At 42.7% G+C, this 262,525-nt stretch overlaps 1 protein-coding gene and 1 non-coding gene across 3 annotated transcripts; one reads left to right on the plus strand and one right to left on the minus strand.

Annotated features, from left to right (window-relative positions):
- Positions 1 to 27,574: 27,574 nt before the first annotated feature.
- On the minus strand, positions 27,575 to 225,388 carry Dock8 (dedicator of cytokinesis 8). 2 transcript variants are annotated; one of them, XM_027406491.2, is made up of 49 exons: positions 225,199 to 225,388; positions 179,640 to 179,742; positions 171,979 to 172,154; positions 167,879 to 167,950; positions 154,134 to 154,257; positions 152,310 to 152,522; positions 146,329 to 146,414; positions 141,118 to 141,184; positions 140,335 to 140,484; positions 136,039 to 136,119; positions 134,814 to 134,973; positions 133,036 to 133,172; positions 132,124 to 132,217; positions 130,434 to 130,596; positions 115,628 to 115,745; positions 114,000 to 114,070; positions 112,921 to 113,059; positions 112,221 to 112,322; positions 109,125 to 109,220; positions 108,477 to 108,711; positions 106,192 to 106,356; positions 105,038 to 105,207; positions 96,531 to 96,626; positions 92,599 to 92,694; positions 85,436 to 85,585; positions 83,504 to 83,617; positions 81,201 to 81,281; positions 78,907 to 79,062; positions 77,144 to 77,283; positions 70,224 to 70,393; positions 67,676 to 67,821; positions 65,896 to 66,078; positions 65,231 to 65,360; positions 64,376 to 64,463; positions 59,417 to 59,513; positions 57,324 to 57,458; positions 56,472 to 56,624; positions 54,796 to 54,954; positions 53,228 to 53,328; positions 52,008 to 52,200; positions 47,259 to 47,402; positions 45,892 to 46,023; positions 45,363 to 45,497; positions 44,059 to 44,148; positions 39,760 to 39,996; positions 35,540 to 35,683; positions 34,271 to 34,377; positions 29,033 to 29,203; positions 27,575 to 28,549 (listed from the first exon to the last, which is right to left on the minus strand). In XM_027406491.2, the coding sequence occupies exons 1-49, from the start codon at positions 225,249 to 225,251 to the stop codon at positions 28,489 to 28,491; spliced, it is 6,384 nt and encodes a 2,127-aa protein (XP_027262292.1). In that variant the 5' UTR covers positions 225,252 to 225,388; the 3' UTR covers positions 27,575 to 28,488. The 2 variants fall into 2 exon arrangements, with proteins under 2 accessions (XP_027262292.1, XP_027262293.1); XM_027406492.2 differs by lacking the exon at positions 81,201 to 81,281.
- LOC113831561 lies at positions 62,656 to 62,780 on the plus strand. The gene has a single exon (XR_003483599.1). It is a non-coding gene; the product is annotated as a small nucleolar RNA SNORA24 (small nucleolar RNA).
- Positions 225,389 to 262,525: the final 37,137 nt, after the last annotated feature.

Here is a 262,525-nt window from a genome sequence, read left to right on the forward strand (position 1 = left end):
AAGCTCAGTTTTATCCTTTAAAAATCGAAGTTTCAGCCTAATTACATACAGAATTCCAGGACAGTCAAGAATACATAGAGAGACCCTATCTAAAAAGAAAAAAAAAGGGGGGAGGGAACCCTATCCATCAAGAGCTAGGACTCACTGGGTAGTGGTGGTGCACACCTTTATTCCCAACACTCGGGAGGCAGAGGCAGGCAGATCTCTGTGAGTTCGAGGCCAGCCTGGTCTTCAAAGAGAGTTCTAGGACAGTCTCCAAACCTACAGAGAAACCGTCTCGAAAAACCAAAAAAATAAAAAAAATAAAAAAAAGAGCTAGGACTCAGCCCCATAATAGCACTGTTGTCCTGCATTTAGTCCCTGAGACCCATATAGTTGAAGGAGAGAACTCCCTACAAGATGTCCTCCTCTACATGTATGACATGGTACATACACACACAAAATAATCAATAAACAAAGGCAAACACATTTAATAATGTCTCATCAAAAAAAGAGCTCCTCAGCCTTGGCCATCCTGCAGTTGGGAATCCAGTGTCATAAGTGTTCCAAGAGGGAACATGAAACAAGGAAGTAGGGGTGGGTGGGTGAAGAGAACACCCAGGCAGGAGACACCAGAAGCAAAAGGGACCTTTTGGACAAGAGGAATCAGAACAGGGGTGGGGGGTGGGGGGGTGGGGGGTGGGGGGGGAGACTCTTCTTCTTTACACTCTTCTTCAATTCACTTTTTTATTTATTTGTTTATTTGTTGTAATGGAACCCTGTGTGGTACAGGGCTGCCTCAGCCTCCCGGATGCTAGCATTACAGGTATAGTATTCTGGTTCTCATTTCCCTTACAAAATAAAATGGAATATAATAAGTCAAGGTTGTGCGCCCCAGTTATAGGTGAGAGAGTTTTGTATGTGTATCCTGGTTGTTGATGTTTTCCTGGGGAGTGGGGTAATGCTGAACATTGCACAGAACAATGAGAAATGGGCTTGTGTCTGCTCTGAGTATTCAAACGGAGGCAAACAAACAAACAAACAAACAAACAAACAAAAAGTCTTCATAGTGAACAGGTAACCTGGGGCAGGGGTATACCCTTCTTGACACCTGGCTCCATCACCTTCAGGTCCTTTTCCAATGAAGAAAACCCTTTAGGGCCCTATGTCTTCTTACCCTTGCCAAAGTCCTCCCATTAAGTATACTTCAAAATATTTGTTAATGTTAAAAACTCAAGCCAGGAGGTAGTGCATGCCTTTAATCCATCGCTCAGGAGGCAGAGGCAGGTGGATCTCAGTGAGTTTGAGGCCAGCCTGGTCTATAGAGCAAGTTCCAGGACAGCCAGCGTTACACAGGCTAACCCTGTCTTGAAAAAACACCACCAACAAAACAAACAAACAAAAAGCAAAAAACAAACAAACAAACTCAAGGTAGGCTTGATGGCTCAAACCTGTTATCCCAGCACTCGGGAGGCTCAGTCAGGAGGACTGCTGCAAGTTCAAGGCCAGTCTGCCCACAGAATGAGTTCCAGCCAACCTGAGCTACAGAGTGGGACCGTGTCTCAAACAAAAACAACAATAACAAAACAGGGCTGTGGAGATACTCTTGCTGCTTTAGACAAGGTTTGGTTTGCAGCACCTGCATGGTGGCTTATAACTTTCTGTAACTCTAGTTTCAGCAGATGCAACACTTCTGAACCCTCTGACACCAGGCGCTCACATGGCACACATACATACATGCAGACAGGACTGTGATACACATAAACATAGATCTTGAAAAAGAATTACAAAATTCAAATCTGTAAGTCTCCATGTGGAAGACTCCTCTCTGCTTGTGGCACTGACTCTCCTCTCCCAGAATGTTGCTCAGGCAACCTCTTTTTAAGAAGAAAACTAATCAAGGAAGCAGAAGAGAATGGCCCACTCGACCGGCTCTATTCCCTCCTATGTGCCAATGTTCTAAACTCACATTTCGTTGGCTACTTTGCCTCTTAGTCATAAACATTACAAAGCCCAGACAATGACAGCAAAATAGTCCAGATGCCTACGGTTAGAAAACAAGTAAGGTAGTAATTACCTAAATGTGGAAAGAAAAGAGGACCCAACACATTGCAACCCAGAGTGTGGCAGCCCCAATGCGCACTCCCTGGAAACGGTGGGGGGGGGGTGTGAAACGGTGAAGAACACATTGATTCATTTGCTGTAGTTATTCCAAAACATGTTGGAACTTATTTGCATTGAATTGAAAGCCTATGTAAGTTTTATATGTTGCTAATGGACAGAAGATCCCTACTTCAGGAATATCATGCTAAGGGTAATCTTTAGGCATAATTATAATCATTGTGTTATTGTGGCTGCTATCAAATATTTATAGAACTTCAAAAGGAGTGTGACAACACTGGGATGGGTAGTAGAGGGATTATGTGTACAAGCCTGGCCCCACACACTTGCTTCATTTAGAAATATTATTTACCAAGTATGCACTGAGGGCCTGTTTTGCTTAACGTGCTAGTGAGACTTTCAAAGGACACAAACATGAATGGTCCCAAGAAACTACGTCCTGTAGGGGCATTACATATATACACATCTGTGTATATGGGTACATATATGCATATCTGCAATACAGATTTTAGCTTAAAAGTCATAAAATGTGATATATATATGTGTGTGTGTGTATATATATATATATATATATATATATATATATAATTTTAAAAGTGGATAAAATGCATTGCAAGTTTACTTCTGTGTTTGGCACTGATGGAAAAACGTTCCCGGAGCCAGCTTGCCTCTCCTGTGAGGTGGTCATGGGTATATCATTTACAGTATGTGGAGAAGACAATGGAGGCTCCAACTGTTGCACTCTCTTCAGGAAGCCATGATGACGGGCAGGATTAGAACCTGGGCAGAAAGCAGAATCAGATCACTTTCAGCTGGTACAGTGTGTGCATTAGGTCACTGCCTTGGTACTGGCTTTTTGTTTTCATTTAGTTGCTGATAATAACATTATACTGTTTCACTGTCACCAAAGCTACCCTCCTCTTGGCAGGGCGATCCTGACCCAGTGACCTTTTGATCTTGACCTCAGAGCACCATTGTCTAACCCAGTAGTTTTCAAACAACTGAGCCTTCTTTTGAGACTCAAAGTCTTCTCCTCAAACAAATGTTGAGTGGAAGAAAAAAAAATGAAAAGTTCTCTGGTGTGGCTGATTGGGAGTGAGGAGGAGCAACCTTCCCAGGGCTGCAGAGTGGGGGTGGGGCTGGGGGCTACCACACATTCAATTGAGGATTAGCACTGCTGAGGTCTAATAGGAAACGCTGCTGCTAAAGAATACCGCCTGTCATTGAGGGAACATCTCGTTCTTCACCTTCTGTTCTATGGAGGGGCAGCATCCCAGATTGATGGGAAGGGCCCTAAATGAAAAGTAGCACCGGTCATGTTAGTGCATCTTACTGTATCTTGTGTAACTCTCTTTAATCGAGTTTTGTTGTTGGTCTTTTCTCAGTTTGTTTCCCTTTTTCTTTTTTGCAGCGCTGAGGACCAAGTGTTGGGTAAGCAAGCACTCTCTCTTCCTCTGAGCTACAGCCTCAGCCTAGCACGCACCTGAGGAAGAAGTCACAGCCAAGAATAGCAGTGTACCTATCTGACAGTCATGAACCTCATCAGAAAGGTGGATGGTGTTGAAGGTGGGATGGCAGAACTAAGGAATCTAAGGAGACGGTTGGAAGAGCATAGCTCTCTGTGATGGGATCTGACTGCCACCCACCCACCCCCAACACACACACCATCCCCATAGACCTGCTGTCCTGGAACTCTATCTATCTATAACCTGGCTGGGCTGGAACTCAGAGATCCACCTGAGTGCTGGGACTAAAGGTGTGTACCACCACTGTCGGCTTCTTAAGAAGCTTTTCATGAGTGCCACGCTCAGAGAAGACCTGGTATGTATAACACAGAGCTGAATTTAAACAAAGAAAGCCCAAGTCATCTTTTCTCTTCCAGCCACAATTGTCAACCTGACAAAGCCCAGCCAGAGGAGGGCACAGCCTCACTGGCTGGGGACAATGGCTTGAGTTTGGGGTACTCATTCTGAGATTCTGCTTTGACACTCACAGCCAAGGCAATTATTTATAGTTCCCTTCCAAGGCCCTATTGTCTACTGTGGCTTCTGTATTTCTCTAGGAAGCACACACAATTCTATGAAGCCATTATTACTGTCTAAACAAATAACTTCACCCAGCCCCCTTCACTGCTGTAGGTCCTCAGAAAGGTCATTCACTTATCTAACCTTTGTGTGTATTCAATATTTGCTCATAGCTGTCTGTGTACTTTAGGAGCTCTTCTCTGTGTCGCCCTCTATGTATCTAAGAGTCCTGGTCTACTGCACTCTCAGTAACCGACCAGCTAATTTGCAATATTTTTATTGTGACTGTATTTTTGAAAAGTTGGAAATAATCCAGTGGTCCTACCATAGAGAATGTTTGAGAAAGTATGGCATAGCAAATGGGCAGAACAATAGAAATGCTAAGAACCCTGCACATGGTGTTAATCAGCTTTGTATTACTGTGAAATATCTAAGAAGAGGCTGGAGAGATGGCTCAGCAGTTAAGAGCACTGTCTGCTTTTCCAGAGGATTCGGGTTTGATTCCCACGACCATCTGTAATTCTAGTTCTAGATGATCTCATGACCTTTTCTGGCTTCCACAGGTACCAGGCACACATGGTACGCAGACATACATGTAGGTAAAACACTCATACACAAAATTAAATTAAATTTAAAAATAAATAAAATACCCAAGAAAAGACAAATTAAGTCCTGAGGAGGCAGCTTAGCCAATAACACGTATGTTTCATGAGCATGAAGACCTGAATTCGGATATCCAGCTCCTGTTTAAAAATCCAGTGTAGCAGTACACATCTGTAATCCCAGCACCAGGGAGGCAGAGACAAGCAGATCCTTGGAGCTCCCTGCCTAAGCCAGTCTAGCTGAATCAGTAAGCTTGTGTGTACTGGTGTATGTACATATGGAGGTTCATAGACACTATCTTCCTCCATTGTGCTCTACCTTATTTAAAAAAAAAATATTTTTTTTCAAAGGACCTAGGTTCAATTCCCAGCACCTACAAATTAGCTAAAAACTATTTGTAATGCCAATTCCAAGGGACTCAACACTTCTTCTGGCCTCCTCGGACACTAGGCATGCACATGGTACACAGACATACCTGCAGGCCAAACACCCATACACATATAATTCTTCAGAAGATTAAAAAAATATTTAAAAGATGTTAATTAAACATATATACATAATCTGTTGGTGGGGCCACAAATTATTCCAACAGCTTCAGACAAATATGATGCTGAAGGTTCCTTCCTCAGGGCTCATGAAGCTGCATTCATGCCTTTTGTCATCTGGAAGCTTGACAAGAGCTGATGGATCCAGTTCCAAAAAAGGGCTCTGACTCGTACAATTGTTAGGATCTTATCAAGTGTGCCGCTCTGTGGGGGCCTCCCTGTGGGCTATTCATGGCCTAGTATTGGGATTCCAAAGCAATACAGAGAAACCCTGTTTTGAAAAAACAAAAACAAAATAAAACAAAAAAAACAAAACAAAACAACAACAACAAAAAGAAAATGAAGTTGTCACTTCTATTCCAGCTGAATCTCCTTATCTCTTAACAATGGAGCTACCTATAGAATTTTCCCCCAAAGATATTCCTAGAGAGAATTGTTGCCTTTTAATACTCGCTATATTAATTGCCATGTTTGTCTATTTTTTAAGCAAGAGGATGTGTACTAAGATTGTCTAGAAACTGCTGGGTGGTGGTGGAACATGCCTCTAATCCCAGCACTCAGGAGGCAGAGGCAGGGGGATCTCTGAGTTCATGGCCAGCTTGGTCTACAGAATGAGTTCCAGGACAGCCAAGACTACACAGGGAAATCCTGTCTTGAGCCCCTCCCCACCCACCAAAAAAAGTCTAAAAATCACACAAGAGCTGCTTTTGGCTGAAAACAGAGATAAAGGAGCTCGGAAGTGAAATACTCCACTGCCCAGGCAATGGGCCCATCCCTCGGCAGGGTGGCTCTGTAAAACTGAACAAATATTTATCTTTGACATCAGAAGAAGTCAGTTAAGCATATGATGTTTGATAATGAGTGAGAGACTTCCTTCCTTTATTTATTCTGGATAATCTATTAAATTTTAGTGTGGGTTTATTCCCCCAGACATAGAGGCATTGTCTGCTAGAAGGTCAGCACTCATTGTGCTGCCTAGTCAAGTGTATGAACTATAATCTTAGTCATTTCTGCACACCAGTATGCCATTCAACAGCATCATAAAGGTCTCCTTGGCACAGCATTTTCTTCAAACCAGCTAATCACATCAACTGTAGTGATAGTAGCTAAACTTCATTATATGTACTAAAAGCTAGGAGTTGCACCTGTGTTTCCTATAACGCATTCCTCTGTTCTACATAAAACATGTTATAACTATATAGTCCAGTGAGTTAAGCAATTTACCCTACTCATATAGTCAGGACAGAGGCTCAAATCAAGGTCATCTGTCAGGCAGGTCCTTAAATCCGGCCAGGTTCAAGAACTCTGGCTCTGGCCATTGGCCTAAGCACTTAGCCTTACCTGGTTGTCTTTATGCAAGTTTTCCAGCTCACATGTAGGTCTGTGCATCACATGCATGTAGTAGTGCACACAGAAGCCAGAAGAGGGCATCGGGTCCCCTGGGACTGGAATTACAGATAGTGTGAGCAGCCATGAGGATGCTGGGAATTGAACCTAGGTCCTCTGAAAGATCAGCTCAGGCTTTGCTTTATTCTGAGTAATGTCTTTTGTGGAGGTTCTACTATAACAGCTCCCATAGACTCATATATTTGAATGCTTGATGGTTAGGGAGTGGTGATACTTGTCAGGGATGAGGAGGTGTGGCTTTGTTGGAGGAAGTATGTCACTGAGGGTGGGCTTTGGGGTTTCAGATGCTCAAGCCAATCCCAGTGTCTTTCTCTCTTCCTGCTGCCTACTGAATCAGATGTAAAATCTCTCTCTCTCTCTCTCTGTCTCTCTCTCTCTCTCTCTCTCTCTGCTCTTTCTCTAGCACCATGTCTGCCTGCATGGCACCATGCTTCCCACCATGAAGATAACAGACTAAGCCTCTGAATGTAAGCAAGTCCCAATTAAATGCTTTCCTTTATGGGAGTTGCCATGGATGTGATGTCTCTTCATAGCAATAGAACATCGACTAAGACAGCTCCTGTCTCCTGTTACCAGGACAGCAAATAGGACTAACCAAAGGGAACCCATGGCTCTTCCCCAGCCGCTTGGCTAGATAAGTCTCTTTGTGACTACAGATGGGCATGAGAGTTGTTTTTTAGATGATTGAGCTGTTCTAAAGCTAGATGGTTGTCATGGACACTCTATAAATTAACTAAAAATGTTGCCTTCTTTACAAACATCCCGACTTACACTCTTTTGAACTCCAAGAGCATCAAGCACTCTGTAGGAACCATACTTCGGATTTTGAATTTTGATCTTTTCTGGACTAGCGCTCTGGGCAAAAATACTCTCATGGTGCTGGGTGTTGACAGCGAGCTGCTGCTACAGTCAGCCACCAGATGATGAGGGAATGACAGACCCTGCAGTGATGTGTGGCTAAATTGTACCATTTCCTTAGGCTAGGTGCATCCAAAGTATTTCCAACCAAGGATGCTGTAAACTCACAATAGGCTTACAGGGATGAAGGGCTGATGGGAAGGAACCCCTGTAATTCAGATACTCCATTTGACAGTGTATAAATTATACTTCCACAAAACCCTCTAAAAGAGTTTCTGAGTATATTTTCTCTGATGGGGGTCACATGCTATTTCTGCATCTATCATTGGCTAAAATAGTGTGATTGAATGATTGGCCAAGCCTGATGACCACTCCCACTCCTGGAAGGCAGGGATAAAATCAGTTTCCTCTTTCTAAAGCACAATGGCTGGGAATGGGGAGAGGGTGGTTCCCAGTTTAAGTAGATGCACTTAAGGCCCAAGGACCAAAGTTGACCTTTGCCTAGTCCAGGGTTCTTGGGCCTCTCCGAACACACACACAGGCCTGCTGTAAGCCAAAGCATGGTGACAATGCTGTCATCAAAGCATGGACAAAATGCTGTCACACGATGTCTAAGCTTTGTTGTTTTTGCCCTCTGTATGCAGGCCTCCAAGTAAAGCAGAAGGCCGTGGAAATGGTCTGGACCATGTGCCAGACTCTTATTTATAGAAATACTGAAAAAAAAACCGGCATGTTAACATGGAAGGGGAAATGTCATGGGGCCTCAAACCCAGACAAAGAACTACAAGTCATTAAGGAATGTCAAGAGAGGGAGAAGGGGTCTCCCAAGGGAAGACCCCTCAGATTGGTTGTCTTCTACAAAATGGTCAGCCCTAAAATCATATCCATACAGGTAACGTTATACAGACTGAACAGGTTGTATTTATGTATTTACAAGTGTGTGTGTGTGTGTGTGTGTGTGTGTGTGTGCCATGGATTAGAAGGAAAATAGGTGGGGGTACATGGGAATAGTTGGAGGAAATAAAGACAAAGGAGAAAATGATGACCTCATGTTTTGTTTTGAGACAGGGTTTCTCTGTTTTGTGTCCTGACTGTCCTGGAACTAGCGCTGTAGACTAGGAAGGCTTTTGAACTCACAGAGATCCATCTGCCTCTGCCTCTGGAGTGCTGGGATTAAAGGTGTGTACCACCACTGCCCTGCCCTTTTTTGGGGGGGGGTTATTTTTTAATTAAATTTTTTTTTTTAAAAGCAAGTCCTTGTTCCCTTATCCAGCGCCCAATCAGTGTTTGCAGGGTTGAACTTGAGAATTCTCAGTGCTTGCTGAAGTGTGGTCACAGACTACGGGGTGATCCCTGCCACCTTCCTGTGACCTTCTCAGCAAATCTCTCTCTCTCTCTCTCTCTCTCTCTCTCTCTCTCTCTCTCTCTCTCTCTGTCTGTCTTTCTCATCTACACTCATTTGCCTTTACTTCCCAACCCCCCCACCCCAGGGTATTTGACTCGGTGATCCCTAGTATGAGCCCTATTCTCCAAATTCTTGGGTTGGCCTCTGCAACAGCAGTTCTCAACTGTGGGCCGGGACCCCTGCGGGGGGGGGGGGTAGAAGGACCTTTTCAAAGTGGTAACCTAAGACCATCAGAAAACACAGATATTTACATTACAACTTATAACAGTAGCAGAATTAGTTTACGAAGTAGCAACAAAAATAATTTTATGGTTGGGGGTCACCACAACATGAGGTCACCACAACATTAGAGGGTTCCAGCATTAGGAAGGTTGAAAACTATTGCCCTACAACATTCTGAGCTTTCTGTGTTGGTGGGGAGAGCTTAGGTGTGTGAAGCTCTGACTGAAGCAGGTCGGGCTGGTAGAAAGTCATAACTGAGAAGCACCCACTTAGTGAACCTGCTACATATTAACCACTTGAAACCCTCTGGCAGCTGACTTTTCACTGCTGAGCACACTGGACATTCCCAAGCATTCCATCACATTCTTGTGAGGAAGCCTTTCCCTGCCTTTCACAACAGGCTCTGGGAAGTTCTGTGACTGGGACAGCATCGGACAATGGTTCTCTGAACGTGACCTTGGCATCCCACTCACTGCTGTAGCGTTGGAGCCACATTGACCATTCGCTCTCCCTCACTTAAAAGTAGCTCTCTTGGACACCTTGGATTAATCTGGCATTTCCCCATTTAGCAGACTCTCCATGACTGGAGAGTCCAGGGCACCCCAGCATCTCAGGAGGCTGCAGTTTGAATCCATGACAGACCTATGATCTTTATCTCACGTGGCCCTCAAGGCCTAGACATTTTCATAGCTTTATGCTGCACAGAGTGAGTCCATGGCTGAATGCACAGGAATGCAAACCCAGCAATTATTTACCAGGTGGAGCGTGGGCTCTGTGCTTCTTTCTGGCTTGTGGTACCTCTGTCAAGTGTCTGCTTCTAGTTTTGATGGACTGTATTCTAAACCTGTTTTAACCTGATTAGGAGAAAAAGAATCCCATATGGAGGCAAAAGAATCTCCATATGAAGGGCCATCTGGAGAAATGGGAGTGTAATAAATCACTGTGAGCATCAGTTTGACTTGCTGGGGGCCCAGTTATTTTCTTGCAAGTGGAAACAGGAGAAAACAGCATTGACTCCTGAATTCTGCCGCGAACGTCCTTATGGGAAAGCCAAGGTCCAAAGACTCTGGGCTGTTGTCAGCCTGAGAAGAAGGTATATTATCTGGGAAATGCAAGACATCCACATCCCCCTGCTTCCCTTTCAGCCATAGTCATCACAAAACCAACTTTTCTGTAAAAAAAGAAAAACAGTCTGTTTATCTATATTCACATGCTTTTCAAAGGCATCGTGTTTGCAATTTTCACTGATTCACTGTTTGGGGTAGAGGTTTGCCAGTCAATGCAGTAGAGGCAAGGTCACCACCAGTACAGACCTAACTTCCTTAGCCTCTTCTCCATCTGGGAAATTACCTACCACAGTGAAATACTTGGTACTGAGGTAAACAATAAACAGGAATCTTCTGTGAGAAAATTAAAAGAAGTCTACATAAAAGAATTTTGATGTTATTTCAAGACAGGGTTTCTCTGTGTACATAAAAATAATTTTAAATGGTATAATTTAAAAGAGCAAGATAGGGATTGGAGAGATGGTTGAACAATTAAGAGCACTTGCTGCTCTCCCAGAGGACTTGAGTTCCCATTCCAGCACCCGTATCAGGAAGTCGACAACTGCGTGTAACTACAGCTCCAGGATGTCTAATACTTTCTTCTGGTTTCTGAAGGCACTAGCAAGCACATGTACGTACACACACACACACACACACACACACACACACACTTTATTTTTTTAAAAAGGGAAATAGATGAGGTATTAATACCAGGAAATGGGTTGGTTGCATAAATTTCATGCTGTGGGTCTTGCCCCCACTATGAGCAAATTCTCCCATCACATTCTTTCCCCTTAAGAGGTGGAGAACTGACCCAGCGAGGATTATTGTCCTTAATCTTTAATCAGTGATCCTAATCTCAGCCAACGTTCTTTTCCTACTGACAACTGCCCTTCCTCTTTGGTGAGAATCACATGACTGGCATCTATGTTTTTGGGAGGCGTGGCCCCCATCAGTTGGAGAAACCCAAAGACCAAGAAATGAAGAGCCGTGGTGATATAGAGTCCCCAGTCTAGCTCTTAGAGATCAAGAGACAATCCCAGAAATTTCCATAAATTCCCTTTCTTCTCAAGATTCTGATAGCTGACTTTGCTACATGAAAGTGCAAGAATTTGACTGACAGTTTGCCAGTCTTTTAGATAGACAATTAGGAGGACCACCACAGCAGCACGAGGGAGTGATTTTTGAAGGATTTTATAAACAGCAAGACAGAAAACTGTGTGAATGATATATTAAGTAATTAATTAGATAATTGAATTTGTAGTATGAAGAATTAGACCCAAGGCCTCACAAATCCTAGGCAAGTGATTTACCACTGAGCTAGACATCTTGCCTCCTTTCTCTCTCTTTTGAAAAATTTCTTACTTTTATTTTGTATGTATAGGTGTTTTGCCTACATGTATGTATGTATACCATGTGTGTCCCTGGTGCCTGTGAAGGCCAGAGGAGGCCATCAGATCTTCTGGAACTGGAGTTGCAGACAGTTTTGAGCTCATGTGGGTGCAGGGAACAGAACCTGGGTCCTCTGGAAGAGCAACTGGAGCTTTTAACCACTCAACATCTCTCCAGCCCTGCCTAGGTTGGCCTTGAACTCACTGCATAGTCCAGGAAGACCTGAAACTTGTAGTGAGTGATCCATGTGCATTATCCTGCCACAGAGGTGAGAAGTATGAGCTGCTATACCCAGCTACTTAGAATACTGAACAAGTGGGAAGAAAAAAAATACCTGAAAAATGAAATGAGTGTTCAACATGAGACAGCAGTGGGGGCGTTTTCAACTCCACATAATGGAGTTGAACATTTATTAAACCATGTTCAGGCCTGGCCTGGTTTATGCCTGGTTTCATGCCTTTAATCCCAGCACTTGGGAGGCAGAGGCAGGCGGATCGCTATGAGTTCTAGGCCAGTTTGGTCTAAAGAGCTAGTTCTAGAGCAGGCTCTAAAGCTACACAGAGAAACCCTGTCTCGGGAAAAACTATAACAAACCAAACAAAAACAAAACAAAACAACAACAACAAAACAAACTAAAACAAAAACAAAAAACCCCAAACAAAAAAGCCATGTTCAGTTGTGCAAAGTAAATTTGGCTCATTTGTTTACTTGAGGGTTCTGATGGCCAGGGCACAGGCCTGAGGCACTGCAGCAAAGGAGAGAACACGGGAGAGAACATCACCCCAGTCTGCTTGAAGTTTCTTCCTAGCTTAGAGCCATGGATTCCAGAAAAATCAGCAAGTTTTTTCCTGCAGGCTGCTCACCAAAAGGCAGACTTCCTTTTAGAGGGAGCCGTTTCAAATAAGAGCACTAAGACACTAAGATAGCCACAATCCACACCGTCAGAGGAGCTAGGAAGCAAGGAGGATCCCAAGAGAAGATTGCATAGTCCCTCGAAGAAGGGAAAGGGGACAAGCATCCCTGAGGAAATTGGAAGCACGGGGCAGGGTGTGTGTGTGAAGGGGAGTAGGGGAGGGGGGAGGAGAACAAGAGGACTGAGACGGGAGACAGTACAGGTTTGGCGAGAGGTCTGGCACAGGGGATCCACAGGGATGACCCCAACTAAGAATCCAGGCAGTGGTGGAGAGGATGCCATTGATGTCCTTTAATGAGACTGATGACTACCTTGGTTGCCATTCCTAGAGCCTTCATGCAGTAGCTGATGGAAGCAGAAACAGGCACCCACAGCTAAGCACTGAACCATACTCCTGGAATCCAGTTGTGGGGAGGGAGGAGGGATGAACAAAGGAGCCAAGACAGTGCTGGAGAAACCCGAAGAAACAGTTAACCTGACCTAGTGAGAGCATGGAGATCCTAGTCGTAAAGCTGGGGAACCAGCATTGGACTGAACCAAGCCCTCTGAATGTGGGTGTCAGCTAGGAGGCCAAGACAGTCTATGAGACTTCTAACAGTGGAGCCAGTGTTTATCCCTAGAGCACAAATGGACTTTGGGAGTCCACTCCCTATGGAGGGATACTGTTGCAGCCCAGATACAGCAAGGAGGGCCTAGGCTCTCCCCCAAATGATATGACAGACTTTGACGGTCCCCCTGTGGAGGGCCTCACTATCCCTGGGGAGGAGGTAGGGGTGGGTTGAGGGGGTTGGTGGGGAACATGGGAGGATGGGAGGGCAAGGGAATGGGGGGATGGATATGTAAATATGAGTGCCCCTAAAATAAATAAATAGATAAAAGTACCTTGCCCATGGAATGGGTAAAGAAAAGGTGGTACATTTACACAATGGAGTCAGCAGTTAACAATGACATCTTGAAATTTTCAGGCAAATGGATGGAACTAGGAGAAAAAAAATAAACATCCTGAGTGAGGTAACCCAGACCCAGAAAGACAAGTGTGGTATGTACTCACTCGTAAGTGGATATTAGACATAAAGAAAAGGATATGCTGTAATCCATAACACCTGAGAAACTAGGTAAAAGGAGCACCATAAGAGAGACATGCATGGATGCCCCGTGAAGGGAAAATAGATAAGATCTCCTGAGTAAACTGGGAGGGGGAGGGGAGGGAAGGGCGGAAGAGAACATGAGGCAATGGGATGGGTGAGCTAGGGGAGGGACTGAGTGGAAGAGCAAGAAAAGAGAAATCTTGATAGAGGGAGCCATTATGGGGTTAGGGAGAAATCTGGTGCTAGGGAAACTCCCAGGAATCCACAGGGATGACCCCAGCTAAGACTCCGAGCAATAGTGGAGAGGGTGCCTGATCTGATGGCCACCCTAACTGTCATCATAGAACCTTTATTCAGTAACGGATGGAAGCAGAAGCTGAGATCCAAGCTAAGGACTGAGCTGAGCTCCCAGAGTCCAGTGGAAGAGAGAGAGCAAAGGGTCAAGATCATGATGGGGAAACCCAAAGAGACAGCTGACTTGAACTAGTGGCAGCTCACAGACTCTGGACTGACAGCTGGGGAAGCTGCATAAGATAGAACTAGCCCCTCTGAATGTGAATGACAGTTGTGTGGCTTGGGCAGCCTGTGGGGCTACTGGCAGTGGGACTAGGATTTAACCCTGGTGTATGAACTGACATTTGGAGCCCAGTCTCTATGGAGGGTTACCTTGCTTAGCCTTGATACAGGGGATGGGGCTTGGTCCTGCCTCAATTTGATTTGCCAGACTTTGTTGACTTCCCATAGGAGGCCTTATCCTTACTGAGGAGTGGATGGGGTTTGGGTGGGGAGGATATGGGGGGCGGAGAAAGGGAGGAGGGGAGGAAGGGGGAAAGGTGGTTGGTATGTAAGATGAAAAAAAACTTTTAAATAAATTAAAAACTTAAAAAAAAAGCAACAAATCCAATGGCTTACAGCCTGATGCACACTGCCTTCAAGTGTGGCTTTTTCTTCCCAGATGTTTTCTGGGAATAAGACTAAAAACATTTTTTGTTTTTCAAGACAGGGTTTCTCTGTGTAGCTTTGGAGCCTATCCTGGCATTCGCTCTAGAGACCAGGCTGGCCTCAAACTCACAGAGATCCACCTGCCTCTGCCTCCCGAGTGCTGGGATTAATGGTGTGCGCCGCCAACGCCCGGCCTGACTAAAAACTTTTGTGCATCCTGAAAACAGCTTCCTCTGTGACCTCTGAGACCTAGGGTCTCACCTTATCAGCTGTCATCCTGCCCAGGGCAGCTCAGAGAGCCCCCTGTGATCTCATTAAGTTCCTTTGAGATGCAGTTTCAGAAGCCACCCACATCCTATGTACACTACTGTAAAGACACCTAATGGGGAACCTTCTCCTGAGAAAGCCACGCCCACACACGGTTTGTGCGTGTATTTTCTCTGAGCACCTCCCATCAACTCCCATGCTTGAATCTGTCATAATCTCTCTCTCTCTTTCTCTCTCTCTCTCACTCTCTCCTGAGACAGAGTTTCTCAGTGCAGTCCTGGCTGTTCTGGAATTCGCTCTGTAGACCAGGCTGGCCTGGAACTCATAGAGATCCACTCGCCTCTGCCTGCGAGCGATGGGACTAAAGGCGTGCGCTGCCATTGCCTTACAAGCACTTCTTACTAAGCACCAGCTCCAACTGTGCTTTACACTAACTGGTCCTGACATGTATTATTATTATTATCATTATTATTATTATTATTATTATTATTATTATTATTATTATTATTATTATATTTACTTGCTTATTAAGGGGGTGAGCATGCCATAACACTGTATCAGGCAGAGAACGTGCAGCTGTTATTCTGTTATTCTCTCCCTCTACTATGTGGGTCCTGGAGATTGAATCTGGGTTGTCAGGCTTGGCAGTCAGTCCCTTTCCCTGCTGAGCCATCTAGATGGCTGTTATGTTTTTATTTAAAAAGAGGAAAAGAGAAAGCTGCAAGATGAGACATGTTAACTAGTTTATTATATGGCCCGGCAGAGTATGGAGACTAAGAGAGAAGAGGAACAGGGGTAATAGCTGACCGCCATGGCCGGTCGCCATAGAGAGGTAGAGAGAGCTTGTAGGTGGGAGAAAAGCAGAGAAGGAATAAACAGAGAGAGAGCATAAAGAGAGGAAGCAGAGAGAGAGTAGAGAGGAAGCAGAGAGAGAGAGAGTGAAGCAGGAAAGTTGGAGCTTTTAAAGGGAAGACTGCGCATACGTGAGGTTCCACGCATGCCCAGAGTCATCATGCGTGGCGGTGACGTGATGACGTAGCACGTTTTCCTGTGTTAGGGGGCAGGTTCTGTCTCTTAAAGAGGAAGCGCCGATCAGCGTCAAAGCCTGAACCTTTCAATAGCCCTGCTCCTGAATCTTTTTTCTTTGGGGAAGTCATCGAGTCTCATCTGAGTGTGGAGTCATCTACAAAGATCTCCTCAGGCTGCTACACACACCTCATGGCGCTGTGTTTCCAGCTCCTACCCCACTGCTGCTGACAGTCTCCAGCCTTTCAGTGAGGCAGATCCAGGCATCTGATCTTAAAGGCCAAAGCTAATTTCCTTAGTGCCATACCTCAAGCATGTCATGTTGACCTCACTGGGGTTGAACTTGGGCTGTCTTGCAATGGTGGCCTGGGTGGAATGATCCCGAGGTAGGTTACATACACAAAGGGGAAACTGAGGCAAACTCCATTATGGCTAGAGGCTGTAGCAACTGAAGAACTCTAATTAGGAAAACATCATGTAGTTGCTCAAACAGCACAAAACAAGGCTATCCCAAACCAGTTGTGACCAACACAGCTGACCCAGACCCTCGGCAACTATCTTTTGCTTTCCTGCAATAGTGTCTTTGTACCACCTGATTTGCAAACTTGGCCATTCTCATCATGCTTGTGATGCCAGGACACAGCCAACAGCTCCGTGCAACAACAGAAAGGGGAATAAGCCCTATTATTTTACCCCATTCTGGGTTTTTCTACTGTCCTAGTTTGCTTCTGTTGCTGTAATAGAACACTAGCCAACACCAGCTTGGGGAGGAACAGGTTTATTTGGCTAACACTTCCAGATAACTGTCTTTTACTGAAGGAAGGCAGGACAGGAGCCCAAGGCCTGGATGCTCTTGTACACTGTAAAGATTTGCCACTCGAATTGGTTTAATAAAATGCTGACTGTCCAGTAACCAGGCAGGAAATATAGGCAGGGCAACCAAACTAAGGAAAATTCTGGGAAGAGGAAGGGTGGAGTCAGAGGGGTGGAGTCAGAGAGTCAGTGGCAAATGCAGAAAAGCAAGATGAGATGCTGTACTGAGAAAAGTACCAAGTCACATGGCAAAGTATAGAGAGAAATATGGGTTAAGTATAAGAGTTAGTAACAAGCCTGGGCTATTGGCCGAGCATTTATAAGTAATATTAAGCCTCCAACTCAACTATTTGGAAGTGACCACTGGGTATTTGGGAATAGGCAGGCTGGAGAAAAATATCCAGTTACACCTGGCGGCAGGAACTGATGCAGAGTCACACTTGAACACTGCTTACGAGATTTTTCAGGCTCACACTCACCTGTCTTTTATCTCCCAGGACCACCTTCTCAGAGATGGCACCAACCATCAGTGGGCTAAGCCCTCCCACATTAATCAGTAATCAAGAAAATTCCACATAGTCATGCCCACAGGCCAATCTGAGGGAAGCAATCCCTTAATTAGGCTTTCTCCTCCCAGGTAACTCCAATTAGTGTAAGCCAACAGAAAGTACCCAGCACGCCTACCTTTAAAGTATACATACGATCCTCCTCATCATTAAGAGTCCCATCCCCAGGGTGGGACTTCCTTGAGAGTCCCACACCTCCCCTTGAAGGGCTTTTATTGTTGTTGTTCTGAGATGGTCTCACTATGTAGTCCTGGCTGGCTGGAACTGACGGCAATCTCCCCACTCCGTTTCCCAAGGCCTGAGACTGTACACTTATGATCTAAAGTAAACTTGCTCCCAATTCCTTACTTTGACTCATCTCTGATTTTTTTCTTTGCTGGTGGAAGAACCTGAGAACGCTGAGTTGAAGGTTTAATCTGGCCTCTGTTCTCTGAGACTTCCCTAGCCTTCACCCCCCAAGGCAACACTTCTCCCACAGGGGCTTTGCTAACAAACTGAGCATGTTGGGCAATGCCAGCCAGGATACAGGTAGGAAGGTGGGTGCTATGCAAATGATCTCAGTCATGTGACCCATGCTGTAGACTATCCCCTTGTCCCTGCTTGTTTGCCTGCTCCTATTCTCAGTGCTTCTCACTTTCTAAAGAGATTACCTCTATTTCTGCTTCTTCCTATGTGTGCCTGGTGCAGTTGTTTGTTCTGGGACATAGGACTTGGAAACTTCAGTGTATGTCCTCCAGACACCTACAGCAATACCTCTATTAAATAGACCAGCAGCTGGATTTAGGGGGCTTCTTAGCAGGCAAGTTGTCTGGCTACATGTGTCATGATGTATCCGTGCATCTGTATGCGTTAGCACAATGCTGACACACCCATGCTTGCATGCACCCAATGAATTAATATTTGGCATTACAATTTTTGTTTTCCAAGATAGGGTTTCTCTGTGAGACAGGGTTTCTCTGTGTAGTCCTGGCTGTCCTGGAACTTGTTCTATAGGATGGCCTTGAACTCAGAGATCTCCTGCCTCTGCCTCCCAAGTGCTGGGATCAAAGGTGTGTGCCGCTGCTGCCACCACCCTTGTCACTGCCACTGCCCCTTCTGCCACCAACACTGCCACCACCATCTGGCAACAATTTTAAGAAATGGGGAAGTCAGTAGAGAGCTGGCTCAGCAGTTATGAGTGCTTGCTGCTCTTGCAGAGGACCCAACATCCGTATGTTTCCAACATCCGTATCAGGTGGCTCATAACTCCCTATAACTCCAGCTCTAGAAGACACAAAGCCCTCTTCTGGCCTTTGCAGGAACCCTGTATACACTTGTGCACACATACACATACATTCATGAATACCCTCGCATGTGCACACCCATACAGTGAAATAAATCTTATGAAATATTTGAGAAGCTCGATTAAGAAAAGGTGACATTTTAATAGCAACAACAAAATTGACTTGGGGGAGGAAAAAAAGTCTTTGAAGAGCTCATTTGTGTTTATTTTGCTTTTTCTCATTGTGTTTTAGAGGCCAGACACTTCTCTACATGATACAGATTTGTGTCAGAAGTCTAGCTCCGTGGGTGGAGTGCTCACCTAGCCTGTGTGGGGAAAGGGTCTTGGTTTTGAGCCTGAGCTCCACAGAACAGCAGCAACAGCAGCAACAGCAGCTACTTCCAGTTAAAACCTGAAACCACGGTGTGAGGAATCCATTAAATAAGATAATGCTGATGTGAAGTACTCTTAAAAAAAATGGTGAGACTTCAGAAAAGGCAAGCTAGCTTTCCAGCACATTTTGCAGATGGTCATGGAGATGCATATCTTGGAATGCAGAGAATGAAGACTGCTATGGCAAAAATCCTTGGTGCACTCTCATAGTCAATTGCTGAGCAGGAGCCACGAGAAGTCTGGGAAGGGAACCCTGGATGGTATGGAAACAGAGAGCTAGGTAGGAATACAAGTGGCCTGGGATCTTATTCAGCTTTGTCCAATACTACATAGAGGCCATTGAAAACCCCCTCTGTAGGGATCTGGGGAGATGGCTCAGCAGTTAAGAGCATTGGCAACTCTGGCTGTTCTTCCAAAGGACCCTGGTTCAATTCCTAGCACCCACATGGCAGATCATTGTCTGTAACTCCAGTTCTAGAGGATATGGCCACCCTCACACAGACATCCATGCAGGTAAAACCCCAATGTACATAAAAACTTTTTTTTTTTAAAGCTGGGCAGTGATGCACATCTTTAATCTTAGCACTCAGGAACTCAGGAGGCAGAGGCAGGCAAATCCCTATGAGTTCAAGTCCAGCCTGGTCTACAGAGCGAGTGCCAGGACAGGCTCCAAAGCTACACAGAGAAACTCCATTTTGACCCCCCCCCATTTTTAAAAAAATCCCCTCCGTAGTCTATTTGCTTACCTTTAAATATCATGGATCTGGGCTGGTGAGATGGCACAACAGGTTAGGGTACTTGTCATCAAGTCTGACCACCTGACAACCTGAGTTTGATCCTGAGGACCCACATGTTAGAGAACAAACTTGGAAGTTGTCCTCTGACCTGTGTTCATATGTCACACAAAATAAATAAATAAAATGCTACACACAGAGAAAGGGAGAGAGGGGAGGAGGATATTTAGGGGTAAAGAGATATTTAGGGCTCAGAGCACTTGCTGCTCTTTCAGAGGATCTGAATTTGGTTCCCAGCACCACAGCATCACAACCATCTATAACTCCAGTTCCAGGGGTTCTAATGCCCTCTTCTGGTCTCCTCTGGACCAGGTATGTACACAGGTAAAACACACATACACATAAAAAACTTTAAAAAAATAAAAGATAGAAGAGGGGACTTACATGTGAAACAAGCCTGTTCCCTAACTTGAATTAATAATAATAATAATAATAATAATAATAATAATAATAATAATGAAGAAGAAGAAGAAGAAGAAGAAGAAGAAGAAGAAGAAGAAGAAGAAGAAGAAGAAAAATAAAAGATAGATACAGACATCAAATCCCTGAGATTTCTCAATATAAGGAGCTATGGGGAAAAAAATGTCCTCAGAGATGAGATGGTTTTCCCTGGAGCTTTGCTGTCAATCTGCCACCACTGTGTCTGGATTCCAATTCTATTCTGGTCTTTTGACTTATTTTATTTTTTGTTGCTGTGATAAAAAACCATGACTAAAAGCACCTTGTGGAGGAAAGGGTTTATTTGGCTTCCATGTCCTGCTCATGTCCATCACTGAGGGAAGTCAGGGCAGGAACTCAAGTGGGAATCCAGAGGAGAAACAGAAGCAGAGAACATGGAAGAGCAGTGCTAACTGACCTGCTCACCACGGCTGGCTCAGTTGGCCTTCTTAAACTACCCAGAACCATCTGTCCAGGGGTTACTCAACCCCCAGAGGGCTGATCACGCCCAGTCCATATCAATTATTAATCAAGAACGTGCCCCACACACTTGCCTACAGGCCAGCCTGATGGAGGCAATTTCTCAATTGAGATTCCTTCTTCCCACATGACTCTAGCCTCGTGTCAGGTTGACAAAAAACAAAAAACAAAAAGCACACCAGTATACTTGCTCAACTTCAATTCAGGAGAGGCAGAAAGGAATGTAGGGATAGGAAGAATAAAAGGGTACTGGGAGATAAGTATTTTGAAAAGTCCCTGGTTATTGTGGGCTCCTCCACTGATGCAATAAACCAAATCAAACTGATTTAATAAGACCAGATTTAATAAACAGAGCAAAGCAACTCCCAGGTGAGTTTCTGGAAGGCAGGACAGAGAGTATGTGGTAGGTCTTAAATACCTGGTAGGCATGGTCTTGAGCAGCTCCTGCGGTGGGGTCTGGCTGGAATGGGAGGAGTGGGGCCAGGTTCCCAGCCCCACTGGACAGGGTTTGGAATCGGGAAGTAAGACCAGAGCAGAGATTCCTAACACTGGGTGGTGAAAGAGTTCAATCAGGTGGTAGAGTGTGGAGGGACCGATATACACACACAAGCTTTAGAGAAATGGTACAAGGAAGGGCTGGGGATCAGAGGGGGAAAAAACATTGATCTTACTTTGTTCATTAAGTAAATAGTAGCTGATGTTCACAAGCCTGGCCTCTGATGAGTGTGTTGTCCGTATCATCTCAGTCAGTCCTCAGGCATCTTACTTAACAGATGTGTGAGAAACTTAGTCTTGGAAGATTAATCACTGGCCCTGCGTTGCTGTATTAGTTACTTTTCATGTGATGAAATATCTGATAGACTGGACTCCAGGGAGAAGAGGTTTACTGTCCATTATGAAAACAAACAGATCTGGGCTCTGTGTCCACACCAACAGGAGCTTATTCGAGGCTTGTCCCATCCCGGATGATCTGGAAATAGAACCAGGGATGGGTTCTCACTCTTGAAAGCACACCCCTAATAGTGTCTGTCCATTAGCTAGCCCCCACCCGAAAAGAGTCCACAGGGAACCAAGTGCCAACAAGTGAGCTGGAGCCACTCTTCTCAAAGTATCACAATCACACTTGGAAAGAGGCAGGACTTGGGCTTAAACCTCTGTCCTGACTCTAGAGTGAGTGTGTTCATGAACACACTCTAATTAAGGGAATGTCACTTTTGCTCTCAAGACAATTCACAATTAGCCTGATCTCAAGGCTGACCTAAAATGATGTTGTCACCCCTTATAACAGGCAGTCATCAGACAGACTGGCAGGCACCTGTCCACACACTCACACACTCCCTGATGCCATTCAGGAAGTCTTGGTGAGGAATATTAATAGTGCATAATATAAATAGTCATCCTGTGTGGTGAGGGTGTTGACACACAGGGAGAGCCTCTGTAGCCAGTTAATTAGCTCCATCTTAGTCTAATGGTGAAGTTAACTCTTGCTCTGAGTTCAAGGCCATCCCTGCACAGCCCTGCAGATGACCGACCACAGGTTGCTGAGGTTTACGCAGAGAAAACACATAAATAAGGGGTAGGTGACTATCCCCATCCAACCATATCAGATTTTGTTAGCACAGTACCTATCAAAAACAAAACAAAACAAACAACCAAACAGTTAGCCTCATTACTGGATACGTGCAGGTATCTAACTACCAGTTATGGTTGAAGGTCACAGAGCTGTGATGTGATGATGCTCATTAGGGCTTTTCCCTGACATTTCAGCCGCACGGTTGTGAGAGCCTGCTTGGGAAGTCTCCAAGGGCGCATGCCTTCCCTGACTCTTGCCTTTCTCCACGTAGGGATAGTCTGAGTCTTATAATTAATTAGACTCAGGTTAAAATTTGCATTGCAGTAGTTGCCTCCGTAAAGAAGCATCACAATCCAGAGTGTTGCAAGGCTCTGGAGAAAGGGGGTGGGGTGGAAGGGTTATATATTTGCTAATAGCTCTGCAACCTTAGCTGGGTCCCATGGTTCCACAGCTACTTCCTCCCCCCATGCTTTTATTTTTCTCACCAGGTGGGACTGCTCTGCACTGGAAATTCAAGATGGCTCCTCCAATATGTCAGACGTCTAGCAAAACTGGATGGAATAGCTAGGGCCCAGGCCCCCAGAATCTTTTTTTCTCTAATGTTTGACTAGCAAGGTCAGTTGTATAGGTATTTTAATGTGCGTTCATACAGGGCTCCTTGGAAGGACATTACTTGGTTTAAGGTGCAGTTGTCATTTGGTCTTAGTTGTTGTTTTTGTCAACTTGACAGACGCTAGAGTTATCTGGGAGAGACCTTCAGTTGGGACCTCTCAGGGCAGTGTCACCCCTGGGCAGGTGGTCCTATACTGTAAAAGAAAGGAGGTTGAGCAAGCCAGGGAGCAGTGCTCTTCCCCGTTTTCCGCTTCAGTTCCAGGTTTCTGCCTTTAGGTCCTGGCCTGGCTTCCCTCAGTAAGGGAATGTGAACTGAGGGTTGTAAGATAGAATAAACCTTTTCCTCCCCAAGTTGCTTTTGGTCAATCATAGCAATAGGAATCCTAACTAAGACACCAATACCTTCATATTCTTAGTGATTGTCTAACAAGGCACCCTACATTTCTATTTGCCTCTGAGTCTTCAAATTACTTAACCAGTCTTCATAGACAAATCTCTTTCATGAAGGTAGTTGCTGGCAGACATCGTAAAAATGCTTGCCTGGAGATAGCTCAGTAGCAACTGTTTTCAATGGGCGAAGGCAATTCACAAGACCACTCTGAGGATCCGGCAAGTGTTTGCAGCCATCATGCACTTTGGGTTCTTACCTTTAGAATCCTATGAACAGCCGATCCTGAGAGAGCCGCTTCAGCAGGTGTGTCCCCTCCCCACACTACCTCATAAACAGATGGATTTATGGTAAACAGCAAGAAATGGCCTAGAAATTAGGAATAACTGCATCTCAGGAAAGTGGAGTTAGAAACTCAGATCTCAAGACCATGTCTTGCCTGTCAGAGGTCACACTGGTTTCCTTGGCTGGCTGGCCAGCCATGGCTTTGGGTGGGAGAATCGGTTATCAGAAAATCAAGTGTCTCTTCTAAGACCATGGGTAGGGCAGCTCTCTGCACACAGCTGTGAGTAAATTGGGCCAGCTTGGCATGATGGAAAAGTGTCTATTTACCAACCATTTAAGTGCCAGTAAAGAGCTCGAACCTGTAGGGATATAACTATAACCCTAGGAGAGAAGACCGGCCTCTTTTTTTGTCACACCAGGGTGTGTCTGTTAATTATAATTGGAGTGGGAATTGGAGATTACAGAGAATGGGACATTGACTCTTGATGTTCCTTGAGCCTGGGGACTTGGTCCCAGTTATCGCTGGCTGGCTTGCATGTATCCCCACGGTGTACACCTGTGTCCTACAGAGATCCCGAATGCGTTCCTCCACTGAAAGATCAATTAACTCTGGGACAGCGGAGTGAAGAAGGGCCAGAAATGGATTAGTTCCACTTGCTTGATTTTGTTCCATTCCAGGAAGGAAGACGGCAGGTCCTCAGGAGGAAGGGTTCCTCCATGGATAGCCCAGCTCTTGACCCCTGTCCTCGGTGTCCGGTCTTCTTTGCTCTGCCCCCAAGTTCTTGGCCGTCCCTTCTTCCATGCCCTCAGCCTGTATTGGGAAGCACCATCTCTGTCCCTCTGTGCACAGTGTCCCCCTTATTTTCTTCTTGGTCTCTTCACCATCTTCAGGTACCATTGGCTGGTGCTATGCCTTCCCTTCCTTCACACAGCTTTCCCGGCTCTCTGAGGCATGGAGGAAGTGAGGCTCAATCTTGTACATGGAGGCGTTGGTAGACTATGGTACCTTCGGGAGGCCTCCCATCCATGAGACCAAAGGAACAAGCAACTTTCACAAAGTGCACTTATTTCCCAGTGGCCAGGCACAAGGATCATGGCCAACCCCTTATAAAACAGTAGCTTTGGCCTTAAGACAGGAATCATACTGACTAGGACCTCTTGCTTGATGACCCTATATAGTTGAATGTTTTCCTATCTTACCCCGTCCTACTGGACCAGTTTCTCTCTCACCCACCAGGTCCCCGAAGATGTTTGTGAAATGACAGTCTAAGGCTTAATATTAAAGTATATTTGCTTGGCCAATGGCTCAGACCTATTACTGACTAGCTCTCTCTTATAAATTAACCCATTTCTACTCATCTATGTATTGCCATGAGGCTGTGGCTTACTGGTAATGCTCTGATATGTTACTCCTTTGTCAACTACAAGGCATCTCCCTAACCCTGCCTTCTTTCTTTCAGCATCTTTGTTTGGATTTCCCACCTAGCTATGTTTTTCCTGGCCACTGGCTGAAACAGCTTATTCATCAACCAATAAAAGCAACGTATATTCACAGCATACAGAAGGACATCCCACACCAACCCTAGTATACATCTGGGTATGTATGAAGTTGCTTGTCAATCATCTTCCCTTACTTTAAAAAAAGACAGTTCTGCCTTTAATAAAGAGGAGAGGACAATCCTGCACACAGATCCAATTAGACTACAAAGTAATAGAATGGTGAGGCATTTTGGGAAGGATGTTTCTAGAAGCAAGTGTCACATCTGTGGTTGGGGTTCAGGGAACATAGATGTCATGGAGGGTGGAGCCCCCCAACCCTCCACCATAGATAGCTACGTGCAGGGGCACAGGGCTCCACTGGGGCATGGTGGGCTCCTGTCCCCTTTTCTGTGGGAAGGGCTTGGACCTGTGGCTGTCACCTGGATCCTGGGTGCAAACAAGCATGCCTGAGGTGGAGGGTCTCCTCTGGTGTCCCCACTATCACCTCCCTCACACTTCTTTCACCTTTTCGTTCCAAGCACACATCTAGGTCTGGATCCCCATCTGGAGGGGCCACAGGAAGAAATTTTAGGACTACGCCCACTTGCCAAAGTTTTTTTTTTTTTTTTTTTTACTTTGATTCCTACATTGATTTCTCTCAGTAACGAAATTTCACAACTGAATGCTTTCTTGATGAAGTGGGTGTCTCCCTTTCTAATCTCCAGGCACTCTCTAAGCCACAGACTGCAGTGCTTTTCTGCCCTGCCCCCAAAGCACCCCAAAGCCCTCTAGGCCTCCTGAAAGTGCTTGATTCCATAAACTTTTAAACCTGCAATTGCTAGGGAGCCCTGGGTTCTCGGTGGATTACAGCCACTGCCTTTCTTGTCAGTTTCTGAATTCCATGCAATCCTCTGTAGAAACCTTTTTGCTTAGTGTGCTCTAGAGGCATTCACGGGCCCCAACTGCAAAGCAGGAGTCCAGGAGTGCCCCCGGGGGAGGCTGCAGACAGAGCCCAGCTTCTGACCAGCAATGTTATTTTAATTATTGCAAATCCGTCATGGCTGCCAAGTCCTCACTTTTGTTCCTGTTATTAACTGGGAACCTTGCCTGAGAGAGGCTTTTTTTTTTTTTTTTTTTTTCAAGTGGAAGTCTGTGGACTTTAATTCCCTCAGGGGGCACTTCCAGCCAAGGTGGACACAGGTGGGACAATGCAGTAGTGCATTTACTTACTTACGGGAGAGCATGGAAGCATGATGTGAACGAGGAGGCTTGCGCACCGAGTGAGTCTGGTTGGGTTCCAGGTCAGTTATGTATGCACCCTCTGAGGTCTGTGAATAACCCTTCTTCCTCCTGCCCGGAGGACCTTGCTAGCCTTTGCCAGGCTGTGAAAACTGGCAAGGCAAGTGAGACAGACTAAGCATTTGTTTTCTGGTAAGTCAGGCCCCTGTCCGGCCTGCACCTTTGGCCTCGTTTGGATAAAGGTTTCCAGCACAGGATGCAGCGTGAGGGGGTGGCATCTAAACTTTCTCTAGGTGTTGGTTTAAGGTAGAGTTACCTTACATTTTGGGTAGCACTTTTGAGTTTCCAAAACTGGCTCTCATATATTCAGTATCTCACTGGATTGCCTCAGGTTGGAAGGAGGGTTCCCCTTTCACAGTGAAAAATTTCCAAAGCTCAGAGTCCTAAGCAAGTTGGCTAGTTTTGCAGGAGTGGAAAAATAGAGAACCAGGACCTCTACTCGGTGGAAGACTTTCTGTGCCCATGCAGACTTTGTAATGTCTCCCTGCTAACCTCTAGAAGCTTGCTGGGTAATGGGACTGTTATCCATCTCTTTGTAGAAAAAAGCCAGTGAATGAGGGGCAGGGGTGAGGTAGCTAGGTTTTCCTCTGTGTCTTCCAAGGTTGTAACATTTGAAAGTCACCGCCTTCCACCTCTGCTGCCAGTGTTCCCAAGCGGAATATAGTAGAGGTGACAAACATTCAGCTGTTAGGTTAGTGCCACAAACATTCTCCTCCAGGGCTGGAGAGATTGCTCTGTAGTTAGGAGCACTTTTTGTTCTTGCACAGGACCAGAGTTCAGTTCCCAGTACCCACGTGGTGGCTAGTTATTAGTCCCAGTCAGGTATATACAAGTATCCAGTGACAGCCTTAGGTACAGTGACAGCTGCCCCTGAAGGAGAGAATGGAGCAAATCTGAGCCATCCCTGTCCATTTTCCTCCAGGACTTGCTTGAAACACAAGTGCTTTCGTGGCATGTTGGGATTCTCATTTTCAGAAAGCAGCTTATCTGTGCTGTGCCTGGGAATGTTCAAATGCCTCCCTCTTAAACATCTGTTTAGACACATATTCAGATCAAGGGCCAAGCAAGGTATGTGATGCTACTGTTTAAACAGGAGCAGCAAGCTTTAGCTAGTTTTTAATGTCTTCCTTCAGAATATGAGTTAATTGCTTCCCATATGTGCAAACATTTTGAGGCTGAGAACTGAGAACTCTATCCTGATGAGACAAATGAGATGTTGCATTACAGAAGCCACACTAACCATGGTCTCTGAAGCCTTACAGCATTGAGTTGTCAAAGCAACAAACAGAAGCTGCGCAGGGAAGCATTTTGCTTGTCATTCTTATTCCATCTTTAGTATCAGTCAAGGTCACGAGTTGTATGAAAAATATATAATTTAATTTTCAAATAATAACTTTCTCTTGTTCCTAAAATACATCATCAAAAGAATCTGAAGCTAATATATTTTGTAGCAGACAGAGAACACAAGGTTCTGCTATGAAGGCAGAGTTGTTACCCTTGTATAAAAGTCCACATTGTCCCAGAGTAGAGAAGAAGGAGAAAGTGAGAGCAAGCATACACGAAATCAGCAAAATGTTACAGGAGAATCGATCCCACTTTGGAGAATTTGACGACATCAGTGATATGTGGCTAGGCAACCTATACTGTCTGTCTCCCACAATTGTCCCCTGGGTAAAGGTGGGCTCACTCAGCTTAACAGAAGTGACCCTCAGTCCAGCAACGAAGGAGGGGCAAACGACAAGTTGTAGGCCGACGTATTCCAGATTCCCAGCCATCATGAGGGAGAGGCTTCCAAGGCGTCCTCTCACAGACATACTGGAAAATGTTTCACTTTTCTGGAGTTTATCTTTCCTCCCCACCAAGGGACCAGTGAAATTCACTTGGAATAGGCCACAGGACAGTTTTCCACTCTTCTGTCCACAATTTGAGTTTACCTTAGAAATTCAAATGCAGGTCAGAAGAAGTCACTTCATAGGTGGACAGTGACCAGCCACTCAGCAGAAACATCTTAGGTTTTGCTTGTATAGCATTGTGAAACATACTTTAATAAATACAGTTATGCCTCATTTACCTACCCCACCCCAATCCCTGGCATGGCCAAGATATTCCAGAATACACTTGGGTATCATTCCATGGTCATGGACTCTGAAGGTTCCAGAGCACTGGCTGAGCAGGGACTGTGTAGTCAGTCTTTGGTGGCTGCTGTCATGGACCAGCGAGTCCTTCCGGGTAGTAGGGCCTCAGTCACTCTGGGCAAAGGTGGCTTTTTTCAGCTGCCTTGTGACAACTGGGTTTCACATTTCCTGAAACTGGATCTGTGGAAGGAGTCCCTGAAATTAAGGAGAGAGAGAGATCACAGAAGGATTAATTAGCCTTTAAAAATGGGGGGGAGTGTTATGAACCAGAAAGATGTTGGTCCTGGGGAATTTAGTAAATAAAAAGAGGGATCCATTCACAATGTACACACACAGACACACAGACACACAGACACACACACACAGACACACACACACAGACACACACACACACACACACACACACAGACACACACACACACACACACACACACACGCATGAATGCATGCACGCACACACACACATAACAGCTACACTGTGTAGCCTTGGAAATACACTAGGCCAATAACAAGGTGCTGGGAGAGGTCAGGGTTAGGTTGGCTGGCTGGAGGCCTGACTCCAGGCCCCTAATCAACTGTGGGGTCTCTGCTTCCTGCCAGGAGCAGGTGAACAAACTGGATTTGTGGCACTCCAGTGACTCTAATGCCCAGGAAGAGGCCACTCTGGCCCCTTCTTACCTCTTTTGACTGTCAATTCTGAATATGGGTTTGTAGAGCTCTGGGATTTTCCGCTCAATCATGGGCCTGAGACTGTCCTTCAGCTTGTTGTAGTTCTTCCTGAGTTCCTGCTGATACTCCCGCTGCTCTGCTGTGATGAGCCTCCTGTTCTTCTCCACGGCCTCGCCACATCTGGGGTGGAGAAAGGAGGTTGTGGGTCCTCAGTGTTTGTATTTTAGTGACTTGGAGGGCAACAGCAGCATGCCAGCTTCTTGAGTGCCTCTGCTATTGTCTGCATCTAAAATGTTTCCTTAAGGCCTGCTGCTCAAACACTGGTTGTCAGCTGACAGGCTCTGCAGATGTGATTGGATTATGGGGTGTTGGAGCTTATTCGTGGACTAGTCCATCTACAGGGTCGTGCTCTGATGGGCAATTGGGAGAAATAGGAGGTAGCATCTCAATGAAGGGAGTGGGTAGGTCCTTGAAGGAATGACCTTGGGAGGACGTCTTGTCTATAGCCAGCCTCATCATCCCCTTTTCTTTGTTCCTGGCTACTGTGAGATGAACGGCCTCCTCCAAAGCACGCCCCACCCCCAAGAAGTTCTGCCTTTGTGTAGGTCAAAGTAATAGACCCAGTTGATCACAGACTGAAACCCCAGAAACTATGAGCTACATAAATCTTTATTTTTGGCAAGTATTTTTTGTCACCATGATGTAAAGTTTACAAGCACAACCTCTAGTATGTTTGTGTGTGTGATTATGATGTTTGGTATGGTGTATGTAAACGTGTGTGATGTGCACATGCCTATGTTAGCACTCAGAGTCAAAGGAGGACATTGGGTAGCCTCCTCCATCACTATCTTCCTTATCCCTTTGAGGCAAGTTCTATTCCTGAACTTGGTACTTATGATTTTTACCTTGGCAGCACAGTAAACTGTAGAGATATCAATCCTCAAGTCTCCCCTTATCCTTTCATTGCTGCGGTTACAGGAAGGTGTGGGACCATGCCCTGCTTGTTACATGGGTGCTGGGATCTGAACTCAGGTCCTTGTGTTTATGCAGCAGGTGCCCTTACCCACTGAGCCATCATGGTAGCCCCAGTAAGTGTTTTCAGACCTTGTGGTCAGCTTACCAGTTCCCCACAGAGCAAGCTTCCTTCCTTCCTTCCTTCCTTCCTTCCTTCCTTCCTTCCTTCCTTCCTTCCTTTATTATTTTTTTTTCAAGACAGGGTTTCTCTGTGGCTTTGGAGGCTGTCCTGGAACTAGCTCTTGCTGACCAGGCTAGTCTCAAACTCACAGAGATTCACCTGCCTCTGCCTCCTGAGTGCTGGGATTAAAGGCGTGCGCCACCACTGTCACAGAAACGTTCAAAAAGCAAACTGTAGCTGGGTGTGGGAGGCAGAGGCAGGTGGATCTCCATGAGCTAGAGGGCAGCCAGCTCTACACAGTGAGATGCTGTCTAAAAAAAGAAAAGGAGGGGGGTGAGGGGGAGAGGGAGAAGGGATTGACATGTGAAATTATAATTTTGTAAAATTAAAAAAAAGGTTATATACTCTAGCCAGAGAGATGGTTCAGCAGTTAGGAGATTATATGTTAATAATTACATGTGCTAATAATTGTATGTGCAAATAAAATTCCCCTTGAGAGTTATATAGAAATAAAAAAACCTGCCTCAATAAAAAAAGTAAAAGGAATTAGAGATAACAGAGCAAAGTAAGATAAAACAAAATAACAAAGAGTAAGAATAACAAAAAACCCCAGTATCAAAACAACTTATCAAATAGCAACAAAGAGTAGGAAAATGAAAAGTCTTAGAAAAGAATTAAATAGAACTTCAAGAAATGAAGTCACAGGGATTTAAAAACAAAACAAAACAAAACAAAACAAAAAAACCCTCAGTTGACAGGTTAAGCTAGACTAGATAACTAATGACAATGGCTGATCATTGCCCAGAGCGGAAAACTGGGATGATTCCCCTACTGAACAGATTTAGCGTCCTCCACTGTGGCAGAACTGCAGAACATTTACACAAAGAAAAATCCTCAACCTGTTGTTAAGACTTTTGGGACCAGATGAATACAGAATAACTGTTCTAATTCGTTTCAGCCCCAGCAATCTTCCCTCGAAGAGTCTAGTCCTCTAGACAGAGAGTACGGACAGAGAGCATGTCCAGGGGTTGGGACAGGGTGAACTAAAAGAGCAGAGAATCTCACTGCACCAAAATTTAGTTCTCTTGTTAGTTATTACAGGTGAGATGAGGAAGGGCAAAGAGCTGTGTGTGTGTGTGTGTGTGTGTGTGTGTGTGTGTGTGTGTGTGTGTGTGTGTGTGTGTATGAGTGTGTATGAGTGTGTGTGCACGTGAGTGCAAAGGCCCAAAGAGGCCAGAGATGTTGGCTATCCCTGGAGCTGGAGTTGCAGGCAGTTGTGAGCCACTTAATGTGGGTGCTGGGATCCAAATTCAGGTTTCTTGGAAAAAGAACAGTACACACATTTAACTACTGAACCAGCTTTCTAGCCCCACCCCCCAATCACTTAGTATTTATACTTTTTTAAATTTTATTTTTATTTTATGTGTGTGAATGTTTTGCCTTCATGGGTCCATGCAGATCAGAAGAAGTTATCAGAGCTCCTGGGACTGTATTTAAGGATGGTGGTAAGCCACACATGGGTGCTGGGAACTGAACATAAGAACTCTACAAAAGCAACAAGTTCTTTTAAGCTATATCTCCACCCCCAATATTTATAATCTTTAATTTGTGTTTGTATGTGTGATATATGTGAACATATATATGCAGGTGCATGCCAGAGGAAGACATCAGGAATTTTCTGAGACAGGGTCTCTTACTGAACCTGGAACTAGGCTGGTGGCTAGCAAACCACAGCCATCCTCCTGTCTCTGTTCCACACCTATGTTGGAGTCACAGGTGCATGCACAGCAACGTCTGGCTTTTTATGGGTACCAGGGATTTGAACTTAAGTCCTGAAGCTTGCACAACACTCACTCTTACCCACTGAGCTATCTCCCTGGCCCCAAGTCTTAGCAGGAAGGAGAACAGTCAGATAAGTGAGAGAAAATATGGAAAATACTCCTGTGATCATGATGTTCTAGTGAGTTGGGGAGAAGAGGAGACAAGTGTGGCATTTGACCTCTTAGGAAAAAACAGAGAGAAGACTTTGTTCTCACTTGGCAGCCATCTGCAGAGTGCCTGGAGGCCGGGAGTGCTGACTGCTGCATGCCAGGCTGCCAGGCTTTCTGGCTGGGTCTGATCAGCTACAGCTGAGTCAGAAGCCACTGCCCTGGGGCAGGAGAAGCAACTACAGACTCAGGCAGGGCCATGTCTACAGAACTGTCTTCACAGGAAGGGTGGCTTGGGGTCACCTTGGAGCTCTGGGTTATCCACCAGCCTCCTGAGAAGCTGAGGAGATAGAGCTCACTGAAACACAGGCCCAAGAGGGGGCCACACCTGACTTCCTGTGGAGTCACATCTGCCCACTGCCAACTTTGGAGGCCTTCAACTGTAATGAATTTTAAATGAAAAGATACAGTGAAAAAGTCCTTCTAAATAATTATCCAAATATTTTTCTAGCCTTTTGCTACAAAAATATCTAGTATTTAGCAGGGCATGATGGCACACATCTTTAACCCCAGCACTCCAGAGCCAGAGGCAGGATGATCTCTCTAATTTTGAGGATAGCTGCTCAACAAAGGGAGTTCCAGGCCAGTCAAGAGTATATAGTAAGACAGTGTTGGAAGGAAGGGAGAGAGAGAGGGAGGGAAAAAGCAGAGAGAGGGGGAGAGAGGAAAGGAGGGAGGGAGGGAGGGCAAAACAAAAGCAAATAAACAAACTATTATGCAGTAAAGAAAATGTACCTTGTATATAATGATAGAACTGTTTTCAAAAAGGAAACCCAACATTAATAGATGTGATCTGTCATATACACATCGTGTATCATATACGTATATGTATATCATATACGGCTATTTCCAAACATCTGAGCTTCATTGCAGGAAGAAGTGTCTCTAGATACAGCAAAGTTGGGCATTTCTCCAGAAGGCTTATGATAAAGGCAGTATCTCTAATTTCACCCAACAGCAGCATTCCAGTGGGTTTTCACTAAGTTTGGCAGACTAACCCTTAGCTTCCTTTCTCCCCACCTGCCTTGCAAGACGATTCCTGCACTCAGACACTGCACCGAGGGTCTGGATGTAAAGGCGACTGATACATACACTTCTCTCTTGTAAGTGAAGTGGCATCGTACTCAGCATTCTTTTAGGGCCACTGGAGTCCTAGGTACCGGTCTGTATTGCAGGGATCACTTGGCTCTGCCCAAAGAGCCATTTTCTGTCTAGGGTGAACCAGCTGCTCTTGAAACCAGCTGCACAGAAATCAGTAGCTCACATGAGGCTGGCCTCGCATTTAGGTTTCTTTTCTTTTCTTTTCTTTTCTTTTCTTTTCTTTTTTTTTTTTGGTTTTTTGAGACAGGTTTCTCTGTGTGGCTTTGGAGCCTGTCCTGGAACTCACTTTGTAGACTAGGCTGGCTTTGAACTCACAGAGATCTGCCTGCCTCCACCTCCGGAGTGATGGGATTAAAGGTGTGCGCCACCAACACCCGGCTTAGTTTTAGGTTTCTAAAGTAAGTCACTGTACAATTTGCAGAACCACATTATTAATGTGGTTAATAATACTATTATATGCAAATAATAATACTGTTAATGCAAACAGCTTTGATGTAATCTCAGCAGTCACTACCAGCACAGACAGAATAGGAATGGCTGACATCCAGAAGACCTTCTGCCACTCATCTCTGCTGCCAACTGGCTGTGTGTGTGGCATTTTGTCTCCCATCTGCTAACCTCCCAAGCCTCATGTGTAAAGTGAAGAAGATGATACCTGTCTTACCTGTCTTAGGGGACAGGGCAACAGCAACCATGAAGCACCCGGCACATGAAGTGTTAGTTCCTTAGTGGCAGTGCAAGCACTGTTGCTCTACTGCCCTGGTCTCAAGCGTGTGTGTGAGTGTGTGTGTGTGTGTGTGTGTGTGTGTGTGTGTGAGTGTGTGTGTGCGTGTGAAACATTTGGCAGGGTTCTTAACCAGAGTCTGTGATCCAGTAGTTCTGAGTGGTACCTGGGATACTTTTTAATTTGTTTTTGCAGTGGTGGGAATGGCATCCGCCGCCTCATGCACACTGGGCAAACACTCCGTTGCTGAGTAGGGCCCCCACGCTGTCTTGCCCTAGTGTTCACCACCCTCTTCTTACCGCATTATGAACTCCTTGAAGCATAACCTCAGCTTGTTGTGATGTCGATAGAGCTTTGGGTCAGCTGGAATCTCAGCCAAGAACACTTGGGCTACCTCCAGCGGTCCCTGACGGAGAAAGTGAAACATGATATAGATACTGGAATGAAAATTAAATTATTTGGGAGACAGAGAATGTTGGGAGGGCTCCTTAGTTTGAACACTTAATTTTGTAGCTTGTTTCATGAAAACAAAAAGCCCAGGGAGGTCTTGAATTTCTCAGGAAATTGATTCCTGAGCAGGACTCAGTTTTAAGAGGATACCGAATAGTCAGTCAAAGCACTTCTTCACAATCAAATACTAACCCTACAGCTTTCCCTTGCTGAAGTACTGTGAGGGGCTCCTCTAACGCAAGAACTACCTCTATCTGTTCAATCACATTTGTTTATCTGGTATATCTGGTGGAAGAAACCATTTTGTGTAAACCCTGGCTTGAGCCGGAATAATGCACAGGCCCTCTGTGGCCTATGGTTGTGAGAATAAAAGTCTTCTGTTTTCTTCATAGGATTGGGACTCACAAAAGCAAAGGTTTCCTAACATTTTTCTAATCTTGGATTACACTAGTCTTTCTCCTGTCTGATGCCTCTGATCCCTTGGTGTTGAGGGGACTTAGAACTTCTGCAGGGGATCTTCAGATGGAGAAGGTGCTGGCTGGATAGAACAATGGTTGGTGAGATTTGAGTGTGCCAGTGTGAGGAACCAACATCAAGGAGCCCACTAGACAAAAGGTAGTAACTAGGCTGTTAGTACCTAGCCCATCAGAGACAGGCTTGGTGCCATGCTTAACTCATGTGTAATGGTTCTCATAGGAATAAGAAACACCAACCCTTTTAGTTGGCCCGAGAACCCAGTCCCAGGTCAATCCTGGTTGGCAAGGTCCTCGCTATGTTGGGTATACCTGGTAGCTAACCAAGGAAAGAGATGGTTTGAGTCTTTTCTTCTTCATATACACATTCTTAGATGAGTCCCAAGCCCTGCATATAGCACTACCTATGCTGGACACGAGTCAGCTCTCTTCAGCAGGACTCCAGCTCTGGGTCACACCGCCAGATCTGGTCCCAAATTGGAGACTCTGAGAAAATGAATGGCATTCCTTAAACACAGTCCAATCCTTTTGAGGATTTCTTTGGGAAGACTGAATGTGACTGACTCATGAAGTCCTAAGGATGGTGTAGACCTCACGAACAGAAGAATAAGCACCGGCCGAGCTGCATTAGTGAACTCCACTCACCTGGTTTACAGTGGCTCCTACAGAGCCTTGCAGTACCATCTGCAGCATCTTGGCATCAGGGGGCTCCTGGTGAGTGGCCACCGCTAACTGCAGGGTCTTCTTCTTCATATCTTCAATGGCAACTTCAATCGGAGTCAAAACGAACTGAACAGAAGACGATAGTATAGTGAGGTCATGTGTGTCTCCCTCACAGTCCCTGGCAAACCTGGAATGCTGACAGGTGGGCTGCCTGGATTTGAAGAAGCAGCTAAGGAAAGACTTCTGGGGTACTTGGAATAATCTGAACAGGTGACGCAGAGAGATGAGCTTGACATTTCTTGAGCACCTACATGTTCAGTATCATACATGTGTTTCTGCTTTAAACAACATCCTGTCCTTCACACTCTATAGTGTTGGGAGCCAGATCTCAGGGCTGGGCATGAGATCCTAGGCCATTCTTGGCCTAGTTGTATACACATAGTTGTATATTAACCTTTACATAGGAGCTCCTTAGAACCTCAGCTCAAGAAAAAGACCCAGTCCTCCACTCACAGGCTCAGTCACCTAGGCAACCCTTCCTGGACGTCTTACTCATAAACTCTTTACCCTGTCAAACATCCTCTTTGTGGCTTCCTAATATCCTGCCTACACTAACACCTGGCTCACAAACAACCCATTCAACCCCTCCCCATATCCTGCTCTGCCGACTATATAAGCTAGCCTGAGAAAAAAATAAAGTTTGCCACTTGATCAGAATCCCATCTTGTGGTTGTTCTTTCTGCGTCTCTTGTCCCCATTCCCTATCCCTGACTCTCTTGCCCCAGGTTGATGTCCTGCAGGACAGGACACTATAGAAAAGGGGGAATTTATAAGATCAAGTAAGTAACACAAAATGTATTAAGTATTAAGGTACAAATTCGATCACAATTATGCCTGTATCCAAAGCCCATGTTCTTTCTATATGGTTAGGTTTCTTTTTCTATTATTCAAAGAGTTACAAGGGGGAAAGCACAGCAGCCAAGATTTTCTTTCCCATCCTCACATAGGATTTTGGCATCATCTGTGCCCTTTCCACCTCAGCCTGGTGGTGACACCTGGCAAAAAGGATTTTCTTCAGGATCCATCTAGTTGATAAGTTCTTCTGCTGGTTTGGAGTAGGGGCCTTCCTGAATGTGATGGGTCAAATCCTGTCTCCCCCAAATCCACATGCTAAAGTCCTAACCTCCAGGAGCTCAGAAGGTAACCTTATTTGTAGGTAATAAAGTTAAAGTCACTTTATTAGGGTGGACCTAATTTATATAATTGGTGTCTTTAAGAGGTGAGGAAGAAAGGACACAGTATGTATATAAGACTAGTGCTATGAATTGACACTAAGGGAAGATGTCCTTTGACAAGCCTAAAGGACAGGCCTGGGACAGATTCCCCCCTCAGCCTTCATAAGGAAACAACCAGCTGACCCCCTGAATTTGAACTTGCCTGCCTCTAGAACTATCGAGACAATCATTTCTGCTGTTTGAGCCATCCAGTCAGTGGCACACTGTTACCCAAGCAATAGAAACCACAGAGTAGTTCTAGGGAATTGCATATGGCTATAAGAATACTTTTGCAATGTATCTTTGTATTGTGCCTAGAATATCTTACTGTTCAAAAGTCCAAAGCAGTAAGAACCACACTGGATGTCTCAGAAACCTCCTATCAACAGTTTCACAGAGGCTCTACCCTCTGTGAAAGTTCCTCCTGGAGGAAGCTAGTCACTCAATGGTGGTCTAGATGGCTCCGCTCCAGCCAGTTCAGCCCATGCAGTTCCTGCCCCACAACTGGATGGTTGCAAGTCCTCTACTTGCTCACTGACTTGATTAGGCCTGTTACACTTGTTATTTTAATGAATAACATATAAACTGACGGACTAAGGGTGTGGAAAGGAAGGGTTGTTTCTATGAAGATCAAGCGGAATGCTTGGGCAAGATGTCATGAAAGTGAGTTGCTATAAAAATTCCTGTCATATTAGGTACACACAAGACAACTGTAAAAGGCTTTGGGCTAGGCTCATCAAGATCCAGAAGCCACCCTCTCACACATCAGTTAACAAGCGTTTGTAAGGCTTCATTCTGCATCACGGAAAGCAAACTAAAAACTGGGTATAGTTTATGTAAGAAAAACAATGCTGTTGTTACCAGTTAAGCCACCAAGTAGAGGAGGCTACGGTCCACTATAAGGAGGTGGTATGAGAATTAGGATGTAGGGATTTCAAGGAAAAATGATATGTCTGTGATGGATTCTATTAAAATGGCTTAAGGTCTTCCAAAATATATAAGGTCTTTCTTGCCAACATTTTTTTTTTTTATTAATAAGTTGGAGCCAAATACTTTGGGCACAGCTACAGGTAGAATGTGGAGTCAGAAGTCAGGTTTCTATGCCTGCCTCATCTATGCCCTGCCCACATAGAGCACCAGCTCAGGGGGCTGCTTGTCTGTGGTTCCCTTTCCAGTGATTTAGACCACAACAATGCCTGAAACACTTACAAGCCTTTAGGTACATTTTTTTTTTCAAACAGAAGGCTGGGGTGTAGTATGCAGTGTTCACCTAGCAAGCATGAGGTCCTGAATTTAGTATCTAACACTAGAGAAAAATACTGCACAAAATATTTAAAATTTAAATATAGTCATTCTCCTCTCCATGGGAAGTTGGTTCAGGGAACCACTGTCTCCAACCACACTGAAATCTGAGAATGCTCAGGGTTTTGAACATGAAGTATACCCTAAACATCACGTCTGGTTTCCAATAGAAACCTCCTACATTACCAGTGAGTGAATCTCTTGATGAATTGATGACAGGGGGCAAGATCTGAAGTATAGAGGATAGGCTTGTCTGGGTGATGTAGGTCCATGGGAGCATCCCTTTGGGGTTGTTATTTTTCCTTGGTCCCTCTCTGAAGCCTCACTGTCTACTTCCTGGTCACTAGGATGTGTACTGAACGGCTCAGCCATGCCTTCTTCACCATGATGTATGGGACTTTGAGAACTGTGAGTTACAGCAAAATTTCCCCTAAGTTGTTTCCACCAGGCATTTGGTCACAGCAGTGGTGAACACTCCACAATGGAATAGCAAACCCTTCACAGCCAATGGGCTGCAAGGGCTGTGTAGACAGTTGCTTTACCATATTCTTTAAGAGGAAACTGACAAGGATAAAAGTTCATACAAATTTTTTATAGATATAAACTTTCCCTTCAAAATGCTAATTCATGGTTGGTTGACTCCATGGATATGAAACCTGAGAATATGAAGAGCTAATGTATAGATCTCTTATATAAATTTATAATTAAAATGGAAAGAGATGACACCGTAATTAAATATGTAACCATGCTATAGAAAGAGTAATGGCTATATTATATATAAATATATAAAACATACATAATATATCCTATAAATATACCATATAATTTGTTAATATATAAAAATATGCTATATACTATATATTATATTTAAGTCAGTTTTATATATTTAAATATATTATATTTTATATGTATTATATAAAATATAAAATATTTAAATATATAGTATATATTATATGTATATATAGTATTACATATAGTATATACAAAATATAAAACTATGCTATATTAAAGAGTTAAATATTTAATATGAAGTACTGTTTTGTTTTGGTTTGGTTTGGTTTTTCAAGACAGGGTTTCTCTGTGTAGCTTTGGAGCCTATCCTGGCACTTGCTCTGGAGACCAGGGTGGCCTCGAACTCACAGAGATCTGTCTGCCTCTGTCTCCCGAGTGTTGGGATTAAAGGTGTGCGCCACCAACGCCTGGCCAAGGGTGAAGTACTGTTTTGAAAGGTGTAACTAATTGAATAGGATTTCTTGGCCCCATGATAGTGAAGGAAAGCTTTCAAGGGCATCTTTGCACATGTTAGATAGATGCCCTACCTACCACTGAGCTATATCTCCAGTCCTTGGTTTATTCAGACAAGATCTTGCTACACAGTTTAGGTTGCCTTAGACTTGCTCTGCAATCCAGGATGCTATCTAGCTCAAGTGGCTCCTGCCTCAGCCTCTGTAGTATTGGGATTATAAACATGCACTTGTAGGCTTGGCACATGTTTGTTGGGTCTCACTACACAGTCCTGGTAGGCTTGGAACTTGTTATGTCGATAAGGCTGGCCTTGACCTCACAGCCACCCACCTGCCCCTGTCTCCTCCTTCAGAGGTGGCTACTCCCCCCAGGGTGCATTACCTCCTCCTTCTGGATGACTTGGATCCTGGTCTTGATGTAGGGGAAGGCATGCATGGTGGTGAGCACTGTGTTCCTGCGATACTGTTCGTGCAGCTCTCCCCGAGGCCGCCCCTCCAGGGTGAAGGGGGTGGTGTACATGAACCTTCGAAGGTTGAAATTCTTCTCGAAGTAGGTCACCCTGTCTTTCATCTCATACTCATCAAAGTAGGGCTCCACAAAAGTGATCTGTATGTAGGCCTGGAGGAAGAGGTGAGAAGAAGGGAAGGATGAGCCATTCAGCCAAGGAGATCCATGCAGCCTTGGAAGGGCATGCTGGGACAGAGCACAACACTCCTTTCCAATCTGGAAAACCACCAGTGCCTCAGGCCAGAATTCAGAATCTGCTCTTTCTCCTCTCTACCCCAGGCAAAGAAAGGCCCTTGAGACTATGGAAGGGAGCCTGCCATGTTCAAGGAAGAATGAGGTCTAGCAGCTGCCCCCTCTAGCACAGCAAAGGAAGGCAAATCTTCCTTACTGAGTTGCCATGACGAGGACCTGCTAATTAGGTAGTGCAGATGCTTACACGGAAAACACACACACACACACACACACACACACACACACACACACACACACACACACACACACACAGAGTACCACGTGTTTTCTAGGATGGAGCAGCTGGAATGTTCAAAAGATCACCGGGGAATGCAAAAATGCATGGCTACTCTATAAGCCAAAACTCCTTATGCAGCTAAATGACACCCACCCAAGAGCCCAACTCCATGTATGTCCACAAGTGTTTGTGTGAAGCTTTTCTGGATTGGATGCACTCATTGCCTTCTTGAATGAGAGCAGCTGTGACCACACACATGCAGGAAGATGGTAGCCTAGTGACACCCCTTCCTCCCTATATCCACTACCCCCCCTTTCCTACTCTCCTCCCCATAGATGAAGCTGGAAACAGCTGCTGAGAGGAGTTTCTCTGGAGGAGTAGCTGCCCATAAACTGCATAGAGGATTTCCTGGTGGTACAGCTGACTCTGAGTACCCACGCTCCTCTAAATGACACCAATAAACGCATTGATTCACCAAGTTAGACTTGAACAGACCCCTTTCTTGGATCTCTTGTTGCCTTCACTATATGAGGTGAACAGAAATAGACATGCCATGTGACATCAAGAAAATGAAAGTAATAATCAGCCCAAATTAGAGCCACGTTGTTGATAATAGACAATGAGGAACTGCCCAAATGTCCCTCTGGTGGAGATAATAAGCAAGTGTGATACATCACCACGACAAACACTGTCTGCATGAACTAGTTCAACACGGTGAATCTTAGAGGGGCATGCTGAGCAAAGGAAGTCAGCTTCAAAGGAATGCACGCTCCCACAAGTCCATGCTCCAGACAGGCAAACCGACACAGATTTGAGCAATACAGCTTGGTGACCACTAAGGGCTAAAAATAGAGAGTGGTGACAAAAGAGCTTGAGAAACATTTCAGAGTGACAGGATGGTTTTGTACCTTGACTGTCAAGGTAATGGTTATGTGTGTGTCAAAATGCATTAAAACACACACCAGCCAGGAAGTGATGACCCAAGCCTTTAATCCCAGCACTAAGAAAGCAGAGGCAGGTGGATCAAGGATCTCTGTGAGTTCAAGGCTAGCCCTAGTCTACAGAGCTAGTTCCAGAACAGCCAGGCTACACAGAAAAACCCCTGTCTCGGAAAAACCAAAACCAAAACCAAAAAACCAAACAAAAAAACAACACACTAGTGACACTAGTGAAACTCTCTCTCTCTCTCTCTCTCTCTCTCTCTCTCTCTCTCTCTCTCTCCCCTCTCTCTCTCTCAAAGCATAAAGAGGAGTTCTTTAAAAACATAAAGAAGAAGAATGGAAGTGAGCAGTGAATTCAGGCTGAGACACCCACCCAGAGAGGAGGAAGGTGGACAACTGACCTCACACTGTAAATAAATCATGCTTTAGAATAATGAAATTTGGGTGTGACTCTGGGTTAGGATTCTCATTCCAAGCTCAAAATCTACCCTGGGAATTTTAAAAGAGGGGAAAGGCCCTGCCATTGGGAAGGTCACTCGGGCTGTGTTCAGATCACTGTGGGCACACAGCCAGTCCTATCTTCCAAGGACTCCAAACATTCCTTCAATGCTTACCATAATGATTGCTTTCAGGCCTCAGCTAGGGAACGTCTCTTAAATGAGCCAGTGTTCTGACAAATGTAGAAAAATTTGTATTTGGCCAATCTCTCCCAATCCGTATCATCTTTGTGCAATCCTGAAGACAGAACTCAGGGACCTTCATGGAGAGGGCATAGGAACCGCCCTTCCTCCTGACTTCACACTCTGTGTATCCATTTTTGTACAGCTGCAATCAGAACTATGGTACTGTTTTCAGTCCTTGAGCTCATCCTGGTGAATTATGTAACCCAAGGGTGTCATGAGAACTCCTAAACTTGTAGCCAGCTAGAAGTATAGGTGACATGAGACATATGGGAGCCTCACTTGAGGCTCATGTTTGAAACAAGGGCAGTCTTGAACTGGTAAAGTCTCATGCTACATGTGAGCTGTCGACATCAGAATTGCACAGCACTGTCAGGTGGAATGGACACACCTCGGTGTGGACGTGAGAGAAACAAGCTTCCAGCCTCGATCCTTCCTCCACTACTGTAGCAGTCCTGCACATGACTAGAAGAAATGCCTGAAACTTAAAGAATGATGCCACTAAACACTGTCTGCCAGAAGCTGCTGTATGTTTTTAGACGCACGCGCGCACACACACACACACACACACACACACACACACACACACACACACACTATGTTTATGTGTTTGTATATGTCACAGTTGTGCATGCATCCTTGGAGGTCGGAAGAGGGAGTTGGATGCCTCGCAGCAGGAGTCACTAACTGTTGCGAGCCTCCTGATGTCGGGTGCAGGGAACCAATCTGATTCCTTTGGAAAAGCAGGAAGTGCTCTTATCTGCTGGACCATCTCTCCAGGCCCCAGAAGTTGGCATATTTTAAGACATATTTTAAGTTGAAAGTTTAAACATTTTATAGGAATGCACTAATGAGCTGGAGTGATTAAGAGGAATGTGGGCTGGATATCAGACCTCTTGGGAAGCAGTGGCTCTGCCATCAGCATCATCTTAGAAAGTTGTTCAACTTTCCCAAGGCTGGATTTTTTAATCTATAAAATAGAAACAACCAAACCTATTCCTAAGGGCTGCTGGAGGATGGAAGGAAATGATTTAAACATACAGCTGTGGTGTTTAATAAATAACAGCTGGAGACGGAGTTTCTGGGGCTAAGGGGCTGTGGGACCAGGTGGGACAGAAACTCCATCTACAAACAGCTCCTATTATGATTCTTGTTTTTTGAATATGCTTTTTGCCCTATTTTGTTTTTTAAGACAGGGCTTCTCTGTGTAGCCCTGGCTATCCAAAGAACTCATTCTATAGACCACGATGGGCTTAAACTCACAGAGATCTGCCTGCCTCTGCCTCCCAAGTGCTGAATTTAAAGCATGTACCCCACCATCAGCTAGATGAACACTTTATTTTTCATTTTTAAAAAATTATTTATTTACATCCTGACCATAATCTGTTTTTTTAAAAGACCTGATCAATCAGAAATTGAACCCTGGAGTGGAGGGAATGCTTATTTGCTGGCTGGTGTGTTGGTACATGCCCTGCAAATCCTACCACTAGGGATGTTGAGGCAATAGAATATTGAATTCAAGGCCAGCCTGAGCTACATAGCAAGAACGTGTGTCAAAAAATCTCAACGGGATGAGGAGATGGTTTAGTGGGTAAAGGGCTTGCTGTATAAGCATAAGAACCTGATTTCAGGTCCCCAGCACCTACACAAAAGCCAAGTGAGGCACTGCATGGCACATGTGTATTCCCAGTGCTGGGGGTGGGGGAAGGTGGTAGACACAGGTAGATCCTGGCATTCAAAGGCCAAATAGGGAACTCCAGGTAGGAAAAATAAGGTGGTACATGGTAGACAAAGACACCTGATGCTAACCTCTAGCTTCCACATGTGGGCATGGATGGTAGAGTGTATCTGCACATTCACAGATACCCCACTCACACATCTCTCTCTCTCTCTCTCTCTCTCTCTCTCTCTCTCTCTCTCTCTGTGTGTGTGTGTGTGTGTGTGTGTGTGTGTGTGTGTGTGCAGACATACCCCCAAACAAAACAAAACAAAACATGTTTGCATTTGAAGGACTGGGAGAGCCCAGACACAGAAGGTCATTTTACACTTTCAGGGTAGAGTCTGGTAGTTGTTTTCTCCATACCTTGTTAGGATCCAACTTGGTTTTATCCACAGGAGTGGAGTCCTTTATCACTTCCACAAACTCTGCACCAAAACACTGGCCATAAAATCCCTAGGACAGAGAAGCCAAGGGTATGTAAATTCATTTGGAAAGTATGCATCTCCTTGGAACCAGTACAAGGCAGAATCTGTTGATTATTGATGGTCCCTCTGAGCTGAGAAGCAACCTTAAGCACTTCCTGAGACAGAAATAAAAGTATAAGATGTTCCACACACTCAAGTACCTAAGCTTCCCCACAATACAGATGCATGGTCTCAAATTCAGCCATCATCATCAGATTTCTGGAGGCAGCTCCATGGGTAGGCACTATTTACTTCTCACATTTTGTATCCTGGAAATTTGGAGGTTGCCAGGCTTCCCATAATGTGGCAAGCCACAGTGTTCAAGGAGACGGAGACACACATTTCTAATTTTAAGCAGAGGACACAATATTAGGGAGTTAAGAGCCTGGGCCAATGGCTAGTTTTCCTTGTCATGAGATGAATGACTTTGGGCAACTGCCCAGCCTGACTAGGCCACAGCTTCTTGGAGTTGAGTCCTCTGGCCTTATTCATCAGTGAGTTTTGAAGCTTTACAGTCTAAGAGGAGACAAAATCAAAGGAAGAACATGGCAGAATAACCGGGGAACCTTTGGTTAAATGTCAACTCTTCTCAGGACCCTGGTCTCTCAGCCCCGAAGAGAGCTCTTATTTGTTCCTCTCAATTTCTGCTTCTGTTTTTCTGCTGTTTGCTCTGTCATTGAGAACCTGCTACTCTTTTCTGTTCCATTGTGTAGCTGCCAGGTTGGAGCTGGGGCTGGCTATAGCCACTTTGCAATTGCTTTATATCTGAGTAGAAGGTGTTATTTAGAGACACTTAAGGGCAGCCTCACCATTGAGAGTGAAGGGAATGATTTGGTTAGATTGTTTTGAAATCAAGATGAAAACCTCCATGTCAGAAAGCACCATGACCACTGCCAACTGGTATATATTGGTAATGAGTGGAAGGCACTATAAGTAAGTGTGGATGCTGACTGGATTTGATACAGTCTTGCAAAAATCACTATCCAGGATTTAAATTTGAGACTTTGTAAAAACAAACATAGGATCAAGAGAAAAATGTGCAACTCCTATGGTACTCACAATCCTGCCTACTACCTTCATACTACAAATGCAATGTAGAAATTTATATAGAGGTCAGCAATGAGCACATTAAAAAAAAAAAAAGACATTCTACCTTGTTTTTAGGGAATGTACAAGGTCAAGCACACAGCGCCATTTTCTCACCTCTAGTCTATGTGAGATCTCTGGGAGCTTTGTAATTGCAGGCTCCTTGTACACAAATTCCTGCTCATCCAAATCCCCAAATTTGGATCCGTAGAAACCAACTCGGAAGTAAGTTCCAAACATCCTCTTATGGTCCTGTTACAGAGGAAAGGGGAGGTCTCCTTCAGTTGTGTCATTACTGGTGATCCACTTGACTAAAAGGATTGGTTATTGGGCAGCAAACATTTTATTCCCACAACTGACATGAAGAAGAACCCCTCTGTTAAATAGATTTAATATTTACACAATAAACCCCAGCAATGATTACAAAAGAAATCCCATGAAAAAACTCCTGGGGCTTCATTTAACTGAATTTTAAAAATTCTCACATTCCCTAGCTATAAAGCAACCCAGCCTGCCACACTGTATTCCCAGACTTTCCTTGTTTGATTCAGAGTTACAGCTTCCTTGAGCTCAAGGGAAATCTGTCGTCAGGGAGATCTCTAGACACCAGCTAACAGACCCATAGGCCAGACCCATCCCCAGCTACCTTGTTGATGATGTTGTCGAAGGCCTTCTGCAGTTTGTCGTGAGTAGAGGTCAGCTTCCGGAAATCTCTATGTGCTTCCAGGATGGGAATGACCAGCTTGTAGACTTCATTAACTGTCTCATACAAGCCTCCCTGGGAAAGAGGAGATTATTTAATGCACTGGAAGTGTAAGAGGAAGAACCAGAATTAATTACACAAACAACATTTGGGAGAGCATCATAGCACTTTTTGGAATCCTCCACAACTGTCTGGGCATCTTTGGAGACCAGGCACCTTGCTAAGTGGTGCCAACCAGGGAGGTGGCTTTCCTCAAACTGAAAACAGGGGAGGAGATGTCACAGGTAATAAGGGGCTCCTAGAGGTGGCTTGTGGCTTCTGAGCTGATCACAGGTTCTCCTCTAGCCAATTGCAGGACCTCAAGGGGTTCTAATGGGATTCTAACCAATTGATTTTCTAGGATTTCAGGAAACTAAGGGTGTGTGTGTGTGTGTGTGTGTGTGTGTGTGTGTGTGTGTGTGTGTGTGAATATGAACAAAGTACAATGATATATGCATATGGGAAAATGTAATAAGGAAGCTAGTTTTGTACAATAACCAAAAATCAATTAAAAAACTGTTTTCTGATTTCTAAAATAGAAAACAAAGACAGGAAAATAAAGGCAGTGAACACAATAAACACAGAAAATCTAAGGAGGAAGTTTGTAAGTGAAGAGTAGAAAACAAAAAATAATAATACAGGAAAACAGAATGGGGTCAGCTAAAGAAAGTATTAAATTTACTGGGCTTCACTATGGGGAGAGAGGGCAATGATTAAAATGGAGACATATGAGTGGCTTTCTACCTCCCACTGAACTGCAGTGGGTTTCCTATGCTTTTTCTCTTACTGAGAGTCAGACCCAGATCAGGGTACCGAGGGATGGTTCTGTGGTGTTTGCTGCCCCGTCTCTCTGAGCTGCCTTGGTCTATACATGTCTGAAGACCAGTTGAGTGTCCCAGGGAAGATGTCATGGATCCCTGCTTGCTCTTCAGTGGCTCCTGCCCTATCTTCTTCTGTGAGTGGGAAAAGGAGGGCGTAAGAATATGCCTCATCTCTGATTGTGTAACCCTGGGCAAGCTGCTTCACCTCTCTGTGGCTTAGCTGCCACACTATTAAATGGAAATAATACTGTGAAACGGCTCCGGGCCAATGAGCATGCCTTGGAAATAGGAGAATGCCCACGATGAAATCTCCTCCCTTGGAGAGCTGATGCAATCTGTGAACATCAAAGTCATCGCTGGTCTAGCCAGGAGCATCCAGCCAGGCCCAGTCCTATTCTGCACGCCCCGGTAAGTGTGAGGAAAGGCTGAAGGAGCCCTGTAGGCACTGACCGTGCTGAAGAGCTCTGCAGCCTGCTCCAGGAGGCCCACCAGGCCACTCTCCGTGAAGTACCGACCAGAGCACACTCCGTCCTCATCAGGTGACAGGGTGTCGTCAGAGACTGCAGACTCCTCCAGCACATTGGAGGAAATATTCTGTAAGAGAACCCATCATGAGCCCAGGATCAGGAGACTGACAAATAAGGGACCACAAAATCCAGATAGATAGTAGGATAAAGAAGCCACGCTGTATGACCTTCACTGGGTGGTGATTACAGTGAGTTTGCAATTCCATCCACATGAGCTGCTGGTGGCTATTCATTTGGAAGGCCACTGAGCAAACTTGTCATCAAACCCCACAATTTTTAACCATGGAGGAACTTTCTAGAATGGACACTTTCCTTAATGTAACAACAGTTTGGCTGAAACAACCTCACTGTTAGTGAAATAACCCTAAGGGACATATAAGGGCCTTGGATTTTAAAAGGCCAAGGCCAGAGAGCAGGGAATGGAGCCCCATTTTGCCAGCTGCTACTCCTGCTTGTCTTGGCTTTGAGATAAATAACCATATTAAAACATATGAAAGTAATGGATGAGGACGTCTTCCATCTTCTTTACAGAAACTTTTTTTTTTTTTTTTTTTTTTGTCTTTTTGAGACAGGGTTTCTCTGTGTAGCTTTGGAGCCTATCCTGGCATACAGAAGCTTTTTTATTTTATTTTTTATTTTGTAGACAGGGTTTCTCTGTGTAAACTTGACTGCCCGGAATTCATTCTGTACATCAGGCTGGACTCAAACTCACAGAGATACATCTGCCTCTGTTTCCCGAGTGCTGGGATTAAAGGCGTGCACCACCACCGCCTGCCCAGAAGCTTTGGTAGAGCTCAGAAGAAGTTGCCCACCCTCACACACATTTTGTTGCTGTGTGTTTTTTCCTTTATATAAACTATAGACCTTAGAGCCTCTTACCAGGGAATGCAATGTCTGTGGATGGGTTGGTGCAAATGAGAACCCAGGGCACAACATTTCCAGAAGCACTCGTGTTTTAGGGTCATGGGATTGCTGTCTTGGGACTTCTTTATTTTGAGAATGAGTTCCTTTTCACATTTTATGTTGCATGTACACCATTTGCCTCATCCAGGCTCTGACCCTGGCAGTGACTTCCATACTTCTGATAGGCCAAGTGCCATTCCTGGCTTTCAGCTATGGAAGAAGTGAGTATGATGTGTAGAACAAATGGGAAACCTTCCCTGTGTAGGAACTGCAAACAGCACACAGGACACTCCTTCTTCCTGCTGTGCACGTAGCAGGCATAACTCAACAGTGATTACTCTTTTCCCTGGAGGTTGGCTATACCTCAAAACTCCCAGCATAATGTTCCAGTCAGCTACTACCAATTGCTCAGATGCGTTTTTTTGTTTTTTAAATAAACGCTATCTGCCTTCTGACTCAGCTATCAAAATCAAGGTAATCACCTTTAGGAATTCATAAAGAAGTAGTTGTCACAGCCCATGCATTCACAGTTATAATGGAATACGTTTATGAACACAAACAGAGTTTTTGGAAGTCCTCTGTGACCAATTTTTCTTCCAAATCTGAATTATTACGATTTTAGCTGAAAGAACCTAGTCACTTAGGCCAGCAGCACTAACAGAACTGGATGATTTTTCTGCATGTAGAGGGATAGGTCTGAGCTAGGCAGTTCAATAGCTGTTAAGTCACTGGGGAGGGGATATCTGGCAGACATTCCTGGCTTCAGAGCGAGGGAGGTAAAAGTAAAGGTGGTATTTGAGAACACATCCACATCTATGTTTGTGAGATCAGTTTGCCTGCACTCCAGGGATAGAATTCCAATGATCTCAGTGGCTTGGACTGCAGTGAATTCCAAGTTATTTCCCCTGAACATTTTCTCCACTCTACTCATCTCTCCCAAAGGCTTAACTTTATTGGAGTACAGTGAGATTAAAAACTAGAGCACACAAAGAATATGTAAGAAATCAGCAGTAGAGCCAGGCATGGTACCACATGCCTAAAATCCCAGCACTTGTGAGGCGGAGACAGGGATCTCTCTTAATTAAAGACAAGTGAGTCCCTGTCAAAGAAAGTAAGAGGGAAAGTGAGGGAAGGAGGGAGGATGAACAGATGGAAGGACGGACAGACAGAAGGAAGGAAAGACAGATAGAAGGGAGGGAGGAAAGGAGGAAGGGAAGGAAGGAGGGAGGGAGAAGTGATTATTGCTAACATTGTCTGAATTCCTCCATTCTTCTGTCACATTATGGTATCCTCATTTTCTTCTCTCTGTTTTGTTTTTAGAGACAGTTTCTCTGTATAACAGCCCTGGCTGTCCTGGAACTTGTTTTGTAGAGACTGGCCTGCCTCTGACTCCTGAGTGCTAGAATTAAAGACGTTCGCCTCCACCACTGCCTGGCCTTCATTTTGTTTTAGAAAAAACACTGGTGATGTTCATTGTGACCTGTGACTCTGGCACAGATAATCAGGCCATTATGATTAGCTTGGGAACAAACACATGACCTGGTCAGTAAGATGCCCTAAGACTTTCTTTGCAACTTACAGAAGGGGGATTTCTCTTTTCTCCCGGTCTTGAATCTTACTATGGCATCATCAGTGTGGAGATTCTGACTATGAAGAATGATGCCCACACCACAGAAGGCTAGGATAAGAGGTAGTGACAACACTTAGGTCATAAGAGTTTGGGTCTCTAGACTATTTATCATTAAGTATTACAAAATAAGGAACAGAACAGTTTGTGTTTCTGGCTATAATATAAAGTTCATGTGGACAAGATAAATATTCAATGAATATTCCATAAAAGAAGGAATGGCTGGGAGGTGGTGGCGCACGCCTTTAGTCCCAATACTTGGGAGGCAGTGGCAGATCTCTGTGCGTTCAAGACCAGTCTGGTATACAAGAGCTAGTTCCAGGACAGGCTCCAAAGACACAGAGAAACCCTGTCTCGAACTTCCCCCTCCCCACCCCCCCCAAAAAGGAATGAATAGCTGGGCCTGGTAACACATGCCTTTAATCCAATAACTATAAGGTATAGGGCAGGCAGATCTCTGAGAGTTTAAGGCTATCCTGGTCTATGTACCTAGCCATTGTTTCAAATAACAATAACACCACTATAAAAAACCCAAAAGAAGCAATGTATAAAGATAGATGAAAAGGTATACTCCCATGTAAGGGTAATGTAGGCTTCCCCAGGGGTTTTGGAATAACAATTTTATCTCAACTTGGAATATATCAGAATAAGAAAGTCAATGATTTATAAGTAAAATAAGGATAAATTAAGCTTTTTAAACATAAAAGTAAAAATGAAATTCAATTACTTTTAAGCATTAAATAGTAAATAAAAAGCAGCAACTGGGAGAAGGCATAAGCAATAGCTTAGTAGATGAAGTGAGAAGGGATGACACAGTTCAACATGAAGGGACAAGCCTAAGGGCCTTGCAGGAGCTGGAAGGGCCGCACTGCAACACTGAGGTAACAGGCAAGTGGACAAAATGAGCTGCTTAAAAGAAGCAGACACACTGAAAACATTTTTAAAAACTTTCTTATTCACTTTTATGTATGAGGATAAACTGGGTTTTATAACAGACATTTTTGAATTGAGACTAAAATCATCTGTTGAGAATGAAACCAAAGAGTTAGCTATTTTTGTTACTGCTAAAACCCAGCTTGCAGATGAACAGGCCTCCAGAAACCAGACGCTCCCTGCTCCACCAGCAACAGTTTCGGTGTGTTGTTCTCTAAGCCTGGGAAAGCTACTTAGAATCATCTTTTCTTTCTCCTTTACAAAGCATCTCAAAACTGTGTTGAAGAACAATCATGAGAACAAAGCCCTTCATACAATCAGCTATGGAAGTTCAAATGAGAACAATACAAATGCTTGTTTCCAACTTTAGTCTGGCTGGAGACGGTCCATGACTGTAGTCTGGTGTCTGTACGCTGCAGGGACAGTCATGTCTACAGACTCTATCTTGTTAAAAGAAACCACTCTTAATGTTCTTCCAATTGGGACTTTTCTGCCCTCTAAGTAGCATATTAAACTACACAGTGACAACAGCCCAAGTGGCTGCTGGGCAGCCCCATCTGAGCTTTGAGGTCTGGCCCAGTTTACTCTTGTTGGCTGTGGGTAACTTTCGGGTTATCCCCAGGAAGCATCCATTTAGCCATTTCTTTCCCATCTCAGGTCAATTTGATTCTTTCTTAATTTTGGACAAGAGTGGAATCCCACAGAGTTGGGTAAAAGAATTGAGGGACTGGGGAGTGAGGGAATCATTACACCAGTCTTCCCTCCTTGCCAGTAGACAAGCCAAATACAAATGTTCCAGAAAGAATTTAAATGATCTTTAAAAAAAAATTGCTGTCTTGTTTCTTACATCTGTGAAATGGAAATCTACCTGCTTCACAGGATTATGGGGATGGCCACATGTCTAGAATGTCTGAGCTCTCTCCCAAAGCTCTTATTGCCTCTAGGTATTATCACGGCAACAAATGTGTTTTAAAAGATGGTGATGCCATTAGATGAGGTAATTATAACACTTTAACACAGTGGTTTTCAACTATGGCAACATAGACAACTAGGACCAGATATACTAATGGTGGAAACATCTTGGTTTCTCCCTTTGTAACATCCCTAACCATCTCTGGTGACTGTGGAAGCTCTCCCTTGGGGGAGGACCCAGTCAACCACGGATGGACACCAATCTAACACAAGCTGTGAAAGCTGCACCTGTCCTACCTGAAAACTGACGCTGCCCACAGGCAGGTAGCTGTGGTCCTCCAGCATGCTCAGGTACTCGGCCACCAAGGCGGCTGCGTGAACCAGGCACATGGCAGCCTCTGTGAAGCACTTCTTCTTAGTGTGTTTCTCTGCCATGTTCTGGAGCCAGGTCAGACGCAGGTCAGGAGACGCTTGGTAGCTCTTGGCGATCCTGAAGACAGATTGAGAAAGTTTCGTGTGCAGCCTTTCCATGGCATCACTCTTACAGGGATGGCGACCTTTATTTCCCCACTAATATTTCTGTTTACAATTTCAGAAAATAAGAGAAAAGGTAAAACATTCATCCAACTCTAGGTGACCAGGGTGCTCTGGATGCCAAGAAAGAACACTCAGTAGAAGTCTTATGAGGAGAAAAATCTCATAAAATAATGTCCTTTTTTATGGAGCTCAAGCAATTTCCTTCCTTTTCTTTCAAAGTTGTAACAGAGGACACAGTACTATTCCTCTTACGATGGATCAGAGCTATTTGCCTTTGTAAGTAATTTCTCCTAAAACTACTGGACCAGAGGACAAAGTGTTTAAACTACACAGTAAAGTGTGACTTCTAAACTGCTTGTTTATGAATTGCCACAGAAGCATGTGGGAAACAATTCATACAACAGCCAATAATTCTTTTCTCTCATTCTAGACAGAAGATAGTATTTAAAATGAACACTGTATTTTATGTTAGGGCAATCTTTCTGGAGATTTATGAGTGAAGCAACTCTAGTTTTCCATTATATATAGTGTTCATATATTTTTCGGATGCTACCCCTCAACTATTCTACCCAGGTTGCCTATGATAATGACATTAGAAAGTGCACCACTGGGACTTGAGAGATGGCTCACTGGTCAAGAGCACTGACAGTTCTTTTAGAGGTCCTGGGTTCGATTCCCAACACCCACATGGCAGCTCATAACCATCTATACCATCAGCCCCAGGGCATTTGATGCCCTCTTCTGGCCTTCCTGGGCACTAGGCACATACATGGTGCATAAACAAAACATCCGTATAAATAAAATAAACATTTAATAATAAAAGAAAAAGATGGAACCCCACTGAGACACATATTCAGACTCGAAAACAATAATGCTCTCCTCCCTCCCTTCCTTCCTTCCATCCGTCTTTTCTTCCTTCTCCAGGTGTGTGCCACCATGCTTGCCAACAATGCCCTTTCTATCTGCTCAGGAGAGTTTACCTGTACATGAGGTCCATGAGCATCTCAGGGTCTTCCTGGAATTCCCTCATTTTCACTGTGTCATATAAAATGCTGTTCAGATTGTAAAGAAGTTCCTCCACCTGAAAAAAAAAAAAAACAGTGCAAGCTGTGAAGAGCATGAAGTACAGGGGATCCAGCGAAAGGCTTTGCTCAGAGATAGGCAGAGATCCAAGGTGGAGAGAATTCAAGACCATCTTTGGAGGTACTTTCATCTGTGCAACCCAAGGTCCATAGGTAATGTGGCCTGGAGATCCATCAAGCAGCCCTGACCTTAACACTATCTCCCTCTCCAACACCTTGAGTTTCAAGTTTGAATGAGTTTCGGTTATTTGTAGACTGCAAAGGTACAAACTCTACTCTGGAAGGCCAGGTTGTAAGAACCTAACCACAGAGTAGGTTAGGGGCTAAAGTTAAAAGGCAAAGAAGGCTGCATCTTTCACTTATGGCATCTTTCACATGGGCATTGCAACAAGACAGAAGAGTAGCTGTCCTCCTGGGTTCCTTAGGACTAATTGTGGTGATATATTGTTTATGATCTAATAAAGCTTGCCTGAAGATCAGAGTGCAAAGCTAGCCACAGCCATAGAGGCCGGGAAGTAGCGGCACACACCTTTAATCCCAGCACTCAGGAGACAGAGGCAGATGAATCTCTGTGACTACAAAGCCACCCTGGGCTACATGGGAGTGAATCAGTTTAACACACCTTTAATCCCAGCACAAGGGAGGTGGAGACAGGAGTGATTTGGCTGGGCAGAGAGAGAAATATAAGACAGAAGGAGACAGGAATGCATTGCAGTCTGGTCTGAGGAGCAGTGCAGTCTGAAGATGCAATCAGAAGACACGATCGCCCCTTCAGTCTGAGCATTGGTAGAGGTGAGAACTCTCTAGTGGCTGGTTGCTTTGCTTTTCTGGCCTTCAGGTAAGCTTTATTAGATCATAAACAAAATATCACCAGGACTAATGTTGTTTACCAGCTCTTCTAAATTGGGATCCTTCTTGTCTGTCTTACACAAACATTATTATCCATTCCATGATCAGTATTTCCTTTCCCTCTTCCCTAAATTCTATCCTAGGAATTTGACTCCTCTCCACCCCCACATTTCCAGACCACCATTTCTTCATTTATTTATTTAATTTTTTGCAGTTGTGAGGATCAAACCCCGGGCTTTGTGAATGTAGGTTCTACCACAAAACTATATTCAGCCCCTGTACCCCCTTTCTTAAGTCTTGTATAGTATTTGCTATCACACAGTACAGTATCACTTTTCTTCTGTTAGCTCTTATTGTTAGCTCTTATATGCTTTCCCAATAGACTCTTGGTTTCTTGAAGTTGAGGACAGTGGTATGTATATTGCATTTATCAAGCCCAAGAACATGTAAATATAGAACAGGCTATAAATACCTGTAAATCATATATATATATATGTATATATATACATATGTATATGTATATATATATAATTTTATATGCAAAACCATAAATGTGTATGCTTATAACTGGGTAATCCCAAACTCATGCATAAGACAAGATATGTTGATGGGTCTACCTGGGTGGGAAAAGGAGTTGTTTGCATAGCTGTGTCCTCTTCTGAATAGGCCAGAATTGTCCTCAAGGACCTTCTCAGGTGCTCTTCATTGAAGTCTGGTGCTTTGCCTACCAAGGATGCTAGAGCCATGGTTACCTGCATCTTTACTCTTGCAAAATTCTGCATCAGAAAAGATGATGTGAACAAGAGACAGTCAGTGAGTGACTAAGGGGAGGCTCCAGGGCCAGACACAAACAGCTCCCAATGTTCCTTTCACTCCAGTCTTAAGCATTTCCTTTTCTCTCAATAAATTTGTGAGCTACACTTTGCACAAGAGTCACATTGCTGTTTAAATAGGTTGGGTGGATTGCAAGCTCCCATAAATCTGTCAGGCTCCTTTAAATTTTCATTGCATTTGGCTCTGCAAGGCTGAAAGATTATTATAAAGTTGGTCACAGGACACATGCTTTGCTGCCAAGAGTCTCTTCTTGGAACTTACAAAGGGCCTGGAACCTTCTAAGGCAGCACTTTTTATTTTTTCCTTCTTCCCCAAGACAGGATTTCTCTGTGTAGCAGTCCTGGCTGTCCTGGAACTTGTTCTGTAGATCAGGCTGGCCTTGAACTCACATAGATCAGCTAAGGTAGCACTTTTGAGATTTTGGATTTTGAAGTAAGCAGTAGCTTCCTGCATCTCCTTTTCTTCCATGACTGTGAAAAGCACACCTACCCATGGGCCCATGGAGCATGTCCCACAGGTTTTTAAACTTCTATAACATATCATGAGGACCAGTGACAGGGGTATTACTCAGTAGTAAAGCAAGTGATTAGCATTATGGGGTCCTTGGTTCAATTCCCAGAATTAACACAAAACAGACAAAAATAAGACAAAGCAAAACAAAATCCTAAAGAACCCCCATTTCATCTATGGGTCCATGTATTTGCTCCTCCCTTGATCTGTAAATTCCTTTTTGAGGCTAGAGATTTTTTTCAAAAACAGAGTTTAGTATAAACGATTTTTTTTGTTTTTTTTACATTTCAGTTGGTAGCTTTATTGGAAGGAGTCCTTAAAGATGCTTATTAACATGGCAGCAAACAAAAATCCCAAACATGCTTCATAAATATGTACAGACTAAAGCAAAGGTTTGCTATGAAACTGAACCCCAAAAGTGTCTACATTTCACTTAAAATTCTGGTCCAATCCAGGCATGATGGCACATGCCTTTAATCTCAGCACTCGGGAGGCAGAGGCAGGCAGATCTCTGTGAGTTCAAGGCCAGCCCGGTGTACAGAGCAAGTGCCAGAATAGGCTCTAACGCTACACAGAGAAACCCTATCTCGAAAAACAAAAACATAAACAAAAAAATCAGGTCCAGATGACAATAATCATTTACAATTCTCATCCACAAGCCGCCCTGGTACCATCCACAACTAGTACTGATTCAGACTTTAGAACAGGACACACTTTTCTGAATCTGCAACGCACTTGCGTTTGTCCCGTGTGCGGGAACTTTGCGACTGCTGGAAGCGTGCACCTTCCAGTCCTGCCTTCGCTGTCAAATGCTGGTGCTCACCTGCACACTCCCTGGTGTCTCTCTCACAGGGCAGAAGTGAAAGCTACCCCACCAACGCCCCCTCTACCTATGCTCCGCATTCATGTTCTGTCCCGATCCTGGGCCACACAGCCGGTTTGTGCTTACACTGGTGGCTCCAAAACTGAAACGCATGAGGAGGTAGAGGGTGGCGCAGGCCTGGCTCCGTGTGACGTCCATGCTGCTGCTGCAGTGGTGCAGCACCCTCTGGCACAGGTCAGCACACTGTTCCACCTCCTCCTCGAACAGCAAGTCTCCAAACTGCAAGAGACACAGGGTGCTTGTGAGGCATCGCCGGGTATTTTTGCAAGCTCTGTGGCTGTCTGTTGCAACATGCAAATGTCTGTTTGGACAAGCAAAGAGCCTGAAGGGTTAATGTAGTGCTCCATAAACAAAATGGGCTACATGTGTCAGAAGATGGAGGTAAGCAATGACGTCCACTTAATTGTGAGTCACACAGCTGAGATAAGGGCTATGCCATTAACGTCACCGCTAGCCAGGCGGCATTCACTGGTGAGTGAGTCGCAGCACTGAAAGACTTACTTGTGTTTCATGGGTTCCTTGGAAATTATTGGTGACTAAGAAAGAGAAAATTATTATAATAGTGGACAGCAGAATTCCACTTCATAAATTTACAAGCTCCTATGTAGAAGGCACCCACTAAGATTTCCCACAATGACGGAAGATAATCTTAATACGCTACTAATCAAAGACAGTTAGTTACAGTGATGGTCATTTGAAATCTTTATAGTTAGGCCCTCATTTCAAGGATGAGAGCCACCGTTTGTCACCCCCCCCCAACAGCTACTTCGTGACAGTCGGTGTGCCTACTTTCTTAGGAAGCGGTAACACTTTTACTCCATGCCCTCCATGTAGCTTGATCTATTTACAGAGGAACTTGAATCTAGATAAGAATCTCACTTTTAATTAAGGGTAAGAAAACAAGCATCCCATGTGTACCTTGGCAATGAGTGCTCGGAGAGTCGCAAAGCAGTGAGTCAGGTAGGTGGTGCTCTGATCACAGCTCAGAGAATTCACCAGGACTCGAAGGACACCTCCCAGCAGGCTGTCTTTACAGTCCAGGGCGGAGCTTGCCTGGGGGGCGGGTGTGGAAGAACAGCATCATTGAGTAAGGCTGAAGGCCAGAGAGGCTGCCCTGATTATAGACAACTGGTATACCTTCTTAGTTGAAAGTGTTCTGTGAGCCACTGAGTATGTCATTCATTAACAACCACGAGAGCTTAAGCCCTCTTTCCCAATAACCCCTTTCCAAAATTAACTGACTTGGGATATCCCTTTGGGATATTAAACAGAGTTCTAAGGTTCATCTCCCTCCAGCCTGGGTTATAGCTTTTGGAATGTTCTTTCTTTGTAGGTATGATTTTCTATCAGTGTTTCAAAAACATTTGGGAGCTTCAAGTACAACAGGGCTGCTCGGTGGCAGTTGTGTCTTCTAAATTGGCAGCCCATTTGTCAGCTACAGAAGGACTAATAAGGATAATAAGTATTTTCTATAGTGCAACTTTTTAAGGAAACTGCAAATTACTTTGAGACTTGGTATCAGGTACAATGCTCTCAGAAATAGCTTGTACAAAGATGCTAAACATTTAGGATACCAAAGTTAGGAAACTTTCTAAAGATACCTGAGTCATCCTTGGATGCTCAAATCCCTCCTATAAAAGGGGGGTAGTATTTGTATATATAACCCACAATTCTCTCATGTACTTCAAATCATCCCTTGATTACTTTCGGACCTAATACAACATAAAAACACCATGTCAACAGTTGCTATTCTGTATTGTTTAGGGAACAATGATGGGAAACTAAAATCTGTATGCATATACAGATATATTTTTCAGTATGGATCTATTTTTACTCCTAAATATTCCCCCATCAATGGTTGATCAAGCTTCAGGATGTGGAACCACTGCAATGGAAGGCTGGCTTATGCTTTCCTAAAGTAGGGATGGCAAATTCACAGGACTGTCGTTCAGCAATCTGAGTATGGAACACATCATTTGTCACATTTAGTACCTTTTTTTTTTTTTTTTTTTTAACCTAGTGCAGACATAATGTTAGAGTGGCAACGAAGGCCAATTGGGAGAAAGCTTCTAGTCAAGAGAACATTATCTCTGGCTTGGTGAAGACCCAATATTCCAGTTGTGCTGGTAAATCAAAGAGACCACCCCTAGGGTGACAAGCTCACTTTAAGCCACGTTAAGGAGTTGGGCAGAGTAATTAGTCCTTTAAGGAGACAGTGTACTTTTCCTCCCCAGAATCCCTACTTCCAGCACAGTGGCTTCCTGGGCCACAGACATCCGTCTTTCTCCTTTTGTAAATTATTCAGAAAAGTGTAATTTCTCCTTAATTTTTCTATCCCTTTTCTAGGCATACTTTCCCTAACATGGGGTCTTCCCAGCATTCTGCACTCCCTTCCCTCCCATGTGACTGCTTGCTTGGCATGTATATGACCTCTACAGCAATTTAAATGGCATAGCTTTCTTTCCTTTTCTCCTTCAGGCTCCCCTTCCCAACAGCTGCTAAGATTTGCAACTTGACAACTTTGGGGATTTTTCTTTAAAACACTAATAAAATTGTCCTTCACTTTCTACTTTAGTCCATTCTTGAGTCCTTTTATTAAGGAGACTAAGAACCCCAGGCAGGACTCCAATCCCTCTATGTCATCAACAACTCCTTTCCTAACCAACTGGAATTTACCTACGAGGAGAAACTTAGTTACCATCCTTGTTGCAGTGTCCAGCTAAGAGCTCACTGTCTACCTTCTAAGTCTAGCACGTACTTGGACTAGCTTAACCTTGAGAGTCAGCTCCTCAAATGCCCAACTCTTCCCAAGGGGGTAGTAGAATGTCAGAGAAGCCAGAAGATACCTGGTATCTCTGGAATCTGCAAGGTAGGTAAACTTGCCCACTATAATTTTAAAAAGGCATGCTGAAATCATATTCACATCTTTCTCAATTTTGAATGAAGGATTCCCTATGCAATTCCGAGGGACGCACCCGAGAGCCAGCCAGATGGGTGCGCATTGCCCTCACCTGGATGATGTTTTCCTGCATATCCAGTGTGATTAAATTTGCTTCTGTTGCCAGATTGCCACTGATCAAGGCTTCTTGATCTAACTCTGCCTTTGTTCTAAGAAACAAAAGGAGGTCAAATTAAAGCACAATCTGGCTTGGCCAGGTTCCAGCAATGACAACCAATGTACCACGTCACAAAGGATTCTTTAGAACCATCAACCATGAATTAACACAAAGCGGCCGGCCTCGATGTAACTAAGGACTGCAAGTGTTTCCCGGGGTTCACGCCTGGTTGGGAAGATGGTTGGGTGAAGTCTCCAGGTCATTCATATCCTTACTGTTATTAATAATGATGATAATTAAGAAAATAGCAAAATAGGTAGAGAAGTAATTATTGGTTGCTACTAACAATTAGGTGAGCCTATCAGATAGCTGTTTAAAGCCCCAGGGACTCGTCTGCCATTCATGCATGAGTACTATCTGAGTGGGGGTAGGGCGGGGCTGCAACACGCTGAGAGATGGGCTGTATCTTGAACTTGGTGAACACTGGGAAACAGTGATGCTACCGTGGAGAGGGAGATTCAGTTCTTTACTACTCAGAGTCTACCTGAGAAGGTTGCTTAGCTGAGTGTAGAACTGGCTGTCCTTCTCCAGTGGGAAGCAAGGCTCACATCCCATGGGCAGGGCATCAAACATTCTGCCAGAGGTTCCTGGACTAGAAACTACCAGGAATAGGAAATAGGAAATCACTGGCACTGTTTCTTTTTCAGGTTTAATTGTAAGGAGCTGGTTGGTGTGTTCCGTGTACTAATCCCTCCATCCTCACAAACCAAGTGAAGCTGGGAAGGGAGAAAGTGGTCTCTTCTTCCATAGCTTTGCCTTCAATGGGTCAGTTTCCCATAGTCAACAAGAGTCAGAAAACATTCCGTGAGAAACTGAAGAACAGATTCCAGAAATAAACAAGTCCCTGGCTCTGACTTGTGTGCAGTTCTGAGTGGCATGCTGTCACATGCCATCCCGTCAGGTGATCATTGCTTTGCCCAGCGTATCCACACTGTGCATGCTACCTACATGTTATTTACTTAGTTACTGTCTTCGTTACCATATTGACTGACACAATATCACACTGACACAGAGAAGGACTTGGTGCCATTCAGAGTTTTGGGTATCTACTGGAGTGTATTGCCTCCAGATAAAAGGGTCTACCATCCAATTTATTTTACCATCCAAATTTACTTTTAAGGAAGGAGAGGTAGGAAGAACTGACTTGCCCAATAATTGCCAGTGGCTAAGATGTTACTTACCATAGATGCTGGGCATTATACTATCCGTTCCAATGTCTTGAACCAGGATTACCCACCGAGCTGTTCTCTTTTCTCCTTACCTGATAACAGTTGCTTATATACTATGGAGTGCTCAGAAAGGTATTTTTAACTAATATCACACTTAGGAAAGATTCTTCAGTCCTAATTGGTTGACAAGCCTTCCCTCATTCTCCAAATGATAGTTTTATGTATAAGGTAAGTGAAATATACAAGCTTTTTTTAAAAATTAATTTACTGGTACGGTTAAATTTACAGCAACAGAGCCAGGCATCATGGTGCATGCCTTTAATTCCAGCATTCAGGAGACAGGGGCTGGTGGATCTTTATGAGTTTGAGGCCAGCATGGTCTACAAGGCATGTTCTGGAGCCAATAAAGACTATTTAATGAAACTCTGTCTCAAAACAACAACAATAACCCCCCTGATCAAAAAAAAAAAAAAAAACCCACACTTTGACCAACACTGTCCAGTAGAATTCAGTAGGGGTTAGATGTATTATTTTAGATTTTGTGTTAGCCACAACAACAACAACAAAAAAGATAAAATGAAATTGATGACATTATCTTTTCTTTTCTTTCTCTTAGAAAGGTCTTATGCTGACTGGTCTGGGATTCCAGGCTCACCATGTAGACCAGGCTGGCCTCAGACTCACAGAGATCTACCTACTTCTGCTTCTTGGGTACTGGAATTAAAGACATGTGCCAGCACACCCAGCCGATATTAATTTTTACCATATTTTATTTAACCCAGTACATCAAAAGTACTGTTATTAAGTAACAAATTAAAAATTTACTGCTGAAATGTTCAATCTTACATGCATTCTCATTTATTTTGCATCTTAATATGAAATAGTGACACTTAAAGTTTCATAGCTTACATGTGTTTAGTGGCTCCTGTAATGGGTAATATAGGCAGTCATAACCTGCTTTTAAAATTGTGATAAAAGGTGCATAACATAAAACTTACCACCTTGGTAATTTTAATTGTATAGTTCAGCAGTATTAAGTAATTTATACTGTCATGCAATATTGTCACTCCTCCTTGGGGGGGTGTCCACTAGTATGGCTAGTACTTGTCTGCACAGTGCAGTCACCTGTAAAGTTTGACCAACCTAGAACTGGCAGATGATACCTTGGGACAGTTTGATGCTTGTGTGGTGGCACATGCTTTAATTCCAGCACTCAGGAGGCAGAGGCAGGCAGACCTTGTGAGTTCAAACACAGCCTTGTCTACATAAAGAGTTCAGAGCAGCGTGAGGCCCTATCCAAGGAGCAAGTAGCACTCTGTAAGTTCTCATGGGTGATTTGAATGTGTAGCCCAGGTTGAAAACTACTGCTCTAAAAGAAACAGAGCCAAACTGATTAAAATAAAGCTAAAAGAAAATGATAGAAGCTGTTGTCTAAAAATTATGAAGTTTCCAAATAGTTCTCAGTTGAGCAGTTATAATTGCCAGATGGTTGCAGAAGGACCGAGGTATCATCAGTCACTGGTAATGAGTAGCCCACCAGGAGCTGGGAGCTGAGAAGGAAACTGCAGAGAACTGGCAGGACCTGCATGGTCACAGTCAAGACTGCTAATGTCAGCAAGTGGGAAAGGCTTCCTAAGGCAATTCACACAGCCCAGCCAAAACATGCCTTGATGCACTCTTGTTTTAATTTGGGGAGCAGATGACCTAACCATTTAAACAGTGCTGTGCCTTCTACATACACCTGTTGTTGTACACTGTCCGAACCAATGACCTCACACACTGAATGAGAGCAACAGGCAAGGGGAAAGCAGTAGAGAAAACAGGGCCAAGTGCCCAGCCGTGTAACTTCAAATCCTAGGGAAATCAGAGCAAGCCAAGGCACACTAAGCAAATGGGCATTATTAATAAGACCAACAACACTTGGGGTTCCTCTGTGACACCTGAGTAAACACTGTGATGTGTCCACGCATCTTTGGACCTGACAGCTGTGACTGTCTCCCTTCCAAGCCACAAAAGAGCATATTCTTGTTTATTGGCAAAGCCATCACTGTTTAATTGGTATCAGATACTGACTTGCACGAGTAGCATCCTTCACTGTTAGGAAACTGTGGGATACCAGATTGTTTGGCATGCTTTTCGAAACTATTATTGAAATGTTTCTAGGAAAAAAATGTCTTTAGAGTAAGTTTGACTCCTCACAGTCCCATAAGTTGACTAGGATGTATCATTCTTATGGTAACAGTAGAGATATTAACATTTGTTTATTAAACGGCATTCAGGTCTTCTCATCCCTCCCTTTGAGGAGTACTTCACACTCCATGGAGCTGTACTATCTGTGTTCTGTTGTATATGTGAGCTCTTCAACCACTCAGTGTTTTGCTCGCCGAATCTGGGTTTCATAAGCTGTCTATGGCTAAGAGGCAGAGAAGACATACATTATCTATCCACACATTCTTAGCTTTAGCTCTCATGTGTCGAAATTGTTACATACAGTTCTCTCTTTCCCCTTTGATGTGCAATACATATATACACATGTGCTGGCTGGTTTCTGTCAGTTTGACACATCTAGACAAATCTGTTGAAGAATTGCCTCTCTCATCCTGGGCTACAGGCAAGGCTACAGAGGCATTTTCCTGATTAATGATGGATGTGGGAGGGCCCAGCTCACTGCGGGCGGTGTCACACCACCGGGCCAGGTGGTCCTGAGTTGTATAAGAAAGCAGGCTATCAGGTCACAGAGAGTGAGTCAGTAGGTAGTATTTTCTCATGGCCTTTGCCTCAGTTTCTACTTCCTGACTTCCTTCTGTCCCCTCAAGTAGTTTTTGGTCTTAGTGTTTTATCAGAGCAATTGAAAGCAAATAAGACCTTCAATGTAGAAAACATAACAAATTGTGAAAAAGAAAATACAAATCACTTACATTTTTAAAAATCCCCAAATCACTATTAATGTTTTGGTGAATTTTGTTTGTTTGTTTTTTTTGTTTTTGTTTTTCAAGACAGGGTTTCTCTATGTAGCCCTAGCTGTGGTGGAACTTGCTTTGTAGACCAGGCTGGCTTCGAACTCATAAAGATCCACCTGTCTCTGCCTCCCAAGTGCTTGTATTAAAGGTATGTGCCACTACCATCTGACCTTTTTAAAATTTATTTTTATGTATGTCTGTGTGAGGGTTTCAGGTCTTAGAGTTACAGACAGTTGTGAGCTGACATGTGGGTGCTGAGAATTGAACCCAGATCCTCTGGAAGGGCAGTCAATGCTCCAAAACTTGAGCCATTTCTCCAGCCCAAGCAGTTTTAATATTTTTGAACAATCAAAATATAAGGATACTATAAATACCTCTGACTCTCCATCTTTGCACCCACTCTCACTATGGAAATACAGATGTGGGGTTGCATGGCAGGACACCAGGTCCTGCTTTCTCTATTTCTCTGCTCTTCACCAGCGGCCTTCATCAGTTACCTGAGATTTCAGAAACTGGGTTTCTTTAAATAATGGATACTTTTTTTTTAAGAGCTAAAGACACAGCTTCTTACACCTTTGGGCATCCTAGGTAGCTGGAGCTGTATTTATAGGATATTTCCTTTTCTTACTCTTGGAAGGATGCAGTTGTCCCAGAAACTCAAGTAGCCTGGGAAAAATACTTTAAGACTTTAAATGAAAGCTGCACAGAGCAGCCGAGTGACTCACTTATCCATCTTCTCGTTAGCTTGCCGCCACTGTGTCTGCTCTTTCCGCCATCTCAGATTTTCATTTAGGCCTGTAAATCGGTCATTCCCTAGGAGTTAAGAAACACACAACAGGAATTTGATTAGCATGAAACCCTCTAAGATAACCAAGAGTTGAGCGCCAAGCTTAACTGAGAAGCCTTGGCACATTCTTTTGTTAATCAGTCTGTGCTGCCATGAGGAGACAAAGCCACCATGCTGTGTCTGTGGTGACCTGCCCTGGATGGACAGGAGGGAGCTCAGGAAGATGCCCTGCCTTTCATATTTGCCTGAGCTGGGGCTCCTGTGAGGCTCCCCTCCACCGGCCCCCACTTGCTGGCACAGGTGCTGAGCACCCTCCAAAGTCCATGCCCTCCTGTTGCTGTTTTCCTGGGAGCATGTGACATTTGACTGTCTTAATGTGATGAGCTCAGGTTTGGGTCATGGGGTCCCTAGGATGGGGAATATGCTGGCACTGTTTTGGGGAGACTGCTCTATTCTAGTAGCATATTGAATGACCCAGGGATAGGAACTTGAGCCCCAGAGCCCTCCAGTTTGTTGATCAGTCCCCTCCAGGGGCCTAAGCACAAGGGAGACAGTGCTTCCCTCCTCCATCAATCACTTTCTTGGATGTGGCCTTCACTTGCTTTTAAACTTAATTAGAACAGGGCGTTTGGGGACTTACAGGGTGATTCTTGCCCTCAGAGGGAGAGGACAAGTGTTCTCTAAGCCAAGCACAGGATTCAGAACTTGCTGTCTCAGGGAGTGCCATCCAAGGACCTTCCTTCCCACAAAGAGTGAAGAGCTGTCCAACACGTGGAGAGGCCTACCCACATACCTGGAGTGCGACGACGCATCATCTCCCCACGGGCTCCTTCCCCACGGAGCAGGGCCTCTTCCAGCTTGGCCTTGACATCCCTTGACTTCTGCAGGACTTGATTACTGACTTTGTCAGAGCTCTGCTTTCCCTGAAAGGACAGAAGTAGGAACATTCAGTTTAGTAGTGTCTCTGCTGATAGAGAGATTTGTCAAAAAAGAACACTTCAGGATCATGGTGAGGAGTTTTTTTTTTTTAAGATTTTATTTATTTATTATGTATACAACATTCTGCTTCTATGTATATCTGCACACCATAAGAGGGCAGCAGATCTCATTACAGATAGTGAGCTACCATGTGGTTGGTGGGAATTGAACTCAGGACCTCTGGAAGAGCAGCCACTGCTCTTAACCTCTGAGCCATCTCTCCAGCCCCCGTGGTGGGGAGTTTTGACATGTAGCACACAGACACTTTTCTGGAGGTTCCTATGGACAAAACTTTATTAGCAGCCATAGGCCACTGCAATAGGCAGACATTCCTCCCATGCGGAATGGTCACATCTGCAAATGCAAACAAGCTACGGGTTGCAATACAGAAGTGTGAAGAAATGAATGATGCTGTCATTTCTCAAAGGGAAGAGTAACAAGACAAGATTGAAACAAACCACGAAGACACCCCATGCTTACCTTGTACTCAAAACAGGAGACACAGATGAACAGCAGGTCTAAAATCCTGTTGAGCTGCATGGAAGGCAGGTCAGCAATCCACCTCCGAATGAGGCTCTGGTCAGCATTTTTCATGATCCACAGGAAGCAGATCATGAGGTGGCGGGTGGTGTCTGCACTCAGCATGCTGTATTGCTTATAGGGCTGGAGGAGGCAAAGGGTGGGGGAGGCAGTCAAGCAACAGAAAAACAAAACAAAACTGTAAGAGATGAGAACCTCTCAGAATACGGTACCTACTTCTTGCTGGCTGGACATCTGCTCTCTGCAGCACCGTCTCTCCAAGGCAAGGGAATGCTTGCTTGGTGCTTGGTAAAGGCGAACCTTGGGCATAGTTAGGGTTAAGCTAAGAGCCACCGAATTGAGCACTGTCTGGTGGTCTGCCCTGGAACCTGACTGTCTTCTTTAATATCAGTGATGCAATGAAGCATTTTTGCTACTAAGATCTCCAAGAGCTTCTTTAAGATGGCCAGTGGAGGGTTGGCCTAACCAGACACGATGACTAATCCAACAGTTCTGCTTCACATCAAGATCATGACCTGCTCAGCACATGGATCAAATTCATATGTTTGTGAAGTCATTTGCAATGGGACCTGCACCAAAATTCACCCAAGGAAGGGTGGATTCTCAGGCAGTAATTCCCTAGGTGCAAGTTCATTGGAGGGTGCTGCTAAGCACACTTGCTCTAATTCATAATACCAAGACAGACAACAATGTGTAGCTGCAGCCTTGCTTTATGTGGTGTAGCTAATATTCAGTGCAATGTGGTAGCAACATTACAATGAGAAATTTGGGAGTTATGTGAAGGAAATGCTAGTATTGGATGGAAATGACGGATGACGAATTTACTTTCACTTAAGGTATTCTGAGTATGTTGATAAGAAATGTGAGCCTTCAGCTAAAACTTCACAGGGAGTATATTCTAACAGGTGAACTTCTGGCTTCTATACTCCTTACAGGCAATTAATAGAATATGTCATCTAGTAAAGTTGTATCAAGACCCTGCCTCACTCAGAAGAAAACCAAGCAAGTTTCCTGCAGATTCAGATCATACATTAAAATGCAAAATGAAATTGACTGCCTAGCTCTTGCAAACCCTAGGTTTCCCTAGGCACATCTCTAGGTTCATAAAAATCAAACACATCAAGTCAAATAAAAACAGAACGATAACAACACTGAGCTAGAAGAAGTGCTATTTTGACAAGAAATTGAGTGCATCAACAAACATATGAGCCCCACCTCAAGTACAGCAGAAGATATACCCTACAAAGAGCCCTCTGTCAAAGGACAAACCGAACAAATCTCCGTAGGCTCTCTGGGGGACTCAGGAAAATTGAAGACTTTTGCTTTGGAAACTCTGGTCCCTTCATTCATTTATTGGAGGTAAACATTAAGACATTCAATCTCTTGTGGAAACAACACTTCACCTTTTAGCTCAGTAAGCCCAGCTAAATTCCATGGAAGGATGCTTTGGTTTGATCTTCTCTGTAATGATTTCAGAGTCTCCAAGTTCTCCCCCCTGATAGTTTTCTGTACCTAGCACACTGGGACTGGCTAAATGTGACCTGTGCATCTCTTGCTATTGCCATGGCTGTCTGAGCAGCGTGCTTCTCGGCTGTCAGTCTCTTTGATTCCTGTAGCACAGTGGGGAGGAAGAAACCATCTCTGCTCCAAGCTGGGTTCCATTAGAAGTCAGGAGGAGGACACACCAAGAAATTATCTCAAGGAATGTGTCCCAACATACCAAGGAAGACAGCATTGCTCCACTTGTCTTCAAGTTAAAATGATTCCCTGCTATGGCCAGGGCCACATTCTGGTTGATTCCATTGGCCACATCTTGTTCTTCGTAAGAGCCACTGGCGCGGCTCCTTCCACTTCGAGCATCTGCAACTGCAATTAAATATCACCATGGGTGATGTCAAGCCAAAGACCACATGTCCATGTCTTCAACCCAACAAGAGACAGAAGCGTCTTAGTTACTAAAGTCAGCAAGTAATTCAAGACCTGGTGTTTACCATTATTTATCTCGAGAAAAAGCAGACGGGCTTAAAATAAATGTTGAGCACAAGTTTAGGCTACAATTTAATTTTCCAAGTGTTAAAAATACTTTCAAAGTTTTGTAATACTTCTCTGTGTTCTGTATTTAAAACAATATTGTTTATTTTAAATAATGATCCAATAAAATGGGACCTATAACTACAAAATAAGTACCCTGCAGAATAATATGCTATTATAATAAATCATGAACCAAAATTGTTTCAAAAGTCTAGGCAAATGCTAATTTATTATGGCCATATAGTAGACATGTCTATATTTACAGAAAAGCCAAACTTGTCAAAGGTGTTCAAATTTAGATGTATCTTTAGCATTTTATTTTTTAGAATTTTGCTACATGTATGTCTGTGTATCATTTTCATGACTGATGACCTCAGAGGCTACAACAGGTCATCAGACAGTTGTGAGCTGCCATGTGGGTGCTGGGAATTGACCCTGGGTCCTCTGGAAAAGCAGCCAGTTCTCTTAAACACTGAACCATGCCTCCAGCCCCATTAGCTGTATCTTTAAAAAGATTTGTTTTTATTTTATGTGTAAATGTTAGTGCCTGTGGGCACTTCATGGGTTTGGGTTGGTCAGAAGAGGGCATCAGATCTTCTAGAACTGGAGTTCCAGGCAAATGTGAGGTGCTGGGAACCAAACTCATATTCTCTGCAAACAAAGCAAGTGCTCTTAACTGCTGAGCTTTGCCCCTACTAATTTACAGGAGGAATTTTATTTTTTTGATTTTTAATAAAGAAGAGAAATAACTACTTCCATAGGAATGCTTGCTTCTCACTTTACAATTTGCATGAATTAAAGGTTCTGGGGGATTGTTCTCATCTTGTGTATTTGTGTGTATATGAATGTGAATGTGAGAATGTGTGTGTGTGTGTGTGTGTGTGTGTGTGTGTGTGTGTGTGTGTGTGTGTGTGTGTGTGCACACGCTCGCCAGTGCACATGTGTACACATATGGATGAGCATTTGGAGGCAAGAAGGTGACCTTGTTTTGTTTCTCATGCACTGCTCACTTTTTTTCCCTTCCTGGTTGGCTGACTGGAGAACTCCAAGGTTCTTCATGTCTCACCTACCCAGTGATGGCATGACAAGTGTATACCACCATGTCAGAAATTTTTATGTGAGTTCTGGGAATCAAACACAGATCCTTGTGTTTGGATGACAAGCTCTTTAGTGACTAAGCTATTTCTGCAACCCCAGTCTCATCATTTTATAAACTAAATAATTGCTACTGTAATGATTTTACAGACGACCAGTCACACATGCCACTGCACTGGAGGATGTGGGACACTTAGATGGCTCTCTAAGACTCAATGGTGATGCCGTCTGTGTAAGGACTGCTGGGCTCAGGCAGGCAGGTATTCTTCAGACTCTAGACCATTCATCAGCAAAACGCCAGCATGGTAACCTCTACAAACTCACAGAGCAAAGGCTATTCTGAAGTGATCAGAATAGTGTACCCCCACTTATATTCTCTAGCTACGTGTATGTCTGTGTAACAGGAACATAAATCCAGGAAGTGGGGAAATTTTTAAAATTTTATGTTTTCTTCTTGTAATTAAGTAAGAGATGCTGACCTCAGACTTAACCTCTTGTTGCCAAAAGCAAACCTTTTTCTGCTGTGGCATAATTTCCTAATACTGAAAGACACCATGACTTGTGTGTCAATGAGCTGGCATAAAGCAAAAAGTTGTTTGGTTTAAATTACTCCCTTGTAAGCACTGTGGAAGGAAGTGAACATGCTTATCTGAAGGCAACAGAGCAGTGATCCCAAAAGAGAGTAGTGAACTCTGCTCTATTTCATCCTTTTGCTGCACAGTCAATGGCACCCACCAGAAACCAGCAGATCAATGTATGAATGTACAAATCGTTTCTCACAAAAAGTACATACAAGGATGTGTTTTAAAAACCTGTCTGAGAGCTGGGCAGCGGTGGTATCTCACGCCTTTAATCCCAGCACTCGGGAGGCAGAGGCAGGCAGATCTCTGTGAGTTCGAGGCCAGCCTGGTCTACAGAGTGAGTTCCAGGACAGCCTCCAAAGCCACAGACAAGCCCTGTCTCAACGCCCCCCTCCAAAAAAGAAAAAAAAGTCTGGGCCAAAGAAAATCTCTAGTGACCCTGCTGTGAAGCGTCACCCACACAAGCCATCCACACTAGAGCTGGTGAGAGACCTTGCTTTCTGTGTGAGGGACATCTGGCAGGGCCTCACTGATCTCAGACAGGAAACAGAAGGTCCTTACCTGTAAAGTCATAGAGCTGTGGCAAGGCGTCCAGAATGATGCCGACCAAGGGCAAGTAAAGGGCAGCGATCTTAACCTTGACTTCTGGTTTGAGACACCGTGGATCCAGGTCGTGAGAACTCAGGAGGCTATGGATGGCGCTCACAGCTTTTCTCTGCACTCTGCTGATTCTGGAGACATAAAACCAGGCTACAGTGAGGGAGGCTGTGTGCCCTCAAGCAAAAGAGTTCCCCCAAATGACCCTGAACAGTTCGGTGACAATGTGAAAAGCAAGCAAAACAGGCTAGAAGAGAGGCTGCCTGTGTTACAATCCTGCTCTATTGTTTAGCTTTCTGTATTCAGGTTCATCATATCACATGAGTACTTCACTCCTTTTGGATACTGAATAACAAACATTCCATTGTCCACAGAGAATAATTTCATTTACTTTGGGACTCTCGTGAATGATGGATGCTCCTGGTTTTTGGGCAAGTATAAGTATGTATCTCTTGGGTATGTCTCTCAGTAAAACCACTGGAACAATAGCTAGCTCTTTACCTTTAAAGGACTAAGACACATTTCATGATTTCTTCACCATGTCACATTCCCAGTAGCAGTGTATGAATGCTCTATTATCTGTCTTCTTTACTGTCATCATCATCATCATCATCATCATCATCTCTCTCTTTTATTGGGAGGTAGAGACAGGGTGTCTCTGTGTAGCCTGGGCTGTCCTGGAACTTGCTCTGTAGACCAGAATGGCCTCAAACTCAGAGATCTGCCTGTCTCTGCCTCCTGAGTGCTGGGACTACCATCTGGCTTCTCTCTCTCTCTCTCTCTCTCTCTCTCTCTCTCTCTCTCTCTCTCTCTCTCTCTCTCTCTCTCTCTGCTTTTCCCTCCCTCTCTCCCTGCCTGCTGCTTTTAATGCTGGGGATTGAACCCAGGTCCTAGCACATGCTAGGCAAGTACTCTGCCATTTAGCCACATGTCAGCCTCTCTGTCTGTCTTTTTATCATAACCATCCTAGTAGGCAGGATGTGGTATTTAATCTTGGTTTTAATGAAGCATCGGCCTGACTGTTAATGATTTTGAACATCTTTTCATGTGCTTATGATCACACCTTCTTTGGAAAATGTCTGTATCAACTTTTTGCTCATGGTGGTACATGCTTTCAATTCCAGCACTCAGAAGGCAGAGGCAAGAAATTTCTGTGAGTCTGAGGCTAGCCTGGTCTACATATTGAGTTCCAGGACAGCTAGAGACCCTGTGTCAACAAACAAAAATTTTAGGTATAGCTGGGGTGGCATAGTATTTGGGAGACTGAGGCAATAGGATCATAGGTTTGAAGCTAGCCTGGGCTACACAGTAAGATTTTGTTTCAACAAACAAAAACAAACAAAACAGAAAAAAATTTAAATTTCTTTTTATTTATTTAGTTTAGTTTAGTTTTTTGAGACAGGGCTTTGGAGGTTGTCCTAGAACTCTCTCTGTAGACCAGGCTGGCCTCAGACTCACAAAGATCCTCCTGCCTCTGCCTCCTGAGTGCTGTGATTAAAGGTGTGTACCACCAACTCCTGGCTTAAAATTTATTTCTGCATCCTTTTTTTTTTTTTTTTTTTTTTTTTTTTTCCTGAGACAGGGTTTCTCTGTGTAACAGTCCTGGCTGCTCTAGAACTCACTTTGTAGACCAGGCTGGCCTCAAACTCACAGAGATCCATCTGCATCTTACTTCTGGATTCTTAATTTGATTGTATTGACTGATGTGTCTATTTGTGTTTTAGAACCATAAATTCAAGTAGTTTTGCTTTGTAGTAAATTTTAAGATGAGGAATGTGTATCTTCCAAATGTATTCTTTTGTAAATTTTGTTTTGGCTACGTTGGTTTACTTGACTTTCCACACACATTTTAGGAAGAGCTTAATTACTGCAGTGAAGTCAGCTGGAATTCTGAGAGGCACTGCATCAAATCCCCAGGTCAGCTTATGGAATAGCGCCACCCCAGCAGTATTGTATGCGCTGACACATGAACAGGTGAGGTGTACTATGTAGCTCTCTTTTGGCAACACTGTTCTGTGGTTCTCAGTGCACAAGCCTTATACTTTGCTGAATTTCTTCTTGAGTACTCCATTCCTTTGGGGGGTTTAAATAGCACTGTTCCCTTAATTTCATTTTCAGGCCGTTTATCACAAATATACATAAATACAACTGATTTTTATATTGGCCTTGTACCCAGCAACCATATTGATAAACCCAAAGAGGTTTTTGAATTACTGACTTAAAATTTTCTATACATAACACCAGGCTGTGTATGAGAATGGAGATGTTTTGCTTCTAATATCCAATCTTTCATGTCTTTTGTCCTAGACAGAACTCCTAGTACAAGGCCAAACAGCAGTGACAGACACGGAAGGTTTTCTTTGTTCCTGGTCTTAGGGGGAAAGCTTGTCTTCCACGAGTGGTCAGGTGAGCTGTGAGTTTTCCAGAGGCCGGGATGATGCTGAGTAAGTTCTCTGTGATTAGCACTTTCTAGGCAGCAGAACCACACTCCAGTGCTTTTTCCTGCATCTGTTAAAATGATTGTGCGGTGTCCAGGTGGTGATGATGCATGTCTTTAATCCCAGCATCTGGGAGACAGATGCAGATCTCTGAGTTTGAGGCCAGCCTGATCTACAGAGCAACTTCCAGGACAGTCAGGGCTACACAGAGAAACTCTGTCTTAAAAAACCAAAAAAATGACTGTGCAGTTTTTTCCTTTATCCATACTTTGGAGCATCTGCTCACCTGAGTGTCAGATGCTGAACTAATTCTGCCTTCCCAAGATCAGCGCTAATGGAGTAAAATCTCGTCTGCTGTTGCATTCTGTGTGCTAGTGTTGGTGACTTTTCATCTGCCTTCGTCAGACCTTCTGACATCTGGACTGAGTTTCGGGGTAACGACAGCTTCAGAGAAGGAGCTGACAAGTGTCCTCACCTCTTTTGTTCATTGTTTCTAGGGCTTACTGGTCACAGTCCATCACTGAGTGAAGCCAGTGCAGGAACCTGTGGCAGGAACGGAAGCTGAGACCATGGTACCATGTGGCTTGTTGCTTGTTTCCAGGCTCATGCTCAGCTACCTTCCTATATAATTCAGAACCACCACTGCCTTGGGTGGCACTGCCCAGTTTGGGCTTGGTCATTCCACATTAATAATTAAGAAAATGATTTCCCTACCGGACAATGCGATGTAAGTAATTTCTCAATTCATATTTCCTCTTTTCAGCTGACCCAGGCTTGTGCTAAGTTGACAAAAAAGAAAAAAAAAAAGGAAGGAAGGAAGGAAGGAAGGAAGGAAGGAAGGAAGGAAGGAAGGAAGGCTGGGCAGTGGTGGTGCATACCGCCTTTAATCCCAGCACTTGGGAGGCAGAGGCAGGTGGATCTCAGAGAGTTAGAGGCCAGCCTGGTCTCCAGAGCGAGTTCGAGGATCCAGGACAGCCAGGACTGTTACACAGAGAAACCTTGTCTCAAAAAACAAAAAACAAAAAAACAAAAATAAAAAACAAAAAAGAAGGAAAAAAAGAAAGAGGCCAGGCAATGGTGGTGCACGCCTTTAATCCCAGCACTCGGGAGGCCGAGAACTGTGAGTTCAAGGTCAGCCTGGTCTACAAAATGAATGCTAGGATAGCCAGGGTGGTTACACAGAGAAACCCTCTCTCAAAAATCCAAAGGGGAGAAAAGAAAGAAAGGAAGGAAGTAAAGGAAATCTAACCAGCACAATAATCACACACACATATTTACTTACTCAAAAATAATAAGTTAAAATTAAAACTAAAAAGTCAACTGTATTTATAGCCCAAAGAAGTGACTTCTAGGGCCACTGAGATGGCTCAGCCAGTAAAGGTATCTTCTGCCAAACCTAAAGCCTCGATTTTGATCCCTAAGATCCACACGGTGGAAGAACTGACTTCTGCAAATTGTCCACCGACCTCCATGTGTGTAGTCATAAACGTGCTCCCATCAAAACAAATAAATAAACGCAATTTAAAAAGAAAGGAAATGACTTCTAGATAGGCAAAAAGGCATATAGTATTCTCTAGCACTCAGGAGGCCGAGTATTACTGAATTGGAGGCAGTGGGTTATATAGCAAGACCCTGTCTCAAAAAACAAAACAAAACGAAATAAAATAGCAACTTTTACTTAAAAAATTATTATTATTGTTGTGTGTGCATGTGTAGAGGTCAGAGGGCAACTCAGTGGAATCGTTTCTGTCTTTTCACCTTTATTGGATTCTGGGGATGGAACTCAGACGTTAAGCTTATGTGACATCACACAAGCACCTTTAACCCACTGAGCCAACTTGCTGCCCTCACCCCTCTTTAGTTTTCAGTAAAAGTTCAAACCAGAAACTTTTAAATGTTCATTTTTTAGCAGACAAATTGTACTGTTTCTACACAAAGTCACAGAGTTGAAATAAAAAGAAACATGTGCAGTCATACCAAGGTGCTCACAGCACAATGTTCAGTAAAGAATGTGAAGTTCCACAATTGGTAAGGCCAGTCTCTGGTGGCACAGGTCAGAATAGTGGTTACCTGGATCGAGGACTGTGACTGAGAGGGGTAACAGAATATTCTGGAGTCCTACAAGTCCCCTGTGGCTACTTAAAGAGCATTTGTAGTGAAAAACCATTGCATGTCACAATTATGTTTAAGGTCCCTTACTGTATGTAAGTTATACTTCAATAAAAATAAATAAAACCATGCATGCAGAATAGCATTTAGAGCATAGCCATGGCAATTCAACTTCAAAAGCATAACTTCTCCATCTCCAAAAAAGCCTATTTTCCTTTCCCTCAAGTAAAATAATGCTACATCAGAATCCAGGAGGAGGTAGAAAATATCAACAAATTTTCAATTAACCTAGATTCTTCCACTAAATAGGCAACTATAAACTTCATTTTGTAAGGTGTCCTTTTTTTACGCAGTCCTGGCTATCTTGAAACTTGCTATGTGGGCCAGGCTGGCCTTGAACACAGAGATCTGCCTGCCTCAGCTTTCTGAGTGCTGGGATTAGAGGCATGAGCCACCACACCCAGCTTGGAAGGTATTCTAGTTCTGACACTCAGCCTGTTGGCTCCAGCAGTGCGGCTGTCTTTTGGACAGGTGCTGCACTTGCCAGTTAACACAAAGACACGAGGCAAATGCTCCAAATGCTCGAAGGTCACTTGATTTACTGAAGCATGGACACTTACGGATAAACCCAAGTATAAGATCGCTGTGGCTGCTCTTGTGGGGCTAGAGATAGATCCCATGAGCCCTTGCCCCACTAGAGTTGAGGCAGATGTGGGTGAATCTTTAACAGCTAAAGGGCACACTGACCACTGGGGAGCTGTGCTAAAGGGTGGCTGTTTTCTAAGGTTTAGCCTACATACTGCAGTCCTGACAGTATTTCCAATGGCTTTCTAGGAAAGTAAATGAGGGATGGCTGTGCTGCCCAGACACTGAAGCTGCTAATTAGTTCCTCTCTGGGTGTGTTTGAAGACCGTGTCAACCTTATTAGACATAATTACACCATCTCCCTGCAAACTCTCCCTTATTGCCAGTAATACCCCAACAATTTTACAAGGATCAGAAACAGATGTCAGGCCTGTTTCCAAGTGGAACAAAAATAGAAAATCAAAAACTACTGCTAATGTGAACACAAGAGATACTCTCAGAAATCACTTGAAGCTGTAATATTTATTAAGAAGCAATTAAGAAAATAAAATCAGGGGCAATTTTTTTCTGTTTTCAAACTTTCTTCTCTCAGGACCTTATTTATCAGCAACTATCCTAGGGCACTTTTTTGTTGCTGAGAAAATATGTTAGTTACAGGATAGAAAATTCTACTGGGAAAGCTGGAATTCAGTTAGAATAGAGAGATGATGATGATGGAATGTGAGCCGTGGCCCCACACTGCCATACACGCAGTGCTCAGATACACACGAGGAGAGGATTCACAAGAACCGTGCCGGTAGCATCTCTCTTGGCCTGGGGAGGCTTGTCCACAAGAAGTGTAATCTAGACACAGGACAGCTGCTTTCTTATTAGCTATCACTTCCTTTGCCAGCTTTGGGCAGTGGCATCTTGGTATTTCCTCTGGGTGTACTCACCTTGTCAAAAGTGACCTTGAAGGGCTGGGGGTGAGCTTAGTGGATGAGCTCATGGTTAGCATGTGCAAGGCCCTGGGTTCTCCTCAGCAGCCCTCTTGCAAAACGGTTTTCCCTAGGAAATTCACTAACAAAGCATTCTCTGTAAACTCTGCTCAAAAGGAGACTTTAAGAACCCATTCTGAGGGCTGGAGAGATGGCTCAGTGGTTAAGAGCACTGCCTGCTCTTCCAAAGGTCCAGAGTTCAATTCCCAGCAACCACATGGTGTCTCACAACCATCTGTAATGAGATTGTGTGCCCTCTTCTGGCCTGCAGGCCTACATGTAGGCAGACCACTGTACACATAATAAATAAATTTTTAAAAAAAGAAAAAAAAAGAACCCATTCTGAGGTGGGCTTGGTGGGTGCATGCCTTTATTCCCAGCACTCCAGAGGCAGAGGAAGGTGGATTTCTGAGTTTCAGGTAGCCTGCTCTACAAAGAGAGTTCTGGGACAGCCAGGGCTACGCAGAGAAACCCTGTCTTGAACCCCCCCAAAAAAGTCATTTGGGGGCTGTGAATGAGCCTCAGTGGTAGAGTGCACACCTATGTGTGTGTGAGGCTCTGGGTTCAATTCCTAGTGCAGTAAAAACAAGGCCATTTCACAGATCCTCTAAACCCCTTGCCCGTCTATATACTCCATGAACCATGAAGACAAGAGTGCTTCTGCTTGGAACTAGCAAGTGGGAGCTCTGGGGTCTTGTTACACACACAAGAAGTTGACTGGAAACCTCATTAATATTTTTTTCTTCATGTTCCACTTTAGGTGTGGGACACTTACCCATCCCCTTCAGAATCCAGGGCGACAGCCAGCTCTGTGAAGAGGAGCCCCGTGAGAAAGTGCTGCTGCCGGTACTCCGGGGTCAGGTCGAACATACTGGCAATCTTTTGGTCCTGGAAACTGGAGCAGGAGCTTGAGTTCTACAAAGTACAAACATCAGCTTGATGAGTATTAGGAACTGGAATCCAAACAGCCCTGGCTTGCATTTGCAGAGCTCTGGCCAGATACTGCATGCACTGACTGGCTAACATGAGAACAAAGCACACAGGGCCTGTTGGGAAACTAGGCTAGGGGTAGAGCTCGACAGTAGAGAGTGTGCCTAACATTGCTGAGTTCACAAAACAGCAAAACAAGGGGGAAAAGAAAATATCAGTTAATACCCTCCTTGCTCACCTGATATCAAAAGTTGCAGATGAATAAGCAGCCCAGGATAAATGTAGACAGAGAAATGAGGACTGCACCCAGCCCCACGCTATAGCCTGTTTTCCCAGCACCTTTTTTGAAGGTTGCCTGAGAACACTTTCTGGACGTTGCTGGCCTGAGCCAGAAGTGGTATCTGGCACAAAACTGCCAGAATTGGCAACCCTAGGCCACTCCTGTCCTGTGTTCTTACTCTAGGAGCATGGCATCCTTCACCAAGGGCAGCAGAAATATGTGTCTCCATTAAGTCCTTGCACTTTGCTGTGTAAAGTCCTGTCAACTCTTTGGGGCGGCCAGGAGAGGAATGTGGGGAGAGGACCCAGGGCAAGGTCAATATGGGGTAGGTCATAGGATTCATGCCACAGAAGAAACTATAGCAGACAGATGGTGATGCATTTGGAATTGGTCCTTGTAAGTCATGTGTGTCCCGGGTCACATTATGACAGTCATGTAGCTAACTTCAAGTGTACCATCTGGGACAGACAGCTAAGCTAACTTCTTATTTTAACTACTACAATGACTATTATTACTATTATTAGAGATGAGGCTTCCTACATTGCTCAGGCTGATCTGGAACTCTTGGACTCAGGCGATCCTCCTCAGCCTCTGAGTCCTGGAATTACAGGTGCATATCACTGTGCCTCTCATTAATAAGAAATTAATTAGATAAGCCCTTACCTTTGTGCTAGGATCAAGGATATACAACAGAATAGAATCTAATCCTATCCTGAGATATCCTACCTGCTGCTCTGAACATCTGATTTGTTTCCCATATGCAGAATGTGACTGTAAAATAACATTTTCTAGAGGACATTAATTCCTTGAGAAACCCATGGTGGGGGGGTGAGGCCATTTCCACAGTCAAATCATGTTGGGAATCATTACTTCTCAAACTCCCCTCCCCTTCCAGCACCTCTTCCTTTCCAAGGCGTTTGACAAAGAAACGAGGTTAAAGGAGTTTCCAACTCTCACTTGACTTTGGAACCCTGTACTTGCAAATATATTAACCCTGTATTTACATAATATATTGTATAACAATCCGTTAATACCAACAAAGGAGGACTTGAGACTTATCTAAGTTTCCTCATTTTCTAGACTTACAGATTCCTTCCTATATAGTCAGACTCATTATGGACCCTTGAGACAAACTACTTGTTTTGTAAACGGTCTGTTCAGATGCTACAGCTTCAGGGTAGCCTATTGTCCATATCTGGATCAATTGATCTGGTTTGAATAGCTTGATTTTTCCTCTAATTACTAAGACCAATATTCACAGGAGATGAACGATTCAACTAAGCTAATTAATAAACTAGCTTGATTCTTTCCTTCGGTCAGTGGATTACCTGGGAGGATATGGAGGGACAGGGAGAGGCTGGTGCAGTATCTGTATTCATGAAGAGGAGGTTCAGGTTGAGGTAATGTTCGTGGCTACAGAGGATTCTCAGGAACTCCAGCCGCATGGAAATGAGTGTTGGAAGGGTATTGAGCTTGGCTGATAGCTAGAAGGAAATACACAGAGGAAATAAATGCTGAGGACAGGATAACTGGAGTTGAGTTTAACAGACACTAACATTCTTTCTCTGCCCAGTAAGACATCAATTTGAGTAAAAGTTAATCTGAGAGAGCAACAGACACCATTCTGGGAGCCCCATCGAGCTTTCATTTACTACTATTCCTAACAGCAGCCCCAAACGAGAACTCTTCCCACTTTCAACGGTGTCTAATCAATGTCATAGCAAACCTGTGAAGATATGTCCTCAACATAGCACAACTGAACACATCTTCTGACAACTCTACTAAAAACCACCACCAAAAAGTGATAAAGTGACAGTTGAAGCGGGTACTGGGCAGGGCAGGTGGCTGTGTGCTGTGGATGGCTTTACTTCCATTTTGAATGAAAAACAGTTCATCCTGCACAGCTCTCTAAGTCCTGCTGTTCTAGGCTCACCTTTCCCACATGTATCTTAAAGCTTTGAAAGCAGATGGACTTGTATCTGATATGCACACAGTGCCTTGGAGCCCAGCAGTTCCATAGTGTTTACTGTTATTTACTCTGGTGGGCTCTTCCACAGGGACAGGCAGTTGGAGGTGAAGGATTCTCTTCTTACCCAGGGCATTCTTTGGGGTAACTCTGGGGTTGATGTACTTTGGGTAGAAAGGGGTGTTATAGAAATAAGCCAGGGACCATCTTTGTGTGTCGACTCTAAGTTGTGTGCACACTTCCTCAGAACTGGCACCAGCATACACCAAACTTGAATTTTTACACATTCAATTATTTGAAAATCAGCCTCAAATAGTTTTTTTTTTTTGAGCACTTAAGGGGATTTCTAATACAAAAGAAGTAATTCATCATAATGATTTGAAAAGTATGAGAAACAGAACAAAGTTATATAAACCTTAGTAATTTAGGATTTACTTTTATGAAAGCATGTTGACAAATATTAAGTGCTGTGTTTTGAACATGGTAACATATAAAACACAGCACATTTTAATGTTAACTCTCATCTCCTATACCCCATATGGATTTAGACAGTGAGCATTTCATATTTTACTGAAAGAATTTTTAAATCATCAATGCTTATGACATATTTTAATATTCATTACCAAATCTCCATAGTATTTAAAGGACTCATATTAAAATCAGTTATCCTTCCCCATCCACCTCTTTTTCAACACAGGATTTCTCTGTGTACCAGTTCTGGCTGTCCTGGTACTTGCTTTGTAGACCAGGCTGGCCTTGAACCTGCAGAGCTCTGTCTGCCTCAGCTTCCTGAGTGCTGGGATTGAAGGTGTGTGCCATCACCACTCAGCAAGGCTATCTTTTCTTGACCATCCTAAAATTTGCCCGTTCGGATTAATCTTCAAATTTTTAGGGTGCAAAAATTTATGAATAGACTCCCCAGGAAAGTTTATGAATAGACTCCCCAGGAAAGTTTCAAAGCAGATAATTTTGTTTAGGACAGAAATGACTTCAACTTTCAGATATATGAAAAGAACACCCTAACCAAACATAAAAATATTGTGGGTCAAATAATTTCTTAATAAAAATATTAATAGATCCATCAATTTTAAAATAAAAATTTGAAAGCATTAAAACCATTTTTATTTTATGATTATAAAATAATGCATTTATGTAGTGGAAGAAGAACACAAGAAAAATTACAGTAGGAAATTCAAACTATTTTAACTCCACTAATAAGAAATCTTCAAGTTAAGACATTACTAATATAACTTTAAAATATGTCTTATTTGTAATCTCAAATGCACATGAGCTGTTTGATATATAATTTAATACTTAAAAGCATTGCAGCTAAATTATTTAATAGTATTGCTAGACTGCTAACTCTTGTTAGATACAATACTATACTTTACAGTTTTCAATTAAGAAGAAATTACTTGATAGGGATCTTCTGCCCCCCCCCCTTTATTTTTGAGATGAGGTTTCACTATGTGTCCTTGGTTATCCCTAAACTCTCTATATTGACCAGGCAGGCCTTGAACTCACAGGCCTCTGCCTCTGTGAATGCTGGGATTAAAGTTTGCCACTTGATAGTTGTAGTCGGAACTTATGGTTGACTAATGAGAATTTATGAAGTGTTTTAAATGATATAGCCACCAACATCTGCCAAGTGCTCACTGTGCAGTTCAGCGCATTAGCAGTCCCAAGCCCAGAACCGGACAGACCTCTCCACAGCTGCATCGCATTTCCTGTGTGAAACTGAACAACAGCAGTGGGTTTACAAAGACAGGCGTCTTCCTGGGTTTCTTTTTCAAGAGCAGCTCAATGGGCTGCAGAGATGACTCATCTGTTAAAGGCTAGTCTCTCAACCCAAACATCAAGAGCAGCTCAAATGCAGACCTCCAGCCCCCAACACCTACGCTGCAGAGCTCATGAGCCCCACTGCACAGCTGTTTCCTACTGGGAAGGTAGAGACTTGCAGCCATTAGGCGCTTACAGCTCGTCCAGCTCTGTGACCCAGATTCCCCACTGTGCTGCAGAACCTCACCTGTCATCCCCCTTCCAACACTACACACACACACACACACACACACACACACACACACACACACACACACACAGAGATAGACACACAGACACAAACACAGACACACACACACACACACAGACACAAACACACACACACACACACAGATAGACACACAGACACACAGACACACACACACACACACACACATGTGCACAGACACACACACACAGACAGACACACAGACACAAACACAGACACAGACATACACACACACACACACACTCAGAGAGAGAGAGAGAGACAGATAGGCACACACACACAGACACAAACACACAGATATAGACGCACACAGACACTCAGAGTGAGAGACAGATAGGCACACACACACAGTCACAAACACACAGACACACACAGACACTCAGAGTGAGAGACAGATAGGCACACACACAGACAGACACAGACACAGACACACATAGACACTCACACACACACAAGCCTGAGCTCTGGCCACACTTCTTTAGAAGTTCCTGGTCTCCTGGATGCTTGGTGGCCCCTCACTTGAAGCCTCTGAATGGTCTCACTGGTAAGGGCTTTTCCACTCATGCAGCCTGCCCAGTGAAGCTCCCGTGTCACAGTCTTTTCTGGTCACACCTTTCTCCTGGATAAGGTACCATAATCCTCAAAGCTCCACAGAGGAGAGTCCTTGAATTTTACAAACAAGGAAAGGATAGCCACAGAAACAGAGATTTAAAGCTGTTACATTACTATTGAGAGTGATGATGGTGATGACAGCTTGGAAGGGGGGGACGGTTGTTGTGGTTGTGGTATTAGCAGCAGACATGGTGGCCATGGTGAAGACAAGAAATATAGAAAGAAGGAGAGAAGTGGCAACAATAACTGCTGCTTATATTCTTATTGCTAGGACATTCTGAAGGGGACACTCAAAGAACTACATTCAGAACTTTGGGGAGAAAGCTGGGCATGGTGGTACAAGTCTTTAATCCCAGCACTAAGGCAGAGGCAAGCCAATCTCTATGGGTTTGAGGCTAGCCAGATCTACACAGTGAGATCCTGTCTTCAAACAAAAACAACCTCTGGGGAAGAGTTAACACTGATATGTTGTGCTGCATTAAAAAATATGTGCTTTTGGGTTCCTGGGAATTCAATCACTGAGTTCATTGGGTTTTTTAACATTAGAATTCCATAACCACAATTTAATTAACAATCCTAACAAGTGAAAAGAAACCTCATATTCTGGTTTCTCCCCTTCTCCTCTCTCTCTCTCTGTGTGTGTGTGTGTGTGTGTGCGCGCGCGTTTTTGTGTGTACAGGCCAGGAGTTGATGTCAGTTATTTTCTTCTACAGCTTCCCAGCAAACCCCTGGTATCTGCCTATCTATGCTTATCTCCACTTCCAATCTGTCTCCAGGAGCACTGAGGTAATTTGCATACATTGCCAGCTCTTAGGTAGGTGCCAGGGCTCCAAACTCAGGTCCTCATGCTTGCAGAACAAGCACTTTAGCTACTGAGCCATCTTCCCAATCCCAGACCTTGAGTGCTCTGGTCAAAGATTAAACACACAGTCCTGTAATTTCTCTTAAATGGTAACTAAGAGAAATCATGTTGCTTAGTAATTTCAGTTTCCTCATATTGACTTGTTGACAGCTTTGATACATGCTCCAGGAATCCAGGTGATCCAGTGTGGCTAAAGAACCTACATACTGCACAGACAGGGTGAAAGTTCAAGATGTGTAGGGCTCACACTGCATGCACGCACATGTGCGCACTCGTACACACACAAACTCCCTCCCTCCCTCCCTCCCTCCCTCCCTCCCTCCCTCCCTCCCTCCCTCCCTCTCTCCCCCCCCCTCTCTCTCTCTCTCTCTCACACACACACACACACCATGACAGGGAGAAGGGAACTGCTGAACAGGCAGCTCCAAGGGCACTCACCTGGTTGCAATAATGCTTGATGAGGTTGAACACGAAGCCCCTGTCCATGAGTGAGAGAAGGTCATACAAGAAGAAAGCCAGGCTGATGTTGATCTTCTCCGCCTGTTCACTTTCCTTTAAAATGAGCACAGAGCATACAAATCATACTGTTGGGTCCTGGACAGGAACTCCCAGGTCACTGGTGTGGACACTGGGAGAGGACGATGCTATTATATTGGTCCACCACCCTTCTGGGTGATGTTGAATGTTTAGAGTAGTTTTTTCTTCACTCCTCCTGTTTTGTACATGTATAATTGTAAATATATAATCAACCCTAATCTATGTATACAATTTGGGGCACTGAAATTTTATTTTTTATTTTTTTGGTTTTTAACATGGAGTCATGCCATCTAGTCCAGGCTGGCCTTGAACTCCTGATCCTCTCGCCTCAGCCTCCTAAATCCTTTGCCATCAGACCTGGCCAAAACTGTTTTGTTTGGGGGTGGGTGGGAGTGGAGTGTGCAAGTTAACTTGAATTGCATTCACTGTCTTCAAAGAAATAGATTTAAAACATTTTTTAGAATTATGTATTTTATTTTATGTGTATGAATATTCTGTGAGCCATCACTTGGTTTTTTTGGGACTGAACCCTGGTCTTCTCTGTAAGACCAGCAAGTAGGCATGACTGCTGAACCATTCCTCCAGCCTCGGGAGAAGATTAATAATTTGTAAGGATTATTACATAAAATCCAGTCAGGATAAAACGGCTTAAGAATTTTTTTCTTTTCCAGTTAGGCAGGGTTCTCAGCCTGAAAGATGTCAGAGTCACACTTGGGAGGGTGAACTGAGACCAGGCTATTCTTTGTTTTTTGTTTGGTTTTTACTTCTTTTTTATTATTTCTCAGCACTCTTATCTATAAGATTTTTACATAGTGAGTTCCAGGACAGCCAGAGCTACATAGTGGGACCCTGTCTTGAAAAAAAAAAAGAAAAAGAAAAAAAAGAAATCTGGATTACACTTATTTCTTTGTGTGGTGGTGGTTAAGTGTGAGTTGTGGTGCCTATGTGGAGATCAGGAGACAATGTGTAAGAGTCAGAGCTCCACTTTCTCCAGGTAGGTTCTGGGAACTGAACTCAGGTCATCAATCTTGGCAGCAAGTACCTTTACTCCCTGAGCCATCTCGCTGGCCCATTAAATTCATATGTATATGTATATATATATGAATGTATATATGTATATGTATGTGTGTATTATACATACATGTATGTGCAAATATATGTATATGTGTGTATGTATATATATGTGTGTGTGTGTGTGTGTATACACACACATACATACACACACTTTAATTGTGGATTTAGTGTGTGTATGTATGTGATTTCAAGATTGGTACAAGAATCATACCAACAAGTCACTGATACTTAGCTTTTGCAAACTGCAAATTATTACCATTCTTTGTACATAAAAAAAAATACTTTTTGAAACCCTTTTCAAGTAGGTGATAAATATCACCCTATTTACCTGACAGGACCAGGCTGTACCTCCCAAGAGAAAGAGTATTTTGTCTGATAAAAACATTTAAATGGGGGGCTGGAGAGATGGCTCAAAGGTTAAGAGTGCTGGCTGCTCTTCCAGAGGTCCTGAGTTCAATTCCCAGCAAACACATGGTGGCTCACAACCATCCGTTATGAGATTTGCTGCCTTATTCTGGTGTGCAGATATACAAGGAAGCAGAATGTTGTATACATAATAAATAATAAAATCTTAAAAAAAAACCCAAAAAATCATACTGTAATTTCTTTACAGCTCTCTCCAGCCATACCTTAGGGGCTTGTCCAGCATATTTAACTGCTGTTATATTTTAACTACTGTTTTCCAATGAGCAGATTTTTTTCTGCTTATTAAAGTAACACATTCATGGCAAACAATTTAGAAAGTGAAGAGACAGTTACCTTCTGAGGTTTCACTAAAAGGGCTGCAATCTCCGAGGTGACCACATTCACAATGGTCGTTATGTCATCTTTGAAGCGGTCAGAAAAACGAGTCCTCCGAAAACTGTCACGTTTATCCAGGTTATGTACGTACTGCGCCATGCTTTTCACCTACAGAGGGATGGGACAATGTCAACATGGGGATTGGTGACCTGCTTGTACAATGTACAAAAGGGGAATAAATGGTTTGCAGGAAATCTCTTTCACAGTAGACTTCTGAGACTTTATTGGTGCTGTGGTGCCCAAGTCAGCTCTGAACTACAAAATGCTTCTGACACACAGAACGGTTGCCATGGTGCCTGGAGGTGGGCACAGTGTCCTCTTCTTGACCCCTACTTAGGGGCTCCTTTCATGCTGCTGACAAAACCTGGAGCTTAGCTGTTTAGGCCCAGTGTCAGGAGACACCCCTGGCCCCAAAAGCCTACATCCTGGAAGACAGTGTGAGGCTGAGTTCTCAGAACTACACTGGTTGTTATTGTAGATGACACAAGACACACAAAGGAACTATTTTAAAATGCTGTCTGAACGTAAAGTCTTTTTCTGAAACTACAGTAAGGAGAGCAGGGGAGAAATGTCCCTCCTATATTGAATTCAAAATCAAACAACTGTTTTCCAGACGCAATTTTATAGTTCACATCAAGTTAATTTCTGCTTCTAGAAATTAAAATTTAAACTATATTATGGGCTGATCAGGACTTTGTGGGCTATCTAGGATTTTGATCATTATGCAGCACACTATCCCTGGAGGATGTAAACGTATGTTTTTTGAGACAGGTCTCATTACAAGGTCCATGTTCGCTCAGCTTCTAGGGAAAATTATGTTTTAAGTTTCTTTTTTATTTTATTTATTTATTATGAATACAACATTCTGCTTCCATGTATATCTGCACACCAGAAGATGGCACCAGATCTCATAATGGATGGTTGTGAGCCACCATGTGGTTGCTGGGGATTGAACTCAGGACCTCTGGAAGAGCAGTCGGTGCTCTTAACCTCTGAGCCATCTCTCTAGCCCTGTTTTAAGTTTCTTAAGCCTAACTTATAGTCAACTAATCAATTAATCACTTGATAACTAGTATGATACTAGTTTAATGCCTACTACATTTTAAAATCTAGATCACATAGAATTTTGAGGTTCTTCCTGGGCCAGGAGATCCCAGGGTCAATATATTCCTTTGGCATCATCAGAAGTTGAGTCTTACAGTCAAGTGAGTTTGCTGAGAACTATTTGGGCAGTCTGACTGGAAAGGTTGGGGATGGTGGTTATTGCTGACTGTCAACTTGACAGGATCAAAAATCACCCAGAGAAAAGCCTTGGGCATGATTAGGTCAACTGGAGTCAGGAAGTCCTGTGCCTGTGAACAGCACTGTTCCATGGCTGGTTTCCAGACTGAACAAAAATGGAGAAGGGGAGGCTAGCAATGTATTCATAACTGTCTACTTCCTGACATCAGAGGTTGTGTCCAGCTGCCTCAGGCTCTGCCACCATGACCTCCCTGCCATGAAGGACTGTATCCTTGAACTGTGAGCCAAGATAAGCTCTTCCTTCCTTAATTTCCTCGGGATATTTTGTTGCAGAAAAAGGCAAAGTATCCACTACACTGGGATTTCTTGTAGCTCTGGGCCAACATTGGGAAATCATGTTCATGAATTTGTACAGGAGAGCATGAGAACCACTCCACAACTGAAACACATGTTCATGAATTTGTACAGGCTAGTCAGAGCATGATGGCAAAAGTAACTGTCAACTGGGCCTGGTGGCATCTACCTGTAACCCCAGCAATCAAGAGGTGGCTGTAGGAGAATCATTACCACCCCAATGTCTGACTGCTCTACATAGTGTGTTCCAGGTCAGCCAGGGCTAGTGAGACCCTGGCTCAAAGCAAGCAAACAGAAACAATCTCAGCCAATCAGAAAACAAGCAAAAACCAACAACAAACCAACCAACCAAAAACCCAACCCAACCAAAAACAAAACAACAAACAAACAAAAACCAAAACAAACCTAAAAACAAAATGAAATAATAATAATAAAAAAAACCAACAACAGAAGAGTGATTTCTTTGGAAGCTGACCCACTCACATTTGCCCCATCTGGAGTCCTGGAAGTCGGCTTCCACTCTGAAGAACAACACCAGATGGACCTGCCGTACACTAATGACAGTCTGTTTCTCAAAACGTCAACCCAGCTAAGACTGAGAAAATAGGGTACAAGCACAGAGGAGGCAATGCAAGAGGGAAGGACAGAGCAGCTTTCTGATCCAGGTTTCATAGAATGCCCTGGCTAGTTCACACAGACCAAAGCACATCAAATCCAATGGAAGAACACGGCTTCTTCTAACCCAAGGGTACTGTCTAACCCTGGACACACAGACATATAGACATGTCCATATTCCCAAAGACCCACACCTGCATGGTGAGAGGACCTGGATAAGGGGTGGGAACAGGACACCATTTTTTTCTTTTTTCTTTGTCAACAAAAGTATCTCTCTCACTACATCACAGCCAAGGACCAGGGAGAACAAGGCTCCTTTGTTCAGGTGACCCCAATCCTGATCCTCTGCTGGCTAACCCAACCTAGCGCCAGGCTGTTGAACTCATTGTTCCATTTGGCTCCTGCCTGCTGAGTTTGGCCATCCCACAACCAAATAAATAATTCTTACAATGCTGTACTTCCCTCTGATGGCTTCTGTCCAGTCAGTCAGTAACCTACCAGCTCTTGGATCCCTGACTTTCCACAGAAGAACCAGCAGAAATATCAGTGGGGCTCAACCTATCATTTTCAGGGTTTGGTGAGATAGAAAAACATTTTCTCCCACATTTGCCTCTGTGGCCCATTCTGAGAACAGATACCTTTCAGAACACCCTCGTGCAGAACGCCATGTCCAGAGGAACTGGGTCACCTAGTTACCTCTGGTCCTTCAAGGGCTGAATCAGTGGTTTCTAGCCACATGGGCTCATTCATTAAAATGTGTGAAATGCACAAGAACTAAATGTACTAGCAGCTCCTGTGACAAAGTTATTGTTCATTAGCACCAGTGGCCAGCACAGCTGGAGGTGTCAAACTGCCCCTCGGCTGCCTAAGTCCTTGGGGGAAGTTCTTTTCAAGCTGAGCATCTGCCAGGTGGTATGCAACAATGCATGGAGGACTGAGGGCCCCCTCTGGGTCTGAGGCCAGTGATTGTTCCAGGTCCTCGACCACAGCCCCCCACATGGCTTCTTGCCCTTCTCCATCTGTGAGTGTTTAGGCATCTGTACACTGTAGCAATGGTCCCTTCCCTTTCCTCCCTTTGGCTTCTGGTTGTAACCGTGAAGGGGAGACTGTAGCCTGAGATGGATGGTGAAAGGTTTGGCCATTTGTCACTCCTACTGCTGCAGAGTGGTCCTACCATGTGGACCCCTTTCTCTGCCTCTAGATTTCTTGATGCCCCAACTGCTCTGTCCCCTCTCTGTGATTCTTCAGAATGAGGCTAAATAAATAAAGGGTTCAGGCAGCTGTTGCATCGGGAGTGCCTAACCAATCTCTGTTGGCTCCTGTAACATTGCTAGCACCCTGGGTAGAAGCCTGGCGATAAATGCTCCCCAGCTGCCTGGACCCTGACAGAGTGGCCACAGTCTGTGTAGCCGCTGTCTTGGTGGGTCTGCATTTTAACCAACCCCATCAAAGTGCTTTGATCCATGAGAGCTTTTTTCAACCATGTCATCTGTGCAGCATAAGAGGTCCTAGAGTTAAGAGGGGAGTTTTCACTATAGATGTCACTTTCTTTTGGGCCAAACAAGTCTTAGTAAGACTTATGCCAGATCAGAAGCAATTGTCACCTTTTCTGTGATTCTTAGCCTCTTGTAGTTATGGGCAATGGAGCAGTACTGCCAAAGCCCTAGACAGGCTTTTCTCTGGCCAGCACTCTTCTCTAACTTCACCAAAAAACTCAGAATCATAAGGACCCTGACTCAAGGCTGCATGAAGATTAAAGGATACAATGCTTTAAAAATGTTTAAAGCAGTGCCTGGCATACATACAGTAAGATGCTCAATTTACTTTGGATGTTGTTATTTTTATTTTTGCAGGCATACCAGCTGCTACTGGGATTCCATGAAGGACAGAGTCATTGTTACACCGTATACAAACTCATCTTTAAAATGGAGCTATAAGATGCCTGTGGAACCACTAGAGCTGAGCTCACGATAACGGGGAACCAAATAACACTTTGCACTAACGAGGACTTCTGAACGGGATGGGTTAGCCCATTGTCAGTAAGTATGGTGGACTGAGAAGTCTGGAAACTCTAAGCTTCTCAAGAGGCAAATAGCAAATAGAAAGAACATGGACCTGAGCATTAGAGAATGAGGCTCCACCTGTCCCTGGCTGAGCAGGCTGGCAAACCTCTCTAACTCTGACGTGTAAAGTGGAGATAAGCAGGGGTCTCAGGGTTTCAAGGATGGATTCAAGAGGCCCCTGAGTTGCCACTGCAACCCTCACATAGTTGGGCTTTCCCAACAAGCACAGTGCTGCCTGTGATCTAAGAGTAGTTCAAGTGTGCTCGTGTGAGTGCAAAGGTGTGAATTAATAACCAAGACACCTTTAATTAAGGCAGATCTCGTCTTTACTTTTTTAATCAGCGATTTTGATTTAGAATTTGGGATTATTTTATGAATTATGTATACATGGATCATGGGCCAAGTGGAGCTTCTCTGAGGGGAAGCTTGATGGTGGGTGAAACTGCAAGCAGAAGCCGGACATACAGGACTTGGTTGGTTTGGTTTTGTAAATACTCTCTGTGCCTCAAGAAAAAGAGGCAAGTGAGTTTTGTTGCCAGTCCACTCTGTGCCAGACCACAGGGCTCACGTATACCCTGATGATGCTATTAACCAAAGGCTGACAAGTTGTAGCCACAAGCCTTAACCAGCTTGGCTTGTAGACTAAGATCTGCCGCTGAATTGTTTCAAAATCCCAAAGCCCTTTAGCTAGGGTTAGGACTCACAGGAAGAGGTGGTGGTGGGGACTAGTACATTGTAGGTGTGTCTTGAGGTCACCTGGGAAGACAGGTGAGTGCACAGAGTTTCCTCTACTCCCACAGGGAAAAGGAGCCGAAGAATCTCATTCGTTCTATCAAGCACTCCTGTGCGATTCTGGGGTCTGAGTCAGTGCACTGGAGCCATTCTCAGACTAGGCCAGGGGATGCTGAAACTCCAGGGTTTCAGATCCCAGACTGTTTCTGTAGTAAAAAGCTAGATTCTTAATTCAGGGCATGGCATGCCCTTCTTCCTTCCGATGTGTGGTTATCTTCATTTCCTTTGACCCCCTTTCCTTTCTCTGTCTGACTGCTCAGTATTGCTGCTTCCTCAGCCTTGGATTTACATTGAGAAAAAAAAAAATTCTACTCCCTCTTCTTAAAAATATTATTCACTTATTGTCAGAGGAAGGAACCCAACCAACATAAAGCAATACCACCCCCATGTCCCAGTCATTCCTCACCTGTGACTTTGTACCTTTTCCATTTAATATCATTTCACTCTGCATCTCCATTTAACAATATCAAAATAGCACTGTGTTTGGGACAGAGGCCAGTAGTAGAATGCTGGCCTAGCATGCACCAGACCCCAAATATAATCCCCATTACATCAATAAAAAGAGGGTATATGCTTATAATCCTTGTGGTGGGGTGTATGGGTGTGTGCACGTGAGAGTGTGGTCATGTGCACACATCCCACACACCTGGAGATTAAAGCAGGACTTTGGATGTCTCCTGCTGCTGCTCTCTGCCTCATTATCTAGAGACTTTCACTGAACCCAAAGGTTACAGATTTGGCATGTCAATGAGGTCTTTGGATTTACCCATCTCTGTCCTCCAATGCTGGGGTGACAGGCACATGAAGCCATGCCTAATTTCATATGTGGGCCCCAGGGATTCGAACTCAGGTTCTCATCTCGAAGAGCAAGTGCTCTTACTGAGTCATCTCCTCCCCAGTCTCTGTTCTGAATGGTTTTTTATGACGGAATCTCTTCATGTCCATTAGTACTGAACTACAAGTAGGTATCAGTAGCACTGTTTTAAAATGGAGGAACTATACATGTACATTTCACTGTTCTGCTGGGAGACGGACAGCAGTAGTAGGGTAAACATAGACACAGATATCATACTCTTTCCAACCAGTGTTAGTGCAGTTGGTATTGTCTGTATGGTATCAAACAGCTTGCTAAGGCGAAAGCCAGAATAATGAAGACAGACCAAATCCTAGAAATCCAATAGGTGAGACAAGAAAAACGATGACAGTTTGTGTAAAGTGCTAGTAAGGGGATAAACATAAAGAGGAATACCCATTACAGGATAAGGTGGCCAAAGAAGGGCTCTGTGGGTGGTGACATTTAAGCTGGAGTTAGAAGATGAGCCGGAAGTGTGATGGGGATAGGTAATAAAAAGTAATTTGTGAGAGGGAATTAAAAAAAAAAAAAGCCAGGCAATGGTGGTGCACACCTTTAATCCCAGCACTCGGGAGGCAGAGGCAGGTGGGTGTCTGTGAGTTCGAGACCAGCCTGGTCTACAAGAGCTAGTTCCAGGACAGCCTCCAAAGCCACAGAGAAACTCTGTCTTGAAAAACCAAAGGAAAACAAACAAAAACCAAAAACAAAAAAGGTCAGACCTGGTACTTTCCAGGAACTAAAAGGGGCACAATATGGCTGAATGAGGGGGCCCTGGCATGAGACAGAGGATTGTACAAGGACACATTAGGATTGTACAAGGATATTTTAGCTATGAATTTTTTTTTTAAATGGCAATTTATTTCTAGCATACTGGAAACCATGATGAGATTGGCTGTTTGGGGCAGGAGAGATGGGATAGTGAGAAAAAAAAAATACAGGGGGAAGAGAAAGGAAGATGCTGCAAGAGGCACATGAGAAATGATGGTGGCCTGACCAGGTGAGAGGCGTGACGAGATGCAAAAACGGGGATTGATTTTCAAGGTGGAGTCAATAATGTTTGGAGGAAGACGGATGGAGGGTGAAGGAGAATTGCATTTCAAGGAACACTCCGAGGTTTACAGCCAGTCCTGACACAGAAAACTGCCTTTCCCATGTGTGCTTTGCTTGTCTGAGGAGCAGAGATACAAATGCGAGAATCTCACCAGAAGTTCGAAGAAGAACCAGGCATACTTGAAGACGGTTTCTCTCACTAGTCCAGTGCTGACCACCATCTGCAGGGCGAGCTCCTCGTGAAAATGCTAAACAACAAGCAAACAAACAAAAAACCAGGCTGTGATGGCAAGTATTAGCCACTTTTCCTTCTTTGCTAACATAATACCTGGTTAGTTTCAGAAGCATGAATTCTGAACTTACCAGGCTGTAAGTGACAGCTGACAACATCAGTGCTGAAACAACATTTGGGCAGGGGCATAGGATGCCATTGCACCATATCCCCAGCCTTGGAATAACAGTTGCATTCTCTGGGGAAGCCCTCCTGGGTAGTACTGGGAACTGGTGCTGTGTGTTGTAGAGCAATGACCTTTGAAGTCCCACAGACCATGCAATGCACTCCTCTCTCTACCCTTCGTTTGCTCATCCACAGGACTGGTCTGTTGTTAGCAATGATCCTCAAGTTTGAATGTGAATCAGAATCCCTTGGAGACTTAGTAATACTCGGCTAGCTGGTGCCACCCTTAGAGATTCTGATTCAGAAGGTCTGGAACTGAGAATTTGTGTTCTATCGAGTTTCCCAGGGGATGCTGGTGCTTTGGTCCTGGGCCACACCCTGAGGACCACTGTTTGGATGACAGCCAAATGCCTTCCAGGTTGGACAATTTTTCTTTGCAGTCCCACTATAGCTTCATGTGGGAAATGTGAGGGATGGGTTTCTGAGTGGATCTCTGCATTAAAACACACACATAATTTTTTTTTTTAGGCTGGGTGGTGATGGTGGTGGTGGTGGTGGTGGTGGTGGTGGTGGTGGTGGTGGTGGTGGTGGTAGTGGTACACACCTTTAATCCCAGCACTCAGGAGGCAGAGGCAGGATCTCTGTGAGTTCAAGGCCAACTTGGTCTACAAAGCTACACAGAGAAATCCTGTCTTGAAAAAAAAAAATTTTTTAAAGGACTGGGTGTGGTGGTGCACACCTTTAATTCCAGAATTCAAGAGGCAGAGACAGGCAGATCTCTGAATTTGAGGCTAGTGTAGTCTACATAGTGGTTTTAGACCAGGAAGGAATATATAGTGAGTCCCTGTCTCAAAACAAAACAAAATGGGGCAGAGACAGTGGTATAACCCTGTGTGGGGAGAGGATGAAGTCCTGAGTGAACAGACATTGTTGACAAAGGGCACAGCCATGTCAAGGACCCCATGTCAGGACTATATGAAATAGTAAGACCTCCCCCGGTCCAAGCACTGATGTTGACTGTGTGTGCAGAAAGTACCAACCACAGTTTTCTCCTCCCTGATGACAGCAACCTGAGACTGCTTCCTTACAGAGATTTCCTACCATGCTTAACTAACCTGCCTCCTCCTCTAGCTTATATAACAAATACACCGAGTCTCCAGGCTGCTAGTGTGTCTCCATTAGAACCTACAGCCCACTGGATCCCAGCTTTCCTGTACACGTGTCTGTGGTTTCTTCATTTCCCATCACCCTAGTGAGGTCAGTCCTAATGCCACACAGGTCATGGCAACCCAGACCTCTTAAGACTTCTAAAGTCCCACGTCCCAGAGGCAGATGCTTGAAGATTCACTCAGAGCTGTATCATGCCTTCTCGTCCCATCCAGTTTCCTGACTGCTCTGTAGCAAACGCTACATAGACAGTACATTTTAACTTTTTATCTTCCCATTCTTCCACCTAACTGGGTACTTGTTTATTCTCTAGACAACCGTTTTGATGGCGAAGAAGCTGAGGATCAAAAGGAAGGCTAATAACACATCTTGGTTTGCTTGGTACTTTTCTGCCCCCAAAACTGAAAGACCCTCATGATGGGGACCTTCTCAGTCCTGGACAAATCAAGACAGTGTCATACCAACTAAATGCAGAAGCAATGGCCAGAATTGTGGTTTTCACTCATCTTACACATACATAGAACCCCGAGAATGAACCCAGACAGACTCTTGTTTCTCAGTGACTAGGAGACTGAAAACTATTTCAACACGCAAATATGGCATCTTTATGTGGAAGTAGCAAAAACTGGTTGTAACAATGACTGCTCATTACGAACTTAAAAATTACCCACAGGACAGCATGCACATGATTAATTTTACTTGATAGTAAATGCTTTATAGATATTCAAATTTGAGGGGTACTTATCTAAATGGAAAGGAGACAAGTGGAAAGATCTCTGAGCAGATGTCAGAGTGTTCTATTCCCCAACCCCCCTCCCACCCCATCAGTTCAACTCATCCACTGTATTTCCGTTCTACCAGGTGGGTTAAACCTTCGCAATTTTAACACGAGGGAGCATATTTGTTAGCTGATGTGAGTCTGAGCCTGTGCCATCTGGGAAAGGTAGGGTTAGTGTGAACCTGCTGTTGCCAACTGTGCACGTGATGACATGCTACATGTCCATCCTGCCATGGGAAGAAAGACATTCTCTGCCAGCCTTGGAGTTAGCTGCTAGAAATAGGTCAGCCTGTCTGCCAGAGTCTTATGGCAGGAAGAGATTAGACAAGGATAAGCTGCTTCTTAATGTCATTTTATGTTGCTTACTGGACAGTGTTATTGTAAGAACACCTTGCTCCAGAGGTTATAGAAGACAGCCAAGCAGCAAAACCCTGTTTGCTGAGCTATAAAGGCAACACACTGGCTAAGCTACCCTCTGAAATAAAACTGCCTCCCTTCTGGTCATTCCAGGTCAAAGCAAGCCAGCTGCAAAACCAAACAGGATATGCACTAAGGAAGTCAGACTTTTAGGTCAGTATGTTGACTGCTTCAGGTTTTTATTTTATATATTTTTATTTTTATTTATTTATTTGAGACAGGAGTCACTATGTAGCTCTGGTTTACTAGAACATTCTACATAGATCAGGCTGGTCTTGAACTCACAGAAATCACTCTGCTTCTTCCAAGTGCCAGGGGTTAAGGGCTGTGTCACCGTGCTCATCCTTAAATAATACAGTTTTTAAAGGAAAGCCAAACTTGAAACTGGTGGCTGTGACAACCTAATGTTAAACTTTAGAGTAGGTGACAAGTTAGTTTTGGGCCTAACCACACGTTCTTTCCCTTTTCCTCTCATAGTTAACTTCTGGAACGTCTTGCTGACATTTGGTGCCTGGATTACTGCAGAGTCTACAGTTTCAGGCCCAGTGGCACCTTCCACTCCCCATCCTTTACTCCTCCATCTTGAGGCTCATGCTTTCCCTGCCTGTGTAATAAAATCTTCCTGTGCTGTTAGCACTTGCAAAACAGCTCTGTGTGTAACTGCAGTTAGTATGTCTGCCCTTAAATAAGGATCTTGTGAGATAATCATGACCTCAACTTAAGTAGCTTCCATTCTTGGGTGCCGTGCCTAGTAGAGAACACTTGACAGACCACTGGTTTGACAGCTCACATCTCTTTTGACCAAATCCACTGTGCTGACCGGGGAGTTCAATTGGTTTCAGGAATTCCCTACTTTGCATGGCTTCTGATGTCAGAGTTAAGGCTGACGATAGGTCATCAAGAGGAATCACTGAGATTGTTTCATTCTGCAGTTGGTCTCATTTCATTTCATTCATTGGTCAAGAAGGCATATGATTTCACATAGTATTGAAATAATATCTATTTTTGCCATTTACTTTTGTCAAGGATGAACTTTCACCAGCTTACCTTCCCCTAAAAAAGAGGTGAACATGGTGGTTCTCAAAGCTGGTTATTTAAATCAGCACCATGTCTGGTAACTTGTTTGAAATCTAAGTTTTTAGAACCCAGATCAAGTATACTGATTTAGAAACAATGGAGAAAGCCCCCCTCCCCCAACACACACACACACACACACACACACACACAGGGCAGAGAGCACTTCATGTCTATTTTCAACTGTAACTTGAAGACACAGATGAATCCTTTCTTGTGCTGGGATTATCCTCATACCACCCCATCTGTACCTTTTTGCTGACTGGTCTTGGGGCTGCAGTGGAACCTGTAGCATCATTATTGCCAGAGCAATAGTAAGACATCCGGCTGCAGTTTCGATCAGCAATCTGAAACACATAAACCATAACCCACTGTCAACTGATAGTGAAACACTGGAAGGACAAAGTAGCTCCCTGGAAATCACCTCAGAACTCATTTTTAATATATGTCCTTTTCTGTAATAGAACCAAAATAATACATATATAAGTATATATGTATTATATTATATATAAATACAAAACATATATAAATACAAAACAAAGCAAAGAAAGTAAATTAATTTTATTTGCTCCTGAGATAATCACTGTTAATAGTTTAGTGTGTAGTGATATGGAGTAAAAGTGTAGTTAAGACACAGGAACCAAGCTCAACTACTGGGATCCCCCCTGGGGATAAAGCAGGATGTTTGGAGAGCAGCCCTCCTACAAGGGTGGTGACAAAAACCAACCAAACAAACAAACAAAAAACCCAACAAACAAACAAACAAACAAACAAACCCCCAAACAAACAAACAGGAACAACAAAACCCCATTAGTTTCAAAGAAATAAAGAAAGAAAAAATACATAAACACAACAGAGATCATTCTGGAAATGCTCCTGACTGGGGAGGACTCTATTCACAAAGAGAGAGAGAGAGAGAGAGAGAGAGAGAGAGAGAGAGAGAGAGAGGGAAAGGGAGTGAGAGTGGCAGAGAAATAAAGGGAGGGAGGGAGAGAGGGAGAGAAAGGGGGAGAGAGAGAGGGAGAAGATGAATATGTACTTACAAAGAGGAGAGATGGAGTTCAAAGGAGGCGGGGATACACAAACCTTAGATTCAAACAGCATAACCCACATGGGACAAAGCACTGAGAAGACATGCAGTCCAGACAGAAATCATGTGGTCTATACAACAAGCAGGTGCTAGGAAAGCCCCTCTACTCCAGCCTGATGGGAGCAGTGCCAAGAATGTGAGTCAGTGGTGAGGGGCCGTTAGAGGCCAAGGCCTTCCCTGTACAGCTAGCTCTGAAGACTTCAAACCATGCAGAGTTCTACACGGAAGGAATTCCACAGGCTTCGGTGAGACTCATTAGCTCCCGAGAAGTGGACAAGTAGTGTGTGAGGACCAAGATTCAATGTCAGGAAAGGAGGAGGTCATGGGAGGCTTGATGGCTGACGAGACTGTGGCAGATAAGATGCACTCTTTTTTTTTTTGGTTTTTTTGAGACAGGGTTTCTCTGCGTAGCTTTGGAGCCTATCCTGGCACTCACTCTGGAGACCAGGCTGGCCTCGAACTCACAGAGATCTGCCTGCCTCTGCCTCCCGAGTGCTGGGATTAAAGGCATGCGCCACCAACGCCTGGCAGCAGGTGGATTTCTGAGTTTGAAGCCAGCCTGGTTTACAGTGAATTCCAGGACAGCCCAGGCTACACAAAGAAACCCAGTCTTAAAATAACCAAAAAAGAGGAAGAAGAAATAAAGAAGGTGACTTCATACTAATTAAAGAAACAATTTATCAAGAAAAATTACAATTATAAACATATATGTACTAAAAATTAGCACACCTAATTTCATAAAACAAACCCCACTGTATTTAAAGGGACAGATCTAAACTAAATACAACAATAGTAGGTAACATCAAAACCCCTCTTACCAATAAACAGCCATGCAGACAAAACAAAACAAAAACAAAAAACTAACAGAGACATCAGCATTAATTCACATCATGAATCAAACGGACTTGACATATGTCCACAGAATCCACACAAAATGCAGAATACTCGTTCTTCTCCATAGCCCACAGAACTTTCTCTAAAATAGGCCACATTGCCCAAAATGCAAAACAAGTCTTCCTAGGAAATAAAAGTAAGTCGAACTTTTTGTAATTTTGTCTGATCACAGTGTAATAGAACTAGAAATCAATAATAAGAGAAAATACAGAAAATATACAAACTATCAGAGATTGAATAACATTCTATTGAATGATGAATATGACACTAAGGAATCAGGAGGGAGGGGCTGAGAACATGGTTCTGTGGAGACAGTTCCATGGGCAAAAGTCCCTGCTGTATAAACTGGACATCTTGAGTTTGATCACTGGAACCTACTTAAGAGCAGGGGGAGAGAACTGATTCTACAACGTTGTCTTATGTCCTCCATATGCATTCTGTGGTCTGTGCACCTCTACACCCTACACATACACATACATACACACACACACACACATACACTCTCTCTCTCTCTCTCTCTCTCTCTCTCTCTCTCTCTCTCTCTCACACACACACACACATATACAAATGATGCATTTTTAAAACTTTTCTTAACTCAGATAAATATTGAATAATTTAGTAATGTACCTCAAAGTCTTAGAAAAATAAGATCAAGCCAAATTTCCAATTAGTAGGTATAAAATGATCTACCAAAGTCAAATCAGTAGATATAAACAGTTTAAGCAGATCTACAACAGGCATCAAGATTGACACTGTAATAAAGTCTCCTAATTAAAAAAAAAAAAAGCTCAGGTACAGATGGAGTCACTGCTAAATTCTACCAGACCTTCCAAGAATGAACATCATTCCTCAAACTACTTTAGGAAACAGGAAACAGGGAGGAGGCCACAGACTCATCCTGTTAAGCCAGTATTGTCCTTCACCCAAACCAGAAAAGAACACAACGACAATAAAATTCTAAGATAATCTCCCCTGAAGAACATGAATGTAAAAGTTCTCAATAAAATACTTTAAGACAAAATTCACTGCGTGCCAGAAAGATCATTCTCTGACTAAGTGGCCTTCCTGCCAAGGACAGTACAGATATTTAAATCAATACATGTAATACACATAGCCATAGACTCAAGGACAGAAGCCACGTGACCTCAATGGATGTAGAGAAGGCCTTTGACAAAGTTCAATAACCATTCATGATAAAGTCTCTGGAAATGTTAGGAATAAAGAAACACATCAACATAATAAAGGCTAGACATAATTCCAAACCGATTGTGCTGGCTAGTTTTATGTCAACTTGAAAAGAGAGCCTCAGTTGAGAAAATGACCCTTCACAGTGGCAAGGGCAAGCCTGTGGAGGAATTTTCTCCACTAACAATTGATGTGGGAAGGCCCAGCTCTCTGTGGGCAGTGCCACCCCTTGAGCAAACAATCTTGGATATGGTAAGAAAGCAGGCTGAGCAAACCATGAGGAACAAGCCAGTAAGCAACAGAGTTCTCCATGGCCTCTGCTTTAGTTCTTATCTCTAGGATCCTGCCCTGCTTGAGTTCCTGACTTCCCTCAGAAATGGACTGTCATCTCTGGAAGTGAAATAAACCCTTTCTTTCCCAAGTTGCTTTTGATCATGGTGGTTTTAACCACAGCAATAGAAACCCAAGATACCTATATTCAACATTGTATTTAATGGGGAAAAACTCAATCATTTCCATTAAATCAAGAGCAAGACAACAGTATTCACTTTCTCCACTCTTATTTAATATAGTCCTTGTAGTCTTAGCTAGAACATTAAGTTAAGAGAAATGGAACAAGAAAGGAAAAAGTCAAATTATTCCTATTTGTAGAAAATATAGTTGCATACATAAAAGATATTTTTGTCTCCACCAGAAAACTCTCCAGAGAGTTTACCTTTAGCAAGGCACCGGGAAACAAAATCAATATACAACAATTAGTAGCTTTTCTATATACCAATAACAAACTCACTGAGAATGAAATCTGTAAAATAACAGTCTTAAAATACAGAGAAACAAATCTAACTAAAGCAGTGAAAGACCCCCTACAATGGAAAATTTAAAGCCTGGAAGAATGGTTTTATAGAAAACAGCCTTTTTGTGATCACAGGTTGGCAGAATTAATATAATGAAAACATTTTTAATACTGAAAGAAATCTACACATCTAATAGTACTCCCATCAAAATTCCGATGACATTCTTCACAGAAATAGAAAAAATTACAATATGGAAGCACAAAAGATCCCAAATACCCAGAGCAATCCTGAGCAAAAAATATTGGAGGTGTCACAACAAATATATGGTTTCAAATTATACTACAGGAGCATGGTAACAAAACAGCGTCATATTGACACAAAAATAGACATGTAAATCAATGTAACAGAAGAACCAGAAATAAACCCACAAAGCCATGGTCATGTGACTTTTGACAAAGATGCCAGAAATGTACATTGGATAAAAACAGCCTCTTTAGTAAGTGGTGCTGGGAAAATTGGGTATCACATATAGCATAATGAAACTAGATCTTCATCTCTTACCCTCTATGAGCATCAACTCAAAATGGGTTGAATAATTTAACATAAACTAGAAACTCCAAAACTGTTTGATGTAAGGCACACACTTCAAAACAGCAGCAACTACTTTGAAAGAAAGAAAGAAAGAAAGAAAGAAAGAAAGAAAAGCCCAAGAACTGACAAATGGGATTGCTTGAAATTAAAAAGATTCTGTACAGCAAAGTAAACAACACTTTAAAGAGACAACCCACAAAAAAAGGTTGCTACTTATATGTTTGGATATATAGAGCATTAATACCTAGAATATAATAAGGACACTAAATACCAAAGAATGGAACAAACCAGTCAATAAATGGGCTAAAGAACAAACAGTTCTCAAAAACAAAGTATAAAAGGCCAATAAAAATATGAATAATATACAGGATCTTTAGCCATCAGAAAAATGCAATCCCAACACTCATGAAGCCGAGGCAGGTGGGTCAGGAGTCCAAGACCAGCTTGAGTTACGTAAGACTCTGCCTCCCTGAACCAAGAAAAAGGAGGAGGAAGAGGAAAACATAGAAGCATCAATACCGAAATAATCTTTGCAATTATAGCTCACTCTCATCACAGTAGCTTGTGATAATCTATTATTTATGATTTATTAAAGCTTGCCTGAGGATTCAGAAAGCAAAGCCAGCCACAAGCTAAAGAAGCCAGGCACAGCAGCCAGAAGTTAGGAGATGATGGTACACACCTTTAATCCTAGAACTCAGGATTAAGAGATAGATGGATCTCTGTGAGTCCAAGACCACGCAGATGTACACATGTTTGATCCAGTCCTAAAGAGAAAGAGCTCACACAAAGATGATCTCAGCACCTGGGATTACACACTTTTAATCCCATCATTAGGAGGTATATAAGACAGCAGCAAGGTCTCAGTATCAGGCATTCATTCTCCAGGCACACTGAAGATAGGAGGCATTCATTCTTCAACCATGTAGAGAATAGGAACATCCCAGCCCTTTTAGAGGTAAGACCTCTCTAAAAGCTTGGCTGCTTTGCTTCCCTGACTTCACCTTGAACCCCTATATCTGTCTCTGGATCTTTTATTTGTCATATTACAGTAGCTATCATCAGAAGAGCTGTCATTTTGGGAGGCAGTAGCTTAAGAAGTCACCTCTAACTGGGGAGCTATGGGCAGTTGGCTTTGGGTGGAGGAAGTCAGCTTTCTTTATGAGTGCGGCTTCTGATAAGTAAGTAGGTCAATCATACTCCAGTGGATGACCCTGCACCATGAGTACAGGTATATGGGCAGCACAAACTTGACTTTGTGGGTTATTTTAAAAAACACAGAAAATGAGGACATGAAGTTTGGTGTGGATAGAGAAATGGGGGACCTTGGAGGATCTGGGGTGAATATCATCAAAGGGTTTGTGTTAAATTATCAAAGAATTAATACAAAATGAAAACAGTTGTCATTAAGAAAATAAACATGCTGGGTGATGGTGGCACACGCCTTTAATCCCAGTACTTGGTAGGCTGAGGCAGGTGGATCTTAGTGAGTTTGAGGCCAGCCTGGTCTACAGAGTGAATTTCAGCAAAGCAGAGCCACACAGAGAAACCCTGTCTTGAAACCTGTGCAACCCCTGCCTGCCCCCAAAAGAAAAGAAACATCAGCAAAGTGCTTCTGAAGACGGATGGAAGAGAACCCTTATACCACTGGTTGGTATGTAAACTGGCCCAACCATTATGGAAATCAGTATGGTGGGCCCTCAAAGACTGAAAGAGCACTACCCTCTGACTCAGCTAGACCACATCTGGCTATGTACCAGAAAGACTCTCAGTCACATACTAGACAGCTATGAGCATGTCCAATTTATTGCATCACTATTTGTAAGAGTCAAGCAGTGCAAACGGCCTGTCTATTCACAAAGGGGTAGAGAAGGCGTTGTAAGTGTACACACAAAGAGGTTTTATTCAGCCATAGAGAACAAAGTTCTATTGTTTACTAGAAAATGGATACAACTGGAGACCATCATATTAGGTGAAACAAGCCAAACTCAGACAAATACAAATGTATATGTTCTCTTATGTGTGGTGCCAAGGTTGTACATAGACACACAAATCCACTTAAATACATATGAAATGAAAGCAGAAGGGAAGAAGCAGACTGGTGGAAGGGATAAAGGGAATGGAGATGGAGAGAAGGGTATTGAGGGGTGATGGTAAAAGCACATGAGATACTTGAAAGAAACTGTCTTTATAAAAACCCATCACTGTGTGCAATGAATATGGCCAATTAAAAAGCAAGACAAAGCATAAACACCAACTCCACATTAATAGTTTTAATTTTAAAGAATCACATGATCATCTCCGTAAAAGGACTATGAAAGCTTTCGACAGAGGTAGAGAGATGGCTCAGTGTTTAAGAGCAGTTGAGGTTCTTACAGAGGACCTGAGTTCAGCTGGTCCTCTTACAGAGGACCAGCACCCACATAATGGCTCATAGCCAAATGTAGCTCCATTTCCAGAGGATCCAACACCCTCTTCTGGTATCTTCTGGCAACTGGTATGCTCATACATACATGCAGAAACATTTCCACGTGCAAATTAAATAAATGTTTTATAAGAATATTTGACAAAGTCAGCATAAGGGAATCAAGTCATGGTGGCTCATACTTATAGCATTCAGGAGGCTGAGGCAGGAGAATAGCTGTGAGTTTAAGGTCTGTAGGAGTTACATACGGAGTTCTAGGCTAATCTGGGTTTACAGAAACCCTGTGTCAAAAAACCTAACAACAGTGGGGCAGTGATTGGTGCGTGTCTTTAATCCCAGCATTCAGGAGGCAGAGATAGGCAGATCTCTGAGTTCGAAGCCAAATTGTCTTCCGAGCAAGTTCTAAGACACCCACGCCTACACAGAAAAACTCAGTCTCGAAAAACAAACAAACAAAAATCTAAAACAACAACTAAAAGATTCAGGTACCATACAGTTCCTTCAGTGTTTTGAGAGAACAGGGAAAAAGCAGGAGAACAGTGCCCTGCCATGGTTCAAAGTTGTACTACACCAAACATCAACTGTCAACCCCTTACTACAAAATAACCAGAAAAATATTACCTTAGCATATCTGGAAATTTAATATTTTCTTTTTTATTAAAGAAAATTTAAAATCAAGGCTGTCAGCAACAGCCGCAATCATGTCTTACCTAGCCAATAAGAAAACAGTAGTGCTGGCCCCTGTTTAAAACCACTCTCTGGGTGGTGGGGGTGAGGACACCTCATTTGGAGCATTTGCTCATTTCTGTGTCAAGCAATAACAATGACAACACACTTATTGCAGCTTTTTTGGATATGATAAAACCCATGGGATTATGAACTTTAGAGGGATGAACTCTATGGCATGTGAATTGCATGTTTTCAAAATCCTAAATAAAACATCTGTGAGTCATTGAAACTGTTAAGATAATGAAAAACAAGGGAAGTCTAAGAAATTGCCATATGCACGAGAAGTTTAAGGAGACAAGACTGGAAAATGCTGTGTGGACCCCTGGAGAGGATCTCAGAAGAGAAAAAAAAAAAGACATTAGGGAAAATCAAGGAAATGCAAATTATGTTAATGATAATTACACATTTATATTGGTTCATAAGCTGTGATAAGTGTACCATTCTAATGTAAAACACTAACAACAAGGAAACTGAGTCACTACAGCTATGTTGACAACAATTAAATGCATATTTTAAAATAGTTACAAGAAAGGACTTTTGAGCACTTCTAGCATGAAGGAATGATATATGTATCTGAGCAACTGACATGCTAGATTGCCTAGGTCTCATCACTATACACTATGTAAGTGAATTTAAATATTATACTGTATCCACTGAAGGTGTCTAACTGCTCTGTGCCAATTATAAAGGATAAACAATACATCGAAAGTACTTTTGAAGACCTACATGAGACCCTAGCTCAAAATAAAACAAGGAGTGTTTACAATGCCATAGCTCAGCAGGAGAAAAGCTCCAAGTGCTATCACACAGGGGGACTGCCACTAATGACACTGTAACAAAGGATTCAAAATAGCTAGGCAAGACAAGTATGTTAGTTAGCATTCATGCCACAAAGGAATGATGTCTAAATGTCTTAAACACCCTGACCTGATTACCATACAGTGTACTTGTTTATCAAAATACCATACTTTATCCAGAAACGTGTATGGTATACATCAGCTAAAAAGCAAAACAAGTGTGCATGGCCTTCTGGGGCTGCCATGCCCCTACCTTTGAAGACATGATGTTCTTAACTTCCTCGTCCGCTGCACAGTGTGCCCCAGCCAGGTCTGGATTGCTGCTGCTCATCACACGGGCCTGTATCAGCTTTGAACTCACGGCAGCAGCAGAAGTGCGTCCATAGGTGTGGTATCGGGGGTCGGGGATGGCGGCAGGACCACCTGTACCCCAGCAGCCAGAGACATGCCAACAGAAAGGACAGATTCAGTTACAGAGCTTGAGAAGGACCCATTGAGGGAGGAGTAGAGCTAAAATGCAAACCTATCAGATGGGGCCTTGGAAAGAGGCCTCATTATTCTGTAGCTGTGAGGGGCAGGGAGGCAATGCTGGTCAAAGTGGCAGGGTGTGAGTGAGGTGGTGAGAAGTGGGGAGGGCTGAGAGGTGGGCAACTGGAGACCAATTTGTCACTGCCACAAAGAACCAGACCCCAAGGTTGCCAGAGTTTTTGAAATCTCCAGCAGAACCAGAAACATGAGTATTTTTGTTTGATCAATATTTATGGAGGAAGGTTGCTCAGAATGAGTCATCCACACTCATTGCTTGAGGACAGGCATATGCAATGTATCAGAGTGAGTCTAAGTCTTGTTTGAAAATTGGACTGAAATTACAGACTTACGTAAAATATGACCGCAGAGACTAAAGAGGTGCAAGGTTTATTTGGATGTGGTATTTTTAAAAGTTCATTGATGATATTTTTATATCATGCTACCCAGACATTATGGTTTATTGCCTATGTAAATAACTAAGAAGAACAGTGAGGTGAATTATTATTAACTTAGCTTGGGGGAATGGGAAGTTTTTCTTATATAATTAAAGTTTCAGAACTTTCAGTGTGTCATTGCCATTGGATAGATACTGTTTGTTTTTTGTTTGTAACTATTATTCTAGAATCTGACACAGTCAACAGTTCTCCAATCTTTTAAAGCAGAGCCTCAACTGAATCATGAATTGGTAATGGGATAAAGGTCACTGAGAAATTACGGACTAGTACAGCATAAAGAGAGATGAGAGAGAGAAACATCTAGACGCTTTTAATTTCAGCACTTATATAAGTTTTACTTTGAGAAATAAAACTGAACCTTTAGTCCCATGGCAGTGGTATGAGGTGGTACTCTGCTAGGTACTGTCCCCCCAGGAAACCTTACCTGACTTGGGTGCATCCCTGTGCAGCTCAGGCAGCCGGAAGACATAATGCACGTAGGAGGCCAGCAGGCAGTTCCTCCCATGTTGGTCCTTTCTCAGGTCCTTGCTGTTGTGCAGGCTGTTTGCAATGGCCACCACAGACTCAAAGGCAAACTGGGAGAAGTTTGCTGAGGAGCCAAAAGAAACGACAAGTTGAGGTAGATGTTCTCAGGCCGATAACAGTACTGACCACCTTAGCTAGGCAAAAGAAATGATGTGGGAAGAAGCTATGTTTCAGGCAACTCCAGTGTTCCAGCTTTGCTCACCACAGACATGCTCACAGTCTCTCTGTGTAGCTCAAGCTGGTCTAGAACTCATTGTACTCCTCCAGTATCATAACCCACCATGCCTGGTTCACATTCTATTCCTTTTTCTGCCTTTGCTAGGAGCAGTTTCCCACAACCAGGTTGTGTCCATGTCCACATGCCACCACTCTCTAAACTCAGCTGAAAACAGGCTACGCTATGCGTCCTGCAGATTGACAGTGTCAGCATCACCTTGGGCTTTATCCTTAGACACTACCCCAGATCAGCTGAATCAGTCTACATTTCCACAGGATGCCCAAGGGATTCGAGAGCGATCTATAAATCTGTCCTGCAACAGATTCTCATAGAGACGAATCTTAAAAATGTATACAGCTTATGACATTCCCCACAGCAGGTCCATGCAAACTTTCTATACCATACCGGTCTGATGCTCCAAGCCCTTCATCATTTGGCTTTAGCCAACTTTGTTTCTGTTTCTGCTCAAATTCAGCTATGTCCTAGTGAAGTAGTTATCAGATTATCCCATTTTGTGGTCTTTCCTCCTTCGTGACTTTGCTAATGCTATCGTCCTCACCTGGAGTGGCTTCCTTGCCTCTTCCCACAAAATCACAGTGACCACAAAGTCAAACCACCCCTTTTACGCTCAGTCTCCTGCATGAAGCCTACAATGCCCCACAGTGATAGGAATCCAAATCATACCATCTGAAGCTGTGCCTGGTGGTAAATTTAGCCTCTCCATGAAGGCAGGAAACCATTCCAAGACCTAGTGTATTTCTCACAGTTTTTCTGCCTCCTCCTTCCCACACTGTGCCTTCCATAACATTAGATGAAGCAGAAGCAGTTTCCAAACGAGTGCTTGCTGACTAAGTCCTTCGTTGTCTCCATGTGTATATTTGTGGGGTTTTGTTCGTTTGTTTTTTTTCTTGATACAGGGTTTCTCTGTGCAACAACTCTGTGGAACTCTATTTGTAGACCAGGCTAGCCTGGAATTTGCAGAGATCTGCCTGCCTCTGCCTCCTGAGTACTAGGATTAAAGGCGTGCACCACCCTGCCTGGCCATGTACATATGTGTGCACATATGTTCCTGTGTGCATGTGCATGTGCATGCAGAGACCAGATGCTGACATTAGATGTCTCCCTCAATTAATTGCTCTCCACCTTTTTTGTTTTTTGATAACATGCCTTAACTTGCCAAGCAGGCTATGATGGCTGGCCAAGTGAGCCCCAAGTATCCTCAGCAAGTAACTGAACTGCTGCTTCACCTCCAAAAACTTTAATATTAAGGATCCTATTTAAAATCATTTTTAACATCTCTTTCTCCCCCATGCCCCCCCTCTCTCTCTCTGTGTGTGTGTGTGTGTGTGTGTGTGTGTGCGCGCGCGCATGTGGAGTTCAGACAACAACTTATGGGCGTCAGTACTTTCCTTCTACCATGTAAATACCAATAATCAAATCCAAGTCATCAAGCAGGCTTGGAGACAAGAACCTTCATTTGCTGAGCCATCCTAACAGCCCTAAGAACCCATTTTAACGCTCTCTCTTTCTCTCTCCCTGTCACCTCTTCATTCCCTTCTCCTCTTCCAAAAACATCTTCTACATTTATTTATTTGATTTGATGTATACGAGTATTTTGCCTGCATGTATACTTGTGTACCATGTGAATGCAGTGCCTGTGGAGGTCAAAAGAGCCATCAGATTCCTTGGAACTGGAGTTACAGATTGTTGTGAACTACATGAGTACTGGGAACCGAACCTAGGCCCTTTGCAAGAGCAACAAATGCTTTTAATCATTGAGGATCACTCTAGCCCTTCTTCCTTTCTTTTATAAACATGTAGGGAGTCTGACAAGACAGCACTGGACTTGACTTCACGACAAAGGTTGCACAGGTTGTTCACAGCATTTGTAGGTTTGTGGAAAGCTGAGATTCATTAGGCAAACTGCCTGGCCTAGCCATGCTTCCTCCCAGACCACAGGCCTCTACCTGTTTGTCCAGCAATGACCATGGGCTGCACAGAAAGCTGGAAGAGTTTGTCCAGCACCAGGTGGAGGAAGAGCACCAGGGGCTCCAGGCGGGAGGAGTTCAGGCAGATGATGCTGAGTTTTAGCTCATGCTCCAGTGTGCTCTCTGTGATCTTCTGGTCCAGAACACGGATAGGGAAGGTCACTTGGCTCTCCAGAGAGTGGCAAAGGGTGAAGAACTTCTCCAGGTGGTTGTCCTGGGAAGGCAGAAGGTAGAGGACTCTCATGAGGTGTTATTCTTTCAACATCCACCCAGGAATTTGGTGCAATCTCCTAGCCAGTGCTTCAGATTAGAAGTCCAAGTCCCGGATACTTCTAGCAAAGATAATGGACTTTTTGGTAGAATGTGATGTGCAAAATATAACTTTTTTTTCCAGGCTGGCCTTGAACTAACAGAGGTCCATCTGTCTCTGCCTCCCAAGTGCTGGGATTAAAGGTGTGTGCCACCACTGCTCAGCTAAATTAGGACCTCTTAAGTACTATTAATCAAAGAAAAAATAAATCAGGCTTCAACTCACTCCATAGGCAGAGTTGTTGCACTAGGTACCACAGGCCAAGAAAGGGGGCTACTGAGATGTATAATCCAGTGACAAGCTTTGACATTCCTTACCTGGGTGTGAACGGAAGACACAGCTTGCACTTCAATATTAAATACCCCCTTATGGCCCTCAGCCCACTTGATGGGGGGATTCTGTAAAGGGACTTTCTGTGTTAAAGAGAGAGAAAGAAAAAAAGATTAGCAACGGTGATTCCCCTTTCCAACTGTTAACAAGCAACTTGTCTGTGAATGGCAGGTTCTACAAACAGAGAACTTCACAGCTAGGAGTCAGAGTTCTTTAGTTCAAGTTTGATTCTACACCAAACTAGGTATTTTCACACTGATAAGTCAATCACACCCCTGGGCCTTAGCATTTGTTCAGATGCTAGGAGAGTTAGCTGGGTAACCCATCTCTAAGCACTCAGGCAACACTGCTGATCTGTGATGCTGGGTATGTAATTAAATGGCCTTCCCATTGATCAGGGATATCAGGACAGAGATTGGAAACTTGAATGGGTTTGAACACCCGAAATTACTTCATTTTTAGCAAAGTGTTTCTAAGTGGTAGTCTTGGCATGGTTCCTGCTTGTTCATTATGCTTCTTCCATTTCATTGACCACCAATATTTTCTTCCTTAGGCCTCAGAGATACCTCTTTGCTTCAAGCTCCCATCAGTATTACATTTCTGTAGACTCTAGGACCTAGAGAGATCAGACAGTGCTAGAGCAAGGAGGGCCCAGCATGGGTTTTGTGCCTTTTTCATCAAAACTATAGGAAACATGCTGTTTATAGGCATAGGACAAGGGTGGTGGCAGGAAATGGGGACCCATGGAACTCTCTGAAAGGCACAAACTATAGCCCTAGCTCATAGAGCTCTACTTGGCCCACAGGGCATTGGACATTGTTGTGAATTTGTTAATGTTTAAAAATCAGCAAAGTTCTTATAACAGACTAATTTCTAACTTGAGAGCTGGAAGATCCAAGAACACCAGCCTTGTCTCCCTGCACAGTTCCAGACTGTGGATCAGCCTCATTTAAATGACTTGGTAGATTCCTGTAGACACTGGAGTTTGCATTTGTATTCTAAAATAGTGGCAGTCAATAGAAACCCAATGGGAATCAATAGTACTTTTTCATGAGAGAGGACTGAGAACAACTTTAGGGAGTTGGTTCTCTCCTGCTGCTACGTGGGTCCTGAGGATCAAGATCAAACTCAGGCCATCAGGCTTGGTGGCAAGTATCCTTATCCACTAAGTCATCTCATCAGCTTCAAAATTTTTAAATTGTTGAGAAGCCACATTAAAGAACATGTGAGAGCATTTTCAATAGACTATTTCATTTAACACAGTATGGCCTACTCTTTCTTCATTGAGAAGTCAAAAAATTATTAATAAAATACTCTATTTTTTCAATACCAAGACTTTGAAATCTAGCCCATATATTACACTAACAGCTCTGAGTCAGAACTAGCCCATTTAAGATCTCACTAGCCACCTGCTACTGCTGTATTTGATAGTGAAAGGCAATGTGTGGCTGAGGGTGAAGCTATAGGTAGAAATAAGAAAATATATTTGCTTCAGCATTATGTATCTCTTGATAAGCACCTACTCAATTACTGTCCACTGCACCTTATAGTCAGATATGGGCTTCATTTCATCTGTGAGAGTTAGAGACGGTAGCTAATGTGCCCACATTCATGCAGTTAGAGAGTAGAAGATTGGTATTTGGGGATTTGTCTTAAAAACTCAGGTTTAGACTGGTGTGGCGGCACATGTTTGTAGGGTGGTAGAGGTAGGAGGATCAATCAGGAGTTCAGAGCCATCCTTGTCTACTTGGTGAATTTGAGGACAGCCTGGGCTAAATGAGAGCCTGTCTTAAAACTGTGTTTTAAAAATTTCAACAAAGGAACAACAAAATCTCAGGTTTTATCTATGCTTTTGAAAAAAACATAGGAGTCTTATCAAGTAAGACCATGGAGCTTAAAAGCTGAAAATCAGGATTTGTTTTTTCTTGGTTTTTAATGATGGTTCACTCATCTGTAGACTTTGGCGATCTTCCTGCCTCACCCATACTGGGATTATAGCATGCACCACCTTGCTTGGCTCTGGAAAAGCAGTTGTGAGGGTTTGTGTAAGGTACTGTATGCCAAGGACATAAAGATGAACTGGGATATTGATGTCCTCATCCTGGGGTGTCAAGGAGAAAAGCATTAGTTTAAAACAGAGGGAAAGAGCTAGCCTGGGGTGACAGAAAATGACAAGGAAGGAAGACTGTGAAGGGACTATCTAAATTCAGGGTCCTGGAAATTTCTTCCACTTAAAGTTCAAAAGAATTAAAGGAAGAACTACAGGGTATGTCAACCAACACCACACAGGCCACATCTGGACCCCAATTCAGACAAGTGTAAAAACATGATCCTTGTGGGGAACAGAAAGGTGGTTGCTGAATTGATAAAGGATGGTGTTCAGGATTGTGTTAAAATTTAAGGTCCACCAATGATACTGTGTTGGCTAGAAAAAGAGTCGTATTTTCATGATACATGATAAAATATTTATGAGTAAGATGACTTGCTCAAAAATAACACTCATTGATGTAAACCGATTCTAAAAGGGTGAGAAATGTGATAGTGGGCTTAGAGTCATGAGACTATCTTTAGACTCCGGCATTGCCACACACTGCAAAGACAAGAGGAATAGCCAAGGCAGGAAGGGCAGGGGCTCTGCAACTGACATCTTTATAGTCCATCCACCCTGTCTGTGACCACTGGCCCACCAGAAGAACTGCCGATTCAGGCCTGGAAACATTCCAAAAGGATGCTTGATAGGTGCAGCATCTATCACAAGTGGGATCAAACTGTCTCCTAATCTACAGACCCGTGACGTTCAGACAATTAGAGGTAGCATTGCCTCAGGTGCGCTTTGCATCTATAGAGCATTCTAATGTGGTGATGTCTAAGTGAGTAACATTTCTTTCACTGCCAAATACGCCTCCCATCCTGTCGGAACAATGTGCTCTTAGAGAACACAGGGTGCCTAGAGATGACAACCCCACAGAACCCCGCAAGTAGCCTCAGACTTCACACACATCCTTGGGAATGGGAAGTGGGTGTGGGGAAGCGATCCCAGACCACAGCTCGACAGGAAGCAGCTGGCAGACAGCGCTGGTTACCTCAGCAGAATGTATGGAGTAGTTGGGTGGCAGTTTTTCCAAGGCAACTGGGAGACAATAGGATCCGGTTTGAAGACGTTCATTTAAGAGAATCGGCAGCCACTGAAACAGATGATGTCAAGAGCAGAGTGGTTTTTATAGCTGCACATAACCCTGGCGATTTATCTAGCTCAGAGCCATCAGACAACACTAAACAATGATTAGATATTGACCAGGTCTCCTGGCAGCAGCAGTTTTCAAGCCAGTTCTTTGCATTGTAAATTCCCTGAGAGTTCCTGAGATGGTAATGTCAATGATTTGCTGTTTTCTGGGCCACAGTAGTAGCATTTTTTTTAATGGCTAGTATTAGCTCCTGTCTGAATATCAATGTTCATTTTACCTTTCATGTTTTTTAAAGAAATAGCTTTTTCTCCTGGAGAGCTAATAATATATACGAAGCACTTAAATTTGGAAATAACAGATATTGCAATGCTTTTTTCCCCCTTAAATAAATGAATATTCATTAAACCCAGCAGCTTTTCATTTGAGGAACCTGTCATTCTCTTAGCAAAGACATTCCTACTCTCTGCTATAATCCAGACTAGCACATTTTATAGCTCCTCACAGGGAGACAAGCAAGAGAACAGATTGTAGACTCTCTGCAGGGACCTTGGCTCCATCAACAATTACAGGGGGAGGCAGCAAGCTGAAAGCAACTCACCGAATACCCCAGAAGACTTTCTCCCGAGGCTCCTTGCTTCTGCTGGCAGCTGATGTGGTAGAAGGTGAAGAGGAGGTGGTGATTCACCGTGAGCTTGGCAGGGAGCTTAATTTTTACTTCTTCATAAAAGTCGGGAGACCTGTATTAAAAGCACATTGGACACAAATCTCTTAGGATGACTCCCTGAGTATGAGGCATAGCACCACCCACCCTCTGTTCCCGAGCACCTGTGTGCTGTGGGCTTTTCATTTACTTTATCCTGCTCCTAAGCTGTAAGGCCTTGAGGCCAAGCTGAGACTATGAGAAACATTCCACCTACATAAAAACACTCACAGTCTGAAGGCTTTGTTAGAGAGAAAGGACTTTACCCACACAGTGGGAAAACACAACTTGGTCTGGGAAGAGCATCCTCAGGTTCAGAGTGCTGAACCTGACCTCTCTTCCTGTCTCAGCCCCAAGAGAAGGCCTGGCATGTGGCTGTCCTCATCAATGGACTATGCTAAGCTTCCCATGTGTTACCCATTTAGTCCCCATGGCAAGTGTTTACATGAGGCCCCTAAGGAGTCTACTTATCAGGTGAGAGGAAACCATACCTGACATCACAGAGATGTCCTTCTCAACCTGTGACATGTGAACAAGGTTAGACAGACCCATCACTCACTTTACTGATGCAAATGAATAGACCATTTTTCCTTTGGTTGGCTTAAAGTAGGTTAGGGGAAAATGACGAGATGACCAAAGAGAGCTGGGCTTTGCTTCTGGCCCTCTTTGGCTCTCAAATAAAGTGAGAAAATACTCTTCTTCACTTCACACTAAATAATCTCTTTACCACCATTTTTAAATAATCAAATAATATTCAATTCTTAAAGATCTTTTCTTCCTCAAAGCCTTATTACTTACAAAAATTATATATTGCCAACACAGAATTCTAAAAAGAATATAAACTTCTTCTGACACCCAGTCCCTATGTTGCAAAAACTGTTGGGAAAAGCACTCACGAAGTTCAAAACCAAACCCCTAAAACCTGGGAGATATTTAAATAATTGCAGCATGTGTTCAAGACTCTAAAATATACTCACTTATTATGGTATGTAATTGCTGTGTACACTTCCTGCAGGAATTCAGGTCCACTGGACTTCCCAAAGATGACCTGTTTATCAATGTGAAGGAACCAAGTTAAAAGTGACTTTTGACTCTATCAAATCATCTGCCATCACATCAACAGGATACTATGTTCTCAGAGAGTTGTAGTTTATAAGTTAGGGGTAAGTCCTACAGTTGGCATGATCACACAGACTAAATGTGGGGATGAAGACTGACTAGTGGCCAAGGGCACAGGTGTGAGACTTGAAAACCAGAGGTCACCTTACTGTCTCAGTACACAGACATAACATGATGACATCACATTCATTTGTCCTTAGTGAGATACTAGGATCTTTTCCCCTCTGAGGAGAAGGACTTGGCCATGTAGGAGATTGTGGTCTCCACTGCCCTGGCCCCCTGTGTGCAGATGCCTCCTGGGGTCTGCTGCAGCACCAACAGCACATGATTTGACTAGTGGACTTGCTCTTGGGCAAAAGAAGAGCCTTTTCCTCTAGATGCAGCAGACCAGAGACCAGGGCCAGGGCTTGGTGAGTGGAGAGCTGGCTGAGATTTACCACCACTGTCCCCTGGCTGAATACATTGGTCACACACAGGGTCTGCACATACACACCTGGAAGTCGGAATGGGGAATCTGCCAGGGTTAGGGCAGAGAGGACAAGGGGAGACCTCCAGACCTTCCTTTCCTTCCAAGCATCCCCCCTCTTCCACCTCTCCTGACACTGTTGCAAAAGGACACCTTGCATCAGAGAACAGGTTGGAAGGAGGGGTGACTTTTTGGAAAGTAGATATATGAGGAAAGGAAGTACTAGGAAATTACTTTCACCAGAAAAGGATATGAGGCAAAAAACCCAACACCTCTCCCTCCCTTCACTTTGTGCTCAGGCATGGCTCCCACAACCCAGGAGTTCCATACATGCTAAACAAGGGTCCTATTAGTAGCTGCAATCTTAGCTGAATATTGTGCAAATAGTAATATCTAACCAACCATGTCCAACTAGCAAATTTGGGCATTTTGGGCTTCTTAGATAATTCTATTCTAGTCTGTAGTATTGGTTTATAGTCTGCCTCAGGATAAAGGTCCATTTCTGAAAGGTGTTGAGGTGGTGTCATTATTAATAGGCTATGGCTCATATTTTTTTTTGTAAATGGTCTCACACTCACCAAAGAGCATATGTGGAAGAAATTTAGCCAAATAATGAGCAATGAGCCACCTCACCCCCTAATTTGAAGAGTATTAGAATGACATGGCTCCACGGGCAATGTGGAGAGACCCTACCAGACCGTTCAGTCCCTTAAAATGGTCTTCAGTTCCAAGCTGTGACATCTCACAACGGCATCACTTGGGAAAGAGACTTAAGGCAGATGCCATTTCCCCACCATCATCCTAGGGACAATTCTGGACTAGCCAGAAAGGTCTCTGCGTTTGTTATGTAGGCTATGCTGGAACAGAATACTCTGTACGTTGAGCTGGATGCACCTCACTGGTAAAGCATCATCTAACATGAGACCTTGGGTGGGTGGTGGACATACTGAGAACTTAAGACTTCACCCCTGTGAACTGACAAAGTAGCGCACAGCCCACCAAACACTATCCTCTCCTTACTGGCATGGCATTGCTGGGGTCTTCTCCACACATAAACTGGATCTTTATTGTAATGTTCCGGGCAGATGCTAGTTTGTTAGCAAAGTTCAGTCTCTGTGGGTAGACGTAGAGAAGATTTCTGGAAAAGAGAGAAGCAGATAATCAATAATCAATATCTAGAGTCCACTTCTGCTCCCAGACCAATACCTGAACCTGAGGTCTGAGGCAAGGCTGTTGAGCTACGTCATCACCTGTTCCTGTGGCCCTGGCCATGGTATACCACAGTAGCATCTCACAAAGACCATCGAGATCAGCTACCACCTCAGAAAGATATTTATTATTGATGTCTCACTAGAAAAGAGTAAATGAGCCAGATGGTGGTGGTGCACGCTTTCAATCCCAGCACTCAGGAGACAGAGGCAGGTGATCTATGTGAGTCTGAGGCCAGCCTCTTGCTTTGTTGAACCTTGTTTCTCTAAAGGGAGGGGAGGCTCATTGGAGACAGGACGAATGAGAGTCTAGGAGCTGGTAGAGTTGTGGTAGCCTTTCTAGGCCATTCTGGCTTCACACAGTAGCATCACTACCCTGACTCAGTGGCAGCTGGCACACCCCTGATTTTTGCCCCTCATTTTAAGCTGTCCTCCTTCCTGTCCCCTTGTTGGCTCTTACTCCTGTCTGAACCGAATATTTCTTACATCCAAGTGAAAAGAAATGTAAGGCAATAACTTGAATTTAATTTCAAAGGACAGAATATTTAATGAGCCTACCCAGGCAAGCAGATGATGGATCATGGTACAATAGAAGGATTGGCTTAGAATCCAGGGGAATTCGGGTTGGGAGGCACCTAGTGCAAGCCAATGTTTTATAAGATGAGAAAATCACAGCCTTGTGAGTCAGCCCTTGAGAGGCAGAGGACCCAACATCCATTGTGTCTTCTCTGCCCTCTGCTATCTCAGTGGTACCTGCCAATCTGGTTCATCAGTCAGAGTAAATCTGATACAGTTGAGGCCCAGGTGCCATCAAGACTGGACACTGGTATATTAATGCACTGAAGAAAGTTGATGTTAGTACCACAAGAAGTATGTGTCCATACATGGGTATGGGTGCATAAAGATGCCTATCTAGGGAGTATGTACACCTCTGCCCATTGTTCATTCTTGCTCATCTGCACTGTCGCCACTTTTATAAGAGGATTAATATGTATTGAGCAGTAGAGATAGGATATCCTGAAAAGGGTTAATACTGGAGCCAGGGAGCAGAGATTGGAATCCATTTTTGCTTCTTCTACCTGCATGAGAGACTTTGTTTCTGGAAATTTAGACTTTGCAAACCTCAAAGGGACTAATAAGTGCACCAACCTATAGGTTTGGTGAGTATATAAACCCAGTATTCAGGAGGAGGGGTATGGGTTCTGCTGCAAGTACCAGGCCAACCTGGGCCACACAGCAAGAGACCCTATTTCAGTTAGAGGGAGGAAGGGAGAGAGAGAGAGAGAGAGAGAGAGAGAGAGAGAGAGAGAGAGAGAGAGAGAGAGAGAGGGCAACACCCTTGATCCCAGCTTTTGAGATGTAAAGGCAGGCAGATCTCTTTGAATTTGAGGTCAGTCTGGTCTACAGAACAAGTTCCAGGACAGCCAGGGCTACACAAAGAAACCTTGTCTCAAAAAACAAAACAAAAAGAATAGAAAGGAAAAGAAGGAACTTAATTAACGATGGCTATTACAATGATGGTTTCTTCCACACAGCAGGCAAACCAGATGCACCCTCCACCCTCCCCTATCCTCATCCTCTCCATTCCAGACCACTTTCACTTATCATTTGGAGCATAGAAGTTCTTTCTTTCACTCTTGTAAAACCGTGTGTGTGTGTGTGTGTGTGTGTGTGTGTGTGTGTGTGTGTGTGTGTGTATTTTATCTGAACATATGTCTGTGTACTGCATGTGTGCCTGGTGCATGCAGAGGCCAGAAGAGGGTCTTAGATCCCATGTTTTGGAGCTATAGATGCTTGTGAGTCATCATGTGGGTGCTGGGAATCAAACCGGGGTCCTCTGGAAGAACATCCAGTGTGCTTAACCACGGAGGCATCTTTCTATTGTAGCAGTTCTTTCTCAATTCACTTTGTTCCCACTCTTCCCTTATAACCAGCTACTCCTTACACAGTCCCAAGAAGGGTCTTTGAAAATATAAACAGCATGTGTTGGGTCTCTCCTTACAACGTTTCCTAAACTTTTGCTGTGGGTCTTAATTGACTTGGTAAAGATTTATTCATATGTAATTGTTTTGCCTGTGTCTATGTGTGTGCACTGTGTGCATGCCTGGTGTTCTCGGAGGTCAGAAGAGGGTTTCAGATCCTCTGGAATGAGTCATGGATGGCTGTGGGTGCTGGAACCAAACCCTTGTGAGTCCTCTGCAAGAACAACAAATTTTCTTTTTTTGTTTTTGCAAAAGACAGGGTCTCTCTTCATAACATTGGCTCTCCATCAACTATATAGACCAGGCTGAACTCAAACTCAGAGATCTGCCTGCCTCAACCTCCCCAGCAGTATACCACCACACCCAGAACAAATACTTTTAAGCAAATTCTTCCCATGACCTTTTTTTCACAATTTCTCTGACTTTATTTCTCATTGTTTTCCCACACTGACCTTGTTTATTTGTTTGTATTTTTTTCTCACATGGCACAGTTCTTTCCTGATATCTAACTGATCTAACGCATCCCCCTGCATCTGTCTCTCATACACAAATACAGGCTCATGTTATTTTATAGTCACATCGTTCTATCCATACATGCTTATGAAAGTAATATACGACTATGGATGTATTATGTGCACAGGTTTTCACCACTGAATGGCTGAAAAGCACAGATTAGTATTTGATACCAAAGTATTCTTCTGTAGAAGAAAACAGCAACCTCTTGTGAGAGCTTTGATTTCCCTAGGCTGTAAGCACCTGAGCACGTGTTACTTTGTACCCATGTCCTTGTTTAATGTATATACTGTGTATGTAATTTTATAGCAGCTTAGGGAAATCTTAAGCTTTGATTGTGGATTTTGGAAGTTGGGGACAGAATAATTGAAATGCCCTATGACTCAGCTCTACTGCTCCCAAACATTCATCTAACTGTACCCTACTACAGATATAGTCGCTCATACATGGTCATTGTAGCCCTATGCACAATGGCAAGGAAATGGAATGAACCCAGATGCCCATCAACAGATGAATAGATAATAAAACATGGTATGTGTGCACAATGGAACTCTATTCAGCTGTAAAATATGAAATTACAAAAATCTTCAGGAAAATAGATGAAGTATAAAATATATTAAGTAAGGTAGCCCAGGCTCAGAAAAACACACAATTTTTCTTTCATATGTGGATTCTAGCTTCTAAACTTATTTATCTTAAAGTTTACGTGAGAGTGGGTGTAAACAGAGGCCAGAGAACTCTAAAGGGAACCCTTGGAGATGGCTGGGTAACAGAACATGTGTATTTAAAGGTGGAGTGGGGAGCCAGGAGATGGAGAAGTAAAACTATGTATGAAAATAGCTAAAACAAAAACTCAGCTAAGTCTATGTATGAAAACACTATAAGGAAGTCTGCTACTTTGGAAGTTAATAAACTAATAGGCAAATAAAATAATTAAAACAAAACACAAAAATCCCTCTAGGAAACAACTAGCAGACCCCTTCAACCCCACATAATCCCTCACCCTTGTCAAGAGAACACTAACATTCTCGGTGTTTTGGCCTTTGTCTACTGAGAGTAAATACATTTCTTAAGGTAAAAAAGAAGAAATAATTTTCTTCTGTGTTCTTCGCTCCTACCCAGACATACGTGTTGATTTAATAACAAACTAGTGATACAGTCTGCATTAAAGCAGATGACTAGTCCTGGATCCTCCCAGTGTGACACCACAATGGCCTCACATAGAAAAGCTCTCTGCTTCCTCAGAGCAGCACTGTGGCCATTTCAAACACTTTAGCTGTGTTTTAAAAATTCCCCTATGAAGCCTTCTTGGCAGAGGCAAAGCTGAAGACTCCAGGAGCCATTTGCTGCGGTGGAAATGCAGGTGAGTCCATTGTACCTAAGAGAGGCTCTGCTTGCAAAGAGAAAAGCGGGTGCCCTTCAGCTCTTCAGCAGCCAGAGGGCAGGACTGATTCTGCAGAGCAAAGCTCCAATGTCTACTAACGTCAGCCTCTGCGGTTAGCTGATGGCTTTTATGCAAGCATTCAAAAGAAAGTGGCAATCCAGATACATTATTTAAGCAAGGCAAATAGCCGAGGAGGTGATTTTGGTTTGCCATTCATACTTCACTTCCAGAAAATCTGTCTGAGATGTAATAGGAGTAGCTGACATAATTTCACATTTACTATGCACAGGTGCTGCCCCTCAGTGTCGGATAGAAGCGTTAGGGTTAGGGTTTTAAATACACAAAGAACAGATTAAAATTGGAAATCTCAGAGCTTCATACTGGTTTTAAGTTTTGACAGTTGTTTTAGGTAGCGCTCATTGGTCTTGAACTTCCCGGTCTTTCTGTGTCACTCTTCTGAGTGCCAGGAGGATTACAGGCAAGTGTCGTTAGGCCCTGCTTTCAGAGCTCAGTATTTCCTGTGTTGTGGAATTACTCAGAAAACCGGCAAACCTAATGTGTCTGTATTTTTTAAAGTGGAAGTATGCATTGCAAACATACACTTATAAGTGCTTCGCTTCACAACTCTGTCATTGCCTGTGGACCAGAGAGGAACAGGAGGCAACCAACACCAACTTCACCTGGGAGCCAGCCCTGCAGGCACCGTGCCCTACATAGTCAACTTCAAGACGCACTGGCCCAAGAGAATTGGTTTGCTTTTAATCTGCAGACATATGAAGCCCAGTGGTTGACTGTGATCCCCCACCACCCTCATATTTAGGCTTTACTGCTAGAAAGTTCAAAGTCAAATCTATAGCTCACTGTTTGAGAAGTTGACAAAAACCTTTAAAAATTTTTGTGTATCAACTTTGGCCAGGCCAAGAGTGATTTCTCTTCCTCCATTTTTCCTATCAATCTGTAGTGGTTTCAAGTGAGAATGGCCCTGAGGCTCATATATTTGAATGTTTGGTTCCCAGTTGGTGGACTGTTTAGGAAGTATTAGGAGGTGTGGCCTTGTTGGAGGAGGTTGTCACTAAGGCTGGGCTTGAGGTTTCAAAAGCCCAACCAGGCCTAGTCTCTTTCTCTTGTCTGTGGGTCAGAATGGAAGCTCTCAGCTACTGCACTAGCCTCATGCCTGCCTGTCTGCATGCTATCTGCCATGATGGCCATGAACTAACCCTCTGAAACTGCAAGCAGGTTCCTAATGAAATGCTTTCTTTTAAAAGTTACCTTGGTCATTGTGTTTCATCGCAGCAATGGATCAGTAACTAAGACACCATCCCTATAATCTACCTCTGACACGCTTTCAAATCACAAGGTTCAGACACAGCTACATAAACACAGAGCACTTACTGTATCCTGTGAGCATGGGCTCGTCATCATTCCTAGTGCTTATTTTTGTTTAGTGTTTTATGTTAGGTCAAGTGCAAACCCATAAAGGACTTTAGTGAAAGACAAAAATGGGAAGGAAGTCCTGATATGTGGGATGAAGGGACTCAGAACTCAGGCAAGAATAGCTAACAGCTTCTCACCGTGGATGGAGCTTATGATGTGTAACTGGAGCTCCTTCTGTTAAGTGAAGTAAGTCATACACAGGAGCAAAAGTATTTCATGCTGTTTTCTTATGGAATGAACACACCTGTGTGCGCGAAGGGAAGGGTCAGGAAAAGGCAATGGGGAATGAACATGGTTACATTATAATGATACACTTGAAAATATGGCATTGTGAAACTGGTTACTAGTATGCAACAAATAGACACTAATAGGAAGAGAAAGAGGATGAGGAGGAGGAAGAGCTTTAGCAACCTTGCTGATCCACCTCCCATGGGTGAACTGATTTCAGCAACTTAGAAAACTGAAATCTGATGAGTTAATAGGGGGCCTATGTCACCGCTTTCATGGTACAAAAGGAATTGTCGGCTCAGTTTTGTGTGTTGTCTCAGTTGGCTCAGTGTGTGTGTGTGTGTGTGTGTGTGTGTGTGTGTGTGTGTGTGTGTGTTGTATGCATATATGCTGAGGCTAGAGAAGAATGTGGACGTCCTTTCCACCATATTCCTCTGAGACAGTGTCTCCCGTCTCTCCCCTGAGCCCCACCCCCACCCTGAGGTTACAGTTGTCTACCTGGCTATGCCTGGCTTTTTGGCACAGGTACTGGGATTTGAATTCAGGTCCTCATGCCTGATAGCAAGTGCGCTCACCACTGAGCTACCACTCCAGCTCCGCCCCACCCCTACACTCCTCAGCCCAGCCTTAGTTTAAAGTTTGAAGAAAAGATGAGAAATGTGCCTTGGGAGTTTCTCACAACTAAACATAATTATTAGCCTCAGTGTGGAAATCCTTCAAAACTCAATGAGTCATTAAGTTGAGGTCCTCTGATTTTGTCCTTTATTAAACCATCATACTATTTATAATGCCATGAAACGTTGCATAGATCTGAACTCACATTTTGAAAGTTTCTAAGCAAGAAAAAAAACCCCATAAAGTAAAGGAGGTAAGATTGGCTCATCTCTTGTAGTTTTATAATCTCCCTGGTACTTTAAGCTAGTGGGAAAATGAATTTTTTTTAACTTAAAAAAGATACATCTAGTCAGTTAGCCATGGTTTCTTACACTGGGTCTGGGTCTGTAGCTCCATGGTAGAGTGTACAGTAAGCAGCAGCAGGCCGTGACTTTCCTCTCCATCACCCAAAATAAGAGAAAACTAAAACTAAAAAGATATTATGTACACTGTCAAAACTCAGGCCTCCCCGCACTGCGGTTCCGTGTATGTGGGTTTTCCACTGTGGTGTTTAGCTGCCCCTCCCACCCACATCTACTCTTCCCCTTGGAAAACCATGACACAGCAGCTCACATTTTGCCCCAATTCATGCTGTGAGGAGCCAAGGGCAGGCAGTCTGAGACCTGAAACCACGGGCATCCATTAATGGAGAGCTGTTAAACGCCTCTGCTCTAAGGAGAAGGGTGGATGAATGATGATTTTGGGGGGCCTCAGGAAGGTAGATGGGAAAGTTGAAACTAAGGATGAAAACACTTAAAGATAAAAGGCTCCTTTCCCCCTCCCATATCAGCAAAAGAAGTAAGAGAGAATAGTCCTGAAGGCTAATCCATCCATCGGAGGAGGATTAGCCCTGTTGAAAACCAGTTTTTAGACAAAAGAAGGTGCACATTGTAACCCCATTTACCGGGGACGCAGAGGCAGGAGGCTCACTTGAGCCCATAAGTCTGGAGCCAGCCTGAGCAGACTAGTAAGACCCTGTCTGGAAACAACGATGACAAAAGCCAACAAAAACACAGAAACCAAAGAAAGATGGGCTCCTGGATATTAGGGTGTGCCCTCTAGTCTAGACCAACCACTCATCACAGTGAAATACAAGCCTGGATTGCCTCCATTTAATCACTTCTCCATATCTGCAGCTTCAACCTTAAGTTATATGGAAAGAGGGTGTATTGTGAACCTCCTGCTGGATTCTATAAATAGGATCTATGGGGGGTAAAAATAGCATTTGTCACCATTAAATAGCAAGACTTTTAGTTAGAACAGTCATTCAGGAGCAGCAACTCCAAAGCATGGCAGACTTAGATGAGCCTAAAATAAGGAGAATGTTGGGAGCCATGGACTATAGAACCAATGACTATGCACACAGCACCTCTTTACATATGGCTCATCACTGCTTCACCTTCACATTCCCTATAGTTCAGTTTCCTATACCAGGCAGGGTTTGTAGAAATGTAAGTTTGTACCGTGGACCACTGCCCCAAAGGGGACTCCACTGTGTGTCATTGGATGCATACCTTGACCCCTCCCACTATACTTTCCAAACAAAGTGCTAAAGGCTGAAAGGAGGCAGAGCTGGAGGTGAGAATAAATCCTTTTGCAAAAACAAAACAAAACAGAAAAGCAACAACAATCTCTTGGGGGCACTCGGATAGTGCTTACTTTTGCGTGGTCTTGTATTGATGAAAGATTTTCTAATGAAAACGGCAGCTGCTTGCCGGAAGAGTCCAGAAGTGAGTGTATTGTGCCCTCAAGTGGCTGGATGGTGTACTAAAACCATAGCCGAGGACTAAAATAACAGTCAAGGCTGTGAGTAACCTTAGGTCATTGGCTCTCTTCTGAATTTTTTCCATTCTTAGAAAAGAGAAGATTGTTGTGCTTGGGAGCAACTCACCAGGATGTGGGCTCTGTATGACTGATTTACAACTAAGCCTGAGTTGGTTCTAGAGCCAGGAATCATTTTGTTTCCATTTCTTGGCTATTTCAAATGGCTTCATTTGCCTGCTGCTCACCCAAGGTAAATGGTTTGTTCATAAAGTTCTGGTCACTGCTTGCTAAGACTAGTAAAACAAATGCTGGGGCTTCCTCTCTTAAGGCAGAGTTCTCCAAACACTTCTTCAAAGGATGAAAAGCAGGAAACTGTCCAATAAATAGACATGCATGAATCGATATATGTTAAGATATTCCATTATAACATAACCATAGAGCAAACGGCTCATTAGCGCAAGAGTAACTAAGTCAGGAGAATGCACACAAAAGGGCAGCTCTGAAAAAGCAAGAGATTCTGTGCATTCACAAAAAGTGCTCCACACACCCAGCTGCTCAGGAGGAGCAGGTGGGGGTAGGGAGGGGTGGGGTGTGAGGATTATGCTCGTTAATGTGTGACAGGATAAATGCATATACATGCATTTCCCGTCTGCATGAAAATGGCTGCCTCCAATGGTCCAAGAGGTCTGAGATATAAAGCATACCCTCTTTTCATCTGTTTGGTTTGCTGTTGTTTCCTTGGCAAATATATACATATAGAAGCCCGTTCCTTTGTTTTAGCAGGCACTGCAAGCACTAGTTTGTGGATCGTTTTACACACATAGACAACCTATTTCCAAAGAGAGGAACTATGGGGATGGAAGTCAGGAGTATAATGCAGAATTTTCTCTCTGTCTTTAGTATCCTTAATATTTGGAAACTTTGGAAGTGGTTACCTGTTTCTTAATAAGTAAAACTCAAACAACTAATGGAACAATGAAGAATGGAAGTGCCTTTGATAGAGATTTAAGTAAAGCATTCTTTTTAAGGAGAGTTAAATAGAAAAGATCCAAACTTTTTATAAACTACCAAGAGCACTTGGTAATTGTGCCAGGGTGAGCACACAGACAAGGGAGGCTTCACAGCATGAAAACCACCATCCTCATGTGAAAGTCGAGCTGTTGGGCTAGAGCCTTCTAACAGACAGACACACCTGACTACAATCTAGGTGCATGCTGGGATTGCTTCCCAAATCAAGCAGATGACAGGGCATGCCTATCTAAGTCATGACAGACCTTTGGATGACTCTGTAGAGTGGAGAACCTAACTGAGGGTAGATTCAGAGGGTAAAACCACTTTTTAGCAAAGGACAGCTCCTGGGGCTCCTGAGTAGGGCCCTCCAGAATGAGACTGGACACTGTGTGGCATGCCCACACTTCTCCACACCCAGCAGTGAAGAGATTCACTCTAGAAACAATGATAACTAAATTGGGAATCTATTTCATTGAAAACAATCAAGTCCCATTCAAGGACATGTCCAGTGTTCCAATTCCTTCAGAGTACTTTAGGTTTGTTTCCTAAGGATCCTACTAATTAAACCCTAGCACCCTGATGATCACTTGGACTCAGCCTTACATCTATCCTGAGCCTTTCTCTTCTCCAGCATGCAACCCTCACAGCATCCATTAAGACTTCACAGGATATGCAAGGCACCTCCTTGTTAGGCCAGATCAGACTTTCTGGTCTGTGAACACTCGGCTGAATAGGAGGAGGCCTGGAAACAGCTAATTATCCATCAAAGAAATTGTGTTCCGACTGATAGCCTTGTTCTCAGCAAGCACAGTCCTCCAAAGCAGTCCGATAATTAGATAAACAAGACTTTGGAGGCTGGGCTGAGAGATGAAAATTCACTTTATGTGGCTTTCTTTAATGTAATCACTAGTTAAAAGGTCGGCATGGAGTTAACAAGCTCATTACAAATGCTTCGCCTGTGATCTCAGCACACACCCCCATGGCAGCTACCGGATAAGATGCCCTTGAAGGCCTTGCCGGGACTGGGCCCCAACTCACACTGTGTTTATTCTGCTCCCACCACAAGGCAGCTGGCACCTCTATTGCCAGCTGTTGGGCATCAGGAAAAACAGGCTATGAGTCAATTCCAATGCATTCTTAGGCAAACAGCTAGTCTTTAAAAAAAGAAAAACAAAAAATCCTGGCCATGGAAACAGGAACACAAACTGAGACTTGGATAGTCTTTTTTGTCAACCTTAGTTTTCCACTTTTGGAACTGCTGTAATTCTCTTGGAGACTTCTCAGAGCTGCTTGCCTGGGTCAGTCTCAAAGGATACCTGTCTAGCTCGGTCCCTCCATAGAGGTTGGACATTGGTACTGTGGACTAAATCCATCCTTCCTGCCAGTACTGAGCAGGTTGGATGGGGTTTCAGAAGACCAGGGTCCCTGATGTGGGCTACCCAGTCACTTTTGGGAATGATACTTCTCATCCTGTAAAGTGATCTCAGCCATCTGAGCAAGTGTTCATTTTATGCATACCCAATGCCTGGGAAGCCTGAGCAGTTCTGTTAAGATGGGTTTTGGTTGGGACGTTTCTTCATAGCAACTTGAATAGGGTCGAGGGACCTGGGGGCAGGGTCCACACAGGATGCAGGAAGAATGGGCCCTGGTAACACATAATGAGCTTGACGAAGACATTGCAGAGGCACAGCCAACAAAGGTGTTCCCTGAGGAGGTGGAGGACTGGCTGAGGTGGGTCAGGCTGAGGACTGACATCTGCCATTAGACCATGGTGATAGCTCCCTTCATAGTGAACATGACTAATCCATCCCCAATTTCTGGCTTTGTCAATGGAAGCATTCATTGTTTGGCACACCACATGTATCTGTTCTTTGTAGGTTACAGCTATATAGAGTATTTGTAAGTTAAGCCTTATATCACATTCCTGAGAATAAGTTCCAAAAGATTTTATCCTTGAATTGATGTCCACATTCATTTCCTTGGATGGTGTAGTGACTTGAATGAGAATGTCTCCCCTAAGCTTATATGTTTGAATGTTTGGTTTGCAGATGGTAGAACTGTTTGGGAAGGATTAGGAGGTGTGGCCTTGTCAGAGGAGGTGTGTCACTGGGAGTGGGCTTTGAGGATTCAGAAGCCCATGCCATTGCAGTTAACATTCTCTTCCTCGTGCTCGTGGACCAGATGTAAGCTCTCAGCACATGAGGACCAGAGAGGAAACACTGAAATTTAACACCATAAGAAGTTTAGACAAAATGTTTTCTAAATTCCCTTAAGTTGTCATGTAGCAAGATTCTGAGACAAGTTTGTTACATCTTTCTTTCCATAAACATGCTATGGAGACACAGTATCTTAGAGCTAAGAACAGGCCTCTCCTTCACCAAACTGAAAAGAAGTGCCTTCTATCACTTCTGAGAGTGAAGATCTGGTTCCAGCAGAGTGGCCTTGACCATCCTATGGTGTCAGGCACAGCCAAAGAAGATCAGCTTCTCATTTGCAGGCCTGCTTCTCAGGATGCCATGCTGGGTGCAGAGTACCAGCCTAGACTTGTTCTCATTCCCACATTCTGAACGGCTCAGTGCACAGACGTATTGCAAATCCTGCACTGATGTGATTAAGGGATAATGTCTGCAGTAAACGACTCTTGCAGGAGATTAAATGCTGGGGGGAAGTTGGGTAGCTATAGAACTCATTTGGGGCGAGTTTATTCCCATGCCACAAGGTTCCTCTTCCAATTACAGGATAAGATTTCCACAGCATCTGTAAGCAAACATGGTCATGCCTTCATCTGCCTCCAGCGAGTGGGGAACAGAATGACTGTCTATAAATGCTTCGCTCTTCCAGGAGGGAGACCCAAGGCTGAGTTGGTGTTTAAAAAAAATGAGGAATTGCTTCAGAAAAGATGACTTGGGGGACCTGTGTCCCCCAAACACCAGAAGGAAGAGCTCCATTTCTTATTGTGTGGCGTGTGGCACCTGAGTGCATTTCTCATGGTAACTGTTTACTTAGTGCACTAGTCACCTGTCCTTTCTAGGCCTCACTTTAGCGAATCTGTAAGATGCATGCATGTTACATAGGAAAGAGTGGGTGAAGAACTGGAGAGACAGGAGTTCCCATATACTGCTAGGAAAAGAGATAACCTTTTTGTGTGTGTGTGTGGGGGGGGGGAGTAGCAATGTGAATGCAACTAAAAACAAATATTATTACTTGTAACCCAGTAACTTCACTTTCAGGCATATTTCACATATATTCACAGAGGGACAAGACAAAAAAATCTGTCACTTTGCAGGACTAGTAGAATACACAAATGTTGAGGCTAGAGAGATAGCTCAGAGGTTAAGAGCACTGGTTGCTCTTCCAGACAACTCAGGTTCAATTCCCAGCACCCATATGGCAGCTCCCAACCTGCTGTCACTCTAGTCTGGAAAACCTGCCCTCTTCTGGCCTTCATGGGCACCAGACATGCATGTGGTGTACAGACACACATGCAGGCAAGACACCCATATGCACTAAACTAAATTTAATTAACTTACAAAGAAAACCACAAATGTCAGGCTGGGGAGACAGCTCATTCATAGACATAGCTCATAAGGCCAAGTGTTTGCCGAGCAAGCACGAAGACCTGGACCTGACATAACTCCCCCACCAGGTGAAACCCCAAGCATGGCACCATGATCCCAACACTGGGAAGGCAGAAACAGGAGAACCATTGAGCAGACAATCTAGACTAATCTGTGAGCCTAGGTCCTAGTGAGAGATCTTGATCCAATAAACCAAGTGGGTAGCTCCTGAAGTTGACGTCTGGATCACACACACACACACACACACACACACACACACACACACACACCAAAAGGCAAGTAAAGAAAAACACAGATAGTGAATTGGATAAATAAAATATGGCCTCTCTAGACAAATGAATAATATACAACAACAAACCAATATGGCTCTACATAAATCAATACTGATATTTAAAAAATAAAAATTGTTCAGAAGTTCCTGCTGGTTAAACTCATGAAAACACAACTAACTCAAAAGAAAAATGAGCAGTTGGGCATAATGCATCAGGTTAATAACATGTATTAATTATTATTTCTCAAAAGAGAAAAGAAAATAACCAAAGTACCTAATTCATAGACTGTGAGGTCCAAATGAATAGAAACATAACAGCATCAATACGTACAGGTGTGTGTGTGTGTGTGTGTGTGTGTGTGTGTGTGTGTGTGTGTGTACACAACCAGAGACACATGAAGGAAGGGCACACATGATCATGACAGTAGTTACTGAGCAGGGCTGTGGTTTGAATGTGAAATGTCCCTCACAAGCTCACATGTTTGAACACAAGGTCCCCAGCAAATGGTGCTGTTTTGGGATGCTTTATGATATTTGTGGGGGTGGAATATCTCCAGAGGAAGTGGATCACTGGGAGCCAGCCCTGACTTCCTGCCTGCTTTCCTCTTGGCCATGCTGTGAGGAGGTGCTGAGGATGCCCAGTTGTTCACCCCTTCACCACTGAGACACATACCATCCATCATGCCTTCCCCCTAAAATGGGCTGTATCCCCTCAAACCGTGAATCAGAAGACCCAACCTTCCTCCCTTCCTTAAGTTGTTCTTGTCTGGTGTTCCGTCTCAGCAACAAAGAAAGAAAGCATCACAGGCAGTGAGGCAAAGGAACTCAACATGGGGATAAGGGTGACTTTGTGAGATCAGTAAGACTTGATTGGGTATTTTATATGAAAATGCAAACCCCACAAAATGTTATTCACAGACGGTGGAGAAAAGATGCTTAATACGGCATTCTCCCCCCCCCCCCATTTCAAAAGCAAAAGGCATCTCAAAATAAGCAAGAGCACATGAGGAACAATGTTCTGGATAGATGTGTGCTGTCAAATGCCCCGTCAAGTTCCCTAAAAGGGTCAGGGGCATGAGATCCCTTGCAAAGCAGAGCAACCTTGCCTTGAGTCCTACGGTATCTCACTCCTTGTCATCCAGTCTGGTAGTAGTCACTTAAATTAACTGACACTTAAATTAACTGAAACAAATTAGGATGGAATTGTTATTTCCTCTATTGCATTAGCCTAATGACCACATGCTAAATTATTGGGCAGCATCTGGGGACTACTTCTGTCACCAAAGTAAGTTTCCCAGACATTGCTGAGTTTTCAGCTGAAAACCTGTGTTTTGTTTGGTGTTGTTCTGCCTTTAATCCAGACTGGCCAGGGGCTCATCATGAAGCCTGAAGCTTGCTTCTGGTTTACAGTCCTTCTGCCTTAACTTTCTGAGTGTTGGGACTAGGCATGTGGCACCACACCTGTGTAAAACCCTTAGGAAATTATGACATTTTAGTCATGTCCCTCTTTTCCTTAAAGTCCTTCTGCATGGAAGGAAGTCAGGGTGATAGGTTCGTTTTCTTTCTGTTTTTCTTTTTCTCCATTTCTGGTGAGAAGACATCTACTAAAATCTGTTACAATTATGACTGACAAAAATGCATCCTTGCTGCAGAGAATCAGACAAAGCATCTCTAAGAAGCGACCTCACAATCCTCTGTAGTTCCAAGCCATCACATTTAGTTTTCACTCCAACCCAGGAAGCAGGCAAAGGCTGTGTTTGGAGGAGTGTATTATCCAAACAAGAGCCCACATTTCTCACCTGTACACAGTGTGAGGGACGTACACTTCCCTTATGGGAAATTCCAAGACCTCCTTGTGTGGTCGTGTCCGGTTCTCGGGAAAGGGTTTGACTGGCAGCATCTCAGGCGTCAGGCAGCAGTTCATCACATCAGGAGCTGAGGATACCTCCAGCCTAAGTGAGCCTAGAGCAAGGCACAGGGAGGGTGGGGTGGGGTCTTTACTGGAAGAAGGAACCCAGGATTACTTTGCTGGGTTTCTTTTTCTTTCTTTCTTTCTTTCTTTCTTTCTTTTTTTTTTTTGGTTTTTCGAGACAGGGTTTCTCTGTGGCTTTCGAGCCTGTCCTGGAACTAGCTCTTGTAGACCAGGCTGGTCTCGAACTCACAGAGATCCTCCTGCCTCTGCCTCCCGAGTGCTGGGATTAAAGGCGTCTTTGTTGGGTTTCTTCCAGGAGGATAAGAATAAGCTGTGGGAGTGTACGTGTTTGGGGGTTCCCAGATAATTTCCTATGCCTAGGGGAAAGCCTGTCATGCTAACATTTGAGATTAACATTTCATAAAACAAAAGTAGGGAATTATATAATGAGAAGGAATGGACTAGAACAGTGGTTCTCAACCTGTGAATTGAGACCCTTTTTAGGGACAATCACATCTTGTATAACAGATATAGATTATAATTCATAACAGTAGCAAAATTATAGTTATAATATAGCAATGAGATAATTTTATGGTGGGGGTCACCATAACAGGAAAAACTGTATTAAACAGTCATAGAATTAGGAATGTTGAGAACCACCAGACTAAAAGGTCCACACCACAGATATAGATGTTAAACAAATAAACAAACAAACAACCACCCCCAAACTTCCTGGTATTGGTAGCAGTAAAAATTGGTGGGCTTTGGGTTGAGTTCTCAGGCACACAAGGATGGTACAGAAATATCTTATGGGCTGTTGCTCAAGGATAAGAAAGTGTCTTCAACTGCCAAAGCATCCAGCTCTCTTCCTTAAATCCTAGACTTTCATATAATATTTTGTGTGATAAAGGTCTGGTGATCTGTTCGATTATTACCAGATTATTTGATAGACCAAGTCTAAAGCATATTATATGTAGAATGCATCCTTTGTGAATGAGAAAACAGTAATAGATTTGTCAAAAATGCAGAGCAATTTAGATTCTTAACTTCAAATAAAAAATCTATATTGCCCTTGGCAGTTATGTAAAATTAAAGTATTAAACAAGAAATGTCAATCACAAATGGTTTGGGCACAGTTCAAGAGTGTCATAGTTAGCTTCTGTTGACAACTTAACACAGACACACAGTCACCTGGGAGGTGGGAACCTCAGCTGAAGAACTGCCACGATCGGATTGGCCTATGGACACTTTTTTTTTTTTTTGATTGCTAATTAGTGTGTGAGAGCACACCCCACCGAGGGTGGTAACACTCTTAGGCAGGTGGGCATAAGCTGTGGAAGGAAGGCAGTGGAATAGAACCTGGATGCAAGCCAGTAAGCAGCATTCTTCCATGGTCCCCACTTCAGTTCCTGACTCCAGGATCCTCTTGAGCTCCTGTCCTGGCTTCCCTCAAGGATGTACTACAGTGTGACGAGTAAGCCAAACAAGCCCTTTCCTCCTCAGTTGCCTTTGATCAGTGTTATAGCACAGCAACAAAAGCAAACCAGAATGAAGAGGCAAAGAGAAGCCAAGCACACCTGGGATGGATTTGACTCTTCGCTGTAAGGATGAAGACCTCTTGTAGTCAGCTAAAAACTTGAACAAATCTTCATCACTAAGGCGATCTCCCTCCTGCCAAGAGATGCTCAGGATTAGTGGGAAGACTGCTGATTCCTGGACTTGGGGCCAGCTATTTCAAAGACACCCCTCCCCCCCACCAAAGTCATTTTCCTTAATTATTATTTTGCTCATTCCTTCTCTATTTCTTTATTTCCCCTTCCCTCCTCTCTCTTTCCTCTCTTCCTTCTTCCCTCCCTCCTTCCTTCATTCCTTTGTCTTTCCTGAGGTATGGTCCCACTAGGCAGCTAAAGCTGACCTCCAATTCACAACCCTCCTGTCTTAGTTTCCTGAGTGCCACCATACCTGGCTCATCTGTTTTATTCTAATAAGTCTGTAATAGAAATCAATGTGACGGGCAACTCTGAAATCAACGAATTCAACCACCACTGCCCAGCATTCTTGGAAGCCAAACTCTCATCAGCATTGCTGGAGGCAGAGCTCCCACAGCTTTCTTAGGCAGCTGTCTGACCTTGAGGAACCAAGGTCACAGGCATCTGCCTTGTAATGTCAACTGGCTGAAACTCCGTTTAGTCCCAGAAACAATGCTGAACAAACTTCCTTCTTCAGAGATACCAAGATGGGAAAAGTATCTTCATAGTCTTCACCTTTGTCTTCAATAAGGAAGGCAGGTGTAAGCTCTGCCCTCTACATGCCCACCATGGGACAGATGCCTGGCAAGGAGCACATCTGCATGTCCTCTAATCCCTGCAACAGCACAGCTGAGCAGATAACACTAATTAACTTCTCTGATCACCCACTATACTGCTCCTTTGAACTGTAACCATTCTCGATAATACAAGACAAATTCAGCTGCACTGTAACACAAATACCTGCTTGAAGAAGATACTAGTAGCCAAAGTGGTGGTTTTGAAGTTGGATCCAACTCCATTTTCCTCCAAGGAGAGGGATCTCTCAGAAGGCCTCCTGGATTGGGACAAACTCCTTCGCTCACCTACAGAGTTTCTCCCTTAAAGGAAAACAACTGTCATTCTAACATGTTGGAACAGACACCTGCTATTGCTGACCCCAGCCATCCTTGTGAATGCAATTTTACCTATATAGGGTTCAACATTTATTAATCTCCCTCCTAAAGTCCTTAACACTCTTACTAGAGGAGATGACGGTAAGTTCTTCCTGCAGGAGAACAGAGATAGCCAGATGTTACCCTGCAAAAGTCTGGAATTCACCAGTTGAAGGTCTGCTGCTAGGCTGTTGAGTCAGTCCAGTGTCTGCCTAGCATTCCCTGGGAGGGTACATATTCTCCCACATCCCTGAAGGCGCTAGGGACTCAAACCAGCTTGTGCACATTCTGGATCTCCTTTGCCTCTGTTCTAGTGTGGACCAGGTAACAGAAGAGCCTCGACTGACCTTTCTAATGGAAACTAGACAGGGCTGAGGCTCTCCAATTATTGTTCCCTTATATCTTGTTTCTTCTGAAGAACCAACCTGAAATCTTGTGTCTTTTATTCTGCAAAGTCTAGGGTTTCTGTTATAAATAGTCCATTGCCTGGAGTGCACAGCTCTTGACTGTTTGCTTATGTCAAATTCTCACACTGAAGCTGAGTGAGGGTCAGCACTGGCTACCTAAGCTCCATGTAGTACACCAAGTCAGGGTTGGGCAATCAGCTCAAGTTAAACTATCCCTGACTTAGGCCTAGCTAACATCTTGGCAAGTCCTCTGCTGGGATTGCTGGGATTACTCGGATTACTCGGGGAAGGCCATGCCCTCTGTACTCCCCACACTTCCAAGTAAGTCAGTAAGTAGAACAGCCGCATTAGAAAAACTGGATGTGAAGGTCAGAAGGGCTGATTTGTACTGACAATGGCAAAGAATGCAGGAGTTTTGACTGGTGATTATGCAATAGTCTCTCCAGGAGAGTAGCAACAGTAACGATCACCCTGGCCTCCACTCCCGGCAAAGGGCAACATTTCAGAAGTGGCAGAGCCAAGGAATGTGGGAAACTTCCCAAGGTAGACTCAAATATTTGCTGAATGCAAAGGGGTTTAGGAAAACAGCTACTCCACCACAGGCATTGGGCATGGGTTCACCTGAAAACTAATATCACCCGGACACTTCCACCCTTAAACTGTAGAAGTAACTGGGTCACATTTATGGAGAGCTGATGAAATAAATGAGAACAGTAATTACTGGTTATCTTTGGTACTTATTCTCATTGTACTTGGCAAAATAACTGTAGGAGAACAGAAATTTTGCTGAGAAGTCTGAGGTTTGCTTTTCCAAGTTTTAAACTGTGTCCATTCTCCTGCGTGGGAGCCAACCATGGTGTCTTTGTCTAACACACTGTGCCTGCTCACCACTTGTCCTTGTTATTTTCAAGTATTTTAAGTTTTGAGACGGGGTCACTACAGAAAATTAACTTTTTAAAGCCTTAAAAAAACTCCACCCAAAGTTCTTAATATAAAAGTATATTTAAGGCTCCATAAATGCTCATAGTGATTGATCAGAAGCTCAGTGTTCTATTTACAATCTTCCTCCCACCTACCTCCACACTCTTTTGTTCTCTGAAGTCCTTACTAATGAGCAGATAACCACAAAGCTGGTATATGGGGGGGGGGCTCTACTTCCGTTGCAGATGGGAGATCTTACCAACCACAGTCTCCATGTCATTGCTCTCCCTTTCAAGGGTGGAGACGTTGAAGAAGCTTGCTAAGCTAATTGGGGCCCAGGCGAAGGGCATCCGGTATTTCCCCAAACGTTGGCAGAAGGATTCAGCTTGAAGTTTTAGTTTTTCAACCTTTTCTTTACTCTGGAGGAAGATGGTAAGAGTTGTCGTTGTGATGAAACAAAACATCAGCACCAAGTAAATTGCCTGGCATGGGGACAACAATAACCACACTGACCACTGACGGGGTGGGGGTGTGATAGTGAGTCAACAGGAAAACAACAGCCTAGGCTGAAAGTCTAGCTGACAAGGAAACAAAGGTTACAGAAGGAAGAGATTTTTAAAGGGACATCAATCAATTAGCAGATGGTATTTTCTGCTATGAAGACATGCCCTCGGCTTGTCATACCAGCCAACACACAAACGCTTCATTTACCTAGATAACCTGGATTCTCCTGAGAAAAACTTGGGAAAGAAATGCTAGTATGTCAACTATCAAAGTCCCAAAAGAATCTACCTCACAAAAGCTGCCTTGCAATTCTAAAACGAGCCTTAAAGATTCCCAACAATGTCATTGTTGTTGACAATACTTCTAAGGGGTTCTCCCAAAATTCATACTCACAGATTTTAAAACACAAATATCTGTCTTTGTTTAGTCCAATCAATTTTATTTGAAGTTTACAAGACTGATTCTAAAAGGCTACATTTAAAAAAACCATCCTGGGAACTTTTGCAAATTGGTACTGGGGAAAAGTCCTATTCCTGGCTTTATGACCTATTGTGTACTAATTAATTTATGATGAGCAGAAGCTGTAGCTGGTCCCCATCTGCTAATCTGTGCATGATAACAAGACAATACCCTGTGCTGTTGAGGAAAACCAGGGGAACTCTTGTCCTTTTCTTCTTGTGGGGCCTTGGCAGTGCTCCCAATCTGTGTGCAGCCAGAGCCTCGGAACCAAGGCAACAGGTGTAGCCCAGTCTGAGCTTGAGTCCACACTGGCATGCAGCATCATTAGTGTGTTCAGTCATATATTTCTTTAAAAAATTATTGTCAGGTCAGTAACTGGTTTCTCTTTCCTCTTTGATGAAAATACAACTTACTAGTGTTTCAAATGGAAAAGATAATAGTATACCGCCATTAACTATTTTGAGGAACACTTTTGGAAATTTGTTCATCCTAAGATGGCACCAGTACTTAGATGACCATACCTTTCCACCATCACTTTCTTTGATGACCATGTAGGGTTCTGCACAGTCTGCAATCTCCCCCTGCTGAAGGACCTTTTCAATCTAGCAACAAGAATAATATTAAAGCAAAGTGAGTGTGTTATATTCATATAATGGCATCTATGCTACCTTAAAATTATTTTAATGACAATATTTGATGACACAGAGTATTTTATATATGCTTTCTGATTTTAATATACAAAAATACAGTGTGGAGCTGGATATTGGTGATATATACCTTTAATCTCAGCACTCAGAAGGCAGAGGCAGGCAGAGTTCAAGTGCAGCCTGGTCTACAGAGCAAGTTCCAGGACAGCCAGGGTTACACAGAGAAACCCTGTCTCAAAACACCAGTATGTACGTGTACGTGTGTGTGTGTGTGTGTGTGTGTGTGTGTGTGTGTGTGTGTGTAGTATGGAGACTACCACAGAGTTTCAGAGGAGAAAAAAAAGGAACAAGATATATTAAAAAGATGGTAACAGCAAATGATAATATGATAATAAATTTTTATATGATAGGAATATGTGTGTTTTGTATTTTCTTCCTATTGCTGATAAGAAGTTTCTATTTTAAAACAATAAACATGTGTATATCTACAATAAAAATGCAATAAAAGTTATTTTATAAAACAAAGCCCAGGAGACACACGTAGGAAGTAATAAGCTTATTTTCTTTATTGTTGCTTACAAAGTATAAAAGAGATATGGTCTCTGTAAAAGCCAGGCTGGGAACTAAAACATTCCACAAAATGAATAAATGAACAGAATAAATCATCTATAATTGTGCTCCTTGTATTTCCTGTTAGGGCTGCTTCTCTAGATTTGATAGACAGAAGGAAATGCCTTAAAATGTGTGTTTTCTTTTGTTTGTTTGTTTGTTTGTTTTCAAAGACAGGGTTTCTCTGTAGTTTTGGAGGCTGTCCTGGAACTAGCTCTTGTAGAGCAGGCTGGTCTCCAACTCACAGAGATACACCTGCCTCTGCCTCCCGAGTGCTGGGATTAAAGGTGTGCACCACCACCCCCGCTCGAGATGTGTGTCTTCTTATTCTGCTAATGAGTGCTGGTCCTATCAAGCGTCTACTTCCATTTTGACTCACATTAAGGAGCTGACAATCAATTGTCATAAATATGGGCACCACATTTAGGGGAAAGAAGGGGGAAATTTTGAGATGTTCTAATTCTTTACTCAAAGAAAATCTAAGTGAACTTAGGTGCTAAGACTTAGCTCTATGAGCCCACGTCATTAGTTTAGATTCCTGAAGAAGAAATCTGTTCAACATAGGCCATGGGCACACATTCTTAATAGACACCATTGTAAGTGAGGCAGAAACTACTTGAATCTGAATATCCTACTGATGGAGGTATGTTCAATGGTGTTTCAAAAGAAGTGGCACAGAGCTGCTCAATGGACAGTGACTTCAGGGGTTTGTCGCAGCAGAAAGTCTCTTTTTACAAAAGAGGTTTAAAAGCTCATCCCATTGCCAGTGGCACAAGAGAAGGTTGGCCCTGAGAAATGAAGCACACTGGAAACATGGGCGGAAAGGGCTTGAGTCAGAAACTGACCAGTGTTCCAGATCACCAGCATTCATCCCATCATTATTCATTCAAAAAGTGTGTATTGTGGTAGCTGCTGGGGAGTAGCTATGAACACAATAAACATGGCTCCTTTCCCCCCCAAACTCTGCAGAACAAACTGAAGATAGGTTAATTTTTCCGTGAATTCAACAGCAACAACAACAACAACAACAACAACAAAACAAAAACATGGTCTTGTCTGGTGGTAGTAGAACACACCTTTAATCCCAGCACTCAGCAGGCAGAGGCAGGTGGATCACTATGAATTCAATGTCAGCCTGGTCTACAGAACAAGTTCTAGGACAGCCAAGGCTACACAGAGAAACACTGTGTCGAAAAACCAAACCAAATAACAATAGCAGAAACAACAACAACAAAACACATGGTTTTTAAAATAAATCTTGAGTAGAGATTAAGACTCTTTCAGGGTTGGACTCCACTGGGATTGGAGCCCAGTGGCACAGCACTTACTTTCCATGTACAAGGCTATGAAGTCCATACCCAGCCCCAAGGGAATAAAGGAAGGTAGGAATGGGGAAAAGAAAGAATAGAGATTGGAAGAAGAAAAGGGCTTGGGTAAGAAATCTTCAGTTGGGACTCTACAGCAAGGAATGGACATGCCTTGGCTTTATTTGAAACCCAAAGAAAGGCTGCTCATAATCTAGAACCAAGAGAGTCTAGATCTGAGGGGACCAGGAACTACTATCCCTCTTGCTGCACTGGACCAGGGTGACTTTATAAGGAGAACTTCAGTTTGATTTGAGCACCTCATACATGGTCCTTCCTGGCTGATGGGTAAGCATGCATGAACTAGAATATATGAATCCTCATGTGTGTAGGCATGAGCAGAGGAGCACATTAGGAACAGCTGAGAGTGGTAAGGTTAGGAGGCTACTTTCTAGTATACTCATTAAACCAGGAGAGACAGGTTTAATGTCTACCTTATCAATTTTAAGCATTTTTTATAAAGCTTGAGCTTCACACCCATTCTCACTTGTAGAACAAATCCTTTCATGCACTCAAAATCCTGAACTAAGCTTTTCAGCCTGAAAGAATCCCTCACAGTAATTTATGTGAGAGCTGAACTAGGTGACCTTATCTATTTGAGATCTTGATGTTCATCTTGGGAACAAAAATAAAAAATAAAGTGAGAAGCCCTTTCTTTATCACACAACATCTACCTGGGCTGACTAAACATTACAAGACCACTTACTATGAATCAGAGGGAAGGCAGCTATAACAATGGTCTTAGAAGACAAAGAGGCACCAAGCTGAAAATGCTTTCCAGTGTAGGTCTAAATTTCTTAATTATATCCAGACACCTTAGAATGTGTTTGTTACTGTCAAGTCAGTACACCTCTACATTAAAAAAATTAGAAATGTATACACAGTGGTAGGGACCAACACATTTCTATTATTAGTTAATTATTGTAGGCTAATAAAAATCAAGGAGAGTTGGAAATACAATTAGCTCTAGAATTAGTGTGGTTTTGTTGATTGCACATTGAGAGAACTGTATATTTAACAACAGGGCAGTCAGAGCTGAAATTAAGCTTCCCTGTGTGTTGAATTAAGCACCACAGTGAGAAGCAACAGATACAAATTCTTAGCAAAAGATTTATTTTATAATTTTATTTTCCTTTTCAGTTCTTACAGATGAAATCCAGGACCTGGTACCTGTTAGGCTAGTGCTACCGAGATCTGAGATCCCTGAGGTATGCCTTCCAGTCCTAGCCATGGATTTTAAACTTCCAGAACTTTAAACAGGTCCTTTCAAGCTTTAGTCATCCTTGTGAAATAATATAAAGGAAGTACTCTCCAAGTTACCTGAATTGTTTGGAATCTGTAATCCACTACTATTAGACCACATGGGAATCCAAGTGGTACAGGTACAGGATACCAAGTTAAATGTCCCAAACAAAGAAGTCTGATGGTTCATGAGATCAGACACCTGTGTTTACCTGTTTAGAACTGTTTACAGATCTTTGTCTTAGAGAGTCACTAAGTGCACTTATTTGGCTGGAGGTTGTTGAATGTTTGCTGTCAGATTCAAACTAATGACTTTAACACGTAAAGAAAAAGCTCTGGTCTTCGAAAATCTCCGTCCATGGACAGTCTCCAGTGAAGTGTAGTCTATTTATTTTGTGAAGCTTATTTATAAAGGACCCACAGATTTTGATCACTGGACACATGCCCTGTGATAACAGAGAGTGAAGGGCAGAAAGTGCAGCCACATCTCAAGTTGTCTATCCAAGGCTAGATTGGGGATTGCTGTCCTGTGGGTCCTAGAGAAACATGCTAACACCACCGTGAGACTATCTGAGAGCTTTTGTTCCTCTCACCATGGCAACCTTCCACATCAGGACAGCTGAAGGTGACCTCCTTAGTTAGGAAGGGCCAGGCTTTATCTGTAATTGTGACAACTCCTGGAGGTCAGTCTCATCATCCTTACAGCACAGATGACGAACTCAGTCTCAGAAAGTCTGAGTCACAGCAGGCCATACAGTTTCTGACTGCCCAATAAGGACCACAACCAAGGACTGTAGGGCCTCCAACCCCTAGTTAGTGGAAAGGGAAGTATTGCTGAGAATAAAACAACCTAAACATCACAGAGGACACACAGGCCTGTTTGTGGCTTCTTTCAGCTTTGTTGAATCAGACAACACCAATGTCAGATCATGCTGCTTGGATGGTGTGTAATTACCTTGACAACCAGGTAGATGTCTGAGGATGGGTAGGTGACTGAGAACACTGCAGACCTCGCCTGACTCGATGGGTCGACTGAGGGGGTGTGAGCTCGCAGGAACCCTTTGAACTGGTCAGAGTTCAGGTCACAGTGGAAATTTTCCGAGATCTGTAAATAAGCAGCAAAGGGAACAGTAAGTTAGAACTGTTGTGTTCTTGGTCTAAAATCGCTACAAGCATGAAGAGTCTCTGGGAAAATTTGCTCAAAGAAGCACAACTGTGAATATGGTGTATGGCTAGTGGCTGCTAGAAAGTCTGGTATTTTGTTACAACTTCAATATAGCCTGGAGCCATTTGAGAAAATAATTTTTATTAACTCACCAATATTTCCTGTGTATTAGTGATGTGCAAGGTACTGCCTTGAACAGGAGGAAAACACAGCCTCTGCCTGTTTACAATCAAGGTGAGGGAAAAACTAACACACAACAAACTAGAGTAAAAGCAAATTAAGCCACTACACTCATGTACAGAAGCACCATGGAAGTTCTAAAGTTCTAGAAAGTATAAGAAAATTGGGGTAACAGGGAAAACTATTCATGGATGAGACACTGGAGACAGATGAGTGGTTCTCACATCAACGATCAGCCTCACACACGTACATATATGTGTACACACCCACAAATACACATACACACTCACCCATGCAGCACACACCCCTACACACAAACACACACACTTGATATGCTTTATTGCTACACAAAAGCGAGGTTGAAACATGAACCCAAAGATTTTATTTTCATACCTTTTTTCTTTCTTTAACATCATAGAGGGCAATACTGGCAAACAGAGGCTCAATTTCAATCTCAAACCTGTCAGAGAGAGAGAGAAAAATCAATATGGTTCTAGCCTGGATAAGTGTGAATGTTCTAAAAGTGCATGAACATATAAAATCATTAAAAAACGTGAACATGATTCCAGAAATATAGGGATAACCCCGCCAATGCGAGAGACACAAGGATACTAATGGGGAAATTATGAGAAGTCAATGGAAAATTCCAGATCATTTGAGGTCATGGTGGAGAGCTTGGTGGTGGTACAGCAAGAGAGTGAGTTGAATGGAATTCTGGTCTAATCCAAAACACTACTTCATATGCACGTCATGCTGGGGACTCATAAATGCCAGACAAGTAGTCTGCCACGAACCTACACCCCAGCCCCAACAGTACTTACTCCTATTGTAGCTGTTATTTCTTTAAAGAATAGTCTCTATCTCACAGGCAATGGACTTGCTTGTGTTGATATTAAATCTCACTATTTGGGAGATGGAAAGATGGCTCAGCAGTTAAAAGCAAGCACTGCTCCTGTAGAGACACCTAGTTTGATTTCCAGAATCAACAACAGGAAACTCACAAATTCCTATAATTCCAGTTCCAGAAGATCTGACACCCTCTTCTCCACTCTGCAGGTAACTGCCCTCTTACGCACATACCCTCCTCCCCAACATGTACACATAATTAAAATATAAATAAAATGCTCCAAAGGTCTACTATTCAATTCTAAGGAATAAGACTTTTTAGATAGTTAAAAAGTACCAAAGGCCTCGAGAAATACAGTAGGATAACTCATGTTCAACAGGCCAACCTACTACACAGTGATAGCAAACTCCACCTGGCAAGGCTGTGGAGTCACTGACTGTAGAAATCAGTTGATCCTGTCTGCAATTTCTCTCACGAGTCACTTCATCTCTTCCCTATGAATAATAGCTTTGGGTGATTCCCACGTGTGTGTGTGTGTGTGTGTGTGTGTGTGTGTGTGTGTGTGTGTGTGTGTATGTGTTCATCTCATGAAAATATTCCATCTTCTGGGCACATATATCTATGGGAAGTAAAGAGGATGACTCTTCATTTGGCTGTGTAATCTTGATATATAGAATATATATACTGCATGCTTTGTCTTCTCAAAAAGGTCCCAGAGAAAAGAATTTCTTCTCATTCGGGTATCAGTAGTAAAGAGCGCCCCACTGCTTACCCTGAGGCTGGAAGCAGCAGCCTCCGAATCTTATACTACATAGCCTTAGCTTTTCCCTTGGATACAGCACTGAAAAGTCCCGTTTAACCAGTGAACATTTGCTGAAAATGCTAATATGGATCAAATGCCACCCAGTTTCCTTCTCCAGCTGAGGTCAGTTGCCATGGCTACTGTGACACTGTATTCCCAGCCACCCTTGAAAGCTAAAGCAAAAGCCAGTGCGCAGAAAGCACAAAGCTACAGTGTCTCTTCCCCTTTTTTCTACATTTATCAATTATAAGCTTCTAGCTTAACCAGCCACACAAATGTAGTTTTATGTACTAACACCCCTTCTCCCTTCTTAGAAATCACAACCCCTTACTCCATTAGCCTCTTACTCTGTGCATGGATGGTGATAGTTGTACAACAATCTTGCACTCAACACCACTGAACTACACATCAAAAATGGTGGATTTTGTTACTTACATTGGTCGCACACACTGCAAATACCTATTATCATTCTTTCTCTTGTCAGAAAAATAGCATTTTTTTCCTTTTTTCAGTTTTTTGAGATGGGGGTTTTGTTTTGTAGCTCAGGCTGGCACTAGAGACTAGTGTGATCCCCCTGCCTTTGTCTTTTTAGTGCTGGGATTACAAGCTGAGCCCACATGCCAGGCAGCAAATAGAACTTTAATTGAGGGTTTGCTGTGCGGTGGTTCTCCATACCTCCTGTATTTTAACCATGTACTGTGTGATATGCTAAGGTTCTGAGCACTGCTGTGTGATAGTTAGATGGGTACTGAGTGTTAGGTTCTTGTGGTCCAGGGGAGAGTGCTCCTCACACATGCCAGCCCCTTTCCTCTTCACACTCCTGTTCTACAGGGAAGGGAGGTGCAGAGGTATGAAGTGACCTGGCAAAGCTCACCCAGCTAGGAACTTCAGAGGCAGGTTGCAAGGCAAAGGCTTTTCCTGCATTGTTTTTCCAGGTGTGGTCCTCAGACACCAGTATCTGAGGCAACCATGCAGGAGTTCTGGGTCCCTCCGGGACCTGCTGAAGCAGAATCCCTTCTGGGAGATGGCTATGGGAGGCCTGCATTAAGACCACTCCCTGACAGTATTCAGTGTACATTAATGTTCTGATGCCAAAGAGAGTCCTCTGAATGGAGGTCACTTTGTGTATGAGGGTATTAAATTTTAAACTAAAAGATTCCCCTGCCTGAAATACTGTTGTGGGATACTTTGATCAAACTCTGACACTCCCAAGACTGCCCAATAAAGTTAAACCTTGAATCAGGGGGCAGAGCCAGCAACTGGCTAACCAGAATTGGTCATAGAAAAGCCAGAAATTTGGATAGAGAAGACAAACAGGAAGGAAATGGTGGAGAGCTTCCTCTTGGTTTTGGGGATGAGGAAAGAGATGTGTTTTTTCAGTGCCTCTGGCCAAAAAGCAAGGTCAGCTAGTTGCTACTTAGCCTCTCAGAGCTAGCAGGTTTTCACCCCAGCCTTTGACTTCTGAGTCTATTCATAAGTAGAATGATAGACACTTAATTTAAACCTACAAATTATGGTCACAGCAAAGCCAGGGCTGCAGGACAAAAGCCCTTCCAGGCCTCAGCCTGAGTGGCCTGCAGGGCGCTGACAGAGGGGCCATGGGGTGGCAGATGATAATTAAAATATCAGTAGATTCATGTGCAGTCGCTAAGATGACAGAAAAACATCAAAATACAAAACAGAAAAATATTCCATAGTCACTTTTTTTCTTGCTACTCAGAATTTGCAGAATTGACACCACTGCAATTCTTTTTTCTCTGTCCTTGAGGCTTTATCTGCTTCCAAAAGGAAAGTGGGAATGATGACAGAGATGAAAACTTTTTTAGAAATTTCCTAGCTAATAAACTCCATGGTATTGTAGACAGAATTTCACATATCAACATCAATGGTAAAGTGTCTTCTATACTGTTGTTAGTTTTACTATTCATACTTTCAAATTTAAAATTTCTTTTTTAAAATCCAGTTTATAGTTAGGATCATTTCTTTGATTTGTCTCTTCTCTCAAGGGTGTACAAATATGAACGCCACTTAAATCACTTGAACAGGCCAAGGACATTGGCTACTCATATCAGTTCTACCTAATCTATTTAATTTCTCCTTTAGGACCTGGGAAAACATTAGAAACTGGCTTGAAAATTCTCATTAAAGAAACTCAAGTGACTCCATGTTTTTTAAATAATTCATGTCTAGCTCAGCAGGACAAGTTTCCCAACCTGTCAGAACAGCTGCTGTGGTTTATGTACTAGATAGGTCTGGAAGACTTGGTGACAATCGTCCTTGGAGGAAGTTCCTCTAGTCCCAGAGACAAACTCACAGCATCTAAAAGTATAGCATGACTGAGTGTATCGTGGGGGTGAGTGTGGCAGAGAGTAGTGCAGACTTCCTGAACACAAGTATACCATGGGGGTGAATGTGCAGACAAAAGGCTCTGACACCCACCCCGAGGAATTGGCTAAAGTGAAAGGGGATACAACAAAGCCAGCACTGGTCAATCAGTGCATGAGCCGAGGGACAGAACCCGAGAGACGAAACATCAGAATCACAGGGTAGGTCACCTGGTCTAATAGCTTCATTTTTTAAAGAAAGAACCAAATTCCCAGAGAAGATGACGGGGTGGAAACACAGAATCCCAATGTCCATTTACAAACTGGGAACTATGGAAGTGAGCCTCACGATGACTATGAGATAGATGGCCTTACTGTGTGTGAAAAATGCTTGGCTTATGTACTCTCCTCAGCAGGAAACCAGGGCCTTGCATATGCTAAGGACATTGTCTACCACTGAGGTAAATACCTCCCATATTTACAAAAAGGCCTGTGATGTGAGAAGTAGAAAAGCTCATCTCTAAAGTCTGCAGGGAGGAAGAGCAGCTTGCAGGCACTCTTGGGGAGCACACAGCAATGTGCTGGGGTGCATGAAGGAAGTAATACCGTATTTCACTTACTTCATTCTTTACATTTTCTCACTTACGTACATTTTATAATGAAGACAATATTTTAATATGTCAATATTTAATATTTTAATATTTTAATAAATTAAAATAATTTAATTTTAATTTTATGTGTGTGTGTGTGTGTGTGTGTGTGTGTGTGTGTGTGTGTGTGTGTGCACGTGCGTGTGCGTGCATTGTCAAGAGTTTATGAGCAAACATGAACTGATTCTGGAGCACTGCTGGCTTCATTTATTGTGGTGTTAGGGAATTGTGCTGGCTAATTTTATGTCAACTTGACAAAGACTGAAAGGAGGGAACCCAAACTGAGAAAATGTCTTCCTAAGATTGGGCTGCAGGCAAGTCTGTAGAGCATTTTCTTAATTAGTGATTGATGGGGGAGGGCCCAGCACGTCATGGTTGAGGCCACCCCTTGGCAGGTGGTCCTGGAAAGAAGGCCAAGCAAATCATGGAGAGCAAGCTGGTGAGCAGCACTCCTCTGTGGCCTCTGCATCAGCCCCTGCCTCTATGATCCCGCCCTGTTTGTGTTCCTTCCCTGACTTCTTCAGTGATGGACTATAGATGTGGAAGCATAAACCAAATAAATCCCTTCCTTGTCAATTTGCTTTTGGTTGCGGTGTTTCATCAAAGCCACAGTAACCCAACTTAAGACAGGGATCAAACTGAGGAGCTCAAATTTACACATGCCAGGAAAGTACTCTACCACCTAGTTACAGCTCCAACCTATAGTTGTTTTTCTTAATCTAGGAAAATTAACAATTACCTTCTATGCCTAACTTTTCTAGACACCTGCGTTTGCTACATATCATAGAAAATTGGTTGTTAAAGGTTTGGCACAAATAGAATCCAGATCTAGTCAACTCTACGCTCTACTCTTTCTATTAGCTCAATGCTCCCTTCTACTGAAAAGATGCTGGGAGAATCTTCCCGAGGAGGGCTGATGATTCTGGCATAGTTTTATCTAAAAAGCAAGGTGGACATCAGTACAGTGTGTTTGGTACTCACTTCAGAGTCAGCACTTTGACCAGTATTCTGTTGCCCAGATGTTCCTTGGGACATTCCGGCACTGGACGTATTTCCACAGCATCCTCCTGTTATGATCACACAGTAAAGAAATCCTTAGCAACTTTCCACGGGGCTTTGTGATTGCAGTAAAGCCCGAGAGGAAGGGTTGCCCTCCTTGTTCCTGCCTTATTTCTAATGGCAGAATAATTCAAGAGAGAGAGAGAGAGAGAGAGAGAGAGAGAGAGGAGTTTGCCATCCGTGCATCAACGTTCAAAGCCAGCATGTACATACAGTAAGCATCCATCCTCTCGGAAATGGAGCACGTGAGCATCTAAGAGAAAGAGACTGGGGAGGAAGGAAGGAAGGAACTACAAACATAGCTGTGGACCAGGAACTTCTACCAGGCTGCATTGCAAAAATGTACAGCTCTAGCCTGTTTCCCCCTCTGAAGCTCCAAATACACCTTCAGAACACTTCTCTTTCCAGATTTTCTTTTAAACTTATATTTACTCCATGTGTTTGTTGGGGTGCCTGCTTGTGTACTGTGTGTCACTTCATGGTAACTCTGTACCCAGTTTGGTGGGATAATCCAAGTGGTAAACTCCCCATAGCTCCACCCTCCCTCCCCACCCCATAGCTCCCATCGCTGAGGGCCCAGGTGGCATCCTGGAACCGCTGACTTCCCTTCAGAGGAGCGGGGCCTCTGAAGACCAGCTGGGACTTTCAAGATTCCCGGAGCAGATACATGTGCAGGGAAGACCCACTTACTAGAAAAGATATCAGTTATGTATTTCTAACAGTGGCTTTGGTTTGAATTACAACTTTCAGAATCTTCTTTGAAATGAGCTCCAGTTGAGGAAAATTTAAATATATGTTGAAGTAGATAGAGTTATAAAGTGAACCACTGTTTATGCACACGTGGTGCCAACTTCGGCTCAGGCCACCTGTTTTGTCTATATCCTCCCTTGGCAGTTCCCCACGCTTAATACTGAATTATTTAAAAGCAAGTTCCCAGGGTTGGAGAGATGGCTCAGAGGTTAAGAGCACCGACTACTCTTCCAGAGGTCCTGAGCTCAATTTCCAGCAACCACATGGTGGTTCACAACCACCTGTTATGAGATCTGGTGCCCTCTTCTGGTGTGCAGATACGCATGGAAGCAGAATGTTGTATACATAATAAATAAATAAAATAAAATTATATCATTTTTTTAAAAAAGCAAGTTCCCACACATATAGTTTCATCTGCAAGTATTTTAGTACACATGGGACTTTTTAAAATATCAATAATAACAATGACCTAAAAACTAACTACAATTTCTTACTGTCACTAAATATTTTGCATCAGTTTGTTAAATCAGGATCTAAACAAGGTTCATATTCATGCTTTACTTTTAGAGAATGCATTTCCTAGGCTTCCTGTATCTGAATTTACTGAGGCTTCACATTTATCAGAAACAGGAGATAAAAACCCCAGTCGCACAAGGAAGAAATGGGATGCTTTAGTGGATTCCTGAGGTTTTCATCTTTCTGAGATGTATTTATATGTATCTATGTGTGTAAAAACATGTGTGTACGCCTATGTATGTGCCTATGTGTGTATATACATGTATATGGTTTATGTGTATGTCTGTATATATGAGTTTGTATGTTTGTGTTTGTTTATGTGTATGTATAGGTGTATGTGTGTGTACAGTATAGGTGCATGTGTGTGTATAGTATAGGTGCATGTGTGTGTTTATATATGTGTCTCTTTGTGTTTATGTATACATATATGTGTATGTACATATGTGTATGTATGTGTATTTATGTGTGTATTTACACGTATGAGGTTTATGTGTATATATGTATGTGTATACAAGTTTATGTGTGTTTCTGTATGTGTATGTAAAGGTGTATGTGTGTGTTTATATGTTTGTATGTATTGTATGTATGTGTATATGTGTGCATGAGTTTGAGTGTGATTGTGTATGTGTGTATGTTTAGGTGTATGTATGTATATACAAGTGTATGTGTGTGTTTGTGTGTGTGTGTGTGTGTGTGTGTGTGTGTGTGTGTGTGTGAGTGTGTGTAAAAGAGAAGAGAAGAGAAGGAGGAAGAGGGAAAGCATGATAGTCTTCCATTTATTGATCCCATGGATCCAGCAGCCAACTCCACATTTGGCTCCCTAGGATTTGGTTATGAGAGTCCGTGAGTACAGCCTCCTCTTTTTAAAGTGTTTTTTAGTTGGGTTCCATCACTTGTAACCAAGAGATGGCAGTCAACTCCTCCGTGATGTGGAGTGGAAGGAGGGAATCTTTCCTGGGGATTGACACAGAAGATGCCCATTACAGGAAGAGTCTGACCCAGGAAAGGGCTTGCACGGTGAAAACTTGGCAGCTGAATCCCACTTTGGTCTTTTCTACAGACTCTTAAAATTTCAACAAAAGGATTTGCCCTTCTAATGTTCTTTATTTGGAAACAAAATAGTAGTAACATAAAATAATCTTATTAGTGTTCTATTAAAAAAATCAGCATTTATAATCCTTTTAGAGCAAACAGAATTCACCTCTGTTCCACGGGACTTTCTTGGCTAAGGTTCAAACAACAAGCACAAACATGATTTCTTTGAGAACAACTTCAAATAATAAAGGGTGGGTGTAGAGGCTCTCAAGCATTTTACACATTCCAGTTTACAAGTAGCTGCCATGGTAATTACACAGCATTCCTCTCCACTCAATAAAAGCAGGTCACTGGGACCTGAGCTAAGAAAGAACGTTCAGCACCCATCTGAATTTCTGCATTGTCTCAAAAACCATAAAACAAAGATCCTTCAAAAACAGTTTATGGTTCATTCTCTGAGTCAAGTCAGACTGGAAATCCTCCTATTCAATCCAGGGAGACTCTGATGGTGAATGTCTGACTCATCCTGTCCCTTCCTGTACTTTCTTCTCTCATCTGATGTCCCCTTTAGCCTCTCTCTCTCTGGTTTGCAGGGTTACATCCTAGCTGTCCTAGACCAGGCTGGTTTTGAACTCACAGAGATCTGCCTGCCTCTGCCTTCTGGGATTAAAGGTGTGTACCCCACTGCCCACCACTTTAGTCTCTTATGTTACATTTGGCATCCCCATCACAGAAATAAACAGAAAAGGGAGAAAGTAAAGGCCACACCCGTCAGATTTAATATTTTTTGACAAATCTCATATTTTAGTCTTAATGTGGTGAATAAAAGTTGAAAAGTTAGAAAAACTGACTTTTAAAACATGTCTGTGTTTCAGTGGTATGTGCTAGTGACTGGGTCATCATATACAGGCATGTAAGCCAACATAAACATTGTTAGGGCCCCCGCTTTTAGTTTACTTCACCTGCTGAATCTTGAACATGATGCTTAAATGTTTCTTCCTTAGTTTCTAATTCAAAATATGGCAATGGTAATATTGCCCACATTCTTCCTAATTTATTTTTAAAAAATACTTAAAAGTGATAATAAATTTATTCTTATGGGATAAAATGGGATGTTTTATGCATTCATTGTAGGAAGATTTGTATACATTACTTTGCCAAATTTTCTTTTTGTTTGGTGGTAAGAAACTTAAGTCTATTTTTATGAACAACTTAATATACACTACCTTATCATTAATTGTGTTCATCATACAGTAAAATCCAGTGCTCCAGTTTAACTGAAACTTTGTCTCTTTTGATCAATCTTTCTCTCCTATCTGTCCAACCACAGGTCTTAGTTATTTCCTTTCTATTTTCTATGAAACAGTTTTTACATGCCCCATATACGAAAGATATTTCATGTGTGTGTGTGTGTGTGTGTGTGTGTGTGTGTGTGTGAGTGTGTGTGTGTGTGTGTGTGTGTGTGTGTGGTGTGAGTGTGTGTGTGTGTGTGTGTGTGTGTGAGTGTGTGTGTGTGTGTGTGTGAGTGTGTGTGTGTGCTGGCACACGCGTGTATAGGTGTGTGTACTTGGCCATGTGAGCCATAAGTCCTCATTAGGTTTCTTCCTTAATACCTTATTTTGAGTGAAAGTCTCACACTGAACCTGGACTCATCATTTCAGTTAGATTGGCAGAGCCCCCAGAAGCCTCTATTTCTGCCCAGGGCTGGAGTTATGGATATATACCACATGTCCAGTGTTTATGCAGGCGCTGGGCAGCAAGCACTTTCCCCACTGAGCCATCTCCCCAGCCCCAGGACACTCACTGACTTATTTAAAGGAGAGCAATCCTTTTCTCAATGTGTCAGATTGCTCTCCATTTTTTCCATTTATTTATATATTTGTGTGGGCCGGGGGTGGGAGCTGGTGGAGGCCAGAGAATAACCTTCTGGAATTGGTTCTCTCACTGTATAATGTGGGTTCTGGGGATCGAACTCTGGTCATCTGTCTTGGTGATGTGTACCATTGCCCACTACTCCCTCTTTCTGGTCCCAAGATATTTACTTTTAATCTGCTTCATATGATTTGAAGCTCCAGACAAAACTGCAACTAAGATAAGTAGATAAGAAACCAAGATGAGCCGGGCGGTGGTGGTACAAGCCTTTAGTCCCAGCACTCGGGATCACTGTGAATTCGAGACCAGCCTGGTCTACAAGAACTAGTTCCAGGACAGCCTCCAAAGCCACAGAGAAACCCTGCCTCAAAAAACCAAAACCAACAAACAAAAAAACAAGAAACCAAGATGATAGGAAAACAAAGACAGAAGAGAGGAGCAACTGAGGGACCTGAATGTAAGCCGCTGTGTTGGCTGGTGGGGATCAGAAATGTGACTGGCAAGGAATTCTAAGGACTTGAGGGACACTTCCCCTTACATACTCCTAAGGGTGGGGCTGGATGATGAGCAGGTCACTGTCCTGTCTGACATTGCCACAGTAAACTTGATGCTGCATCTCCTTCCTGTTGCTTCGTGTTGTCCCTGCCCCCCTCCCACAGACCTGTGGGAAGTGAATCAGAGAAGGCTGGGTCACAGGAGCAGCACTGCACAGGGACAGGTCAGGCTTTCTGATAGCTTGCTTGGTCCGGGAACCAAATCTCAAAGATTTACATCCATAGACAGGTGCATTATTTTTTTTTATACAAAATTTCCCCAAATCTTATTCATTTTTACTATTTGTGTGTGCATGTTTGTATGTGTACACCTGGGCACGTGTGTGCCACAATGGGTATGTAGAGGTCAGAGGACAACTTTGTGGGGTCAGTTCTCTCCTACCACTTTTATGCCAATTCTAGGGATCAAACTCGGGTCTGCAGGCTTGCAGAGCAAGCACTCTGTCTACTGAGCCACCTCGCCAGCCCCTAGGTCTTAGTTCTTGCAACTGAACTTTCTATAAAACTTGAACAGCAGAGATAGAGCAGCTGGCTGTTCTGGCAAGACCTGGAAGTGTAGGGAACCTGACATGCAATGGTAAAGGCTGAAAACCTCACACAAAACAAGGAGCCAAAACACATAAGGCTCCAAGGATGGCTACCTCTCATGTCATCCAAAGTGACTCCAGGCAACGTCTAAATTGCTCTGGGCCAACTTCAGTAAATAAAGAGTGAACTTGATTAAATAAAAAGGTGGGAAAACAGGATTCTAAAGCTTCACACACAGGGAGCATGGCTGTGATTATCTCTGCCCAGAGTATGTTCAAAGCAGGTGTTTTCATGTGCTCATCTGGGCCACTGGGGGGATGGGGGAGGGAGGGTTCTTAACACCAAGCTTTTAAGTAATGTGTGTGTTTCTGATGGATTAGTAGTGAAACACACCCCCAGGTAATTGGATGGTTGGCTCTGAGCGGGACTCTGTACACAGACCCTTGAAATGTTTAGAGGATTAAGTGCTATTTCTAGTTATTGTTGTAAGAATCCCATCAGTATAATGATCAGCAAGCAGCTCTGTGAAAAACAGTGAGCACCCTGACACCCTGACATTCACACAGTTCTCTGCAGGGGCAGAGAGCAGAAAAATGCTTCAGTTTTTTGTTGTCGCCAATATTCTTGCCTATGGAAACCCGCACCCACCTCGTCCACAGATGGATACAGGGCAAAGAGCTCAGCTGGTCGATTGGTCTTGCGGGCCTCCTCTTTCTTCTTCTCAAAGTCCTCAGCACTGAGAAGCTGCAGCAGGTTTTCTAGCCGCTCATCAGGCTGCAGGCTGCGGAGGTCGAAGTCACAAGTAGTGAGGGGGCCCTTCTCAGACACATCACACAGCACTTTTAACTGACGGGGTCCTGTCTGTTAGAGAAAACAATTGACTTTCATGAGGGTCTAGGGGCACACATGAGAACTAGGCTCAGGGGCAATTCAAGACTGCTCTAGTGGGGTCTATAGAATCTCAGGTCTCAAGAAGGTTTTTTTGTTTTGTTTTGTTTTGAACAAACTAAGGACTTGACACAACTGGTCTTGTCTTCCTGACTATCCTGAAGTAAGGTGCTCTTTCCTTGGAAGCATGCCATTATTCATCAGGTAGACAAGCCAGTCCTGAGCAAGGATTTGAAACAACATTGTGCTCCTAGTAGTTGTTGGCTGAAGCTGAGTCTCTTGGGAACCACACTCACATCTCAGCTCAGAGCCAAACAGAGTTGGGACAAAGAGACTAGACTTCGAACTTAGTCAATTTCAGAGCTTGGGATTTAAGGCTAGAAAATAAGATGAACTCTTAAGAGCCTTCAAAAAACGCATAGACACTCAAAACCTGAATGTTAAGTTTACAAATACAGATATATGGGATTAGGGGTATACTTAGTCACTACAGCAGAGCCAGTGTGAGGCTGGGTGCCCCACACAAGTAACCACAGGACTTTAGTAATGACTATAGGAGCAAGCACCAACAAAGAAAAACTGCATGGGCTACTCAAGCAACAGCTTACAGCTGCAGTGGGAACTCATTCGCCTGTTTGTCTTCTCACCTACACATGAGCCCAATGGACTAGCACACCAACATGTTTGGATCATGGCTCTATTGTTCACATTTCTGTTGTAAAACACAATTAGTGTAAAATACATCATCTCAGTCATCTTTTGGTAGAGTTAAGTACATTTATTTTATAATACAACTAGCCTCATTGTCCATCTTCATGACTCTGCAAAACTGAAACTCTACACCCACTAAACAGTAACTCCCCATCCCTCCCCAGTTGCCAGGCAACCACATTTGATGCTCCACTCTTCCACAGTGGATACCTGGATTACTTCCATCTTTCAGCTACTGGGAGTAATGCTTCTGTGTTCATGGGTGTATACAGCATTGAATCATAATGTAGCAATTTTATGAAAATAATGGCAACAGCAATAACAGTAGCCAGCATTTATTGTGTACTGGGCTTGTTGGCATACGTGGCATAAGTGAAACTGACATTGTTCAAAATCTTCTGACTCACTCACTCCTCAAGTAACCTCATGAGATACTTAGTACCATCCTTGGTTTTCAGGGAAGAAGAAAACTAGAACCCAGAAAGGTTAATGATAGGGCCTGGGGACAGGGAGGTGTTGTGAGGGGATCAATAAGAAATGTTAGGCAATCTGACAGTGAAGGCTTTGAATCACCCTGGCTCTACCAGGGAGGGGCCCCCATAGGTCCCTCCCCCAACTACAGGCCCTTCCTTCACTTTTTCCATCTTAATCACTGTGCTTTGGGGTTTCTATTTGAATACCTATTTCTGCAGCTACAAACCAGTTTGAGGAAAATGGTCACTGACTCAGACAGTAGAGTTCCTCCTACTTGGATGTTCTACGAGTCTTACATATATTCTAGTTTTTTTGTTGTTGTTGTTTTTTTAAATTGACAGCCTGCTTTGGAAAGAGCTAACCTGTCACCTGGTAACCATGTTTGTTGATAGGAAATACCTGAGCGGCCGGTTCACTGCACTCCAGAGTTTCTGACTCAAAAGTCTGTTTCTGAAGAGTCTTGTGAAAATCTCTCCGTGATCCAGTTTTCTTAAAGCTGCAAAACTCTGAGCTTCCTTGGTTTCTTTCATTGTTGATATGATTTGATTTGGAGGGAGATGGCGAGCAGGAGAGAGGGAGGAAGAGGCAAAGCATTAGATTAAAAACAAACTAATGATGTAAGGGCAGACAAAGTCATAGAGGAGCTTTCAACAGAGGACAATTGTAATGCCTCCATCTAATTACGCTCCCAGACTCACACAAGGCCCTGCTGTAGTGACATACACACTTGCCCCCTGGCTGGCCACTATGAAAGGCAGGAATGGCCTGGGAAAATGCCACTGTAGAGGTGTGGTCCTTTCAGTTGTGGGACACTTGGCTCCAAGCTGAAGCTAAACTGTGACCATGTAAGAAGCTGAAATAAATCTGGCAATGTGTAGAAGCAGCAAATAGAGATTGTTCGAAGATGAAAATAGAGGAAGCCATTTCATCTCCATGTCAATGTTCTTAATAATGAGTAAGAAAAGCAGGACATGGCTAAGGAAAAAATATACAAAAATGTTGTACGGACCAACGTTCTTTGTTAACATTCCCAATCCCATTCTGAAACTTCACTAACTCTGTCAAAGGGATGGACTGTAGGTCAGTATCAGTTGTAGAGTGCTTTCCCAGAAAGCAGAAGGGCCTAGATTCACTGGTGTGTGTTCTCCTGAAGAATTGAGACCATGATGGGAAAGATACTCTTAAGTCGTCATTTCATAACTGCAGAAACCAATAGTATATTCCCCATTTTTTTTAATGTCTGAGAGAATTCTTGGGAAACATGCTACCAAGTGTATGCACACTTAATTGGTATGCTCTCTGCATTTATTGTAAAGACTGCACAGTTGGTAAAGGGACATGTAATTAGGTGAGAATTTATTAGGTAGGTCAAATGGCCTACAGGTAAAGCCAGAACTGCAGGGAGGCCAGTGACTATTCAAATATAGTTCACAACTCTCTGAGAGGGAGGGGCAATGTAGGAAGAGTGTGACACACACAGCAGGTACCAAGGGCATGTTAGTTCATTGTATTAAGTAAGGAAGCAGGAGATGCCCCAGTGCCTTTGGTTGGGAGGTCAGGACATCTCTAGATGTTACTGTGCTCAGAAGACAATTTGTTTTGAGAAAAAGAAATACACAACCCAGAAACTCTCTGCAGAGCAACCTGGCAACTATTCTAAGCTTGGCTTACTATGACTGACCACCTTCAGTGTCCCCTGGCCATCTGTACCCAGCCCAATCTATAGTAACGAGACTTGGTGAAAAGCCCCCTGAACTAGGAACTAAAAAAGAAGGAAATGGCCATAAGCATACATATTTAGAAGAAAAAAAAAAAGAAAAGTGTCTATAACAATTTCTGATTTGGAGTTCCTAAACAGCTGAAAACAAACAAAAATTAAAATATATATCGTATTATTCAAAAACATCAATGACAAAAGTATTTCCGGGGATGTCATAAAACAACAGTTGCTTGGATGTAATAACTATTTTAAATATTTCAGAGAATTCTTTTTGTTCTAGCTGCTCTGAGGTTGCAAATGAATACTGGATTATAACTGAACAACATTTATTTTTATAAAATTTACTTTCTTTTAATAGAGTTCTTTGGGGAAAGACCTGGTGTGGGATATCTTAAGTCTGCCAACATCTTGAAAGTTATTCTCAATCATATAACTCTGGGGAGCCACATGGAGGGGGATGTCAGGCCTTCTTGGTGCATAGAGGGGGGAAAAAGCTGGGTGCAAGACATCAAGATGGCTCAAACGGGTGGTGCTTGCCCTCAAGGCTTTAGAGAGCAGCAACTCCTGCAAGTTGTCTTCTGATCTCTGCACAGCTATGGCCTGCACACAAACACCCACAGTTACAAACAAATAAGTAAATAAAAAAGGCAGTGGGTGATATAGTCCGTCGCCTCACCCATTTAGCCACACTGTGTGGGTGGTCTAATACCTGGGAAGAGAAAACAACCTAACTAAAGTAGTGGCAAAGATAGGCAAGTAAGAAGTACTGTCTTGTAATTAGATCCCAAGTGAGAATGCACTAGACCTGTGCTTATTAGCTCTGTAAAGCCCTATGAGAAGCAGGAAAACAAGCCCCTCAGAAGCACTTCTATCTCCCACAGTGGTGTCTGCAGATACTTTCTTAGGACTGTCCCCTCCAAAGAGAACAGATTCAAAAGGGAACTGTTATAAGATCCTTTTTAAGGAAAACTTGGGCCATGGGGAGTGGGAGGTGGGGACTCGAGGAGCAGCTGATCTAAAGGCCTGAGGTGCAGCCACTTTAGCAACTAGGACTATACCTACGTTAACATGCTCCTGCCCCAACGATCTCATAAATTACACCTATTTCTAAGAGTGTTTACTTACAAACATGCAAACACACACACACACACACACACACACACACACACACGTATGCACACACTAACACACAACACACAAATACAGGCATGTGCCTGCTTTCATCATGAGCTTCAGGTCATGTGTCTGCCTGAGGTGAGGGATGGACATGGGTAAATTCGAAGGTACTTTCCTGAATCGAATTTGTGATTTGATGATAAAAAGTCTACATACTATAGCAAGCAAAATAAAATCTGATTTGTTCTTCTAAAGACCCTTTAGGGGATACAGAATTATGCCTTTTTTCTGTTTTAAACAAATAGATGCACCCACCCCTTCCATTTTGTTAGACTGTCTTGTGGAGTTCTTTACAAGGATCCCAAAGGCATTGCCAAACCAGTCAATTAGAGGTTGATGGTAAAGTCACACTTTAGCCCCATACTGATGTCACCTTTGTGACTTTTGCTATGGAAAGGGGTAAGACTAGTGTGTCCATGTTAGAGTCAGAACAAAATTTTCTCCCCTTCCTCATACCTTTTAGCATCCACTTCCCCATCTTAAAACCTCAGAAACTCACAATTGCTCCCCTTGGAAGCAGGGGTAACACTGGCTGGGGAGAGGCAGGGACTGGCAAGCACACGAAAGGTGACTCATTCCCAAAGTGCCAGCATGGAAGAAGCCACCGCTGGGTAGGTACTAAGACAGCTGGCTCATTGCCGTTGGCTACAGGCATCCCAGCCTACTCACCCCACCCTGGCAACTTACTTAACCAAAACCAAGTTCCCAGTGAGCCTGTGTGCAGACGGGAGAAAGATGGGAGAGTAGGCAGACTGGGAGAACAACTGTCCACAGGAAATGAATACAGTCTGCAGCTTCCCAGGAGAATCACATGCTTTGTCTTAAACACTCTGCTGACACACTCAGAAACACCAAACACTGAGGACTTCATGAAAGCATTCTTTTTAGAGGCCAGAATGTGCAGCAGGGGGAATCTGGCTCTTGGATGGGAAGGGCCTGAGTTCAGATGCTGGCTCTTTATGAAGAAGAGAGAGTCAAGGGAGAAATCTGGGCAGGTGGCCTCATGTCTTTAAGCCAGTTTCCTCAGGACAACTGAAGCTCATTTTAAGGTCAATTGTGAAGATCAGCGAATAACTGTGCCCTTTTCCCTCCCTCTCTCCTTTCTTCTCTCCCTCCCTCTTCCTCCTGCTTCTCAAACACCCTCTACTTTGCTTCTTCTTCCTATATAATTAAGCGTTAAAACCTCCAGGTGTATTGGAACAAGGTAGCCACCTATGTCTCAGGGTGGAACGTAGCCTCAGAAGTCCAGAATTAGAACTTGAATCCAGGACAGGGTAAGGAATGCATTTATCATGAAAGTGCTGCCTGCATGGTGTGGTGAATCAGAGCCCAAATGGTGCAAAGAAGATGTCAGAGCATGGCAGCCTGGCACATGCTCATCACTGAGCCAGAGTCTAATAAAGAAGCATTTATAAGAAGGGACACCTCAAGATCCCCTGAGCAAATTGAGAGCATGGGAAGAGCGGGGAGGGAGCTACGAGAATGAGAAGGGAAGAAGAGGAAGGGTGCAGAGGTCATGAGGGAGCAGAAAGGTTGAGTCAGGGGAAGAATAGAAGAAAGGGTATGTGGTAGGTAGGGTTTTAGTTGGGGGGGATGGTAGGGGAGGACGGGAGGGAGAAGGGAACTGGGATTGGCATGTAAAACAATCTTGCTTCTAATTCAAATAAAAAAAAAATCTGAGAAAAAAAAAAAAAAGAAGGGACACCTGACATGAGGTGTCAGACTCGGGCTCGGTGACAAGAACTGTGTCGGTGTCGGTGCAAGCTAAAAGAGGCTCACCCAGGCAGGAATGGCATGGCTGGTTTCAGAACCAGAATAGTAGGAGGAGGGAGCTACATTTTGCCAAAGAAAGGAGTTAAAAAGCAAAAGGAGACCACTAGAGCAGACACCATGAAGATGGATGCACATGTCAACAAGAACTCAGTTTTCACTCTATTCAGTGAAAGGACTGGAGGAGCAAAACTGAGCATGCTTCACACACGCAGCTTGGCTGCTGAGCACTACTGTCCACTAAGGCACAGCGGCATCTGAGAGCCATGACTAATTCTGGGGGAGGAAGGGTAAAATCCAACAGTTCCTGGAATACTGAGTGTCAGAGAGCAAGGCTATCTTCACTGACTGCTGGGGCCATGTAAAAAAAGATATAAATGACAGTCAAAGAGACTGATACCTTTCAAACTGTAAACCATTGGAACATCTAGAGTTAAATCGTTCAATAAAACAGGAAATTATAGCTCCATATTGATAGAAACAAAGTGAAGGTTTGATGAGGAATGGGATATCCTAACAGACCTAAAGGGTGGAACAGTCTATAAAATAGCTGACCCTAATCTCAAAAGGCAGGGAAGTTAGAATACACACAGAGAAGGTCTTCCAGCATGACCAAGGGCATGTGACATTTCAGTGCACCGTGAAGTTTGGAACTGAATTCTTTTGCTCTCCAAAGAACATTCTTTGGCCATTTGATGAAAACAGAAATCTGAGGACTAAGTAGTAATGAAATATTAATATTAATTTTCAGAATGTGGGGGTCAGATGGCAACTATAGTGAAAAATGTCCTTATTTGTAGCAATTACACACTAACGTAGATGGGCAATGGGAAAATCAGGCTAGGGGTTTGGTCTCACATGTTTAATGGTTAGGAAGAGGTCTTGGTTTATGTTTGCAATTTTTCTATAAATTTGAGAATGTCTCCAAAGAAAATGAAAGCAGTATGTCAGGCACCTGGCACTGCAGTAAAAATTGCTAGGGCTCCAATCAGGTCCCCGTTATCAACCCATGCACCAATTCTCCAGCTGCTGTGAGCATAGGCTCATCTTTCCTTCCTGTCTCCATGCCAGCCTATTACTTTGGCTTCATGGTAACTGTAAAGATTGGTATCAGATCACAACAGTCCCACACTTGAGACAATTTTACAGTCTGGGTTTTCTCTCCACAACACTGTTGCAGCCCAAGGCTAACTAGGATCTGAGACCCCATCCTTAGTAGACTTCTCTTCAGGTTTTCTCTAAAGACCACATGTGCCTGAATCCCTGCCTCAGGTTGTGCTTCTAGGGTAGCAACAAAGACAGTTACATGCCAGCTGTTATCATTAGCCTCAGTGACAATACTGTCCCATGCAATGTCAATGGATGCACTGTAACTCCAGACACTTCATTAATACACATAATTGTCTTCTAATATCCCCGTTTCTACAGAACTACCTTGTTTCGTAGGGGAAATGTACCTAGCTAGCAGAAACAAGGACAGAGTTCTGAAAAGAGCCCATTTTAGTATCCTCCTTTATAGGATACTACAGAGACCGATTGAATCTATTGTCCTGATCAAACTGGTGCCACCCTACGCCTCCAGGTCTTCAATTAGTCCCCTTCCTAGGTGTACTCCTAAAACTATGGTCTAAAATATGAGATAGATATTTGCTTGTTAAGTTTCATTCATCTTAATATTCAACAAATGTTTCTAACTTTCATTCTCTTGAGAATACGATACCAAGGAGAATTCATAAGAATTATAGCTGAGAGCTGTTCCTTCCCTCAAGGAAGTCAGTCTACTGAAAAAGATGCCACAGTTAACAGCAAAGACACTTCAGATTGCTAACTGGAACTCAATGAAGTGTGTGACAAAAGTTTCAGAAGAAACATCAACAAGATGTTTCAAAAACTCACAGAAGGAGGTAGGTTTCTAGCCACTCCGGTAAAGGCTTAGTAGAAGCCTTTGACTAGGGCCTCTCACGGTAGGTCTGGAGCAGGCCATAATGATGTCCACAGCCAGGTTGTTACCATGTAGGCTGATGAACCTGACTTGCTCTCCACGCTTTAAGAAAGCAGAGCACCTTGACAGCCAGCACAACAAATGTGTGTCATAATAAGCAATTATTGATCGGGGAGACATTTTTATGGTGTTTTGGGAGTAACTGAATTATATGCACTGATGTGTTCAATTTTTAATTGTTTACCAGTTCACTGGGAGTAAAAATGGAGCAATAAAACAGATGATACCCTATTCCTTGATATCCCCACTCTCCTTGAGCATGACCTTCCGGCAGTATCGCCTTAATCACTCAGGATGAAAGACAAACTTCAGGGACTTTATGATGCTGCCATAACACCCATGAAATGTTTCACTGTCACCGTGGATAATACACCAAAAATAAATAGCACGTAAACATGTTTAATCACTGGAAAGTTTGACTTACCACCAAGACATGGAAAACATTCAGAAGTTAATCAACCCCAGCTTCAGTTAGAAAAAATGACATGGAAAATGTGCTTAAGATCCTTACTATCCCCCCAAAGGATGCTATCAAACACACATCCACACAGAATGTGTGGGAAGGTATTATGAAATACTATGAAAATTAGATAAGTGAACACAGCCCCTCACAAATCATCAAGTCTGTGCCTATTTTCAAAACATATAAAACAAAAAGGACTAAAAAAGTGTTAAACTAGCCATTGTAGACATGAAACAGAAAGAAATCTATTCAAGGACTCTGCTAGCCTAAGAATCACAGGCAAATATTTCAAGTAAGAGGATATTTTTTCTGGGCTTGTGAGGTGGATCAGTAGGTAAATATGCTTGCTGCTAAGCCTGATCACCCGAGTTCAATACCCAGGCCCGAAGGTGGAAGGAAAGGGCTGCCTCCTGCAAGCTGCTCTGACAGACTTCTATGCATGTACAGACATGTATGTACGCATGTGTGTAAAAACCAGAAAAATGTGAATATATTTCTCCAAAAGGAGATCATGTATTATATACATAATTCAACCTTTCTTTACTCAGTGATAAAAAGAAGTCTAGACCTCTGTTTTGTCCTTCACAGTGGTACTATTTATCTGATTTAAACATGTCAATGACAGAACTTGAATGGCAAATGCCCTACAGAATGATGGGAGTGGGAGGGAATGCAAATGGCCGATACCCCACACCTCTGCCCATTAAATGGAATTCAAAGCCATTATCACAGAGAACGAGGACATAAAAGTCTATCTCTAGATATTACGGAGAAATGTAATAGCAGCCAGGAGATAATTGAGGAATAAAGGAGCTACCTAAATCAGTGCTTGACTGCATGGTTTTGGATGACAAAGACGTGTCCATGGAAGGCAAAATGGCTTCATTAAGATCACACCTCTAAAGAAAGCAGGCTGTCACCCATTCCCACAGTGCAGTAAAATATACTGTGTAGAGTTTAAGGGTTATTCCCTTGACATGCTAATTGAAGTGTTTATCATGATATTTCACTTTTTATAAATATAAGCAATAGTTAATGTTTACTCAATTATTACTACAGTAATGAGATCTTTCATTTTATGGGGTATGGATGCTCTTGCTTGTATTATGTCTGTCCACTCTGTGTGTGCCTGGTGCCTGCAGGGGCCAGAAGAGGGCATCCGATCTTCTGGAAAAAGAGTTATAGATGATGGAGAGCCACCATGTGGGTGCTAGGAATAGAACTTTCTACAACTGCAGTCAAGTGCCCTTAACCACTCACTGAGCTGTCTCTGCAGTCCTTATATATGTATTTTTAACACATATATATTAAATCACTATGTAGCCCAGGGTAATGGACTAATGCTAAAAGCCTAAGTTTTATTTGATTGTTGCTTTAATATGCTAACTTACTGACTGAAACTTACAAGGTAAGTACTATGTTCTCTCTCCTGTTCTTTCCTTCTTTCCTTCCAGCACCAGGATTGGACCAAGGCCTTGTACATGATTGGTAAGCACTACAGCACCAAGGCACAGCTCTGGCCCCTATACTCAAGGTGCTATTCTAATTGCTACCTGCACAGTGAGGAGACAAAGCATCAAGGAGCAAATTAATTTGCCTTGGGCCTTGGGCAATTCAGCTGTTAAGCAGCAGAGCCAGGATTGGAAGTTGTTGAGTCCTTTTGCCCATTATTTTTGTTATTGTTGTTTCATTTTTGTTTTAATTTGAATCAAGCTGGAACCATCTAGGGAGAGACAGCCTCAATTGAGTAACTACCTCCATCAGATTGCCTACAAACAAGTCTTCGGGGCATTTTCTGGCTTAATATTTAATGTGGGTTGGTGCAGCCCAAAATGGGTGAAGCCACCTTTGAATAGGCAGTCCAGAATGGTATAAGTAAGCAGGCTCAGCAAGCCAGAAAGCAGTGTGAATTAGAATTCGGGGAAAGAAGCTGTGTCTTAAAAGACTAAATGACTGATACAATACAATGATACAAAGAAGCTGGAATGTTGCAAATTCACAATCAAATTACACTTTTTCTTGGGCTAGCTTTAGTTCCCCATTAGCCATTCCTGGCTGACCTCTGTGTTGGAATTAACATCCAACTAATAAATAAAAATGTTTTGGAATTTAACTTATCAGATCACTAGCTTCCATCAAGCCAAAAGCAAAGAATGTCATCAGACAATCTCCAAGGCATGTAGATTTCTTCCCATCTTGCTGTAACTCACCACTCTGATGCATCCACTAATGTATTTTTAAAATACCTTGGCTGGTAACTCTTTGTTCTGTTACTGTAAAACTCCACAAAACTGCTTCCGTGTTGGAACATTATATTTGATGAGATCTAAATGTATGTTCCCTGGCCATGATCGTTCATATTTGTCCCAGAATAAACCATGTCTCTGATTCCTTTGAGGTAAGAGCTGTTTCTTTTGATCACAGCAGTGCTCCTCCATGGTCTCTGCTTTAGTTCCTGCGTCTGGGTTCCTGTCCTAACTTCTCTCAGTGATGACTGTGATAGGAACATGGAAGCCAAATGAATCCTTTCTCCCAAGTTGATTTTTGGTTGGTGTTTTATCACAGCAATGGAAAGTAAACTCAGTCCTGTTCCATTCTAAAAAATAGTGTGATCAACCACAGCAAAAGAAAAAAAAATAGACCTGCTTTATTTTGTATTTCTATCCATCACACTTGTGATATACAGCTACTGTGGTGGTTTGAATAAGGACAGTTTCCATAGGATCCTATGTTTGAACACTTGTTCCCCAGTTTGGTGAGCAGTTTGGGAATGATTAGAAGGTGTGGTCTTGTTGGAGAAGGTGTCTCACTGGGGGTGAGGTGGGAAGGCTCTGAGGTTTCAAAAGACTGGGCCATTCCTAGTGTTCTCTCTCTGCTTCCTGCTTAAGGACCAAGCTGAGAGCTCTCAGGGTTCCTGCCATCATCCCTTTGCTCCACCATCATGGACTCTAATCCTCTGAAACAGCAAACCAGTTAAGCATTTCTTTTTCTAAATTGGTCACGGTGTTTTGTCACAAGAATAGAATAGTAACTATGACAGTTACAATCCATGCTGTTAGGAGCACAGTTCTGAGTTTTAACAAATGAGCACAGCCTCATAACCACTACTTCAATGAAGACACCAGCCAGGTCTACAAAGTCTCCAGATTCTCCCACACTCTCTGTACTCAACTCCTTCCCCCAACTCCAGATTCTGGAAGCCACTGGCCTCTTTTCTGTCTTTAGGACTTTACTTTTTCTAGAATGTCATATAAATGGAATCAATCATGCAATTATTTACTGGCTGGCTTATTTTACTTAGAACAATGAATCTGGTAACATCCTGGTGTTGCAAGAATAGTGGTTTAAAAGTTCCATTGTATTGCTGAGTAGTAGCCCATTGTATGAACTCACCAGAGTTTGTTTTCTTATTACCCTATTGAATGCATTCAGTGTTATTTGTAATGTTGTCACCTACAAATAAAAATGTTACAAGTACTTGCACAGAGACCTTTATGTGAACAAAGGTTTTCATTTCATTTAGTCAACTCCCTAGAGATGGGATTTTATGGTATATAATGGAGGTATGTGCATATATATATGTATATACATATATATATATATATATATATATATATATATATTTGTGATTTTAGACTAAGGGAATAAAATCCAAATATATAAGTCAGCATTCAGAAAACAGGTAAATTAAGACTGGAGAAATTTAATGTATTTTTTATTAATAATATCCAGCATTGGCAAGGAAATGGATGAAAGTGGTAGTTCCATGCTGAGCTGGTCATGGAGTGGAATTATTGAAGCTTTTCTGAAGACCGATTTGGTAGAACTAATCACAACATATTAGATACAAGGGTCTCATTTCTACTCTCAGAAATAGTGACAATCATGTGTAGAGCAGATGTTTTACTATGTTTCATCGACATGGGAAGGGGAGACAGTTACATAGTCATCAATAGAGGAAGATACGGTAACTCATGGTACATTCTTTCCTCTGAGGAAATCAAGGCAGCCTTTCAAAACAAAAACAAAACAGGCTAATTCTTTGAAACAATATGGTCTCAAAGACATTACTGAAGAATATAATGTATGCTTATAACACATAAAAAGACAGACATTGGTGAGATAGGAGGACTATAGATGGAGACCATGGAGAAAAACCATAATCAATCAAAATCTTGAGTTGTAAAAGAAAGTCCCAACAGATACATGTACAAAAAGACTCCCACACCTAAGGCTCAGGGAACATTCCAAAAGAGGCTGCGAAGAGGTTGTAAAGCCAGAGGATGAGGGAATTTGCTATAAAGTTGTGTCTCTTAGCAAAGCGACTCCTGTAAAGTCTCACCACCATGACTGCCTGAACATGAGCTGATGACAGCAAACGTGCCAAAGTGGATGGGGGAGTTTGTTGTTGGGGGGAGGTGTCCAGGGGAATAGAGAATGGATATGGTCATTGCATATATAATTGTATATGTACATGCATATATATGTATATTTATGGATATACAGTGTATATATAATTGCCAAAGAATAAATAAAAATGTTTTTTGAAAAGCTGTGGTGGAAATATAGTTGGAATTGGGTAATGAAGAGTGCCTGGATTTTCCCCATGAATAAAGCATCATGGGAATACACAGGCACTCAATGGTTGATGGGAGAAGAAGTGTGTGCTAGGATTGTAATTTTCATTCTCAGCATTTCAGATTCACTTTTACCACAGAATCAAATATAGCAGTAGAAAACTGTGCCCTTCTGTAAGATACTGGTCAAAGACTGCCAGGAACTGTCAATGAGTTTTGGTTTCCCTCTGCCAACTAGCTTGTTTGGGGAAAGGGAACTGGTCCATGACATGAGTGTGCTGAGAACTCAGCCAGGATGCTTGACACAATATAAACAGTTACTGTTTTCATAAGAGGTAAGTGCTTCTGAAAAAGAAATGGGCACACAAGGAAACAGAATATATTAAGTCTTAAATTTGTACATACACCTTAGGTTCAGAAATTGTAGTTTTTCCCCCCCAGGAAAAAATAACAATACTAACACAGGGTGTTAGTAAGAAGGACATTGCTGCAATGTAAGTACAAACACAAAAAGGATGATGTCCCTAAATATTAAAACCAATTGGGCATAAATAATTATATATATGTACTATGTAATCATTAGTTACTGTGTTCAGGAAGAATAACTAAAAGTAAAGACAAGGAATCCTCCCTTATCGGGAAAATTGAAAATTCAGGCTAATAAAACTGTACCAGAGTCCAATTTAGTATTTCTATAAACATATACTACAAAGAAATTTTATTCAAGGCCTCTATTATCACCATTAATTATTGTTACCTACATAGAATGAAATTTATGTATTTTGGTTTTGTTTCTCTGTAGTTTCTAAACTCTCTGTCATGAGCATGCTAAAGCCTTTTTTATTAAAATAAAAAAGAGAGTGCACTACCATGAGGAGGGAGCAAGTACAGTGTTCCAAACAGAAAATAAATCTGAAAACCAAATTTAGTCCAATGGACCTTTCTGTTTATTGTTCCCTCTTGGATTTTTTTTTTTTTAGAACTGTAAATGCCCAGAAAAGTGCCTCTAATTATAACATTTTGAAGCTTGAGAACAACTTGTTCTGAAATCTCTCCTTTATAAGAAGCAAGGCATAATCTTATTTGCCTGCTGGCAAACCTCATTTTCCATTTGTGTAGAATGGAAGACAGATTGACATGTAGCTGAGCTGTAATTACTTCTTATAAGTGATTCTTTCCTCTCTTCAGCTACTGGAAACAGTATACATACTGACCTCACTTAAAAAAAAAATTAGCACAGATTCAATGGCACACTTGGAGGAACTAGATAAAACCCAATCCCAAGCGTCCTTTTATTATTTATCCCCAAGAACAGTAATTCTTGCTAGTGTAGGGAAAGGGGAAGACTGCCTTTAGCAAACTGCTTGTGTCTCAGAGGCTTTCTGATGAGTATCTAGTGGAGTGGGCCTCAGTCTCTAGACAGCCCACAGTCTACTTCCCAACACACAGGTCCATAAATATGCACATGCACACACAACAGGGATTCCTGTGTCCCAACACTTCTCACAAGATTGTTCTGTGAAGCTCATTAGTATGGGGACAGAAACGTTGAGAAAAAATGTCACAAAATGTTTGATGTCCCCAGAGAAAAAATGCTGTCTTGATAGGAAGACCAGCAAGTAATTTATTTTGGGGTCACAAATTCTAGTACCATCTTTAAATCTGAGGCCAAGTTTCAATTCACTAACTATCTTTTATCTGGGAATTCATCAAAAGTAAAAAAGAAACAAAAAGATGTGCTCCTTTTTTTTATTATTTTTTGGGGGGAGACAGGGTCTTGTCATGCTGCTCAAGTTGGCTTTGAACTTTTAGGTTCAAAGTATCCTCCTGCCTCAGCCTCCTGAGTAGTTGTAACTGGCTAAGAAGCAATTCTACTCATGTTTAGAATGTGATTTTTTTTCCTAACTGAATAGGTAAACAGACTGTAGTATATCAGTACAACATAAAATCTTTTCTTCTGTGATAACAGGAAGTAAGGGATGAAGCCACGAGGAGACAAGATGGAGAAAGGGGAAATCAAAGACTAGGAAGAAGACTGGTATAGACCTATGAGCATGGGGGTAGGAGCAGGGAGAACACCAGGATTCTTGACCAATGAGTGTGGGGGCAGGAACAAGGGGAACACCAGGATTCTTAGGGCAGCAAACCCCTTTTGTTTGATGATGTAAGAACAGAAGCATTTCATTATGCATTAGTCAAAACACATCAAATATGTAGTTCAAAAACCTATGCTAGGACTGGGGATGTAGCCCAGTGTGACCAGCATGAGTGACGATCTAGAGGGGGATAGGGGAAATCCCAGGACTTTCTGTTCAGTTTTTCTGTAACTCTAACCATGCCCCCAATAAGTCATTTAATTTGGAAAACAAAGAAACACTAACAATGCAAAATTTACATTTATATAAATTATATAAAAATAAAGAGGGATAAACTTACTTCCGGTTCACAATCAGCCACTCTCGAATATAAGTCTGAACACAATCCCTGACATGAGGATCCAGTTCAACTCTAATTGGATGAAAAATAAGATAAAACAGGTTATTACTGAGCTAAAGTGATAAAATAATTCCTTGCCATAATAAAGGAACAAAACACCATCTCAAATCTGTGTCAGTAAGAACATTAGGGATCTTCTTGCCCATTCATTTTAGGCAATGGTATCTGTTCTTGGGTGAAACAACTATGTTGGCATTTTATGCTCTGTGAGTTTCTTTGTTATTGCTAAACTACATCTATGCTGGAAAGCACTACGACACTAGTAGGGAGGAACAGCTATAATTAAGTACCAAACCAAAAAAAAAAGTTCAATAATTATTTCTAAGAGATAATTTTTTTTTTTGCTCTTATGTAATTTTGTTAGGACACATGGGTTTTCCATTTAGAAAGCCAAGAACAGTTGTCATCGGCTTTGATGGTTTTGTAGACACAGACTTTAGATTCCTGTCATACCTGCTTAGAAGTGTGTCATTAGAGATAGTCTCCATGAGTTCTACAGTCTGGAAATCAGAAACAATGATAGTCGAAAAGCTTTTGGTATTGTTAGAAACACATTAGTTCTAAATAGGTCTAAAAGCTGAAAGTTTTTTATTTACATATTTTTTGAGATTACATTAGAATTATATTATTTCCCTCTTTCTCTTTCCTCCCTCCAAACTCTCCCATGTTCTTATTCAAATCCATGGCCTCTTTTTCTTTAATTGTTGTTACACCTATAAATGTATATATGCACACATATACACACATATATAACTGTCTCAGTCCATATAATGTTACTTGTATGTGTATGTTTTCAGGGCTGACTGTTTGGTATTGGATAAGCAATTAGTGTGCTCTTCCCCAAGGAAGATTATTTCTCTGGCTCTCAGCATTTCTGTAGTTCTTTGTCTGGGGTTGAGGACTCTAGGCTTTCCCCCTTCCAGGTTATACTACAAGTCTTAATTTTGCATTTGTAAAACAGGGATGTAATCATTTAGATCTTGGATGCATGTTAAAGTCTTAGTCCCTGGCATGACACAATTGAGAAGTGATAAATTCTTTAGGATGTGAAGTCTTATGGAAGGTCTTGATTACTGGGGACATGCCCTTGAAGGGAACTGTGGGACACTGCTTTCTTCTTCTCTGTCTTTTGCATCTGGCCATGAAGTGGTCACAAATTACTTCTCTTCTGCTATTAATCTCTCACCATAATACTCTTTGCATCTAAAGCAAGGAAACCAACCAGCCAGGGGCTCAAATCTCCAAAACCTTGAGCCAAAATAAATGTTTCTTCATTTTAGCTGATCTGTCACAGGTATTTGTTACAATAAAGGGAAACTAGCTAACACAAAGAGTAAGAACAGAACTCACCAGTGGATTTCCTATCAGCCCAAGACCAAATGCTGCAAAGGCTAGATATAAGATCTCTTGGCTTTGACTGCCCAAATTCCAGCTCCATTCCTCATTGACTCCATAGCCTCATGCCAGTCATTCAATCCTTTTGAGTCTCAGTTTCCTCACCAGAAAGTGGTGATGATAATAATAAGAGTACCTCCTTTAGAGATCATGATTAAGATGTAATGCTAACAGGTAAAGTGCATGGAAGAATGTCCGGCACACAGTAAGAACCCTGTGCTAGTTCAGACTTTGGTGACATTCATCATGCATTAGGTGCTGACCCAAGCACTTAACACATATGGCTTCAACAGGCGAGGCACCGCTGTTATTCTTGTGCAGAAGAACACAGTGGTAAAGATATTAATCCCAGTCAGAGACCAAGTGCCTAGCCGGGACCTGCAGAGCCCAGGGTCATGACTACCACAGATCACTAATCAACAGAGGATCTGAGTGAGGCACAGGGTGTTCACCTAGAGTCACTAGTGTTTACCCTCATGGTGACCAGAATGCCTTCTCCTGCCTACCTCGCTTATGTGGAAGACTTTGGCAACAGCTGAGATAGGGCAGGTTGACTTATAGTCATCAGAAAGTTAACACGTTCACTATACATCATAGCAACAAAACAGTATCTCACTCACAAAGTGACTCTAGGAAAGTCTGCCTTCTTTACCAAAGTTTAAAAAGTCCTCCTTCCTCTAAAATTCCTGGATTTTCTACCAATTCTTCCTCAGATCTGGCCACATTTTAAGGCAAGTAACCATAAATAGTCACACAAATAAATAATGTGACTCTACCAAAGATGAAAAGGGACTTCCCACATCCCAGCTGGCCAGTCACCTTCAACCATGCTGAAACATAGCCTAACATAAGGCACCTCAGAACAGCAAGGACAGGCGTCATGTTTTGCAATCTCCTTCCTGGGACTTTTGGGGAAAGTGAGAAGACTCAAAATGTTTAAGGGAGTGTGAATCTTAATTTCTGTTTTAAAATGAATGAAAATTAGAGTTCACTCAAAATCTCTAAAGAGCCAGGGGTGTTCATCCTACGGCTGCTTATGCTTCATTCAGCTGTGAGCCATGGTTGCCCATGCCATCCATGCTCAGCAACTCAGCTCAAGTAATTGTTTGAATATCCACTCTACAATTCTTCTACTGTGTCTCCCTTGATGGAACTCCAGCAAAGGAAGCAAGTTTCCCTTCCTCATCTTTTTTTCTTGGGGCACAACAGATGTTCAATAAGCAGACCCTCTGCATAGAAATTTAGATTACTAACTCCATCCAGGCCTTTGTATGGAAAAAATAAATGGCCTTTAAAATTCTTTACATTCATTTTTTTGGGGTGGGGTGTCGAGGCAGGGTTTCTCTGTGGCTTTGGAGACTGTCCTGGTACTAGCTCTTGTAGACCAGGCTGGTCTCAAACTCACCGAGATCCACCTGCCTCTGCCTCCCTAGTGCTGGGATTAAAGGCGTGCACCACCAACGCCCGGCTACATTCATTATTTTGTGTGCATATGTACATGTGTATATATGTGGCAAAGACAGGACAACTTGAGTGAGTCAATTCTGGGAATGGACCTCAAGTTGTCAGGATGGCAGCCAAGTGCCTTTACCTGCTGAGCCGTCTTACTGGCCCATAAAGTGCTTTCAGTAGAGGCATTTTAGCTGTTATAAGACTTGACCCTCTGCAAATAGAGACCAGGAGGCTTCCTGAGGTCATATAACTAGCCTATGGTCACTAAGGTGGAATTCAGCAATGCAATTCCAGGGCGTGTAATCTTAGCTTCTTTTGGACTATCTCATCCCATTCCACTGCATCCTTTGAACTGTGTCATAGTTCCAACAAGGCTTTCCAAAGCCTTTGGCTAAACCAATTTAGAAACCCTGTACATCTGCCTACCATGTGTGAAGCCCTATGCTAGGTCCTCAGCACCACAAAACAAAACAAACAAACAAACAAACAAAAAACAACTGTCTTCATCTAAGTAGCAATTCTATATGTGCTTTGTGTTTTAATGGACTGAGAAAGTTTGCTCCTTTTAAAATACACATATGTGCATGTCTGTATTAAGCTGATGAGACTGTGTGTATGTGTGTGCATGTGGAGGCCATAAGTAATTGTTGTATATCTTCCTTAATTACTCTTTAGTTTTTGAGGGAGGGTCTCTCAGTGAACCTGGAGGTCACTAATCGGCTAGACTGGCTAGCCAGCAAGCCCCAGGGATACTCTGCCTCTCTACACTAGAGTTACAAGTACATATCACCATGCCTTGCTTTTTCTGTGGATGCTAGGGATCTGAACTCAGGTCCTTATGCTTGTGAAGCAAGCATATTACCATCTGAGCCATCTCCTCAGACCCTAAATTATTTTAATTAAAAATTTTTACTAACTTCTTGTAATGCTAGAGCGTTTCATCACGGCCCTATAGCCCACCCCCACCCCCACCCTCACCCCACCCCCAAGTTTGCTTCTTTCCAAGAGCATTTCAAAGCTGGGTCTGCTGCCACACACCTGTGATCCTGGCACTTGGGGGGGCAGGGGCCGGAGGAGTGCTAATTTTAGTTCAGCTTAGACTATACAGTGAGACTCTATCTCAAGTAATAAGAAAGAAAAAGAGGTTCAGAATCAACACCCTTCCCTTCTCATATTTTAATAATGTAATTTACCCTTCCTCTGGCAGAGAGGGCTGCAAAGTCCTACATTCCTTGGGTGTGAACGCCACATGCAAGTCGTCATCGGTGAGGTCCCCCAGCTCCTGGGCCAGCTCCGCATCCAAGCTGTCTAAGTGTGTCATCACAAGTCCTTCAAAGTCCACTGGCTCCACGGGCTCATAAAGCTGAGGCTGGAGGGAGAGGGTGAGAAGAGGGCCGTTTCCACCGGGCTTCCTGGTGGCGTACACAGACAGACAGCAGGCGCGCAGCAGCGGTGGATATCTGCCCTGCCCTCCCCTTCAACTCAGCGTTTCACTTTTACCTAAATGCTGGAGAAGCTGTCAAACTGCAGTGGTGACAGGAGTGGGGAAGAAAGGCAGTAGCAGAGAGTCAAGTCACAACATGATGAGTAAGTAAAATCACACCCTAAGGCAGAATTTTTCTCTGCTTAATTGCAGCTTGATGAGGAATCCTGAGGAGATCCAAAATGAGATCACAGGCTTTGAGGAATTTCCATCTTTTCTCCTGCAAAAGCTCTCTAGGGCCATTTTCTGTTTACCCAAACACAGTGAAAAAGAGAAAGAAGGCAATTTTCCAGAAACCCAGGCAAACACAGCACTCCTCTGGCTGCGTACTCAGACACAGTGTTTCCCTTGGCCTGAGAAGGGAACCCTCTATATACTGCTGCTCAAAGCCAGCACTTTAGACGCAATCCCAGTTGACATGGAGCCAGGCTTGCGGCTCTAGGGTTGAGACTTCCAAACACTACTGGTTAGGAAGAAACTCAGGGGACTGAAGCTGGTGAGCAAACCCTGGGTGTCTGCTGAGAAGAGCTGTCCTGTCTTCATTTCATCCTCCCACGGAGGGGGGAGAGAGAAGACAAGAGAGGTTAGAAACTCAGGGCAACTGAAACAATGCTGCTCTTTAGTTGGTAGTATCAAGAATTGGCAACATTTTGTCAGTTTCCTACTAGCAAAATACGTTTTCTAGCCTATGGCATGCAAAGATCCAGGAACCACTGCCTGAAGGCATTGAGAGACACTTAGATCAAGGAGATTGGCACAAGAATAACAATAACAACACAGCAGAGGCTGCAACTCTCTGAAGTGTCCCTTTATGGAAGACAGTGTAGTCTCTAGTCCAAGTGAACACTGTTCTCCTCTACCCCCAAACACCACAGAACAAAAGCCCCAGATTCCTGACTTATGCTATGGGAGGGCAGGCCTGAAGGAAGGGCTGACAAAACTGGTTTTTCATCCCCTTGAGTCTAAATACCAGCAGGCTTCCAGCTGGGGTGGAGGAATAGTGCAGTTGAAGAGGCAAAGGGCAAAAAGATCCCAGAATGTAAGCATGGCTTTCACCATTCCTTTCCCACCTCTTCTGCCCTGGTAGTAATGGAGACAGGAATAACTTACACTGGAGAAAGAAGACAAAGCTGCCTGGGATGGCTATTCTTAGTTGTCAACTTGACTGCATCTGTAACCAGCTAAAACTCAAAACAGTTGGGCATACCTGTGAGGGGTTTTTCTTGGTGGAATCCTTTGAGACAGGAAGACACACCTTAAATCCAGATCCTCTGATGTCATATGACCCACCCTAGATCTGGGCCACACCTTCCAGTGGCAGTCCACATACGAGGGCATGGAAGAAGGAAGATTTTCCTTTGTACCTGCTTGCTTCCAGCAAGTTCGCCTATTCTAATGATGAAGCATTCCTTTCCTGGTATTGGAACCTACTTCTTTGGGATTCCAATAAATACCAAAGACCAGATGAGAATCCAGCCTTGTGGGCTGAACAACTGCTGGATACTTGGCCTTTCTGTCAAAAGACATCCATTGTTGTACTAGCCAGAACACAGCCTATAAAGGATTTAATAACCTCCTTTTAGTATATGGATACTCAGTCCATCAATTCTGCTCCTCTAAGGAACCCTGACTAAATATGCTACCCTACTTCCCGCCCAGATTCTTTAAGATGGTTGAGTTATACAGTGCTCACTGTCATCAGGATGAAATGGAGACAGAGGTGAGGGTTATAGGATAGAGCTCAGTAGCTGAGTGCAAACAGCTCCCCACAATCATCAGGTAGCAAGAAGACAGGAAGGTCTCCCCCTGATTCTGACCTGAAGGCAGCTGAGGAAGGGACCACAATACTCATGAAGGGCCGTTCCCAATCATGCTCACTAGAACCCAGTGCAATAACATGCTAATTATCCTCATTTTCAGATGATTTAATAATTTGCCTTGATGACACGGCTAGAAAGTAGCATGTTTGGAATCCAAACATAGTCAGGCTGTGCTCTTAACAACTATAATTTCAATTGTTTTCTCTTATAGGCCTTCCAGAGAATCAGTATTTTGTAAGATAACTAAAACACAAGGCAAATAGTTAAGTGTGCATCACAATAGGTAAAAATGCATTTACAACTATTCACAAATTCTGCTCAGAACTTCTCATGGGATTGAATGCTCAGATATTATAGTAAATAAATGAATGGCAGGCATAAGTGTATTATGAGCAACTCAAACATAAGTAACGAAATGCACTTAAAAAGCATTGTGAATCATAGTTATGCCTAGTGAACAAGCATTAAGCACTGGAAAGTAGAAGCCTCATAGAAAAATGTATCTATGTGCAACTGTCAGAGAAAAAAAAATGAGTCCAGTCTAGCTAAAATAAAACACTCGCCATGTTCCTGAAACTCAAAGCTATAAAAGGTGAAAACTCAGTACCTGTTAAATGACAGATGGTCCAAAGATCAGGAACAGACAATGATATGCCCCATGATCTGGCAATTACTCAGAGTTCCAGGCAGACCACCCCAACCAAAATACCATCTCATCTGTATCACTATTCCCCTTCCTTGTTTCATTCTTCATAACCCCTCCTGCCTTCATCACAGCTGACATCCACTTATTTGTTTACACCCACCTCCTATCCTAAAATGCTCCACAAGAACAAAGGATGGGTTCTTTGTTGCATTGATGCTGTTATCCATAGCTCTTAGAGCAGTTCCTGGTACAGAGTAAGAACCAACAAACATTTCCTTAATGGATGAAAAAATATTGTCACCATTCTACATTTAGCAAACAAAGCTAAAGGCAGAATGTTTCCTCTGCCTTCAGTGATTTCAAAGTACTTTGTGACCTAAAAGAAGCTTGCTTTCCTGCCAACGGAAATCTTCCTCTGATGCCACTGTAGATGCTGAGACGGCATCATGACCATTAATCTGGTTTTCTTTAAATAAATCGTATATGTGTGTGCACATGCACAAGTTGGTATACACACATGTGAAGGCCAGAGGTCAACTGAGACTTTCCTCAGAAACCATCTATCTTGGTTTTGGAGGCAGGGGCTCTCACTGGGACATAGGGCTGGTTTGCCAGTGAGCCCCAAGAATGCTCCTGTCTCTACCTTCCCAGCAGTAGAACTGTAAGTAGGTGCTACCACACCTGGCTTTTTAAGTGGGTTCTGGGGAATTGAACTCAGATCCTCAATGCTTCAGTGTTAAGCACTGTACACAGAGGGCCATCTCCCTGGCCTGTTTTGATCCCTGTTTGCAGTGACCATAACAAAGTGCCTGCTGTGTGTGCAGAATGCTTGTACTTTGTTCTCCACTGTGAATGCGCATGGAAACTACACGGAGTACTTCATTTTCCATCATGTCCCTCCAGTACAATCAACAACACAGAGCGGCTAACTCTGGAAAAAACTGAGTAAAAGAGAACAACAGAACTCAGAGGCACAAAGGAGGCTCAGAGTTAAGAAGTCGGCACTCAAGTCATCCTTAGCTTGCAAAGAAAAAGGGTGCTGTGTTTCACAGAAGCCAATGTGCATATAGGAAGGAATGTTTCTCAGGCATGAGGCCTCCTTAAAACATGAATGTTAGACATACAAACACATCCTGTGGCCGTGGTGCTCGGGTGCATGCCCAGGGTGTGGTTTTTTACGTCCTTTACTTTGTGCAGAGCCGTCAGGTCCTGGCTGCTCCTTTCCTTTCACTTCAGACTTTTCTTGTATTATTTTTTAAAATAGTGTGTCTTCCTCCAGAAAATGTACTTAAGGTTATAAACCACCACACAGGTCTTCAGTACCCCTTAGAGCACAGATTCCCAAACCTTTCTTCTATGTACTTGCTATACCTTCTACTTTTAATAACCAGAGAAAGGGTTTTACCTTTTATAGTTTGCTTACAGAAATGGCTGACACCAGATCTCTGGTTAATTTGCTCCCAGGACAATAGCAGCAGAGAATGCCACAGCTGGTGGGCATCTTAGGCCAGGACATGGGATGACCAGAGGCCCATCTCTGTCCTCAAAGGCCCCTGACAGGAGTGTTAGGCAGACCCAGTCCACCACCATGTCTGAAAAATCTCATTCTAAATGATAGCTCTCCTTCATATTAAAACATGCAAGAGGTAAAAGTAGTTTATTGGGCTGTTGAGATAGCTCAGTGGGTAAAGGTGCTGCCCTCAAGCCTGATAACCTAAGTTCAACCGCCAGATCCATGTGGCAGAAGGAGAGGACAAGCTCTTGCAAACTGAACTCTGACTTCTACTGGCATGCGTAGCACATCTGTTCATGCATACACACAAAATTGATGTAATTTTCTAAAAAGTATCTTATCTATTTTGAAAATATTTGTACACACAGTCATCATAGCAGGTATTTATAGCTAGCATTAAAAAAAAACTGAATAAAACAAAAGGAGACAATATAATGTACTGCCTCCCACTCATTTTTAGATCTATGACGAGAGCTGTATTTTGTAAGGATTACCTCCAGGGATAGCATGTGGTCCCTGCTTACTACACATCTACCACTCAGAGCATGCAGGGCAACAGAAGAAACCTCCTCCCTGTATGACTTGTCTTCCCAAATAAATAACAAAGCCTCATAGAGAGAGGTCATTTCCTACTTACCTTTTAATGTTCGACAGCGTCTCTATAGTGCCAAGTACCCAAAGCAAACAACACTGCCCGCTATTCACACAGGCTCTACTATAGAACCCTACATTGATACTATGGAGGTAACATAAGCTGCCTATTTTTGCAGAAAAAGGAACTGAAATCTTCAGACAGGTTAAGTGACTTGTCCCAAGTTACACAGCCAGTGACAACCACCTTCCTCCTTAGGTTCATCTGACCCCAAACTCTACTCTTGCCAACAGCAACGACTGAACTTTATTTAAATATATCTCTTAATCAATCATTTGTATCAACATATGAGGTTATGAAAATTATCATATTACTAAAAGCAAAAGAAATGGTCAAGCTAGGCGGTGGTGGCGCATGTCTTTAGTCCCAGCACTTGGGAAGCAGAGGCAGGCAGATCTCTGTGAGTTCAAGACCAGCCTGGTCTACAAGAGCTAGTTCCAGGACAGCCTCCAAAGCCACAGAGAAACCCTGCTTCAAAAAACAAAAACAACAAAAAAAAAGAAAAAGAAAAAAGAAAGAATGGTGAAGATGCGTTTGGTCTTGGTTTTTAGTTAGCCAAAATGATGCCCAAGCAGTCTTTTCAGCCTCTGATTTAATATTGTTTCTAAGGCTCTGGAGGCTTGAGTGATAAGCCATTCATTCCTCTGCCTTGCTAAAAGTGACTCTTACTGAAATGTTCCACTATTTTTCTAGGAAATGAAATATTCTTGAGGTAAAGGAAAATCACCTTGTAGTCTGGTGATTTCTCCTGGGAGCCTTGTCTGAGAAGATGACTACAGGGGAGGCACAGTCACACATTGCCTGAAAGCAGATGATGCCAGGGAGCTGTGGTTTTGAAAACATAGCACAGGGTTTTAGAAGGTAGATCAGGCAACTTGACTCCCACAGTAGAAGAAACAGGGTAAGTCTGTGCTGAAACTGGAGCGGGGAGCTCCGGGAACCACTGAGGAAACTACATTGTAACAAGAGGGAATAAGAACATGTGAAGAACAAATAGGACCAGGATTGGATGATAGACAGCAACTGGAGAAGTGATTATTGTAACATGTTAACCTTTCCATGGGCAGCTAACATGTTAATTTGGCTTCCCAGCTACTGAATAACTCATCAAAATTTACTTTTGTCAAAACCTTCTAAGGAGAGAGCAAACTACTGAAAGTATACTTGCAAACATTACATTGTTTTCCTTGGTAACTTTCCATTTAACATGGATTTCTTCTGCAATAATGCAAGGCTACAGTGTTATCACAAAGGCTAAGGGGACAAGGGGTTAAACCTACAAACTTCCTTAAAATCCTCTTTACTGTGTCCACACTATTTCTCCAGCAGCTGCTAGAGAGAACTCTAGTCTTAATATTTTTTAAAGGCAATCACCAAAGTTCCCCACATTGTTTAAAATTTAAAAGCATATCAAATCACTTTTCAATAAAAGTTTTGCAAACTTTGAAATACAACATGAGTCAGAAATCACCCATTTATCATCCAGTTAGGCTTATATGTAACATATCCCAGTTTACTTCAAGAACACAGACACCATACACTTGTGCTTTATACCCTAGCCTGAAGTTTTGAGCCGACAGGAAAATACGAATAAAAAGGGTGGCCTAGCAAGGCTCCAAAGTCACAAACAGGGTTTTCAAAAAGATGTCATCACAAGGTAACCTCTCATAGTGAAGGTGCTATATATTTGCTAGCACTGCTTCACTAATGACACAGCACATAAACTATCCTTCTGAAATAACCACGGATCACTCCAGTAAACATACCTGAAGACACACAGTTAACGCGGCTGGTAAACTGTTACAGGCGACAAAATGGCGCATACAGGAAACCGGGGAAGGTTACAAAATTTCTAAGAGCAGAAGTGGTTTTGAAGTAATAACTAGAAACAAAAAAATAACCTAACCTTCTCAAGATAACCACTAGATCAGCCAGAGAGTGTGGCTGTGGGCTGTGCTGTGTGAGGAAGTGAAGGTAAAGCAGGCTCAGCTAGCTTAAAGGAAGTGGCACCACTCCGGGTTACAAACCGTCTCGGTTGAGACAGTTTTGCTTCACCCAGCACACATCTGGCCTTCAGTCTATAAATAATATGACACACATATGCACTCCCCAGTTGGCACCTTGCAAGGGGAAAATGGTATGTTTTAAAACTAAAGATTCGTTCTCCTGTGTGATAGATTTCACTGGTGTGAAGTTCCAGGCAGAGCCAACTATAACCACAGCAAGGACCAGTGACTGTCTGGGATGGGCTCAAGGGGATGCAAAAGGGTGATGGGGGGAATGCTCTAGACCTTGAGCGAGTAGAGGTTAAATGACTAATAAAATGCCCAGATTCACCTAACCATGATCCTAACATTGATAAATTTCATAGTATGCAAATTTCACTTCCAAGAAAATTATTTCTTAAGAAAGATGTGTAACTTGGGCTTTTGAGGTCTGTCAATTAAGTATTTCCAACAAAAGCATGCTATATGAGCTATGATTGGGATGGGTTTGAGTAGCCTAAAAGTCCCCTAAGTAGAGAACATCAGAGCCACAGTCTTGGGCTGTGTCATTCTACGCACATCCTGTTTGGCAAAGGGAGATGTCTGATGTCTGATGTCTAGAGGCAGGCAGAGTCAAAGAGCGATGGGCAGAGAATGCTGGGTAAAAAATGAGCTAAGGCTAGTTGGGGGCGGGAGTTTGGATGCTGGGCGCTTCTGCCCCTGACCACTGGTCAAAATCTGTCACACATACTTACTAGCTGAAGGGTGGGGAAGCCGGATGCACTAATGCTGTGCCGGTGGTACTGTCCGAGGTTGGGTGGGAGTGTAAACTGCTTTCTTATTTCCGATGATGAATACCTTGAATTAAAATAGAAAAATCTAAATTATTATTTTTTTTAAAAAAAAAAAAAGACCTGCAAAAATGACAATGCAATCTTTGCATTGTGACCAAAGTACACATAGCAGTTTGTTAGTGGATGCTGTGTTTTTTGGGTGCTAAATGTACCCTACAGCAATTCACAGGGGCCAGAATACCTGCAATCAGGGCCACCAGCCTCTGTTTGAAGACTGAAGGCAGAAAGGCCCTGAGGTGCAGTATAAATAACCTAAGCTTCTGGCTCCTGGCCTTCCAGAGGATCTGCCTCTGTGTGAGCATGTCTAGCTTCTGGCTATTCTCATCTGCCATTTTAACCCTGCCACTTTCCATGCAAGCAGCTGCGGCCTTTGCCTTGGCTGATACTAAAGCAGTGTGCATTAGAGACTATTGGATGAAAACAGCCACTTCCTTGCAAGCACCTTCAGTGAGACCCAGAATCCCCAGCATTGTTTCTCCAACAGCTTCCACTACAGCGCCCCCCTGCACATCTACATTGGCATGGCTTCATTAGCTCACAGCCCTGGTGACTTGGAACTGTTTACATGAGAGAAAGCTGCTCTTCATCATCTGTTCATACCTGTGGGCCCAAACCCTGAACAATGACATGGAGGACACTCATTTGCTAGGTTACTGGAGCTCACAGACATTTTCTCATCATGTCATTTGATGGTAGCTGACTTCTCAGACAAGTTCCCAAAAAATGTACTCATAGCAAATCAGGTCAAAACATATGAAATCAGAATCATTAATGGATACAACTAGAAACTAATAAATTACTAAGGATCAAATAGGTTGTATATTTAAAACACAATGCTTCTGTGTACTATAGAGATATAAAAAATAAAATAAAATAAAACTTATATTTCCATCATGACAATGTACAGGGCATCATCATTGTGCCCCAGCCTTCCATGTGAAGCACAGAGATGGGCAGGAGATTGCTAAATGTGGTCATCACTTCTCCCCCGACAAAAGCACCCTGTTATCTTTCAATATTCCCTACTCATCTGTGCACTGCTTAGGAAGCAATATGGACCAAGTGGTATACACATAAACCAAGGTGGGCCCATCAGGTCACCTTCCTAGGACTCAGCATGAGGAAGAAATAAGTGCATGGCATGCATTCATGCTCCTGCTGGCCCTTGTACCAGGGCCTGGTGAAATATGGAATGCCACAGAAAGGGACAGCAGGAGTATGAACTGTGCCCCTAATTTCCTAGAGCATTGTTTTTACTTAACATTTGAATAGTAAAGGAAAACACTGTGTAGGGGTGAATAGTCTATTATAGTCTATGAGTCATCAGAGAAATGTAAAGCAAACCATAATGATATGTCTCTTCACAACCATGAGGATGACCAGAACAGAGCACTGGACTGTCAGTCACAAGTGATGCTAGATGATAGAGAATCTCTCTCTCTCTCTCTCTCTCTCTCTCTCTCTCTCTCTCTCTCTCTCTCTCTGTGTGTGTGTGTGTGTCTCTCTGTGTCTGTCTCTCTCTCTGTCTCTCTCTGTCTCTCTCTCTCTCTCTCTCACACACACACACACACACACACACACACACACATGCACACGCACATGCACACGCACACACACACACCATTGGTAAGGACATGAATGGTACAGTTCTCTCTGAAACAATCTGGCAGTTTCTCAGGAAGTTTAGCGTGTATTTTCTATATATACCAAAATCCCAACAGTAGCTATACCACCATGAGAAATGAAAACAGAAAATTTAAATGCCAACATTCACAACAGTATTATACACAGGATATACAACAACTAGTTGGCAGTGGTGGTCCATGCCTTTAATCCCAATACTCAGGAGGCAGAGGCAGGTAGACCTCTAAATTTGAGGCCAGCAGCGTCTATAGGGTGAGTTCTAGGACAGCCAAGACTACAAAGAGAAACCCTGTCTCAAAACAAATAAACACCCCACCATTGTTCTTAAGAGTTCAAAGGTGGAAACAACACAAATATCCAGTGGCTGAAGGATGCACAAAAAGTGGTCTATCATAAATGGAATATTACTCAGCAAAGAAAGGAACTAAGTACTGATATATACAGTAATACATGGGAGAATCCCAACAGCATCATCCTAAGGGGATGTAAAATTCCCAGAATAGTAAAATGTACAGATCAGAAAGTAGATGAGTGGTTGATAAGGGTGAATGGGGTTAAAGAGTAATGGAAAGTGGCTCTGAGCAGAGTTTCTTTTTGAACTGATGGAAATGTTCTAAATTCTGTTGGTAGATTAGTAATTATGACTATATTACGAGTTACTAGACTGTGCACTTTAAATACATGTGAGGTATAGATGCTGTATCTAAACTGTGGTAGATCTAGATAAAAGTTCCAAGTGTCAGTACATAATAAGGGTGAATGAAGAAATTGCCTTGTCTAGGGTGGCAACTAAAAATGGGGGAAGTTTGGGTTTTGTCCCCACATGTTTAGTGAAACTGATTTTAATCAGAAATTTGAACGTCACCAATTTAAAAAACTAGATAGTCCCAAACCAAGGCTACCTCAAATAAATAATAATATAGCATGTGCCCAGCAGTGAAGGAACTCAAAGCAACACAGAAGCCATCCATCTACACATTTAGACACTGACTATAGTCACAGCAGAGCCCAGACAACAAGCAAAGGCCCTCATCTGACCTTTTTGAACCTTCTCACTGACCTTTTACAGACAATACAAAGTTTTCCAGAAACTTCTGCCTTCAGTTCCTCCCCAAAACTTCTGAAATAGCATGCCATTGTTTCAGAGTTGTCCCGGCACCTTTCTCATCAAAGACATGGTGGTCTTTCTGAACTGGGAATACTAGACAACATGCCTCTAACCACAGCTACTCATGAAGCCACGGCAATAGAATTTTAAATTCAAGACCAGTCCTGACTAAAAATTAAGAAATAAGAGGCGTTAGGGATACAGTTTTATGCAGAGTGCTTACCTAGCATACTCAAGACACTGGAGTCAATGCCCTCCCAAATTATTGTGTTAAATATCCTTAAGAGACCAAATACCACTGTTTAACAACATATCAGCATCCTGTAGAGCATCAGCATCAAATGTAAGTTGAGTCATCATAAGTCTCTCTGTATGCGTGTACTCGTTACTTTCTGATGCTGTGATAAAACATGGACCAGAATGAACTTGTAGAAAGAAGTCTTATACTTTCATGTCACAGTCCATCAATGAGGGAAGTCAGGGCAGGAACTCAAGGCAGCAGTTTGAGGCAGAGATCATGGAAGAAAACAGAAAAGGGCTTGCTCTCCATGGCCTGCTTACTTGGCTTTCTCATATAATCAGAGACCACCTGCCTGGGTGTGGCATCACCCACCATAGTCTGGGCCTTCCTGGTCAATCATTAATCAAAGAAAATGCCCCCACACACTTGCCCACAGGCCAATCTTACATAGGAAATTCATCATTTGCGGTTCCCTCTTCTCATGTGACCCTCATTTCCATCAAGTTGATGAATAACCGCCAACACAAAATGGAAATATTTCAATGGGCCAGCAATCTCCTTAATAATCACAGTAAGAGAACTTGGTTCTCTACCTCATTCAGATTTTTATCTGATATAAAGTTCATGTCTAAAAAAATTCTCATACGGGCAAGGCATGTTCCATTGGATTTTAAGAACTTGCATACTTATCAGCGATTACATTTACTGATTTGAAACTTCAGTCTCAAATGACTGTTCAGTGTCCTGCTGGCCAAATCAGCCCTCACTTCTGCTTGGGCCTAGCTTAAAGGACTCTGCTCACACAGGTAAACTGGGGTGAGAGATCGGCTCTGCAGTCATGGTGGGTATAGGGGCATTTGCCTCTGCCCTGATTCTCAGATCAAGTCTGACCTGTCCAAGATAGGTTTCAGGATTCCAGACTTTATCATGGTGGCAATCCTGTAGTGAGTTAAGTCAACCTCCTCCTAAGGAACTTATGCGGCTTAATGCTAGAATCTTCTCTTTTCTTCAAGTTAGCTGGACGTGAGCCTTGGAATTTGTTTAACATGTCACCCACATGATGAAGAGAGACTGGTGGTAGTGGATAGGGAGAGAAACTCTGTGTTTTCATTCAGATTAATGATGACCATGACAGACATTTGAGACCAAGACCTCATAAGCTAACTGCAGAACACAGCTTACCAAAGCACAGTGGCTAGACTATTTGTACCAACCTAATAATGTGTTGATGCCTTTGATTGCCCTGTTCTGAACCAACTCTTACGGTACAGCCTGAAAAATGGCAATCCTGAGTGGTTTTTACAACCACAAAGGCCAAGTATTTCCTGAAACTGCATAAGAAAATGACTGGCTCACCATTTGCTCATCAAACACTGCTAAGCACCAGGTCCTCAGCCAAAGCGATGGAGATTGGAGTTGATACATTCATCCTCCTAGGGATCCTAATTCAATGGGTAGTGAGAGGTGGACAGATGGACCATGGGTTAATTACAGCATAATAAATATAATGGGGAAATGTGCGTGGTTGCTTGTGAATAGACAATAGGGAGTCATAATTCAGCCCAGGAATGCCTCGGAAACATCTGAAGTGAAGGAGCTTTTGAGACAGTTTTTGGAATAAAACCATTAGAAGGAGGAACCCAGATGGAGAGGAAAAGAGTGTAGTCAGACCATTAGACATCAGGTTTCCTCCTTCCTATTTCAAGCATTTTTTTTTTTTTCGAGACAGGGTTTCTCTGTGTAGCTTCGAACTTACAGAGTACTGCCTGCCTCTGCCTCCCGAGAGCTGGGATTAAAGGCGTGCACCGCCAACGCCCGGCTATTTCAAGCATTTTTAACCACCCTGCTGAGCCTTCTTCATGCAATGTGTGCATCTGGAAGAATAGAGTGGAGTGGGAACCCAAGGACACAGGCCTGAGGAATGCTGTCTGCCTTATGTCTGGGTTCAAGCACATTGGCTAATGAGGCTGGGCCGTACTTCTATTACATGTCAACTGGAGGGGCTAGGCTATGTGATCTCTGGGCTCCTTTCCGGTGCTAACTGGCAAACATGGTGAGAATCTCCGAGTAGAACAATCAGGATCATAGCAAACACCAGCAGCTGCACTACGAAACCGGTTACACAGCCTCAAAGGCTTCTTTCTGACTTTCATGTCTAAAGGACACTGTTTCACTAAAGGCTGCGATGCCCAGCAGCCAGAGAGGCAGGAAAGATTTTTAAAACAAGGAACAGCCTTATCCAGAGTACTTATGGAGGCTTGGGGGAAATTTCAAAAAAGAACCACTTTCCCCATCTTTGTCTGACCTAGTCCCTAAACAACTCCATCTTTTCTCAAAAACTTATTTTAGCTTAAATGATGGGAACCAAGAAGCTGCACTCTTCCTAAGGTATCAAGCACTTGGCCCAAGGCTCCAAGTCTTCCTCTCTCAGGGAACACTTAAACTAACTTAGCGATATATTCACCCTTTTTCCAAAAGCAAGGGCTCATTTTCCATCAACAGCTTCCAAGAGCAACTATGTCATTATCATTGGTGCAAATATTCTATCATTCTGGGCAAAGAGCCTTATTATTCTGCCCCCTACATCATGCAAAAGCCCTAACTCTGTCCTCAATAGGGTAGGCTCTTTACTCACTGCTACTAAAGTGTTGGTTGTGTTAGTATAATACACTAACCCCTTCAATAGCCCAATAAATGGAAATACAGTCTGTGCATGAAATAGCTATTTAAGATGCCAGTTATGTTTGTTTTGGTGAAGTTGTAAGGTCTGAGTTATGGACCAAGAAGTTATTTTAAGCCCAGAATCCTGGCTTAAAAAAACACACAACTTTGTGAAAGCTTTTGGAAAGTGGCATTTTATGCAGGCTTTTTCTCCATGTGTAATATCGGAATAATGCCACACTTATTTTTTTTAAAAAAAAAACAGCAAAATTTAGACTAGTAGGCATAAATTACTTTTAGTACTTAGAAGTGATAAGTGCTTAGAAAACCAAAGTAGTAAAATTAAATGGACCCTTTTAGGAGACATTGGCAAGTATGAGGATTATACATAAAGAAATTGCTTTTCTTCTATTTTTATTAATCCACTGCTTATTATCCATCTTAAATTCAAAACATTCAACAAAATCTCATAGTCATAAGGATGACCTGAAGCTGTTCTGTGAGACTCCTGGATAATTATGCAAGATGCTTATAGTTGGGAACATATAGGACACTTTCCTTTTACAATTGAGACAACAGAACTTAGATACAAACTCCCCAGAACTCAAACCAAGACTGTATCAACAAGCTAATTAGCAAACTTTAGATATCCACTTTGCAGTCTATCCTAGAATCCTTCTCTCCTCAGCAGTGGTCCTTAAACTGTAGCTAGGGAGCTGTTCAGCAAGGAAGATGTCTGGGCTCCTCTCCAGGGATTGTGATTCATGGTCTGAGCACAGCTAGAACAGGCATTTTAACATCTGCAGGGGTTCAGGTGCCCTGCAGCTAAGTGCATTTAGAGAAGAGGTAAAGACTGTGGATTCAGTGCCCTCAGAAAGCCTTGCTTAGAAACCTACCTCACCATTAAGCCAACCTCAAATCTCAGGGAATAAGGCATACTTGTTTCTCACTCAGACATAAGCAGAACTCAAACTCATTTGGTTTTGTGTGTAATTCCTCATCATCCCAAAGCAGGGAAAGGTTAGATCCATAATTAAGTAAGGTCAAGTCCCTGAGATGCCCTTAGAAGTAAATGTTTTATTCCTTAAACTATGCAAATAAATTCTTCAAGGTACTTTAGAATAGGAAGGATTTTAATGGGGTGAGGGATAGGAGGGCAGGGCATGGGGATGGGGAGGAACACCTAAAACAAAAAGCCTTTTGAAAATACCACATGAAAACTTAGTATGGTAATTTAAATAGAGATACTCCATAATGGTAGAACAAATAACACATTACATGCTACCAAGTAAAAACCCCAGTACCATGAGTGGGTAATATCTTTTTTAGCTGTTAGTCAATGGCATCCGATAGACCCTCCTCTCCCAAATATTACAAGTTATTTCCAGTCCTCTTTATTGCCATCCAGAACTTGACAATAAGACTCTGTTGTTGAAGATACTGCATACTTGAGTCATAGAACATAAAGAAATCTACCTGGTACTCATTTGGAAGCTTCATCCCTGTTGGCTTACCATTCATAATGTTAGAAGATGCCATGCATACAAAGCAGAAAATGAATCATGAGTCTCACCCAGCTATGAATCTTGGGAGCTACAATAATGACCTGCCTAGCAAGCACAATACTACTAGTGCAATAGTGACACGAATGTTAGGGTAGTAGCCAATAACTTTTCAAAATTGGATTTAAGGCCTGTTCTATAAAATAAAACTCACTCCAGACACAGTCAATGAGGCCAAGAACTTGGCTAGATAGGGCATGGGCCTAGAGTACAACATACTATTTCTATTCTGCTAAGTGGACAACTCCTAATGTCTTACAACTATACTCATTGACTCAGCCTCATCAGAGAAGCTTTTTGCAATAGACAGTAACAGAAAACTACAGCTAGTGAATGAGCAGAAAATGAGACTTCAAAATTCTCAGCCATAGCAAGTTATACTTATATATTTATGAATAAATACGCTTATACATATACACATATTTATGTAAGAATAATTGATGAAAAAGGCATGAATTTGAAAGAGAGCAAGGAGGGGTACATGGGAGGGTGTGGAGGGGAAAGGAGAAGGGAGAAATGATATAATTATATTATAATCTCAAAATAAAATAAAATTTCAGTTTAAAAAAACAGGGAATAATTGTCACCATGAAAATATATGGCAAACACAATGGAACTGAAGCCAGTGAACACAGAACGCTGTCCTCCATGTTCTCCTAACTTCCTCACACAATGTAGTCAACTGTTTACTTTCTTAACTTTGTTTCTTGCTGACATTATTGTGGCATTTGTAAGTTTTTCTTAAATAATGCAAAATGAGCACAGAAAAAAATGCTCAACCCTAGATGGGGTGTCTGTATTAGAGTGCTCCCCTCAAGACTCAGGGATCTATATGGACGAGGGGACAGAAACATTTTAAGAGCCAGCAGTGGTGAATGACTTCAAGGAATTAGTGTTTTCCAGAAATAGGGCAGATGCACATATGAACTTACAGAGACTGTGACAGCGCGCACAAGACCTTAACCAGAGCAAGCCAGCCAAAATCCCAGTGTGGAGGAAGGGAGGGGGCACGAAGCCCACTCCTAGCTGAGGAACTGCTGACATCTGGTTACTGCTGGAAGAGGGAAGTCAGTTCCCTTCAGTGAGTGACATCCGATACATTGTCTATACTCCAAGAAGCCTCCAACACAACCTGGACTAGATCAGTGGAGAGGTGAGAACAGAAACAGACAGACGAGAGAGAGAGAGAGAGAGAGAGAGAGAGAGAGAGAGAGAGAGAGAGAGAGGACACGAAAGAGATATAAAGTCGATGGTATGGAGTTGGGGGAAGGAGATGAATATAATCAAACACAATGTATGAGATTTTCAAAGAATAAAAACATTTTAAAAGTAAGGAAAGAAAAAAAGGGGGAAATCAAAGAAAGGTCATATTGTTCACACAGTGAATGAACTGGACTGTACATGTTGACTAATTATAGGGTTCCCTTCGGAAAGCACGGCTCAGCTAAACCTGACACACTGACCAGCAATTGTTTAGGAAGAACTGGGTTCATTTTGTGTCCTCAAATGCCCTGCAAAACCCACGAGGGCCCAGAAGGATGGTCTCAATCCATAACAAATTATGGACTGGAATTGCACCTCTGTGAGATCTTGCTATCTGTATTCTTTGTTAGTCAACAGTATATCCACCAAGAGCCTGCAACTCTGCCTGGTTCTTATTATTTCATTATGGCTATTCTTCTCTATTTTATGGTTCTTATTAAACTGATCTCCTATGCAGTTACCCAAAATTAAACAAAAGAAAACTACACTCCAAAAGATAGAATTGCTTTTCAACCTTTAATGAAGGGAACATACTTAGCTTTAACTTCCTATACCTCTAGCATACTTTTCATCTGAAAACATTTCAAGACCTTGGTGACATTCTTATTCCTGGGGAGTAAGCATGTGGTTGTGAGCCCTGAGGCGGTCCAGGTGCCTTTGCACCAGGTGACTGTGCATGAAGCATGCTAAGGTGACATTAACCCACGTTAATTAACCAAAATGAAATCTTAGAAAAGGAACATCTAAAACCAGGGGGAGGGCACCAAGGCAATACCTGTAGAGCAGCACTTCCTGTGATGTCTCTTTAGTCAAGGGCAAGGCATTCCCCCACAAGACAGCATGGAGCTGGCCCTGCTTCCAGTTTTGTCAGTCTCTTACAGTAACATAACTTTGAGGGTCTTAAGAAAGCTCTCCTTCCTGCTTCAGAGCTGAGAGGAAACTTAGTTCTAATGCTCAGAGAGGGCGGTTCTTTCCTAAAGAAGGCTGCTATAATGATCCAAACACACAGGATCTATGCGCCGTGACATACGAGAAAAAGAAATCTCAACCAACCGTAACCTGCCGCACTGAAATTCCTACCACCGTGATGCATATATGAGTGTTCAGTGACCAATTACACGAGAGGATAATACAGATACTAAGCTCAGTGACACTGGCAGGTCACTACCTCTGATTTGCATCATATGGGAACACTGAGGAAATCAAGCTGAGGCCATCCCCTGGCATTGAAGAAGCTGAGGAAGACAACAGGCCCTAAAGAAAAATGGTGGGAAATGGAGTGCAGTTCACTACCAAAAGGAATGCAGAATAAAAAGGGTGAATTCAACTTTCAAAACTAGTCTAAGGGGGAAAAATATATTCTGAGTTAAGCCCCTGTCTCAAGGACAGAATAAAGTTCTTGGCACTGTGAAACACCCTAGAACCAACTTTGCTCATATCTTTGTTTTCTTCTAGATTAGGAAGTAATAGTACTTTATGTGCACACAGGCTACCACCCTGTAAGTCACAAAGCTTGTATAATTTTATGTAAGGAAGTCTGCGTGGTGTTTCAGTAAAATTAGTGAATCCAACAAGAAATGATCACCAACATCATCACAATAACTGACAAACCACTTATCTTTGAGAGGAATGACACCTGTGGTTCAAATCCTGCTTTGTCAACTACCAGCTAGGTCATCTAGAGCAAAAGAGTTGGTGCAGCTAAGCACATGACAAAGGGAAGAGGCCTAGAGACATGGAAAGGCCTCAGCAGGCATAGGCTGTAAGGCCAGGGGAACTGTCAGTGAGAGAAGGGTCCTGAGGTAAATGGCCACAGTGGGGCCAGCAAGGAGAAGAGAGGAACAGTAACCACAAGTTCCCAAACTGTCAAGCTGTAAGAATGACCCCACGACTGCAGATCATGGGCTGGCTAAGTGCCCTCCTTACTTTCAAGTGTACCTTAATCTGAGTAATGAAATTATTTGTTATTCTTATAAACTGGAAGAGCCTAGCACGGTCCCCACTATTACAATAAAAATAATAGTCACAAATAAGGAACTACAGATAACTAAGGAAAGCTGGGAGTGGGATAGTCTTCTTCCCAAGGGGTGTGTGTGTGTGTGTGTGTGTGTGTGTGTGTGTGATACGGACTTAGAAAATTGTATTCATATACCTAGGAAATATATAAATAATACATATTTATATATAATATATGTAACATCAATTAAAGAAAAAGGCCATGAATTTGAGAAAGAGCAAAGTGGGTACAAAGAGGGGTTTGAGAGGGGAATGACATAAATTGTTTTGTTTGTTTGTTTGTTTTTTGAGACAGGGTTTCTCTGTGTAGCTTTGTAGACCAGGCTGGCCTCATGCTTACAAAGATCCTCCCGAGTGCTGGAACTAAAGGCATGCTCCACCACCACCATGCAGCCAAAATAATTATATTTTAATTTGAAAAACAAAAAAATGCTATTTCTAAAAGAATATCAGTAATAATTTAGAGTACTTACAGCCTAACTGGATGTTTTAATGAGCTCATTAACCTTTGCATCTACCAGACAGGGTTGAAATTAAGCTCTGCAAATTAGGAAACTGAGGCCAAGAAAGGTTATGAAACTTGCACAAGGCTTTACAGGTAGTTGGAGAAAGGTAGCAGAAGACAGCCCTACTGGAAAAATCCATCACAGCAACACTGCAGAGAAGCCTGTCACAGAAGCTGCGTTTCTGGTATTTTCCTCCCCCAGAAGATTAGTGGCAGAGAGCTAGGCATGTGAAGGCTTTCCCAAAGAAAGATATTCAACTTTACCCCGACCCTCGAAAAGAACTGGTTTGGCCTGCTTCTAAGACTTTGAACCCAGTTTCAGTATCATTAATCCTTCATGGGTAAGTAACTGTGCAATATACTCCACGGGTAATGCAAACACCCATGCCAGCAATGGGAACCGGCTTAAAAGAGAATTCCAGAAGATTCCTTTTTCAGAAGCCCTGATGTTCTCTGTGTGCACAACCTTGTCTCCTATTGTTTCAGCTATGGATAAATGTCCAACGCTGGGAAATTCAGTGAACCCTCAGGGTTCCAAAATCTACTAATGCAGTAAATGCTTCTCCTGGAATGTGGCCAAAGGCAGGCAGAGGAGGTACCTAGGACAGACATTTCGTTCAAGCCCTTACTCAAGATTGCTCCAGACCCCATGTTTCATATCTTATGTTGACACACTCTCCATCCCCAGGCTCCCCTCTGCATCCTATGGCCCCTGCCCCTTCCTTCACACTTCTCAGGCAGTCTGCCTCAAAGTCCAGCATTACCCACTTCCCCTGGCAAGCAGGCTTTGACCCTCTCTCTCTCTCTCTCTCTCTCTCTCTCTCTCTCTCTCTCTCTCTCTCTCTCTCTCTCTCCACACCTGTCTCTCTCTGTGTGTCTATGATTCAATGTTCTGCAATAACTGCTCTAGGTAAAACTGCTGGTGACCTTTCGCTGGACAGCCCTGGTTTTGTTCTGACTTGATTTTTCTGTTGCCTCAGATGCTGCTGACCTCCAAGCCTCATGAAACTTCCCTGAGAATACTCCAACTATTAACTCTGCCTCTTGAGTGGCCCTGTTTTTTTGTTTGTTTGTTTTGTTTTGTTTGTTTGTTTGTTTCTTTTTTAAAATTAGTCACAAGCTTGCTTCACATGTCAATCCCAGATCCCTCTTCCTCCCCTCCTCCCCTGCCCTAACCAACGCCCCCCCCAAGCCCTCACCCCATCCCCCCTCTGCTCCCCAGGGAGGGTAAGGCCCTCCATGGGGGATGTCCAAAGTCTGTCATATCATTCCAGGCAGTGCCTAGGCCCTCCTCCATGTGTCCAGACTGAGAGAGCATCCTTCCATGTGGAATGGACTCCCAAAGTCCATTTGTGTGCCAGAGATAAAGACTGGTCTACTACCTGAGGCCCCATAGATTGTTGAGGCCTCCTCACTGACACCCACGTTCAAGAGGTCTGGATCAGTCCCATGCTGGCCTCTCAGTAATCGGTCTGGGATCCCAGAGCTCCCCCTTGTTCAGGTCAGCTGTTTCTGTAGGTTTCTCCAGCCTGGTCCTGACCTCTTTGCTCTCTACAATTGGGTTCCAGGAGCTCAGTTCAGTATGTAGCTGTGGGTGTCTGCCTCTGCTTCCATCAACCACTGGAGGAAGGCTCTAGGATGGCATATAAGGTAGTCATCAATCTCATTATTGAGGAAGGGTATTTAAGGTAGCCTCTCTACTATTGCTTAGATTGCCAGTTGGTGTCATCCTTGTAGATCTCTGGAAATATCCCTAGTGGAGTGGCCCTGTTTCTTAAATAACTTTCCTCCCCTTTAAGTCCTTTAAATGTTTTTCTTCAAAATAGCAGCACTTGGATAAATTTGGGAATTAGGGGATGGGGTTCCAGGTAAGTAACTCTTGTTCCTGAAGCATGGGAAAGCATTAAAGAGAAAAGGGCAGGGCTGGGGCAATAACATTGGTTAAAGTGCTTGCCATGCAAGCATGAGGACCTTAGTTCAGATCCCAGCACCCTCCTAAAAAGCCAGTCATACTAGCCTGTGCCTATATTCCCAGAGCTGGGGAGACAGAGACAGGAAGATCCCTGGGGCTTGCTGCTCAACCAGCCTAGCAGCATCATGAAGCCCTAGGGCAAGGAGAGACCCTACCTCAAACAAACAAACAAACAAACAAGATGGACAATTCCTAGAGTGTAACACCCAAAGTTGTCTTCTGGTTTACACACACACACACACACACACACACACACACACACACACACACACACTCACAGGCAATTTCAGCAAAGAAACATCCAGTATTACGTGGTACTGCAGGGGCAGCTTTGAGGAATCTTCTGGAAGCATGTTATTTAAATAAATGATTATAAATGGTTTTTTCTCAGAGGAAGTCAGTTTCTTTATTGTCTCATTCCTTCAAGGAACAATGTCAAAGATATTTAGTCCCCTTTTGGCCATTTAGCCCGGATGGAAACATTTTCTCTACAAAACACAGAAAGGAATTTCTCAAAATCAATTAGTTTCTCCTCTTTTGCCCTAGTCAAAGCAGTAGCTCTTGAGCCTGGGTCATTTCCTGTTGGTTTAATATTAAACAACACAGGCCCCCTGTGCCCTCACATCGTGAGCCCTGAGTGCTCCTGCAGGCATGGTAAATGTTCGTGCTGGGACATAATGACAAGAGAAAGGCCTGAGTTGTGGAAGACAAACAGGGGTTCCTATGTTTCAGGACACGAAATTGTTCTTACACTACCCATATTCTAAGATGAGGGAATGGCCTTTGAGCCAGCTGCAACTTCATGGAGTTTTCAGACTGACTGTCTAGATGACACAATTAAAAGCAACAGAACATCCTTTGAAGGGCTGGCTAAATGTCAACTGGCAGATGGGATGCACTCAAACCAAGTCTAACAGAGAAGAAAGGCTTAATATCATATATTAAACTTTTGAAAGGAAATTTATTGAAGCCTTCAGAGTGATGCTGACAGTCTATAAAACACCACTGACTTTTCTCTTTCCATTTACCTCTGTGGAGTAATAGTCTGTGGTGTGAGGTGGGATGAGCTTCGCGTGGTGACTCGTCCTCACTGCTTCACAGGGTTTACTGTCAGTCACTGGAACTCGGCATGGCAAACTGGGGGCGGGGCAAATGTTCTGCTACAGGCAGCACTCCCCCCAAATTCATGCTACAGGGCTACCTCTGGACCTGGATGTTTGCCAGTCCTTTAACATTGATCCAAGATCCCAGGAAACTTGCCAGGCAGTGGGGGTGTTTAATGCAGTATCAGTTCAAAGACAGATAGGAGAAACGGGTTTTGTTTCAATCTGTGACAGAGTGACCTCCTGTGACCAATCCACCCAGGCAAAAACAACCCTTGGTTCACAGCATGCATCCATTTTTGACCCGAACTTTGCTCAGTTACCTAGCAGTACTATCAGGCCAAAATGCCCATCCATAAAATGACCATGTTCCCATAAGCTTCCGTCTTGCAGAATGAGCTCTGCTTCCTCAGGCAGCAACTCTGCCATTGTAACATGATCTCAGTAAAAATGCTACTAAGTCTTTGACCAGTAACTCAATGAATTAACCAACTACAAGCCAAAATGATGTCAGCCTACAGTAGAGTAGGGGTCAGCCTCACTGGATCTTTAAAAAATCTTTCAGCTTCATCAGCATTCAAGATGCAGACTTCATTACAAGACTTGATTCTGGATTCTTCAAGAGCCACCTTCTAAAAAAGGAAATATCCTAGAAGGTTACATAATACAAGTTGCTAACTGAAGAGAGCTCCCAGTACCATAAACACAGCAAGGAGTAAGCAGCCTCCCAGGCCTCAGACATGACCATGGAAACCAGTGAAGCAACCTCAGGAGGGAAGGGTGAGCCAGAACAAAAAAACTTGCCTGTATGAGCAAAGAGGCCAGTGACCCGAAAACCCAGATATCCTGTGTGTTCTAGAGGGAGGGAAGGAGGGAGGGAGAATATGGTACTAAAATGTATTTTCTTCCATTAACTGCAGTCAAAACCTTTGAAAGCTGCCATTCAAGACCAAATTAAAGTTTGGTGTAGGAAGTACCACAGATTATCTCTGAGGATGGCAGTTGTAAGGAGAAAGGGAGATTATAAACCAAAGGTCTCTAACATTGTCTTCCAAGGGGCAAGGTGAGAAACACATGTGGGTGTCAGCTATCTAGACTCAACCAATTCAATGTACAAGCACCACACACACACCACACCTCAACTCCAGCCCTTGAATGGAAATCAGGGGAAGAACAGAAAACAACTCAGAGGTTGATGCAAAAGTGGTATCACTTAGGGTACCTGGGGACTGATGAGATGAAACAAAGCATGTGTCAATCAGCAAATAATTGACTGTCAAGGCACTGCTATGTTCCTTCTTCTTTGCATTTGAAACTCAAATTTTTGTCAGAGAGAGACCAGAACTAAAATCTGAGTCCCAGGATGAGCCTTTTAGCACACCATGTCTTCCCAGATAAAGAAAACAGCAGAACTTGTGCTCAGTAGGTTTGCAGGGTGGGTTGTAATGTCAGCGGCACTCAGAGTCAGGAATGTGCCCTGGTCATGCAGGGTCAGATGTGAATGGGGATGTATTTGTTACTCAGAAATGCAGACATGGGATTTCCCACCATCTCAAACATTTTCTCTCCCTTCTCAAAAACTCTAGCTTCTTGCATTATTCCCCTGAACTCATTATACCCCTGGAGGCTAAGCTGTATTTAGGGTTTTTAAGCAGTTGTTCTAGTCTTGATGGTGCTGTAGGGCAAAGGTTAGGACCTTTAGTTTGAAAACACATTTTTTGTTCACAGCTAACATCAGAGAAGAACCAAGTCAACTTGTGCCTTTCTCATAGGAAGACAGAAGAAAGACTTCAGATTCTCTGGCTCCATTCAGAGGAGATGGAAATCACCTCTCCCCACAGCTAGTCCTCTGACCCATCTGAGAGTAAACTAAATATATTATATACACTTGGAAAACAACCTCAGCACATGGATGGGGTATTAGTTACTCCTTGCTAGGACAAAATGCTTGACAAAAAGCATTAAAGAAGGAAGGGTATATTGTGGCTTTCAGCCTTAGGGGATACAGTCCATCATGGCAGGGAAGGCATGGCAGCAAGAGCCAGAAGCTGCAAGGTTACACCACACTTGCAGCCAAGAAGCAGAGAATGAACAGGGAGTGGGGCCAGGCTGTAAAACTTTAAGGACACCCCCAGTGACCCACTTCCTGCTGTAAGCTCCACCTCCTGAAGGCTCCACAATCTTCCCAAATAGCACCATCAACTAGGTTTGGGTTTGACCACAGTGCTGTGTCCAGGTCTTGAGTCAGATGCATGACCTCTGCCCCCTGAGAGAATGAGAATATACCTAACTTCTTTAGCTGTTACAAGAATTATCCAATGTAATGCACATGCAGGACACAAGAAGCTCTCAATAAACACAGGGGTTTTAAAGACAGTAATGAACACATGTCTCTATCTGTCTCTGACAAGAAATCTACCCTTGGTTTTTCAGTATTTCCTGGTTTACATTTGGTTTCCCTATCAGTGAGAACATGAAATTGAACTTTCTACAGCTGTCCTTTCCACTTCTCAGTAAAACAGAAAATCTTCAAAAAGTCACAGTTAAGAGCTGAGTAAGGAGGTATTCACCAGGAATTCCAGATCTTAGGGAAAGGATTGAGAGTTTGTAAATTCACATTACCAGATTCTCTCTCTCTCTCTCTCTCTCTCTCTCTCTCTCTCTCTCTCTCTCTCTCTCTCTCTCTCTCACACACACACACACACACACACACACACACAAAGCAATTAAAAAAACATTGTATTGAAATTCAGGCATTCAACAACAAAAATCCTGGCATCCAGCCTGGGCCATATTCCAAGACCATATCTCAAAAGGAGGCAAAGGAGAAGAGAAAGACAAAGAAACAGAAAGGAGCAAGGAACAAATGAGAGATACAGTTAACTATCATTTTCAGTAGGCCTGGATACTAGTTTCTTCTCAGAGACAATCTGGAGTCTGGTAATCATCTTTCCAGATCTAACAGGATAAGAACTTAAACTAGAACAGACATTGCTCCAAGACAAGCTTTGGAGAGCAGCTAATGCTGCTGCTCCTGGAGACACTGACCTAGACCAGTGAGGTGCACAGCCCTTCAAAGCCCTGCAGGCTCTCCATGTCCATGGGCAAAAGACAATATGAGTCACCAGAGCTACTTGCTAAGAAGACACAGGCTGCCCTTATCTGTGGAGGAGCAGGCATTATTTAACTTACACACACACACACACACACACACACACACACACACACACACACGAGAGAGACAGACAGACAGACAGAGACAGACAGAGAGAGAAGAGGTAGAGACAGAAAGATAAACAGAGACACACTGAGAAAACCTTACTTGAATGTAAAATAAGTTTGCTAACTTCTTCCTCTTATGTGAGAATTTAATGACTTAAACCCAACTTTCTTAACTTTAAACAGTACATGTTAAAAACTTATATGGTAAAGCCAGGCAGTGCTGGCACATGCCTTTAATCCCAACACTCGGGGGGGGTGGTTGGGGGTGGCAGAGGCAACTCTCCCGGAGGGTCTAGTCTACAGAGTGAGTTCCAGGACAGCCAAGGCTACACAGAGAAACCTTGTCTTGAAAAAAACAAACAAACAAACAAACAAAGAAAAACCACATACACACACACACACACACACACACACACACACACACACACACACAATCTTACATGGTAAATAACTTCCACATAGTCTCATATAACCCTTATAGCAAACTCATAGAAAATTGTCTTTCTGGTTAACAGATAAGAAACATCGCCTGACGTTACCTCATGTGTGGATTTATTACTGGGGACGTTTCACCATTGGAGTGGGAGATCTGTGAAAGCAGGAGCTTTCATACCAAGTCTAATGTGGTGTCTGACACACATTCAGTGCTCAGGAACTATCCTCACATGATGAATGAAATGACTAAGAACATCGTAAAGACATCGGGCTTAAACACAAGTAGTATGCAGCTTTGGTTATAAAGAAGAAATAGTGTGTTAGTGATTTCTTCTAGGTGATTTTTTGTTAGTTCTCTGAGAATTTCATGTAACATGTGTTGACCTTGCCCCCTTTCCACAACTCCTCCCAGATCCACTCTCGTTCACTACCCACTCAACTTTATGTCCTTTTATTTTATTTTTTAACCTATTAAGTCAAATTGTACAGCCCACATATTCCTGGGTGTGTGGCCTTCCACTAGAGTGCAGCTGACTCACCAGGGGCTACACGATTAAGGAAAACTGGCTCTTCCTCTCCCGGCACTGATCAATTGTTAAACTAGAGCTGGAACTTCATGCACATTTCCTATCACCATGCTGCTGGGTTTGTTTGTTTGTTTGCTTGCTTGTTTGTTTGTTTGTTGTTGTTGTTGTGTGTCCAGGTTGGGAGCTTGAACAGGTCGTAAGTGTGCTGTCATAGCTGCTGTGATTCATATATGTGGATGCCCTGCTGTGTCCTAAAGACATCTTTTCCTTGTAGTCATCCATTGCCACTGGCTCTTAAACTCTTTCCACTCTCTCTGCCACAGTACCTCCTGAGCTTTAGAAGGAGGACATACGGTACAGATGACACATTCGGGCCAGACTATTCCTAAGTCTTATTCTCTGCACGTTGGCCAACTGTCATCTACTACAATAAGATGCTTCTTTGATGAGGGTTGAGAAACATTTTAATCTATGGGTATAATGATAAGTTATTAGGAATCAGTTCAATAACATGTCCATTAACAGAACGATATTAGTAAATTCTCCCCTAGGGCCTGTGTCTTGTCTAGCCACAGATTCTTGGTGCCAGGTTCGGGTTTAATCTTGTAGCACAGGACTTAAATCCAGTAAGAAAATGGTTGGTAACTCCCATGATGTCCATGCCACTATTGCACCAGTAGTATGTCTTGCTAACCTGGCCATTATCGTAGCTCACGGGGTTCAGAGCAGGTTAAGACCGATGATTGCTTTTCCCCTTTGATACTCTGTATAACTTTAATCTCTTCCAGCATATATAAATCCCTTACAATGGCTACTTTATAGATTCTTGGGGATAGACAGAATACTAATTCGTATGATGTCCTCAAATGGAAGCAAGATTACCCAGAATAGCAATTGTTCTAAAGGGTGTAGCCATCAGGAAACTTGCAGAATGAATAGTATTTGTTCAAATCAAAGACACTTTTAGGTTGACTGGCTCAATCATCATAATGGTTTCCATTCAAACTTTTGAGGTTAATTTCTTCTTAAAGGTACATACAAAATAATTATTTTAGAATCTGTTAGGGATGCTGAGGCAGGAAGCTTGTAAGCTTGAGGTCATCCTGGAACTCAGAGAAACCTGTCTAAGTAATTGGCTTTCACCCCAATAAGTGAGGCCATGCATGCTTAGAGGGACTGGAACTTTCAAAACATCTTTATACCTCATCTTAAAAACAGATGCCACTTGAGCCCTTCCAAAAGACAGCAGGGCAGCAACATAGACCAGTGCATACATCTGAACCCAAGATGCCATTTGTGACATTTATCCCATGGAATCATTAAAGATAAGAGCAAAGGGGCCATGGAGATAGTGCCTTTGGTAAAGCGCTTGCCTTTGCAAGCACAAGGACTGTGGTCTGATCCGCCAAACCCAAGTGTGGTAGTATTTACTTGTAGTCAGTGTTGGGGTGGCAAAGACAGGCAGACACCCGGGGCTACTGACCAGCCAGCCCAGCATATTTGGTGAACCACACATTAAGGAGAAACCTGTCTCAAAAAAGGAGGAAGAATCACCTTAGGAATGTCACTCAACTATGTCCTCTGGCCTCTGTACTTATGCACACACATATGCTTGCACACCTACACCCACACATGTATACACACACACACACACACACACACACACACACACACTGATAGCACACATGTATTTAGTACAGAGCACTTCTAATAGTTATTAATTGAAAACCAGTGCAGTTCCACAGAGAATTAGAGAAAGTTTGCACTTCCTTCCAGGAGAATGTTTCACATTCATTAGAAATGTAAACCAAGAGTATTGTATGACAAGAAAGGTTGCTGTGTCTTTAAATAACAAAGCAGGTTATAAAACACTGTTGAGCATGCTTGTAAGTGTGTAGACGTCGTGTGTGTGTGTGTGTGTGTGTGTGTGTGTGTGTGTGTGTGTGTGTAATATATTAAGCTATGACAAGTGATGAGCCTTGGAAATCATTATTATTATTTTTTTTTTTTTTTGGTTTTTCGAGACAGGGTTTCTCTGTGTAGCTTTGGAGCCTATCCTGGTACTTGCTCTGGAGACCAGGCTGGCCTCAAACTCACAGAGATCCGCCTGCCTCTGCCTCCCAAGAGCTGGGATTAAAGGCGTGTGCCACCAATATCTGGCAGAAATCATTTTTATTTTAGAAAATTTTGTATCTGTGCACTTCAGCTTATTGTATAAGTAACTCATATCTTTTGGAATAACAAGCCTTTTTCCATTTTAGAAAAGAATAGGCAGTAAGTCTGCAGATCTTGGTGTATTGTATCTTTTGTAGTTGCTACTCCTTGGGGTCAATCACATCTCCCTATGAGTCCTGATCTGTAACATTCTGTTTATTTCCATCTCATATATAAATGCTCGCAACAGGCACTCTGTACGAATTACTCCACTGGATCTATCTAGTTCTCTTTGCAGTCTTCCATTACTTGGGACTGTCCATAAAAGTTGCTTTTAGGGAAACACAGCAGTATGATTTGTCATCTCTTCCAGTCCTCAGAACAAGAGATTCCTGGGAAATTTAACATCCCATTTTTCATTTTGCCTGTAAGTCTCTTTCCATCAAAGTTTACCACAAAGTGTGAGCGATGTGCTTCTAGTTCATATGTTACGCTTTTCCATTCTAAATATAAGCGGTGTTTGTAAAGGAAGGGAAATATTTTTCCTTCCTTCCTTTCTTTTCTGGCAGGGTCACACTGCATAGCCCAGGCTGGCCTTGACCTTTCAATCCCATTGCCTCAGCCTCCTGCATGATGGGATGACAGGTCCACGCCACCACACCTGCTGAACTCGTCCTTATGTTGCAGTGGCTGCCGTTTTGCTATTTTTCTATGCTTCATTTCCAGTTTAGTTGACATTGTCCTTATTAATCCACTTCCTGTTTTGATCCCCTACCTAATGGCATGAGTACTACTACATGCCACCACACTGCATGATGACAGAATCAAACCCATTTTACAGGCACTTCAATACTATCAGTGCTCAGCTCTGTGTAGCATTTTCATACCTATTTCAGAAGACTCCAATAAGCTGATAGCATTACTATTTCTATTTTACAGACAGAAAATCCCAAGACTGAGGAAAGTAAAGAACTTTGGAAAGCTGCCCTGAGTGCCAAAGGAGCTGGCAGGAGCTGTTTTCTGTGGGTTGTTATCATTACTGTAACATCCAACATCAACTAGGAAGACAAAGTAGTACGTGACTCAACCATAAACAAAGCACGAGACAGCTAACCCACGGAGACCCAGGCACGGAGAGTAAAATGACTCAACTTCTCATCTCAGTTCTTCTGTCACAGACTAGACTGTGACATCTCAGCTCTCCTGTCAGACTCCAGGACTCACTCAGGAACGAACTTCAGAATACTTCTTCCTCGCAGGGCAGAAACACCATGCTTCTTCTCCTAGCAATAGGACTCAAAATTAATCACAGACAAGCTGCTTTTAAAACATCTCAGCGTGGGGTTTCCTAAAACATTTTAAATTGAGATGTTTGAAGAAGGAGGAGGAGAAGGAGAAGGAAGAAGAAGAAGAAGAAGAAGAAGAAGAAGAAGAAGAAGAAGAAGAAGAAGAAGAAGAAGAAGAAGAAGAAGAACAAGAACAAGAAGAACAAGAAGAACAAGAACAAGAACAAGAACAAGAACAAGAACAAGAACAAGAAGAACAAGAAGGCCAAGCAACTTGGTCCCTTAGCAGCTGGTGTGATGTGATGATGTGATCAGGGCTTCCCGACTCTTGATTGTAATCAAATTTTGATTCCCCCCCACACCCTGATCCACCTGGATATTCACTCCCAACTTAGAAATCCACCCTGAATTCTCACTGTTTCCCTCTAGAACCTCAGGCACCTTCTCCATGAGCCTCTGGCTATTGCTTCCCTTGTAGACCTGACACGCAGATGATATGATGTGGACCATACCATTTTTTTACCTATCAGCCAAAGGAGGCCTGTACATGGTGATGAGACTCTCCATTCCTTCCTTGTGACTGTCATAAGTGGCACAGATGTCTAGCTGACTGCCAAAGATCCTTGCTCTCTTTTCAAAGTGACGAGTGGCTGATGGAGCTTGCTGCCAGGTTTGCACCATACCTCCTTATTCCTCCCACCATACCCACTGTGTATCAATGGACCTTAGGAACAGTCAAGACCTAAAGGAAACTTCTCACACTATTTTTGAGTTGAAGAATTTGATAACTAGATGTAGCATCCTATTCACCCACTGAATGATGCCAGTGCAACCTGAAAGCCACAGTACGGCAGAGCACTGTGAAAGGAGTGAACAGATTCCCTAAATGTGTTCTTGGACATCCACACACGTGTCCTGGAACATGTATGCCTACTGTCAAGCAATTGAATTTGAATTTACCACCCCTCTCCTACACACACACACACACACACACACACACACACACACACACACACACTGCATGTGCCTGAATACCATGTCACATGTGTAAAGGTCAGAGGACAATTCCCTGGAGTTGGTTTCCTCTTGTTATCTATGAGATACAGGAACTGAACTCTAGCTACTGAGCCATCTCATGGGCCCAACCATTGCAACTGTTAATGAGGAAAAAATAAGAGAGTCAAATACACCTAAAATTTCAGCACATTTATAATCTTGGGAGGATGACAATGAATTTGAGGCCAGCCTGAGTTACAGAGTTGGTTAAAGACCAGACTGGGCTATAGTAAAAACAAATGAACAAAGACCTATCTCAAAACAACAACAAACAAAAATAAGAGAAAAAAATAAATAATCCCTCTGTAGTCTTACAGCAGCTACTGACCGAGTTCCTAGCCTGGTTTTGCCCCAAGCCTGCTCTTCTGAGTGAGCTACGGCAATTCTAAGGCACCTTTTCTCTCTGATGCCTGTAAACTGCTTCTTCATTCCATTTCAGACAGCTGAGCAATCTGGGCTTCATCAGGGTAATTATGGGTCTAAGAGAAAACCAAGACGTTTGTTCACCTGCCTCCAGGCAGGGTAGTGATTGTTCTTCCAGATACAAAGATGTCTCCCATGGCCCAAAGATTCTCACACCGAGGGTGACTCACTGGTGGTATCTTTAAGGGAGTCACTGTCATCCATTCTTAGTCTTTCTGCCTATAAAATGGGCACTATGATGTAAACAGGATAAGGCAAGACCTTCTTCTTAAACCTTCTTCTGAAGGTTGTCATGGTGACAGGATCACCTCCACTGTAGCATATGTGATAGAGTTAAATGGTCACTACTACTTGATTCTTGAGGCTACTGAAGTTCTCAGCTCCAGACCTGAGCCTCAAGATACCTCACAGCTTCCACCTTTGCCATCTTAGGATACTCACACTCTGTGAGGAGGCTAGGAAGCCAGGAGTGAGCCAGAGACCCATGAAGAGGGGAAGGAGGGCTCCCAACAGTAAGCATCACGGCACTGGACTCCTGCAGGAGGTCATCTTCCCACATCACCCCAGCCACTGGAAGCTGTGACATAGCTCCCCCAACTAAAAGCCACAGATGGGCAATGCAGCTGGCTGGACCAAACAGCCAGACTGCTGAAACAGGGGGAAAAAAAACTTGCAAAATCTTGGAATGTATTAGCCTCGTAGGACAGCCACAGAAATTTACCACAAACTGGACACCTAAAATGACAGAAACTGTTCTCACAGTTTTGGAGGCCAACAGCTGAAACAAAGTGTCAGTTAGGCGGTCCTTGCTGGGAAGATGCCAGGAAGAACCCTTCTTGGATCTGGTAGTGTCTGGCTGGCATCCTTGACATTCCTAGACTTGTGGGAGAATAGCCACTCTGCCTCAGTCTTCCCGTGGCTGTCTCTGCATCCTTGAGGCCCCTCCCACCATGATACCCGTGATGGGGACTTGAAAGGATCCTAACACAGGATAACTGCATCTTAGCAAGATTAGACCTGAAAAGACTTCTCTTTAAATCAAATACGCAATAAATAAATAAATAAATAATAAACAAATCAAATACGCTCACACTCCAGAGCTCAGGACTCTTGTCAACTGAACAGGTCAATTCACAGCAACTGCTCATTAGAATAAAAACACCGTCATTTTCCTACTTCAAACTTAGAAAGAAAAATGAATTGGGCTTTTCAAGATTTACTTATTTTTACAAGTATTTTGCCTCCATTATGTCTGTGTACCACACCCATTCCTGGTGCTCACTCAGGCCAGAAGAGGGCATTGGGTCCTGTGTGATCTGAATGGGAATGGTCTCCATAGACTCGCCTGTTTAAATACCTGGTCCCCAGTTAGTGGAACTGTTTGGGAAGGGTTAGACTGTGTGGCCTTGTTGGAGGAGGTGTGTCACTGGGGATAAGCTTTCAGGTTTCAAAGAACTTGTGACATTCCCAGTGTCCTCTCTGCCTCCTGCTTGCCAGTCAAGATATAGAACTCTCATCTTTGCTCTACAATTATTGAGTCTAACCTTCTGAAATCATAAACCCAATTAAACACTTTTCTTTTATTGCCATGGTGTTTTGTCACAGCAATAAAGAAGTAACTAAGACAGATCCCTTGGAATTTTAGTTATAGATGACCGTGAGGTGCTAGAAATCAAACCCAGGTCCTCTGGAAAAGCAGCTAGTGTTCTTATCCACTGAGTCATCTCTTCATACCAGGAAGATAAATGTAAACTAAGAAAACTAAAACAAATACCACATTGTTAAAGGTAATGCTATCTATGAAGATGTCATGTCTCAAGATCTCCTTTGTAGAAAATATCTATGTAGAATCTTATCATTGCTTATTACTTCTTTCTTTCTTTTCTTTTCTTTTTTTTTTCCAGTTTTTCGAGACAGGGTTTCTCTGTGGCTTTGGAGGCTGTCTTGGAACTAGTTCTTGTAGACCAGTCTGGTCTCCAACTCACAGAGATCCGCCTGCCTCTGCCTCCTGAGTACTGGGATTAAAGATGTGCTCCACCACTGCCTGGCTGCTTATTACTTCTTATTACTATTAGAGCTCTCAATGGTATGAAAGAAGGGAATTGTGTGGGAAGGAGAAGGGAACAAAGAGAGGGTTACATAAGAGTGTAATGGAAACAAGATAGACAAATGTTATTTGCTTTCATGTGAAGAATATAGGTAGGTGTGTGTGCGTGTGTTTGTGTGCTCAGGTGCACGTGTGCATATGAGAGACAGGAAGAAAGGGAGGGGAGGAAGCAGAGGAAGACTACTTGAGATATGGAGGGAACTAACACAAAGGAAAAGAGAGGACAAGAGAGGGTCGTGGGGAGATGAAAGTGAGCGTAGTACAATGCATATCATTTTACTTCACTTGAAGATGCCACAGTGAGATCCAGCAGTCTGTAAACTACTACATTTTTAAAGCCTTGATGCTAGTACAAGATGACATTTGCTACTCACTGGACACCATCAAATACTCTAAACACCTTCATCCACACCTAGTTGTTTAATGGACTAAAGCCACTCTTTCTAATTTGTGTACGCCCTTTCTTCTGTGTGGTGTCTTGTCTGTGTAAAGTCACAGCCTCCTTGGAGTTTCTGGTTACTGTTGTCCCACTTATTTCTGTCTGTACAGATGTTTGAGAGGAGTGGCCTCTGCCAGCTTCCTCTATTTCCTCTGCGTTGACTCAATCTCTAACCCGGTGAGACCTGACTTCCTTGAACAGTCCCTAAAACTGCTGCCTCGGGAGATTCCACCAACCAATGGCTCCTGCTTCACCCTTGAAATTTGGCATCTGGACTTTCACTGCCCCACAAGCTCCCTTTTCTAATGCATGTAGCAGTTTGCCACATCTTGGCCAAATTCTTCCTCCTCTTTATAGTCTTTATAGTTCTCTGTTAGTATGACTCATGTCCTGGGCCCATTCATTTACTTTTCTTACTATACAACTCCAGGAGAAAATGTATCCTCTGTGTGTGTGTGTGTGTGTGTGTGTGTGTGTGTGTGTGTGTGTGTGTGTGTGAGAGAGAGAGAGAGAGAGAGAGAGAGAGAGAGAGAGAGAGAGAGAGAGAGGATGGAGGTCAGATAACTTGCAAGGAGTCAGATCTCACTGTCTACCCTGTGAGTCCTGGGGTTTTAAGTCAGTTCATTGGGTTTAGTGGCAAGTGCCTTTACCTGCTGGACCATATTAATGGTCCCCCAAAATGTTCCATTCTTCAGTCCCTATTCCCACTTCAAAGATAACTTCCCAACCAATATTTTCCTAATCATGAGCCCATGACCTAGGGCCCAAAGCCCAAGTCTGTGTCTCAACTGTTCTGTGGAGACGGTGTGTACTTTGCATGCATCTGAATTTGTCAGGGCAGTATTCTTTTTCTATTTTTTTCTTTTTTGCAGATTTTTTTAATTTGAATTAGAAACAAGATTATTTTACATGTCAAACCCAGGTCCCTCTCCCTCCCCTCCTCCTTTAACCCCCCCCCCCCAACTAACACCCTACCTATCACATCTCCTTTCTGTTCCCCCTGAATGGTGAGACCTTCCATAGGGTGTCATCAGAGTCTATTGTATCCTTTGGGATAGGGACTAGGCCCACCCCAGTGTGTCGTGGCTCAGGGAGTATCCCTCTGTGTGGAATGGGCTCCACAGTACACACCTATCCTTGGGATAAGTACTGAACTACTACAGGAAGTCCCATAGATTTCCGAGGTTTCCTCACTGAAACCTATGTTCCTGGGGTCTGGATCAGTCAGGGCAGTATTCTTAAATAAAAGCTCTACAAGAGAAATTCAAACTTATCCTCTCAAAACTAACTTTTAAATTCCAATTTTATTAATGCATTTACACCACCTTTATCTCATTTTTCCATAAATTCCAATGTTATTAAACGTACAACACTCTGAAGAAACCCTTAAAGCATAGTATCTGCATTACATATATGCATGCCCCAAACACAAATCAAAAACCTTGAATAATCCCATCAGCCAGGGCTAACACTTATGATACATCCTTCTAGCCCTTATCATATGTATTCATCTGGTTATTGCCACAGAGATATGAACATGTTTATTTTTCAATAAAACAATGTCATGTTATACATACAATTTTCTGATGCTCTGAAACATTATCAGAGTCTTTTTAAAACTTTCTTTTCTTTCTTAGTGTAAATATCTATGACATACAGACTTTCACATTGAAATATCCAGCAGTGACCTCTCTTACATTCAGTAAAATGGCAGAGAAGGTCAATAAACATCTTAGACTACATGTGTTCCCAATTCATTTTTTTACAAACAGTATCTTGTGTAACCCAGGCTTGTCTTGAACTCCTGATTCACCCATCTTCATATTCCAAGTGTGAGTAACATTTGCATCCCCAATTCAATTTTTTTTTTTTTTTTTGTAGTTCAGGCTGTCTTCAACTCCTTATGTAGCTGAAAATGATCTTTTTTTTTTTTCTTTTGTTTTTGTTTTTCGAGACAGGGTTTCTCTGTGTAGCTTTGGAGCCTATCCTGGCACTCACTCTGGAGACCAGGCTGACCTCGAACTCACAGAGATCCGTCTGCCTCTGCCTCCAGAGTGCTGGGATTAAAGGCGTGCGCCCACCACTACCTAACTCACAATTTAATTTTTAATTCATTCTTTCATGAGCTTCCTATTCAGACATTTTCATCTCTATTAAAAGTGCCAATATGTATCTGTAACTCCAACTATTGAGACATTTTGATTCTACTCTCAGAAAGTGACCCACACTGCACCAAACCCATCAGCTCTAGCTCCAAAATTCAGTTCCAGGTGCCTCTTCTCTTCACATCCAGTCTGCTCTCACCCTATCTGCTTAGTCTAAACACAGTCCCACATCCACCTGATCTCTTTGCTATACCCCTTGTTTCTCTACATAGTAGAATACTTTTTTGTTTCATGATTGTGTGATGTGTGTGCACGTGTAAGTATGCCTATTTCTATATGCAATAGTATAGATTATGTACACGTGTAAAATCAGAGGCCCCAGGCTAACTCTGGTGCTTTTTTGTTCACTCTCCATGTTATAAATTGAGGCAGCATCTCTGGCTGCTGGTCTGGCTAGTCAGGTTGATCCAGGTATTCCTGTCTCTGCCTCCTGCCTGGACCACCATGCCTATCTAGCTTTTACTGGGGATCTGAACTTTGGTCCTCATGCACGTGTAACAAGTGCTTTGCCCACCTAACCATCTTTCCAACCTCTAGATTAATCTTTTAAAAACAACAGTCAATCACTTCTTTCTTCTATTCCATTTAGTAATGCTGGAGCTTTTTCTACCGCCGCTAGGGCCCCTCTATGAGTCTAAGACTGTCACCTGCTTCTTCCCAGCTCTACTCAGCTCCTTCCCTTTACCCCACTCACATGCACTCCTGTTTGTCTTCTATGGTAGTCTGAATGTAATTGGCCCCCATAAGCTCATAGGAAGTGGCACTATTAGGAGGTGTGGCCTTGTTGGAGGAAGTGTGTCACTGTGGAGTCAGGCTTTGAGGTCATATATGCTCAAGCCATGCCCAGTGAGACAGACCACTTCCTGTTGCCTGTGGAAGTTATAGACCTCTCAGTTACCTCTCCAGCACCATGTCTGCCTGCACGCTGCCATGTCTCACCATGACGATAATGGACTGAACCTCTGAAATTGTAAGCCAGCCCCAACTAAATGTTTTCCTTTATAAGAGTTGCTGTGGGTCATGGTGTCTCTTCACAGCAACAGAAACCCTAACTAAGACATCTTCCTGTACAACCTGGCCCAGAGATGATCTCTCAGACACTTTAGCTTGGGCATGCTGTCTAAACTGTCCCCATCGCATATGCCCTTTTCATATCTTTGAACAGACTTTACTATGGCAGATATATCCTCGTTTAGTTGATGCTTTGTTTCTTGTCTCCTCTTTGGAATCTTTCTTCTTTTAAGACAAGAGCCTGACCTAGTTTATTCACAACTCCATTCATACTTAGAACAGTGCACAGAATCAACATGCAGAAACCAGTGAGTAAACATATGCTTAGTTGCTTTCTCAAGTCCCACTGGTTCCCTTTCAATGTCTGCACACCAGAACCTTTCCTCATCCCAAATATCACTTCACACCGGAATGGCTTCAGCTTCCTCACTACCCTATTCAGAAACTCCCTAGTCCATTCTCACATTGCTCACTGTCTTTCCCGCCTTACAAGTGTCAGCAACAGTCCTGCCCTACAGAGCCTGGCAGAGACCTCGCCTCTTTAGGGATATGTCTTTACACTCCAAAGCCATAGCCTCTCCCATTCTGGTTCTACCCTTATAACCTGCATCCAGCCTCATAATCCAATAGTGTCCTATATTCTCTAACTTGCCATTTATGTAAACTTCCCCAATCCAGGAGATAGGTTATCTTGTTTTTAAATTTCCTATAATGCCTAGAAAATTCATGGACAATAAAAAAAATTCTGTTGATCTGAATGAAAATATCAAGTGGAGAACAAGAATGAGTAGATACATTTGATTGCAGAATAGGTCAATTCAATTGCCCTTCTATAGGAAGAAGAGCTGCCACCGAGGCCTGCAACAGTTATATTAGCTAGCAGGATATGGACTGCAGCTTTGCCAGCAGACTTTGAGCCTGCATTGTCCTCACTAACATAAAGGAGAGAAACTCACTGTGGTGCAAGTTAGTGCAGGATTGCTGGCACCCCAGGACTCCAGCTTCCTCAGTCTGGGCCCACCTGAGCAACGTCATGATGAGTACCCAGCTTCTGGTGAAGATTCAGGTTACCCAGCAGAGACCTGAGTACATATGTAGAGACAGATCCAGTGCCCCGATGAAGGCATGTGCTCAGTGTGGAGCACAACAGTGCAGGACAGCAAGGTGAGGCAGAAAACTTGGGAGAAAGGGTTTGTACCTGTGGTGATATATTGTTTATGATCTAATGAAGTCACCAGGGATCAAAATGCAAAGCTAGCCTCAGCCATAGAGCCAGACAGTGGTGATACACACCTTTAATCCCAGAACTCAGGAGACAGAGGCAGATAGATCTCTGTGAGTTCAAGGCCACCCTAGCCTACCCAAGAGTAAATTACTCTAAAGAGTAACAGAGCTCACACCTTTAATCCCAGCACTAGGGAAGTGGAGACAGGAGTGATATGGCCGGGCAGAGATAGGACTATAAAGCAGGAGGAGACAGGAACTCATGGCATTGCACTGTGAGGACTCGTGAAGAATGTTGTCTTTGAGGATTGGCGGAGACATGATTGCTATTTCAGCTTGATAGAGGTAAGAGCTACTGGTTTGGCTGCTTTGCTTTTCTGATCGTCAGCTTGAACGCCAGTATCTGTCTCTGGGTTTTTATTATTCGTGCCACACATACCTATGGTCATTCCTCTGAGTGTCAATGGTGTGAGCTATGATACAACTGATAGACCAGACATTCAAAGCATGGGGTGGGTGGGGTGGTGGTGGTGGTGGTGGTGGTGGTGGTGGTGGTGATGGTTCAGTTACACCAGCAAAACACTCAGACAGCTGAGGAGACACGAGCCCTTTGCTAATCCACATTTCTAAGTCCTATGGCTTGGAGACAAACATCTTTATTCTGCTCGAAAAACATGCTTTTGAAAACAAACATGTTATCTAGACTGAAACGCTTATCTCAAAGGCATCACAGGATACAGTCAGCTGAGGGAGAAATTAAAAGGTTCTTTAAAAATGTCCTGCCTGGCCATTCCAGGAAATGAGTAGCAAGATTATATAGAAATAGGTCGTTAGGAGTCATTTTATTGCTATGTTCCTTTAGCAGAATAATACTAGTGGATTTTCCCCTAGATCTGTGACTTATCTAGGCTTAGGTTCTTAGCCACTTCAGCAGTGTTGTGTATTGATTCCATTTTTTTTTTTTTGAGACAGGGTTTCTCTGTGTAGCTTTGGAGCCTATCCTGGTACTCGCTCTGTAGACCAGGCTGGCCTCAAACTCACAGAGACCCATCTGCCTCTGCCTCCTGAGTGCTGGGATTAAAGGCGTGAGCCACCAACGCCCGACACTAATTGGAATTCTTAAATTAGGAAATTCCTAATTTCCTAAATGCAATCTTTGAAAAGTGGCTGGCTACTCCCATAACACTTGTGGCCCTATTGAACCATTAGATCTTGCAGGCAGGACACTGTAGTAGGTCACAGGGTTTATAGCTGGGAAATAATGATATTACCTTTTTCCTCCAGTAGTACTCTAACTTTCAGAACCATGAACACTAGTCAGTAGGGATGAAGCTTCTAGTTAGTCCCCAGACCAACGTTTTTCATGTTTGATAACAGACTTAACATCACGTTGTGAAGAACAACTAATAGCCTTGGCAATAGGGTGTGATGCTTGGGGTTTCCATGGAACCCCTTTGACCAACAACTCAAAAAGATGTAACCCATCCCTGGCACTGGAGGTTTTACTTAGTGGCATACAGTGTCTAACTGTGACATTGTTTCCCCTATTATTTGATGACTCCATCCATATCCCTTTCATATATGTGTGTATTTTAGGAAACATCTATAATAGTAGGTTTCTATATGGTTTTTCAAACGGCCTCTAGTATTAGTTGTCCCTCCCCAAATCCTTTACCGTTCTCTCCCACCCCACCCCCACTTAATACTGCTATTTTATTTTCGACTTTGTCTTTCCATAACAATATATTCTACTCTCCTTTCCTTGGGAGATCTTATCCTCCCACCTACTCCCTTAGTAGGCACTTCAACTCTGTGGTTATTCAAATTGTAGCACACATTTCAAAAGCTTAAAAGCTAACATCTGCATATAAGAGAAAACATTCAGTATTTGTCCTTTGGTTACCTTACTCAGGATGATTTTTTTTCTAGCTTCATCCATTTACCTACAAATTTCATTTTTCTTAACAGCTGACTAGGATTTCATTGTATAAATGTACCATATTTTCATTATCCATTCATCAGTTGATGGATATCTCTGTTGTCTCCAATTTCTGCCTATTGTGAGCACAGCAGCAAAGAACGTGGATGAACAAGTTTCTTTACAGTAGAATGTGGAGTCCTTTGGGTATATAAGCCATAGAGTGGTTTATTGGATCTTGAGGTAGATTGATTCCTAGCTTCCTGAGGAATTACCTCACTGATTTCCATAGTGGCTGCACCAGTAAGTGTTCTGCTTCCCCTAATTCTTGACGGAGTGTGCTATCATTTATTTTATTGGTCTTAGCCATTCTGACTGGTGTAAGATGAACTTTGAAATAGTTACAATTTACATTAGTTGATAGCTAAGGCATCGAGCATTTCTATATTTCTCAGCCATTTTTTATTTCATCTTTTGAGAACGCTGCTTAGTTCTGTATACAATTTCCTAATTAGGTCATTGTTTTGTTTCTGTTTTTCTTTTTTTGTTTGTTTTTTAGGTCTTTATATATTTTAGATTCTAGCCCTCTATCAGCTGTATAAGTATGTATGTATAATTGGCAAAGATATTTTTCCATTCTTTTTGTTTGTTTGTTTTTGTTTTTGGAGATAGGGTTTCTCTGTGGCTTTGGAGGCTGTCCTGGAACTAGCTCTTGTAGACCAGGCTGGCTTTGAACTCACAGAGATCTGCCTGCCTCTGCCTCTGGGATTAAAGGCATGTGTCACCACACCCAGCTTGATCTTTTTTCCATTCTATAGGCTACCTCCATGCCCTAATGATGATGTCCTTTGACGAACAGAAGCTTTTCAGTTTCATGACCCACAACATTTGTTGAGAATGCTGTATTCTTCTCCAGGATGTACTTTTGGCTTCTTGGTAAAAAAAAAAAAAAAAAAAAAAAAGCAGGTATCAACAGGTGTGTGGACTTATGCCTGGGTCTTCCATTTGATTCCATTGATCAATATGTCTGTTTTTATGCTAATACCATTCTGTTTATATTACATCTCTGTAATACAACTTGAAATCTAGGGTGGTGATACCTCCAGCAGTTCTTTTATTGTTCAGGATTATTTTAGCTATCTTGCATTTTTTGTGTGTTCCCATATGAAGTTGAAAATTGGGGGGGGGGTTGATTTTAGTTTTGGTTCTCTTTTTTAATTTCTGTGAAAAACTATGTTGTACTTTTGATGGGGATTGCATTGAATCTGTAGACTGCTTTTGTAGATGACTGTTTTACATTAATCATACCCATCCACGAGCATGGGAGATCTTTCCATCTTCTAGTGTCTTCTTCAATTTCTTTCTTCAGTGTCTTAAAGTTCTTATTATACAAGTTTGTTTGTTTCCATTTCATTTACTTAATCCCTGAGTCTGATTATTTCTTCCTGTCATAACAGAACTTTCAAGTGTTGCTAAGTTACTAATATGAGATCTCTCTAAGTTTTTGTGTAGGCACTTAGTGTTGTGAACTTGCTTCTTAGAATTGCTTTCATTGTGTCCCACAGATTTGTATATGTGTTTTTATTGTTATTCAATTCTGAAAAGGCCGTAATTTCCTTCTTGATTTCTGTTTTTTATTCAGTGGTTAGTTGCTCCGTTTCCACAAGTTTATATATTTTCTACTATTTCTGTTGTTGTTAATAACCAGCTTTAATCCATGATGGTCAAATAGGATCTAGAATGTTATTTCGATTTTCTTGTATTTGTTGAATATAAGAAATTTATATTTGTACCCAAGTATGTAATCAATTTGGGAGAAATTTCAAGAGCTACTGAGAAGAAAGTATTTTTTTGTGCTTGTGTGAAATGTTCTATAGATTGTCTGCTAGGTCCATTTGATTTATGACATTATTAACTCCAGTATTTCTGTTTAGCTTTTGCCTGGATGACCTGTCTGTTAGCAACAGCCAGGTATTGAAGTTATCCACTATCACTGTGTGAAGGTCAATATTTGTTTTTAGCTGTGACAGTGTGCCTTTTATGAATTTGGATGCCTTTATGTTTGGTACAAATCCTCTTAGTGGATTTTTCCTTTGATGAGTATGTAGTGTCCTTCCCTGTCTCTTCTGATTATTAGTTTTTGTTTTGTCTATTTATCAGACATTCAAAGAGCTACACATGCTTGCTTCATGGGTCCATTTTCTTGGAATATCTTTTTACATTCATTTACCCAGAAGTAATGTATATCCTTGATGGTAAGACATGTTTCTTAGATATAGCAGGAAGATGGATCCTGTTTTCTAATCCGATCTGCTAGTCTGTGTCTTTTAATTGGGGGAATTGGGACCATTAATATTGAGAGTCAGGAATGAGCAGCTTTTACTTATTCCTGGTTTTTGTTGTTGTTGTTGTTATGGTGTGAGACACATCCCCCCTTGGTTTTCTTGTCTGGGTTACTGAATTCTTATGTTTTCTCGGATGTGGTTAACCTCTTAGGTTGAAGTTTTCCTTCTAGTGCTTTCCATAGAGCTTGGTTGGTAGAAATTGCTTAAATTTGTTTTTTATCATGGTATTTTTTTCTTTCTCCATCTATTGTGACTTTTCTCCATCTATTGAAATTTTTTCTGGGTATATCAGTCTGGGCTGCTATCTGTGGTCTCTTAGAGCTTGTAGAGCATCCATCCAAGCCCTTTTGGCTTTTAGAGTTTCCATTGAGAAGGCTAGCCTTTATATTATGCTATTTGGTCTTTTTCCCTTGTAGCTTTTACAATCCTCTCTTTGTTCTGTATATTTAACATTTTAGTTACTATGTGTCATGGAAAACTTCTTTTCTGGTCCTGTCTATGTGGTATTCTACACAGTTATACCTTGATGGGCACCTCCTTCTTTAGATTGTGGGGATTTTCTTCTATGATTTTGTTAAAAATATCTTCTGTGCTGTTGATCTGGGCTGCTGTAGACTTGTTTTTTTCATAGTATCCCAGATTTCCTGGCTGTTTTGTGCCTGGAGTTTTTTAGAACTAACATTTTCTTTGACTGTGGTATCCCTGGATTCTGTATTGTCTTCAAGATCTGAAATTCTCACTTCCATGTCTTGTAACACATCTTTCGAACAACTGTGTTCTAACGGTCTTCATTAAGGCATTTGTTCAAATCCTCTTTAAGTTTCTTGAACATATTCAAAAATTGCTACTTTCAAGGCCTTGTCTTGTGCTTCAGCTAAATAGCATTTCTCAGGGCTAATTTCATGGGATCACTGGCTTCTGGAGGAGGCATATTGTTTGGGATGCTCATGTTTGTGTTTTAGTACTGGGATCTAGGCATCTGGAGTTATGGAGTTTGAGGTGTTTCTGATGTACATATCTAGTCATGTCTTTGTTGGAATGATGCTCAATTCTTTGGTCACTATTGTCCAGTAGAAGAGAATGCTTCTGCAGGTCAGTCAGTGACACTGAATGGAAATAGGCTAGGAAGAAGGGCTGAGAGAGACAGCAAGAAAGAGCTAGGGGACCAGGGTGTGCACCAAGAGGAAGAATCCCCAGAGAGTGGAGGATGAGTAGGAGGAAGGGCTCTGGCAGGCAGGCTGTAGTAGAGCTAAGAGTCAGGCTAGAGAGACTGGAATGGAAGATAGGAAGTATAAAAAAAATTGTCTATCATTGTCTTAGACAATGTGGCTACTGGGGTCCCTGGTAGAAAGTGTTCTGCCAGAGGGATCCTGGGTCTTCAGCAAGAGCTTAATTAATTAATTTTTTAATCAAGAGATAAGAGAAAAATGGCTCATCTGGTAAAAGCCTTTGCTGGCAAGTCTGACAACTTGGTGATTCACCAGAACTCACATGGCGGTCCTCTGATCTCCACACATGTTCATGGCACTAGAGTGTCCACACACTAGTGCTTTTGTGTTCCTTATACACAAAGGCATATGCAAAAGCAAAAAATAAAAATAAAAAAATAAAAAAAGACATGGAGGAAAAGGTAGTAGTTGATTACAGTTCTGCATTTCTTAATCTAACTGTAGTTGGACTTTGTGAGAGAACAATGGAGGGGGAAGCCAGGAAGCTTTTAAGAGTTTTCTAAGCAGAGAGGCATGTTTTGCCTCAAGTTCCAACCCCATAGGGAAAGGAACACAAAAGCATAACAAAATCTCACATTCTCTATTCCCTCATCCCAGGGAAAAACATACAGTAAGTGGTGTAATTCAAAATCTTATTTTGCAATAGAATTTTATTTTAAAGGGTTGAGATTTATACAGTCAAAGGAGGTACTGACTAAATTAAACTGTTAAGCAAAGTAAAACAACAACAAAACAAACATAAAGAGAAGAAAAAAAAACACCCACAATTCAAGGCCTAGTAATTAATCAATAAAGAAGTTGTTAGACTAGCCTGATAGCTGTACCATTCACCTACTTATTCAAGCAATAAGGTAGAAGGAAGGGAAAAAAACATGAAAGTGAGTGACCATTATCTTGGGTTGCACTTTAAACAAAAAGGAGCAATGTATGGCTATTTTCATTGCTAAGAAACAAACAAACAAATAAATGACTTCAGAGGTCACCCAGTGACCCAGGAGGGCAACTGAACAGGAGGTTAGAAACATTCAGGCAAGGAGTGAAAATTAGCAAATAAACACTTAAAAGAATGCTACAGCCTTGGTTCCGGGTAGGGAAGGACCTGAATTCAGGAAAACAGTGGGAGCAGAAAGTGATAGACCTCTTCTGGTGATTGACACGGTAATCAAAAACCTGAAGAACTAGAGCTGGGAGATGGCTCCGTGGGTAAGGTCAGGAAGACCTGAGTTTGGATGCCATCATCACCCATGTAAAAAGCTTGGCATGATCTCGTGCTCCTGTCACCCCAGCTCTTGACAACCAGCCTAACCAAAACCAGAAAACCAAAGAGTGTACCCATTGTCCTTCCAGCTTCTTCGTGAATATATGGGCACACACACTGACATACACTGTACACACATGCATACATTCACATCAGAAAACAAATTATTTCTTAAGCAATTCTACTACTAGAAATGTATATGGGAGTACTTGCAGAAGCTCAGAAAACATGTTCTAGACCGTTCCATCAAGCTCTCCATTATTTTGCACCTTAATGCCCAATAATAACTACTTCAGTAAATCATAATACACTCATATTATTTGTAATATAGACCTACAGTAATTGATTTGGAGAGTTGTCTACACATATTAAGCTTAAAGATTATAATGTAGCATGCAAAGACGATTTTGGTTTTGTAAAAATTAGAAGGAAGTGTATCCAAATGTTAAAAACTATTAATTTATGAGTGGTTGAAATGTGGCTATTGCTTTGCTTTTTGCTTACTACGATTTGCTATTTTACTTTTACTTTTAGATGTTTTTAAATTCTACAAGGAAACAGAGGAATGTGGGTCAGGGAGATGGCTCAGCAGGCAAAAGCACGTGCTTGCACAAGCCTGATAATCTGTGTTCAGTAAAATGCCTGCAACCCAAGGAAACAGCCAGATACAGCTATGCACATCTGCAATCCTGGCACTCTCTCTGTGGTGAGATGGGAGGAAGAGACAGAAGCTAGTGAACCAGCTAGCCTAGAGTACTCTCCAGCACGAACAAGAAACACCCTGCCTTACTTAGTAAGGAGGCAAATGAAAACCTGTAGTTGGTTTTTTGATTTGTTTTTCACTCTTTGGTCTTGGGGAGGGGGCACACCACCCAGCTCCCAAATAAATACATGGAGTATTATTCTTATTTATAAATGCCTGGCATTACCTTGGCTTATTTCTGGCTAGCTTTTCTTTTTCTTTCTTTCTTTTTTTTTTTTGGGGGGGGGGTGTTTCGAGACGGGGTTTCTCTGTGGCTTTGGAGGCTGTCCTGGAACTAGCTCTTGTAGACCAGGCTGGTCTCCAACTCACAGAGATCCACCTGCCTCTGCCTCCCGAGTGCTGGGACTAAAGGCGTGCGCCACCACCGCCCGGCCTGGCTAGCTTTTCTTAACTTAAATGATCCCATCTATCTTTTGCCTCTGGGCTTTTACCTTTCTTTTTTCTATATCTCTTTCCTTCTTACTCCATGGCTGGCTGTCTTGCTGGGTGTCTGGCTCCTGATGTCCTCCTCTCCTTCTTTTCTCCACCCTTCCTTCTTCTCCTTTGTATTCTCTCTGCCTGGCAGCCCTGCCTATCCCTCTCTTGCCTAGCTATTGACCATTCACCTCTTTATTTGACCAATGAGGTGTTTTAGGCATCATTAAACAAATATTCCACAGCATAAACAAATGTAACACATCTTAAAAATAATATTCCACAAGAAAAACTGACTCCCAAAAGTTGTCCTCTGATCTCCATGCACACATTCACACACAGTGTCTTCTGTTCTGCTTGCAACTTCTGTTCTCCCTTCTGCGCTTGGGTCTGAGCATGCACGCATGCATGCATGCATGTGTTGCTATTTGCAGATGGACCTCAATTAAAAGAATGGAGACCTGGAAGCTGGGCGTGGTGGTGTATTCTTGTAACCCAAGCACTTGGATAGATGATGCATAAGGATCATTATGAGTTTGAGGCCAATCTGGGCTCTGTAGCAAGCTGACAGGTAATAATAATAAGCCTAATGCTTACAGGACCAGGAATAGTATATTTCTCTTGCTTTAACCTTTAATAGAATTACCCAAAATATTATTAAGTATCTAGTTGTTTGCTATGGAAAAGATCCAAATGGCCCTACTTAAGAGTTCTCCAGCAAGGAGACCCAGTAGGGTCACCTTCTGCCTTTTCATGCCCCTGTGTGTTTGTGACATCATCCCATACCCTCTCTAGCTCTGTGTAGAGAGCTGAGACAGGAGACCTGGTCTCTGAACTCTACCTCTCCCTGGGGAGCCATATGATGCTGTGTTTCCACTCCATGGGCCCATGAGGAAGTAAACAGTACCTTCACAAATGCATGTGAAGGATCCTCTGCGAGACACATACTTGCTTTTAACCACTGAGGTGACTGTCTCTCCAGCCCCAAGTTGCTTCTCTTCTTTAAACTTTATTTTATTGGTTATTACTGTGTATATGTATGTGTGAGTGAGGGGTGCAGGCATGACCACCAAAGGACAACTTTATGGAGTTGGTCCTTTCCTTCCACCTCCATGTGGCTTCTGGGCATCAAATGCAAGTCACCCTGCTTGGATAACAAGACCCTTTACCACTGAGCCATCTCTCCATCCCCTTTCTTTTTCTTCCTTCCTTCCTTTATTTCTTTCTCTCTTTCTTTTTTATTTCTTCAATACTGGGCTTAGCACATGCTGGACAAGTGCTCTGCCACTGACCCATACTCCCAGCCCTCTAGTTACATTTTATTTTTGAGACAGGGTCTAAGTTACAGAGGCTGCATTTGATCCTGTGACCCTCCTGCCTCAGCCTCCTAAGTAGCTTGAATTACAGGTTGGTACCTTGGGGTTGTTCTTGAATGAAACCTTCATGTAACTTTATTCTTTTATAGCACCTGGTTTTATCTTCCACAAAAATCATCCTAATGACTGGTATGCCTAATGCTTTGTTCCACTTTTAAAAACGTGTAATTGTATTATTATCATGTGTGCATGCTGTGCATGTATGAATGTGGGTCCATGTGCTATGGTGAGTGAGTGTGTACAGGTCAGAGGACAACCTTGGGGAAATCAGCTCTGTCCTTCCATTGAGGGTGGGTTTCTAGGTGGTCAGACAAGTGTTTTTGCCAGCTAAGCCATCTGACTGGCATGTCTTTCTCTTTTTTTATTTTTTTTTAGAAAATTTTAAATCTTTTATTGTTTCATTTTTATTCACAAATAATAACTATTGAGTATAGTGTAATACTTCAATATATGTACAAGATACACTAATCAAATAAATAATAAGCATTTTCAACTGTTATCATTTCTCTATTATAATTTTTAATTAATTAATTTATTATATATACAGTGTTATGCCTGCATCTATCCCTCCCTGCAGGCTGGAAGAGGGCACCAGATCTCATTACGGATGGTTGTGAACCACCATGTGGTTGCTGGGAATTGAACTCAGGACCTCTGGAAGAGCAGCCAGTGCTCTTAACCTCTGAGCCATCTCTCCAGTCCTCTCTAATTTTTATTTGTGAGATTTCATACATATACACAAGAAAATATGATTACAGCCACCCATTTCCTTCCTCTGACTCCCCTTATTTTCCCTCAACATGTCCCCCACCCAACTTCACGACTTTTTTTCTTTTTCAGTTGCACTAAGTCCAATTAGTGCTGCCCATGTGTGCATGGATGTGGGGCCAACCCACTGGTGCTTCAAAAAAAGAATGATTCCTCCTGCTCCAGTAGCTATCAGCTGCCACTAGCGCCTCAGATTAGGGGGTGGGGACTAGAGAGCACCTCCCTCGCCAGTGCTGGAATTTTGACTGTCTGACACAATACTTACTAGATAGTAAATATTGTTACTTCTTTACTTTAAAACAAAACCAAAACACATCATGGTGTGGTGAGTAGGAGGGCAGGATTCTAGAGACAGCCTGAACATAAATCCCAGCTCTGACCTTCATTAGCCGTGTGAGATGGGAATTTACCTGACTTGTTGAGTTCTGTTTCCCCAATTTATCAAATGAAGACAGTAATTGTTCTTCATTCACAGAAGTGGGTGAGTTAGGGTGGAAACATTTAGATCCCTACCTGCCACATACTACGTGAGGTAGTTTGGATGAGAAATGTTCCCACAAGCTTAGGTATTTGAACACTTGATCCCTGTGGGCAGATCTGTTTAGGGAGTTGCTGCAAACCTGCTGGAGGAAGTGTGCTTTAAAAGTTTAAGCCTTGCCCCCCTTCCAGATTGCTGTTTCTGCTTCATGTTTACATTTGAAGATGTGATTTCTCGGCTTCCTGCTCTGCTTGCTTGTAGCCATGCTTCCCCTGCCTCCATCATGGACTCTCTCTCTCTGGCACCATAAGCCAAATTAAATCCTTTCTTCCTTAAGTTGCTTTTGGTCATGGTATTTTATCACAGCAACAGAAAAGTTAACAAATACAGTAAGAACTATAAAAGCCATATTTTCTATTTCTTTCAATCCTGGCTGTCCAGAAGGTCATTCATGCCCACCAACAGTTTATATATTTTCTTTCTTTAACCAAAGTTCTTATTTTACTTTAACATCTGATCAAGTTCTACACCTATTCTGTGTTGGAAAGAAACAAGTGATATGGGATATGGTTTGGTGGTAAAGTACTTTCCTAGCATGCATAAGACCCTAGGTTTAATACCCAACACTATATAAAAGGAAAAAGAAGCCAATGTATTATTTAATGAATCTTCACAGTATTACCAATAATTTCCAGCATCTACAAAAGCAGTAAATTCCAGTAATCAAAGATGTAATTAACAAGGGATTACTATGATAAATAATACAGCAGTTCCTAAAACCCCAAACACAAGCATTATTGAGACAACCTAATTCAGATCTAGTCTTTCTTCTGTATGATAATTAGGGAAAATCTAAAATCAAGACAAACATAAACTTTACTGCAACTCAGAACAATTCAGTGGTAGAATTTTGTCTTCTATGTCTCTAAGCTACAGGTTCTACAGAAATGTTTCAGTACACACAACAAGGGGTACCACCTCATGAGATACTCCTACCACATCCTACCTGGCGATTTTTAGCACTTGAATCTGGGCTCATGAGAGCACAAGAGAGCCTGAACCACCATGGGGAGACAACTGCTGGCAGCCTTCTTGACATCCTCTGGCTTTGGCTCTGTCCCTGCACTGGGCAATGCTGCTTGCAGGAAGCCACAGAAATCTGAAAGCAGTGGGGAATATTTTTCACAGACTGTAAGAGACTGCTCATTCCTTGTTGAGACTGGGGCATAGAGCTGAGCTCTTTGCAATTGTGATTTTTTAGTATGTCAAATTGCAAAATTTCATCAGCAGAAAGAACAGTAGTCCACCTGACAAATATCTTATGGAATATCATTGTTAAATAAACAGGTGAAAATATGAACTTGCACTAAAAGTCTTAATGGCCACATTTCAACACAATCTCACTTTTGGAATTTGACCTATTTTAAAAATTAATAGACACACATGTAAGGTAAAAGATTTTCTCCATGTTTGACACTGCAAAACATCATATGGTTTACACATATGGACTACTCAGTAACAGCAACAGAATTGTCAAATGCTGTTACTGACATGATTTTTATAAGTTAAATTGTTTTTAAAGGAATTCTTATAATACGTGGATCAAAACAGCAGGGGCTTAATGAAGAGTGCTGTCCTAGGAGCAGTCGGTAGTCCTAGCCGCCACTGTTGATGGCAAGGCCTTTAACAAATTTCATGGCCTTGTGCAACTACATCTCTGGCTTTACTTTCCCCTTCTATCTAGTTTCATTTCCCTCTCCATGCTAAAATATCTCCAGTGTAGGGGAGGAAAGGCTTTCTTTGGTTTACAATGTCAGGTCACAGTCCATCGTTTTGGGGAAGTCAAGGCAGGAACTCAAGCAGCTAATCATACCCACAACCAAGCACAAAAGGGGCATAGACACAATCTGGCTTGCTTAAGTTGGGTTTCTTCACTCCGTGCAGTTCAGGACCGAGTCCATGAAATGGTGCTGCTTACACTGGCTAGGTCTTCCTCCATCGAATAACAATAGGGAATCTAACACAGCCATGCCCACAGGCAAAACCAACGTAGACAACCTGCTTCCCAGGCGATTCCAGATTGTGTCAAGTTGACAAAGCTAAGCACACCTTCTGTACAAGAGGACTTGAGTGCCCTATGGTGTGATAACACAACATCTGAAACACAGTGTGTGATGTTTAAGTGGCGGGATTTAATATTATATTACCACTAGGCAATTCTTTGTTTTGTTTTGTTTTGTTTTGTTTTTTGAGACAGGGTTTCTCTGTGTAACAACTTTGGATGTCCTGTAATTCATTCTGTAGACCAGGCTGGCCTCAAACTCACAGAGATCCATCTGTCTCTGCTCCCTAGTGCTGGGATTAAACGCACGCACCACCACAGCCCAGCTCACTAGACACATTCTTATTAATCCACTCTTCTGGAAGTTATTCCTGTAAAGCCCACTGAGTAATTCTTGCGCCCATTATACAGAATGACATAAAAAGAGGAAAGAAAACTCTAAGAGCAAATAAATACAATTTATCCTCCTTCTGGAAGATTAAAAAACATCTTATACTTTACTTTCCTAAGTGGGCATTTGGTCAGATCAGAACACTCTGTTCCAATGAGTATCTCTGAGGTTCTCAGCACAGAACTGGGTACGTGAGAGACAGCAGCCCCAAGAAAGCTCCAGGTGGCCATTGACATCCCCATACCCACCCCCAAATGATCTCTGCCTACAAAACACTCCAACTTCAGCTTTCTTTCTTAGGCTTCTGCAGATGGTGATGTTAGAGACGGCAATGGCCAGGATGGAGCTAGCGGCACTGATACAGCAGCTAACAGTTATTTAACATTTACTCTGAGCCAGGCATTAATAAGCACTCTGTCCCTACTCTACTCCACTTAATCCCCTCAAAGTCAGAAGAGGCAAAAATTATGGTCAGATATTATGATTATTCTCACTGACACAAATGCCAGGTGTTGTGGCACACATTTGCAATCCCAGAAATTGGAAAGCTGAGGCAGGAGAACTTCTTGGAGTTAAGGCCAGTTTGGGCTACAAAATAAGACTTTGAAGAGACAGAGAGAAGGAGGGGGAGGGGTCAAACGAGAAAAATTTAAAAATGTGTATGCCCAATGTTATATATTTAGTTTGCAATAAACAGCCTATCTGTAAGCAAATTTGATTGTACCATGGCTCTTGGTTTTTCTCATATTTATGGTTGTGAGCCTAGTCTTTAACAGCTGAGCCATCTCTCCAGCCCCGATCTTGGTTTTTCTAACACTGTTTTGTTTGGGTGGTTATTTTTGTTTTGTTGTTTGTTGTTGTGAGATCTCTATATGAAATCTGGACTGGCATTCAACTTGTGACATCTGGCTCAAGGTCTTAATTCTTAACCCCTGGGTTACAGCAACCCCATAACTCCTTGCAAGAGTGCCTCCGGGGTTAACTTAGGCCTGGGTCACTCACTCTAGATCAGTATCACTCCACCTGAATTGCTAACATCTTCCTGCCCTTGTTCCTGTTTCCTGACTTGTTTCTTTCTCATGACAGGGACAAAGTACAGAGAAGCAGCCATGCAACCATGACATCCACCAAAAACTCCTATGAATAGCCCTTATGGCCCCACAACAGCTGTGAAAACCCCTGATTCAGAAAGTAAGCACCAGTAGGAAGACTATCTGATATAATTTATGGTTTCAGACTAGCACCCTTTAACCTGCAACATTTGTATACAGTCCACATTAATAATTAAACTCATTTGACAGATGAAATAGTGTGGTGAGAGATTCTGGTTTGCCCACAACTATGAAGTACAGCTCCATAGACCCTCAGAAGTCCTTAACTGCTTACTATCAAGGATGGTGACTCCTAGTGGCTCAAGCTCCACTCACTAGCAGCCCGAAAATGAACTTACTGTGGATCAATTTCCCACAGGCTCCACTAAAAACAAACAACCCACTGGAAATCTTCCAGAGGGCTGCCCTTCACAGTGGAGTTCCACATTATCTTTTAGCCAGGCAGTCTAGATTTCCCAGGTCAAGGCAAAAATGCCCCCTGATCACTTGTCAGCAGTTTTCAGTGGAGGAAGCACTGTCACTCAAGTCTACTGTATACAGATGTAGTGTGTGCAACTCTTGATTATACATTGGAGATCCGTGTCCTTCACTTTGCTGGGGTGCTATAAATCTTTAAATGTCAGCTCATGCCTTTTTGCTTATTTAAATGAAGAATTTTAAAAATCACTTTTTCCACTTCTTTGATGGCTCCCTTTGGACCAAGGAATAAAAATAGCGATGCCATCAGGAGCCAAGATCTTTTCTGGGGGCAGGGGGTTGAAAAAGTCCTAACCCTGGCATAGAGGGATAGGCCTCAAAGCAAAGCTGATTTCAACCCCTGTGCTCCTTTCCCCTTTTCTGACCTGGAAGGAAGGCACAATTTGTAAGACACACACACACACACACACACACACACACACACACACACACACACACACACACACACACACACACACACACACACACACACACACACACACACACACACACACTCACTCACTCACTCACTCACTCACTCACTCACTCTCACTCACTCACTCACTCACTCACTCACTCACTCACTCACTCACTCACTCGCACTGCGCTCTCCGGGTTCCGCCACCTGTCAGAACAGCGCGGGCGGCTCGAGCCACGCGGGGTTGGGGAGGTGGCCCGAGTGGCTGCTCAGTGAAGCGGCACGGGTGACGGAGGACACTGAGGACGTGGTTGAGTCCCGGTGCGCCTTGCCGCGGACTCGTCTTACCTGTTGATCTTGAGCGCGAAGGCGCGGCGCTCGGCGCTCGGCAGCGTGGCCATGGCGCACGCACGGCTCGCCGGCCTCGGGACTCGCGGGGGTGCGGAGGGACGGGGCCCGAACGCACAGCCGCTGCAGCGCCCGTCGCGCCCGCCGCCAGCCTCATCTGTCAGCCGCGCCGGGAAACTTCCGCATTTCCACCTTGGCGGCACAGCTCCCGGGGGAGGGCCCTGCACCACCGCCCACAGCGCCGCCCGGCCTGGCACGCACCGAGCGCTCGACGAGGGCGTGGACAGCGCGAGGAACCGCGCTCCGGATGCTCCGAGTCGCCGGCCGCAGGCGCGCGCTTCCCGCCGCTGACCCCGGGCGGAGAGGGACGCTGGCGGGCGAGCGGGAGCGCTGACCGGAAACGCCGGCTGCGGCCGGAGTCCGGGGACAACTGGGGCAGCGTGCGCCCGGTCCAGGAGCAGCCTGGGGCTCTGGAGGCGTCTCCCGGAGGGTTGACGCCATTCCCGGGACACGACTGTTTAAAATGAATAAGCAAAACCGCAATCTCATAGGACTCCAGTCAACTTTTTTTTTTCCCCCAGCGGAATGCGCACTGTCATTCATGGGACACTTTATTATAATAGATCTATCCCAGGAGTGAATATTATGAGCTATACGAGATAAAACTTTTCCCCCAACTGAGTTCAGTTTCACAAGAGGAGGAGGTGGAGGAGGAGGAGGAGGAGGAGGAGGAGGAGGAGGAGGAGGAGGAGGAGGAGGAGGAGGAGGAGGAGGAGGAGGAGGAGGAGGAGGAGTCCCCAAAAGGTGAGGGTGGAAAAGCATGTGCCAAGTTGTGCTGTGTGAACACTCTTTGTGTGTCTCTACTTGTCAACTTGCCTTCGAATATACGAAAGGGGTGTGTATTTTTGGTTCAAAGCTGCAGTGTCTAGATATGGACGCCACAAGCCACATGTGGCTGTTGACCACTTGAATTTTTTGGTTAGTCTGAAGTGAGATGGGTTGAAAAATACACACTGGGTTTCCAAGACCGTACAGAAAAAATAATGGAAAATGTCTTAATACATTTTTTTGTGTTGATTGCATGTTAAAAACGATCCTTTGGAATCTGTTACATGAAGAAACATATTATTAAAGATAGAACTCCACCTGTTTGGTTTTCCCCTGTATTAAATGTGGCTTGAATTAAGAACATGTAAAAAAAAAAAATACGTGGCTCACATTTGCTGGCACATTGTTCTTACTGGACAGCACTGGTCTAATACAACTTAATTTGTAACCTAATAGTAAAATACTTGTGAACCATATTTTGTCTGTTCTTCCTTTGCTTTTGGTTGTATAGGTAGTTGAGTAAATCTTCAGAGATGGTTAGGTAACTCTCCCTTTAAACACATAAGACAGTGTGTATAGCATAACAATAAAGAGACTATAAAAACAGACTAAAAGAAAACAAATCTTTAATAAAAAAATAACATAACAAAACCAACCATTGTAATCCAAACTACTCAGAAAGCTGAGGCAAGGGGATCTCAAGTTCAAGGCCTGCCTATGAGACAAAGTGAGTGCAAGGACTTCTTGGCCAACTTAAGGAGACCAGTAGTAGTAAGTACTTGCCTAACATGCTCAAGGTTCTGGGTTCATTCCCAGTGCCATTTTCTCCCTCCCCCTCCAGCTCCCCCTCCCCCCTCGCACCTGCCACTGCCTCCCAAGTGATGGGATTAAAGGTGTGAGCCACCATAATCAGCTCCAGTGCTAATATTTTAAAAGGCCCTTTTAAAAAAGCTGTTCTTTCTGACTTACAAAGGTCTCCTAAAGATATTTACTAAAATGGAATTTATAAGGAAATATTTGGATAGAAAAATATTTTTAAAATAATTATATAAATGCATCTTCAATCTGTAAACAATAAATAATTCATTGAGAAGTTTTTACCAGAGCCTTCAGTCCACTTACAGATTGACTTGTCTGGGTTTCTATATGTTTATGGCATGAACTTCCATATAGAACAAAAATATACTTGTTTCTACACAAACACAAGTAAAATGTAATGAGAACATCTCACATTTTCAGAGGTTTCCATTAAAGAAACTTGTGTGAAATGATCAGCAGAATATAATGAAATCTTACATCTTGCCTCAAATTATACTATGTTCAACTTAGTATTTGATACCTAACTATGGAGATTAGACCAGCACAGTTGTCTATTCATACTAAGAAATAACTCACATCTTCTTAAGGGTCACTTAACTCATCAAGAATGTGTAATCTATGAAGTAAGCATCGCCTTTTCTGCTCCTGGATGTATTCACAGTTCACCAGCAAACTTCAGAAGTAGCCATCCAAGTGTCTTCCTCCTGCAGTCTCCCTGCCTCTCCAGTTCCCTATTGTTGAGCTTCTCTGTTCATTGTCTGGGCAGAGCCAAGGCTTCCCTTCCTCATTTGCAGGCCTCTGTGGGCCTTCCTCTTTCTCTATATCATTGTGCCATTCAATTTTGTTTTTCCTTTTCACAAAATCTTGATTGACTTCCATGACCAACTAACCATATATCAATGGTCTTAGATTCTCATTTATGTTTCCCCAAACTTTATTTTGCTTTAAATTGCATCTTTCCTGTATTATTTAACAAACAACTAAATAACACCTGAACCAGGCATTGTTTCAACCAGGCACCCTTTATAAATTAACCTGTTAATTAATTAATCCGTAACTATGTAATATGAAATACTATGTAGTACTATGAAATACTAACATTTTCTGCACTCTACAATGGAGGAAACTGAGGATCAGACTGATTGCAGTGACTTGTCTAAGATCACAGAACAGTGAGGGCAGAGCCACTTCTAATCCTACAGTTCTGCCTATCACCTGGACACGTGCACTTAAAGTGTCCATTGTCAAGCTCCACAAACTAAAACTCTCTAGTTCCCCTACCCAACCAGAAGCTGACTATCCCTCCATAATCACTCATTTCTGTTGTTGGTGGGACTTCCCAGTATCTCAAGCTTAAACTTTGGAGTTATTTAGTAGGGGAAAGCCATCAGTCCAGGCTGGGGGCTTCAGCTTTGAGTTAACTGTGATCCAGTGACACGCCTTTGGATTCATCTTGGAGGAACATCACCGCTTGCTGCTCTCTGAACTTCATAAGAGAAAGTGTCAGCTCTAGATCCACCCTCACCTTTTCTTTGCTGATCTAATCACCTGCCAAGGGCTGCCATGCATTCTTTATAAAGCACCACTTCATAAGCATACCAATGTTCTCACTGCTTCCATCATGGCTCATGAGTTCAGTCAAAATAATGAAGACCAAACATGAAATGACATCCCTGGGGGCTGGAGAGATGGCTCAAAGATTAAGAGTTTTGGCTGTTCTTCTAGATGCTCCTGAGTTCAATTCCCAGCAGCCACATGGTGGCTCACAACCTTCTGTAATGGTATCTGGCTCCTTCTTTTGGCATACATGCAGACAGAACATTGTATACATAATAAATCTTTATATAAAAAAAAAAAGGAAATGGCTTCCGTGTGTGTGTGTGTGTGTGTGTGTGTGTGTGTGTGTGTGTGTGTGTGTGTATCCCTTGCTTATCCTGGTTTAATTGGTTTCTACCAACTACCCTAAGTAGAGTCTCAGCAGCCTCTGTGATCAAATGTATCTTCCCCTCGAGTGTGACAGGCCAGCATCAGTCAAAGAGGGGCAGATCTGCAACTCACGCCCGAGAAGACAGTGTTCTTCTGGGGCTTCCCCTATCTCTGCTACTTTCCCACTCTCCTTATCCTGCATTACCTCCCGTCTCTCTCCATCTTCAGTGTTTGAGACAAGTTTTCATATCCCATGAGAGGGAGAACTTCTTTCAGTCTGCTAGCACTCTAATTGGCTAGGAAGTATATCTCACTGTAGATTCAGGATACAACAGGGTTTGGTCTACAGAGAAAACTGAGGCTGTTTTTACATCTCCTCCCTTCTTCCAAAAAAACTATCTCCATAATCTCCTACAATTCTCCAGATTGTGCTCAAAGGTCACCTTCCACGATACTGCCTGGCTCCTTTTGCAAGTCTTTTCTACTCCGTAGCCTGTGTCTGTCCTGATATACTATATTTACATGTTGAAAGATTAAGTGAATTTGAATGAAATGAAAATCTAGTAAGAGGATAGTAAAGTAAGAGGACAGTATACTTTTCATGGTACTAGGCAGGCAGACTACAAGAGAACACTGTTATATATTTTGCTTGTTTTTAATTTATCGCTCTACGCTGATAGCATGTAAGTTCCAGAAGCATAGAAATATTTGTGTTTGGCCCATGGTTATATCTCCAAAGCCTCACACATAGTTGGCACTCAATTAAGTAAATGGATGCACACATTCAATAAATATTTTTTTAACAGGAAAATATTCTGATTTTTATTTTTGCATGTTATTCTCAAGTACACAATTACAATAATGTCACACATCCCCTATATGATTTTCTTTTTATGTATTTTACCTTTTTTACAAAGTATACAGAGGGAGGGACATAAATATTTAATAGGATATTTCTACAGAACAATAACTTATATTATGTCCTTGTAAAAATCTGTACCTCTTTAAAACATTTAACTGAAACATCCTTTTTTTAGCTTTGCTAATCACAATTGTTTTAAGAATTAAAACTAGGTTGTAACTAATGTCAGTACATAACAGTGACTACTTCATTTTCTCTTTATACAGACAAACACATTTTATATTCACTTGACCAAACCCTTAAATACCTTTTAAAGGCTTCAATATTGTATTTTAAAAAGAAAAGAACTGTATATGGTTCCAGATTATGTAAAGAGAAACATAAAGTGTGTAAAGTGTTGTGTTCCTTATCTCTCAGTTTATTTAAAAAATATGTTGAATGGTCCAATCATTTGTATTTCCTGTACTGATTGTAGACAATTTTTAAACTTTATAAATTTCAATGTTAGGTGTTTTACATTACTTCTAGGGAGAATAATAAAGTAGATTTTAAAAGTTCTCACAAGAAAAGACAGAGCTTTCAAAGTTAACAGGGCAATAAATCAAATCATAGTTGTGGTGCATTTTTTAAAGCACGTTGCAGAGGCTACAAAGGCAAAACCAAGTTCCCCATGTCATTCAGAAGGTAGCAAGATCAGTATGAGTATTTTAATTTGCCTTTGCCTTTTGGTTAATATTTTCCAGCTCTGTTTTGTATTTATTTCAAGCCAGCTGTCATGGAATATTACATTTGTTTATGCTGCATTTGTTTAACAATGTAAAGATGTGTTGCTTTGTTTTACCTTATCTGCCCGAGGCACCTGATTGGTTTAATATAAAGCTGAATGACCAATAGCTAGGAGTAGAGGGATAGGAAGGGCTGATGGGAAAAGAGAATATGTAGGAGGAAGAATTAAGGAGAAGGGAATGCAAAAGGAGAGAACAAGGGAGAAAAAGAGGGAGATTCTCAGGGCTAACCATCCAGCCATCCAGCCATCCAGCCATCCAGCCATCCAGCCATCCAGCCATCCAGCCATCCAGCCATCCAGCCAGCCATCCAGCCATCCAGCCATCCAGCCCAGCATCCAGCCATCCAGCCATCCAGCCATCCAGCCATCCAGCCATCCAGCCATCCAGCCATCCAGCCATCCAGCCATCCAGCCATCCAGCCAAAGCAGGAAAAGTAGGACATACAAAATAAAAAATAAGTAAAAAGCCCCAAAGCAAAACACAGATGAAGAAAAGCAGGTTAAAATAAGTTATAAGGCTGGGCGTTGGTGGCACACACCCTTAAACCCAGCACTCAGGAGGCAGAGGCAGGTGAATTTCTGTGAGTTCAAGGCCAGCCTGGTCTACAAAGCTACACAGAGAAACCCTGTCTCGAAAAACCAATAATAGTAGTAATAATAATAATAAGTTATAAGAGCTAGTGGGGCAAGTATAAGATAAGGCTGAACATTCATAACTAATAATAAGTCTTTGTGTCATGATTTGGGGAGTGGTGGTCCAAGAAAGCCTGCTACAACCAGCACATAATATATTTTAGCATTTTCAATATAAGATTTGGACTGGATCCAAATGTGGGTATTCAGCACTCAGGAATAGTCAAACTATACTATAAGGATTTTGAATTCATCAAAACACACACACACACACACACACACACACACACACACACACACACACACACACACGAGCCGGGCATTGGTGGCACACACCTTTAGTCCCAACACTCGGAAGGCAGAGGCAGGTGTATTTCTTTGAGTTTGAGGCCAGCCTGGTCTACAGAGGGAGTTCCAGGACAGCCTCCAAAACAATACAGAGAAACCCTGTCTCAAAAAATCAAAAAACAAATAAACAAACAAACAACCGGGTGAATTTTCTCATCTCATTCACTACTATTATTCAAACACTCTCCAAGTGGTCACCAGAGCTCAAGGCATGCACTGAGAGACAACAGGAGCAAACAATGAACAATACTGTTCTCTGACTTCCTAGAACTCACGGTCTAGGAATGAGACACACATACAGAAGGAAAAGGAGGCCCGGGCTCTGTGGAATAGCACAGGAACATTTTGCTGTACAGAAGTCTGGGAGATTGAGGAAGCTCAGGCAGGAAATGACTTATTCTTGAGGGATGAGGGAAGGCAAAGAGATTGACACCAACAAGACTGGCTTTGTTGCCATAGTGATGTGGGAACTGAGACCCAATGCCCAAGTTCAGTAGGCAGAGAGGAGTTATTGAAGATATCTCAGGCAGAAAAAAAGCGCTATACAATACAAGCACAGAGTAAGGAGATAGCAAAGTCCTCTCAGAGGAAAAAAAGTAGAGAAAAATGAAGCTTTGGTAGGCAGGACCTGGGTGCCAATAACAATTGCTTTTTGCATACGCAGGTTATTCCTCTGGGAGAAATCTCTTTCCAGCTGGTATTCCACAATAAGGATTCTAACTGTACCCAGGAGATTATGGTATATCATGAGGTGGGCAATATGTCTCCTAATCCTGGCAACTTTTTTCAAATTTGGACATAAACGCTATTGCTGATGAAGGGATGTGTATTGTTTTGAGAAATAATTTAGGCAATACTTATGTATGACTTTCCTCATCATGGTGACTGATAACTCACAAGAAGCAGCTTTATGGTGAAGGGTTTTATTTTGGCTCATGGTTTGAGGGTACCATCCATTCTAGTGAAGAAGACGTGGATGAAGGATCTGGCTCATGGGCATCGCAGTAAAATGTAAGACTCCTTGCTCACTTCTGGGCAAATCAGAAAGCAGAGAAAAGGGGATGCTGGCACTCATTTTTCTTTTTCATTCAGCAGGATGGGATGTACTGTTCATAGTTAGGGCAGGTCTTCTCCCTCGGTTAATTATCCCTGGATATGTCCAACGGTATGCTTCACTAATACTAAGACATTTCTTATTCCAATCAGGTTTATATTCACAACTAACTGTTACAGTTCCAATACTCATATAGAGAGGTGAGATTTATGGGGGAATCATAAGTATAAGTGCTGGTCCCTTAGTCTAGGTACTTTTGCCTCTCCCTGGAATACCATATGGCTCTATAGCAGTCGTTCTCAACGTTCCTAATGCTGTAACCCTTTAATACAGTTCCTCATGTTGTGGTGACCCCCAACCATAAAATTATTTCATTGCTACTTCCTAACTTTAATTTTGCTACTGTCAGTAATTGTAATGTAAATATCTGATATGCAGGATGTCTGATATGCAACCCCCAAAGGGGTCTTGAACCACAGGTTGAGAACCACTGCTCTATAGGGTCTCTGTTCACTTCTGACTCTCCAGCATCCCTCTGTCTCCCCCAAGAAAGAATCAGTCTCCTATCCTTTGGTTAGTTCTCAAGTTTGAACAGGTTCTCAGGCATCCTCTAAATTCTTCCACTTCTCCAGTTCCTTCTGTTTCCACAGAGAGCCAGCAGCGCTGTCTTGTGTTTTGGGTGATTAGGTGGTAGACTTCCATTCCAGGCTGCAGCTCCTATTCTCCTTTGAAAAACAATTTCCTTCTGGAGATTTCCCCACACAACACACCTCCTTGCGCCAGCAGGTCTAAAAAATTGTTCCATTGTTTTGTATTTGTCTGACTTCTTAAAGACCTCATGATGCTAAAAGAGAAACTCCTTCAGACCTTCAGGGACTTAGCAAATCTATATCATGCTAAGATGTGCCCTTTCTTCCCCGAGTATAGTAAGTAGGTCCACCCTGTCTCCCGTAGTTTAAGCCAGAGGATCTGTGAGCATCAGAAAGCATCAAATCCACAACTCTTTTGCTGGAGCCACATGGAAGAGAGGCTTTCTTATTCCACTGCAGCTTTGGTGGCCATCGATGGCCATCAGGTCATCTGTCACCACCAAGAAGAACTGCCTAAGGTTGGAGGAAAGCAGAGCTACCAAGTGAAGAGAAAGGAAACAAATTCCCAACCAAGTCCTCTGGCTATATTTGGATATTCAGTCATGTGAGCAAATAATAAAATTAGTATCAGTTGAGCAGACCTTGTGTGCTAGGAAAGAATATATGATTTCAATTAATTCTGGACTTTAATAAAACATGAACTAGGCATGACATTATCTCCATTTTAAAGAAGAGGAGGAAACTGAGGCATAAGACTGAGCAACTATATAGCTAGTAACAGTATTGAAATGTGGGAAGCTTGGCTCTAAAAGCTGTCCTGGTGACAATCACACAGTCCTGCCTTCTAAAACAGAGCAGAAGAAAGAAAATAAATAAAATGATCATTTTCTCACAAGCATGTTAGCTTACTCTTTCTCACTGCATATTTAGAAAGTTTCTGTTAATTGTATACATGATGATTCATGAAAATATACTTTTGTTCATTGGGGAGGCAGGATAATGTGGTTATTTCATTTGAATTCTGACATCAAACTACCTGAACTCAACATCCCTATTCTTTCATTTCTAGCTGTATTATTTTGTTTGGCATTGCTATGACAAAACACCTGAGGGTAGAACTTAAAAAGAGGAAAAATATTTTGACACCATTCCAGTGCGCAGTGGATGACCACTGGGGCCTGTGGCAGGGCAGAGCACCATGGAGGAAGCATATGTTGTGTCTACCAGTAATGTCTATATAGCAGCAAGACAAAAAAGAAAAAAAAGAAGTCTAACTGAAAGACATAAAAAGATGGTCTAGAACTGGATAAGCCACTCAGTAGTTCCATCAAGAAAAAGCTGGGGGTTTTGTTAGTTTGTTTTTTTTTTTCGAACTTGAAGCATCATGGTCAAGCTTTCTGCTGTTCTCGGTACACCGGCCTTGAGGTCATCATTCTTATAACCTCATGACTATGAGGTGGTGCCTGGGACTCTGAGCAACCACGTCATCAAGGAAGGAAGACCGGAAGTCCGAGACTTTCTCCGGGAGGGTCTTCACTTTGCTCGAAGTCCTCTGGAAGACCTTTGAGAGTGCTTACTGTCCTAAAGTGGGTCAGATGCCCACCTGCAGCTGCTGAAAAGGTGTGTGCCCTGGAGGAGAAGATAACCATGGTTAGCTCAGAACTTTTGATTCTTTGGAGCCGACAGAACAAAAGGAAGGTGGAGAGAACAGTGGTGTGGGCCATCAACAAAGACTGCTGTTTTGGTTTTGCTGAGAAACCTCCTCTGTTAAAAGAGATGAGGCAGAAAGCAAAGAGCACATTGCTGCAAGCTTATTATGCTCTCTAAACATGGTTTCTAGGGCTTTTATTATTGTGTGTGATCTGTGGGTCTTTAAAACCCTATCAACAATCCTTCATGTGTTTATTATTGTTTCCTCATAAACAGATTCAAAAAGTAGAATTTAATTAGGCCAAAAGCTGTAAACTCCTGCCAAATATGCCTTAATCTAATCACGAGGAAACAGACAAATTTAAATTGAGGAACATTCATTGCTTATCTTCTTCTTTTTTTTTTTTAACAAAAGTATCATTTTCATGAGACACAGAGGATAGATGAGGAACGGGTACCAATTAAAGATAACAGACTAAATGAATGCACAGGGTGGGATCATGGAGAGGTCACTGGGCTAGGAAAACCTGGTAAAAAGAAAATTATTAAGACATTCAGTACAATCTACATATGAAAGAAGTGAATCTATGTATTTGATGGCGATCTTGAACCAAAGTTATATTTCCTGAATAGATGCTCATGGATAGTTATATAAAAGAATAGTCTTAGGAAATACTGAATTAGTCAGGGTATGAGGAGCATTGTACAGGGTGCAATGACTCTATGCCTACTGTCAGGTGGTCTTCAGTGATACTAATAACATTAAAATAAAATGTAAAATAATTAAAGTTAGAGAATAGGTAAAAAGTAGTTTATTTTTTGTGTGTTTTCAAAATAAAAGGTTTAAGATGACGTATTATTGGTTTGTAAAATGAATAAGAAAATTTTAAAAAGATTTCTTGTTATTAACATAATTTTGGCTTTTGGTGGTTTGTGTCAATTTGTAAGCAATGTTATAAACAATTTTATCCTGGTATATTAAAGTGGAGTATTTTATCTTTTAACTCTTTGCTACTTTGGTAGGTTAAAAGCATTTTAATAGGCTAAAAATACATTTTTATGTGTGTATTTGGTGAACTGCATAGTTTTCATGTTCACTGCATGGTTGTAATTTTCAAATCTTCACTAATTTCCTTTTTATTAAGTTTTTAAGTAGCATAGAAAGTGGTGGGTTTTATTATTGCATTTTATGCATATAAGCTATTATCCATTTTTTTTCTTATTCATCTGTCTCATAGTTGTATCTTTATTGAGTCTATTTAACATATCTATTAGGGTTTTGTGTTCTTTTTTATTTATGTTTTTAAATTTTAAGTTACTAGTCCGGAATGTCTGTGGTCTCTCTAAATACACTGAGCCATTTGAAGGACAGAAATGAGGTAGATTGACAGAATCGTTGGAACTTTTATTGACCCCCTGATGTCTGTCAGTGTTAGGCCGAAGTCTTTGTGAATTGTTGAAGTGCTTTTTCCCATTTCAGAATTAGCCAATTTCCTTCCTGTCTGTGTCCCCACAACTCAGGCCCTTGCTTGTCACTGTAGTAATTCAAGCATTATGAAAAAAATGCCCGGATATTTCCAGAAGAAGGAAAGGCAAGATATGTGGTAGTCTCTGCCAGACTAGCTTGACTCAGTTCCTCCTGATCCTTGCTCACAATGTCCAGGCAGGACGCTGGTTATCATATTATGGAGCAATTAACTGTGGGACCCCTGTGACTCTCATAATATAACATAATGCTGAGTAAGAGAGGGATGTTGGATGCTGAGTACAGGAGACTGACTGTGGCCCCATCCCATCATCACTATAAGAAAAAAGTGCTCAAGCATCTTTGGAGTCCAGAATAGCTGGAGAGGTAATTATGAACACACAGGTCCAGAAGAATACAGTGTAGGTCTCCTCATGTCTTCCAAGTCTCCTGAATGGTTTTGTTAGATATCAAAGTTTGAGAACTGTTATTCTCAATGTTGAGCTGTCAATTGCATTGAAAATATATCAAAATATCTAACTAAAACTTGTCTGTAACTTGTTAGGCCCTGTTTGGTGGATATCCCCCGGAGGTCTACTTTTTGTTTTCCTTTTGGAAGGGAAACAGAGTCGGAGTGGATCTGAGGGAGAGAGGATCTTGAGGGACTAGGAGGAGAGGAGGGAGGAGAAACTGTGGTCAGGATGTAATGTACGAGAGAAGAATAAAAGAAAAGACCTTCTATCAATGCCAATGAAATGGCTCAATGGAGAAAAGCGCCTTGAGCACAAGCCTAGAGACCTGAGTCTGACCCTCTGAATCTACATAAAGATGAAAGGAGAGAACCAACTCCACAAAATGGTCCTCTGAACTAACTCCACATGTGTGCGTAAGAAGTGACTGAGGTAATGCCATCTTGTCCTGACTCCATTTGTGTCTGCTTAGGTGCTTTTCCGCCTTACCCCATGAACAGTCATGTCCACCTTGACAGCACATTCAGAACTTCCCATGACCTTGAACATGGCCCCAATGCATAACCAAAATACCTGCTAAAATATATGGCCAAAACAAAAGGGGCTAGGTTCCTCTGACCTGTATTTGACAATGAATGATGTCACTGTGATTTTTTTTTTTTTTTTTTTTTTTTTTTGCCTTTAGAAAACACTCTACCCCGTGGTTCAGTGTCAAGACTTTCTGAGGCTCTGCCTACTCTTGGTGGCTGGCAATAAAGGACTCTAATTTGACCTCTGTGTGTGTGTGTGTGTGTGTGTGTGTGTGTGTGTGTGTGTGTGTGTGTGTTCATCTGCAACTTTCTCACCTGGACTATAGAATTTGCATGCTCCTTATTCTCTCATGCACACAATAACAATACATCTTTTTAAAAGTAGAGGCTCAAACCCGCCATTTAAAGATGTCATTGTCTAAAGTCTTTGCTTAATTTTTTTTCCTTTAACAGAATGGAGAGGAATAATTTTTAGAAGCCTTGCCTTGAATTCTTTTCTTTAATGGAGAAGAATAATTTCTAGAAGTGGCGGGCAAAATAGGTGAGGGGTGAGGCGGCCTAAAGGGGTATAAGAACTCAAAACGAGGAAGTGTAGATTTAAGAGGATCTTTGAACTGGCCAGGGCAGGCAACTGTGAGCTAAGGACCTCAAATGCTTCTTTGTAGGATTCGATCGTTGCTTAAAAACAAACTTAAAAAAATAAAATACCTGAGGGCCTTGGGTTGACCCTAACATCTACCGCTGCACCTATGACCTGCTGGAGCTTGTACAGGGACTGGTTCTGTGGAACAATAACTACAGGATCTCCATGACTCGGGGCAACAGCAGGATGTCTGAGGGGAGTTTCAGTGAGAATCCAGTGATGATGCTGTGCCAAAGAACTTGAACCAGACCAATGGTTCGTTGCAATGAACATTTTGTGGATGGGACCGATTGTGTAAAATGGTATACCGTGCGGCACATTGCAGCACCCAGTGCCACTAGGATGAATGAAGAGGTATTTGCAGGATGATAAGGGAGGGAGGTGGGTTTGTGTGTTTTGCTTTTAATTTCTTTTTTTGGGGGGGGCATGCTGCAGGGGTGAGAAGAGGCTATGGAGTGACTGGGAAGTGAGTGGGATTGGGGCACACGACGTGAAATTCCCAAAGAATCAATAAAGAGGTATGTTTAAACAAAAAACAAAGCTGAGTATGCAAATGCTAATGCTTACATGAAAGTTTCCATGATTCTTCCCTTCTGAGGTAAAAAATCCCTTGTTGAAAACATGGCTTCATTGCCCAGCATTGGTGGCACAGGCCTTTAATCCCAGCACTGGGTAAATAGAAGCAAACAGATCTCTGCGAGTTCAAGGCCAGCCTGGCCTACAGAGCAAACTACTTCAGGACATAGAAAAACCCTGTCTCAAAAAAAAAAAAAAAAGGAAAAAGAAAGAAAAGAAATAAAGACAAACAAGAAAGAGAACAGAATAGCTCCTGGAGACACCAAGCACAGCTTCGTCTGTCTTCCCCTAGAGGCTGCTGGAGCAGGAATGGAGAGGAAGAATGCAAAGTTGTTTTCTCCACTTTGTTCCAGTTCTTTCTTCCACTATAGCTGGTGGCCAGTTTCTGAGTTCTTAAGGATGGGGCGGGGGTCTGAGGAATAACAACCCTCTTAAAGAACTGACATGGTTGAGCTTTCTGTGCCTGCTGGGCATTCAAAGCTGGCTTTCTCGGGGTTTTGGAGGTTATTTGAAAGATGACTCTTTGTTCTATCCTACAGCTTATTTCACCTGGTCCATGTGTTTCTGTCCCTATGGATAGCGTGTAGCCTACTTTCAGCCTCTCCTTCCATCCCCAGAAGTTGGAGTCTTTCTCCGAGTAGATCTCTTCTTCGTGAGCTACATCTGATCTATCGGAAAAGCTCATTCCGCCTGGCAAGCCTACTGATCTCACAAGGCCTATCCTGAGGCCCCAGGCTGCGTGACCGGGACCAAATTCCGGCAGCATCTTCTGGGGCTGGCAGCTGCAGGAAATGGTCCTTTAAGGCTCCCCAGAAAGGAGGGAGTGGCAGCTTTTCGCCAATAAATCCTCCATAAGCAGAATGAGGACTCTCCTGAGTAACAGTCCTCTTCAAGAATCCTGAGGGACAGAATCAACTAACCTGGGCTCTTAGGAACTCACAGAGGTTGAACCAACAACCAGCGAGCCTGCACGGGGGTGACCTAGGTCCTCTGCATATATGTGACAGTTGTGTAGCTTGGTCTTCTTGTGGGACTCCTAACAGTGGGAGAAAGGGGTGTCTCTGACTCTTATACTGGCTTTTGGGACCCTACTCCCCATGCTGAGCCACCTTGCCCAGCCTTAACACAAGGTGAGGTGTTTAATCTTACTATAATTTGATATACCATGTTTTGTTGATACCCCTGGGAGGTCTGCTGTTTTTATGACTAGAAATGGAGGAGACGTGGATGGGGGGCGGGGCAAAGGGAAGGTGGGAGAGGAAGGAGGGGAAACTGCTGTCAGGATGTATAAGAGAGGGGAAAGGAAAGAAGGAGAGGGAGAGGGAGGGAGGGAGGGAGGGAGACAGAGAGAGACCTGATTGAGTACAGTTAATGTTACTTATATATACTTGGCAGAGGGTTAACCACCAAAGAATGGACAACCTATCAGGAGGCAGTTGTTCCTAAAGAGAATGACCCGCTCTCCCTCAGCAGCCACTGAGCTACTGACTGCCCATGCTGGAATGTTGGCTGGCATGTCATGTTTGGGTAACCATATTGTTGGGAGTTCATGGGTGTAACGTTCCTGAAGGAAGACAATAGATGACAGAAGATGGAAAGCCCTTCCGTGCTTATGGATTGGTAAAATCAATAATGTGGAAATGATCACACCTTAAAACAATGTACAGATTCATGACATTGCAGCTACCTGATAATCAACAAAGATGCCAAAAATACACACAGGAGGAAAGTGTGTTTTCGATAAACTGGGCTGGGAAAGACTGGGTATCCACATGTACAAAAACGAAACCAGACCCTTATCTCTCCAACTCCAACTTGATCAAATACTCCAGTGTGAAACCTGAATCCTCCCACAGGATTCTCTCTCTCTCTCTCTCTCTGTGTGTGTGTGTGTGTGTGTGTGTGTGTGTGTGTGTGTGTGTGTAATTACAGAAAAAAGGACATGGATTTGAGCGGAGTGTATAAAGGAGGACATGGAAGTGAAGGATGCACTCATGTATGAAATGTGAAAACTAAACCCTGTGGGATTGATCTGACTCAGAAATACCTTAGTAAAAAATATGCACAAGTGATCCAGTTTTGGAAATGATACCTTAAAATTTGGTTATTCTGGTGCAACTTACATTTCAGTACCCCTCCCCTACCGCTGTTTAGCTGTAGGTGTCCTATCAGGAAGCCACATTTAGGGAAGTCACTGTTTGTGCATTCTGTGCCTCATATCCACAGGCTCTGGGGAGAGGAACAGATTGCTGGAAAATGACGGATAGTCCATGCTATATTTGATATAAATGCTGTGCTATACAATCCATATTAGTTCTTTTATTTATGAGTAAAATGTGTTCAATGTATCACATACATAGAAGCAAGTCTGAATATAATAAACATACTTAGTGTCCACCAAGGACAAGGAAGAGAACACTGGCAGCTTTTTTTTTCTCCTTTTGGGTTTTTTGAGACAGGGTTTCTCTGTGGCTTTGGAGGCTGTCCTGGAACTAGCTCTTGTAGACCAGGCTGGTCTCGAACTCACAGAGATCCAAGGGCCTCTGCCTCCCAAGGGCTGGGATTAAAGTCATGTGCCACCACAGCCCAGCTGAACACTGGCAGCTTTAAGGGGCCACATCATAGCTCTTCTCGGATGTTTCCCCAGAATGAACATCCTGACCATCAACACCACAAGCCACTCTTTCCTTCGAAGCTGAAGTGAAACAGTTTGTGTCCGTCATGCTTCAGAAGTTTACTTGTAATGTCGCGTCTATGAGGAGACCGTCTGTTCTCACTTCTGGGTAGCCATCTTGTGAATACCATCAGACAACTAATATTTAATCAGTGACTGTTCTTCTCCAAGGTAGCTTAAGGGCTACCTGCAGCACCCCAGATCTTCCCTAATTCCAACCAGCATCCACAGGAAGATTCTCAAGACTCTCTAAAGACATACATTGCTTGTCAGAACAAAACAGTCAAACTTTTTATACACAAAACAATACTATGCATGTACAAAGGTAGGCTGTTTTGAAGAGCTATTTTTCCTCATTCTTTATATTTTATCCCATTGATCTTTGGTTTAAATTTGGCTGGCTTAGAGCTGACATGAGCTGGAGAAAATCATGTCACTGAGAAACATTCTGCAAAAATTCTGATTAGTGTTGGATGGCTTTCCATTTCCTTGGGAGTTATGATAAGAACTTTTATCATTTAGATCCCAGGAAATTCCAACCAACCTATCTACAGTAACAACCGGAAATCTGAAATTCATTTCTGAATATTTCTTGCATTGTACTTATGTATTTTGGTGTGTTTGTTGCACTTATAACTATGTAATGGCTTTTTTTCTGTTAACATGAAATATTTCAAAGCATGATAGTTTGCCATCTGAGAAAAAGAGCCTTACAGGTTTTATTCAGATGAAAATGCTGCACAGTGAAAATTTGTTAGCAGTTACTTCTTGGATAGTGTCCACAGAATAATTTAAAATGTTCGAACTGGATATGCCTCACACCTATAATCCCAACAGCCAATAGGTACAGGTCAGACTGGCTATGATGTGCAGTCAAAGCCCATCTGAGTTATATGGCTAGACCCTGTCTCTCAAAGGCTAAAGATACAACTCAGAAGTCTAGCAAGGCTCTGGGTTTGATCCCCTGTATTAAAAAGAAGTATGGTAAAATATTATCAAGGTTCTGAATAATAAATGAAAGGCATCAAGGACTTTTATAACATCCTACTCAACAAATGCTTAAAATCGTAACATTAATTCAGTCAGAGGTTTATGTAAAGCCTAGTTTGTGCATTTATTCATACTAGGCAAGAGGCACCTGGAATCACGTGAAAACTAAGAATATTTACACCATGTTTAGAAGTCACACCAAGAAATAATTTTGTATTATTTTTTACATTTATTTATTTGACTGAGCAAGTGTGCATGTAGATGCCCATGCCACAAGGTACATAGGAATGTCAGAGGACAATCTGCCAGAGTCGGGTCTTTCTCTTCCACTGAGTGCCATCTGTACAATCAAACTGAGGCATGGTGGCAAGTGCCTTTACCCACTCAACCATCCCAGCTATCCTCAACAGGTAATTTTTTTAAAGGTGTGAAACAGCTGTGTATTAGACACATCAACAGGTAATTTTTACAAAGAATGATTAGTAATTATTGTCTTACTAGATAAAGAAATTTCCTTCCTTTCTCTCTCCCTCCCTCCCTCACTCCCCCCTTCCCTTCCTTCCTCTATTCCCCTCCCAGAGATGGGGTCTCAGGTATCTAGGCTGGCCTTAAACTCACTATGTAGCTGGGAACATTGAGCCCATATTCCTCTTGCCTCCACCTCTCAAGTGCTGGAATTACAGGTGTTCACCTAGTTTGCACAGGTGAACCTGGGGATTCATTCACCCAGGGCCTCAAACACATTACACAGACACTCTAGTAACTGTGCTACATTCTCAACCCAGTTAAAGAGGGTTCTTCATGTGCCTTATGAGCACAAGCACCAAATTGATGCCTGAGAGATCATAGAATCTCTGCCCAAAATGTGAGGTAGGCCAGGGTTTTGCAAAAACCGAAGGCTGTTCACTGATAAAGAACATACAGTGTAGGGAGCTGTAAAACAGCTGTCCAAGCCCAGACTGGAGAAGGCAAAAGGAACAATTAAATAAGCTGGGGCCTGGAAATGAACATTCAATAGCCCTGGCAAGAATTGATCTTTAAGATAACACCCTGAATATGTATAATCTTAGCATCTGAGAAGCTGAGGCAGGAGGATCTCCATGACTTCAAGGACAGCCTGAGCTACCTGACGAGTTCCAAGCCATTGTGCTTGTAGAGTGAAACTGTTTTGAGATGCAAAAGAACAAACCAGCATGGTGGGATAAGGTGCTTGGGAATCAGCCAGTTTGGATTTATATTAAACTTCTATCTTCCCTACTGAAAGGTGGTAAAATGGCACAAACCTTTCATCGTTTCAAAGTCTCAGGTTTCCTCATCCTAAACTAAAGAAAAAGATGGATTTTCTCAGGTTGAAGGGTAGATCAAATAGGCTAATACATATAGCATTGCCTAGCCATGTGTCCACCACACACTGAGTCGGTTCCTCAGTCAAAGCAGCAGCTGGACTGTTAGTCATAACCTTGGAACTACACGGTCCATGACTAACCATGACTAAGGTCAGAGGTTAGGATTGATTGATTGATTGATTGATTTATTTATTTATTTTTTCGAGACAGAGTTTCTCTGTATTGCCTTGGAGATTGTCCTGGAACTTGCTGCCTTCAAACTCAGAGATCTGCCTGCCTCTGCCTCCTGAGTGCTGGGATTAAAGGTGTGCGCCACCAACGCCCAGCTAGGGTAGGATATCTTACAGGATCCCTTTGGTTGTTGTTATAGCTACTACTAGTTTCTCTTTCTGTCTACAAATGAGGTGTAAAAGTGAGAAAGTATGAGTCAAAGGTATAACTTCTGTTCCATAGACACAGTTGTTGACCAGTTATGAGTGGAAATGTCCTGTGGCAAAACTGTAAAGCAGGCCTGTTCGTTCAACTTTACCCTCCCAAGCCAGCTTTTTGTTTCCTTGCACAAATGCAAATTGGACCTCTAAGCAGACAACAACCAGTTAAATGCATGTGTGTGCTCTGGTTCTTTGCTGAGAGATAGTAAAACCAACAGTAAAGGAGATTTTCCAAAGGCAAAACCCACCAAGAGGATGACTTAGGAAGACAAAAAGAATGTGATTTGGAATCAAGAGGCCAATAGATAAAGAGGTAACTTATTTTGTTGACCTGATAAAAATGACCGATAGACATGTCTTGGTGAAAAATGGGAATTACTTAGTATATGAATTTTCCTTGGGAGGTTTTGACAATGTAACACTAACATGGGTATCTATCTATATGAGTCAGCTAACACTGGGCATGGGGGTGGTATGAATCAGCACAAAATGACTGACACCAGATGTCTGGGGACTCCCAAAATAAACAGTGATGTGATCTGTTACATAACTACTTTTGGCAGAGTGCCACTTTTGTGTGATTCTGTATAAATATGGCCTTGGGGTCAGAGGTGTTAGCTCTGTGCCCTCACCAGCCTGCCTATGTACCCACTGTGATGCGTTCTCTTTACTCTCTCACTGCCTCCTAACTCAGCGATCTTCCTCCTTTCAAGGCATCCTACCACGGACCTCAGAGGTGTCAATGAACTTCCGTCTACCTGAGATGGAGCACCAATGACCGACTGAGAAATGATTCCACCCTAGTCTACCTTAGTAAACTAGTGAATTTGTTGAGGTTCCAGGACTGTGTGTGAGGGTCATTCACTGGAGCAGTAACTCAAAGGCAGCTACATCCTGTCATGAATGATGGTTCACAAAACCGTCTCTGGAGTTCGGTACACACCTTATAATCAACCAGGAGTTCTCCTGAAGTTCTCCCTAGCAATTGGTACTACTTATGTAACAGGGATGGAGTGGGGTGTGGAGTGTGTTTCTTTTAAGTTTTAGCAGCTTCCGGAGACTTCCAAAGTTTGTTTACTTTATGAGCCTTATACATTTATACAGTTGTTTTACGCCTGCGGTTTCTTTTCTTTCTTTTTTTTTTTTTTTTTTGGTTTTTCGAGACAGGGTTTCCCTGCGGCTGTCCTGGAACTAGCTCTTGTAGACCAGGCTGGTCTTGAACTCACAGAGATCCACCTGCGTCTGCCTCCCGAGTGCTGGGATTAAAGGCGTGTGCCACCAATACCCCGCTATGCCTGCATCTTAAAAGAGACTCTCTTCTGCCTCCCAGAGGGAGGCTGTTTCAATTTGGTTGCATCAGAGACCTCCTTTCATGCTTTGGCAATGGGGAGAAAGATAAGGTGAAGAACAGGTGTAAATAACAAGCCTCTTTAGAAAGTGGTTCTTCAGTTCCACACAACTCCAGAACTAACCTCACTGAGGCTGAGTAAGATATATAGCCTCCTTCTGGAGTAATACTTGGCAAATATGGGCATGGGGTTCAGTTCTATAAATGGGGAGAACCCTGGGAACATATGTTAACACAGTAAAATCCCAAGTATTTCACCATGATCCTGGAGTTCAGAAAAATCCTTCTGTGATATCTGACCACCTGCAAAAGAAAGACATGAAAACACAGCTGCCAACAGTGCTGGGGGATGGGAAGGGGGATGGGAGTGGGGGATGGGGTGGGAGGTAAGTTTGGGGAGAGCTTTGATTTCTTGTGGAGACTCTTGGCTTGCAAGTGTCTCTTTGCTCACTGTGTCCTCATAGTCTTCCATTGACCAATGCTTTGTGTCTTAATCCCTTTTCTTATCAGGCCACTATACTGAATTAATGCCTGCCTATATGACCTCCTGTTACCCCCCCCCATTACTTTTTAATGGCCCATCTCCATGGATAGTCACATTCTGAGGTACTTATGAACTTGGAGGTACCCCATCTAGCTGGTGAAGAACAGGAGCAAAGCAAAAATCCTGTAAGAGTCTGGGGTAGGTTTGGAAATAGTCAAAATGCTTGGTTCCAGACGGGATCAAAGATCTTGTCTTTGTGCTAGGTAGTTTTTTGTTGACTTGGCATACAGGGTAGAGGGAACCTCAGTTGAGAAAATGCCTTCATCAGATTGCCTGTAGGTAAGGCTGTGGGGACATTTTCTTGATTAATGATTGATGTGGGAGAGCCCAGTTCATTGTGGGCAGTTTTACCTCTGGGTAAGTGGTCCTGGGTTGTATAAGAAAGCAATCTGGACAAGCCAGGGAACCAGGCCAGTAAGCACCATTCCTCTATTCCCTGTACTTCAGTTCCTACCTTAAATTCCTACCCGGATTTCCCTCAGTGATGGAGTATGACCTGAGTTATAAAAGGAAATAAACTCCTGCCCATTTTTGGGGAGGGGGAGTCATGGTCTTTATCACAGCAATAAAAAACAAATTAGGATGATTTCTGACTTCAAAAATACAAGAAAAATGCTGGCATGCCGTGATGAGCAATAGTAAAAACCAATTAAGAGAATGATGAAAAAAGTCATGTGGATAAGACAGAAAGCAGTGGGGTTGGAGAGATGGCTCAGGGGTAAAGAGCACTGACTGTTCTTCCCCAGGACCAGGATTCAATTCCCAGCACCCACTTAGCAGCTCACAACTGTTTATAACTTCAGTTCCAGAGGACCTGACACCCATAGCAAAGAACACCAATGCACGTAAAATAAAAATAGATAAAAATTAAAAAAAAATAAGACAGAAAGCAGATTAGTGGTTACCCAGGGCCTGAAGTGGAGAGCAGATTGATGGCAAACAGATGCAAAAGAACCTTAAAATTTTTATTATTTGTGTGTGTGTGTGTGTGTGTGTGTGTGTGTGTGTGTGTGTGTGTGTGGTGGGGGTGGCCATGTGTCACAAAGTACATGTGGAGTCAGAGGATAACTTCCTTCCATCTTTATGTAGCTTCTGGGGATTGAATTCATGTCGTAAGGCTTGCACAGCCAGCTCCTTTACCTACTGAGCCATATTGCAAGTACCAAAGAAATATTTGGTATAATGAAAGTGTTCTAAAACTAGATTGTGGTGATTTTTGCACAGGTGTATAAATGCATTTGAAATTCATTGAGTTGGACAGTTATAATGCATATTATGCAAATTTTGTATTAACAAAACTGTATTTTATTTTTATTTGTTGTTGTTGTTTTTTGGAGGCTGTCCTGGAACTCCCTCTGTAAAGACCAGGCTGGCCTCGAACTCACAGAGGCCTGCCTGCCTCTGCTGGGATTAAAGGTGTGTGCCACCCACGCCCAGCACAAAACTGTGTTTTAAAAAACAAGAATGGATTATAAATTAGCTTGTTAAAATAGGATTAAAACAAAGCAACAGCAACAAAAGAGGCATTAGGGTATTGTGGTACACACCAGTAATTCCCAGCACTAGAAATAGAGGCAAGAGAACTGAGAGAATGAAACCATCCCAGGCTGCATAGTGAGTGCAAGGTCACCTTGGGCTACATTAGGGAGGCCCTGTCACAATCAGACAGACAAACCAACCAACAAATAAAACAAAAACCCCAAGGAGGCTTGGGATATATCTCAGTGGTAGAGCACTTGCCTAGGGTGCATAAGATCCTGAGTTCAATAGCCAGTCCTGAAAAGGAAGTGGGTACCCAAGGGAGGCAAGATATTTGCATAGTTTTAAAGTATCTCTCCACTAGGTACTCATTAACCAGAGTAGGGAAACAACACCTTTATAACAGAGAAAGCTGGCAGGCACTTTAACCATGGGATCTATGTTAGGGGTAGTTAGGGATATGGACATAGAGCGCTTTCTCAGGTGACGTATGGATAGTTAACATTCATTTGTAAGCATCCTCTCCAGGAATGTGTAATCCAAATTGAAGCACGAGAAAAGTAGTATAAACCAAAGTGGAGACTCTATTACAGAATAACTCACCAATATTCTTTCCAAGTCGTGAAAATTAAAGTTATGAAAGGCAGATTGAGCAAGATACTTGGTTAAAAAGAAATAAAACATTTTGTTTATCATCTGTATATAGTAGGGCTACTGATTTTTTTTTTGAGTTAATTTTGTATCCTGCCACTTTGCTGAAGATGTTTATCAGCTGTAGGAGTTCCCTGGTAGAGTTTTTGGGTCACTTATATAGACCATCATATCATCTGCAAATAGTGAAAGTTTGACTTCTTCCTTTCCTTTGTATCCCCTTGATCTCCTTTTGTTGTCTTATTGCTCTAGCTAGGACTTCAAGTACAATATTGAAGATATATGGAAAGAGTGCACAGCCTTGTCTTGTTCCTGATTTTAGAGGGATACTTTGAGTTTCTCTCCATATTTCTCTCCATTCTCTCCAGTTTGATGTTGGCTGTTGGTTTGCTATATATTGCTTTTATTAAATTTAGATATGTTCCTGTTATTCCTGTTCTCTCCAAGATCTTTATCATGAAGGGATGCTGGATTTTGTCAAAGGCTTTTTTAGCATCTAGTGAGATGATCCTGTGGTTTTTCTTTTTCGGTTTCTTTATATGGTGGATTACATTGATGGATTTTCATATGTTGAACCATCCTTGCATCCCTGGGATGAAGCCTACTTGATCATGGTGGATGATTTTTCTGATGTGTTCCTGGATTCGATTCACCAATATTTTGTTGAGTATATTTGCATCGATGTTCATGAGGGATATTGGTCTGTATCCACAAACAGCATAAAATATCTTGGAGTAACGCTAACCAAAAAAGTGAAAGACCTGTTAAGCAAGAACTTTGAGTTTTTAAAGAAAGAAATTAAAGAAGATACCAGAAAATGGAAAGATCGCCCATGCTCTTGGATAGGTAGAATCAACATAGTAAAAATGGCAATCTTGCCAAAAGCAATCTATAGATTCAATGCAATCCCCATCAAAATCCCAACACGTTCTTCACAGACCTTGAAAGAATAACACTCAACTTTATATGGAAAAACAAAAAACCCAGGATAGCCAAAACAACCCTGTACAATAAAGGAACTTCTGGAGGCATCACCATCCCTGACTTTAAGCTCTATTATAGAGCCATAGATCTGAAAACCTCTTGGTATTGGCATAAAAATAGACAGATAGACCAATGGAATCCAATTGAAAATCCTGATATTAACCTACACACCTATGAACACCTGATTTTCGACAAAGATGCTAAATCTTTACAATGGAAAAAAGATAGCAACTTCAACAAATGGTGCTGGCACAACTGGATTCTGATATGCAGAGCACTGCAGATAGATCCATATCTGTCACCATGCACAAAACTTAAGTCCAAATGGATCAGAGATCTCAACATAAATCCAGCTACACTGAACCTTCTAGAAGAGAAAGTGGAAGATACCCTTGAATGTATTGGTACAGGAGACTGCTTCCTGAACATAACACCAGTAGCACAGACATTGAGATATACAATTAACAAATGGGACCTCCTGAAACTGAGAAGCTTCTGTAAGGCAAAGGATACAGTCAGTAAGACAAAATGACAGCCCACAGAATGGGAAAAGATCTTTACCAACCCCACATCTGACAGAGGGCTGATTTCCAAAATATACAATGAACTCAAGAAGCTAGCCACCAAAACACCAATCAATGAAATTAAAAAGTGGGGCACAGAACTAAATAGAGAATTCTCAACAGAAGAATCTAAAGTGGCTGAAAGACATTTAAGAAAGTACTCAAAATCCTTAGCCATCAGAGAAATGCAACTCAAAACAACTCTGAGATATCATCTTACACCAGCCAGAATGGCTAAAATCAAAAACACCAATGACAATCTATGCTGGAGAGGATGTGGAGAAAAAGAAACACTTCTCCATTGCTGGTGGGAGTGCAAACTTGTAAGACCACTCTGGAAATCAGTATGGCGGTTGCTCAGGAAAATGGGAATCAGTCTACCTCAAGATCCAGCAATTCTTCTCTTGGACATATACCCAAATAATGCACTTCCATACAACAAGGACGTATGTTCAACCATGTTCATAGCAGCATTGTTTGTAATAGCCAGAACCTGGAAACAACCTAGATGCCCTTCAACTGAAGAATGGATAGAGAAAATGTGGTATATTTACACAATGGAGTACTACTCAGCAGAAAAAAGCAGCGGAATCTTGAAATTCATAGGCAAATGAATGCAACTAGAAGAAACCATCCTGAGTGAGGTAACTCAGTCACAAAAAACAAACACGGTATGTACTCACTCATATATGAATTTTAGACATAGAACAAAGGATTACCAGCCTACAATCCTCTTCACCAAAGTAACTAGGAAACAAGAAGGACTCTAAAAGAAAAATGCATGGTCCCTGGAGAATGGGAAGGGCCAGGATCTCCTAAGCTAATTGGGAGCATGAGGGTAGGGGAGAGGGAGCTCGCAGAATGAGAGGAAGAGAAGAGAATGGGAGAGGAGGAAATGGAGGAGCAGAAAGGTTGAGTTGGGGGAAGAATAGAGGAGAGCAGGATGAGAGATATCATAACAGAGGGAGCCGTTATAGGTCCAAGGAGAGATCTGGCACTAGGGAGATTTCCAGAGAACTGCAAGGATGACACCAACTGACAATCTAGGCAATGGTGGAGAGGCTACACTAAATGCCTTTCCCCTATAATGAGACTGATGGCAACTTTATATGCCATCCTAGAGCCCTCATCCAGTGGCTGATGGAAGCAGAGGCAGACACCCACAGCCATACACTGAAATGAACTCTGGAACCCAGTTGCAGAGAGGGAGAAATCAAGAGAGTCAGGACCAGGCTGATGAATCCCACAGAAACAGCTGACCTGAACAAGCAGGAACACATGGACCCTAAACTGCTGTCTGGGAGGCCAGCACAGGACTGATCCAGACCCCTGAACGTGGATGACAATGAGGAGGCCTCGGCACTCTATGGGGCCTCTGGTAGGGGATCAGTATTTTTCTCTGGTGTAAGAAGGGACTTTGAGAGCCCATCCCACATGAAGAGATGCTCTCTCGGCCTAGACACATAGGGGAGGGCCTAGGCCCAGCCCAGGATGATGATGTGGAATTTGGGGAGCCCCTGTGGAGGGCCTACCCTCTATGGGAAGTGGAGGGGGGAGGGGAGGGGACTGGTGGGGTGTTGGAGGTGAGAGAGGGATGAGGGATTGACATGTGAAATTATATTTTTGTAAAAATTAAATTTAAAAAAAAAGAAATAAAACAACAGCATGCAACATGGCTTCCTGGGTTGGTTCCTGGTCCAGAATTGACAGAAATAAGACTTTATTTTATCTTATTTATTTATTGTTTTTCTTTCTTTTCTTTTTTTTTTGTTTTTTGTTTTTTTTTTTTTTTTAAGATAGGGTCTCACTGTATAGCCTTGGCTAGCCTGGAACCCTCTATGTAGGCCAGGCTGGTATCAAACTCGAACTTGTACTTGAACCACAGTACTTGGAATTCAGGAATGTAATACTGAACCCAGACACAAATAGGACTTTTCTAAGACAACTTTAAATAAGGTCTACAAAGTAATTAATGGCAACTTACCAAAGTTAATCTTCTGTCTTTGGTAACAGCACAGCAAATGAAAGATATTAATATTGTGGGCAGCAAGATGGAAGGCATGTGAGAATCTCTCTAAAACAAATGTAACATTTGTAAACTGAAAGTTTCAAAGTGCAAAGTCAAAATATAGAAGGAAGTTTCATTTTCTGCTAGGCAAATGACAGTGGTTTGACAGTGAGAAATAAATGGTGAGGTAAAGACCAAAGTTCTACCCATTCCTCTGAAAGCAACAACTTAGAAAATACCAAGTGATGAATTCATTTATTGCTATATTAACCATTTTCTCTTTCCCTTTCTTCTTCCAAATGGAACCACTAAGTGTACTATGTTGCATTTTTCTTTTTATGCATAAAAATGTATTTTACTTAATCTAATGTTTGAAGGAATCAGTTTATAATTATATAAAATATTTTATAACAATTTGTTCTAAATAGTAATTTATTTGTTGGTATTATTATTGATACTTCAGCGTTTTTATAACACTCAAAAGATAGATTTTCCTCCACTTTTTTGCAACAATTTTCATACATTTTAGTATATATATATATATATATATATTGTGTAATTTTTGTGTATTATTATTACATGACTACTGGCAAATGCATGTATCCAGCGAACAATACAATCAAGAGGTAGACAATTTTGTCAGTCCCTAAATTTTTCAGTGTCCTCCCTCGCTTTAGCATGTACTTATATAAAATAATGGGCTCATCTTGATGTTTTCATACATGGTATACTGTATTTTGATCATATGCACACACACACACACCATTTGCACCCTTATGCTCCATCCTTCCTTCTTAGTCTCCCTTACTCCCTTGTCCCTTGTACTTTCATGTTTGTTTGTTTTTTTCTTTCTCCACATATATGACACTTGTCTTCTAGAGTCTGGCTTATTTTGCTTAGCATGACAATCTCCAGTTCCATCCTTTGTCCTGCCAATGACAATTTGTCCTTCTAATGGCTCGATAAGACTCCATTGTCTATAGGTGCTGCATTTTAGCTACTGGTGGGCACCTGAGTTGATTCCATTCCTGGCCTCCTGCTGCATCTCTCATTCTGAAGAGCCTTTTAAATTGATGCAATCCCACCCATCCAACCTTGCTATTATTTCCTGGGCTAACAGTCTATCTTTTAAAAATGATGTTGTGTTTTAAGCCTAACATTTTGATTCAGTTTTTGCTTAATGTTAAAAGAGAAATTATAATTGATCTCTAAACTTGCATCTTAAAAAGCAAACACTGGAAAGACAGAATCATTCACCCAAGAACGTTTGAGGAAAGCATAATGTTAGTGTAAATCCCTCTCAGAGAAGATATTGGATGAGTGTGTACACTGTGGAGGCCTGGACAGACCATAAACAAAGAGCACTAGCCAGATGGGGCCAAGGTCCAGGTGGGTGCTCTAACTCTGCTGATAGATTTATTGCATGCATACTCTGTTTCTGTTATGATATATTAAATAGTTTTCTCAACAATGTTTACTGAGAAGGAACAAGCCAACTGCTCGCCTTGGAGCTTTTGTTCAGTGTCCTGGTAAGGTAGCCTTTCACTTTAAATCATGGAATGATCATAAAACTACAAAATGTATATTGAGGAAATTGGACTTGGTTAGTTTATAGGGTATGTATGGATGTTATAGGAAATTAAGTTTGTATTTAAGGTGTAGATAGAAGTTCCACATCTTACAGTGTGGGTTTGTTTTTAAACAGAATGCTTTGGGGCTGGGTTGAAGCTCATGATAGTGTGTATTAACAACTGTGAAGCACCGAGTTCAGCCCTTGTGACCCAAACACAACCACAATTCTTCATCCAAGATCCTTTGTTCCATTTTGTTCCCTTAGAGGCTGCTAAAAATAAAGTTGGTCCTAGCAACTTTTATAATAAATTAACTTTACTCTCATGTAAGCCAAACTTAGCTATTTCTCTATAATTGAGTAGTTTCATATACTTCTAGCATTTTGTCCTTAATACCATGATTAGAATGTTGTAAATGTCTGTAGGACAAATTTTTATCATAGAGTTTCTAGCTCAAGGGTATATGCAATTAATATTTTAAGAGATAGTTAATTTTTTCTTTCACAACAGAGTTCTTGATGTATATTTATTTAAACAATCCTATATGCTTTTGTAAGCAGTAGTACAATAAAAATGTAGGTTTTTCTTTTTTAAAATGGTGACAGCCAGGTGTTGGTGGCGCACGCCTTTAATCCCAGCACTCGGGAGGCAGAGGCAGGCGGATCTCTGTGAGTTCAAGGCCAGCCTGGTCTCCAGAGCGAGTGCCAGGATAGGCTCCAAAGCTACACAGAGAAACCCTTTCTTGAAAAACCAAAAAAATAAAAATAAAAATAAAAATAAATAAAAATGGTGACATTTTACATATTATCTGACCAACCTCTCTGAGGTAGCCATGATATTACAAAGATGCACACCCTCCCAAATATACTGTGTCTGCCAGGTAGAGTGTATAATTGAATTATCATTAAACTTTACTTAATGAGAAGTTCTGATAATTAACATAAGCTAGAGTAGAAACAAAGTTTATTGTTAGATATATAAAATATAGCTTCTTGGGATACTTCCTTATACTGTTTAGCTTTTTTTTTCCAAGACAGGGTTTCTCTGTGTTGTCCTGGCTGTCCTGGAACTTACTCTGTAGACCAGGCTGACCTCAAACTCACAGAGATCCACCTACCTCTGCTTCCCAAGGGCTGGAATTAAAGGTGTGCACGACCACCCCCAGCTCTGTTTAACATTTTGAGATGTCTCACAGTATAAAGTCTGGGCTGGCCATAAACTTGTGATCCTCCTGCCTCAGACCCCAGTATGGTGGGGTTTCAGGTTTGTACCACCCTACCTGGTCTCTTTCTTTTCCTAAGACAGTAGTGATTTTTTACCTTGGATGCATGTTTTAGAGTGGTACCTAATCAATCTTCAAAGGCATGATAAAATTATATGTCTCGATTATGGAATGAAGTGGTTAAAAATAAATGCATATATAAATCAATAATAAAACACAAATGAGATGGGCCGCACTTTTAAAATATAATGCTTTCAATAACGAGCATTCCATACAATGTATTTTTGTCGTATTCACCCAGTTCCTACCTCTAACTTCTTCCAAATCCACCCTCACCTCCTTACCTCCCCAACTTATTATCTTCTTTTCATTATTTTTTTTTAAATTAACCCAATGAGTCCAATTTGTGTTGCCCACATGCTCCTGGTTGTGAGGCTATCCACTGGGGCATGGTTGACCTACCCAGCCACACCCCCTCCTCCGGAAGTCTGTCTATGAACTGTCTATAGCTCCTCGGTTAGGGGCAGGAGTTCATGAGTGCCTTCCTCCTCCATGCTGCAGTGTTCACTGACTTCACCTTCTGCTGCAGGTCTTGTGCTGGCAAACATGGCCTTTATGAGTTCATTTGTGCAGTAGTCCCATTTGTGGATGAGCACTCCAATGACAAGTATTCTTTGCACTTTGGTCAGTTGTGAGTTTGGGTTTTTTTTCACTGATCACAGTCCACTGCACAAACAATTTCTCCAATGAAGTCTGACAGCTGCATTGATCTGTGAGTACAGAGGCATGAATTCAGAGTGTAGTTTGTTACTATGTCCCTTTAGCAAGAAAGTAGTGGGTTCTTGGTCAGATTTATAGTACCAAGCATGTGTTTCCTTCTGTGGCGTCGGCCTTAAATCTAGTCAGAAAATTGTTGGTTACCCATGTAATATTTCTGCCATTACAGCGCCATGGACTTATATACGCCTCATTCTTATGAGAAGAAAGCATCACCAGTGTATATCAAGTTCTAGAACAAAATCTATATGTATCCTTATTTATGTTAAAAACAAAAAATACATATGCATACAAATGGATATCAAAATATTTAATACATAGATGTGAAGCTATAGGTCACAAATTTAAAACTGGGTTAGCATCCATTAAGTTGCTCACACTGATTGTACAGTATTATTGACAAAAGAGAGGCAGACAATGGTGAAAAAGACTGCCTTTTAAACTTCTGTTTAAACATCACATCCAGGGGGGGGTATACATGCAATTCTAAAGATGGCTAACTAAATAAAAACCTCGTATTGGTTATGATTAGTTTCAAACGCATAAACAGAAATCCAAACAACACGCAAGTTCAATTCCCCTCTTTTGTGGTTTAGCCAAGTCTTCAGTAGGCACTGACCACAGTGGGGACTGTTTCTGAGCCACTGCTCCACTTCCTCCTGTGTGTAGCTCTTATCTTCAGTAACCAGGATGTGCTGTAACCATCACTCTCCCACATCCTGGACAACAGGACAAAAGGAGAAATGAAGACAGATGATAGGTTCCAGGTATCTGCCACTTGCATATGTCCCAAAACCAGAGAATTCTCACTTGGCCACATATAGATGCAGAGGAGACTGGGATGCGTGGCCTTCACTTCTGGGAGACATCCACAAAGTTTAACCAACAGAGTTCAGAAGCAAGGAAGAGAGAATGCAGCATCTGTCTTTCTGGGTCTGGATTCCCTCACCCAGTATTATACAATATAATTGGATTGCTTTCTGCTTCCATCTATTTAACCCTCAGGTTTTATTCTTCTTTACAGATTAATAGAATCCTACTGTGTATATGTACCACATTTTCATTATCTGCCGATCAGGTGATGGATGTATAGACTGCTTCCATTTCTTAGCTATTGTGAATAGAGCAGCAATTAGCATGGCCAACAAAGTATCTCTATAGTTGGATGTAGAGTCCTTTTATGGTTTCTCTTATTTGTAGCTCTTTACAGTATATAACCTGGAGCAATTACAGAATCCAGGAAAGTAAAATGAGACCATGGGGTGGGGTAGGGTCTCTAGAGAATGGGTTAGTAGGGAAAAAATAAGAGAAGTTTAACTGGTGAGGGGAGGAGGAGGGTAATGCATAGGGAGAGAAAGGAAGAGGAGATAAGTGACACTAAGGATGTTTGAAAAAGCCACAGGAAAACATGTTATTTTATAAGCTTACTTAAAGATATATATGGATATATATCTATAACATGTGTGTATGATATTTATATTTACATATCTCATTTATATGGAATTACACCACGTGGGGGTGATAATGCTCCCCATAAAAGCTACAGAGCAACAAAAACCCAAATGTCACACAAGGAAAATCTCCCTTCATGTTGCTGATTAGGGGGATCCAAAGGACTCCAAAACAATATAGGCTATTCCCATTGTCTTTGGTTACCTCTCAGAACTTGAAGGTAGGACCCTATTGCTGAAGATACCACCCACTTCTGACACAGGACTTGGAGGAATCAAGCTGGTACTAACCTGGAAACTTCCTCCCTGAAGGCTTGCTCTCATAGGATCAGAAGGTACTATGCACCCGGGAATCACAACAATGATTGGCCCAGCCAAAAATCACCAATAATGCACTTTTATCTTGAGGACAACTAACAGGTGTCTGGTTAGACTTAAAGCTAGCTCAATAGGAGGGAACTTGTACTGGTTAGTTCTGTGTCACTTTGACACAGTCCAAGGTCATTTGGAAACAAGGAACTTCTGTTGAGAAAATGCCTTGCTATCAGATTGGCCTACAGGCAAATCTGTGGAGCCATTTCTTAATTGATGACTGATGACTCAGCCCACTGGGGATGTTGCCACCCTTGAGTCCTAGGTGGTATAAAAAAGCAGGCTGAGAGCCGGGCTTTGGTGGTGTATGCCTTTAATCCCAGCACTAGGGATACAGAGGTAGGTGGATCTCTGTGAGTTCGAGGCCAGCCTGGTCTACAGAGCGAGTGCCAGGATAGGCTCCAAAGCTATACAGAGAAACCCTGTCTGGGGGGGGGGAGGAGCAGGCTGAGGCAGCCATGAAGAGTAATACAGCAAACAGCATCCCTCCATTGTCTCTGCTTCAATTCCTGCTCCTAGGTTATTGCCTTAAATTCCTGACCCAACTTTCCTTCACCATAGGCTATAAGCTGTAAACTGAAATAAACCCTTTCCTCCCCAAGTTGCTTTTGGTCATGGTGTTAATCACAACAATAGAAGGCAAACTTAGACAGAACTCATGCCTGGTATTGTAAACCTAGCCAAGAACTTTTAGCTAGAGATGTCATAGACCCTAGCAGAGGACATACTAATGCCATTTTCCTAAGTCAATCTAGCTGCCAACTGCACTGTATAACAAACTATATGCCTGTACCCATAGAGAAGTGTAGCTCTCAGCCATCACCATAGACACTTCTTTGTGCAGCAGATGGTGGCTACCACAGAAATCCACAACTGGTAAAAATACAGAAAATAAGTGATCATAGAGTGTGTAGCCCCAAATGATACACCCCTCTATAAGGCTCAGGGGACATCATGGAAAAGGGGGTGGAAAGACCAGGACACCAGGTTGTCTACTTTGAGAAGGTGTCTTCTAGACTTGACAAAGATGCTGTACTTAGGGAATCTCAACATATCTCCCTGCACAAGATTTCCACAATGACCACACCAGTAGACATGGATACTGGAGGGTTTGGAGAGGGAAAGGGAGGGCTTGAAATGATGCAAATGCAGTACCCATACATGAAAGTCTCAAAAGTTATTGTTTTAAGAAGGGGAGGACAAGCCAGGTGGTGGTGGTGCACGCCTTTAATCCCAGCACAGGGGAGACAGAGGCAGGCAGATCTTTGTGAGTTCGAGGCCAGCCTGCTTTTCAAAGAGAGTTCCAGGACAGTCTCCAAAAACCTACAGAGAAACCCTGTCTCCAAAAACCAAAAGAAGAAAAAAAGAAGAAGGGGAGGACAAGTAATAGAGCCCTTCATTCAGAAACTTTCCAGTTAGTTTAGACATTCTTTGTACCACTAAAACAATACAGTTACTATGTAGGAGAATAAGAATGCTGAAAGTTGCTAATTTGAAGAAAGTTCCCTAAAGAAAGATGATGTAATGAGGTGGAGAGAAGGAAGTGACTATGAATTTGGAGCCAGACCACACTGAGACTCAAGGGTGGGGAGAAGATGTTAAATTAAATAAAAGGCGTAAACTAATCTAAGGGAAAATTCACTCCTCTCTCTCCAGTAAAATTTTGGTGACTGCTGTGTTCTGAATGCACCCCCTAAATTTGTATGTTGAAGTTCAATCACCAGTGTGATAGTATTAAGAGGTGAGGCTTTTAGGGATGAGTAAGAGACAAGGTTTGTCCTCATGGGGGAGATTAGTGATCTCATAAAACAAAAGATGGAAGGGAGTTTTTGATTTGATTGTTTTCCAGCTGAGGACAGCATCTATCTCCTCTGGAGGGCCCAGAAACCAGGCCTTCCTTACACAACAAGCCTGCCTATGCTTTGTTCTTGGGACTTCGCAGTCTTTAGAACTGCGTGAAGTAAATGTCTCCTAAAAGTTCCCCTGTCCTATGTTCTTTTCTAACATCCTGGAGGAACTAAGACAGGGAGGAGCTTACGCAGAGGAAGTTGGAGGAATCCGAAAACCTGGGTCTCCAAGTTAGGTAGCACGCACAGTGTTTGTTAAGTGAGGGTCACACTCTTTAAGGGAAATTGGGACAGGAGCATGAGGAAAGAAGATGGAGAGGTTTCACTGATTTCTGTGTTTGTCATTACATTCAAGAAACAGTGAGCAAGCACCTGCATATACCTATTGCACGGACAGACTTCTTAGCCTAGATACACACGGAGGGGCCTAGGCCCTGCCCCAAATGACTTGACAGATTTTGATATTCCCTCATGGAAGGCCTCGCCCTCCCCGGGGAGTGGATGGGGGTTATGGGAGGATGGAAGGGAGAGGGAACTGGGATTGATATGTAAAATAAGATTGTTTCTAATTTAAATAAAATTTATTAAATAAAAAAAGCAAATTTTAAAGCCACAAATGTTAGCTTCAAATTTCTACTGATACAAAGATAGCTTAAACTTTCTCCCTAAGCAATTACAACATAAATTATTTCACTTTTTTTTGTGGTATTGCTCAAGGTAGTTCCTTGCTTGATACTCTATATCTCAGAGACAACAGTGCACCGCTCCAGATAGTCTGCCTGCAGGCTTTCACTAGGGTTTTGTTTTGCTTTTAAATTTGTAAGAAGCTAGCTTTTTAAGAGACTGGCATGTAAGTTAAGCCTTACTAATAGCATTATTCAACCACTGCAAGATAGCAGAGTTCAAAAGTATTACCAAAAGAATTGCCTTTGAAAGTCATACCTGTTGTGATAAAGTGAGAGGGGAAACTTGGTGGATTCCACTGCAGGCGTGGGGGTGGGGGACAGGAAGGGGAGGGGGCACACAAACAAGCTAGGTAGACAGAGCTTAGTGAGAGGCTTTATTAGAAAGTGAGCAGGGAGGAAACAGAAAAGAGATAAAGAGACACAGAGACACAGAGAGGACAAAAGAGAAGAGGGAGACATGAAAATCCTGTCTGCCCCAGGAGAACAGCAGGAAGAGGGGGGACATAAGTGGGCAGGGATCTTTCTTTTTTTGTTTTTGGTTTTTTGTTTGTTTGTTTTGTTTTTTGAGACAGGGTTTCTCTATGGCTTTGGAGCCTATCCTGGAACTAGCTCTTGTAGACCAGACTGGTCTCAAACTCTTAGAGATCTGCCTGCCTCTGCCTCCCGAGTGCTGAGATTAAAGGCATGTGCCACCACCTCCTGAAGGAGATCTTTCTTTTAAAGGGGTCCTTTGCAACTGCGAGCATACCAAGCAACCATGGAACCCTGAGCTGACCAGGGTACTGCCTGAGTGCATTCTGCCAGGTGACAGGGGCAAGCCAGCATAATGCCTGAATCCTTACAATATCTCCTAAAACATGAAAATATAGATATTCCACCTGCCAGCCAATTTTAATATTCTAGTGAGGAGGGATTATTTCTTTAGAGTGGTTGTGTGTTTTAGCACAAGATTATCAAGTACCGAATACCAAGAATCAACTTTAACTAGTCACAAGAATAGCTGCCATTCCTCTTAGGCCTTTCAGATATGTCCTCAAAAATGTATCAAACTGGTAAACATTAGATATTTATAAAAATATTTTGTTTATTGACTTGCTAAGAAGAAGTGTGATTGTGAAACTCTGTTTCCTTTTCTTTAAGCCCAGAAGCTATTGCTGGCCATGAGGGTGCCTGTGCAGGAAGTTGCAAAACAGAGAAAAAAGAAAGGCAAGTTGGCATTATTTTTCCTCTGGATTAGATATTGTCATGGTTTAGATCTTCTCGTGGTGACAGATATAATTATTCAAAGAAGAAAAATGAAGCAATGGGGAGTGACAGGGAAATATGCTCAGGGACTTTGGGACAGCAGGGTGATTGTCAGAAAGCTGAGCTGCTATAGTCTAGACTCCCTGGGAGCTTGTCTGTTTTGCTCCTCACTAACAGGGATCCTAATGTGAAAAGATCACATAGTATCCAACTTAGGTCTCTCCCTAGCTGGGCAAGAATAACCTAATAATTTACCCTTCTGAGATTCAGCCCCTCTTCTGGAGGTTACTAAGTTTAGAGTAATTGTGGTGCACAAAACTGCTGAATGCGGAGAGATTTATAACTCAAATTCAAGATAGTGAGTTCTTTTCACTAAACTTTAGCACAGTGCAAGAAAATATTACATTACATTATATCAGGACTTGATAAACCATAGCCTGCTGCCTCCCTTGTTTTTGTATGGACTACAAGTTAAGAATGGCTTGCATATTTTTAAATAAACTGAAATTTAAAATTTAGAGGTTCTAGAAATGTCTCCTTTATTACACAAACACATTGCCTTCATGTTTGCCTTTGGGTCTGTTAAGTCTAAAGTGTTTATTACCTGTTTGTTTTATTTTGTTGTTTTTAAAGTTTGCCGATCCTTGGCTTGGCAGAACATGGAAGTGTTTCTGGTAAGGCAGATCTGGAGTGAGTCACAAACTGTCACTGTTTGCATGACCTTGAGCAAGATATTTCATTTCCTAAGTTTAGCTTCCCTTCTATGAAGTGGGCACATAAGCAGTATTTATCATAGAGTTATACATGTTTAATATGCTTAATATAATATTCATTAGATAGCAAGGACTCCACACATTGTAATTATTGCTCTTATTATCTTACCATAAATTTATTGAGATGAAACAAAAAATAACAAAGCTAAGTGTGGGGAGAATTTTAAGATAAATGACAAACTGCTACAGTCTACCATATTATATGTGGGAGTTGTTTTTACATTCTTATTAAAAGACATTTTGAATTAAACAACAATAACAAAGGCTCACCTAGAAAAATGGTAACTCTTCCGCTGTGCTAGAAATGATAGACCTAGCTACGTAGGAGAAATGAGGCTGTGAGTCTTAGATGTAATAGATTAAGACCTCCTTCTTTAGAAATATGCTTGATAAATTCTGCTTGGTTACCAGAGTGAGAAAATAGATTCATAGAGTCAATGGATAATTAATTTATTGGAGAAGAATATGCAAAAAGACTAAAAGAACAATTTTACCAAACTGTAAGCTTTATGTTTGTACCTGAGGTCAGAACTTTAAGCTGATAAAGTCACCAATTCTCTGTGAAAAACAAAACAAAAAACTTCCTAACATTTGAGCACATGATGGCCCTTAACTAAAACAAACAAAAAACAGTTAAGAGATAAAATTGACCAATGTGCACAATGCAATGTTTTTCAGTGAATTCAGAGTTGTTTTAACATAATGATAATCAAATTTGGAACATTCTTATTATCATAAAAATACATGGTACTTCCCAGGCAATGGTGGCACAAGCCTTTAATCCCAACACTTGGGAGGCAGAGGATCCCAGTGAGTTCCAAGCCACCCTGGTCTACAAAGTGAGTTCCAGCACAGCTAGGGCTGTTACTCAGAGAAACGCTGTCTGGAAAAACAAAACAAAACAAAACAAAAACAAACCAACAGAACAAAAAAAAAATACATGGTACTCTATTACGATTAATAACTGATACATAGCCTGTGATGGTCAGGATATATATTTATTATTTATTAGGTAGCCAACTGTTTGGCTAGCAGAACAAGCCAAAACAGCAGGGAAAAGAGAGCTACCATGTGCGTTCCCTATTCCTTCAAACCTTTCTCATGTCACCCTGACATCACCTTGACCACACCCTGATAGGCGTGGTCAGGCACACCTGTAGCCGGCCCTTAGGTGGTGTGGTTAT

The sequence above is a fragment of the Cricetulus griseus genome, chromosome 3, assembly GCF_003668045.3.
Source record: "Cricetulus griseus strain 17A/GY chromosome 3, alternate assembly CriGri-PICRH-1.0, whole genome shotgun sequence".
Lineage (NCBI taxonomy): Eukaryota > Metazoa > Chordata > Mammalia > Rodentia > Cricetidae > Cricetulus > Cricetulus griseus.

Excerpts from the sequence above, each read along its gene's own strand:
- Dock8 (XM_027406491.2), bottom strand. The coding sequence starts at position 225,251 with ATGGCCACGCTGCCGAGCGCCGAGCGCCGCGCCTTCGCGCTCAAGATC. Across the intron at positions 105,208-106,191 it reads CAGGGATGCACCCAAGTCAG|GTGGTCCTGCCGCCATCCCC; the intron begins GTAAGGTTTCCT and ends GCTGGGGTACAG. Across the intron at positions 83,618-85,435 it reads TTTTAGTGAAACCTCAGAAG|GAAAGTGAACAGGCGGAGAA; the intron begins GTAACTGTCTCT and ends CTCATTTTAAAG.